Source organism: Drosophila montana, unplaced genomic scaffold (assembly GCF_035044405.1).
Source record: "Drosophila montana isolate Dmon_TW-CO22-7 unplaced genomic scaffold, ASM3504440v1 contig_3733_1, whole genome shotgun sequence".
Taxonomy (NCBI): Eukaryota; Metazoa; Arthropoda; class Insecta; order Diptera; family Drosophilidae; genus Drosophila; species Drosophila montana.
Window position 1 is genome coordinate 9262214 of NW_026998620.1, and position 276240 is coordinate 9538453.

The following is a 276240-nucleotide window of genomic DNA, read 5'->3' on the forward strand; positions in this document are numbered from 1 at the left end:
TACCCATTCATTTGGTTAAACTGACTTTCACAATATCTTCTCATGACTATTTGTTTGGTGTATACATAAATATATTCAAATAGACGAGAATGAATTTAACGAACAATAGTAGTCGATTTTGGAGTGTACTGAACCCAAGATAGTTAAGAAGCCCTTAACTAATGAGCATCTTTTATCTGGTCTATTCTATAATGGGTGGATTCTAATGACTCCCAACATTTTGCCTTTAACAATACATAAAAGAGAGATGGAAGGAAGAAAGGAATTGTCTGGTTCAATTTCAATGCTATACACATATTTCGGGTTTGACAAATTCATCATACCCTCTGCAAGGTTTTACAAAATATGATAATGTTGATAATAGAATTTACTGCATAACTGGGTTACTCACGTTGGTTCCTTGGATATATGTGATGTGTTTGCATCGATTTCATGTCTCCGTCGCTTGGCCGCCGATCTGGTGTGATGTGTCTTGGTTAGGCGCGGACTAATTATAAAGAACAAAATACCAAAGATATAATAATGCAAAAACTAATGACTAATTTTGTTGGCTAAGCATATGCATATATGCAAGAGCAATATTTGCCCCTGGTAACATATAAGCTATATGTTTATATAAATATATACATATATTTTTCGTAGTAGAAATGTGCAACTTACGGCGACGGTGCTTCAGCTAAGGGTGGCGATAGATCGCCAGTATCGAGTCGTCGACGTTTGTCTCGTGTGCCGGCTGAGGAGCGATCCCTCGAGTGATGTCGTCGCCTAGTTCTCGGCATCTGTAATGGGATGCAAAATACAAATATATATAAATAAAAGTTCCCATGTGCATATTGTACAAACACACACGCACATCGTGCCTACGTCACAGATTCAATTCAGTCGCAGTACAACAAATCAGTCTTTTACATTTGCTCAAACCGAAGGCAAAGGTGAGTATCAGTCTGCATGTGTGTGTGTTTTTCAATTGCAACGCTGATGCGCGTACGGCTGTGTGTATGTGTGTGTGTGTGAGGGGGCTTCATTTTTGTCTGTACTTTGGGCAACGAAGGCGGGGGGTAGGCGTAGCATACCTTTAACGCTTGATTTCCAGTTGCTTTTTGTTTATGGAGCACAATAAACTCGTTTTGCTGTTGCACTAAAACTTAGTCAGCACGAAAATTGATTTTTGTGTGTATTGTCTTGTTGTTGTTGGCCGCTTTACAAAGCGTCTGTCAAATTTACGCAGCTGCCTGTTTTGCTTGTTGGCCACTTTTGGCACGCATGTGTTAAATGCAGCGTGGCAGATAGGTCACTTCGATAGTTTTACACTCTATTTTAGGCATAAAAACTCGCTAATCACTGCAAAATTATTATTTTCTTTTTGTGAAAATCGTGTTTTTTCTACAGATATTTCACGTCACTTTCATTAAATTCACCACATTTACCGAGAGCTACCATGTTGTCGTAGTAAATGGCAGTGCTGCCAACTCGCCCTAAAAATTAAACCATCGGTGCATTATAAATATCTTGGTATTTCTCTTATCTGGCGGGAATTATTTAAATTTATTATTGTTTTCTGTTTGGATTTTGCATTCGTAATAGATTTAAAGAATTTTTAAATTTTAGTAATTCATTCAAAAGTGTGGCAGCACCACAGCAGCTGAATGCGCAGCGCGATTTGCAAAACAGCCGCTCGCTTGTTCGCATTGGTCGATTTTGTGTGCCTTGGATATCGTCTGACCTAGCAGGTAGCCGCAACGGCTCACAGACACATGCGTACGCCTGTGTGAAAGAAAATTGCCTTGTGTTTAACATGTTATCTTACCTCTTCTTCTTCTTGTGTTTGTGTTGTTGTTTCTGCTGGTGGCGGCGCTGGTAATGCTAGAAACGGTGATCGAGGTAAATATAAACGATTCCACAAGCCACCAATTACCCTATTTAGCAATTGCCAAGTTTGATATGCTTTTTGCGAGATGTTTGAGTTCATTAGTAGATAAATCCCCGAATAAATGAGACAAATCGAAAACTAAATTGCACTTGTTGCCTTTTTAGCATGCGTCGGCGTTTGTTTTATATTTTTTTGGCGCAATTCTGCGCTTCTCCGTTCTTTTTGGCTGCCCAGGTCGGACAGCTAGCTATCTTTTACAAATGTGCAAAGCATTTTACAATTTTAGATTCGAACTTTACACTTTTTAAAGACAGCTATGGCAATGGCTGCTGAAACCAATACGTTTAGAAATAAAATTGAATTGCAGCCAAGCCAAGCGCGGCAGCAGCTGACTAGATCTGCTTCTTCCTGCTCAGCGTTGCCACCCTAAAAACACCGTCAATGCCAATAAGTGATAGTGTTGATAAGTTGGCAAGTGAGCAGCGCTGCCACACTGTTGCCTTTTAAATTTATCAGCTGTCGTTCAATGCGCGCGCGCGTTTTTTTCTTGTTGGCGCCCAAGGAAAATACTGGCAATTCAATTGCATAACAATACACGGCATAACGGTATCGTTATCGCGCATATCCTCAGTCAGATATTGACGTGCTTACGCTAACGTGCGCTGCGACGCCTGCTCCCGCCTTGTAGTGTTTTCCGTGTCCGCAACGAAAAAAAAAATAGATAAAATTGGACTATTAAAAATTCACGAATAAATCAACATTACGGAGTGTCAATGCCTAAATAATTAATCGAGTGTCTACCAAACGGTATGCCGTGCCTACGTCAGAGCTGCAGTAGGCACAAATATAGTCGATGTTCATAGCAGCAGCTCTTCCAAAGTTACCCGAACGTGTTCACACAACCCACGCCCGCCCACTCGCTAGAACTGAACACAAGGAAGTTTCTGCAGCAGCTGCATTGCGAATGAATGCATGCAAATTTTTTGCTTATTGGCCATTTTGTTGCCTTTAAATTGCATTGAACAGAATTTACATTGCTAACGAGGCGCATGCCAAAAGTAAGTATGGCCTATCGATTTTTACTAAAGCGGCAGAAGTCTGTCCTGCTCTGCAAGTCGCGTGATTCACAATAAATATCCTATTTCGGCTACCTCCCAAGCTGGCCCGTGTCTGCAAAAAAAAAACAAAAGAAACACTCACCCACACATAGAAATACACATAAACGTTGCTATGTATGTATGTATGTATGGTCGCAAATCCTTTTATTGGGTCACGAGGCAGCTGCGGCTGTGTGTTGACATTGTCCTGGTCTCATTTTTCATACGTAAGCACGTGCTTTTTTGGCACAGGACAGCGGGGCGTATACGTAACACAAAAAAGGCTCGCATGTGTGTAGGTTTGGGGGAAGTTGTGTGCGAAGCATTTTTATAGCACTGCGCCCTGGTTTATAATTCATGACATGAACTTTTGATTTCAGTTGCTGTTGCCGCCAATTTAGAGACCCGGCCATTGAACGCGCTTATACGTAAGGCATGGACACTGCGGCCGCCGCTGCCGCTGCCGTTGTCGTTGACCTGAGCGGCGAGTCGGTCGGCAAGTCCACTGCTAGCAAGCTGATTAGCAAGCCCAACCTAAAGCCAAAGCCGACGTCAAGCTACGTAGCAGTAGCTGCAGCAACCACAACGCCAGCTCCATGCAGCGTTGGCAGTGAGCACGATATCACCAACAACTGCCTGGGCAGCACCGTGGAGTCAATGTCTGCTACGCCGCCACTAACGCCGCGGCGTACACGCGTCATCTGCCATGAGACTGGAGATAGCTCAGCCGGCGGCACGGGCAATGGCGAGTCCCATGCTCGTGCCATAGTTATGAACGGTCTCAAGGATTTGGCCGGGGAGTGTTGCCATGCGGAGAGCATAACGCCAGCACGCGCGCCTTTAATGCCCGCAACATTAACGTCTTCCACGAACGCTTCCACAACGCCAATGTCTGCCTTGCTTACAGCACCAGCAACAACAACAACAACAACAACAGCAGCAACAACAACAAGCACACACACGACAACAGCAGCTGCATCGACGACGACGACAACAACAACAGCGACGGGAAGCAGCGGCAGCAGCAGCACAACGAGCACATCGGCGAACATGGACCAGCTGCTACACTGGCAGGACATGCCCAAATATCTGCAGTTCAATCCGTATGTCCTCCACGGATACCGTCCGCTTCAGACCTTCAAGGGCTGCCTGCTCAGTCTCTTCTATTGGCACAACGAGACCATCAACATACTGACGCACGGTGAGTTTTAAGATTCGCCCTCGCAGCCATCCCCGCCCACCCGCCCACACACCCTCAGCAGAGCTGTTGCTCATTTATCGATCTATTTCAATGACATTAACAATCACGGTCAAAGCCAAGTGCAAGTGCATATGCACATAAATAGATTGAGTCAGCCTTTCTCACAAACGCACATGGCCGTGCGAAAGGGATTCCTAAATAATTGTTCTTTAATGTAGTTTGCGCATATCAGTGATTCTATAAAAATGTGGTCGCGTCTGTGCAGCTTCCATTACGATAATTATATAAGTGCACAGGTCTCAATTATCTTAACATATATACTGCTTTATATATTAACTATTGCACATATACAAATTTTATACTTCTCGGGTAAAGAAAAGAACGCGATAGAATGCAAGAAAGTAAATTAGAGTTAGCCAACCTAACATAAAAACATGAATGTGTTACATGAATTCATGAGAACCGTAGAGTAAGGCGATGTTTCAAAATACGTTCTTCAATACGTCAATAAAACATTGCCTGGGCTTGTATAGGAAAACATAAATCACATTTCTATAAAATATTTTTTATAGATGTTTGAGAATGAGATTTAAAACCAAAAATTGTACAACTTTCCGGATCGATTAAAAAACTCGACAGGTTAACTGTATTGATCGATTTTGGTTGAATGTTATCGAAAGAAATAAAGTAAATTTGATCCAAGTTCCGAATTTGCAGTCTGGGAAAGGTGCGCTTTCATATAGACAGACCAAGACATAGGCCTAAAGTATATACATATGTCCCTAATAAAATCGAAGATATTTTTTTGCCTTTTACAAACATTTGCATAAATGTATTTTTTATTCAACTTTAATGAATAGAGCGTGTAAATATTAAACATTTTCCGGAGAATGCAATTTAGAATGAACATTCGAAATGCTATCACAGGGATAATAAAAACTTATTGTTATATAGCATATGAATGGAAAAAAAAAATCTATGTATGCTTTTAAAGCTAGTATATTTTACATTTATTTTCTGGATTCATGCGGGTGCCCTGGCCACACTGAAACTCTTTGGCGAACTCGTCGAAATTGGAGAGCGGTCCGATCACCCGGAATTTTCCGGGCACATGTTGATCCGTGGATACCTGCAGATTGCGTATGCGTGTGTGCGCATCATTGCACCAGATCTGCGCATAGCTGATGAAGAACAGCTGCATGTTGGTATAGTTCAGCGTGGGCAACTTCTCCCTGAGCAGCTGCCTTCTGCCCTCGACAGTGGCCTCCAGTGTCTCCTGCAAGCGGCCGTAGGCGGCATACGCCAGACGCATGCCGCCATTATCCGCAATGTTCTCCGACTGCGCATTCGACTTGGGCAGCCGCATGCCATTGTAGGTGTACTGACTGTACTGTTTCGTAAAGCACTGCTGCCGTTGCAGGAAATTGGTCGTGGACTGTGCATCCCACCAGTCGTTGATGTTGCCACGTGCATCGAACTTGCGGCCGGCGTCATCGAAGCCGTGTATTAGCTCATGGCCGATCAGCGAGGCCAATGTGCCGAACTTGATGGCATTCGGATAGCTGGCAGCCCACAGATAGTAGGGCTGCAGCAGGGACACCGGCACCCTGATTGCATTCTCCACCAGAATGTTGGCTGGCGTGTAGCTGAACAGATCTCCCGCTTCCAGCGGCTTGACGGGTTTGTGCAGCTGCTCTCGCTGCTGCCTGGCGCCCAGCATGCGTGTCTGGCGCAGATTCTCGATGTAATCATCACGATGTAGTTGCAGACCCGCAAAATCCTCGGTCAGGTTTTCATTGGCATGCGAATTCACCTGCAGTGTCATGGCCGCCAACTTTTCGATGGCATATTCGCGTGTACGGCGGCTAATCCAGTTCAGCGACTGATCCGATTGCAGCGTCTGCTCGAAGGTGGTCTTCAGCTGGCGCCAGATAAGCTCAACGTCGGAGGCGGTGGCATTGTTATTGTAGCGCCGAAAGATCATGTTGTCCAGATTCTTGGCAAAGTACTGCTTGGTCAGCGATATGCACTTCTCCTGCCGCTTGGCCACCGTCTTGCCGGGCTCCATGGCGAATTCATCAATCAATCGAAAGAATATATAGTTGGCCACAGTGCGTTTGGGCGTGCGCCCCATCACCTTCATTAGATTCCGCTGATACTGCGAATTGAAGTCATAGACGGGGTCGTTGATTTTCTCGCCCAGCGATATGTTAACCAATCTCTCTATGTTCAGCACGGGCGCATAGGCCAGCTGCATTTCGGCGATGGTCGTGAGCTCGGATATATCTGTGAGGTCCAGTCCGTCGGTCTCATCGAGCAGGCCATTGGCCAGACGCACCTCAAAGTTCATTAGCTCCGTGGCCGTTAAATGTGCCTGTACACTTTTCATACCCAAAAAGTTGATCAGCTTATTTGCCATGCTGGCTTGATAGGTGTTCCTGTAGTCGGCGGTGTGGTCGTCCAGGTACATGCTGCGTGTTTCCAGCGGGAACTCCTGCTGGCCAATGTACGCCAGATTCACCTCGTTGTTGGCAAAGTCCTTGGTCACCTCAATGCCCAGGATAACTACCAGTCCATAGCGATAGGCTATACGCGCAACCGTTTCCAGCCAGTCAAAGTCTGCCTCCTGCCAGGCACCAGCAGGCACCAGCGCTGGCATCGTGCCGAACTCGGCTATCAAATCCTTTAGCTTCTGCCGATAGCTTCTGTCCACCTCGTGCACATAAATGCAGGAATGGTAAAAGTTCTTCACCTGCACATCCTCGGCCGTGTCCAGGGCATCGTTTTCACTGTTCAGAGTTTGCTTCACCTTGCGATTGAGTCCTTCGGTCAGACGCTCAAACAGGCCCGTGGTTATCTGACTCGTTGTGGCCGGATTAATCCTCGCCCAATTGCCGCAGGCAAATTCATAGAAATTCTCACACGGATCGACGCTCTCGTTCATAAAGTTTGCCATTTCCGCTGCCTTCGCCTGTCGCATCACTTCGTCTATGTAGCCCGTATCCATCTTGCTGTCGGATATGAATTCGGCATCGACAGGCGCCGCTCGGCCACATGACAGCCGGAGCAGCAACAGCGGCCCGTACAATAAAAGCCATTGAGCATGACTCATTGGGATCAGCATCTTTCGCGTCGCGTTGTTTCTTAGTGGATCTGTAGCTGATGACTGAGCGGCTGGCACTCATTTGTGTGAATATAGAGTCCAGCTCGTCTATATAAAGATGCACAGATACTTAGCCCACTTGCTGATAAATGAGAGCAAAACAGTCCGAGCTTTGGCGTGACCCGTTGGGTTATCTCTATCAATACGATGTCGCCACAATTGAGACCCACACTCACAAAGCTCGAGTTAAAACAATTGCAAGTCAACCAGCTTGAAGCAGATGTACATGTGCAGGTTTACACTTATTTACCCACGCCTATTTGTGTCCAAATGATTCTTAAAGCTCATTATTCAATTCATCGAAAGCTAATCCTATTGCCGACCTCACATTATTTATACAAGACCAACAAATGCGCGCGTTTTCCTGGATTTCTCAGCGTTCCCGAGAGATTACGACAACAATCATGTCTCTGAAATTTCTGAGCACGTTTAATAGAAGCATGAAACTTATCAATTTTGTTGAGGGTCCTCAATTAAATATGTAAACAAAAGTTGTTTTTAAATTTGTATAAGAAGCAAAGCTTTATGAATTTAAATTCGCCTTGGTTTTGCTTTTACTTTGATTTCTTGCCATATTTTGTTTTCTTATGTTTTTCAATTAGAATAACATTTGCGTATGTTTAATTATGTTTTTCAATTACATATTCTACAGAGATTAGTTAATCAGAGCGTAAATCAAATTAACTTTAAATTAAAATATCATTTTCATCAATCTATTTTTCAACTAATTTGTCAAGGCATTTCAATTTTAATTAAATACACGTTTTATTAATGCCATTTACAATTGAAATAAACATGTGCTTGTTCTTGTCAGCTTTGGTGCTGCTCAGGCAGTTGATGTGCCAATTAAGCATTACCCTATTTCTATTTTATTTAAAGGATAGATGATTTTCAATTTCAAAATGTATTCGCAGTAAACAACATTAACAAGACATTGACAAATTGAATGCAATTCAATTTCTTTAACTTCTAGTCAAAGTTTTTGTTAACTAAGCTGGTCATGGTTTACTTGAACTCAGACTTTTCAACATTTAGCACACAATGGAATACAACTTTAGCAAGGCATTGACAAATTTAGTACAATTTACTTTCTTTAACTTCTCAAGTCAAATCCAAGTTCTGGTTAACTAAGCTGGGCTGAGTCTTTGAAGTTTAGATAACCATAAATAAACCATTTTATTCAGAGATTCTGCCAATAACAGTCAACAAACCTTGACAAGACATTAACAAATTAAATACTATCAAATGTATTTAACTTCTAGTCAAATTCAAGTTCTTGTTAAATAAGATAAGCTGATACGCCATAATGTACTTGGAGTTAGACTTTTGATTATTTATTCCACAATTGAATACAACCTTAACAAGACATTGACAAGTTGAATACAATTAAATTTTTTTTAACTTCTAGTCAAATTCAAATTTTTGGTGATCAAAATTTTTAAATTTATTCAGAGATTCTGCCAATGACAGTCAACAAACTTTGACAAGACATAAACAAATTAAATGTATTTAACTGCTAGTCAAATTTAACTTCTTGTTAACTAAGATAGGCTGATACGAAAGAGTATACTAGGTTTTCGGTGCAAACATTTTCAGTTGTTACACACCCGATTATATAAATATTTAGGTAGAATTGCTGTATGTATTTATTTACATATAAGATATGAGCTTTCTTTTATTAAAATTCATTGGGCGTAAATGCAATGGGTGTAATATAGTATACAACTGTGTGTGGACAAAAACGACAACGACAACGTGAGCTGTGACCTCATCACGTTGCCTTCTCTATGGTGTTCTGTATACGGACTTGGCGTCGGACCAATGACCAGTCATAGCGATAAGGAAAAGCTCCCGACTCTCGGTGGCGGATTGAAAGTGCGTTGCGGAAGGCGATTTAGTCGCTCTTTAGCCATGAGACGCATGTGGTTCAGTGTGGTTAGTTGCGCTCTGCTGTGGCTGGGCTGTGTGCGCAGCCACTTGTTGTCGCAGCCGGAGGTGGATACACACATACAGCTGCAGGAGCAGCTCATATCGCAGCACAATGACAGCGCCTATGTGCAGCGCGTGATGCGACTGGCCAAGTCGGCCGAGATGCGCAGCTATATGCAGCCGGAGCTGGATGCGTGCGATGATTTCTTTGCCTACAGCTGCGGCAACTGGCCCAAAATCAATCCGGCCAATGCGGCACAACCACGTGAGACCAATTACCAACAGCTGCTCGCCCATGGCTATCAGCACAAGCAGCAGCGCCTACTCGAGCAGCCAGCTGATCCGGACAGCGATGATGCGGCCGTGCTGAAGCTTAAGCAATTCTATGCCAGCTGCCTGCGTTTCCGGCAGACGCCCGAAGCCCTCTACCTCCAACAACTGCTGGAGATTGCCGCTGAATTTGGACTGCCCGGTCAGCAGAGGCCCGACGAAGAGTTCGACTGGTTGGCCACCGTGGCGCAAATCAAGCGCAAGTACGGCCTGGACATTATATTGCTGCTGCAGCAGGCGCCCGATCCGCACAACAAAACCCAGAGTCGTCTATACGTTGGCCAGCCGCCTCGATTAGTTGTGGAGCCCAATCGCGGAGCTGTTGCCCAGCGCATAGCCGTGCAGCTGGAGCAGCACTTGGGCGTGGAGGCGGCACTGGCGCGCCGCACAGCACAGGAAATCGGTGATTTGGAAATGTTGCTGGCCAAAGGAATGTCGAGTCGTCCAATTGGTCCACTCGCCCTGCCGCGTTCCACTGTGGAGCTGACCAATGCCTATGCGCCCACATTAAATCTGACACGTTATGTGGAACTGGCTTTGCAGCGTCCATTGCAGTCGGAGGAGACGCTCTACGAGCATGTGGTCAGCTATCAGGTGCATCTGCTGGTCGTGCTGGCCCAGACGCCGCCTCATGTGCTGGCCAACTACATCTACCATAAGCTGCTGGAGCGTTTCTACTACGACCGCTCGGCGCCAGTTGTGGGCCAGTGCTTGGCCAACACACGTCAGCTGTTTCCCGAACTGCTCAACAACATGGCGTATAGGCAGTATGCCGCTCCGGCCACCCTGAGCGATATCGATGCCGTATGGCAGCAGATCAAGCTCAGTTTCCATAATGTGCTCGAGAGCTCCGGCACGGATTGGCTGTCCGTGGCGACGCGCAGCCATTTGCTGGACCAGCTGAATGCCACGCGCCTGCTGATCAATGGACATGCGGATGTGAACTTCACGGAGCGCTACAAGCAGCTGGAGCTCAAACCGCAGGATTATCTGTTCAATCAGCGCGCCGTGTTGGCTCACAGCACTCAGCTCGCCACGCCCCCTAGTTTGCCCACTGTGCCCACATACGATCCCGAGGAGAACCGAGTGCTGTTGCCAGTGGCACTGGTGCAGCCAAATTTTCTGTGGTCCCGCTTTTATCCACGTGCGCTGCGCTACGGCAGCTTGGGCACAATTCTTGCGGAGCAGCTGGCCCACAGCTTGGACAGGCGTGCTGGCTGGGATGCGGCAACGCTGGCTGAGTTTGGCAAGCGCAAGGCCTGCTTTAGGCATCAATACGAACGTCTGCGTTTCGCCGGAGAGTATCTGCCATCCACGGAGCTGCAGGATGACAATATTGCGGACAATACGGCCGTGCAGCTGGCATATCTGGGCTACAAAAACTACCTGACAAATCTGGCCTCGAGCGCATTGATTACGGAGCATCTGCCCCAGCTGAGCCACAGTCCCCAGCAGCTGTTCTTCATTAGCTATGCCCAGCTTTGGTGCAACGACGCCAACGAGCAGTTCCGGGATAAGCAATCGCTGCTGGCCGCCGGGACGCCGAATGCGCTGCGCGTTCAGGGAGCGTTGGCCAACTTGGACGCATTTGCCAGTGCCTTTGGCTGTGCCAGCGAGACGCCCATGAATCCCGCACAAAAGTGCCACATGTACGCCCCAAATTTGAATTAATAAAGCCAGCTGGTCAGAAGCGTTTTAATGAATCATTTGATTACAAAACTTAAAGCTAAAGGATTAACATTTCAGAGCTGCGGCTTAGTAAATGGCGCACTTGAACTCCGGATCCATTGGCGCCTGCTGCGAGCAGTTAAAGATCCACGAGAACTCCTGGAAGTTCGACAATGAGCCAATGACACGATACATGCCCGGCGCGTGATTGTCCGCCTTGGCCACAGATGTCTTGAACAAGGACTGGACATCGTCGCACCAGAGCTGGGCGTAGCTCACAAAGAACAGCTGCCGATTGTTCAGCTCGAAGCCGGCCAAAGTCTCCCGCTCCAGCACCTCAGGCGGCTGTTGCTCCAGCCAGCTCTGGTAGGCTTTGTAAGCCAACTTGATGCCCGCATTGTCCGCAATGTTCTCCGATTGTTCCACGCTCTCCGGCAGCTGGGTGCCGCCGTATTTGTAGGCATGGTACTGGGCCTGAAAGCACTTGCGCTTCTCCTCGAACTCATAGCGCGATTTGTCATCCCACCAGGGCGCCAGATTGCCATTGGCATCATACGTGCGCCCTTCATCGTCGAAGCCGTGAATCATCTCGTGCGCCAGCAGATAGCCCAGCGTGCCATATTTCAGGGCCTGCGGGTAGTTCGCGTCCCAGAAGTAGCGCGGCTGCATCAGCGCCACGGGAATGGTTATGTTATTGTCCAGTATGTTGTAGGCGGCCGTAAATCCCAGCACATCGGTTGCCTCCAGTGAGGCGGGCGCACTGTGCAGCCTGTTCAGATTCCATTTGGCCATCGCCTGGAGCACCTGCTGCACGTTGCGCACATAGTTCAGCTTGTCCAGCGCCACGTCGCCGTAGAGCGCCTCGAAATTTTCATGGTCATACGAGTTGATATGTAGCTGCATGCGATCCAGCTTCTCGATGGCCAGTTGGCGTGTCTTGTTCGATATCCAGTCGAGCTTGTCGCCCGCCAGCTGCTGCCGGAACGTCTCGCGTATCTGCTGCCAGACGCTGTGCACCTCAGCCTCGGCCTCGGGGCTGCGGTAGCGCTCATAGATCATGTGATCCGTCAGCTTGGCAAAGTACTTCTTCGTCTGTTCGGTGCACCAGTTGCGCATCTCGCTGGGCTTGCTGTTGATGCGATATGGCTCCAGCAGCTTCCACAGCACATAGTTGCCAATGGTCGGCATGGGTGTGGCCTGGAGCGTGCGCAATGTGTTATTCAAATAGTTTTCGCTGTAGACATATATGTGCTCCGGCACATTATTCTCGCCGAGGACCAGGCCCAGAAACTCCGTAATATTCAATTGCTCCGAATATTTCTCCTCCAGTTCGGATACCGTGTAAAGGGTCATATCATCCCCCAGGCTGGTACCGTGACTAACGCTACCTTTTATCAAATTGCGCTCCAGTTCGTTGATCTCCATTGCGGTTTGCTTGGCCAAGTGCTTGTCAACCGTAAAGTATTGCTGCAGCTCCTCCGCCAGTGATGCATCCTCGATGGAGCTCAGCATGGGTATGGGTTGTTTATGGTCCGGCGGGCCCAGGTAGACCCGATTCACCGTATGGTTCGCAATGTCGGACATAATATCCACCGCAAGAATGATCTGTCTGCCGTATTTGTGCTGTATATCCGCTACGGTGCGCCACCAGCTGAAGTTCGAGGCGTTCCATCGCGGACCCTCGAGCATAGGCAACTCTCCATATTCGCGATAGATGCTCTGTAACGCCAGCCTGTACTGCACATCCTCGCCTTGTACTAACAGGCAGGATTGATAGAAACTCTGCAATTTCTCCTCCAGATTGGTTTTCATCTGTCCGGACTGCAGCAGGCGCTGTAGGCGTCGATCAAAACCCTTCGACATCAGCTGGAATGTATCCGTTATTATGTTGTTCAACAGCTGGGCAGGATTGTGACGATGCCAGTTTCCGCACGCATAGCCATAGAAGTCGTCGCAGGGCGCGATGCGCGTATTCAGCATGCTCTTCATTTCGGCCACCTTGGATTGCCGCATAATCTGCTTCGCATAGTCCGTGGTTAGATCGTCGCGCTCGGGCGTGCCGGCATTCTCCGCCGGCAAGGCCCACGTACTGGCCACCACCAGCCAAAATACAGCCAGCCGCAGAGCGCCGTTCAAGCACCGTCCTGACATGATACTCGCCATCGATTCAACTGAGCTGCTGCTTCAGTCAGTCGCTTTGTCTGGCTGCAATGCCTCACTTATCAGTGGGCTTTGTGTTTTTTTCTGGCCCCGTGCCGCTGGGGTAGGTCAAACTGTTATCGCATGTCTCGAGAGCGAGCTCCAGGCCGAGCAGACTCTTATACGAGCAGGCTAGCCATAACTACACGGGATATATATAGCCGCTTGACAGATCGCGTGTACAACAATTATGCGGCTGGAAAGGCAAATAAATTGTTTGTGCTACAGATGCAAATCTCAAAAACATTTATTTCTTTTATTTATTATTTTAATTGAAAACTAAAAACTATCAACTTGAGTATTTACATAGCTCTGTCTACTGAGGCATTCGGCTCAGATATCATTCAATCAATACTCTAGCCTGGGACTCGCAGCAGATTCCTGTTGCTCAGTGACCTTAATGGCCTCCTACTATTATTAGTATTTATATGCATAGTATTATATTAACTAAAACCATTTAGATGTTTAGTTTGTCAGTCATTTATACATGCACGAACTATGCCCTTTGCCCAGGGCAGGGACTGCGACTCAGGCCCATTTTCCATATTAATTTGTCTTTAAAATTATACCTCAAGGCAATTTAGTTTTTCAGCGATTACTCTAAAGCTTACTTCGCATATATTCAAAACATAATTTCTATTATTTGTATTTACTTTTAGCAGAAATGTGTCCCTTTGTTTTAAAGACATCTTGATAAAAATTTGCGTATAATTTGGTACTCCATTGACTTGCATTGCATTACATTATAACTCTTCATATACCTAATATACTATAAGCAGTATCTGATCAACATTAGGTCACTTTATCCTACATATATCCCATAGAAATAAAGGGTATTTTATTAGCGGCAATCCGAATACAACTATTCTCTCATGTCTTTCGCAAAGGCACCATTTGAAATGACATTTTTGCCTGCCTCAAGGGAGCTCGTTTTCACTTTGACTATGCAATCGATGGCTCATGCTAATCTCTTCTATTTGCAGCAATACCAATATTTTACATACTGGCCATTGTACCGGGTCTGATGCCATGGGACCATGGCTACAAGTTCCTCTCGTTTTGTCACGTATTTGGCTCGGTGGCGCCTTGGTGCGGCAGCTTCGTCTATCATCTGTTCATGAACATTGAGAAGGGCGAGAATGTGTACTATACGCTGCTCAAGCTGGACATGGTCGGCATCTGGGTGAGCCAGAGTTTCGGTAAGTGAGCGTTATCTGAAAAACAAAATATATAAACAAATAAACACGACTCGGAAGCGGGAAGCATAGAAATATTAACATATATTTCAAGTACAGACAGCTTATAAGTAGAGCTTCTAATCAGTTGAAGGACAGCCTCAGTAGATAACGCACTTTTGCATGGGATTCATATGGGCGCCCTGGCGGCACTCGTAGGCCTTGGCGAATGCATCGAAGTTGGCCATAATCGCGTGGAGTCTCACCTCATCCGGCGCATGCTCATCACTAATGGCGATCGTGTGACGCAACTGGGGCAGCAAATCCGAGCACCAAATTTGGCCCAGGCCCAGAAAGAAGAGCTGCTGCGGCGTGTGCGACATGCGAGGCAATGTCTCCGACTCCAGCGATGATTGCCTTAGCCAGTTGAGGTAGGCGGCATGGGCAATACGCACGCCCACATTGTCCGCTATATTCTCGGCCTGCATTTGCATTTTGGTCAGCCTCTGGCCATTGTAGATAAACCGACTGAACTGTTGCACCAGGCACTGTTTCCTCTCCTCGAACTGTCTAGTCGCATTGCGCTCCCACCAGTCGCGCAGATTGCCCTGGCCGTCAAAAGTGCGGGACAGATCGTCGAAGCCGTGGGCCATCTCGTGGGCCAAGGAGAAGCCCACAGTGCCATACTTGAGCGCCATGGGATAGACCTCGTCAAAGAAGTATCGATGCTGCATATAGCTGGCCGGTATCACAACACGATTAAACTCTGGCACATAAAAGGGCGAGGTATTGATGCCATCATAATTATTAAGATTGGGTGCCCGTTGCAGCTGGTCGCGCAAATGCTGGGCGCGCAGCTCCAGCAGCCGTTGCACGTTGCCAAAGTAGTCGGCATTGCTAATCACCAGACCGCCATAGTATTCCTCAAAGTCGTGCGTCTCTGCGCCGAGTATGTGAAAACTCATGGCCTTCAGCTTGGCGAGGGCTTCATTGAGGGTCAGTTCGCTTAGCCAATTGGTGCTGGGCGCGCGCAGCATATCGCCAAAGGCAACTTTCAGCTCCTGCCACAGCTGTCGCAGATGGCCGGGTATATGCGGATTCTGTTTCTCGAGCGACCGATATACCATGTGATCCACAAAGTCGGTGAACAGCAGCGTCGTTTTCTCCGCGCACAGCTCGTGCTGCTTCTCTGCCGTTGCAGCCGGCTCCATGTCGTAGTCGCCAAGCAGCGTGGAGAGCATATAGTTGGCCAGCGCGCGCTTGGGCGTGCGGGCCAATACCTTTTTCACTTGCCACAGATAGCTCTCGACATACTCGTAGACGGGCAGCAGATAGTCGTGATTGAGCCAGATTTGCACAAAACGCGTGACATTCAGGTCGGGGCCATAGCTTTGGCTCATTTCGTCCAACATGCGCAAGCGATTCATCTGGCTCGGCGGCAGCTCCTCCTGTGGCTCAATGATGCCGCGTGCCAGCTCCATGTTGATACTGGCTATTTCGGCGGCCGTTTCACGGGCACGCACCTCGCCCAAGCCAAGCATCTGCTGCAGATTGTGCTTCAGTTTCAGCTGGCTGCTCAGGTGTAGCGCTATGGCCTTGTTGCTAACCAGGTCATCCCGTTGACCCAGATACAAACGATTTAGCTGACTGTTAGTCAGTCCCGGAGCGACACGCACGCTGAGCAGCGTTTCCTTGCCGAATCGGTTCATCAGGCGCGCCATCATTTCAATTGGCTCGAACTTGGACTCATCCCAGGCGCTGCCCTCGAGCGCGGGCAGACCCCCAAACTCTTTTAATATGCCGAGCAGGTGTGGACGCTGCTTCAGCTCCATTGTGGTGGTATTCAGGCAGGACTCGTAGAAATACTTAACACGCGTTTCAGTGGGACTGTCGGTGCTCAGCTTTGGCTGCCTGAACAGCTGACGTAGGCGACGCTGATAGCCAGCGTTGAGCTCCTCGAAGAAGTCCGTGCTGATTGTTTCCTGCGTGGCCGGATTGATCCTGGCAAAGTTGCCGCACGCATAGCCATAGAAATCATCGCACGGCCGCACGCTGCCATTTATGTAGGAGCGCATGCCGGCGGACTTGGCCTGCCGCATGATCTCATGCGTCAATGGTGTGTTGATATTCAGGCCCTCGAATACGCCAGCGTAAACAGCGTCTGGCACAGACAGCAGCCAGCAGCCGATAGCCCAAATGCTGACGGAAGCGGATACAGCTCTCATCTTGTGCGTTGTGTCACGCGCGATTGTCGTTCCCCAACTGAGCTCCAGCTGAGCTGGCGCTGCGCCTTATCACTGATTAGTTGCCCAAAACAGGTGTCATCGGCAGCAGCAACGATGTCGTCTTCGGCTTGGACATCTCATGTCTCTCAAGCAATTCTTGCTCTCTTTCTCTCTCTCTCTCCCATTCCCCCTCTCTTTCTCTCTCTCTATCACACTCTCTTGCAGGTGCGTTGCCGTTGGTTACGGCGACGACGCTGTGCTTTTCTCCAGTTCTTAAGTGGTTCATTATTACCTCTTACTGTCTGCTCTCGCTGTGGGGTCTGTACAAGGTAAGATATTACTTGGAAACTATTAGTATATGCAGTTTTTCTAAGCAGCTTTTATTATTATTTTATTTACGGACATAAATATGCATTATAATAAACGTATTAGTATAGCCTTACAGAACTGTGTCGCCTGACAGTTCCCACTATTGTATTATTCTCTGCATATCGTGCTCTACATATTTTGTAACCTCTAGTAATTTCCTATATAAGCCAGCTTTACAGATCCCATTTTTATTTGAATCGAAACTTACATTTGATACCAGGCTCTGAATAATAGTCTTTCTTTACAATTCCCACTTATATATATGTATACGTAAGATTTTGATTTCATGCTTTACATATATTGATACCTTTATTAAGCCGATTTATTTTTGTAGTCCCCTCGATTGGTTTTCTCTACTTATATTAAAACTTACACTTGATCCCTACATTAGGCAGCTTTACCTAATGGTAAAGCCTACCTAAGAGTTCCCACTATTTTATTATTCCCTATATACAGTATTCTACATATTTCGAAGCTTACGTTAGATTCTCATATGTGCCAGCTATTCAAACGCATTTTAACATTAAACACCATTATTTTAATCCATATATAACATACTCTTTATATTTTGAATCTCACATTTAATAAAGCTTTCGTAACAGTTCCCACTTTTATGGAAGTAGTATGTTTTGCTATTCAAATGTGATCCTTATATGTATTTAACAGGCGCTGACCGCCAGCTCACCGTGGCAGAGGCGTCTCTGCTTCGCGCTGCCCTTTGCCATGCGCTCCGTGCTGACCTTTCTGCGCATCCAAGGAATGGTGGGCGGCAGTCACATGGCCCTTTCCCATGTCTATCTGCAGGTGCGTATGATAAGGCATTCCAATTGACTAACTTGCTATTTTTTACCAATCATTTTCGGCTGGCTTGTGGGCATACTTAGGTTGAAGTTGTAAGTTGAATTTTCATATATTCTACACCTACATATGCATATGGACCAAGTGTAAGACTAGGCCGTATGCAACCGATATGATTGGTGTAAATTAAACACCAGCCAAAAAAAAAAAGAACTCCCCAAAAATATCATTAATTTTATCTTTGCTAATACAAGACTCGTACATTTACAGGATGGCGTTTCAATATTAGGCGGCGCTATTGGTGCCATGCGCATACCCGAAAAGTGGTTTCCGGGTCTGGTCGATTTCTATCTGAACTCGCACAACATTATGCATGTGCTGGTCGTGGTGGCTGTGTACTCCATGCACAAGGTGCTCTCAATCTGATGTAAATATATATGTTTTGACTACAGCCTCTTGAGTATTGCAGGCCACAATCAAGGACTTTGAGTGGATGTCTACTCAGACCTGCAATTCGCTGGCCAATGCTACCGAACCGTCGCTGGCCCATATGGAACTATGACCCGCTTACTGGCTGCTACTGATCCTGCTCCTCACACTGCTGCTCTTGATAAAGCCTCAACCACGACGCGCCCCAATCAACTGGATAATGGAAAAGGAGCATTCGCGGGCTGACTAGACAAAACCCAAAGAATTAAGGAGGGATACAAATAAAGCAAAGAAAATGCTTCTCGAATATACCGTGTATAAATGAGCGCGTGCTGTAACAGTAACAATATGAATAAGTTAATAGTTAATAGTGAATATATGTACATATGTATATGTATAATTAGTACATACTTCGACTGTGGTATTTAGCATTAAGGTGACTATGAAATATGAATGAAATGAATTACAAAGCGCTTTCAATTATAACTTCTATGCGCTGCTCTTATGCAAAGCCTCTGAGTACTATATGAACGATAATTTCAATGATGTTGATACATATGTACCTCAATATGCTTACAACCAAAAAAACAAAAACAAAAACATCTAATTTTCAAATACTTATATAACTTTGTACCTCGTCGACTATAAAAAAAAAACGAAAGTTAGACATTAAGAAACTTACCGTTAAACTTATAACAAAATTCTTCCTAGTTGAATTACTATGATATGAAATGTCTTTATTTGAGAAAAAAAAAAATACACTAATGCGTCTTTTGTGCAATTAGTTAGATGTAACAATTGGACAAGTGTGAACAAAATTTTCAAGCTAATCGCTGCTGAATCGAATTAGTAAAACTTCCTAATTTTCAGCACTCCTTACCTAGCAAATAATAAAACTCAAAAAATGATATTTGATTAACTTTCCCTAGGTTTTAAGAGGCAGATGTAGAATAATAAAATTATAATACGGCAAAGTATTTGAATCCAACAGATGGAACAATTATGAGTAATTAGCGTTTAGTAGTTTCAATAATTTACACCACACCCTTTAAAGAGAAAGCAAATATAATAAATGAAACAAAAGCTAACAATATTAGATGAACAAAAGCAATAAAACTTGAAAGTTAAATGCTTGTAACAAGTTGAAACTCTATTGTAAGACGCAATTATAGCATTAATATTATAGATACATATATATATGTATATATGATTTTCCGAGAACGTTAATAAACCGTAAACGCGTACAAAAAGGAGAATTGAATTGCAATATACAACTGCAGAATTTTTATTGAACACTTCCATTTCGAACGTCTGTTACGCTATAAGCATTGTTTAAAAAATATTTAAATGCCGCGCCTTTCAGCACTAAGGAGCTAACCACTTAAGTGTTGTTAAGCGCTGTTAGTATTTTGTTGGTTTACAGATATACTGAAGCTCAACTAAGACGTGATTAAACAAATAAACGTAGCTTCTATGCTTTATTGTGTCATAAATTATGACATATTTTTTCCCGCCAAAATTAATGGAGAAAAAATACTAAACGCAGTGCGACCGTATCATTTGCAGATTATTGAAAAACATCAAGTTGGCAGCACTATTTCGCTTCGAGTTACATTGTAATTGTTCTTTTGCGTTTTGCTCACAGTTGTTACTAATTATATTATATTAATAGCGAAAAGGAACGTGATTAAAGCATGAGCACGCAAGTAGCAGTGGCCGAGCCAACAGGCACAAAGTCGGCCAATTTCTTTGCGCTGCAGGCTGCCTTCGAGGTGAGAATCCAAAATTCTGGAACTGCTGCTGCCTTGAGGCGACACACCGGTAAATGTATTTCAAATGCTTACAGGCTGCCCTGGACCAGGCGATTGCCGAGCACAATGTGGAACTGTTGACTAAAGAGTACCACAGCTTTCGTGCCAATTCCGAGCACGACAAACGCTCACCCATGGACCAGGCGTTTCGGGAGGTTCTTATGAAGCGACTGAGCGACGATGTTGAACGCATTGGAGCGCTTGTGCGGCTATCTGTCGACGCAGCTCGTGCCGAGATCGTTTCGAATACAATACCAGTTGTGCTGCTAGGGGATACCTTTGATGTGGTTACGCTGAACAAGTGCGAGCTGATTTTCAATTTTGTGGAGGAGCTGGTGGAGGTTTGGAAGGAGGAGATATTCTTTGCCTCCTGCAAGAACAATTTGCTTCGCATGTGCAACGATCTTTTGAGGCGTTTGTCCCGCACACAGAACACCGTGTTCTGTGGACGCATTTTGCTCTTTCTCTCCAAGTTTTTTCCATTCTCGGAGCGCTCCGGCTTGAACATCGTATCCGAGTTTAATTTAGATAACTTTACTGAGTATGGGCTGGACAGCAAGGACCATGACGACATTGAAAACAAAGAGCTAGAAGATACGGCCGAGGATATACCGCTAAAGATTGACTACGATTTGTATTGCAAGTTCTGGTCGTTGCAGGATTTCTTTCGCAATCCCAATCAATGCTACAGTAAAGCGCAGTGGAAGATGTTTCAAATGGTAAATCATTGAATAGCTGCCTGCTTCAGTAGAATAATTTGTTTTCTGCTTTACCTACAGCACGCGGAGACCATACTACAGTCATTCTCGAGCTTCAAATTGGAAGATGTCCGTCCGAACAGTGACACAAATGGACACAGCGACTCGTGTCCACAATTGATGGATGTGGACATGGACGATGCTACGATTGATGCCGCTGTGTCGGTTGCCATGCACAAGGAAACCAACTTCTTTGCCAAGTTCTTGACCAATCCAAAGCTGCTCGCACTCCAACTATCCGACTCAAATTTCCGGCGCGCCGTGCTAGTGCAATTCCTCATACTCTTCCAATACTTACAGGTCAGCGTCAAGTTTAAGATGTAAGTTACCAATAGCTGCTTTAGAAATTAAACTTGCACTCATTAAGAGCTGTACTTTGTTCTCAGTGACTCCTACACCCTGACTAGTGCGCAGTCCGATTTCATCAAGGAAACAGAGCAGCGCGTTTACAAACTGCTGGAGGAGACGCCACCCAATGGCAGACGCTTCGCGCGCACTGTGCAGCATATGCTGCAACGCGAGGAGATGTGGAACAATTGGAAAAACGATGGCTGCAAAGAGTTTAAAAAACCCGAGGAGCCGGAGCCCAGCGAAGATGACGCCAAGCCCTCACCTCCAAAACGTTCCAGGCGGCCATTGGGCGATTGTCTTCGCGATGCTGCACGCAATGGCAAGTTCTTCCTCGGCAAGTGAGTAACACTATTTCGTGTTCTGCCCCTAACAAATATATAACCAGTCATAATTTCTTAGCGATAATCTGACGCGCCTGTGGAACTACTCGCCCGACAATCTGCAGGCCTGCAAGAGCGAGCAGCGTAACTTTCTGCCCCTGCTGGAAACATATTTGGAGACGCCGCATGACAAAACCGATCCTGCCTTCGAGTGGCGTGCTTTGCGCCTGTTAGCTCGCCAGACGCCGCACTTCTTTACGTTCGTGTCACAGCCATCGTGTAAGATATCCGACTATTTGGACGTGGTGCGCAAGCGCTTGACGCGCGAAAAGGAGCTGGTTAAGCAGACAAGCACAGCAACTGCGAATGCGTCGGAGCATAATAATGGATTGGCTATTAGCAGCGCACCCTCAGAGCAGGAGCATGAGGCATCAGTTGCCTTGCAGGAAACGGAGCCCGAGCAAGACTTGGAAGTCGAGGACTCTGAGCCTGTGGTGGAGGAAGTGGACGAGACGCCCGCGCATGAAAAACCGCTAATGGTTACTAGCGCCCACATCGAAGAGATAACACCATTAATAGGCGAGCCGTGGATGAAGGTGGGCAAAAAGATTGGCTTCAGCAATGACGAACTGCTCTTCTTTCAAATGGAGAATCCAACGCCTGGCGTGGCATGTATGAAAATGTTAACCAATTGGATCTCAGACGATGACGATGCCACGCTGGAGAACTGGGCCTACATGCTGGAAGGCTTGGAGATGCACAAGGCGGCCGATGCCGTCAAGGCGATCATTGAGCGCGAAAAGACAAGCAACACGCAGCCACAGACCCTATCCCAGCAGGATGCGAACAGCAACGATGTGGAAATACTGTCTGACTAGCACAGGGAAAGGCGTTCTTTACTTTAATGCTGTTATAATATATTCATCAAATCCTTTATCACATGTAATAAACGGGCATGTCCCAATTCCCAATTCAAGTTAGCGTTTCTTCGCTGCCTGCTGTGTGCTGTTCCGGCGTGGCTTGTTGTGTATCATTGTGGCACAGCGTGGAATGTGCCGCTCGGCGGCCTGCTGATTGAAGCGCCTGCCGCAATGCGGGCACTGTATATAATCCGGATTCTCTGATGGCGGCGGCGGTGGCAAATCACTCAGTTTGCCGCCGCGAGCCAAATGGGCCTGAACCTTCTTGGCAGCTCGTATGGCCTCAATGAATTCCTCGTGCTTCTTGCGCCAGTTACTCTTCTTGACACCTGTTTTCAGACCCTGCTGCTGTGCGGCACTGCTATATGCGGACTGTACGCGGCTCAAGCCGGGCTTCTGTGCCTGCTTGCTAAACTTCTCAGTGTCGGTGCCCTTGACACGCTGCTTCGAGGCATCGAATATCTTGCGCTTGGTGGTCATGGTGCGCTGGCACACTTCCTCGTGCTTAGCCAAACGGTCAGTGTTAAAGTGTCGGCCGCAAAAGCGACAACTTTTGGTGCCCTCCGGCGGTTGTGTGTCCTGGAATAGTACATGAGCGACATAAGTAAATCAAAGCTTGGATTCGGGCACTCACCATTTGAATTTTGGTAACTGGAGATTTTGGATTGACCTATTTCCGTTTATACATGATTTAAATGATTGTTAACTCTGAATATTTGAACTCAGCCAAGTTGATGCGACTTACCTGACGCGCCTTTGGCGGTGAAACGCGGCCTCTTTCTGACAATGGAGCTCGTACGATCGGCGAACGAGCAGCTGTCGTTGCCGGCGTGACGGCTGGTTTCATTGTCCTGGCTCTGGCGCTGCTTGGTGGCGAGGAAGTTGGGCGCACTGCAGTCTCTCTCTCCATTTTGGGTGGAGTCTTGCGTGTTATCACTGGCTTCAGGCGATTGGCATTTGTCGCCGTGCCCGCTGCATTGTATTTGCTGCCGCTGTTGTTGTTGCTATCACTGATCAGATGACGGCCAGAGACTGGCTTCTCCTTGAGGCTCATTGTGGAAATACCCTTGGTGAGCTGCTGCTGCTGTTGGGCGTGTGAACGTGTTTCGCTAATGGGCTTGAGCGGATTGCTGCGATCAATGCCGGCGCCACGACGACGCTCGTCAAACATCTGACGCACCTTGCCATTGCCTATGAGCCGGCTGGAGGCGGCTCTGGGCGAAGCAGCCGCAGCTTGGTTAAGCTCTAGACGTCGCTGCTCCTGTTCCACCTGTGTCTTCTGTTGGAAGCGCATCTGAAATAAATTAATTGGAATTTGAGAGTGGTAATCTTGACACAGCTAATCAGCCGCATAATCTGCACAATCGGCTCTTACGGGCGCCGAATTGTTGTTATCGCCGTGGCTGGGCGGCAGTTGGCTAAGCGCCTCCATCAGCCGCCTGGCCGCCCACGATTCGTTTAGCTTAAGCGGCATTATATGATCATGCGTCGAGTCCGGCTCCAAGTCGTAGTAGGCATCGTTTTCGTCCTCGTCCGTTAGCGACATGTTCATGTTCGTGCGAAGCGCGCGTGTCGACTAAAACGTACGTGGAACTGGACATTAGCATGTCCTTTTCCCCCGTGTGGTAATTAAGTGAATGTGTGCTTGTATTTGTAGGTGGTAGGTTTGTCTATTCTACGCCCCACTGACCGAACGATGAGCCATACCCACCCGTCTGCCGCCCCGTCTGCCCCGCTCTGTCAACACCAGCCACAAGCCAAATCTGTGCCCACTTACATGCCGCCAGTACATAAAACCGCGTGCCACCCGACCCGCTTGGACGAAGCTAACCCTGGCCGCCGTCTTAGCTGGCTTGGCGAAATAGTTGGCGGTCGCGGGCATGCTCCTCTCCAAAAACTCAATCACTGTATTTGCTGTGGCCAGCCATGGCCAGTGTGGACAAAGGCGCTCGACGTAGCACAAGTTGAAGAAATTGAATTTTATTTTTTTTTTGATCGAGCAGTTGACAAACCAACGTGACTGCCTCTTGCTGTGCCTTTATTGTTGTTGCAACAACAAGGTTGTTGTTGCTATTGCTGCTGCATGCCAATAACAAAAATCAATGGCTGCAACACGACCCAACGGGTTGCCATGGAGCGGGGCGGCACACAGACTAACAACAAAAACAGTCCACAATGGCAGAGAAAGAGAGAGAAAAGAGTACAGAGAAACCATGCAACATTTGTTGCATATCGACTAAGAGACGAGCAGCCCCTAAAGGTGACAAAACTCAGGGGTGTGTCCCGTCTCAAAGGATTGTGGCCCGACACCTGATGCCGCCCCAAATCAGCGATATAAATCTAGTGCAACAATTTCCGAGAATGTTTACTTCAGGTTTCGTTTAAGTGTGTGTGCGTGCTTATGGGTGGGGTTGTGTGTCTGAGGGGGTGTACAAGTGTGTGTGTGTGTGTGTGCGTGGGTGTTCTGTGTTAGTTCTGCGTGTGCTTGTGCTGATAATCAACTACCTATTTGACAGCGGCATATGATTATATAGGGTATTCGAATATTAAGTATACGTCAAGATATATGTATATATATGTATATATATATAAACTGGCCGACTTTATCGAGCAAATAGGCTTTTAATCAGAGGCCAAAAACATTAATTAAGTTAATTTCTCTACTAAGCGGCACACATTTATTCATACATCATTTTGTTTTTAAAATCAACATACGAATTTTTGAAAACATCAAGATTTTAGTTTGTTTAATTGGTCGTTAAATTACTAAAGTTAAAGTAGTTAAATGAGCGGTGTAAATAATATAATTAGCTTAGATAAGCGAAATGTCAAAGCTGTCAACTGGGCAAGGTTTCTGTCACACAATCATTAATAATAATCTATAGCTTAGCATAAATGTAATAAATATGTTTTGTTTAATAATTTAATTCGTATACTTTGCATGTCCTGTGCAGGAAATTATGTTTAAAAGCTCTATTAAGGCATTTTTTTGTTATTTTATACTTATTGGCCGGGCGTTTGCGCTCAAGAGTTCCCATTAGCCAACTATTAGCTAAGAGCTGAAATTAATTGGCTGACATGCTGCTGGGCTAATGATGAGCCAAGTCTAGACAAGAGCATCAAACATGAAGTCGTGCCCATATATGGAGCGCTACGGAAACTCGAGCTGTCTGTCAGCTGATTGCCAAAAATGGGCCAGACCATAATTAATGGCCAAGCGGACCATTGGCCAGAGCCAAGAGACGCCTTTCGTGCGCTCGGCACGCTTCCTGTCAGACGCAAAGCGAACTTACCCGCATTTGTGCCAGCCTTGAGGTTGGGCAATCAGCGGCATCTTGTGACGCCATTACCAAATAAAGTTCGCTCTCGCAAAATCGAGTCCCAGTCTCTGAGCTGTGTGGTGTGGGCAGCAGTCAGAAATGGCGATGACGATGACGCGGCACAGCTGCTTGGCAAGTGTAGACCCGGCTTAGATTCTCCGATGACTCATGCACACAGTCGGCTAAAAGTTTCGCTTTTCGATGTGCCTAAAAATAGCTGCAAAAAAACAAAACAAAAACAAAAACAAATCAAATCGTAGAGCGTTTTGAGTAACAAGCGGCTTTGAATGTCGCCAGGAGGCGTGAATGGAAACAGGGCGCAAATTGTTGCTCAACATGTCGTGTGGGCGCCATCTGGAAGTCGAAGATCAGGTCGAGATCGAAGTTGAAGCCGTACCCAGTTGCTAGCAGCACTGGGAGCCGTGGGCCGTGGGCCGTGGGCCGTGGACCGTCTGCAACATTCAGTTGCTCCAAAAATGGGCAGCTCAATGAGCAAACTAATTGAATTGGATTTTATTCGCTTACCGAATTGAGTGAACTGCGCTTAACACCAGCAGACCTAATACATATACCTATGTATGTATGTATATATATATATATATATATATATATGTATGAATAGTAGATATATATATATGTATATATATATGTAATGTAAGTGCGTATGTGAGTGCCTAGTGTGAGTGCATAAGTGATATTGGATACAATTTATATATACGTTTTGCCTAACGAATTACTAGTAAGATCGTGGATTAGCTCTCAAAATATAATCATATACTAAACTAAATACGTCTCTGTTTGTTTTCGAATTTAATTTTGTAACATTTTTGTGATGAAGCTGTCATCCATACGAATTCCGAATTTCAATTGGCAAGTCAGAGCCAACTAATTTGTTAAAACAATTGCGAAAATTATTTATTGGCACGTTTTCCATCATGAAATCGAAATTTGAAAGTACAAATATATGAAAAGCTGCAGAAGCTGAAAAGTTTTGATTTATTTCAAATATCTCGATGCCAATAGTCTCTAAAACCTAAACTTACAATGTACTATTATTATATTTTATTTAAGGCAAGAGTTTCTACGCAGTTCGTTTATATTCGGGCTTAGGGTATTGAGCAGTCGGTGTTGTCGTCGCACAGCAAGCACACAAAGCAATTAATTTATGTTTATTTTTTGGCACACGTTTGAATCTAACTGTTTGCGTGTGTGTGTGTGTGTGTGCGTACATATCTGCGTATGTGTGCGTGTGTGACTTGAGGTGTTTTGTGTGTTGCTTTTGGCTGCGCCAAGTGCTTTGATTTGCATAACTTGGAAGCTAAGCAACTTACCAGCTATGCGCCGACTGTGATTGAGAATTGTTTGCCAGAGGATGAAGAGGGAGGGGGCGAGCACATACACATACACACACACCAGCTGAAACAGGCAACGGGCTGAGCCTGCTGGTCGATCCACGGCAAATGGCAGCAGAGTTTATTGACACACTTGAACGTTTGTTGAATTTTAAAGCACACGGCTCAAAGTGGGGCACAGGACAGCGCCAGTTGGTCAAAACTGACAACGGGCCGCAATTACGCATACGTCGCGTGCGCCCGAGCCAAAGTAGAGGTAAAGGTGGCTAAACAAATGTCTGTGGCAGCCGTGACTCGGCTTGGACTGTTTACTTAGAAGTATGCCCGCTGACTGAGACAAGATTGCGGCCGCACACAAAGCCAGCTAAACGGCCAGCCGAACAAGTTGTGAGCAGCCGCAGCTGGCAGAGAAAGAGACAGCGACAGCGACAGAGACTAAGGTACTGGCAGCGGCAGCGACGGCGACTGGGGCAGAGGCAGAGGCAGAGGCAACGCAGTCGCTGACAGTGCACCGATCAGTCGATGACGATGTGAATGACGCGACAATATGAATGTATATGCCGTATCGAGGGGGCGTGGCACTCGATGAATTAGTTTAAAAAAGGAAGAGAGAAAGAAATAAAACGAAATGTGCGTGCTTTTGTTCCACAAATATATTTGTATATTTATCGCTCGCAATTGTAGTTGTTGTTGTTCTTCATTTGATTCTTTTTCGAACTTATCAACGTTTACACAAGTTTGCTTTCGGTTTCGGTTTCAGCTTCAACTCTTAATCAACTTTTCGCTCGGATCGCAAGACTCACGCAGTGTCAGAGTACATTTTAAGAAGTTTGTCTCAACCAACCAAAACCATCATTAATCATATTTGACTTGAGTTACCAATGTATGTATACCCTTACCCCTGCAGAGGGTCAGCTGATTTGTTCAGCGACCTGGCACAGTCAACAAAACAAAAGCAAATATTTTGTTAAATTTGTTGAATAATTTTAGAAAAAAAAAGAAACCTTTGAAAATTCATATTAATAGTCATATATATGTGCACTCTGCAAGAGTATTCAAAGTTGGTTAGTGAAAGTTTGGCTTTCATGCAATGTGTGTTGCTCACATTGCGTTTCTTTGCTCATCATTTGTTTATATAACAATTATTATTCATTACTTTTCATTTGCTTAGGTTTTACTGCGGTTTTGAAACCTAATAAGTGCGCGCCTTGCCTTGTGTTTCATCTTTCATGTTGTTTTCTATTTAATCAAAGTTTGAGCGAATTATTATCATGTTTTTCTCTTTCGACAATTTCGCATATATCGTGTACATTTACTTCATCGAATGCGTGTGCACTCTTCGTGATATTGAGTAATCGCTTGATAACCTTTCCAAAATATATATTTCACCCAAATTTGAGCTAGTGAATATTCGTTCGTTTGCCATAGCTTTAAAGTGCCTTTTGTTCTTTTCCGGTTTGTGGCTCATGAAATATTTTGTTGGAATCTTTTTTTTTGTTTTTTTCTGCGTACATCTAAATATATATTCATATACATATAAGTATATGATTAAAAATATATAGACACCGTGCATGTAAATACATACATATTTAGTAGATTATTGATTACCTTTGCCATAGTTAAATCAGATTTGCAATTATGCCAAACAACTCTCATGGAAAACAAGACAATTAACACACATATATACTATATCTGTGTACGTACATATTTCCATTTGTGTATAAGCATAAGGGGGATGTCTGGAGAGTTAGCAGTAAAGTCAATCGATTTGGTATGGATATATTTTCTGCATATTGTGTATATGTTGCTTACATTGACTGGTGCTGCATACAAATATATGTGTGTATATATTTATATTTGCATTTTGCCAAAAATCAAATACAAAGTTTACAGCGATTACAAATACGAATACAATTACAAATACACACATAGCATTCGAAGTCCCTACAATACACATACGAGTTCGGGTACATTTAACAATGACACGGCAACTTGAACATCAAAATCAACAGCAACAGCAACAGTAACGGCAACATTTACAGCAACGGCACTGGGAGCTGACAGCTGACAATAAACAACAATTACTTATTATTAATTCTATGTACTAGGCGAATGCGGCGCAGGCCTAGGCGTCGTATACGTAATGCATTCGCAAAAACTGCCCAAAATGTTGCCCAGCCAATTGACTTTGCAAATTTCATTGCCTTTCATTTGCCTTTTCTAAAATATATATTAAATATTTATAATCTTACACAGTTGAACTATGCGAAGTCGCACGGCTAAATACGCGGCAGAATTACAAATTATGATTTTGGCCTTTCAAAAAAATTTGAAAATGCATATTTAATGTGTACAAGTGATCTACAAAAACGTACATTTATCAAAGTATAAATGTTATTGGTTTATCTTTTACTTGTTGAATTCTTGCATATTAATAAAGATTATAAAATAAATGAATAGCGGAGGACTAAAGTACATTGTGTATGTACATATGTAGTACCGTGTGTGTACTATGATTAAAACCTGACTATTGAACTTTTCAATATTCGGCTGTTGTTCGCTTTAGTCATGGAGTTCTTGTGCGATGCTCGCGGCTACTTAACGATTCCTTAGTTCCTAGTACAGTTGCCACAAAAAACTCCAACGTCCCGATTTCAATTTCGATTTCATGAATCGATTTCGATTTCGATAACTATTACTATTCTAATACGATTTTACTAACCAAACGCAATTCGACGCAAAGCTTATTTAACTTTTCAATATGTTTAACTTCATTCTTAATATCCGTGATTGTCGAAGTTGTTTTTTGTTTGTGTTTACTTTTTTTTGTTTTTTTTTTGTTTATTATTATTATTCATTATGGTATTCATATTTATTTATAAATTGAACAACTCATTCAATTTGTTGTCGCTCTTTGTTCCTGCTACGCTTCATTCGACAATTACATTCAATAACATATCGTCTATTTGGGCTACACTTCAGACTACAAGATAATGCTGACGATAAACTCGTACGTTCGCCTGCCTATAAGCACATCGCTCAGCTGTCGCTGATTTTAACTACTTATTAAGATACTTTTCTAAACATTTTAAAGCCAACATTCAATGCGCTCTAATTTAACGTCTATACGACAATTGCTTAAGTCTTTTAGTCTACATTCTTTTATAGGGGTTGTTCCGTTTTTCGGTTTTTTTCTTACATCCATTTAACATTTATATATAATTCGGGGTATACATATATCGATCTGTGTGTGTGTGATAAGTGTGCAAGGGTGTTTAACAGTAGCTTCATTAACTAAGGCTGCAGGGGCTCAGGTTTTGGTTTCAGTTTTTGTGTATTTTTAGATATCGATATCGATGTCGATATTAATATCGCTTTCGATTTTCGGTTTTTATCGACTATTCAATTGTTAAACACATATACATATATATATATATATATATATAGTTAAGTATACATGCACATACTAGGCATTAGCTACCGCTAGTATACAAGTACACACACTTATTTTGGGCTATATTTAGGGGCATACGATGTTACGTACTGTCGTCATATGGTATGCGGAGAGGCAAGATATTTCTTGTTACCCGTTTTTTTTTCAAAGATTTTTTTGTTTTTGTTATTTTAGTGTTTTTGCAACATTTTGAAAACCTGCACGTTATTTTTGTCTAAGTTACTTTCTTTGGTTTTCAACAATTCTTTAAGATATTCTTTGTCTTTCAAGACATTTAAGACTTATTCTAACATTAGATTTCTAAACATTGTTGTTCAAGGTTTTAGTAGCGGCGTTTTTTGTGCATTTGTGCACAAAAATGTTCAAAATTTTCAAATTCAAATGCGAACTTTAATGTTGCTCTTGTTCAAATAAACAGATCGCAAATGTCTGATGAGCTTGATAAAATGGCCGTTTCAATAAGCATTAATATTTGGAATGCAGGCTCCTGATATCATTTATAATTAATAAATTTTAGTTTAGAAATTTAGAAATTTAAAATTTAGATGCCATAATGTTATTTGAATCATTGCATTCTCTAAAAGTCGGATAGTTTCCCAAAAGAGTTAAATAATTTTCAGGTGCATTCATTCTAAACATTAAAGCTTATTCAACGCTTCTTGCGTCCGATAAACGGTGGATAATTGATGCAGTTGCTGCATTAAGCCCTATGTATAAATACATACGATTTGTAACTGATTTGGTTTTCTTAGTATAATAAATATTTGCGGTTAATGTACGTTGTTTATTTCATAAACTTTACTTTATCAGTACGGGTGGGTTTTTGTGTATTTCAGTTTCTAGAAACTGACCTGTCTTGGTGTGCTTGGGGCTTACCGATGCGCATTATAAATAGGCTGAGCTATGTATATTCAAGTGTATTTGTTATTAACCTGGTTTTCCTCTTGCTTGGTTTGGGCCATTCTCTCTCTCCCTCTCGCACTCAATGGCAAAACACCTCGTCACCTCAACTACATACTAATCTATAAAAATGCCGTATGTGAACATAGCCAGCATGTTCTACACAATTACAAATGACAATTTATCAACTTCGATTAATTGGCTGCGCTATAAAATTGTTTAAAAATTGCACACGCTACAATTGCGATCGTCGGCATCGAAAATGTTCGGGGGGAATTTGTTATAAAATTCATAAAAAGATGCTTAATACCATAATAATTTGTTGTTGTCCCTTACTATGCTAAATATGTTGCCTGCTTTTAGGTGCACGTCAAGACATTTTTGTTTGTAGTACATTAAATTCTTGCTGTCGTTCTGTGGACGTTGCTGTGCATTTAAGTGTATAGGTGAGTGTGAGTGTGAGTGTGAGTGTGAGTGTGTGTGCGAAGGTGTGTGTAATGTGCAGTTTATTGGATATACATTATTTGCGATAAATTGTCATCTCTGGAATTAATTCAATGTGTTACACTCGCATGTTGCAGCTTAACTTCTTAATTGGATTCTATACGTAATTGGCACACTAACAACAAACACGTACACAGACAGAAACACCAAACACAATTAAAAATACAAAACACGCATGCATCAACACAAACATTCAGATTCTCGATACACAGCATGCATGCAGCTGCACCATGATGCGTATACTCAACGTGACTTTGCCTCCCTCCACGCATGAATACGTATAGAAATGTGTCTGCATGTGTGTGTGTGTGTGCGTGTGTGTATGTGTGTGCATGCATGAAGAGCTATGTGCTACTTGCAGAGCCTGACACAAAAGGACAACTACGACAGCGTTAATCACTAATTTCTTCGAACTGTTTTGTTTTTGCAACAATATGCAATACTTTTTGTTTTTGCTAGAATTTTGTGTTCATTCTTAATCCGCCGCGCGCGTTTTTGGGTGGGTTCGACTGCTGTACTGCGTGTGAGTATTTGAGTGAGGTGGGAGCTTATGGTTTCTGAATTTAAAATATGAAATCGCCACAGTCCATGGCATAGTCGAAGTCCTCGCCGCCGACATCATCGATGCCCGTGGAGTGAAAATCAAAGCCGCCAATGTCCGTGTGGTAGACGGCGCCACTGCACGAATTTTCGATTAGATTGGTGCAGTGAGTTGTTGGCAGTGCATGGAGGGTGAATGTGTCCTCGCACTGCGACCAGGTGAGACCGCCACTCCAGACGCCATTGGGCAGCGTGGCCCAGCCCCAGCCATGACCCCAGGGCAGAGCACAGGCGAGGGACGCCTTGGAGTCCGCCTTCTTGCTCAGTATGGCCACGGCGGCATCGCTCTTGATCAATGGATTCTGATTGTACAGCGTGCGCTGTGTGGTCAAAGCCGCCGAGGAGCTGCGATGATGTCTGCTGGTGCTATGAGCCGCCGACTTGCGCTTCTTTACCTCCGAGTTGGTGGCCGCTGTTGTGGTGGGCAACACATATGATAATATGAAAGGAGTCCCGCAAGGGTCTCATACTCACGTCTTATACGCACAAGCGGACGCCGCAATACATTCATTAGTTGCGGCTTATCCACGACCAATTCGATTTGCGGCGGCGGCGGCAAAGTTTTAGTTATGGCGTCTATCCAGTCGCTTACCTCGTTCTCAGACTTGGCCAGCATCCAGTAGACCTTGGAGCGCTTGCGACGTGACCCAAGCGCAATTAGCTGTGACACGCTGACGCCATCAGGCAATGGGGGACGGCGCGGTATCTGGCCGGTCCAGTGTGCAATGGCCAGCATCTCGGGCGCCTCCTTGACCAATATTTTGCCCGATGGCGATGAACGTCCCGGCTCCGTAAACCAGGCCATGGTGGAATCATCATACAGTATAACCCACTCCTCGGCCCAGCGGTTCCATAGCATTTGCTCTGAAAATAAATTTCATTTTTTGTTTTCTGTGTCTTCAAGCTCGGGACATGCATGCTGGGCACGGCTAATGCAGTCATAAATTTATCAAATTTCTTTTGCATTCATTGTAAAGATAACTTCAGTTAGTTAATAATTGTATGCATATGTCATATGGCAACTGTCATATTGAAGCTGTCGGTTGGCCCTTGCACTTGCAATTTGCCAAAAACGAGATTTTTTTATGGATAGTACTCACTTTTATAGCGTAGAAGGTAACCGCCTTTGATTTGCTTGCCGCCGGTGCCTGCAAAAAAACAAAATGAAAAGAAATAGAATTGAAAAATGAGAGCAAAATTGAGTTGGCGTAGAACTCATCTACGCGGCTTCCGCTGCAGCAATCGTTCGATGATTAATTGAAAACGCCGTTGCCAATGCCAATGCCACGCTCCACACTCCACTCACAGTTCTCCAGTGACCGCTTGCATTGACATCCCTCTCTAATCTGGCTGAAACCCAAGTTTCCCTGACAACCGGACCAGTATTCCAAATGTGCTATAGCTGTGCAGGAATGTAATAGTGTGTGTGTGCGAGTGTGGTCGTGGCTGTGAGTGGGTGTGGATGGGTTTTAAATTCTTTCCTGGCAAACAGCAGCGTACAAAACTGCGAAAAACATGAAGTTTTAGTTATCTTTCCCACTTTGGGGCAGAGTAATTTGATGCCCCCCCTTCGAACCCTATCCCATGAAGCGATGCATGATCTATCTGCATATGTATTATCATCCGTATTCCGATTCATTTGACTAATTAAATCGTATTCGAGGAATAATTGGCAACACGGAAATGTGAGCCTGTGGCAGAGCGAATTAATTATCTTAATAACGATGGATCGGATGTGGAGTGTCCGATTTGCCTGCACTGTAAAAGCCAGCATCCACCGTGCAAATTGTGAATTTATAGCTATTTTGGGCCAGTTGAACGAAATTTTGTATTGAATGCAGAAGAAACGTATGTATGCAAATACGGTGAGAGTAAATTATTCAGTGTCCGAATAGATTATAGCGAAAGTAAGGTTAATTGAATCAACCTTCGAATAAATGGGAAAATTGTGTTTTTGTCAAAAGAGTAAAACCGAATTAAATATGTATAATGTAATGCATAAAATGGCATACTATACATTCCCATTTATAAAATGAACTGATAAGCTGACGGAATGATATATATGTATATATATATACAGTCGTGCCACTTAGCATCCTTTAAGGACTGCAGTTGAGTAGCCAATCTATATATTGTACACTATATATAGATATATATATGTGTGTGTGTACATGAGTGAATATGAATATAATTAAGGCGGAATCGGGCGGATAGTGCCTGACAATAATTTTACTTGGCTGCTGATAGCTTGTCAATGCAATAAGCTGACACAGCAATTGAAAAACGCTCAAGGCTTGGCTGCCAATTTCTCGGCAAACGCTTTGCTCGAGTTAACCCCAAACGAAATGCAGACGTTGGAGGATATAACACAAAGATATCCATATACATACATATACATATCTAGTATGTACTTATATAGTATATACAGTGTATGCATACATATTATAGAAAGTGTCGACTGCGAGAGACAGTAGTGGTTGGGCACTGGCGTTGAGCTGAGGAACGAGGTCGCCGAAGGACACAGCGCCGCTTGTGCAAGCAGAGAAGCAGACAGTCAACTGACAAAGGACACACCGGACAACGGACATCATGTGTGCCACTTCAGTGCACGCATACAACCGCATCCATATTTTACATCCTACATTCACATCCATGTGACAAAGCAGCTGAAATTGCAAGTGGCTGCAACAGACGCCGACGACGACGACGACGACGACGACTGCGGCAACGAGCAGGCAACGGCTTAGACGACACACGGTTGCAAAATCAACTTGTACATAATTGTTGGAGCTACTGGGGCAAGTGTGCTGGGGAGGGGGCAGAGAGACGGGGCAAGGCGGCAGCTGCTGTACACTTGCATGATTTATACACGTGGATGCTTCCAACCTACTGACAGCGACGATGACAGCGCCAGGAGCGCCAGGATGCTTGGTGGATTCATTTAACTTGCACTAACACACAAATGCAGCTAGGTGGCAATGGGTAGTTGATGGTGCTGCAGTCAGATTGTTCTGTGTACGTGTGTGTGTGCGTGTGTGTGTGTGTTGGCCTTAATGATTTAATGCAGTTTACGTGCTTGGGCAAAGGGGCGTGGCCGCGCCACCGACGCGCTGATTGCAGCGTAATAACCGCCGCTGAATTCCACTTGATAAGTCGGAACACAAGTGGGCGTATGTACTTACATACGCCCATAATGAGCAGGTCAACAATGCGACCGCAGCGACATATAGAGAGCTAAGGACTGAGAGACAGCAAGTGCGAATTGAGAGGGAGAAAGTAAAAGAGAGAGAGAGAGAGAGAGAGGGAAAGAGAAACTGGGAGAGTGTACACACAGACACGCACACACTGGCACACACGCACAAGCAATCTGTGTGCGTCTGTGTTGGAATTCATTGAGGAAAATTGGCAGCCAGGCACGCGAGGCAACGAGCAAGATTCGCAAAAAACGAGTTCAAGGGTTTGCTCAAAAAACGGGGACAGCCCCGCGTTACACGCCCACACACACACACACACAGTAGCTCATGCATACAGATCTATCTACACACACACACACGCACGCACACATTGAGCTGGGGCTGTGGCTCAGCTTAAGCTAACCCTTCACTTACCCGCGGGCTGCTGCAGCTGCATTTGTAGCTGTGGCGAGAAAAACGACTCCTCACTTCTTGCCTTCACCTTTGAGCACATGGAGAACATAATTATTGGCTTTGGTTCCTTATCTTTGACTGTGTTTCGTATTGGCTGTGCTGGATTTGGCAGCTTCGTTAACGGTTAATTGATCAGTAACTGTTTAAGTGGTCGTAAGGATGCACGTTGTGCCGCAAACTTCACTTCATTAACGCTTCAATTGAGCTTCAGCTCAGTCTGCCATTAAAAACAAAGCAGTGATGTCAGCAGCCAACACACACACACACACACACACACACACAATCACACTTAATCACACACACTCAGACACACTTAGATACGAGGAGAGAGCTGTTTGAGCCGCATCCAGTTGCTGGGCAGGACAGAAAAACCCGCGTGTTCTGTTATCAAAGTTACAGCACACTTACACAAGGCACATCAATACACACACAAATTCACACACGCACACACAGACGCGCGCGGGAAAGTGTTTGCTGGCGTTGACGTCGCTTTCGCTTTCGTTTGCCTCTTCACTGTTCACTCCACCTCCTTCTTGTTATTGTTGTTGTTGGTGCGAGCAACGCCTTTTCTGGTCAAACTCCTCTGGTTGCCGTTGTTAATAGTATTGTTGTTGTTGTTGCTGTTGTTGTAGTTGTTGTTGTTGTGCTTCACATCGAGTTGCCGCTGCTGCCAATACTCTGATGATGATTGAAAGGGTCGGTCGCCTGGCGCTAATTAGATTTCCAATTGTGTGTGGCTATTTATTTTTTGAACTTATTCGCTGCCTACTTTCCTGGGCTCGGTCTCGGGCTCGGGCTCTGGCTCAGGTCAAGTCCGGCACAACGAGTACCCATCCACTGGAATGGTTATGGGTCAATCCTGTTTGCTGTCATTCAAATCGCCTGCGAGCGACACTTTCAGAATGGAACAGAGCGCGTAGTTGAAGCATTCACACACAGATTTATTTAGATTTGATTTGCTTTCTTTTTTCTTTTTTTTTTTGGGGGAACGGGGCGGTGTTTTTGTCTGTGATTTTGGATGGACTCTGCGGCTTGGTCACAAAATGCTGCTGCGGCTTCTGCTGCTGATGTGCTGCTGCTATTGTTCCCTGGTGCTGAATGCCTGTGTCCTCCTCGGCTGGGGCTTGTCCGCTGTCGCACCTCTGTTTGGTTGAACGGCCGAAACTCGACTGACGGACGCTGCTCGGCAAGAGTCGGTGGCTAGCATTGTCTGGCTGTGGCAGCAGCCGAGTCCATGCCGAACCACTGACGAAGCCGCATTAAAAGCTCTCGTTTAAGGACTAGGACAACACAGGCATACACAGACGTGTGTTGGGTGCTGGGCGGCTTCTGCTTCTGCTGCTGCGGCTGCTGCTGCGGCTGCTGCTGCTGCTGCTGCTGGTGGTGTCCTTCAACGTCCTACAGCAACAACACGATGAGATGCGTCGAAATGCCGATTCCACTGGCGGCAAACGGCCCGCCAAACAGATGACAGCAGACAACAGACAGCAGTTAGCATCTAGCATCCCAGCCGCCCAGCCGCCCAGCATCCGAGCATCCCAGCATCGCAGCAGCTGAGCAGAACGCAACCGCTGCGTCACTTTCACTCATCCTCATCCTCGTCCTCACTTTCGATAAAGCTGAAGCTTTATGTTTGCTTTTGCTCTCTCCCTCTCGTTCTCTCTGTCTCTTTCTCACCATTTCGCTCTCTCTTCTGTCTCTGTCTCCTTTTAACTGGGGCTCTCCCGTGTTAGTAGGTTACGTGCACACATACATCTGTACACATATACATGTGGGATATTCGTACTTGCAGTTGTCGTCGCCCTCATTCAGTCCCCCGCTTCATGTTGTCGTCGCCATCGTCTGTCACCGTTGTCTTTCACTTTTGGGTGTTCATGTTTTTGGGCAGAGTACAAGTGAGTGTAGGGGCCCGAGGCGTATCTGGAGTCGGAGCTGGTATCTGGCATCGGGTTGGGCCGCCATCGCATCTTTTGTTTGTGACACCCACTGGCAGCAGCTGCTCGGAGTCTGTTTTTCCCAGTGATAATCAGTAATAATGCGTTGTGTCACTATTCAAATGGAAGTCCAGTGAATAAACAGCGCTCGGTACTGCTTCAGCACTTTTCCCACTGTCCTAACCTTAAATACTTGTTTACCCACGTTAATACAGTACAACTACAAGTTATAAAATATAAGCATTAATTATCGACTACAAGCTTTAATTTTAACATTTTACTTCGACTTTATGTACATGACTTTTTAACAAAATCAGATTAAATATTTAAATTGCATTTTTAAATGATAATATTTAAATTTAATAAATATACATAGAATAAAAATGTTCGATATAAAAAAAAAAAACACAATCTTATTAACTTAATAATCGGAAGAAAAATAACAAAGGACGTTTTTCGAGATTTTTCCAGACATGCGGTGGAATTTCCCGAAACCCCGTCTTAACGTGCAACTTCATCATATAAGGTAACTAAATTTGACAATTTCAGATTAGCTCTTACGTCGGTCAGTCAGTCAGCCAGTCAGCCAGGACAAACAGTTTTCTATATAGAGATAATAGTTTATCGATTATTTATATCCATTTTTACTAAATGTTGACCATCAAATACGTTTTAAATCAGTATGTTAATCCATCATCTGCATATTTCATATTTTGAAATTAAAATGCACAACTCATTTGCTTTAAAAGTGAGCTCTACGACTCTATACAGTAAATATCTCCTGTCATTCTGTCAGTTTCTTTGCAAACAAGTTTCTCTCTCTCTTAAAGTAATCAATCGATACATAAATCGAAGTTGGCCTGATCGAACACTACAAATATCGTGCAACTGCCATATGAAAAAAGTTTTTGTATGAAAACTTTTTATATTTTTAAGATTCTTTTACAGGGCATACATGAAGTTTAATATGCTACATCAGACTTCTAGATTTGTTGTATTCCAAATTGGTTTTATAGTATAGAAAAATACAATATATTTGCAATGCTATTTAATCTTCGCTATCCCAAAGTTAACTCTTGTCTATTGTTTGTTTTGTCTATTCAACTATATGGGATAAGTTGAAGAAGGCACGGCGAATCAAAGTGGGAAACATTTTGTGGGGATAAAATCTACCTCCAATGGATTGCATATACTCGTCCTGCCATATACAAGCATGTATACATTTCCCAGCATTGCTTTCCTGGACTGGCGGTCAGTTTGTGAACTGATTTAAGTGCAGCGCAAATGCATTTTGAGTTTTGCGAACATTTTGCACGAGATGATTGCATTATGGCGAAGTAACAAAATTACAACGCAACTGGATACCATCCGCCTATGCATGCCGTGACCAAAGCGATGCGCAATAAAATAGCGTTGGTTGTTGACATGGCTACCTGGTTATTGAACATAAGCCTCTTAGTTGCCGGTGGTTCAGGTGGTGCATCTATTCAATTGGGTGCACATGTGGGTATTATCGAAAGCTGCACACAGCTAACTCAACTACGACTAGAATAGATAAAATACGCATTTTTGCATCAAGCAGATCTTTCAATAAACAAACGACAGGACATCTGCAACCACCTAACTCAGAGCTAGAGCGATTCCAGCGGCGATTCCTTTGTTCCTCGTTCGTGCTTCTACATGCAAAACGTTTCAAATCTCTTATCCAGTAGCACTTTACTATATAATATATATAGACCAGCGATTGTAACTCGGCTTTGCGCGGGCCAAGTTATTGTCCAATTTTTGCCAATTATCAGCAGTTACGTGGGGAATGGCCTAAAGCGTCGTTGATCAGAAATCAGTCGGTCAGGGCAAAAATATTTTTATATAAAGGCTAGCTGGCATTTCCTGGCATTTCCTGGCCTTGCGTTGCTACTTTTTTTTGCTGCAAATTATAATCATCAATTTACATCCATTTCCCACCCGTGGAAAAGAAGGTATTTCCTTGCCTTGAAATCTACCGATCTTGATCTCCACTTCTATTTTAATTAAATAAAATTAATTATGTTTTAAGTGCATTGAAAAAAGAACCAAGTGTTGGAATGAGCAGTTTTCGTCTATGTTAGTCTTGGGTGAGAATCTTGAAGGTGAAGAATAAACTTTTGGATATTAAACCTTTGAACTGAATTTGCCATCCAAGATCGTATCAAACAAATTCTCACAAACCTCTTTGAAAATGTTTTTGAACCCGAACCGATGGTAAGCAAAAAACTTTCCTACAACCGTTATTTGCTAATTAACCACTATTGTGGGCGGAATTTCCCAAATAGCTGAAACAACTTGTCATTAAGTTCTGTAGAGCTTTGAATATAACTTTGATCCAAAACGGACAAAATTTAAAACTTATCCCAAAAAATCTTTGAATTTAATTTTGCACCGAGGAAGCTTGGGTTCTGCGAAAAGTGTGAGACACGTATCAACTGATTTATCATATAGATCATTGGAAATAAATTTGAACACGAAACGTCACCCACCAAACCCTTGAACCCCATTTCCACCAACGAGTAATCCTAATCCTAGTCATGAATTTGAACAAAGGTCTTTGAAAATGAGTTTGAGGCATGGTAATCTATGGTAACCTATGCAAATTGTGGTAAATGAATTTTCGTAAAGATTCTTCTAAATGAATTTAAGCCCGAAACTTTACCCATCACATCTTTGACCATAATTTCTAACAAAGAGGGATGGATTTTGCAAAAATTGTAAAACGCCTTGAAAAAATATGAACTTAAATCTTCAAAAAAGAGTTTAAGGCCAATCGGATGGTAAACAAAAAAGTTTAATGCATCCGTTTTCCGCGATTAACCCAGCATTTTTGTTTTGGGAATCATTCAGTTAGTTGGGACTAAAAAAAGTTGTATACACAGAGATGACAGCTTTAAAACATTTTTGTAGCTTTCGTAAATGTACAGTTGTGCATTGCATTGACTGAAAGTTAATTAGCATTTAAGTGAACATTTTCCCAGAGATGATTGCATTATAGTTAAGTAATAAAATTACAGCTCAACTGAGGGTTCCGGGAACAAACATGACACCATCCCCTCATGTGTGCAGTTCCTAAAATGCTGCGCAGTAATATGACGCTGGCGTTTGCCATGGTTACCTATTTATTGACCGGAAGCCTCCTAATTGGAGGCGTGGCAGTGGTGCACGCTATTAATTATGTGCAGACGTGTGTTTTGGCAAGCGCTGCACACGGCCAGCGGGAAAGTGCATCAGTCGAGTAGGAGACCATTTTATAATTAATTAGCAGAGTCAAGTGCACTACGACCGCCTCTCGGTAAACTAAGTGAAAAGCTCTTTGTTCATTTTGCGAATTTTTGATCAACTTCCGACATTCGTCAGTTGGTTTCCAGCTATGGCCAGCTACGGGTATATCGCTCCGTTTTATGTCCTGGTTTGCTGTCCATAAGCAACAAAAGCAAGCCAGGAAGCTAATTGAGAACGTTTTGATTTCCATGCCTCTGTCCTAGTCAATCAACTGTTGCCGGTCTCCAGAAATGTGATATCCTACATTTTTGCTAAGTTGTCAGCCTTGTTTCTCGGAATTCCAGCAAAGCCCGAATCCAATCAGAAAGTTGCCCTATTGGTCTCGCCTGCTCTTCCAATACGCAGGGCCATTCCAGCTCAGACATGACCTTGTAGTCGGTCAACGCTTCGATCTCTACTTGGCTGTTTAAGACCAGTTTTTATGTCCTTATGAATACAGTCTCTTTCAAATTGAGAGATGCACAAATTCTATGGCGTGTATTTCCGCCTGCAAATTGAACATTTTTCCACTGACTCCGATTCGGCGGACCCGGTGACCCGTCATCCTCAGTAAGCGACATGTGCTTTCACATTTTAGGTGAGATAAGTAGATAGGCTGGTCTATTCACTATTACTAGTTGGTTCTGCCCAGCAGTGATGAATTTATCTCGTCAACATCCTCAGCCGCTTGCATTCGCCTGCGGCGACCTACTTCCTGTAATTCGAATTTTCCTTTTTTTTCGATGTGGATGTGAGCAGGCTTAGCTAAAGCAGAAGTCTAGAGCCACTGAAGGATAAGTACGCATTGCGCCCGAGGCACACGTGTCTGGCGCATTATGGTGCAGTTGACGCTTGCGATCATTTGCTGCTCGGCTCTCCACTCTGGAGGAGACACTGCCCTGTGCTCTTCGCTTCGCCACTTTCGGTCTTAAGCCCCTCTTCAGATGCCTAAGGGACCAGCTGCGGGCTTGGCCACTTAAGCCTACATAAGTGGTTGCACAGATTCGCAACGGCATCGTTACGGTGATGAGCGGGGCACCTACGCGGCGGATGAATTCTGTGTTAGAGACCCGCTGCCCCGCAACCAACGGGGAAATTTAATTTCTATGAAAGCTAGTACAATGATGGTTTAAGCCAAAAAATTTATAGCTAACTTAACTTTATCCTGCGTGCTTCTTGTTCATGCGATATATGTACATATATATTTGAAATATTCGTGTGAACACCCAAAGCCCCATATTTACCGTCAGTACACAGAAATGGCATATTTTAAAGCTCCTTTATTTACAGCTCTGCATCGCAGGAGTGACGGTCGGGCTGTGTCCTGATTTAAGTGCAGCGAAAGCGAAAGCGAATTGTGAGCTAGCGCACATTTTGCCAAATATGATTGCATTATGGCGAAGTAACAAAATTACAGCGCAACAGAATGTTCCGAGAACGAGCTATCTGCTTTTGAATGCAGTTCCGAAAATGCTGCGCAATAATGTGGCAGGGGTATTTGCCATGGTTACCTATTTGTGACCGGAGTTTACCGTAGTCTATTATTTATGGTGGCTGCACACGGCCGACAGCTTGGCTCAAATGCAATGCTTCAGCTTTTAAGAGGGAAAGCAGAACGAAAAGAACAAAGCATTTATGGAACCCATCAGGCAGATCTTTCAATAAACAATCGGCAGCACACCTGCAACCACTTAACTCGTGGCTGGAGCTCTTGTCCCAGAGCTGGAGCTTTACTTTACCGTCGTGGGCTTGCGGTTCTTTTGTTCCAGCCTGGACGGGGTTGATGCCGATGCCGATGCCGATGCCAGTTCGTGCCTATGCATGCCAGCCCAGTCTCAAATCAGTTAAGCAGTAAGCAAAGCAAATGCACTGCCTGAAGAGGAGGCACAACGTTGGGTTAATGGAAGGTCGTTGGGGGCAACCTAGCCTCCAAAGCTGTACATATTGGAATCTAATGCCTTTGTGAGTGGCATTAATTTGATGCTGCAGTGCTGGGCGGCAGCAGTTGCTGGCTGCTTGAGCTTGAGCTTCAGCTTGAGCTGCTCCCATGTCGCGCACCGCTGCAATAAATCAATTTTAAGTTCATTTCTTGGAGAAAATGTGTCGCTCGCTTCGTGGCCTGCAGCTTCTTTCAAGGCCTGGGCGTTTTCACTTTCGGTTTCCAATTACACACAGCTGCGCTCACAGACCCATCTTTCTCTCTCTCTCTCTCTCTCGTTCGCTATGCTTCTCCGCATGTTTGTGTCTAAAACACACCCAGAACACACACACACACACACATACACACGCACACACACAGCCGTTTAAAGTGTGTGGCACGGTTTTTGATTAGCGCCCGCTCATTCTCCTGACCGTGACACAATTTCCATTGTTGAGCACTGACTCAGCCACAGTACCAGCATCCTGATATCGAATCTCTGGTACAGTAATACAGGCCACACACACACACATACACACAAACGTCCATATGGGTCATATATAGATATACAGTGAAAGTTTTGGGCACTTGTTGTTGTTGGTGATTAAAATAAATTTTATTATCATTTGGTGATTTGATTTAAGGCTCTATCTTGTACAACATTCATTTACTTATTACACTGAACAACGAGTTTACAATATGTATGCATAGGATCATGTGCACAGACTTGCAAGTAGTTCCTCTTTTGTATACAATCAATCGCATGGCTGATATAACCGATTTAGCTAGGTGTACAGATGTCTTTCGTGACACGAACAAGCAGGATTATTACGCATTAAAAAAATACACCCATTTATTGAGTCGGTTTGATAACCAATAAAAGTGTAGTCGTGCGTGCTCGTGTCACGAAAGCACAGTAGCATATTTTGCTTTAAGCATGCCGCAATTTTATATAGCTTCGTATACATACTTGCACTATAAACTAGATACACAAATTTCACTAAAACATGTTTTAAAATGCCATTTTAACTTGAGTTAAAGCGTCTAATATTAGCTAGTTGCCAAAAATTATGCTACGGGTTTTCATATACATCTTTTTTCATTTTTCATTTGGTTATTGAAGCTGTGTAATACTCAAGTTTTCATCACGAACATAAAATGGATGTGGAAACGCACAGTTGCGAAAAAAACATGGGAGTATACAATAAGGACACCAGTTCAAAACATTACATGCTATATTAAACATTAAATGAGAGGTCAAGTTAACATTTAGCAAAAAACAGCTAATAACAAACTTTGACGCAGAATGTTCGACCGATCCGCTTAGTTCTGCAGTGCGGCACGCAGCAGGCTGTCCAATGTCAATTGGATCGTTCCGTTGGCAGATGCCTGCAGTACAGATTGTGGCTTTGGTAACGCTGGAAACTTTGAGGTCGTACTCGCTGCCATTGGAGGTTCCATGCTGCTGAGGCACTCCACAACGGTGGCTGGCAAGGGCGAGGCAGGCATGGCCACGTCTGAGTTAGCGGATGTATTCAAGGCATTGTTCGACCCGTTCCCTTTGCGCGGAGGTGATGGCGGCGTGAGCTGAAGTACCGTACTAAAGCTGTGCTTGCCGTTAGGCGTCTTGTGCAGCGCGTCTAACTCCACTTGGGGCTCAGGCACTGCTTCCGTTTCTGTTTCCTCTTCAGCGACAGCGAACGCATCCGGCACTTCCGGCTTCCGTTGTTGCGCAATGGCGTTGTTTACCTTCTGCCATAGATTGGTGATGGTCGCCTCCTTGCCGGCAGCTGCCGTGCGCTTGGCAATCCTCTCAATAAAGCTCTCGCTAACGGAGATGACTGGGGCGGTGTCCACCACATTCTGCTGGCTGCAATCGCTGCGCGTATAGGAAATGAGACGCGGGCGGATTTGCGGTCGCTCGGCAGGCAGCTCCGGAAGTGTTGCAGAGACTGCGCGTCCTTCGCTGACCAGTTTTAACATTATGCGACGGGTGATGCCCCGCACTAGGGATTTCTTTTCCTCGGTTATATAAGGCTCCCATTGCTTGAGTTTGGACTCCACACAGGCTACAGCCTGGCCAGGTTGGCGACGCAGTTTGGCTCGCATGGACTCAACAGCGTTCAGTGCACCAGATGGATCCGCCTTGAAGCTAACAAGATCATAGACAAAATCTTTGTTGACGGCCTTAACGCGTTTTCGTATGGGTCGTTTCTCGGCGCTGCGCTCGCCAGTGTCTGGTGAAATTTGCGTGCGCGACTTGCGACGCTTTTTGTTGGGCACGGGATGTTGCAATTGTTCATCCTCTGGTTCCTCCTTGATGACGAAGGCGGGGGCAGCGGCTGCGGCTATGGGCGAACTGGGAGCCATCTCTGGCGGTGGCTCAGTTATTGTTTTAACGCGCTTCATACGTTTCTCATAGGTTTTGGGCGCCGGCTTTGGCTCGGCAGGTAGATCCAGCTCCGCTGACTGCTCCTTATCTAACAGTATAATATCACCATCGACATCATCGCGTGAGTACTCGCACTCATGCGTAGACACATACTGCTCGGTCAGCCTGTCGCGATCGCCCTCAATTTTGTGTGTGAAACCCAGGTGATTGACTATGTCGTATCGGCGAAAGGCGCGATAGTCGCATATGGTGCAGCCGAAGCGGCGAGCACGATAATGGAACATGGAAATGTGGCGTCGCAGATTGCCGAGCGCATTGAACTGCTTATTGCATATCTTGCAACGGCAGCGTAGCTGTTTCTCAATGGGCACATTGCGCTTCTTTTTTGATTTCGTTTTTGTCTCATCAACGCTGGTCTGTTCGTCCAGCTCCCGCTCCTCCTGGTCCTCCTGTTCGTCTTCGCTGTTGGACGCCTCCTCGCTAGATAAATCGCTCTCCTGCTGCAGCTGCAGCTTGTCCAGCGATACGGTACGGAGCCCCGGTGCATAGTTTTCATTTTGCTCGGCCAGACCGGCAAACATTTCATTCAGCGCATTAGAGTCAATGCTCTGCATATCCACTGCAACTGAACTGGGGCTCTCGTCAAGCATATCCAGATTGGACACACTGGCACCATTTGCGATGGCTTTTAGCTTCTTAACGGCTGGTGCCGGCTTGGCCAACGCCTCTTGCTTGGCGCGACAGTTTAGCAGATGCGTGGATAACGCCGCACGACGCTCAAACGACTTCTCGCAGTAAATGCACAGCGACATGATCTTGCGCTGTTCGCCATTTGGATTAGTACGCTCGGGCACTTGTCCGACAACGTCGTCGGACAACTGCAAACGCTTTAGTTCACGACTTGGTCCCTTGGGCTGGACATCACCCTGCTGCATGCGGCGTTTCAGGATCGTGTTTCGCATCATGCGTATTCGTCGAGTTGGTTTTCTGGCAAAGCAAAATAAATGTAACCAGTGTCAGAGTGTGCATCTAGCATACCCACTTGTGATCCTTGGAGAGGTGACGAATGACAGCTGCTGCCTGCAGAAAAGTAAGCGAGCAGGCTGGGCACTGAAACACAAACGCTGACGATGAATGATGCTTCTGTATGTGCAGCTCCAGTGTCTTTTGCGTCTGAAAAGTCAAGTTGCCTGGAACATATAAAGAAAAAGGAATAAATTCAAAGCCTACTCATGTTATTCATGTGATTTAGGTATTTTACATATTTCGCAGAGAATGTTTGTTTCCGTTTCGTCGCTGACGGACTGCTCAGGTGTTTCAGCCGAATCGCTACCACTTGGTCGCTCGTAATGATGCGTGTTCATCGCCTTGCCGTCGGGTCCTACGATAGTTTGCTCTGGATTAAGCATGTGATGCACTTCGTTTAGCTCAGTTTTAATGCTATCATCGTGCTCGACCTTTATCGTCTGGTAGACCGCATGACTAGATGTCGGCACCGACTCCAGCTTGAGCACTGGCGGCAGCTGCTTAACTGCCGCAGTAGGCGCTTTCTCGCGACGTAAGCGTTCAATGACGCCACTTAAATCGCGCATGCTGCCACGCATGGGACGCGCCTCGCGAGGTACCGGCGAACAGCCTGTGCTTCGACTGCGCAGCATGTGTTCAATATCCTGTGAGGCATCTGCCTGAATTATCATCGTGGAGTTTTGATCCTGTAAGCAAAGTGACTAGTTGATTCATGAAACAAACCAATGGAAAAAGCTTAAATTGGACACTGGCTTTACGGCTAACTCACTGCGTATCTGGTATTATAGCTCGTTACACGGGCGCTTATGCAGCAGAAGACACGTTTGTGGCTAATGAAATTGGCCAAACTGCGAAACATATTGCGGCACACGTTGCACTCATAGATGAGGCTGCACTCCTCGCTGAGCAGACGACGCACCTGTATGGGACAATGGGACATGAATTAATGATTGTTCTAGGTACAGGGCACCCACACACGCGCACATATACAGTAAAAGCTCTTTTGAGCGGACTTCTAGGGTTGCGCACTTGACTCCTCCAGCTTAGGGGGTGGACGTTAAAAACATATGTGAAAGCAATAACATAAACAGGAAAACATACGCATTCATTTATACTTTTACATATTTCCGATAAATAGATATGGATGTTTGAAATTTACTAATTGGGTCAAAAGAAAATAGAAAATTGTTGATGGTCCAATTGTCGTATAATCTTTGGGCTAGAAGACCTATGTGTTCAACTTTTAAAAACTATCCCTGTTATTATTTATTTGTAAGTAGGCAAAACAAAATGATAGAGACTACAAAAGGAGTTATGAGCTATGAAAAGGGCTTGTACATTGGGTTTGTTTATATTACGCCATTCTGGGACCCAGTTGGGTCACGTACGCAGCTCAGCTACACGCCTACGATTCCGTTAACGCTTCCGCTTACCTCACTGGTTCCGTTTTCGTAGGCGCGTCGGGCCTCCTCGAAGCCTGTGTGGGCAGTTTGGAGGGGTCGCTGCAACAGGCTTAAGTCGTTGCCATCGCTCTCCATCTGTTGTGTATCCGAATTGCAGCGCGAGTTACGCTTCTTCATGGCTGCTGCCCGTAATTTGCTGCCGCTTGGAAAAACGCACGAGTTGTTTGTTTATTGAGAATTGCACTTGCACGCACTCATGTGCGTATTGCCCTTGTTAAAGTCTTATTTTAATTGATTAAAATCGGATTTTCAATTCGAATTTACGCATGCATATTGCACATTTTCTTATATTGCAGTTTTCGCTTATTCTTGTTCTCGCTGCTTACAGAGAGAATTAAACTCGCTTAATTGTGTTCTCGTCCAACATTGCTATTGCTATTAGCTAACACTGTTTGCTTAGGCACATGTACCCTCACGCTGAGAACCTTGGCAACATTTTCGCTCACGAAAGCATGCTTATCGATATTTCTATCAGAATGCAACTTTAGTTTGCGCGCGCTCCTATGTGCTGAAAAATGTTGCATTTGTACTTTTGAAAGTTTTCAATGAAATAACCCCATTTGCATTTAAGCTTTTATATTTATCTATATTGTAGAAGATTTATTCGCTCAAGCTTGTTGTTGTTTTTTTGACATTTAGTTATGTAATACATTTTATTTATTATTCTTAAACTAATGCTAGGCAAAATTAGTGTTTATTTTTGACGAATACACAATTATGAATTTTAGTTTATTGTAAAAAGCGTTTGTCATAAAATAATGTAGAGTAATATATGTTTGCACTGATGTTTACCGTAGTTTAAGCTTCATATGTATATGCATATAATTATTGTTATTTTTCGAAACTCAATTGCTAAATATACATATTGGGTGTGTTAATATATTTTTACCATTCTGGCTGCTCAGCAATAAACTTTTATAGTTTATAGTTCTGTGATATTTGATTGAATTTTTGGAAAAATATTCATTTATCGGTTCGTCTTATGTATGGTATTGGTATTTGGTGTAAATAGCATGTGGCTTAATAATTATATCATTTAATTGTGTACATTTATAAGCAGAAATGCTGCAATGCCTGCTACATATATATGGATTTAGGTATGTAAATATAATCTCTTACATTTTTGAATACATTTTTTTTTTAATTTAAATGTTATACGCTTGACTTGAATCGCTAGCATTAAACGTTTGCCATTTTCTTTTTTCCATGGGCTGCTATCTTTTTTATTCATTTAGTTTATGTTTATGATGAGTAAATTTGTATAAAGGTTAAGGTAATGCGTTTATCTTTAGTAAGGCACTAGTTACACATTGGGCCCCCTCTCCCATCAAAGTGAGGGGCGCTGCTAAACGTGTAACTACTGACTACGACATACAAATCCCTCTTCCATATCCGATCAAATTTTAAAGCTTTCGTGTACAATTTCATTTAGCGTATTCTTTTCATTTAGTTTTAGTTTTTCTTTATCGTTTTTTTCTTTTTAGCTAATACACTGCACTTATGGCAAATCTAAACTGATTACAAAACAAGCAACGATGCTGCAGCGACCACGCCGCCTACTAAAGATAACTTGGAGGAGGGTCTTGGATCGATGATCGATCGATCGGTCGGTCTGGATATGGAGTGATCGGCCACTACACAGTGCGACAATTTGACTGCATTTCGCTACAATTTTTATATAGTGGGTGGTTGGGGGTTGTCTGGTAGGTTGGTTGCGTGATTCTTGTCGATAGTGTGTACGTTTTGGGCTGATAGTTTACTGTATTTCTTTACTTGGATAACACAGGATATTAATATTATTATGTGGTACCCACATTTGTCGCGCAGTTATTGTAGTGAGCACACACACACAGGCTAGTTACAATATCTAACCTATAATTACATGTAGCATTATAGGGGAGAGAGAGATAGAAAAAATAGAAAGAGAGTTTGTATAGTTAGCGGTCGGGTATTTTCTAAGTTCTTAGTACAATTGTTTCACGATTTCTGCCCCATGACAGACTATAACTAGGTTTAATTTTAACATATTAGTTACATACAAAGTTGAAAATGCAACTGCAGAGTTGGGAATATTGCTTATCCAAACGTCTCTTGCATCTGATGCGCAAGCAACTATGTTAAAATTTGGTATCAAAATCCTTTAAAGTATGTCATGTACACATATTGTGTTATTTGCGTATGGTAGTGTATGTGTATCTGTATCTGTATTATGCGCAATGGGTTTGAGATTACACAGAGTTACATACGTACAGGTATGTATGTACGTGTGTTTATGTTTCGTAGTTGACAGGCAGTTATGTAAGTTAATTTTCAACTAACTAACTTTGATTAAAGTTGCCATTGTTGGTTAGCTGTGTGTGTGTGTGTGTGTGTGTGTGTCTAGTGGGTGTGTGCGCGTGTCTGGGGGCACATGCACAGCAGGGCTAACAACAACATACACAAGTGCAGGATGGCTTCTAATCTATGTATGATATCTCTCATTTCTAGTTTATATTTTAGGCATACAATTTAACCTAGATAGACATGGATGCTTGCTTAAAATTTAAAATATTGGTATTATATCATAAATTAAATTAAAAATGTTTATTTTTGGGTTTATTATAAAATTTCACACTGTTTAAAAGGTTGCCATGATTTTCGTTTTGTTACATGTTATGTATTTATGTATTTCTAAAGTGTATATTGGTAGTCTGTATGACAATGAGAATGTGTGATGCGCTTATTTCTTCTGCTTCTGCTTCGACATGTACAATGAGATTCGCATTCTACTTACATAAGTTAACTCATTTTACAAATCATAAATTAGACATAAACTTAAACAAATTGACAAAAAAAATGTACAATTAAAATCAAACAAATTAACATGATTATGTGAATACGAAATAAAACTTAAGACTTAGCGAGCAGAGATTTTAAAATGAACTTAAATCATACAACATATATATAAATGTATGTCGAACATAAGCATAAAAGTTAATTAAGAATAGTTATATATTTCATATAATACATAAGGCCTTGATAGGGGGGTATATCGAGTTCAATTCTTATAATGTACATAAGAGTTCATATAACGCTCTGCCAAAGGTTAAAGCCAATCCGGCGAGGAGTCTTTATGTCTGTGTGTGTTTTGTATGAAGATGTGGCAAGTGAGCGTGCCCTGGTTTTATAAGGCGTGTTCCTTGTGACACATATAATACAGCTCATCATATATGGATGCATGTTTGTATGTATGTATGCAAGTATAACAACATGTGCTATACATATGTGATATTCTTTTATATTAGTTGGGTATCGTTTGATATTCGAATTGTCTTGTTGTTGATTTTGTTGCTGTTTGTTTGTTATTGAATTGTTATGTTCACGATTGTTTTGTTATTGTTTCATATTTCGATTTTGTTTTTGCTTTGATTTTTACATTGTGAATAAATGCGTTTAGTTCAAGAACTTTGCTATTGTTATCATTATGAGGTTGGCCAACATGATGCAAATGCTTGATTCTGGCAAATAGCTACCTCCGCTCACAACAATGTCTTTCTCCTCCAGGAGCGGATAGTCGATGACATGTATAATGCCATTGGTGCACTCAACATCCGGCCGATATACATTGATCTTCTTATAATTCCACACGATCACATATCCTGAAATGAGATTGTAAAACGAGTTAAGAAATTTCGTTAAGTTTTCCCAGTAAAGGTCTAAGGTGATATGCTATGGAGCACACGGTGAGGTTTATGTTTTGCATGGAATGGGGCCAGTTTTGATGGCTGTAGTGGGTTGTTTGTGCAATGGGTTGACAAACGGCAGCACTCACCAGTCCATTCGTGACTAGCATACTCATCATGTAGATCTTTTACATATATTGATTTGTTTTTGTTAAATACAAAGCATGAGATTTTGGTAAAGTCGAAGAGAAACAGCAAAAGTTAGTACAGATAATGGTACCGATAGCATCGAATCGAAACAAAAAGCTTTTTGGGTGCCCTAAGTGGCTACAACTGAGTATAACTTACGTCCAGCCTCCTCCTCGACCTTTATTTTGAGTGAATCACGCAATGTGGGCAGCACCACGTTGTCTGTGGTAAGCGACATTTGCGCTAGATCTTTCATGGTAAACACATGATCCGCAAGGACCAGATGACGCTCCAAAATGTACTTGGACTGTTATGTGAGAAACATACAGAAAAAGAGAGAGAAACTTTACTGATAGAATGTTTTGGACGTAATGAGCATCTGCTTACATGATAGGCAAAGTCACGCATGAAGAGCTTCTTGTGCGCCGAGGGATAATCCAGTTCAGTCTTCTGCCAACCCTTGTCGCGGGGCACAAAGAACGTGTATCGGCGTTGGGTATTGTTTAGTTGATCGTTAAAATGCGAGAACTCGCCCATCTTGTAGGTATCGCTGTTAAAAGAAAAAGGCATTAGCAACAGAAGAAAACAGTTTATAAATAGGTGTTACCTCATCATGGGATCGGTTTCCAGCTTGCCCAGCACAGTGGTATGCGGCACGCCTAACACACGGTCAATGATATGCACATAGCCATTGGTTTGTGCCACATCGGCCTGCAGCACTGTGGCGTTAACGCCACCACCTTCAACAGTGATCACGGCATCAGAATCATCGCCGTTGATATTAAAGTAAAGGAACGTTCTATTATTCACAGTTGGCACCTGAGCGATCTAGAAGCGAATACAGTAACTTAAAATGTGATTTTAAATGTATTTCTGAATGAGAGCATACCATATTGGCATTTTTTTGTCTGATCTTCTCGACGTTCAAGCGATCCTTGATGATGTGCATGTTCAGAATATCGGTCATCTTCTTGCGATCCCTGTAAACAACAGTTTTAGTAGAGATTTCATCTTATCCGGGTAATCGCCAGTTTACCTAATAATATTGTCAATGGAAGATACGTTCCAAGCCTCATTGCTGGGCGCCAAAATGGTCACTTCAGACAGATTGTTTATGCCTTCCAACACTGCGCCACCGGCGTCCATGATCACCTCGTAGAATTTGCGCAGTGCTCCATTCTCGCCATTATCCTTTAAAATAGAAACGATTGTTTATTAAATAAGGATGTAAGTATATTTATGTATCGTATATAACTCAAAAATAAAAAGTTATTAAATTGGGAGTAGGGCGCTCAAGCGATATATGCTTCGATTATAGTGTTTATTTTTATGGAGGGCACAAACATCAAACAGTTATATATTTTAGATATATTCACAACATTTATAATGTTTATAAAATGTAAACAAAAGAATTGAGCCAATTGATTTGGAAATCATGTTTATAAATGAAAAGTAAATGCGGAAAGCGATTCGTCTAGTAGAACTTAAGTTCTGGGTAATCTCAGCGATTGTCGCTGATGCATTTCTGTATTATTAAATCAAGAGGTGATTTCTAATGGTCTCTGGGCATGAGAAACAAAGCATTAAGAATGGAATGTGGGCCCAGGTGGCGATTGTTGTATTTAGTGGGTGAGGTTCAGGGGCAAGCTGATGAATTTTGTGTTTTTGAAAATTGGTTGTGTTATACAATTACTTACGTTCAGAAACTAATTCGGTTAAATCGGTGTACAACGTTAAAAATGCGTATTCATTTTAAAATATTGAACATATATCATAGAAATTGTGTGTTTGTGTCGTATTCGTTTACGAGTATTATTTCAGGTTCCGCGCAGTGTGCAAGTTCCGCCACCGAGTTGGAAAAATGTTTGAAATAAAGTAGTAGGGAAATAGAGTTTATTTACTTTGGTTTCTTTTGCGGAGTTGAATAGTTGCTTAACGAGTATTTATATTGAAATTTGGATTTGGCAAGCACAGCTTTTGACTTAATAAGACTTTTTTAGTTATGCAAAACAATTTAACAAACTTTTAATTTCAGTAGCGTGCACACAATAATCAAGCTTATAGGAATAATTGAAAATTAAAGAACTAAAAGCATTTGACCAAAACCAAAATGAATGAAATATCAGAATATTTGGCAATTAATGTTCACATTTTGACATGCAGTCACAAAAAGAAGAAGTCCACAAATGAAAATAAGAGATATATTTTTAGACGAGACAGTCTGTTTTTATAAACAATTGTGTTCTAAACAGCTAATCAAATTGTTAAGCACTTGCAACATTTTAACTGTGTTGCACCTGCGGCTTTTAAGATCTAATAGAAAGCTGTCACTGATCGAGACAATTGAAGCTACATCAATAATAATAAATGAAGTCTGTTGTGCTCTTTATAATCAATATATCAACAAAGTAAAATTAACTGGTGTTTTGAAAAGTAATTTAAAGAAGTCTATAGAACATGCCTAGGAAACATGCAGGCATACAAATAAATGTAATAAATTCGGCAACAAATGAGAACCACAATACTAACTAAACTTTAGACTAAACATTTGTATATACAAAGGCACGTAATGTTTACTGTACAGATATAACTAACTTCAATAAGAATTGTTTACCTTGAACGACTGTATTTAACGTATTGTTTGTCAAGTGTGGGGATTTTCAGTTTGTATCGAATCAAGTTTCATTTTGTGAGCGATATTTGCATGTACGAGAAACAGAATATAGATCAAACGGTCAGTAAACCGATATGGGCAATGCGCGAATTACAACAAAACGCTAAACAAACAGTCAGAAATGTTGAAAATGTAAACAGTAAGATGAGCCGACTTTGAGCTGATTTTCAATGCACAACAACGTATATAATGTATTATGTAGGTCGGATGTATGTCTGCGATCAGCCATGGACGAGATGCGTCTACAGCTAGAGTAACACTTAAAATAACGTTCAAAGCATGCCGACTGAGCGAACGATCGGGCGAGCTGAGAGCTGAGTTGTGAAGCTATGAATGGAGGAAAGCATTAGTCAATTGCGACATTTTACATGGACTGGACGTGGTTCACCAATGCACTCGATCGATAAATATGCAGGAATGGTGAATGAAGTTTTTGAAATGCGCCAGTGCAAGCAATGCTTCAAGAATTTTCTTGGTTTTTCTTTCAGTAAGCCAATTATGTGTATCTAATTTAAGCGATTTGCTTGCGACTGCCACAGAGTCGGAGTTGGGAGCGCATTGAGCTGCAGTTTGAAAGTGAAGCATTTAAATGGAAAATCGTTTTGATAGTTGTGCCAATTAGAGCCTTGGAAATTGCAGCTCATGATTGTTTGTTGGTGTTGCAAGATAAAGAAAATTGAAATTTGGTTTTTTAAAGATAAATTTACACTAAATACATTGTTTTTTCGTTTTGGTTTTGATTGAATTTTGGCAATACTTACATTACACCCAAAATTTTTTTAAAATAAAATTTATATTTTAAAAATTATTTTAAAATAAAATTTTGCTTTTGATTTTACATGAAACCGAACTAGTTAACATTACGTGCAAAATCTGGGGTGCTTGATGGCGCCAACAAACCTTACACTAATCTCTAGATCTCACAGAAGATCTAAGCAAATTCAGTTCTATGTAGAATCAGACTTTGGGTTTTCGTTTTTGGCAAAGTGTAACTATTGAGTTTTTGAGATCAAGCGTCGCTTTATGATCTGCATACATACATAGATATATTTATGTATATATGTATGTGTGTGTCTACTGTCAATGTCAAGATTATGGTGCTATTTGATACTTTTGTTTTGACTTTGCATATAGAAGAACGGTGGAAATCGGGGACCCTCAAGCAGACGCGCGCCACTTGTTCCTGTCGAGAGAAGCTCAGCTAAATGCAAAGCTTTGTGGTGTGTGTGTTTTCTTTGTATGTTTGCATGTGTATGTGTGTGTGGGTGTAAGCATTTGCTGAGGCAGCTGGCAAGCCCAGCGACCCGACCCGGTGCTGCGTGCCGAGCCAATCAAAATGCCAAGCCTTATCACCAGTCAAGGACACTTTCTATTTATTACTATGTGTGTGGGTGTACGTATCTCGGTTTTGTATTTAAGACTGGGTGCTACGCCCACCTACCTGTAGGAATTGGGTGACAGTCGTATCGATGATCATGAGCGGACGATGGATCAAATGGATCACACCGTTTTTCACAGGTATATTGGCCTTGACAATCTCGGCCAGGACCACACCCTGAGGATGCTTGGCATCGCCAATGATTGTATTGGACTTGACATACACTGCAAGAGGAGGGTGAACGGAGTTTAAGTAATTGTATGTTAAAGACCGTTGAAGGCAATTAATGATCTTACTTTTGCCGTCCTTTTGCTTGAAGAAGCTCACTGTGACCTTGAGCTGATCCTCAAAGGCAGCGGAAGTCTTGGGTTCGTCATGTTGCGAGGCGGCAGTGAAAATGACAGTGTTTGGTATAACATGACCATCGATGACCTTGCCATCCACCAAACTGCTGCGGGTCGAGAGCTGCGTGAAATTTAAACAAATATAGAAATCAACATTTGATCATAGGATGAAAAATATTTTAGCTAAACGCACCTTGAAGCCCTCATCGACGGGCAACAGGAAGGTATGCGCCCCAGGCGCCTGATAGAGAGATTCCTTCTTCATGAGCGTAACCTGGGAGCGATAGGTGCGCAGCTTGTTATCGCCCACGTTCAGCTGATCAGCCTTTTGTATAAATTGTAGTGCATCCAGATTGTTTATTTCTGTCTTGGCAGTTGGCAGCGCAGTGAGTGGATCCAGCACCTCGTCGATAATGTGCATGACCTACACAACAAATTAAAGATAATGGCACAGTTACTAATATCCATTGTATAAATATTCAATTGAAAGATTCGTCACTGACCTGTCGCTTGCCCTCGCGGTCGGTCAGCTCGACGCTGAGTGAGGGTATGATGCGCGCATTGTTCACATAGATGTCACCATTGCGGCTCTTTGTGATGTACAGCGGAGGATTGCCGTTCATGTCCGATGACACGGTCTTTTCCAGTTGATCTTTGCTGAACGCCGCGGTGGCTAAGCGTGGGAGAGAATGGATTTTAATTAAATAATTCGCATGAATCAGAGTATGCAAATACTTACTTATGTGATAGAGGACATGTGTGGGTCCCTTGTGGCGCTGGAAGGCTTCATTGGTGGGCACAAAGATCGTGCAGGAGCGCAGCGAGAGCGTCGAATTGGCAACAGGATTCTGCTCCAACAGACTATAGAACTGTAAGCACAAACGATTGGACATGTTTTAGAATACTTGTATAACTTTGTTGGACAGTGTATTGCATGCACGAAAATATCGAACCAAACAAAACCATGCGTTGGGCTAAACGAGGGGGAGCGCTTGCCTTTTGGCAAACTAACGACCTGTGGGCCAATTCTACTTGCAAATCCATGGCAACGTCAAACAACTGGTAAAACAGAACAGAGCCTGCTCGGAGAGAAAGGTTTATTGAACCAATTACGTAAGCAGCGTCAGGAGCAGTCCATAGGGCGGGTTTGTTGCCTTGTGCCCATTTCAATAACCGAATACATGTACTTAAATTGTGTGTGTCATTACTGAGAGCGTGATGCCTATCAGGACACTGGCAATGGCACATGGAATTGCATTTTCCAAGCGCAGCTACCCTACATAACAGACGCTGACCCTTTGGGCTAGCTACCACCTGCCTGGCGGCACATGCGACCGCACACTTTGCGGCTTCCCAATGTGGCACCACCACCACCAGCACCACCAGCACCATCACCACCATCGCCGTCGACACGCCCCGCTGCACATTCTCAGCCAGCTTTATGAGTGGTGCCACATACGTAGCTCACTTTTTTTCAAATTGACCGTCTCTCTTTAGGTGCTTGTGCATGAATGTGTGTGTGCGTGTGTGTGTTTGTGTTTGTGCAATCTCCCGCACCTTTTTTCGTTTCTCACGTTGTACCTATTTTGGTTGTTTCTCGTCCTGGCGTAGCTAGTGAGTCACGTCAATTTTATTTTAAGGGCTGCCTGGCCACCTTCCCACTGCATGTCTCTTAGTTTGGGCAGGACCATCAAAGGACTTTTTAGTAATTGGAGACGCCAGTTGTCGCTGTCGTTATCGTCGTGCAATGTTATCGTCGCTATTTTGTTGGTTGGTTTCCATTTCACTTTCTAAATGCTTTCGTTTATCTTACTGCTTGCCGGTGGACTGGTGCCAGAGAGTGTGCTTATTGGTTAAGTGAACTGCGGCCAGTTGCGACTGGGTACCAAAGGACAAGGTCTCATTCCTTTGCACTTTGAATTTACGGTTTGAGCTTAAGGCTAATCGCGAGGAACATTTCTGCTATTCAACAACGGGAAAGTTTGCTTCAAACTTGTCATTAAATGAACTTAAGTCGTTTAATATATTTAAAATATATATTCTATTTTCAGAAAGCTAACGTTTTCGACGGACTATCGCGAATACAAACTAATCGAGAGGATTCGAATCGAAAATTGTCTGAGGCGAAAAATACAGTTGCCAGTGCTATATAAGAAGAAGAGTTGTTTATCATGATATCCTTTAATTATAGTAACAATAAACAATATATTTAAAAAAACAACTGTTAATAACATCAAAACATTGCATACTTATGTTAACATAACTTACTAAACCTACTAAAAGAGCGCCATGACTGTTAACAAAAATTCTGATAATGTCTCTGATTACAGATTCTGCTGTGAGCAATGAGGCAATTCAGTTGCAATTATATATTTACATAAATTTGAATTACCAAATAGTAGGCAGATCAATCTTAATGGGTTTCATAGATATAATCTTGCCAGATGAGCTGTCATCGCATAGTCATTGCTCCCCTGGGAGTGTGTGGTGCTTGCTTTGCATAAGTGCAAACTGTCAACTGTAATTCATTACCAACTCCTATTGACAAACAGTGCGAAGAGCGTGGCACACACAATGCAAACTTTTCTTAAATGAAGCGAGGGCGTACATTTATGTTATGTACATGAAAGGGAACATCCCTCGGCCAGCACTTTGCTGTTTCAAAATGCATTTGATTTTCATGCGCAGCGCGCAGTGCCATTGAACCCTGTCCGGGACAGAGGCAGAGTCTGATATTGGGGTGCACCCTGTGCCTGTCCCGGCTAGAGTCAAGGGCATCATGACTCAGAGACTCAGAGAGCCAGACGGCGGTGCAAACAAATTCGGCTAATGCAGCCACAGCGTTGGTCATTTCCAACCCTAACGGGGGGGTGGGATGACGCCCACTCAGAACACAACCCTTGTTTGAAATTTATTAACGAAATTAAGCCAAAAAACATGTAACGGTTTTTCATTAACAATTTTTAAGATAACATTTCTTGTTGTTGTTGTTGTTACAGCTTACCCTAACTGGCAAAAGGCGCCTGAAGGATTTGGCAGTGTTCTGAAAGAGAGAGAGAGAGAGAGAGAGACAGAGAACCGCTGACAGTTCAAATTTTGTTTGCAACTCACATATTTTGTGTTTTTTAGCCAAATTTATTTAATTTGTACTAGACAGGGAACAAAACAAGCTACGAGTACGAGGGCTGTATGCATATGTTTGGGTGTGTGTATCTGTGAGTACGTTATCATTCAATGGGTCGTGTCACATGAGGGAGTATATTTCGGCAGCTAATGGCGTAATTGCTACACTTGGACGGGGATCAGAAACGCAGAAAAGAGCAGCCGGCTAGCCTGGCCAGCTTCCTGCGCAGCACTTGATCATCATTGATTAGCTGCAGCATTGCGGGTGTGAGAGTTCTCCAATGTAATTGGTACAAATTATGCACACATATATGGTACATTGTATGCGCATGGCAAAGTTTTTGGTATAATTGCAGCAACCCCCTCGAGTTGTGTTTTAATTGGTGTTGAAACATCGGGCAGAGTGGCAAAGACTGACGAGGGGAGCGCAGCTACGATCGGAGGCCGCATCGCATGCCAGTTTAACGTTTAACGTTCTCAATGGATCTCTAATGCATCTTGCCAGATCTTTAAGTAATTGTACAAATATATGCGCGTTTCCATAGGCGTCCATTAAGGTCAGCCGCTCATTCGCGTTTTACGTATTTTTATTCGTAGAGTACGAGGCTCACATAACGCTGCCAGCCGCTACATATCACGCGTCGCGGCATGGATTGTATAAGTATTGTAATCTTAAATTAAATTTAATTGAATGCGATGCTCGCGTTGATGGTCCAGTTGATGTATGTAGTTGATGTGTGTGTATGTGCCTAGGTCGTTCCGAGCTGTTGAGTGTATGCCGCCCCCACACACGCCGCAAGCGTGCCCCATCCCAGCCAAGCCTCAGCCGATGGCTCTGTCCTCAGTCAAAGGTTAAAAATTAAAATGATAAATATAAATGCAATGCACAGCGAAGATGACGTCGCAACGTCACAAGCTGCACTGCCGACAGGAAGTTTAGGGTCAGCGGAGGAGGTCAGCCGTACAACGACCGCACATTGCTGAGTGTGTGGATGGGGATTCGATCTACAGATGCCCTCTTCCACACACACCAGCGACTGCTCATCCTTAGGTTAATGAGTTTCGCTGGAAAATTCACTCGAGGAATATAACATAATTTGTAATTATTACAATAGGTCTATGTGGATTCAAAAGAGTGCTTCAACATTGTTTGACAAGAAATTCGAACTATCTGAGTGTTTACATTTGGGAATATTATTGAAAGAGACTGTCAAAGGAAATATTACATTCAAGATTTACGATTGCACAATTATTTGAAATGTGTGCGTACAATTTAGCGCAGCCAAGTTTTGCCAAATAAACTTAAATAAAAGAAAGGAAAGCCACGGCTCAGATAGAATATTGTAAATTATGATCCACAAAATTTTAATTGTATTATATAATTATTCCATCGAATGAATTATTAATTCCGAGTAAAATAAATAGTCCAAAGAAGCTCTAGAGCTTTTACAGATGCAGATATTGCCTATGATTCAAAGTGCTTTTTTTAATGCCATTTGAAATTTTGATATTTAAAAGTTATATACAAAATATGCCCGACACTACATACCCTATACATGTGGTATGCCTATTCATCTATCTAAACCATCAGACTGTAATGAGTTTTGCACATAATGAACATATTCCGAACTTGTTATGAATAGCGCATGCAAGTTTTTTTTTGGTTTTTTAAATACAGTGCGCATACGGTATAGTGAACCGTTTACTTGAAAGCAAAAGTCTTGAGAGCGGATAAGCAGCAAAGACATTTCTTAGATTGTAGAAAAGACTTTGGCAAATGTATACACAAATGCTTAGTCTATTGTGGATACGGATGCACAGAATCCTACTCGCAACACGTTGATGCACCTCATGAGCACGCTCTGTTTGGCTGTAGCTGTAGCTTTGCTGTTGCCACAATCTGCACTAGTTTAGGCCGCATACGTACGTATAGTATGTACAGTATGCAGTATATACAGAAAGTATCTCTACAGGTAACGGCAAAGGTACTGCATATATCTTTTCATTGTGGCGACAATTACAGGTGAGGTAGTTCGCAGTTAGCAGCTCGCACGCTTTCTTTTCAATTGTGAAATTTCTTCTGGGTTTTTAAAATGCTCGCTGGCTAACAACTATTTTTGGGCATTAAATGCTTAACAGAGTAGAACGGCAGACAGACGGACAGTTGTTGTTATTATTGTTGTTGTTTTAGGCTGGCAACCTTTAATGGCTTCTGACTTTTTACACTTTTATGTGTTGCCCATATGTCTGCGTGTTTGTGTGTCTGTCGGTGTTTGAAGGTGCAAAAAGGCAAACATAAACATGTAGGTAGAAAACTGTTATGCTCGGTCGACGGCAACGGCCGGCTTTGTAATGCTCCCGCTTGGGTGTGTTGCTGCTTTTGCATAATTTATTTTTCTTTTTTTTTCTATATCTTAGTTTATTTTATATAATGGGCTCAGCATGCATACCGAATGAGGCCGCATTTGGACTTTGGACCGTGCTGCGGCTAAAAAGGGTTTTGCCATCATCGATTTTTCAACAGCAACAACAAGTGCAAATGTTAAAGGTCAAGGACATAAAGAAGCAGGCAGCTGCTGAAACAGACGAATACCTGTGCGGGTGTATCTCTGCCTCTCCCTCTCTCTCGCTTTGTCAACTTTCTGCACAAGGATTTTCGTTTCAAGGACATTTGCAGACTGGCTTGACCAAAATATGTAAGCATGTGTGTTGGCTAACAGCTATGTATGAGTAAGTGTACAAGTGTGTGTGGATAAACAACTTTAATTACTGCTAAGAAACAGCTGGCTAAGCACCTAAATACATGTGTTTTCTATTTTGGGCAGAATATTTACTTTGTTTGTTGTGTGTTGTAAGACTCACCTGCGAAAGTTCGGAATCGTCACGCAATTTGTCCACCAAATCAGCGGCAGCTGCATGCGCTGTGCAGCAGCAGAGCAGCAGCAGCGCCGCTAATGCGCCCGTTCCACAGCTAACAAACATTTTACAATACTCGCGCACTTGTTTTTGCTGTAACGACGCAACAGCGACGACGACGACGGCAGCGGCTTCGATAGCGACTTTTGAGGGTTGGCAGTATTTGTTACTGTATTTGCAAACGCGCCTTTATGCGATAACTACCTGCAATTTAAGGGCAAGGAACACATATAAATTCATATATAATCAATGGCAACTAAGCCATCCCCCCTGACACACACACACACGAACTTAAGAGCACACGAACTGAGCTACTCAAAAACAAGCGCTAGCTTGGCTTTAAATATTGTTCACATATACACGTACACACACACAAATACCGTTATGTCACATGAAAAGCATAACAGCCGCCCAAGAAGGAGACCAAAAAAACAAGAGACAAGCTAAGCTGCGCTTATTATATATTGTTTTTGGTTATTTCTTATCTTATTTTTGCTTGTTTAATTGTTAGGCACATTGCGTTTGTATATGGCCAATGCTTGCTACTGTGAACGTTGCTACCGCCAATTTTCCCATTCTGCTGCCATTCGTGGCTCTCGCTAACAGCTCAAGGAGAAGTTCTTAGAAAGAACCAAACCAAGCCAAGCCACGCCTCTGCAGTGGGCACTAACTAAATTATGCAACGCGCCTCTGGGCAATTGTTGTCTGCCGCGTAACACTTTTGGTATTTGTAAATGACCCGACTTTACTCTCTCGTATTACAGAGTATTGGCAATTAATAGCGAACGAGCTAGTTCTTTAATATGTCCGCTTACTCCACTTATTTTGTACTTCTTTCGTACATATGTACATATGTATATTTGGAGCAGTAGCAAAAAATCTATACTAAGCGCAGCAGCAATGCACGATTTTTAGCAGTACCAGAGTCCCACTGAAGCCACCACAGCAGTCAATACATCCAAACTATACCGAGACACTGACGTACACCACGCTTCAACGTTTTATTGCAACTAAGCCGAGAACAGGTTTTCAAGAGAGCGCACCCATAACAGATACAAAACATGTCTGCAACGAATGCTGTTATTTTACTGTTGTGCTCATTGTGAGCTGTTAACAAGAGCAATATCGATAAGTTAATACCAAGACGATAGTTGCCTGATTTAAATGTACATAATAGAGCGACAAATGGTAATATAAAAAAAAAAACCAAAATATAGCAATATGCAAACTGATCCAACTAGCGACTGAAAAAATGTTAATAGCAATATCTGCAGTCAATGAAATATGTAATTTTATTCTTTTATTTTTCTTTTTTAAGTAAAACAGTTCACAATTATTGTAGCACTTGGAATTAATTGCTCGCCTCGTACTTTGGAATATCAAATCAATTCCCAATAGAATTTGATTAAAATATATTTCCCTTGCAAAACCATGAAATTATTTAATACAAAAAAAATCATATGCAACAATTTAGCTTCTAAGGGAAATTAATTAACTATAAGTACGTTAGGCTTATAACCCACCATATAATGGCAGCAGGAATGCAAAAGGCAATAAGATGCGCAAGTACATTATATATAGAGAGCCTGCAAAAGATAACGATGGTTAAATAAGTATTAGCTAATTGCTGGGGGATAATAAGTAAAAATTGTTTCTCAACCTACCGTTTACATAGCTTCCTTGCGGCTTGTAAGGATTCCTCAGTTAAGTTTTCCTTTAGCAGGAACACACGGATTCCAGCGGCGGCTGAGGTCAAATAATCTATCCAATCAATACTATTCATGTCAAATTCATAGATTTTTCGATCCTGTGGCGACATGCATTCCAATAGCCGATCAGAATTAGTCATCTCAAAGCTCCAGCTAGATATACCGAATGGGACTAATCTGTTAATGCCCTCGTGTACTTTCCTGTAGATTGATTTCATTCGTGGTTTCTGACCCTTGACGCGTAATCCAATATCGATGAAGAATGCAGGCAGATGGTGATAAAATGCTGACAAGATCTTGAAGACCCAAAGGCTAGGGGTACAAATGATGAACGGAAACCACATCATTTGATTTAATGGAAAAACATATCTTTGCTCTTCTATTGTGTCTGTGAATGTTCCCCATAATATTGGATTTTTAGCTGTTGGAACAAAATTGTAAATAGGTGGATCTGGTGCAGGTAACTGGCGCTGGGCAGTTTCCACAGCTGTTTGCCAGGCGGAAGCCAGAATTAAATTTGCACAAAAGTCAACCGGCACAATATTGCTGCGGGCTTTCTTGTTTAATATCATGACGCGTACAACGCCAAGTGCACAGCCATATACTATTGAAATGGGTCCATAGAGGTTATCAATCCATCCTTTGGAAGGCTCCCTAATGCTGGGAAGAACTTAAGCCGAAGATACAAACATTTTATTAAAAAGAAACTTTAATCTCCACCATCACGTACTCATGCCTGGTCGAAATACGCATATCGGTAGACCGCGTCCCTCCCTTTGCACCACCTGCTCCGCCAGCGCCTTTGTAAAGGTGTACGTATTGGGATAGTTGCCAAGCAACGCAGGTGTCATTTTGTCTATCAGCTTGTTGCTTAGCCGATCCTTCAGCGCCAAAACCTCGTCAGCTGTGCAGGCCAATAGCTCAGGATAGAAGGACTCCTTGATGTGCTCAGCCAAGCAATTTGAAAACGCCGTGGACACATGGACAACTGCCTCCAATCGACCCATCTCCTTGGCTAGCTGCACAATTAGGCGAGTGGCCCGCGTGTTGATGCTTAATGCGATGCTAAGTAGCTCCACAAAGTTAACTGTGGCTGCGCCATGGATAACCACTTGCACCTCCTCAACGAGCAGTTTCCTGTCTGCCTCGCTCAATCCCAAATCCGGTAGTTCACAGTCACCGGCTATGGGTGATACCCTCTCCAAGTAATTGGCATTTGATTTAAGCACTTCCCTAAACAGCTTTTGAAGGAGTATTGATTTATGCTAAAAAAATACCCCTCCGATTGCAGTCCACTTACATAATTGCTGCTAAAGTCGGACATGCGGCTCTTGATTTCCTGTCCACGTTTGGACCTTATTAGAATATATATACGTTTCACTTCTGTTGCTCGCAACAGTTTTTCAATGATCACTGAAATACAAGGCAATATCATACACGTCGAATTATAAATCACATGTTAAATATCGTTTTATCTTTGACGGGGTCAGGAAAATTCCTTTTAGTATATACGTTCACCTACTTCTTCCCAGAAATCCACTCCCACCGGTTAGGAAAACTGTCTTATTTTTATAGAACTTAGAAATTTTGGAATCCATTTTATTATAAAGAAAGTTTTCTAATCAAGGCAATTGCTTGACAACTAAAATAAATTTTTCGTGGTCATGCCTTTTATATAAAAAGGTATATAGTACCTTCGACTAAGACTGTATAAACTTAAAATAACGTAACCCATTGAATTTTAATGTGTATATGCGAATGAGGGCATGTCCAGTGCACACAATCGGTACTCACAAATCTACATATAGACATTACGTACTTATTTTCTTGTTATTCATATATACTAATACATGTATATAGGAAGTCGTGTCGTATCGGGGCACCTGCCTAACGTAGCCATATATTATTCCACTTACAAATAGGAAAAAAATAATCAAGAATTCCGTTGGGGGGTCATTGTTGTTGTCATGCTTTGATTCAATTTGCTGTTAACGGTATGCGATATCAAACGTTACTTTTCTGAACGGCTTATAATAAAAGGTTTGATGACAAAGGTGACCAAACCATGGAATAGTTACTATACAGAAAAAATACCGAGAGCGCCCATTCCTAAATAGCAAAAATAAAAAACAGCTAAAAATAAACGCATACCGTAGGAGTATCTAACAATTGCAATTGAACTAGGCAGCTAGCTGGCTTTTTAAGTAATTAAGGCTTAAAAAATTACCGATGTTTCGAAAGCAGCAACAGAGTTTTGTGTGTTGCAAAGCACGCTGTTGACAACTGCAAGATACTTCTCAACACTGAATGAAAACTCAGCTGTTTGACAGCTGTGAGTTGTGTAACTTTTCTGGATTCGATTAATTTCGGGATGGAATGCGCTCGTAAAGTTTTACGCATTTTGCCAAGAAATCCTCAAACATTTAGGCGCAGCATAGCCATGACGTCGTCAAGCCGTGCTAAAGAGGTAATTGAACAGCTGAAGGAAACCAATCCCTACTATTTCAAGTATGCTGACAAGATAGCCAAAATGCAACAAACTTCGGCCGAGGAGTTCTTGGATCGTATTGAGCGCGTAATGAAGCCCATCGTTGACGGAAAAAGTCAGGCTAGGTGAGCCAAAGTAGCATATTATTATGATTCTGATTGTGTAAAATGCCCATCCATTTAGATCCTACTCAGAGCTATTGAATCCCAAAGAAAAGCTGGCCACGGATCAGGCTGAACTGCCCCACAAGAAGCTAACAGACATCATGAAGATGGAGCTAATTGCTGATAAGAACGCCGAGGAGATATCGCAAATCTGGATCGAATACCACAAAACCAAGGATGTGCTAGCTGCCACACTGACAACGGCCCAATACGAGACACTAACTGGACGAGCCAAGGAGCATCCAATCTTTCTGTTGCCACTGCCACGCAGTGAGGGTTTTGAGTTCATCCTGTTGCAGTTTGCCGCAAACACGGTTCATTTTACTCCGCTGCTGGCCTACCAGGTGCATCATGAGAATGCACCCGAATGCCTTACACTGGTGCATTACACCGAGATGCAGGACAAGGGAATCATACTAATGCGTGGCGAGTACGACACAAAGGTTCTAACTGCACAGGAGGCCCAGTGTCTGGCGAATGAGCTGCAAATGTTTTACTATATGACAGACGAGAATAAGTTAAAACTGCTGGAGACATTCACCAAACGTCCAGATGACTTCAAGCACATGGATCTCATAAAGGAAGTTGAAAACATACAATTGGTTTAAGCTTAAATCAAGTTCTATCTTAAAATTGATTAAAGTAAAACTAAATCGAAACGAAGAAAGAGCAGAACATTTTAAATCGTATTGGTTCGACATAATAAATTTAATTCCCAGCTGTCTGCCACCTTCTAAGGTCGTTCATGATTAAGCAAAGAAACAAGTAATTTACCATATAATCATGGATATTTTGCAATGAACATTTAACTTTATTTAACATTCATATTTTAAGTATTCTTTGGTATTTTTGCTACCAGAAATTGTTGTATACATTTAAACTATTGCTCCAAAATGATGCAACAAGATCTTAAACTTTATTCTCTCTCTTCGCCCCATCATTAAAACATTTCATCTTCGCCAGCGACGTGTATCTACAATGGAGATATGCATACTTAATTTGTTGCCCGGTTTTTACTAATCTATTGGATATTCACATACCAATTCACCGCCGTTGTCATTGATAATTTCATTATTGTTGCTGTTAATGCCATTTTCAAGTATTCGATTGCGAATTGCCTGCATTACAGAGCCGCGCTTTCCAAATCTCACGCGTGCTCTGTCGCCATAGTAGACGTCGAGGTCCTGCAGATACTTTAATGCGTCCGCCATGGTGCTGATTTCGTTGTTGCGCGGCGGGCGCGCCTTGGATGCCTCCACGTTGCAGCCAGCGGCAAACAGAGCGAGTGCCACGCAGACAACCAAAGTGCAGCGCATTGTTTGGGACATGATGCGATTACCTGCGTACATGAGCAAGACGGATTGAAGAGTAGGTGGATGGAAAAAAATTGATTGATGTTTGAGTGCTAAGCCTAATTGAAATTTTATTCAATATTCGCTATATTTGGTTAATAGCAAAAGTGCTCTTGCATATATTACTTTATGGCTATATAATCGCATTTATTTGCTTCAAACAAAGATTAAATCTTGGGAATAAAAGCCAATTGCTAATTGTTATATTGTGATTTGCATAACTAACTACTAGTTACTGGGTATCTAGTTATAAGCTCATATTATCTGGACTTGATAGACGTATACTGGCTCATTAGTAACCCATTTACGGGTCTGACTAGGGCCATGGATATTTGTATCCAGTGGCTATCTTACAAACGTACATGATAATTTGCATTGGCCATACAATTATCGCTTCGTTTATGTACTAGTTCCTCCGTATTGCAATCAAAGGCATCTGACGTAAATCTAATCTAATTGCCCGAAGAAAGCTATAGTTTAATTGAACAAATTAGGTATTATAAGTAGTTAGGGAAACTCCGTCATGATAATCTCAATTTTCTGGCACACTAAGCAGATATGTAACACGAATATATCTTTTTTTAACACACGAGCAAAACGCGAACTCATTGTTCGTTTTTTTTTTTTTTTGATTTATATCTATGCAAATTTTTATAAGCCAATTAACAACTTTATGTGGGCACAATACGATTTTGCGAACTCTTCCCAGCTAATATATATAATGCACTGCAAATTTCGTAATTAGCACAAAATATAACGCAGCATTGAAGTAAATTAATATACCCTAAAAAATTACTGTCTCATTCTCATTATTAATTATTATTAATATTTAAAAGTCTAAAAAATTAAGAAAAAAATTTATTTATATTTTCGGTGCTTACCTTTAACTGGTGAGTATTGACAAGTAGCTAATTAAATTTGCACACGTATGTTGCATGCAACGTTGTCCAATGGCGCAACAAGTAACTGACGTCTCGAATGCAGAATTATGAATGATGACCGGAAACTGCCGAACAAACGGGCAATAGGTCAACGGGGTGTTGTACGGGAGCAATTGGTGAGCCAGGAGCAAGTCAACAGGCAGCGGATGGAACCAACGACCGAAGGTAAATGGTAAACGAATCAGCGCAGCAACAGGCATTTATAGTCGAACACGTCGTACGCACCATGACCTAGATACAGCTGCAGGATGATTCGCCCCGGGCACCCGCTCAGCGTTGCTTGGCAGCGGCGAAGCCTCAAAAATAAATTCATATGCAAGCTAATTATGTAGGTAAAGTTTTTGGACCAGCTGGAACGGAAACAGTCCCGACAATAACGCCAACGCTAACGAATACTGACAGTTGGCTAACGAGATATCGCGAAATGCTGCTAGATATTAATGACAAAATGCGATGCGAAGGATTAGCGCCTGCTGTCCCCACCTGAGCGCAGAGTCGATATGCAAATGCCAGCCTACTGGACACTATCATTAATTAGAATTATTTGATTATTTTTTAATTGGCGCCCGGCTTTGGCGGCTGTGATTTGAGGCACGGTTTGACGCCGTTACGGCCACAAGTAAATTATATGTATACATAACATACATATATAAATATATTATTTATCGGCATGCCAAAGTATTCGCACTGAATTGCTCTGTAATTTGGGGTCATTCGTGCTGTTGCCTCGACAACGAATGCAGTTCTATAATCTTTAACTTCTGGTTAAGTGCGTATACGTAACATGCATTACGAATACGCCGCGTTATCCGCATCTAAATACAACAGTCTGTCGTCATAGCCACGATGACTTTTCTAAATGCTTATTATTATATTCGTATTAACTTTAAATGACCTGGCTAATTGTCAAGTAGCAAACACAGTACGGCTATTAATTTAGTTGGTTTTTTTATGCTCTTGTTGGTGTTGCTATTCAATATAATATAGTATGAATAAAGATATACTGTTTTCAAAGTGCACCAAATGCAATTAAGCTCGTTAAATATTCATTAGAGCTGACCGACAGCGTATCATATTTAAATTTAATTGGTTCACCGCTTTGCTTGTTCCTTATTGTTAGTTTTAGATTAGAGCACAGATCAACAAGCTACATTTAAAGAGAACATTTTTTCCTGTATTATTAAGTTGGAAAAAGGCTCCTGCCTGACCTTAACCTATATAATAATCTATCACATGCCTTCAAGCTGTGTCGTAAGTAATTGCTAGCTTTGGGGGATTAACATCATAGTTAAAGTTTCCATCAATTTACATATGATCGCCGTTCTATGCTCTCACTTCTTGTTTGTTGGCTTTCACAGCAAGTGACGCTGTTGCAACGGGGGGAATCCCTAGCTTTAAGTGCTTCACACACTCATTGCCCAACTCGTGCCTTGTGCTAGTTCAGTTCAAGGATGTTCATAGGTACACTCATTGACGCTGTATATGCAGCTTATTGTGCTGTGCTCTTTTCTCGTCTTTCTCACCTTCCAAGTGTTAAAATGTCAGCGCGACTTTTTATGGCATCACAGTAAGGGCAACTTGAGTAGCCGATCTAACAATCCGTAGTTTGGATACAAAATAATTATACCTACCATATAGTACAGTTATAATTTGTAGCAGCATGCAAATGGGGTTTCCCTTGTTAAGAAGAAAACACACGCATCGCGTGTTGTTTCCATCCGATGAATTGGTAAAAGGTTTCCTGTTTTATTTGAAACGTTATATGGGCCTAGCACTTAAGCAAATTATACTAGGCAATTTGATAAATATAATTTCGTTGTTTTAGTCGTTTAGTCGTTTTCTTCTAGAAAATGTTCACATAACATATTTATCTGATAGCTTACGTGATTCACTTGTTCCAATAGCCAAGCTTCGAAGAGGATGTTAATTTAAATTTTACAACGAACTATTGTTTTAATATTCTTAGCGACAATTTTCTTACCCTGTAGTGCATCGGCTAATATATACAAAAATAATAAATAATCGCTTCATAATAGGTGTTGAAGTCGTACAGTTTTCAAATATTTAATTGGAATGTACATTTGTAAACAATTCTAATTGCGACTAGGGGAAAACTAGAGAAAGTCAATAAATAAAAAGGAACTGTGATAAAAATTATTATTTTTAAATTCTTTTTTGGAAAAATTCTAATAAACTTAAATTTGGCTGCAAAATGGGGCATTGTTGATGCAGCATTCCAGTTCCAAAAGGAATAATATAACTTACCCTTTGTCTCAGCAATTTGAATACGAATACTATATGAGCAATATTAAAGTCCATATATAATTAAAAATATATACAATATTATATTAAATTGAATATACTTTATGTCGTCTTTTTTAATGTTAGGTTCTACTTTAGATGCTATAATTGTAATGCAATGATTCCTTCCAATACCCCAATTCCTGCAATGCCTTTCATTTTAACATAGTTTAAAATGTATTTCTGTCTAGTCGCCATATGCGATGTATAAATATTGAAGATCTAGAGGTTTCGCTTAATGCTCTTAAGTGTATTAAAAGATTTAACATTGTTGTGCTTTCTAATTATTTGCCTTTTACCAAGTACAAACATTGGGTGATAATATTTTTCCGCTTACGTATTGCTTGTTTTGTGAGTCAGAGTACGTGCAAAATATTTCCACCATAAGGGTACAAAGCACATCCTTGGCTAAAGCTCAAAGCGTCATGGAAAGCTTTCTGTGTTGGAGGGCTTTCTAAAGCATTCAAAAGCACTTCAGCCGTTTTGGGCGTTGTTAATATGCCATAATTATGGTGTGACTTGCTATAAACAACAATTAACAGTTTACAACATGACAACTGCTAGTTAGTGGGACCCAATGACTGGACATTTAAGCTTGAGTTAAATTTCGCGTGCGCTCAAGCTACACTTAAACGCTAGAGTCCAGACGAAATTTAACGCCAGAACATAAGACAATGGCTATAAAAATATAAAATAATAAAAAAAATAATAAAAAAAAAAAAAAACAGCAAACGCGCTGTCAAAATGTACGCAATAACAATTAAGTACACAAATGAGAACATTAGAAACACGCGATCTTTACGTGGAATTAGAGTTTAGTTTGGTTTAAGGTTCGGCTAACGCTCGGGTCACTTTGTGCCTAATGGACCGCCCTGCCAGAAGCCGTTGCCAACTAGTTTTGCGTTGCTCACAATATCCACCTAATGGCCAGACGCTTTTAGCGCAGCGTTCCGTCCGACGGCCGCATCGAACACGTGACCTGGCTATTGGCCACGATCTAAATCGATCAGATTGATAATTATCCGCATTGCTACTTAATAGTTATTTTCTGCTAAGTACCAGCCCCGGGCGCCCTGCGCTCCCAGAAATTGGTTTTAAATGCGAATGTTTTATGAATATATGTACATGTTCTAAAGCGGCGGGGCACGTGTGCGTGCTTATTAGGGATTAAATAGAGTCATTTGTGCTATTAAATGTAAAACAACGTTAAGGCGGCTAAGTGATCTTTAAAATGGCGCACCACAACCACATTCACAACCACAGGCACAGCCGCCGACACAGCTAGAAAAAACAACAACAAAATAACACACATCGGCGAACTTTAGTAACCCCCGACAGCCACAAATCCAGATACAGTGCCGATTAACTCATCGTTCTGAGGGGTTTGGAGCAAATAGCACTCTGGTAATATTTGAGACTTAGACTACTTAGTTGCAAGTACTTGGTGATTATTAAAACGCTGCCAGTTATGTTTGAGCTGTTGTTGTTGTTGTAGTTGTATTTGTTGCTGTTGTCGTTGTCGTTGTTTTAGCTATTGACACCCAGGGACCGGCGCTGACGTCGCGCCGCCAACGTCAGCGTCAGCGTCGGCAGAGGCTTGAAAGTGGACCGGTTCATGAAAAGATTTTCGCGCTTTAACGCTAGATGCTTGATCGCAGCCCGGTCTACGTCTGAGCTTGGTCGCAGTTAACGTCTCAGTCGGAGCTCAGCTGCCCGGCCCAAGAGTCCATATAAAGGTACTCACTGCCGTTCAGCTCAGCGCATTAAGTTGTCAAATATCGTGAGAATAGGAAGTGCGTGTCAGTCAATTCGCAAATAGTTACAACAATAGCAAAAAAATATAAATACAAAAAAAAAAAACAACAACCAACAAGTGCAACTAAACAAGTACATCCAATTTAATTACATTTAGTTAGGCAAATAGTCGGGAAATTCTGTGCAAAGTGCATTTCGGATCTATCAAAACGTAGTCAAATGGATTATTGATACTAATTAATAAACGAAGGTCCTTGATGTCTTATTTAAAGATATTTACGGTATATTTATTCAAATTAACCGTAAAACAACCCATGCAAATTAATCAGAAGTTATAATCTTTGGACTTGTTATTGTTAATCGTTTTGTTTGCCTGCAATAAAGTTTTATATACATATGTACAAATTGCTCAAGTAACTGATTTTCGTCAGCAAAACAGGCCACTATAAATATCTGTTAATTGATTGCCACACAGTTTTAAATAGTTGAAATAGTTGCGAAAATCGCGATAAATCAAAAACATTTGCAGCTCTCAAAATGAAACTGTTCACAAACAAAACCCAGCGCAATGCAAGTGAGTAAATTAAAGTGCAGCCCGCTCTTAATTAAGCCATACCGTTTATTGTCCAATTTAACCAAATTCAAAGCCCCATTAAAGATAATTCGGAACGCCTTTAAAGTAAAGGGTACCTCCCGATGTGATCGTTAAAAATATTTAGCACTTGCAAAACTGGTTGTTAAATACATTTTGCAACTAGTGTCTCTGAATGCTATTAAGCAGGATTTGGGGGAATGTCGAAAACTTGACGAGTACTTGCATGCAAATCACGTCAAAAGTATGCAGCAATATCCAAGCGCTTGAGATTTACAGCTTAAAACCTATTTCAAGTTGGACAGAAGAAGTTAAGAAGTTTAGAAAGAAACTCGTTTCTCAAACAAACATGATTAAAAAATTAAAAAACAATCTATTCAGATATTTTTCTGTTAATATTCTTGACCCAACCATTAAAGAAACATTTTAAGAGTGACACAAACGTAATAGAAACATTTTTATGTTTTTAAATAAATTTTTGTTTTTTTTTTTGCCAGTAACCAGAAAATATTGCAAAAAGAACTTTAGTCAGAAGCTGTCTTTAAAGTCATTAAAGCAAAAATTACAAGGAGCTTAAAGCATAGTTTATGAGAGTAACATAATATAAATTACGTACAAAATATTTTATAATCTTATATTATAACTCTAGTTGAAGACAAAAAAAAATGTATCTACTCCAAAGGACTTTGACGTGCTGCCAAAAATAAATGTAAAGCAAAATAAATATTTCATTAAATTTCTATAACACTGAAGTGTCGTTTAGGTAATTTTGAATCCCGCATTTAAATTCATGTTTACATTTATACATAAATTGATATTGATTTGCCACTGTAAAAAACTGGCCGGTGCCCAGACCTGGTTGATCTGTTTTCAAGCAAATCGGTGAACTTGCCTTAATCTGGCTGTAATTGCTGTCATACTTATCATTAGATCGTTTTGACAAAGTCATTGAATATAAACTAATTCCAAAGTTTAGTCTCACTCACAGACACACACTCACACACACACACACACACACACGCATATAGAGATGTACGTGTATTAACGGAACTTAATTGTAATTAAGCTTGCATAAATTAAGATTTGAAGTTAAGAGCGTTTGTGACTGTAACGTCACGTACTACCTTACCATGAAGTCCGATTTGATGACGATTTGAATCAACAAAACGCTTTGAAATTGAAGGCGAACTTTGAGCAATGTGCAGCATTGGCCTTGAAGATGAATTGGGTGTGATTAGTAGGTATCATATACTATATTTTAAAAAGAAGATGTCAACCGTTTCCAAATTGACCCACATCTGTGTATGTGTGTGAGAGTGTTACAATTGGCCAAGCGTGTGAAAGTATTCCCCAACTGACAAACTTTTCCTTTCCTCAGAAGTGTCAACAGATGTAAACACAAATGCTCGACAACCATATTAACGTTTCCAGAAAGAATATTTGGCAAAGTATAATATTTGCGAAATTCTTTAGCGCTTTTCGAAATCGTCACTCATTGAAAATAGATATAATGCACAACTTAACGTGTGCTAAACAATGTAAATAACAATAAATTGTAAAGGCAATAGCGACAATAGACAAAAAAAAAACAAAAACAAAAAGCACCTATCCATTTCAAAGCCAACTGCCGAACGGAACTGAGCTCAGATCTGAGAAGCGGTCTGGTCTGGTCTGGTTCTGATGAGCCTGCACCTGGCGTTGTTTGCATTTCCTTATTGGCAGCCTGTCTAATTGCTGGCGAGACTATTTAAGGGTTTTGGGGTTTTTTTTCTATATATATAACTTTTTTTTTTGAGAGAAGATGATTAACTGCAACCAACCATGTAAGATTAATCATTAGCTAAACACAAGCAAACAATCGACTGGCAAACAAACGAGATGACAACAACTTCAAATGCTATGCGACCGTATCTTGTGGTTACATACGTTAGCACAAGCACACATCTTATATCTGGCCGCCTGGCTGACTAGCTGGCTGGTTAACTTGGCTAATACATATACTTAATTTATTGCCATTTGACGGAAGTCAAACACACTCACACACACACACACACATACACACACACACACAGCCACATTTGAAGGCGTCTGAAGTATAGATTGTTGCTGGCCAGATACAAAAACAATTCATTCTTGAATTTTAGTGGGTCAGCAGCGACGTGTTGCCATTCGCTGCCGTGTGAGTTCAACAATTTCGTACCGTGTGCATTTTGAGCACCTTTTTTTTTATTTATTTATTTAATTTTTTTATCTCAGCTTTTAATGCTATGCCAAATTGCAGCGAACTTGAACTTCAAACTGCCGTAGAGTGCCGTCAGCCGACAACCTCATAACTGTGAGATACAAATGTATCTGTAGGTTGCATATAGTAGCTGAACCACTGTGATGCTGTGCCTCAGCGCGGCCAGAGAAACGGGTTCAGAGCTCAACCGAATCAGCTGTCGGACAAAACAAGCGCCGCTCATTCATGCTCATTTCTACGGCATTTGGCTTTTGGAACGTCGTCTCAGTCGCGTTCGAAACTTTGGCAATGCAGTTGCATAATTTACCCCAGAGTCCGCTGTTTCGATCGTTGTCGAGCGCCGATCTACGTCTTTTTTTTTTGTCTTTCCTATCAGAGATTCGTTGCAGCAGAATAATTTGAGCGCTTTGTTTGGTACCTAATTTATGGTATGTCTTGTCTGGTGACTGGAAGCAATCGATGTCTATGACTGGCTAACTGGCCACCACTTATGGCCATGTACGTACGTGAGTGTGTGTTAGCGCAGCAATGCGATTCAAGGCAAGGATACACACACTCATACACACGCATTTGGTTAGCTATACCTGTAAACATACAGTGGTATTTGTTATCATAGATGGTCTCTTGCGTTTTGTTTTGATTTTGAAATCTTGAACTTATTTGCGCTGGTGGCGTGACAAAGCTGACATCAAAACAAAAACAAAAGATCGACGAAACTATTAATGAGTTAATGCTGTTTTGTAGCTGTGCGGGTGATTCAAAGATATGGCTTATAGCTTAGGGGCTTGGTTAGCTTGGTTCATTGATCTGACCATGTGCTTAGTGCGGATTCTTAGTGTGATATATTATTGTTTTATATCTTATTGTCAGGTACTTGCGGTTTTGTCAATTGCTGTCTTTTTATTTCGGGGGGATTTTGTTAAATGATTTCTCTGAAAGATGAAAAAAAATGGGTTAAAACTCGACTCTTGATTTATGAATTGTGTGTTGAGGTGGAGCATGCACGGCCATGATCCCCAAAATCGGCCAGACATGCGAACGAATTCTTTCACAAATAAGTTACGCATAGTTTGTAATCAGTTTATGATCACATCCGCAACGAAACTGCTTCAATGATAACAGTCTTGCTGGAAGGTGAGCATCTTGTATGTGTATTTCCAAAGTGAGACAAAACGAGTTTTCACACGCCGCTATAAATAAAACAAAGCTCAAAGAATGTTGGCTACATTGGCATATTGAAAGTATTTAATATTTTATGATATCTTTACTTTAAACTTATTTAAGAGTGTTATTTAAATAAATATAGTTCTTATCAAGTCCGTTGCAACTGCCATGCGAGGTCAGCTCCAGATACCTTCAACCCGCTCGCAATTCCCACAAATCAATCAGATACAGATACAGACACAGCATAAGAACATAAACTGGGTTTTGCAATGAGACGGGGTTCGGGTAAGACGTGTGACGCAACATGTTTATGATTATTTCGCTGGCATCATAAAATGTTGCCCCAGTGCCTGTCTCACCTTCTCGTTTCGCGTTTATTGAACTCCATTGGTAGCACATGTGCCGTGTCATCAACAACATTTTGTTTTCCTTTTGTTTGGGCGCTTTTTTGTTTTTTTTTTTTTTTTGTGTATTTTTGGCCAAGTGGCGGTTCCTGGTCCTGTCATTGAGGTAGGTCGCAGATCTTTGCAATAAAATGCCGTTGACAACAACAGAGAATCGCGAAGGTCAATAACATGGCAGGCAGCCGCACGCGATCCACAAGCTGTCAGCGATTTTGCAAACTTGTTGAACTTCGACTGCTTGCAACAATCGCAATGCGACACAAACTGAGCTGAGATCGAGCTAATTGCATAACTCACCTCGTACTCCAATTTATTTCGCAGAGCTATTGCGATGTGCTGCACTTGGCATGACGCTCGTTTTCTTTGGAGCAGCCATCTTTATGACAGATCCCGTCAAGCTAATTGTCGATTGGGTAAGACGTGCATTTAGATGATTAGATGACCATTGATCCCAACTGATTCCCTTTGGTTTAGCAAATCAGTCTGAGTCCTCATGCGCTGCTACGCAAGCTGTGGCTCGTTCCACCGCTTGATGTCTACATCATGGTCTACATGTTCAACTACACAAATGTGGATGCCTTTATAGCGGGCACGGATGCCAAGATGAAGGTCGAGGAGGTTGGCCCCTATGTCTATCAGGAGGTGCTCTCCAATCATAACATAACCTTGAACGAGGCCAATAACACCATCACCTACACGCCGCGTCGAGAGTACATCTTCGTGCCGGAGCGTTCAGTGGGTGACCCGAAAATCGATCGCATTCGGGCGCCTAATATACCCTACATGGGCGTCAGCACACAGGCAGCCAGCCTCTCCATGTTCGCCGCACTCGGCCTGAGCGCTCTGGCCAAACGCCTCAATGCACAGCCCATGCTGGAGGTCAGCGTGCACGACTACATGTGGGGCTATGAGGATCACCTGGTGCATTTGGCCTCCAAGTTTGTGCCCAGTCTGATCGATTTCTCCAGCTTTGGCATCATGGAGAAGGTTAGTATTCGCCGCGCATGCGTCATGCTGTTGCCTGTTGCATGCCTAAAAATTTTCTTCAATTATCGTTCAGCTATTTCGCGAGGGCAACGAGAGCAACGTGGTCAATATGCATCTGCCAGAGCTCAAGGATGCGCATGGTGTTAACCTGCCTGGCTCGCCACGCGGCTATTCCATCAATAGCATTAACTACGAACGCGGCTTCAAGCGCTGGGAGTACGATGAGGCCACCAAGTGAGCAATTAGCAATTGGCCATTGCCCAATTTCCGGGTTATAACCACATCTCTCTCCTCTTGCAGCGGCACTCAGTGTAATCGCATTTGGGGCAGTCATGATGCCACCCTCTTCCCACGAGACATGAACGAGCACGACACCTTCCAAATCTATCGACGAACTTTCTGTCGGCTGTTGCCCATGAAATTCAATCGCACCCTGAACTTTAAGGGCCTGGATGCCTATGAGTACGTTATGGAGCCCCATATCTTTGACAGCGAGCTGCACAGCGCCAATTCCTCATGCTTTTGCAAGAACAATCACTGCCTGAAGCGAGGAGTAGGCAATGTCTCTCCCTGCTATTACAGTAAGTGCTCCGGAAGCACTGATGTTTATCAATCTAATTCTTTTTTTTTTTTGCCATCTCTTTCTATATATTTTCCAGATATGCCTCTGGCTATTACTTATCCACACTTTATGCATGCTGATCCCAGCTTACTGAAACCTTTTGAAGGACTTAATCCAAATGAGTCCCGCTTTACATCCACTTTCATGATGCAGCCGGTAAGTGGACAGGAGGTAATTTTTACTCCATTCTTCAAAACTAACCGCCCAATCCCTACAGCAACTGGGCGTACCCTTGCATGTTCATATGCGCCTACAGGCCAACCAAGTGGTGGGCAACATCAAGTTCAATCGCCTCATGGAACCCTTTGAGAATCTAGTGCTGCCGCTGCTCTGGGTCGATCTCACCATTGAAAATCTGCCCCTGAGCCTGCAGGTGCTGGTGCATGCACTCAAAACTGGCTTCCCACTGCTGCAGCTTGTGGTGTCGCTGGTTTTGATCCTATGCGGCTTTTACCAGCTAAGTGCGGCGTTTCTTCTATGCTTTTGGTCGCCACCAGCTGGCATGCACAAGTCCGAGCACGGGGAGAAGGCCGCGAGCGTATTGGGCGCGCTAGCCATAACCGCATCCCTGCACAAATCCTTGCCGGCGGAGTGTGTGCAACCGGAGGTACAGCAGCCGCTGTTAGACGAGAATGCAGATAAGCTTGAGGTTTAGGAAGTGCGAACAATTCAATTGGAACATTACCTCAACCTACAATGGGCAGCCGTTAGGAGCTGTCCACACTCTGTGATATTAGGAGCTAAGCAAATAAGGAGATTTGGTGTAGATTATATTCTGCTCAACGGAAACAACTTAGGGAACATTCTATGCTTATATAAAAATTAAGGTTAATGGTAATTCTGATTCGTGGTCGTAAGCTAAGTTTGCACTCGATAAATATACATATGCAGCATGATAACTGTACAAGATTATCGATAAACGATTAACGACTATCGATTAACATTTTTGGACTGGAACTGGCCTTAATGTGAGGCAATTGTGTCCTCAATCCAATTTAAGTAGTACGAGATGCGTAGGTAAACATCTGGGAAATTCTCAAGCGCACAGCCCGAACCAAAGGAGGTGACTCCGGCCAATATCCAGGGCCCATCCCGCGAGAGGCGACACTGCAGCGGCCCGCCGGAGTCGCCCACACAGGTGCCGCCCTCTCCGTTGAGCTGGCCAGCGCACAAATGGCCGCTGTGAATTTTCACAAAGCTGCCGTAGGCATCCCTGCATCTGGAATGGATACTGTACATTTAGCTTATCTGATTGCAAAGCACTAGCTGGCCGACTCACCTGCCATTCTGGTGCAGCGGCACATGCGTCTTGAGCAGCTGATTGGACAAATCGCCGCTGATGTTGGCCTTGCCCCAGCCCGTGGCCACACAGTCAATGAAGGGCATCTCGTGCGAGTCCCCGCCCCTGGCGAACTGTGTGTCCTGCTCCGAGTCGAGCTGCAGCTTCATGAGCTTGTCGTTGCGCCGCCGCGTGCGTTTCTGGCTGCGGGGGGAGCGCTGGGACTGCCTCAGCGCCTGGCGCAAACGACTGAGGATCTTCATGTTCATTAGCTCCCGCATGGACACGTCTGTAGAACTGGGAGCAGTCACATTGCGGTAGCGTCTGCGACTCTGTGCGCTGCGCAGAAAATTGTCAATCTTCTCAGGCACATCGTCCAGCTCCAGTTGTTGGCTGAGAACATCCTCCGTCGTTGGCGCTGGTGCCTCCGGTGATTCGCGCAGCATAAAAGGCAAACAAATGCGCCGAATGTGGGAGGAGCGTGAGAGATCCGCGGGCTTGGACAGCTTCATAAGCACCACATCGTGTCGGAAGTTGTGATACTGATGGTGCAGCACAATTTTCTCAACGGGAATACGCTGCTCATTGCCCGTCTCCACATTGCGGTCATGCTCGCCCAGCACCACCGTCCACAGCGGTGGAATGGGCAGATTAAAGAGATCGCTGCGAGAGAATAATCGTTAAGCGGCAACTACAACTGGGCTTGGGAGTGGCTGGCACTTACTTGTGCACGCAGTGGGCGGCGGAGAGTATCCAGTACTGATGAATGAGCACAGCACCACACCAGTGGCCCAGGAAGCCCAGCGAGGGATGCAGCAGCTCCAGCGAGGCCTGCCACGGAAATTGGCCCTCGTGCGTGGAAGCGCCGGCAATAATCCGTGCCTCGCGACGTCCGGGTCGACAGCCGCAGTCTGTATTGTAATGGTTCACTCAAGACTGCCCGATTCTCGGCGAGATCGATTGCACTCACCTGTCTCAAACTGCGCGGCGCTGTGCACCAGCAGCAGCAGGCAGAGCCAGCGCAAGGTCAGCGCCAGTGCGTGTGTTGTTGCCTGCTGTTGTTGTTGCCGTTGCCGTTGTGGATGTTGTTGTTGTTGTGACGATAGCTTCATCATGTTGTCGCTGCTCGCCAAGCCACCGCACGGCCTCAGCGGCTGATCGCGCGCATGACTGACCCAGACCCAGACCCAAACCCAGACTCCGACAGCTGCGGCTGTGGCTGTGGCAGATGCCAGTTGCCAGTTGCCAGTAGCGGTATCCTGCTGATGCTGATGCTGTTGCGACTATTGTTACTGTTACGGCTGCTTTTCACTTTCACGCTCGCAGTCAAATGAGCTGCCGCCGCGTTAAACTCTGGTGACTCTGGCCCCGGCTGACTTCTTTAATAACACGCATTCGCGTCTCAAGACCTTTTTATGCCATAAATATTATAATTTACGTGATTTTCCCAGCTACACTTTGGTTTTCTTTTCTCGCGCTGCGCATTAATTAGCCAAATGTGGGCGTTACCGGCGGTGTCCGAGCCGCAAAATATGGCAGAATAACTCAAAATTAACTCGAACTGAAACTGAAAACTGGGGGCCCGTGCCCACGGTTATATAATGTCGTTGTGCCCGCTGATGCTGGGTGGCCCCGGGGCGGGCTATATTAACGGTTTCGGTTTCGTTTTCGACAACAGCGCAGGCGCCGCGTTTGGCTGAGTTTCGGGCTGTTTTTTTGGTTTACAGCTTGGAAGTTGGGCTCGTGGTTGGTTAATGCGGCTCATGCGAATCGTTAGCGACGAGCGCCAAAATGCAACTGTGCGCTGCCCAGGTTTGCCAACAAACATTTACCGTTTCGGTTACAGCGATGCTGCGCAGTCGGCGTCGACATTTGACTGAGGATAGTGTTGCATGCCCCGCCGCGTCCGCGGCCAGTTCCAACAGCAACAGCAGCAGCAGCAGCAGCAATAATAATAATAACAAAGCGTCGTCAACGAAAGTGAAAAGACAGCGCTAGGCGGGCAAAAGAGCAGCTAAAAGCCAACAACAACATCAAACAACAAACACAACAAAAACAACAACATCCACATTGATGACGCTGACACTCGCTTGCTTGGGATTGAAGAGGTAGTAAAAAGGGTAAGTTAGGCTTGCCTCAACATTGGCTTATCATTCACCTGCGAATCATGCTCAATAAATACAGAAAATATAGCGCTGCAATAACAATCCATTGATTAATATATATTCCAAATCTAATCAGCATTAAAATTATGGTAAACGTGCAGCTGACAACAGCAATTATATTGTTTGATCTATTGCTTCATAATTTATACGTGATCTATTGCTATAATTATACGACTACTGTGCAAATCGCTTAATGTCAAGTTTATGAACGTAACCCAGCTTGATAAGTATTAGTATGTAAATTTTATTTATAAATGAGTTTAACTATACGGTAGAATAATATATATAAATATATATATATATATAGAGCCTTAGGTATTCTTGAAAGATGTCAAAATATACACAAATAGCTATAGACAGCGTTAACATGTCTTATAATGTGGATCGTGTTCGAAATGTCATTGAATCATTGTTAAACTGTAAACAAATCTGAGCTTATGCAAAATCTCAAGAATTTCTCGTTTAAACACAATTTAATCACAATTTTAATAAGACTTTTTTTCTACCGATTAACTAATTTACAATTATAATACATTGTAAATCACAATAAGTACACAGTACCAGCACGTGTATCTACGCCATCTAAGTGCTCTATTAATTACAGATAAATATGAACTTGATTCAGACTCCTATATTAAAGTTAATTGGCTTGTTGGGTCAATGCGCCTAGTCGAGCGTTTGCATGCGGAAAACGCCAACGTTACGTATACGTCCAGTATTTCTCGGGTATTCCTGGCGCGGCAGTTAACAAGTACCCATTAATTGGCCAAACTGAAACATGTTAATTACGGTATTTAAGTGAAACATTTACTCGGTACAGAAATTATTTATAAGGCTGGCAATGCTATGATATTTATGACAATTACCTTTAGAACAAACAACTTTATAAATAAAGCAGCTAGCTGCTCGGTACAACGCGGTGGATCAGTGTGAATGATGTTGGCCCAACAGGCCAAGCGACTGAATGCGCCCGAGCGAGTGAGTGAGTGAGTGAGTGAGTGTATGCGAGTGCAGCTGAGTGTTGCTGCGAGTTACTTTCGTTTTCATTACATCCAGCAGCAGCAACAGCAGCAGCAGCAGCAGCAGCAGCAGCTGACTCTACGGGCAGTACGTCCGCCCGGGCTAGCATCCGGACCCGCGCCCGTTTTGAATTCCGCGTTGATGCACAAACTCATAAGTCATGTTGCTGCTGCAACAGCAGCGACAACACACACACACACACATAGCCATGGGGCACTCTGCAATGGGGAAGTTGTTAATGCAACAGCAGCAGCAACAGCAGCATCAGCGGCCGCATCGGCAACAGCAATAACAAAAACTTTGGTCTGTTTACGCAGCCAATTGATCATTTAAGCCCAGTTAAGACGCTGTTGAGCAGCCAGCCTGTCAATTTGTTGTTGTGGGCGTTGTCATTGCCGCTGCCTGTGGCATGTTGCCATTGTGCTGCTGTCGCTGCTGCTGTTGTACAATTAACCGCCGCCTTGGGAGCCAGCAATTTGTTGATGTTTGCTTGTTTGTTTGTCGATGATGAACGTTAATCAAAATCAGAAAATAGCTTGCACAATCGGCGCAGATTTATGTAGCCTACTGTTCACGTGCCTAGTTAAGGCTAATGCCGGGGCTAAATCGAGTGATTTGAACTTTCACGGCGTTGCAAAAACCGAAATTAATTTTGTATAAATTTAATGGAAATAATACCAAGAAAAAATCAAATGAAATTTTACGCAAACACCGTGCGGCGACAATCAACGGAAGCGTTGCGGGTCACTTGGACTCAGCAGCAGCAGCAGCAGCAGCCAAATTAGTCAAGCTAAACCAAATGAGCACGTAAATCTTTGCGTTGGCGTTGGGAGAAATCGTGGATCGAGACCTTGAATGCAGCACAGGCAACGGCAAGAGTGGCGCATTGGGCTGCAATTTCACTGCACTGTGGTTGCTGTTATTCAATTGCAATTGCATCATAGCAACATGTGGCCAGCTGATCGGCAGCGGATGCAGCGAGAGAGTTTCTTAAACCCGACAAAATCGGACAAATAGCGAAGCGGGCGTCGACAGCAGCCCCACAGCTGATCGACATTAGGCAGAGCCACTCTCGCATTTGCATGCCACGCAGCAGCAGCAGCAGCAGCAACAACAGCAACAACAGTTAATATCGAAGCGTATCTTTAAGATGCGCGCATTACATTACCAAATGGCAGCGGGCGCTTTCCATGCGGCTGACGCGCAGACTTTGCCGTTGCCTCACATGAAAACGAAAGTGCTTCAAGTGGTTAGCCAGATGCTGCTGCTGCTGCTGCTGCTGTTGCTGTTGCTGCTGTTGTTATTGTTGTTGTTTAGGTTATACTATTTGCTGGCGCTCACGATTAAAAGTTGCTATCTCTGTCTTTTTACTGCTGCTGCTGCTGTTTCCTGTATCTCCAAGTTGCTGCAGTGTGTTTGTTGTCGCCGCTGCTGCGAGGTTGCGGCTGCTGGCGCTGACAGTGGCAGTGGCAATGGCAATGGGGGGAATGCCAGCGCCAACGTTGCATGCCACATGCGCCGCGTGCAGACCGGCGCGAAATATTTTGTTTAGCTTACAAAAATGTTTGTACACAATTTGCACAAGTCCGTAAAAAACATAAAAAAAAAGAAAACATTTAAAGTTTGTTGCAGCTGCTTCCAAAAAACAATTCGAAAAAAATTGCATTTGACTGCAAGCTAAACGGCAAAATTGATAAAAATGAATGTATAATTCGAATTATTAGCGTAAGCCCGAATATATAATATTTTACATGGAAATGTATGCAGGCTAAGTTCTGTTTAGAGTATTTGCATAGATCTATAAACTCCCTTCCAATATTTTCTTTCAACAAGCTCATTAAGTTCTGAATAATTAATAAAAAATACTATAAGAAATTTGAATAATATGACAAGAGCATTTAAGCTTCGATGAATTGAACAAAGGCACTTAGGATTTCTTTTATTATTGTTTTTGTTTGAATCATTTATTTACCATTTACTTCACACTCGTATTTGTTTAAGCCAGGCGCGTGTTTCGTTACAACCAACCGCAAAAATTATTTACATGAAATGCGATAAATTTGACTTTAACATTGGGTATTTCAAGGCTATCTTTTGCATTTTTAGCTAATTTTTGTTATTTTCTTCGCATTTGTTGGGGCTTGGTGAAAATTTGAGTTGGTTAAGCTGAAAGCGGGACTTGAAATGTCAGGATTTGATTGGCCATTCGCACGTTCTGCTAAGTATCGCGTGTCCACAACTGGGCACAGGTATTACAGGTAGTGCCCACCCAGGGGACTTTACATTGCAGCAACACCAGCAACTCAGCCACTCAGCCGCTCAGCAGCAGTAGTTCCGATATTGCCGTCGAGAGCTGTAAAGTGTTTTTTATTAATAAGTAGCAATTAGCGTTTACCAAATTGCTTAGAAATTGTGGTGCATGTTTATTTTTATATGTTACTTCATTTTTTTGTAGTTGTTTGTTATTTATATGCCGAACTAATACAAAATGGGAAACAATGGGTATATTGGCTTTTCATTATCTCTCAAACGCAGCTCAACGCTCGCCTCGTATTTATTATGATTAAAGAAAATGTGACCTTTTTAAGGTTTTGTCTTTCGCTTTGGTAAATAAATGCATTTGGATGTCATGATTTACAACAATTGATCATTATTTAAAGAATGCCTAGACCATGATGGGAATCCCAGGAAAAAAGAAGGACATCCACATCGACAAGAGAGAACAAATGTGTGTCACAGCAGCTCACTGCGGGTTACAGGGTATCTGATAGTCAAGCAATCTCGATAAGTGCACTCTTACTTGTTTTTTGTTGTTGTTGTTTCTGCTTGTTTTATGTGGCGCAAAACTTGCGGTTTCCACATGGCGGCATGGGAAATTACTCGGCAATGCAACTGCATTTATGCATTTATGTACCCACAAATACCCTAGACTGGTTTCTTAGTGTGCGTGTGTGTGTGTGTGTGTGTAAGTGGTGTGCTTTTGCTTTTGCTTCCTTTCAATAGTTTTAAATGTTTCGAACTCGATTGAACCCGCTTGCAGCAGTAAAGTCGCTGACAAATCGCGCCAGTTTGCCAGAGAGCCACAGCCGCAGGTGATGGTTCAGCCCCTTGCGGTGATTGTCTAATCAAAGTCAAGTAAAAATTAAGTGGCTAAATTATGTCATGAAGCACGTTCAGCACCATTGTTGCTGCTGCTGCTGCTGTTGTTTGTGCTGCGCTGTCTTTTGTTTGCCGCAGTGCAGGCAAAAATTAAACATAAAAAGAAAACAACAAAAATTCTCACGCCACGCGCCTTACAAACGTTATTACCCCACTCGAGCTTAAATAAATAAAGAGCAGAGCAAAGCAGCCACTAAGATGCTGCCAAAATACCAGATACCATATCTATTTATACTAAGTACATACATATATCTTAGCATGGCCATTTTCGGGCAACTGAATTTGAAGAAAGTTTTATTAAGAAATATGGTAGATGAGATGGCTTAGTGAAGTCCGGGCTCTAAATCCAGGTTAGAGAGATAGTCTATTGTATAGCCGAAATCTATACACCTGGTAACATTTAGCTGGAAGCTAGCTGATTTATAACGAGTACCTTTACCAAAGTGATCCCTTGTACATATATTTGAAATAAATAATATATATTTAATCATTTCATGTCTTAACATAAAATTAAAAGTTTCAATTTATGAAGCTTTTTTCATCCCTACTTAGTTTTTCTCTGAGTGTAGTTTTTCTGTGAGCTAGATAGCCGCCCAGATGTCAAGACGCAGATGCATAATTACAATTACACATGAATTGCATTTGATTTGACTTACGAAAGTGCTTACAATTCGACTGGAGGCCAGTCGAATGTCAGCTCTAAATTAAATACAATTTGCCATATAAATATATATTTGTGAAATGACAAATCGCCTGGGCCTTACTTCTGCACCCAATGCGAATTTGATGACGACAGTCGTCGACGACTGACGCGTTTGCTGACGTCTTTGTTTGATAAGCGTGTGGGCTATCATGTCATAGCTTTGCATATCTCTTTCTTTTAAGGTTTTTGGCAAACATTTTGTCTTGGCGTTGCTTATCGGCAAAGCATTTGCAAAAAGTGCCGCAGTTGCCGTGCTACGTATCTGTATCTGTAAGATACAAATGCGGCAATTGCAAAACACCAACTGCGAGCTTTGTTGAATGCTGTTGTATGGGTGTTTTTCTATCAAGCGAATTTGTGCACATGGCTTTTTACATGTCATAACCTTAGCCTAGACCCCGCACACACACACGAATGCTTGCCACTTGGCTGAAGTACCCACAGACCCCATGTCTGTGTGCTGGCCCAACGGGGTCGGCCAAGAGATAAATTAGCCTGCCAAGTCGGCTGGCAAGCTGTCTGGACTGACCCAGGCACAACCATTTGGGCCATTGCCGCCTGCCAACAGCCCTCAGCAGGCTGCTGATGTTGCCTTTTTCATGGCTTCCGTTGTCGTAGCGGTTGCCAAAATCAATGGAAATTTTTGGGTTTCCGCCGCTGCCATTTCAGCCACCCGCTCGGGGCTTGAGCCTGCATTGGCTTGTGGCTAAATAGGGCCGGCGGCGCAATAATTGTTATGATGCCGTCCGTTAGTCTAATATTTATTTTGCATATGTGTTGCATGTTTGGCCTCCATCTAACAAATACCCTAAGCTTGTTAATACTCTATCCTCTATCCTGTTGGCAGTGGACATTGGCTTTCATTTCAATTTGGCTGCAACTTTATACTTAATATATATTCTTTTAATTTTGTACATATCCCTGAGCCTTTTTTCTGGTAACTGCTATATCGGATATAATCTCAGGTCTGACTTATCTTTAAATATATTCTTACCAATTACAATTTGAAAACGCACGTTCGATTGTCTTATAATCATCTATTAGAAGGGGGTGGGAGACATACCTTATATGTACACTTCTTTGCGGGAATAAGCGAAAGAGAAAAAGGTGCATACAATATGAAATACATTGAGTGGAGGGTGTAAATAAAGCTTTTTAGATTGTCAAATACAGTTTGTTAATATGACACTTAATCAATAAAAACTGTGTCATACTCGAATTCATGGGAAGCGCATAGTAGGGCGATATTGAAAATTACGCAATTTGCAGCGTAGCGGGGGAATAGCTCCACCTCATATCGTGAAATAAGGTAAGAGAACAAACAACAAGAAAGAAAAATAATTTTTATACAAACGTTTTTAAATTATTTTTAGCACAATTTTCAGGCAGCTCGTCAGTTACATATATATGAATATATAAACGCATGTATACTAACCTAGGCCTATTATTACTGAGTGCGCCTCGTTAAACATACAATTTTGGAATATTCCTATGCTTTTGCCAAATTAACGGACAGTCATTAAGTGCAGCGAGATTGCATTCTGAGTTTAGCGAACATTTTGTCAGAGCCGATTAAATTATAGCGTAGTAATACAATTACCTGGCAACAGGACACTACTTGCTTTGTATGCAGTAACTAAATTGCTGCGAAATAAAATAGCATTCGTGTTTGCCACGGCTGCCTAGATATTGAACACAATCCTCTTAGCTGTCGGTGTTCCAGTGGTGCATTTATTCAGTTATGAGCAGCTAACGTTGTTAGCTGGCGTATCCTTTATTACTGGTTTGTGTTTTTCATGCTAAACCAGCCTTCAATCACCTGGGCAAAGCACACGAATTTGATAGCGTCGCAGTAAATTGTTTTCCAAACAAACTTTGTCCTAAGTTACATCCAACTTTTGGTCGAGCTTTCCAAGAGCTCGTCTTAGTGCTCATTTTTGAAAAGGAAAGGATGCATCAGCTTCCTAGCCTTTGCTAGGTCAGTCGGTCAATCAGTCAAGAAAAATTGTTTCCTGTATAAATTGACTTGTGTTTAGTTTTGGTGCTCCAAGTAATTTAGAGTATTACCAGCTTCGATCTTGAATGGATTTGTTTAGATGGGATTAGCGTTTCGCTTGCATTTTTAGATGCCAACGTTATGTTTTCCCAATGAAGGTCAGCTCCGCAATTTGGGTGAGAGGGTGGAGCTGTGGGTGGTTGGGCGATGCGGCTGCAATGGCTGCAAATTAAAATTCGTTTATTGTGCCAAAAGTTATGCAAGATATGTATGTACACATCCGATCTATTTGTGTGGGCTGGAATTTTATAATACCGAGTGGCCCTCGTAAACACGTGAAAATAATTACACAAGCGCATGGGGCAAATGAAAAAATTAATTTAAGTGCAATGCCGGCGACTAGCACAAATCCCGGCTCATCAATTTGGCCTGCTAAAACGACACAAGCCAAATTTATTTTGGCCAAACATAAATCTGCCAGCGCACAACTTGGTTAAACAAAGCCAAAAGTCACAGTTACACAGACACACACACACATATACACAGACACACACACACAGTGGCAGTGACAAGCTTACATTGCAGGACATGTGTAATTTCTCACGTGATTCAACGATGAAATCGATGTTGTTTCTAGGCTGACTACGAGATGCCCTATAGCAGAAAGTGTAGAAAGTGTAGAGAGATATTTACCTAAGCTACTAGTTCCTCCTTAAAGCCAATTATGCTCTTTTACAGAGGTGTAATAAAAAGAATATGAAACTTAATTGTAGAGAAAGTCTAAATAAACTCTTTGTAGAACATGGCTTCTCATGAACTTAGCTAATCTTACGGCTGGAATAGAATCCAAATACTAATCACAGCTTTAGTGTGAGTAGTGTGAGTATGAAAACGGTACGACTTTTTCTCGGATAGATATTTCTACGCACTAGTTCCTGTTTAAAGACTAATATATTATTTAAAGAGGTGTAAAATATGCCTCTTTGTAGAAAATATCTTCTCATGGGCTATTGAATAACTTTAGCAATAACTTTAGATCTTAAGTAAACACCTTAAATTTATAATTTAAGGATATAACAATCTTTCACTTTCTCTTTTGCCTTTACACTTGCAGTGCAAACAAATAAAATACCTCTGGATGGGTATGTTTCCAAAAAAACAAAACCAAACGAACAAACAAAAAATTTCCAAATGAAACAAACAATACAATTGTTTGCTCTGCTATCTGGATGCTCCCATTGTGCTTTTGCTGTTGCTGGCGTGAGCGCATAAAGGAAAAGTGCTTAAAAAATAACAGTAAATTACACAAGCACAAGGCGCCACGCCAAGCGGCACGCCACGCCCCCATTTCACCGCCTCAGCGATGCATGACGAGCTTGCATACTTTTAGGGACAGCTGATTTAATTCCGCGCCAGAGGATGCCATGCGGGCATTCCACAGCCACACAGCACTAGCGGTTGCTCCTGCCAATCGGTGGAAGCCCTGCGCCGGGGGTGGTCGGCTGCGCAGCGCAATTTGCAATGTTCCAACCGCCGTTGCACCTGACGCTGTGACTCAAGCTTAACACGCATACCCCCGCGTGGCACATATATTGCGGGGGGAGGAGGAGGAGGAGGAGCCGAGGGCGCAGGCTCTTTCGTGTAGCGCACATCATGCATTTATATGAGCGGAATTTGTAATACAAGTGTGTGTTTAAATGGTTTTCGGGCAGAGAGTGTTGCCTAATCTGATTTGTGCCAAATTGCAGACAAATGCATTTGGATACTTCCGTAATGAATTTTTGCGAAAATTGTTTTTGTTTTTTCCAACTACATTGTTAAAGCTAAGTGTATGTAAAACCGTAATGAAATGCACATGAAATTTGCCACTGTTGGACATTTAGTTTTCGCATTTAATAATAATAATTAAATTTATTAATACTACTTTTTATTTTATATTATTTTGTTATTACTTTGCTTTACTATAACCATGAAGTAGAATCGGATTTGAGCCCTGATCCTCGCGGATCAGCTGCTTTACGCTATATTGTCAGCTTGGATTTAATTCAGGATGTACTCTGCTTAAAAAGCTTTCAAGGATATTAAGAGTTTTTATTTTCTGCCAATATCATATCAGTATGTCGCTGATCTCTTTTGCAGCCTTATAACAATGTCAGTTCCTGCCTGGTTTCTCACCCCTCACTACTCGAGACTTTCATTATATTCGTTCTTTTCTTGGTCTATTCTTTTGTGCAGCTCTTTTGGCCAGCGCTTGTTATTGTTTTGTTTCCTCGGCCATTGTTGTTGCCGCTGAAGCAACACTAAACAATACGGCGAAATTACTTAATTTCATGTTGGTCTAATCAAGTTGCCATTGCCGAGCGCCAAGAGCGAGTGTGCGGCTGGCACGGAAGGCCGCACAAAAGCGTGCAACGCGAAGAGCATGAGAAAAGTGTGTGCAGGTGCGGATAGCCAGCAAATAACGTGCCGTTGCCGTGCCAAGCACACATGTGTGCTGCCAGTGAGCATACATGTGTATGCTATGGAGACCCCGAAGCTAACTGACTGCTGCCATCTTGTTTTCTTGTTTCCTTTTTTCTTACTATTTTTTTTTTCGGGCCACCGTTTAGTGGCCGCTCATTTATGCCCCAAGCAACAGCGAGAGGCAACAACAACACGAAATAGGTGGACAGCTAAACGCTGACAACAACAACCAGAACGAAAAAGCAAAAACTGTGCAAGGCTTGCTGCCATTTAACATCTGGCCTGGGACTGGGCCTGGGCCTGGGCCATGTTAATCTGAAAGTGTGTCAATGTCGACATCCGTTTCCTTTTGCCAAGGTAGCAGGCGCCTGCAGAAGAGGGAGAAGCTGTTATAGCTGCACTCATATGGCCACTTGAGATGCAAACAGGTAAAAGGACCACAAATTTAAACATTTGTCTACTCTAACACGCACCGTCGCGCACCCACACACACACATACACAAACACACACACACTAGAGTTTGGGATGGGAACGAAATGAAACTAGGCGAAACATTGGTAAAACGGTCATCCGCAATAGGCAGCAACAGCCGCAGTCGCAGCCGCAGCGAACGTTTTGGCAATGGAACATGAAAATGGCGCAGCCTGTGCAATCTTCTTGTCATCTTTTTTTTTTTGTTTGGCCACTGCGCAGCGGGCGCTTTATTCTGTTGGCCACTTTTTCATGCTGATAAATTGGCAGCGACATTTTAGCAAGAGTTGACAATTACCAGCGCATACATGAGCTCATCTACTGTGTGTTTGTGTGGGTGTGTGTGTGTGTATGTGTGTATGCCTTGTATAATTAAAAGCAAGAATACCAGGCATGAAATTGTTTTGCTTAAATGTCTTTGACTGCCACTGCAGCCGGTTGGTGGTCTACATTTGGATATGATCGAATGCGAATGCGCCGCAACTTTAATTATGCTGCCAAGTGGCACGACTGTATGTATGTGTGTGTGTGTGTGTGTGTCAAGGCCATGCTTAAATTTGTCCAAAACATTTGTACATTTTGATTTGTTGTATTTCTGGCCATGCACTGTGCCAAATGCAGCCATAAAATATGCTATGAAAAACGATTGACTTGCATTCAAAACTGACCGCTTCTGGAAAATATCATAATTTAAAAATTAAAAATGTTACTATAATAAAATCAGGCAGGGTATAATCACGTTGCAATTTAACGAATTGTTCAAACATAATTTCTGACTCTACCTAAATATTACTATTTATTCTTTTCAGAAAATTTCCATTTCCTTGAAAATCGTTTCACTGTAATTATATTATACAGCCGTAAATATAAATTAATTCCAAAAGCTTCATCGTTTCGGACACTTCTTCTCAAACATGTCAGTCAATCAAACCGAGTATCTTATCTAATTGGCCACCTGTGCGATAAGATTAATCTGTCTGTTAAGAAGCACACACAAAAGAATACATACATGATGTATGAATAGCAACTACAAATTAGACAATTTGAACGCAATTTAGAATTATTTAATAAACGCCCAAGGCTAAGTCTGCATAGTTCATCACATCGATTGCTTTGAAATAAATGAAAAAGAATTTAATTAAATTACCATTTTCTGCAAGTGTTTAATCTCCAAATATCTAGCAGACCCCAAAAATGCCGCATGCTGTCCTGTACGACTGCACGTGGTAGCCGAAAAATAGACTGCACACACATACAAAAGCACACACACACACACGCATACACCGCTGCAGTCAGGAGCGACAAGTGCAGCGCAGCGTCGACGCAGACGCAAACGCAGCGATAAGATAAAACGTGCGATGACAAAAAGCACCCAAAGCGACCCACGACGACGACGACGACGAGGGAAGCCGAAGTTCTGCAACGAGGCGACTGCGACTGCGACGCCGACGCTGACGCCGATGCCGATGCCATGGAATGGCTGGCTGTTGGCTACTGTTGCTGGCGCTGGTCGCTTATAAAAGCCGCTGGCTCGACACGAGCGAGCATCACAAAACATTGAAGCGCGTTGCCGAGTGGACAAGCACAGAGTGGAGGCCACATAGACATCTACATTAGCAGCCGCAGCCACAGTCAGAGTCAGAATCAGAGTAAACCAACGGTAAAGTGAAACAATAACACTAGCTGTCGCCGCAGCTTGTGTGTGTGTGTGTGTGTGTCTGTATGTGCGAGTGCGAGTGCATTTGTATTTGTGTTAAGAGTTTCCGTTACAAAAATAATGCCACAATTTCGAAAATACATTTGAAAAACCGACAAAAGAACAAGAACAAACCCCAAGTAACGAGCACAAGTTCTTCAAAGAAGAAGCATAACAAGGATGCCTTACATGGCCATCCCAGCAGGAAACCAACAGCATAGTCAAGTAGCCTGGCTGTCAGTTTTGTAAGGGGCTTGCGGCCCACCTGGCGGCCCTTGTGCAGACCGCCCCATCATTGTGAAGAGCGAAAACTTAACAAGTGCAAGAAACGATGCTTTTGTAATGAATTCATTCAAAGTGTTGACGGCCAAAGTTTTCTCAAAAAGTTTTCAAAACAAAAAAAAAAAAAGAGAAAGAACACAGAACTATATGCAAGCAGTTCTACTCAAGGATCCTCGTCCTGTCCCGGTTTGCTTGGCCAACCACTGTCGCCAGCGCCGTGTGCGCCGCAGGCCTAAACCAGCGCCACGGGCTCCCATTTTCGTTCCCTTTCTCGGTCCCGCTCTCTCTCTCTCTCTCTCTCTCTCTCTTGCACTCCCTGGTGTCTGCTGTTGCCCACTAAATTAAATGTAAATTAATGCAAATTACACAAAATTACTGCGGGCCGCACAATGCAACAACTGCAGCAGTTGCTGAATGCACTTGCTGCCTGCCCCCAACCTATGGGCTGCATCAAAAGATAAAATACAGTCGCTTTGTCTATTATTTTAAATTGGCTGCGCAAATTTGCGGCATCGCAAAAGTAATTAGCGACCATTGTAACTGTGCCACAGATAAGTAGGTGGAATCAGAATCTGAAAAAGCAAAAATAAAGAGCAACTCGTACAGCAAAAGAGACCGTAAAGCGTGTCACTCAAACTTAAGTAGAACGAAATTATAGGATATGTTCTCAAAGGTTGATACTACAAAATTACGAATAGACCACGCGACAGCTATCTGCTCTGCATTTCTAATATAGTTGTATATCCTCGACAGACAATTTGTAAATATTCCTAATTTCTTAAAAATAGATATTCAGTTTTTTATATAGTTTTATTGTTAAATATAAATTTATATTTTTGGAAAGATCAATTATATTTATCGTGTCAATCGACGATTGAGTTCTTCTAAAGGAAGAGAGCTTACAATTGATCAATAATACTAATTTTAATAATAATAATAATAATAATAAGATAATCAGTTTCAGTTCAAAAACGTTAAATTAGTATTCAAGATTTGGTTCAACAAATTTAGGTCTGGCAATTTAATACTTTTCTCAATACATATAGACTAAAGACAAAACATTTCTCAGATAATTCTCAGACCCATTTTAGGATAATAAAAAAATTGTAATTACGGGGAATCGTAGGCATTCTGAATGAGCAAATACGCTGTGTGTATTGATTGATCAGTAGATTGTCAATTAAAATGAATCAAAAGCAAATTAAAATAGTTGAAACTCGATAGCTGTTATTATGCCTGGAAATACTGTACAATATTCCAATCTCAAGTTGTTTTCCATCAAATGCGACGTATTTTCGAGTTGCTTTGAAGCCATAAGAATCTGTGATAAACGACCTATACGATTTTCAATAGTCAACGAAACTCCTGAAAAACTTTGTTTTCTTGACTTAAAGCAAAAGTTACGAAAGTTCAATTCATACAAACTTAAAATAAGTGCAATTGTGCAACTCCTACCAAGGCATACACAGCTCAGCGCAAACACTTAAATTGATGCTCAATCTCATTTTTTAATGGTCTTGACAAATACGTCGTTTATTTACTTGAGGCTCTACCAAAATGTCAATTAAAAGTTTTATGGCCTTATATTGGCCAAATAATTATAGCGTCGATAATAAATGTTAATGGGCAGCGCGCCATAAAAATGACAACAAAAATTGGCACCAGTATTTCCGCTATTAGGATCTGAATCTGGCTCTAATTAATGAGCCAGAGCCGGGCTGCCATCGACTGGGCCAAAGCCACAACCGCAGGCAATGACATTTTGTGGCTTGGTGCGCCTGGTTTTTATGCACTGGCGCATGAGTATTGATATTGTCATTTAATGCGCCTTGACACAAACCTCCAAACATAATAAGCGAATAATGAATGGGGCTGCAGTTAAGGGCTGGGGCAGGGGCAAAGGCAAGGGCAAGGGCAAGGGGAAGTGGAAGTGAGCACCGGAAATGCGTTAATATTAATGAAAACATTTTGAATTGGCAGCAGGCGAAACAAAACAAATTAGAGCGCAACGTTGAATTTCGTTCAGATGTCGTATTGTCGACCGCACCACGTGGCGTATGCGTAATGTGCAAATGTTTCGCGGAAAAACGCGAATTCAATTTGCGTGCATATTTAATAATTAATTGCAGTTGAACATAAAATACGCAACGGTCTATTAAAAGGCTTAAAATTTCATTTTCAATTTCCAACTCGAATAACGCACTCGAATGCAAATGAAAGCCAATTCCATTGGTGACACATTTGCCTTAATTCCATCTGTTCGGGCGGCTTACAGGATGCACACGACGTGGCAAATGAATGCGCAAAAAAAAAAGGGAGAAAAATGAAAAAAGTGAAAACCTATTCGATGCATGCTGCAAATTAAAATAAAAAGCGCGTTAAACTCAATTTCATTTATTTATTTTGTCCAATGCTTTGAGTTAACTGAATCCAATTTTCTTTTTTGTACTCTCAATTTACTCAACCCATCTGATAATTGACACATGCGTTGGCAATTAATAAGCTCCGACTGGCAGGTGTTCCATGTGTGTATGTGTGTGTGCATGTGTGTATGGTAAATATACTTATTTAACCACATTCTAAATGACAGTGCGACCATAATTTATTTAAATGTTCGTAAAATAAAATGCCATTAAAAATTATTTAATACCAGGAAAAAAACCTAAAATTACAATTATTTACACAATTTTATAATTACCATCTATTGGTAGTAGAGAGACAGATTTATATATTTACACATCATTAAAGCTCAAAAGAAGGAGAAAGTGGCTTAGAGTGAGAGTAGGAGAGCGAAAGAGGAATAAAAAAGGAGCGCGTTAAATTGTAGAGATAACACTTATAATCAAAGCATGAAAACATAAAGGTCTTACTTGAATTCATGAGAATCACATAGAAGGGTCATGCTCAAAAACATGTTATTCTTTAATTCACAGCGGAGCAGGTTGAGATATCAAAAAAGTATAGTTAGCTCATCTTTCCATCGAATAGTATTTGCAAAGGATATGTAAACTAAAATGTGTCTACGTAAAAACTTTCCATAACTTTATAAATTTCACAAGTTATTTAACATTTTGTTTGTTATTTTAAAATATAACCACAATATAGGTTTAAACATTTTATATATTCCCTCAATATCTCCTCACATTTCTTTAGTTTATATGGTCGAGGTAATGAGCTCTTTAGCCAAGTTTCATAAATATTTATGGAACAATAAAAATACGAGAACTTCAGCGAGTTTTATGCTTTTCATTCCAATTGAAATAATAATATTAGCTTAGCACTAAACAAACCGTCTTGACAGCTCGGCAATTGCAAATGGTTCTAAAAGCATAGCAAAACTGTTTCTTGTTCTTCGTCAAGCATCTGGCGCAGAGATATAAGCCATTTAATTTAATTCCAAGGTGCATTATTATAAAGGAAAATAGTTTTGCGCAGTCTTTCTATTTTACGGTCATTCTAGTTTGGCTGGCAGCCCATCAGCCAGAAGCTCGAAGCCATCGGCTTCGGCCTCACCGACTCAATCCGCATTCGCATCCGCATCCGCATCTGCGGCGCTGTCGTTGTCGTTGTCATCATGTTCATTGCATTGCGCGCCTTCCACTTGACATGCTGGCTGCAATTTCCTTGTTGTGAAATTATGCTTTTGCTTTGACTTGCGCCGCCGTGCGATGGGATGATAAATAAAACAGCAGACGGCTGCAAGGTGATTCGGTAGCTTGGCCAACGTAAACTAAAGTAAACAGTTGATGAATGCAGTCCATGGCCACGCCCAGCTGCCGCCCACCCACAGCCACAGCGATTAACGGCGTGGGAACAAAAGCGAAATGAGCTGTTGCAGGCTGCCAATGACCATGCCCATGTGCGATAAAGCTGTTGAGCCGTGGTTTTCATGCCACATGCCGCATGCCGAATGCCAACCTGCTGACATGCATTGCACTGATTCAGCCTCTGGCCTCGTTGGCTGTTTGCTTTTGATTGAAGGTTAAATGAGCCATGAGCCACGCAAGGCTGACATATTTACTGCACACCGACCCAGATCCCCTAAAAGCAGCATTTGCATTGCATTGCGCGCATCCTTTGTGCATCCTTAGACAGTCTTATTTTATTTCCTTTAGCTGAATTAGCTGGCATCAACCAAACCAAAGGGGTGGCTCAAAAGGCGGGCAGCCTGTCAGCGAGGCAGCCCGCTGTGTGCTCTGGCGTATTCCTTTTTTTTTTTACGAGTCACCAGTGGGCCAAGATTTAGCTGTCTGACACGCCCGTTTAAATGACGCCGCCCCTAATTGAGTGCACTTTAAATTTGAAGACATTTTCCACTTGCACTGCGTTTTATTTGGCAATTTTTTTTTTATTGCTCTTCTCTTTAACTATTTCGTTATCCAATTTTCCATTTACGTTTGCTTGCAGCTGTCGCCGGGCGAAGACATCACAACAGAGCCCCAAACTCAAACTCAAATTCAAACTCTCAACTAAAGACAACAGAAAAAAAGAAAATACAAGCATGTCTATCTCCGATTTTCGCAAGAAGAAGCTGCTTTTCCTGTTCAACGTGTTCTTTGGTGAGTTAAAGACTTCTAGCTGAAGGTGAACGTAAAATAGATTTATGTGAAATTGATGTTTTTATCTGCTAGCTAAACAATTTTTAATTGATGTTCCACTTGTCATTCATATAATATATATATATATATATATAGCTGCATACTAGCAATTCCGTTGAGAGCTTATTTTGAGTTGAGCTTCAAAATGTTCAATTCAATTTATGCAATTTAATTTGCCAAAATGTTTGCTGCACGCTGCGTATACTTAATGCTTGCTGAAATATACATGTATTTGCATAAGCTCACGTGCATTGCCTTCTCTGCGCCAATTGTTAACCCCCTTAAAACAATTGCGTAAACTTTCGCCTGTAAGCTGGAAATTCTTTGGCTGGCGCTGGAAAGTAGGCAACACATTTTGTTGTATGCAAAGCGAGTGTGCAACAAAGTCTGAGTGCTTTTCGATTATGACTAATTGTCAGGTAGTAAACAGTAGACTGTCGCTTTAGCGGCTTTTTGGCTTTTTGCCATGTCTGGCAGCAGCTGCTGCTGTTGGCGCCATAAAACGCAAGCGCCAAATACTTGACACTGCAACTTAAAGTGGCCATTTGCACACCGTTGCAACTGCAACTGCTGTCCAATGCAAATGACACGCCCTGGCCTGAAATGGCCAGCAGCCAAAGAATGGGCGTGCACAAATAGGCATGGAGATCTGTCAGGATGGAAGGCAGGAAGTGCAGCTAGGTGCCAGCTGCGCGACCATGAAAACCGTTTAACTAGCATTAATGTTTATTTCCGTCCTCCGCTCTCCGTTTTTTTCATGCTGGCAAATAACCAACTGACCAACAACCGGACAAAACATGCAAACAATGCAATTCATGCGGAATGAATGCGCAACTTTGAATTCGCCAAAATAACGCGGCACCAACAGATGTGAACCAAAGCGGCGAAATCGACGTTAAGGATTTCGAGCTGGCCATCGAGGTAAGTGGAGAGCGTTAAAATATGCCAAAACAAATGTCGAATAACTGCAATTGCCACTGTCGATAAATATGCAAACCTAAGAATGTTTATAGACCAACAGCTGAATCAATACATGCAATAGAACCTGCAATAGAACGGCACGCCGAAGATTAAATACCCTTGCAAGCATATAGCAGATGATGCGGCTTACTTCTATCAAAATTTGCCTCTATAGGAGATAAATGATATAAAAGTTTGTCCATTTGTCAAGGCCAAATTTGTTAAAGTATTTTTAAGATAGAAAGTGTATTTGCCTGGAAACAGTCAGACAGGGTCAAAGCTAATGATAATTAATCTATGGCATCATAGATGTCTGTTTCTGTGCGTTACATATTTCATGGCAATGTTAGAATACCCTATGTCAGCGTAGAAAAACAATAGAAACCAATGTGCATGCTGAAAAGTTGGTTTGGCACATTTTGGAGCTCTGTTGATTTTGCATGGTATTTTTACGGGTTGTGTGTTTTTTTTTGTTTTTGGTTTTGGCAATTCACATTATTTTTGGTGCTTTTTGTTTAGTCAACTCGTAACTGATAACTCAATTTATGCTGACATTTTTGTTGCTGCTGTTGTTTTTTTTTCTATTGCAGCGTGTGTGCAAGCTGCGCGGCTGGGCAAAGGACACGCCAAAGAACAAGGAGACATACGATGTCATGATGGAAATTTGGACTGGTCTGCGATCGAAGGCTGACAAGGATAACGATGGCCAGGTGAGCTGACAGTCAGATTGAGTGCCGCTGTGGGTGTGCATACCTTTGTGTGTGTGTGTGTGTGTGCGTGTGTGGAGACTATAAAAAGGGCAACTGCATGTCAAGTGCTTCGTTTTGGGATTCGAGCTCGCCATTTGAATGGCTTTATTGTCAGTGGCAAAAGTGTTGAAATCCATGGACTGCACTCGATGCCATTGTGACAGCAGCTGACAAGTGGGCCCAGCCACACACACACACACACACACACATAGTCGCACAGATTATATATGTATTTATGTATGTAGCAGCAAACATTACAAAGTCGTTCGCATGCTGCACAAAAAAATGTTCATAAATTTTCTTTTTATTGGTGTGGAGTGTGCAGCTGTGTGGTGCCCAGGGGACCCAGAGGGTGGCTGGGGGAGTCGGCTGGGTGTGCCAGTAAGCAAATTCCACGTCTACAACAATGGGCGGAAATTGAATTGTGAATTATTTGAGCAATGCAGTCGCAGTTCCGGGCCACGACTTCAGTTAGTTTTCTAGGCCGCTGCTCATTACAATGACAAACTTTATAACCGCTTTATGCAGCCACAGGAATGTATCCATGCCCATGGCATAATCAGACTGAGTCTGCACAAATTAAATCATGGGTATAAGCCAGTCGAGTTTGTAATAAAAATATTATCCCAGCACAAGCAGCAACTTACAGTACAAGCGTGGTGTGGCAAGCACAGGTGCTTGAGGCCCACACCGTGCTTACACCATGCCCACATCGTGGCTCTGGCTCTGCCGCACTTTGATTGTGACACAGATAGCCGCAAAGTTTTGGCCTTTAGCCAGGAACTTGACGAAGTTCGCTGCAAATAAGCTGAAGTCAACTGTTTGCGGCCTTTGTGCAGTTTTGGCTTTGTGCTGGCTAGACTTGGATTTATTGTTGTTGCCCTAACTCATTTTACAGCTACACACACAGGCACGCACACTCAAGCCAACAACATGTGCGAGCCAACAATACAAAACAACTACAACAACAAGAACTGCGACAACTTAAGCTGGCCAGAGACACGGTCAAGGATGTGCGGCCTTTTTGGCATTTCAATTTGGCAACGCGCACCACTTAGATGCAATAAACATAAAAAATATGCAGCTAGTTCGACTAGAGGGTGGTTGCGCTCTAGTCAAGGGTCAAGGGATTGCGACTGGAGGAAGAGGAAGCGGGGACTTGGGCCTGTCAATTGACAGTGCAATTGATGGCGCTGACCGCACATTGTCTAGTGTTTTGCTTATTTATGGCCACATTAAAACATGGCCTGTTGTGGTCGGAGTCTCTTTGACCAAAATTAACGGTTGCTCCACTCCAACCAGCCGTAGTCAAAGTTCGTGCGTCGGGCGGGTCAAGGAGCCTCAGATTGTTCAATTTGGTCAAGGCGTCGATTGCTGATGTTGCGGTAATTGCCGTTGTTTGGTTTGGCAAGCCAAAAAACGCTCATAAACGGTAGGGCATAATGTGCAGGTCGCATAAATTACCGCCCGCATAAGCACCCCCCCACCCCAGCTTGTCCAGCACCCCCCAGCCGGCCATTATGATGTTTTATGAGCATCTGCCCCACTCACCTGCGAGTAGACTCCCAACTTGCTCTTCAACGCGTTTGGGGGCGTTACGCATAAATCTGAAGCTTTTAACCCACTTTAACCCACTCTCCTGGCCATTCCCATTCCTCGATTCGCAGGTCAGCGTGGAAGAGTGGTGCAACATGTGGGACGCATACGCCAAGGATCCCAGCAGCGTAATGGACTGGCAGAATACGTATATGAACTTTATGTTCGATTTGGAGGATGCTTCGCACGATGGCGGCATCGATGTGACGGAGTTCACTCTGGTCTGCTCCAGCTATGGCCTGGATAAGAAGGAGTGCGAGGAGGCGTTCGGCAAGATGGCCCAGGGTCAAAGCGATGTGACTCGCGAGCAGTTCGCCGCCTTGTGGAAGGAGTATTTTGCTGCCGAGGATGCGAACGCGCCCGGCAACTTTATTTTTGGCAAGACCTCATTCTAACTACTGTTCGGAAATTCCTGATCGATTTTGTCTTTGCCATTGATATATTCAACAAGAAAATATTGAAATTAAATTCTAAATTAAAGCTAAATCAACAGAAGGCTTCAAATTCCATTTCAATATTGACAATTTGTAGCCCAGTTAACAGTTGGCAGTCCTTAAAGCTCAGACGTTGTTAATTAAATGTTGTTGTCAACTGTAACTCAACTTTTGCTCAATTCAATGTTCTAATTTACTAGCCTAATTAGTTAAATGGAAAACATCTAGCTATTATTTATATTTTGTATTCAACTTATATAGTATACGAGTATATAACTAATTGTTGTGTGTGCAAGCTCAATATGAAAATGATATCTCAAAGCTCAATTAGAACAGGATTCGTGTAATCTGCTGAATACTATTGATGCGTAAATTAAACCAATTAAACTGTCAAATTGTTTTTGTGTGTGTAGTCGTAGTTTATCGTCCCAATCTCTGGCGTTTAAATATAAATGTAAATGTAAATGTAAAGTGTTTCAACCAATACAAACAATAAATGCTAAACATCTACAGCAGTTGCACGTTTAATTTATGGGCCAAAAAACCATTACTTGTTGCTGTTCCAGTGGGCGACGCCTTCCTTTTAAGTCCTTACGGCTACCGCAGGTTATGCACCCCGATAAGATCAGCAATTGGCTGGCAATTTATGAAAATTATAATTTTGTTCGCTGCCACAAATAACCTTCGGTTGTGCTGCATTGCCGAGCTTGGGTGCACTTCGCAGCGATTTACTGTTCCAATGGGGCGGCTACGCAATTAATGCAATTGCGTGTGTATAGAACTTGCTGTGGTTTTCTGCTTGGAGGGCAGCGCACTCAAGTGCCGAAGCTTTCTGGTTGGACGCTTGCAGCTTCAAGCTTAACTTGCTGGCTTTTTAAAAATGGCGCCAAAAGCTCGCAAGGCAAAAGCTCAGCCAACAGAGTTTTATAGCATTGAGCTTTCAGCTCTGCTTTTCCCCAGACTTGCCACATGGCAAGAATAAGCTTTTGCCCCAGGTGACAGCACTGTGGATGTCAGTGAAGGTTACGCTACAAATTGCCTATCTCTCTCTGCGCATCAGCATATCCTCGCGCGCTTCGCCTTTGATTCAAAATAATTAAATCTCTTGAACAAACTTTTCCTTATCAGCCAAATTAAGAAAGTTTCATTTAGCCTTCGGCAGACCTTGCATTTCATTTGTGTTCATTTCTGTTATATTCGGTTATATTTAAGTAAATTAGAATAAATATAAATAAATAGCTACTCCCCGGACGAAATTAGCCATGGGTCCGAAGTGGCTACTGTATTCTTGGTAATCGTACCAAAGTTCTGGTAAAGCAAAGAATCAAATCTGTACAAAATGCACAAGGATATAGTCCCCAACTGCATTAGCTGCAGCTGATGCTCCATCGAGTATTGCATTCGGTTGTGTCTCCATGTGCATGTGCTTTTGGGGGATTAGCTTGGAATACCCTACGGGAAAATCGATTCGTTTGTATTTGGGATTAAAAAACTGCTTGGCTTGAAACAGTTCTGCGGAAGCATATACTTTTTCAACTCGCAGCCAGCTGCCATTCTATTATACTGTGATGTTCCTGTTTATCCTCATGATTCCGAAAATTGTATAATAAGAACCTTTAAGCATCTCTTGTAAAATCCTTTGTATACACAAAACTGGTTAAAACTTGCTGAAACCTTGCGGATCCTGGCAAGTCCTGTGTAAAACAGTTCATAAGGATGAGGGTTGTCTTCTGAACAAAAAAACAAACGAATCGTTCTTGAGGCTTCCGTGACATAAACTATATTGTGATTTTGTCCTGTTTCTGATCCTCAGTCGAGCCCACAGTTAGTGGGGCTTGATGAAGTAAGTCCTTGTAGTCCCAAGAAAATCGGTTCTTTGGAAATTTGAACTAACTGCTTACTTAAAAAAGGGTATTTACTTGTTGCTCCTCAACAGAAACGCGCAAGAGTATGCAACAGTTTTGTTGAATACAATTTAATTTAGCTTTTTATTTTCATGCCAGAAAGTATGCAGTGAAATTTGATATTCGGGGATATTTGACTTTAGCCTGTATGTATAAAAACGTATTTAATTTAAATTATTTTACAACATCTATAGCTTCAAGTTTGTTCAACTAACTATGCCTTGTATAAACCGTTAAGGGTCCCCTGTTATGATTTTAACAAACATAATTGATTATTCTGCAGGAGTCTTCTATTCTCATACAAAGTTATCTATTCTAAACAATTTAGCAATTAGATAGTTTTAGCATATAGTCTCGTTTCGTACGTTACACGACTGCGCCCCTCGGTAGGTTGGGCGGATGCAGCAAATTGCATCGGGACTCGCGCGAAAAATAGCCCAATATTAATAAAATGCTTTAATTTTCATTTGAGATGCATTTTAATGCAGTAAAGTATACTGAGTATATAAAAGAGTAAATGCGGTTGATGAAGTTAACCTTAAAAAGGTATGCCTTTTTCAACCGGAAAGCTCCATGTAACCAATTGGAATTTAAATTTGATTTGAGGACAGACCAAATTTTTTTTGAACAAAATTTTGATGTCCCTTACTAGTCTTAACAACTTTTTTTCAAAATTCTGAATATAGTCGAATCTTCGATTTAAATGCGCATTTTTGTTATGTTTTCTCCTCTAGCCGAACTGTGCATAAGTTATGTATAGAAATAAATCTCGATTGGGTGGTATTAATATTTTTTTCAACTTTATTTCCTTATGACAGCCGTATCTGATTGATTAAGAAGTAAGAAAACTTTTCTATTTTTTATTAACTTTGTATGTATATTTAAATATATTAATTTTGTTTTCCATTACTATTTATTTTATGTTTCGCTGCTTAGAGTAATAGAAAAAGTAGTAGAAATAGCAGTAATATAGTGTAGTAGTAGTAGTAGTAGTAGTAGATACAACGTTACAATTTAAATATTTATATGTATTTATGTTTATACGTATGCATGTAGGTATGCAGGTAAGTTAAGACTATAAATAAATGTAATATTTGTGAAATGCGTTCAGCTGGAGTAGCTAGACTCAGTGCATGAGCAACTGTTGCTGTTCACAAGGATTTTGGCACATATGTGTGTACGTTTGTATCTATGTGTGTGTGTGTGTGTGTAGAGTGATAGTATGTGTGTTCTATGGTAGGTATTGCATAGATTTGTTCGATTTCTACATTAACAATAACAAATTACTAAAATTAAAACCAAAGCGCTAAGATTCGTCTGGATATTGCAGAGCCAACACATCCACGAGCGTTGCTGCTGGAGCTGGAGCTGGGGCTGCGGGTGGGCGAACGCGTTCGCAGCTGAGGATATTAGTTTTTTGTTTTCGTATGCTGCAGCGCGTTCAGCTCGTCCTTGAGCCACGTCTGCCAGTTCTCCTGCGAGGGGCGAAACAGAGTTTGTATACCAAAAAAATGGCCAATGTTGTTACCAAAAACAAAGCGATTTGTATTTTCAGCTCTAAATTCCAACACCAAGCGAAGCCAAGCCAGTGCGTGTAATACGTACGATATCTAGCTACGAGTGTACAAATGTAGGTGCGCTAGTGGGGTGGGGGATGTGAGCTGGGGTTTTGTGTACGTATGCTAACAGTATCTACTATAGTTAGCCGTTGGGTGTGGCAGCCACTTTGCATCGGTTAGCGCTAATTGCATGTGTCAACAGAGAGCGAAACGGAGCCAAGTTTGCTACGGAAATCGGAAATGCTTAACTAGTAGCTTGTGCGTGTCTTTGTGTGTGTGTGTGTGTGTGCCGGTGCTTACGGGTGTATTTATGCACGCGCGCGCGTTTGTGTAAGTGTGTCTATGTGAGTGTGTGTGTTGGGAACCTATTTGCTTTGGTTGCGCTTCAGTGTCTGAGCTTCTGTTTGCCCTTTGACGTTTTGGGCTTGGCTGTATCCGGTTTAGTCATTGTTATGCAAATGTTCCTGATATTCATCATATTCGTTTTCATTATCCTCCTGCTGCTCCTCCTCCTCGTCATCCTCCTGCTCATAATCGCTGGCATTGCTCTCCGGCTGTGTTACATCCGGCAAATAATCCTTGTGCATGGGCGTTGATATGATGGGCTCCTGTGTAGTTGTGTGTGCATATGTTTGTGCGTCGGTGTGGGCGCGTGTGTGAGTGGTTGTGTGGGTGTGTGTTTGGATATTAGTGTGCAAAAGCAAAAGTTAGTTAACCAAGTTAGTCAACAGCAACAACAACAACAACAGCAAGAAGAGGAAATACATAGTAGGAGTTGGTAGTGGCGCATGCAAAGTTCCACGTTTTAGTTTAGCCAATTAGAAAGTGAAATATATTTTAGCTTGTTGAAACGCATGCTAACCTTTGGAGGCCGCCAGCCGCAGCCCGGCAGCGGCAGCCCGTCAACGCCCAGCGGACAGGGCGCGTCCAGTCCGGGCACGCCCTGTTCGCCCTTGTCGCCGCGATCTCCTTTGCGTCCCCGTTTACCTGGCGGACCAGCATCGCCGCGTGAGCCCTGCTCGCCGCGCGGACCCTCCTGGCCGGGAATGCCGTCGGTGCCCTTAAGAGGCGCACGGCGTCGTGTGTGTCATTGTACGTGTGTGCGTGTCAGTGTGAGTGTGTGGGTCAAAAAGGTTGATACGTGTGTAGGAGGTTTTGCATAGATAGCAACAGTGTACGACGCCAACAAAGAAAGAGAATTGCATGCAGACAAGAAAAAAAACAATAAAAAAGAAGAAACACATATTATTCAAATTAGCAACCAGATAAGGTAGATAAACACTTATGTGTGTGTGTCGGTGTGTGTGTGTGAGAGAGTGATTGTGAGTGTGTGCGTGTATAATTACATATATACTACATACAATCAGATAGATCTGTGTGTGAGTGTGTATCTGTGCTTACCGGCAGACCCGGATCGCCGCGCTCGCCCTTGTGTCCCGTTTCGCCCTGTGCACCCTGTGTGGAAACAAAGATTTCAGTTAGACAAAGGCGAAAAATCGAAGGTGACATTTTTGTGAAGCTGGTTAATGTACCTTCATGCCATCCAAACCAGGCGGACCCTGTAGCGATTGAGAATGAGAGAGGAAAAGCGTCAGCGAATGCTTGAGGAAAAAGGAAAACTGTCGCCCGAGCGGCTCAACCAATTTAATTGGGCTAAGCTTTTGTTTTCTTTTTTGTGGTTAATTAAAGTTGAATATACAAATTAGTAAGCTCTGCTTCGTTTTGTGTTTTTTTTTTGTTTTAGTAAAAAACCATCACTTTATTGAAAATGCATAATTAATATTTAAATGATATATTGTTTCATTAGCCGCTTTACAATTTGTTGCTGCCTGTCAAGGAATGCCTTTCGGATTAGCGTAATTTTCATAATTTTTATATTGTGGCAATTGGCAGAATTCATACGCACATTTGGCATGCATGCATACATACATACATACATACCTACATACATGCATGTATGGATGTATAGACATAGATACACTCAAATACATATAGATACATATTTGTTATTTAATTGGAAACACTTGGTTTAGTACGCAATTAACAAATGTACACTTACAATTACCATTAGCAGCTTTTGAAGTTAATGACCAAATTGAATTGAAATTTATATATAAATTTATAATTTAAATGTAATGCTAATATTTAGTTAAATGTAATGCACATTGCCGATAGAACATATCTCCAGCGACCGCACAATTCATTATTCTAACCTATGGATCTCGGTTACAGCGTGATTTAGTTAGTTAGACAAAAGTTCAAGGATTTAAGTTAAGTAGAGTAAAATGTGGAAATTGAAGACAGGCGCAGTTAGCACTGTGGATAAGTTAGCTGTTCAATAAATATAAAATATCGTATCTTATTGTTAGTTGACATTTTATGTACACCATGAGGTTGGCTAATCTAGTGGTTAAAATGAAAATTGACATGCGAAATTGTTTGGTTTTTGTTTTTGTTTTTGTTTTTGTTTTTTGGGAAACTTTTTCAGCTTTGGGAGCGACACATTTAATTGAAAACAAATTGACATACATATGCATTGTAATTTGCCAACACGTATTTGCATTAAGTCCTTTGAGGCTTTAGTTTTATTTGAAATTTTATGCAAATGCAGAGCAAGTGTTATCGTAGTTGAACATATAATAGATTTCGTTTGCATTTAGCATTTGTTATTTATATATTTTTTTTCCACTTGACTGTGTTTTTCTTTTTTCATTTCATTTCGGTTTAATTCGATATAGCATGCTCGTGTTAGTAGTCATAAATTGTAAATTGATTTTTTTAGGTGCATTCTGTGCACTCGCTCAGATCGAAAGGTAGACTTGCATATATTTATTTGAGATGTTCTATGAAACCAATAGGATACATGATAGAATTATGTATTTATTGTTAATAATATCCTCATTTGAAGAGAGCTTATTTGAATGCATTGTGCTAAAACTTGCTTAATTGGGCTGTACTTGTTTGTGGGCTAATTATGGGAGATTGGGGGTCATTCTGAGGGCGCTTTGTTGTTCACCGGCCAGCCGATGCTATTGCAAACGTTTTGTTGTGTTCTCATATTCTCATATTTAATGGCTTCCCACACTGCAAATATGTTGTGTATACTAGTAGGTATATTTAAACTTTAGCCTAACTAATTTATGTTTTCAACGCGTTTCGTATTGAAGTTACATATAACACTGAAAAATATGCACAATTGGAAGATAGCTCTTTGTTGTTATCGCATGATATTACAATTACAATTTACGATTATTTTGAAAATTGTTATCATTGTGTATTTCTATGTATTTAATATGTATATTAAACAGTTTCTTTGTTGTAGACATATAACACATTCAAACACGATAATATATACGCAAACATTGAGACAAATTTCAAAGATATATATATATATATTTTGTTTAGTTCTTTACAGTTTTCACTTAGGTTATTTAAAATTGAGAATGTTTAGATACTATGTATTTGCTGTTTACCATTTGTCAAGCACTGAAGCTTTGGCATTCCTCTATAAATTGAATATACGACAAAGCCTCTGGACGGCACCTAAGATAATGCAACAATGCGGCAACAGCAGCAGCCGTGGCAGCAGCAGTGGCAGCAGCAGTGGCAGCAACAGCACAGCACTGAAAAGATATTGACTTTGCGGCTGGCAATGAAATTTATGGGTCAATCAAGAAAGTAACTAGCAAATTGAGTTACGCTGTTGCATCTGCAAGAAGGCCTTAGCCAAAATGCAGGCACAATATTATTTTCCTGCAACTTTCAAGTGCCACGGTGCGTATGATTTATGCAACAGCTGCTGCTGCTGCTGCTGCTGCTGCTGCATTGGCTTTTGCTTGAATGTACTTTCGGATAGGTGTACAGCGCAGTTTCAAATGAAATGCAATTACACTATTTGCATTGCATGTTCGTTGGCATGTTTGAGAACTTGTTTGTTTGCTTATTTGTATATTTGCCCCCTTCTCATGTATATATATCTATATATATATACATATTCTTATATACTCAATTTATTAGGTTGATTTAATTGATAGTTGTAAATATGTTCGATCGCGTGTTTCTATAGAAATAATTATGTTTGTTTTTTTGTTTGCATTTGTTTGCTTGTATACATAAATACTCATTTGGCTCTGCTAAACACATTATGCTCGCAGCTCTGTTATGTTTCATTTGATATGAATGCATTTTCATACACATATTTTTATTATTTTGTATATTGTTTTTCGTATTTTGTATTCTGTGCCTTGCGTCCTGCAACTTGCATGCAATTGGGTATATTCTCAATTATATGTAGATATAGGGTATTTTTAAGTGGCATGCGGCTGATATTTCGTATTGGGGTACGCATGTATTTATGTACATGGGTGCTTGTATGTACAATTTGATATACATACATTTACACAGATATGACTATATAGATAGACAATAAAACTGAGCGAGAGCCAGCGTGGTAACATTTCCTATGCTTATTTAGTTTGCTTAAATCTTTTTTCCACAAAGCTCAGCGTATGCTTTTTGTTTTTTTTTGCCTCCTGTGCGTACGTGTGTGTGTGTGTTTGTATGTGTGGGTGAGTATGTGTGTGTGTGTGTATTTGATAAGTTTGTGTCGCATTTCATTCGCTTTTCGGCGCAATGTGTTTGTTATTTATAATTAAACTGCACTTTTGAGTAAGTTGTATTAGTAGTCGCCCCACACCTGTTCCAGGTAAAAGAGAGAGAAGGAGAGAGAGACACGAGAACATATAAGAGGTTAGAATTTGTTTAGTCACATCGACGTATATAACGATTTACCAAAGCAAGATGATCGACAACAATTTTGTAGCAACATAAAAGCCAAACATTTAAATTTTAGTAAGCCAATAAAAAGAATAATAAAAGTAAAAGGTTTGTTCAACTGTGACTTACCGGAATGCCAGCTTTGCCAGCCGGACCAGAGGGACCCGACTCGCCACGCATGCCCATTGGACCCTAAAATGATATCATGAGACCTTGAAGCTCTTGCGCACTGTGATATAGAATCTGAATTACTTACCGGCAAGCCCATGGGTCCCTGATCGCCCTTGTGTCCCTTTTCGCCCTACGGAGAAGATGACATTATATAACAGACCACACCCCCCACTAACCATTTTATTGACTTACAGGATCACCCTTACGTCCATCCAAGCCGCGATCGCCTTGTGCACCAGTGTGTCCAGGTGGACCCATTGGACCAGGTGGTCCGGGTGGTCCGTAAAGCTATTGTAAACGGAAACAGCATTTTAGTTACGGGCCTTGGCAACGGAAGAGGCAGCTACTCACATATTCAATGGCGGGCATGTGCGGTGCATCAGCCATGCCGTCATCCTGCCGGCGTCGCATCTTACGGTACTGTAATTAGATCGATTAATATATATCGATTAGAGTTATTTGTAAGCTTTAACTCACCGAATCGCCGCGGTCGCCCTTGTCGCCCTTGACTCCGGGATAGCCCGGTGGTCCTGGCAGGCCCGGAGGTCCCATTAGACCAGGTGGGCCAATATCGCCGCGATCGCCCTTTTCACCGGGCGGCCCTTGATAGCCCGGCAGACCAGGTGGCCCTTCAATGCCCGGCTCGCCAGGCAGGCCATCCAGGCCACGCGGACCCAATGAGCCCGGTTCTCCGGGTTCGCCTGGCTCACCCTTGCTGCCATCGCGTCCGTCTCGCCCGTCCTTGCCAGAGAGGCCTGGTGGTCCGGGCGGGCCACGCAACAGTGTGACGGGCGGGTCGTCATAATCCTCCTCCAGCTTGGTGCCGCCAGGGCCAAATAGCTGCTCAAAGCAAAGGCGAATGCGTTTTGTAAATGGGGGGTGGAAGAGAGATATGTTGGCAAATTTAGTGGGAAGATTAATTTATGCCACGTGGCGCCGCCTGAGGCGTTGCACGCGCGCGTTCCACACACACGTACACACGCTTTGATGGCGCAACAAATGCGGTGCGTTATTCGCTGCCATGAAGAAAAAACTTGGACTCCCCACACCCCTCGCTCTCTCTGGATGGATGGAGTGGGAGTGGGGATGGGGGTGGTGCTGGTTTTGGGGGCGAGCTTTTGGTGGCTGCTGCGCCACAGTGAAAGTCTTTTGTGTGCGCGTCGAAATTGTGTTAAGTGCAAGTCGGAGCCGAGCCGAAACTCGCTCCGCAGCCACAAACTTAGACAATGCTGGCATAGAAAAACCTTTAAAATCTGCTGGGCTGCGCATGGATCGGAGGTGTGGGAGTGCGAGTCGAAAATAAAGTCAAGCAGCGACGTGCCTCAAGTGCGGTGCGCGAGTGTGTGCCTTGTGTGTCTTGTGCATTGCTCTTTGGCTTTTGCTTGCTCGAGAGCTAGAGTGTATGTGTGTGTGTCTGTGCTCGTGGGTGTATGTGTGCGTGTGTGTGCATGGTGAGTTCCAAAGTGAAAGATAATGAATTGGTTTTGTGCGCTTCTCAAGCATTTCGAGGCATATTTTCAGGGAGCCAACGGCATAACCAACAAAAACCGCGTGCGCATCGATATAGCCACAACACACACACAATCACACCCACTTACTAACACACACACACATATACAGGCCGTTGCATTTAGGTCGCATTCGGTATCGTGAATTTACCAAAAGTACTAGGGCGTTAAGGTTGCCGCTGGCATATTCAGGCTGCAAGACGCCCAATGGCAGCAACAAAGTCTATTACGAAAATGTTAAAGCCCATAAAAGCAACAATACAAACAGCTAAAGAAAATAGAAAACGTTTACACACGTGGCTCAAACGTAAGGGGAGACGCTTAGAAAAAGTATGCAATGCCATTTGAGAGCCGCAAGGAAAAGTGGCGTAGGAAGGCAGAAATCGAGCAACAATGGAGCTTAAAGTAAAGTTTTCAATATGTATCCAATTTTGTGTACATACATATACGTATATACTGTGCAACAAAGAGCTTTAGTATCGTATTTGAGATAACCTTTTCGTTTTCTATTTATTTTTTGCTGGCGCATGTAAAACAATTAAGTTTTATTGTATTTCTTGTTGCACATGCTTGACGCTTTGTTGTCTAAGGAAGTGGCGTACTTACAGATATTAAAGTACAACAAAAACAATAATAACAGTCAGATAGCATAACAATGCGATACGCTTAACACACACACACACACACACACACACATGCACACATATGGCTGTGCCTGGGCATATGCTTAAGTGCTGCTACGAAATGGCGGCCTTTTGCTCGCTTAAATGCACAAAAACAAAAGATGTGCCAGAGACAAAACACAGAGAAAAAAAACAATAACAACAACAGCATTGAGAACTGAAACGCAAGTTGTAACCATGCTGGGCGTAAGGAGGAGTGACAGGAGCAACGACCATGACGCCGTCGTGGCTTACCGCAAATGCAGTTGCCAGCGCACGAGTAACTTTTGCCCCTTTATGCATACTCATATTATGCGCAGCTCATCTGCATCCAATGTGTGTGTGTGTACGTGTACGTGTGTGTGTGTGTGTCTCGTGCTCAGCTGGCACTTTGTTGCAAGTTTTACAGTTTTACACAATGTTGCCAAGACCCATGGGCTCGGGCGTGGGTCGGTTTTCTGCCTTGGGCTCTACTGAATTTCCGCTTCCGCTTTCCGTGCGCGCCATTGTTGGGCTTTGGTGATTAGTCGTCCATTTGTTGAGCAATTAAAGCGCTTGAAATTAAAGCGCACGCTTAACATTTGCTCTGCGTGCGGCATTGGCGATAATTAAGGCACATTCAGCGGGATTAAAGGCCCGCCATCTCCATCAGTTAGTCAGTCAGTCAGTCAGTCAGTCAGTCGGTAAGTCCGTTCGTCAGTCCGCCGAAAAACAAATGCCAGCGACAAATCAACGACTTTTTGTTGCAGCAACAACAAGCAACGACAAACAAAAGGTACGGGCCAAGGGTTTAAAGGCTTTAAGGATCCGCCGCCGACGGCAGTTGCGATAAATAACATAAATAAAAGATACGGAGCCAAGTGAATTTGGGCAAATGTTTGTTAGCCATTCGCAAGGACGATTCTGTTGGCGCAGCTGCCTAACTACGATAAAAACTTCTTGTCTGCCTTTTCGGCAGCCTTTTTAGCTCTGTGTGGGCGTGAATCGATCTCTGTGTGTATGTGTGCGTGTGTGTGTGTGAAATCCATTAGAATGTATCAATATTTGTGCGAGCGCCTCGAGTTGATTTTAATTTCCAACGTATTCAAGCAAACACACTCGCATACACGAATACACGCACTCACACACACATACACACACACCCACACATGTGAGCTGCTTGTATGCTGCAAGGCATTTCCTTAAATTATGCGCAAATTTGTTTTTATTTGCACAAACGCTTTTCAATTTAAACTTTGACTCGCTGGCAACTTGCAGCATACTTTCAGGCGCCCTCGATAAGGAAAACACGAAAATGCTTGTAATTGCAAAGTAATTGCCCAGCTATCAAGGGGCGTGCCCAACGCCGTTCGCTCGGACTTCGGTCAAGTGGCGCGCACGGATTTTGGAGTATTTTCAACGTGCGCTTAAATTCCATTGAAATTGCGTAGTCCAAAGCAGACAAATGGCCGCACGTAAATGCGTTAAATTGAAAATCATTTTGATCTCGGCGCGACCTTTTCTCCTGCGACACTGCTTGCCGCAGCGAGGCGTGGCCAACGCCCACGTTCGTGCTTAAGTGCAGCCATATGCCGCAATTCCGCGTTGTCCATGCCATTTGTCTGTTTGTGTGCGTGTGCGCATATTTTTTCCATATTTTTTTTTGGTTTTTATAGCAGTTTCCTTTTGAAATTTCATATTTTTCATAGCCACAGCAACCGCAGCTGAAGCAACAACAGCAACAAGCACAGCGAGCAGCTGAACACGGCCCGAGGTGAAAGTTTTGTAGCTCGTTTCCGGCTCACACTCACTCACACACACACACACACACACAGTTCCTGCTTCGCCCCTCGTCCGAAGTTGGCGCAGCCATGTAATACGTTCCCCAGTTTTCGCTTGCCACAAAAGTTTACAAGAATCACACAATGCCAGGGAAGTTCTTGGCAAGTACGCGGCCACATTAAATGCGTAATATGTTTTGCTACGTATCGACATCGTTGACAATGGAGGAAAAAGAAAATATGAACCTCAAACATTTTAGTGAAATAATCAATTCAGCTGAAAGCACCTTTATAATTCATTTCCTAAGAAGGATTACAAATCAACTATTTAATTCCAGCAATTTGATTTGTTTTTAAAAATTATGAAATAAAATAAACAAGACCAAAAATATCTGATAAAATCTATATATGCGCATATTTTAAAAGATGTTTTTACCAAAAGTGTAAGTCCATTTGAACAAACGTAACTTATATAAAAACTCTTCTAATATTGTCAAAATTGTTGTTGGATCCCGTTGTCTTAAAAATTTTTTTGTCAGAATAAGCTACACAACAATCAATTTGACTTTTCGATATCAACACTTTTTGTTTATATTATGATGAATTTTGCCCATGGTGATATGTATGCAGCCGCAAGGAAAAAGTCAAGACGCGTTGTAAAAATTTCGCGTGATTTCATTTTGCCGCTAACATTGTTGCTGATGTTGTTGCTGTCCTGATATTGTAATATGCCGGAAATTTGGCAGTATTTAGGGAAATCGTTGCTAAAGATTTCGCCAGTTACAGCCACAACAATGCCAGCTGCGGTAGTGGGTGGGGTGGGGTGGACTGGCAGCTGCGTAACCCGACTTGCAAACGTACCATTACGTCTGTTTGGGAGCTGCAGCCCCAATGGAAACCAATGGAACCCAATGGTACCCAGCCCCACATCAATGGCAAACGCGTGCCTATAAATTTCCAGGGGTTTGTGTGTGTGTGTGTGTGTGTGTGTGTGGGGGGCACACCCATGTGGGCGGGGCCATTCATTTGGTGTCGCTAACTTGAGATTTTTATTTGCCAGCATACGCAAACGTTGCGTGCGCTGGTGGCACCGCCTGGATTTCTTTATTCAATCGTTTTTGTTGCTCCCACAGCGCCCTCATCATCAGTTGCCATAAAATAAAAGTTACGCACACCCCAGGGACAACATTACAGGCCACACACACGCACACACACACACATGCATATCCTGCGGCATGGTGGCAACCATGGCATGCTTGACCGATTTTGTTAGGTTTCATTTTCAATACGGGGAGACATATGAGCACTGACCACAAATAATTTCCACAGCGGCAAAATGGAAAATTGCGAACAAAAAATAGAAGAGTAGCGAAATTTGCATGCTGCGCATTTTTCAATGAACAATGACGTCACACACACGCAAACACACGCAGACGCTCGATAAGCAACACAGCAGTTGACACAGCATTGCAGAGGCTTATCAAATCGAGCTATAAACCGAACCCAGCCCAACCCAACCCATCTCAAGCCAACTCAACTCAAGTCAAGTCGAGCAGAAGCAATGAAAATTCAGCCTGAGATTTTCCTGGGCTGGTGGAAAGTGCTAAGCTTATTGCGTCGTTTAGGCAACACCCGAAACGAATTGCCGGCGAAAAGACGCCAACGAATGTGAACCCTTTGAGTGACAGACATGAAGATATAAGCACATATCCAAACAAAGGCGCACACACACACGCACACACACACACACACACTAAACGGAGCAGTCGTTTAGACTTTTCACGTAAGCAACTTTAAGGCTTTCATTTGCAAGGAAAACTGTGGCTGGCTTCAAAGTGGCGCAAAGTGTCGCCTTCGCGTCGTCAGTGGTGCGCCACTTGCGATGACTTTCTGGCCAGCAGCTTTCCGGTCGGGACATGGCTCATGTTACCAGGCAACTGGGCGGGCTTTGGGCGGTGTTGTATAACGTGTAACGAATCTGCAAGTTGTTTTTTTTTCACTGTTTGTTTTTGTTTTTGCGGCAACGGCAACGGCAATTTTTATGACTCTATTTACCCAAGGCACACACGAGGCACACAAGAAACTTGCCCATTGCTGCTGATAAGAAATGTGAGCTGGAAGCTTGAAGCTGGAAACTGGGAGCGCAGCCTGGGAAATTTATGCAGATTTTGAGGCCCAAAAGACAACACACACGCTGATGTGACATGGGCATGGGGTGAGCAAAGTGACTATTGTAAAATATATTAACATAAATTTGACATAAATGCTTCAAGAACAGTTTTTACCGCAACGCTTCAGGCGGCGCTTGTCTAGGAAATAAGTGTGTGTGTGTGTATGTGTGTGTGAAATATTGTTTCAACTTTATTAAAATAAAAAAAAAAGGAATGGCAAAGCAAATCTAAAACAGCTAAAGCCAACGCGACATCAGCGCGCATAATAAATGGCAAATATCTCTGCAAATGCCGCCCGTTGCTCCGGTTGGACAGTCATTGGATATTCATCATACGCCCCGTTGCCCCGCTCTCCCATTGCTCGCAGCAGCGAAACTCGTCAAAAAGTTTGAAATTAATTTAAATTTTTAATATGTTGCCTGATCGTAAATTGTATATTAGATGCGGCAACGCTCGCAAAATGCGTCAGCGCTAAAATATGCAAACGAAATATTGCGTGCCACAAATGAAAGGACAATTTATTTTGAAGTGTCTCTCTTCAATTCCCGTCGCATACATATTATATATATATATATATTTATAAAGGACATTTATTAGTGAAATTTGAGTGCAAAGGAGAATTGGCGTCGAAATGAATCAATTAACCTTTAACAATGCTATACATTGAATTGAAAACAATTTGTGTATACCAATTAAATTACTTTAAAACAAAGAAAATATATACGAAAACATTTCTCATTTACTTTAAATAAAGCTTGCCTAAATATATCTGTACGATTGCGAAATGTTCTGGAATTTTAGTCAAGTGACATTATTGCCGCATTTGATTTAAATTTACACATACATAATTCATATACAGATCTTAACTTAATATTAATATACATACATATGTATCGCCTGACACATGTGCCACACAGCTCAGTTTTGCGTAGAGCATTATTCCATCACATCGCGACTCATTTAGGTCCACGACGCCCCTCCACTACACCCCTGCTAAATTCGCCCCCTTTAAATGACGCAATATTCTCATGTGAACATTTTATTCTGACGAGGCGACGAGAATAACATGTCAAATTTATAATGCCTACAATTGCGTTTTTTATGGCCGTAGCCGACGCGACGACAGCGGCAAGGAAAACAAAAACAGTGAGCCGAATATTTAATACCCTTTTTGATATATTAAAATATTTGTTTTTTTTGCAGTGTTCGTAAACTTAATCTTACTCATTTTAAGAAGTCGAAAAGTATTTCCTGTACTTAATTGTCAACCAATTATTTAAATTCGGGCATTTTTATATATCACGGCGATATTTATATATAATCTGCAAGAGCATCGACGCGAGCGTGGCAAAATTATTGCTGCTTCGGCTATAATCATATTGCCAGATGCAAAACCAACGCCTTAGGCGTCTTAGCAGGGGGGCGTGGCCTTATGGCGCTAGACGGATAAATGTTTTCCAAAACGGAACACGAGCAATTTGAAATTTTTTACGACTTGCTGAACTAATTACACGAATATTTCATCTAAGCAACACGCTAAATTTTGAACAACTTTTATAGAATTTTCTTATTTGCTGCTAAGCGAATGTGTTGCAAGTTTGAATGTGCCGCACGAGGCACAAGAAGCATAATTTTTCATCATTTCGCATTATCATCAGATACATTCACATTTTCATTCATCCGAATGCCTTGGTTATGGCTTGAAGGCTTTCCTCGAAAAACCAAATCCGCTGATAGTCGAATTGAAAAATCGACGCCCCGCTGCCGTAGTTGCCAGGAGCCGTCACGTTTCGGCAGCTTCGGGAGCAGCCCGGCCTTCATCGAAGATGATGGCAATTGTTGCAAATAATTTTTTATGCTTAACATTGCCTGGGTGCGCCATGGCCTGGGCCTAAATCTGTGCGGGCAGAGAAAGGCAGCGTTGGGGCGCGCGCGAACTTTTGTTTGTTGCCAAAAGTTTTGTTTGTTTGCCAAAGGCAGCCAGGGAGCTGCGACTGCCTGCCGTTTCTTATGACTTTCATTTGTTTTGACATCACGTCGCTGCAGCGCCTCAGCAATACAGAGCAAGAGGTTGATCAAGAGAGAGAGGGGCAGGAGCAGAACGATGTAATCGGCACATTCGAGCACCATGGCACGAGTGCGCATAGCATTGAAAATATTGTGGCAGGAGGCGCGGCATGCATTACCCGCAGCTGAAGCAAGCCAAGAGGTTAGCCAGTAAAGTTTGGTATGTCTATGGATATATTTCAGAGTGTGTATATTAAGAATCTGAGTGCTTAGTAATATACAGAGAATTCTTTTATACTCTTTAATAAGTCTGAGTATCTGAGCTAAATGTACTAAATAAGTATCTACTAGGAAGTTACATTAACAACATTTATATATATTCTACATAGTTGAATTGTCAGCTCTAGCTTAGCTTTGCAAAGCATTGAGACAACTCTCGGCTAACTCGAAGAAAATCGACGCAGAAGTCATAAAAGCGAAGCTGCACGTTGCCAGTTGCCAGTTGCCAGTTGCCACTGCCGCTTGATGTTGTTCTTGGTGTTTGCTTCTGGCCGTATTGGAACTCGGTTTGAGTTTGAGCTTGCCGCTGTTTTGTTATTACGCGTTATTACAACAACAACAATATCAGCAAGAGTATCAAAAATAACAGTAAACGCCAATGACGGGGCCAACAGCAGTTGGCCAAAGGCGTGTTATATGAATTTGCCACTCTTTGGCTTACTCTCTATGCGTGTGCGTGTGTGTGTGTGTGTGTGCGAGTGCTGGACAATAATCAGACTATTTTTACGAAAATTGGCAAAACGCGCAAATATTTGTGGAGTGGCCAAAGTAGAAGAAACAACTCCTATCGAAGCCCCAGCACATCTCCGTTTGCCACCGGCGCTTATGCATTTTTCATAACGTACACAAACACGTTCTAGATACATATTCATACGGCCCCCTTCACGGTGCCCCACCTTCAATCCGCCATGCGCGCGTTTATATACACAGGAATGCTTTGCAAAATATGAGAATCCGTAGCTGCTTTCATCGTGGTGTGCATCCATCAGCACGTCACGGGGCGGCAACAGCTGCCGACTGACTCACCAAGTGCCAATAAAAATGTTAAGTATCTTTGCACTGTTGACATTCAGGAGGAGACGCACATAACGTACGGCACAAATGCCTAGATAAATGCTGCTGATACTCCCTCTAAGCCAGAGGCATGCGGCACATAAATTAAGCAGCAGATTTAAGCGCCAAAACATTTTTGACAATTTCGATGAGGCGCCAACGTGTGTCGACATAGTTTTGCGCCGCGAGGCAACCCTCACGCATATGCCAGCAGTTTAAAGGGAATATCTATTACGCGCGAGCTCCAATTTAGTGTGCGTATCTGGCAGATACTTTAAGACTTAATCAAAGGCATTACATCAAGGTCTTTCCACCGCTCTGGATGTGCCTCAGGTCTGTAGCTGTAATGAGTTTAGTTGAGAGTTGAGCACATCTCCTTGGGGTCTACATGCTCATTACACAGTCAAAGACACATACACATATTGCTCATAACTAGATTTATGTATAAACATACATATGTACATAGTAAGCATGCAAGGTGGCGGACGCCAGGTGGCACTGCGTGCGTGCCTGGCCATGCGAAAGGATGCGGATGCGCCCTAAATATATACAGGTTACGTAGCTCTTCGTTTGCACAAATATTTACAGATTAATTTAACGAGTATGTAAATTATTGTGTTACGCCTTTACGCATTTTTACAAAGATTTACACTTCAATTTACATATTAATAAATTTTCTTCATTATTATTGTGCTGTTTTTTCATCATCTTTTAATTTTTCGAGCTCGCACTTAATTTGCAGCCGTCGCTGTTTTCTAATTAAAATTGACTGCAAAGCGAGTTTTCGCATTGGTTATTCGGTTTGCCGTCACACTCACCCGCTTGCCCCGCTTGCCGCGTGGTCCTTTCTCGCCAGGCGGTCCGGCCGGTCCAATGGGTCCCACCTCGCCGCGCTCACCGCGGTCTCCGGGCGGTCCTGTAAATGTAAATGTTTGGCATTTAAAGTGAATGATTTCAATAGCACAAAGTGTACAAATATATGCAAAAGCGATCTACACAAATATACAGCTACAGTTGGAGAAAAAGTCAAGTAAATTCTGTAAAATATGAATTTCAGAATTTAAATTTCTAGAATATTTTATAGTTCAATGCAGTAATATTTGATGATGTTTTTGGATAATTTTCTTAGTTTCTCTATTCTGATTAACCATAATTAATAGAATTATAAGAAAGCTAACTGATTCTAATTATTTGCTTAATAATTCTTATACGTATTTCATTCAGCAACTCGTGTTATTTTTTTTGATTATGTATGTAATATTTTTTGATATATTCAATTTTTACTTGATGTGGTTTGTGAGAGGTTGTTTGTTTAAATATGTATGTCTCTTTTTACAAGACTTACTTATTCTTAACACTAATGCTTAACATAACCTTTAACAGACTGACTTGCTGTTAACACTAGTGCTTAACATAATATTTAACCGACTGAGATTCTGTTAAGGCTAATGCTTAACATAATCGTTAACTTTCTGTTAACAGTAATGCTTAACATAATCTTAACAGACTGACCTTCTGTTAACCTACTATAGATTTGAATTTATGTCTCTTAAAATTCATCCGGCCTAAATGTTTTTATTGCACACTTATTTTTTTGAGTGCACCGCTTATGTTGACGCTGACACGCGATGCGTCAAGTGTGGTGCAAACAAGAGGCGGGGCTCAGTCGTAGCTTTGTAATTACACCCGTTATTATCGCCGCTCGATGGACTGTCACCGTTCATCTGTCAGTCAACAAGCGTTTGTCGGGTTTTCGGTCAGCAATTTGTTCAACTGGCGATGATGCTGGCAACGATAAGCGGCAGTTGCTGCTTTTGATGGCTTGTGGGTTTAGTTTGAAATGCAAATTGTTTATTTGCCAAAATGAAATGCCTTATTGCCAACCGTGACCGACAACCGCTCGTTGTATGCTAATGAAGCGTGTGGCTTTCAAGTAACTTGTCCTATTTACCTCAGCTGCAGAAATAGCTCTTATTTCTGCTGCAGTTGTATTTTCTTGCTGCATTAATTAATCAATCAACAATTTATCAATTGAAATTCCAGACTTATTTGCAGAGTTATTCGATTTGTAGTTAGTATTGTCTTGAATTCAAAAATTGTTTACGCCATCAATTAAATTTGGGCTGCTTCGAAATCCGACAACATAAAACTAGCTTTGCTCCACTGTGGCACTGAAAAACGTCGACAACGAGAGAAAAAACAACAACAGAAACAACAACAACAACGATGTGACGACCTGTTTAGTTAATATAATGAGAAATTGTTTTTCTGGCTGAGGCCATTAAATGCGACCATTTATACAACGCACACAGACACACACACACACACACACACACACACACACAGCCCAGACTAGGGGGATAAATAAACGTAACACACACATTCGCATACAGAATTCATATCATAGATAAATCCAATTGTGCGGCTTGTCAAAATATGCCTGTGTACGTGTATGTGCATTGTCCTAGTGTGTGTGTGTGTGTGTGTGTGTGTGAAAAGATATAGAAAATTTATTAAGTTCGTAAATTTGCGTTTGGGGCGGACCCGGCTCGTTGAGTTGCCAGGACACTCGCTCTCGTCTCTTGGCCAGGGCGAATAAATTTGCCTGCCTACAGTCTGGCTGGCATTTGGTTTATGGGTCCTATGCCTCGGCCGTCCGTTGTTTATTTATAAAGTATTTTGCTGTTCCGCTTTGTTTTGGATTGCGACTCAGACTAAGACTCGGACTCGGGCTCGGTAAGTATTTATGGCGGCATAATTTAACGTTAAGCATTTTAGGCGACAATTTCAGCCACAATCAAAACTATTGCTAGGAGCCGACAACAAGTTGACCAGCGCCGCGGGGCCTGAAGTGGATTTATAGAGTAAGGATATTGGATTGTTGGTCCGTTTGCGTTTCCCTTGGCATCTATCATTTCTCTCTGTGCTTTGTTTGCTGTTTTTCTGTTTGTGGCTTTTCCAAAAAGGCAATGCAGATGAAGTGCAAATGATAAGTTTTAATTTCGTACACAAAGCAAGGGACAAATGCAAAGCAGATCCAAGCAGAGCCGAGCAGAGCGTAGCTACCCGGATGAAATGCAATCAAAATATATACTCAAATGAAATTCAAATAAATCAGCAAATAAATTGAAATTTTCGGTATTACAGTTGGGATTGGACCAGCTGCTGTCGCTGCCATTGCGCCAGCATTTCCTGCTCTCTCTCCTGGAGACGCAAAATACAAATGACACATTAAATTGCCGAAACATCTCCCAGGTCCAGCTCTGGGCCTGCCCACACATAAAGCACAAGTCAGCTTAACTAATTACGACAACGATAAGATAAGCAGTTGACAGAGCGAGAGAATGAGCCACAGACGTGGCGACCAGACGAAAGAATTCCAAATACAAATGACATTCAATTTATTCAAATCAAGCCCAAATGACTGAAGAACCAGAGCCAGAAACAGACCCTGAAGCAGACGCATGTCCCATGAGCTGGCGACTCGATTCTGGCGCTGATTTCAGAAAATAAATTGCAATTTCATGTCCATCAACGCACAGCCCAGCACAGTCATAGAACTGTCCCAGGCCTGGGAGTAGGGGCCATGGACAAGGGTCGGGCTTTGCATTGGGCGCTTGGTAACTGTCGACAACTGTGGCTATCGCAGCAGCAGATCTTGTTTTAAACTAGCAAGAAATCTAAAAACAATGCTCACAACATCAACGCAACTGCAACTTACAACTGCGACAACATCAACAACAACAACAACTACAAATATAGCGCCTTGATGCTCTGATAAGGTAAGTGGGAGGCTGCTCGATGCGGGTCGTGTAGAGCGCTTAATTGATAGCGATTCTTGTTGGTCACATGCATTAGGGGTATTCTAAAGATAGGAAATTTAGCCTATAATATTTATAATGTATTCCGGCTGTGTGTAGTGCTTTCAATCCAAGTCTAGCATTAATATCTAAAGGCAATAGAAATCAGGGCTGTTCTTTTGTGACTGTAACCAATATGCGAAGCAATGAATCGAAAGGAGTTTGAATAATAATTACCTATATTAAATCTACTTTTATCTTATATATAACAAACTCCCTCTCTCATGTAATGCATTAACATGCAAGGGTAAGTTTAAGAATCATTCAGAATCGTTTTAGGAAATATTTACAAAGAAACAATGGATTTGTTTTTATTATGCTCCAGCATTATTGGGCTTTCAAAAGGATAACATAGGCGATAGTTTTTATTTGCTTGAATAAAAAAGAATATATATTCTTTATAGCTTCTTACTATGCTGACATTTACGACTCATCTCTTTGCTTCTTAAGAATGTTTAGGCCGTACACCCTAAGGCTTGACTATTGTTTATTTATTGCGCACACTGAAGACCCCTAATAAAACAATTGGTCAGAGAGCGTCCGACTCGGGGCAAAGGTAATTACATACTCTTATATATTGTTTTACCACATGCTGCATGCTGCATGTTGCATGCTTCATTCTAGACAGGCGCTGCGTCTGGAACGTGGAACGTGGAACGAGTAGCTATACTAATGAGCCGCTAAAAGCAACATAAATGACATAAAGTTGCGTTTTTATGGCTGCGGTAAGTGTTTCAAGCTGTCCGGGTATACAAATTTTTATGACAAACCGCCGGATTCGAATTCGGATTTGGATTCCAGAGCGTTTCAACTATTTGACCGGCGCGCTTGGGTTATTTTCGTTTATTAAAATCGCATAAAGTGCAGAAATATGTTAGGCCAGATCGTAAAAGCAGCCAGCAAATGGAAATTGTACGAGCTGTGGTGGGCGTATGGGCGTGTGCGCCTGTAGGGGCCGGACATCGGGGCGGAACGAGTGGGCGGCTGCTGCCAACAAATTGTGGGGCATTTAATTGACGTCGACGTCAAACTTTGCGGCATGCGGCAGCACACAAAACACAAAGGTCGTAAATGTTATCGCAAAATGCGGCAGGCAAACCAATTTCCAAATGTGGAAAAAAAACCAAAACAAAACTAAAACTAAAAAAGAAAACTATATTTAAACGAGAATATTTCAAAAATTTGTGCGGCCATAAAAACAGCTACGGAAATGCACGGAACGCATTTGAAGCTATGCATTTGGTATTTGATTTACATTTTAACGAGCTGATTTTCACACCAAAGGCCCAAATCAAAATCCAAAATGCGCTCTAATGGGACAGCGCTAGTCAATGACTCAATTAGGTTGGGGCCAGGGGCGAACACAATTCCCAGAGTCATCTGGCAATAAATTAAACAACCCGCAGTTGAGCAGCCAAACAGCCGCGTGGCAACACTTGAAAAACCCATCGAACCGATCGATTCTCAAACATCAATAAGCTGTGGTTAACGTAGTTTACGACTAGTCCGGGTGTATCTGTATCTTTGGCTGTGAGTTAAGTGGCCCTCAAACAAAAACAAACTGAGAGGCAGCTGGCTCTACAGATTTTTGGCTCTATGACACTTACCAGGTGGTCCAGGCGGTCCCGGCGGACCCTCGATGATGCCCGTTGGGAACTCGTCACCCTTGATGGTTGTGGTGAGTCCGCGATCACCGCGATCGCCCTTGTCACCCTGTGAACGAAAAGCAAACGGTTCAATGAGTCACAGGGCTGCATCTGTATTGATATCTGACTGTTGGAAAATTAAGTGGAAATGCCATGGCAAAAAGGTGACACACAGACATGAGAGACATGCGAGGGGAAAGAGAGGGACGCTTAATACATAAATAAGCGATAAATAATGTGGAAAACCGAGAAAAAGACAATGGGAAAATCGGAAAAACAAAAGCAGACAGCACACGGACAATGCATATACCCAATCACACAAACACACAAACACACACACACACACACTAACACACTCACTCACACGCGTACAGGCGGACGACGACTCATTCGTAGTCACTTAAAACGTCACAATGTTTATCCAACAGATACAAATAGTGCATTAATCCTTGAGACATCTTTGTTTTACTTATGAATCGCTTTCAAGCCCTCTCTGTCTGTGTGTCCCTTTTCGGTAATTCGGTTTTTGTTGTCTGTGAATCACTCACCTTTGTGCCAGGTGCGCCCGGCACGCCGGGCGGTCCAATCGGTCCTGCCTGACCGGTCTCGCCCTGAACTCCCTGCGGTCCAGTTTCGCCAGGTGGTCCACGCTCGCCTGGTACGCCTGGATTGCCAGGTTCGCCTGGGGGTCCAGGCGGGCCGGGCTCGCCAGGTTCACCCTAGATTATTGAAAAACATGTTTATTAGCATCAAGATCCCACACATATTCCGCTTAAATGGAGAGGCACGTGCAGCAGACAAAGATGAAACCACATAGTAGGAGGCATGCAATACATAGAAAGGAAAATACCAGGACCCGAAAACTTACCTTTAGCTGTATGACCGTTGAAGCGGATACGTTAACGCCCGCTTCTTGCAAGTCCTTACAAAACACACATAACGGATTAAACGAAAAATGTTCAAAAGTAAAACAAAATTTAAATTGGTTAATGAAAAAAAAAATAAAAATATATATATTAAAAATATAAACATGAGCTGCTGCAAAGCAAATTTAGTTTCAAAAAGCTAATGGAAAAAGTATTAATTTTTTTTAAAGGAAAGAAAGTTTCAAAATTACTGAAAAATATAAAAGTTTCTATCTACCAAATTAAATTCCATCAAAATAAACAAGGAATATTTAATGAAAAAAATTAAATCGTAAAGCCAAACCAATTGAGCAAAACCCGTGTTAAAAAGGACTAAAGCAAATAATTTTTATAAAGAATTAACGCCCTGTTTGTGTTTTTATTTGACTCAACTCAACAAAAACAAGTAAATATTTAAAATACATTTGCAAATATGCAAACATTTTTTTTAATATAATTCAATGTATTTGTACAATGTTTCCATATTTATACTACGTTATGGAATACTGTCAAAAGAAGACCATAAATATTTGCGGCCTTTATGATAAATTGATTTTGTTTAAGCAACCAAATGAAGGAAAAAAGATTTTTACGAAACGGAATATTTTCGAATGAGCACGCAAATCACAAGCCGAACGAGTAGCTGAACGTGTCCAAGATAAATGTCTGTAAATTATTCAGGCTTATATAAAATAAACAAGAAACTATATCAACTAACATGAAAGCAATGATAAAAATTCCATGTGAAGTATTTGAAAGACATTTAAAATTGCACAACTACACGCATTACTGGGAATGGGCGTCTGGTATGCTACCCAAAGCAACAAAATGACTAAACAGAACAGAATAGCAACAAATTTATGGTGCTGTTTAAACCAAAGAGCTGAGCCAAGTTAAAAGCATTACGAACAACAATGAGCAGGATAGTAAACAAGTACAAATATAAAATACAACAACAACGACAACTACTATAAATACAACTACAAGTGCGTCTAGAACGAAGGACAGGACAAGTCCAGAGGACAACAAGTTGCAAATATTTGCAGCTCTCTGTCCAACTGCATTTTGCCTTGAGATATGGCCATGGTCATGTGCCACAGTAGCTACTGTGCGGGGCGGGGCTGGGAATTTGGTTTGGGGTTGGACTTAGGGTTTTGGGGAGGGGGGCCGTCAAGTCTTGAGTACGGCAGTTGAAACGTATTTATGGCTGAGAAATACCTTAACAGCTACAATTTCCGCATAGCCCAGTGTGCCGCCATGCAGCGTTGTCACCGATCTCTTGAGGCCCTGGGAGAATGCAGATAAAGCAGAGCAGAGCGTTTGGTTAGAGATTTGCACAAATTTTAGAATAACATTTTTGGATTTCGATTTTCCGATTTCGTATGCAGATTTGCAGCAGCCGATTTGAGCAGAACCGCGATTTACACTCACCTTGACGGTCTGGAAGACATCCACGCCCGGATGGCCGTTATCGCCCTTTTGGCCCTTGTCGCCGGGGTTACCAGCAGCACCCTTCTCGCCGCTGATGCCATTGAGGCCCTGAAAAATAAAAAAAGTTGAGCACTTTCGCATAAAAGAACTTCTTCATGTTCTCCCCTGAATACTTACCGGGTCGCCCTTGTCGCCGGGGTCGCCCTTCTTGCCGCGCTTCCCTCGCTTGCCGGGCGGACCGGGCGGACCTGGTGGACCTGCAATTGAAATGCAATCTCGTTGTCAGTGGAGAACTGGTAAAGTTTATTTTTTATTATTTTATTTTAAAGTTAACTGCAAAGGGCAAAGTCTGACTTGTGTCTTAAGGTCAACCGATTCCGCCTCATTAGATGCGCTCTGAACTTTGCAGCTGACCGCAGCCTGCGTCCAGTGACTCAGCGAATTCTGAGGCAGGCGCTACTTTTTCCAAGTTTGCTTCGTTTTTTTTTTAACCGTTTTTTGCGCATTTTGCCCGCAAGTTGTGCAAATTCATTTAGCTGAAAAATGACTTTCGCTGCAGCAGGAAGGAAACAAAAGGGGCCAGAGAGCCAGGGGGGGCAGAACAGAAACTGTGCACAAAATATTTATAACCACTTTGGCTGCTATTATTTCAGCGCTGTGGAAAACTTTATCTGCTGGCGCTGCCGCTGGTGCTGTTGCACCAAGGAGCAGCAAGAGCGCTGCGTCACAAACAGGACAAAAACTCGACTCGATGCTTTTCAATTATTTCGCATGCAATTTTACGGCGCATAAAATTTCAGGCATCGTGCCTCGTAGCTAGTCCTGGCAATTATTCTTATTAGAACCGACCTTTAAAACACTAGCTATTGCTGTTGTTTTAGCTGAGTGTCCTTTGTTGTTGCCTGGAGACAGGAAATTAACACCTACATAAAGGCCAAGACAAGATGCTGGCAGCGAAATGAATGTCTGGTCGCGTCCCTGGGTTGCTCGAATGAAGTAGGTGTGAAAATATTTAATTAAAATAACAGCCAGCTACAAACATGATAACAAAGGCAAAAAAAAAAAAATGAGAAAAACAAAAGCAACAGGAAACACGCGCCGTTTTTACTTTATACTTTTCTTTTATTGTTGTTTTTTGAAGCTGCCGGAGAAAAAGCAGACCTTTCGGCTGCTATTTAATAATTGTTGTAATTAAGTAATTCCGTTTCTAGCTGTTCTCGAAAAAAAAGGTGCAAGTGAATCTAAAGAAAAGTCCAGAGTCGAAGCTGCCGAGGAAGCTGCCTTTAATGCAGGAAACGCCAGCAAACAATTTAAATTCATTTCGCGCCAAAATGATGCCACAAACTACCAAAGTGAAAAAGACCCGAACCGAACCGACCCGACACAGCCCGGCCCGGCCCGGCCCAGCACGGCACGCGTCGCTGTGTGAATGTGGGCGTCTGTAAGTACGGGTGTGGGTGTGGCCGATTGTGTAGGTGCGATGTGAGCAGCCACAGGCAGACGTAGCCCAGCCAGCATGACTCCACCGGAGCAACGCCCCTCAAAGGCAGGCAGCTCATTTAATTAAAAAAAGATTTCATTTGCCTCGTCACATTGGGCTACGAACCGCGCAAACATAATAAAGACCGGGCTTTAAATTACATACAAAGATCGGATACGCAAGAAAAAAGAAGGTGTCATTATAAGAAATTACCAAAAGGTGAGGAATGATGTTAGCATTGCACTTGGTTTCCTCTAGTATATGCCAGAGAAATTTCAAAGTGATCCACTTGTGAACCAGACAAAATGATTTCCTGAATTAGTTTTCCCTCAAGCTCGCTTATTACGAATTACGCAATCTTATTATTATGAAGAACTCTTTTAAATCTTTCGTATTAGTTAAGACAACTATGCACAAAGATTAGTTCTCGGTCATATTCGCCGTTGATATTTATGGGCTTGGTAAATAGTTTTCGAGTATAAGCCATATGTAATGTTAAAAGTTTTGTTCTATAGACCAAGTAGATTACGAGTATCTACTCGCGGCCCACTGTGCAGTGCGGTGGCAAAGTAAAAATTATGCGCTTACTGTGCAGCACTTGCCAAGTAATAAAAGCTAACCAATTAAGCGTGGATAAGACGCAGGCACAGCTTGAAACAATGGACGTCCATTGCCTGGTTGCTTAGCCAGCGCTCTGAGGTACTTGAGGCAACTTTCGTAACTTGGCCAACTGGGGCATCAAGTGTCGTAAGCCAAAGCCAAACGGAAGTGCCGCAGTGCCAAAAGAGTCGACTTAACAATGCCATCGGAAGTGAGCGAAACAAAAGCAAATGGGACAGCAGTAGAAAAATAAGAAGAAGAACAAAAAAACAAGAAACAAAAACAAAAATAAAAGTTAAAATAGCGCTTAATCTAATAACAACATAATAATCATAATCATAATATCATTTGCCCTCACATGCGTTGCCATCTTTCCCAGTTGGGCTGCCATTAACGCCGCATTTTTCGTATTTTCGTATTATTTTCCCGTTGATGGCGGCGACGGTTGCCGCCATTTTGGCTAACAGTTTGTTGCCTGTTAATGGCGTTTGTTGTTGTTCTGGTTGTTGTTGCTGTTGTTGCCTAATGCGCTAAGAAATCCCATTGACATGGCCAGAGACTGGGTGGAGATAGATGGTTTTCATGCCGGGCAAAATAAGTGCAGATAAAGTTGTTAAGTCAAAACTTTTCTTGTTGTTGTTTTTTTCCACTCGCTGACAGAAGCGTCGCACTCGATTATGATCTTGATAATGATGATAATATATGAATGTAACACTCTTGCTGTTGCTGATAATGATGATGGCAATTGAACGCTCTCAATGAGCGCATGATGCAAGTCGCACACGCTCACAACGCCCATAAATCCATATCGAGATGCTGTCCTCGCTCTTAAGCCCCACCCCCAACCCAGTCGAGTAAACTAAATTGGCATTTACTCCAAAGCCGTTGCTACTGCGACAGCGACAACCGTCCGTTCAACTGCTGCAGTAGCAGTAGCAGCAGCAGTAGCTCATCCCCTCGTTTAGCTGTAGGATGAGTGGTGTCTCCGGTTGGGGCTGCTTCTGGCAGAGCGGAAAAAAGGAATTATGTCAAGTTGTGCGCGTAATAAATACTCGGAATCGTTTACGTGCGTACAACACCACAATGACACGTACAACAAATAAGAGCTAAACAAGCCGGCAAACATTCAGACAGCCGGATAGACAGACAGCCAGACACTCAGACAGTTGGACAGAGACAGTGAGACAGTTGAATGGAGGCAATTGACTCGCAACACGGCAGCTGAGGTAGCTGCACAGCAAATGCTCCACAGGAAACAGCAGAAATGGCTACTTTACAGCCAGATATGATATTAACTAACTTTGCCGCCACACTTGGGATCCAGCGGATCTCCAAGGAGACTGATGTAATTTAAAAACTTGCTTAAAATTGTTCCACGAGCTCATTAAGTACATTCCAAAATATGCATCCCCCGAGATGCAAAGTACATTTACTCTACTCAGAAAGTGCGATATGTGTATATTTTCTAGCAAAAAATGCTATGCATATATGTAGCTATGCGTGTATGTGTGTGTGTGTGTGTGTCAACAATTGAGTTTCATTCGTGCAATGCAGTCAAGCGTTAAATCAGAGGCAGCGTCTAGAGTTGATGATTGGTTTTTGGCTGGGTATCGGTTGCCTTTGCGGATTGGCAGTCATGTTGTTTGTACTTTGCCAGCTTGATTGCTGTAGTTCAATAAGTGTGTGTGCATGTGCGTAAATAACGCTGATCTTTGACTTGTGCGCCAAAAGTTTTCAGTCAGTGAAGCAAAAGTTTGTTTTAGCGGGCGTCTGTCTAATGAGCTTAGACCCTTGGCTGTTCAGAATTTTCATTAGCCGCGCCCAGAAGTGGATTCTGTGTACACACATATTTATGTGTATGGGTGTGCTTGTGTGTGTGTGTGTGAGTGCATCTATTTACTTAAGTTACTGCGGCAGCTGGCTGTGCATTTGCCTGCCATACGACATCCTGTCAAGGACGTCTGCGAGCAAAATGAACTCGCATAGCAAACACTGCTGGCAAACTTTTAACTTGTGCCGTGTCGTGCACGACATTTGCTGCCAGCGCATCCGTTTGAATCCTACAACGTTCAAATTGCAGCAGAAATGAGAAAAAACAACAAAACGACAAGCATATTCATATGCGCTGTTGAATTGTTCTACGCGCTGTCGATACAACTGAGAAAACTTTCTCGTTATGGCATGCCTGGAGTTTGCATTCCCTACCATTTGCTCCTGTGCTGGCAGCAAGGACACTTGATTTAATCTGGTAGTTGTAAGCTGTTGCTATTTTGTCTGCAAGTTGCCGCTGTACGTCTTCAATAAATGCATTTGCGTATGTCAAAGATATGCGAGACGCAACGACGACAACAACAATGTGTATAATAAAGCATAGCAGCTGCTGCAGCGCTGAGTTACTGTGTGTGTGTCTGTGTGTGTGTTTCTCCTGGAACAGCAAAACTCCTTCAGTTCGCATTCATGTCCTTGTCCTTGTACTTTGCCCTTGTCGCAAGCATCTCCCGCGTAGTCCCTGCATCTCCTACTCCCTTGATATACGATACTTTTGGTACAAGAAATAATTCTTCTCGTTTACTTGACTAAAGTCTGTCTCCTTTTTCGCTAACGGTATTTTGTTTCGTCCTGCGTCTCAAGTTGTTGCCGCGTTTCCTACAGTTTTACTGCCCGAACGATACCCACGCACACGCACACACGCACACGCACACGAACACACAGATCTGCTACATATACGTATACGTAATGTAAATGTGGAGCCAGCTCTGTTGCTACCAGAATATCTATGTTTATGCACATGTTAGCTGCAACAGCTGGCCGAACAGGTTAAGGTTCGCTCCACGCAGATTTATGAGAGCTCATTAAAAAAACCCGTTTTCGGCTTCAGTTAATACACAAGCGGAGCGACGATAATACATTGGCCATAAATCAGCTGGCTGGTATATGTGTTATGTCTATTGGATAATTAAAAGGACATCTCAACAGCTTTCAATTAATTTAATAGCCAAATTTTAGCTTACGATTGTTAAGTCTGCTGGGCAATAATAAATCTTACATCATACATTTGTATGCATCCTTGTGGCAAGTAGTTGTTCATTATAATATCCTGTATCCTTTGCCAAGGATACAGCTGCACGCTTGTCTTATGTGATCGCGTTATTCCACATGAATGGAGACAATGCTGACTTAATTGAGTTACGGTCACCAAGGCGACCCTTCAAGTTCCAAGTAATTACGAACTGCTCAATCTGTCCTTGCATCAATATCAGCCACCTTTGGGCCGAGTCGGATGGCTTTAGGCCCCATTGTGTTTAGCCTCTTGACTGCTTGAGATGTGCGTAAACAGAATTTTGGTATCAATTTAATAAGTTTGCATTGTCAATGAAATAACACACAGAATCACGCACACGCACACGCATACGCACACGCTCTGCTTGCAGCATCTATTTAGCTAAGCTGTGCATGTGTGTGTGTGTGTGAGTGGGTGGATGCGTGTGTGTCTGCCGCCCATGCAGTGTGGCATTGCTTGGCAACAAATAACTGACAAATCTGTTGCATTAGTGAATCCGTTTGTTGCATGCAGCACATCCACATCGATTAAACGGCTCGCGAGCGTTGTTGCCACCAGCTTTAGCTGCTGCCCAATTAAATGATGGCCATAAATTCAGTAAGCTAATCAGCTGCCGCAGATCGTTGCTTCTGCTGCCTGCCGTGTTGTCGCCTTTGTGCCATTTATTTGCATTGCGTGTGTGTGCGTGGCTTTATTGCCGTCTAATTTGTTTCGACCATACGCGGTGTGTGTGTGTGTTTGTGTGTGCGAATGTTGACAGCCTGAGCACATGGATTATCAAATGTTGGTACATTGATGCATTGAACAAGTTCATATGCGCATTTGTTGGGGGCTTTCAGCATCAACAGGTTGTCCCGCGAGGGAATTGTTGCAGTTGCGGCTTGTTGCAACATTCCAATTAATTAAAGCCACGCCTCCACGTTTATGCCACCCTGCCATGTTTGATAAATGTTTGCGGTTCGCCCATATATATTAAAGGTAATTGCCCAGTATTTAAAGAATACAACGGCTAATTGCAAATTGCGCTGCATTCACTGAACTCGATTCATTTCAAGTTGATTGACGGCGCTTGCTCTTCCGACCGCCTGTTAGCTGTGGTAAGAATATCAGACCAACTGCCCCGCCCCTCAATGGGCTGCGCCCCTGATGTCGGTCGAGTGCTGACCGCTGTCAGTCGGTTTGACAAACGGCAAACTGACAAATTAGCTTCTCATTTATTTGACATTTAATTCCAAATTTTTTGTTTGTTTCGTTCTGCATTTGTTATTTGTTTCTGTTATGTGGAAAATATTTTCATGTGTTGGGAAATTTGCATTTCATTTGTTATTTAATTTATGATTTTAAATGCAAATTACACACATTATTGCCGTTTACTATTTGATTTATGCAATTTCCAACAGCTTGCATAATTATTGTTTATATTTAATTTGTATTATTTAAACAGTATTTTATGGCGCGTAATGTAATTTTAATAGGTCATCCCAGGGGAGTTCTGGCTGCTTAAGCTAATAATAAAATTGACAGATATTTTTAGTTCGATTTGTGATAGCCTCAAATGTCGTATTATATTCCCAGTCTACGGCTGTCATTCATTCTGGCCACAGACAACTAAATTATACTTAGCCAATTTGTTTTAATTCCCTTGACTGACAGCTGGCCAAAGATAAATGCTGAAAGATTGGAATTGGGGAAAACAAAGCTTATTTGCTAGAGCTGCATCCTATTTCCATAAAGAACAAAAAATCGATTTCCTTTCGATAAGTTTTAAGGGGACACAACGCGGAAAAAAAACAGCTATAGGGTATCAGTCAGAGCTTAGTAGCTGACAACCTGTAAAGCTGCTTACACTTTTTACTGCCAACTTAAATAGCTTCCCTGGGCGGGTTTCCAAGTGAATTGCCAGCTCCACAGTTTGTTTGCTTAAAGTACTTCAAGCCACTTTTTAAATGTACACAATTTTGCTAACTCGAGCATTGGGAAACTTAAGTTAATGTTTATGTCAACACCAAATGAAAAAATAAAAATAAAAATCCCAAACGATCAACTTAAGAACACATCCCTTAGCTGGGACTGTGAGGAAAAGGGAAACTTGCAGCCGGAAAAACACTTGTAAATCCCTCAGCGTTGCTTATGTTTAAGTAATTGGCAAAAGGCTTAAGCTGCTGCTTACTCCGACACCCGGACACTCCGAAACCCCGGCACCACAAAATGTGCAAGGCTTTTCGACAGTCAGCCCAAGGTTGTTGAAAAGTTTCCGTTTTCATTTTAGCGTCTCTATAATACCATGGCTTACGTTAGTCCAAAAAATATGAGTGCAAAACTGAGATACACAGTAAGTGCTATTGTCTTAATTGTGCCCTTTTAGTTTTGCCTTTAAAGAGTGGCAATGGCCATAAATTGTTTAAGGACTTTAACATTCAATATACTGTATGAAATAAAATTCGTTCGGGTATTTATTTAGCGACTTTGTGTACCTATACGAATAGATTGCAAATCCGCGAAGAATAAAAATGAAATCCAAGTGATAATCCTATGGAAATTAAAGAAAAACAAAATGAGCAAATGCTGAAGTAAAATAAAAGCGTGGAATTGACAAGCTGCGGAAAAAATAAAAAGAAAAAACGGTCCAGCATAGGAATAATCCCAAGAAATTTCATCAACAATCTATAATAGTGAGTAGAAAATAATATTCCCATGAAAACAAACAGAAATAAAGTAGAAATAAATACGCAGCTAGGTAGACGAGGAGCGGGTCGAAGGCTCTCAACAATGGAAAGTATTTGACGCTTGAAAATGAACAAGATTTTAATACGCTCTTCTTTTTCTGACGTGTCGTTGATGGATGGCTCCTGCTCCCCAACCGCCAGACATTAGCATATTTTCCACTAGATCCAAGTGCGGGCAGCAAGCGGTAGGCGACTCACTTACTTTCAATACGTTTCCACGCAATTGCACCGCAGCTGGGGGAAAAAAAATAAAGCTAAAAAACGCAGTTAAGTCGAACCGTAACAGTGCCCGAGGCGGCGTAGAAGAGGAGCCGCCGTTGTCACTGACAACGTCAACGGCAACGGCAACGGCAAAGAACAAAGCATCCTCGGCACCTACTGTATCAGCTTATGCGAGTATTTGTATATTGCCTATAGAGTTATAGCAGGGGTAAATCAAGAAATTAATCCGTTCAACAGCTGGGACGGCAGCAAACAAATAATGAAAAATATTTGTGCGCCTTATGAACACAACAATGAATGAAAATCGAGCTGATGAAGAATGATATAATAATAATAATAGCAACAGCAGCAGCCAGTTGCGAGGGAATCTGCTTGCGGATGAGCCATAAAAAATCACAGCAACAGCAGCAGCAACAACAACAACAAAGGCAGCAGCAAAGGGCAATGATAATAAAAAAGTGACAAGTGATACAAAGTAAATTCATGCGAATATGAAACAAGATGAGGGTGAGCAGTGCAGCAATAAATGGAAATATGTATCTGTAGATGTAGCTGTAAATGTATCTGCATCTGTATATTGGGCTCGTTGCCTGGGCACTGACTGAGTGACGTAGCTGTGGCTATGGCAATGCAGTATAACCACCCGCATTCTCCCCTCGCACATGCTGTCTTTTTCTGCTGACAAGCCGCCGCCTGTTAACTCTCGTGTGTGGCATTTTTGCGTGTGCTCCATAAGCCTCCTTTATATTTTTTTTTTTTGTATACATATATCCGGATGAGTGGGTAGCGTAATGGTTTGTAACCGAGCAGAAATTGCACAATATACAGTATATACTGTATAAGCGACGATTTATGGCTTAATTGTGGCGTTAGTAAAGTTATGCGACTTCACATGAAGAACTGGTATGGTATATGCCCATAAGCCCATATGGTTAAACCAAAAGCTAACACCTTTTGACATTCGTCTGGCAGGAGAGCTCTCAAACAATTGTGAAAGACTTTAAATAAATATAACTCAATCTCAAGTTGCACACAAACTATATTTGCTGCCGGCTAGCAGACGCATGCCTTTTTTCATTTCCAGCTCAGAACTCAGAACTTGCTCACATTGCTGTTCGTTCTAATGCACTCATAGTATTCATTGTATTCAGATGCTCATGCATTCCATAGCACAGCCAATATATACGATAACCGAGCACTCGTGCGCTTGTCAACCACCAGAGATCACACACATTGGCACCACATCGCACTTTACGGGCCTTGGACTGGCAATAACTCGTACGACAGCGTGTTATACGCGGCGTATGTGCAATATTTCTGAGTTAAGAGTGTCGGGGAAGCCAGTTGGGCAACGCTCGCTAACGTGACGTGGATGAGATGAAGTGACACTTACACAATGACAATGATGTCGATATGCGCGATATTCTGTGCCATCATTCATCTCCCCAATGCCTGTCCGGACGCCTGGCATTCCCGCTGGCTTCGCTGATGATATGAATGAATTATGTGGGTAGCTGGGCAGCTGGATAAGTGAGAGGAGGTGCTGTGATGGAAGGCGCTGGGATTGGGCTGGCAGTCTGTGTCGACATGCGTTAAACTTGCGGCAATTTTGTAACATGGCAGATGGCAACAAATACAACCAAAATGAGCGACAACGTTGCGAACAAGCAGCCAGACAGCAACCTGCAGCTGTTGCTGTTGCCACTGATGTTGCTGCCGTTGGTGTCGTTGCTGCTGCGTGTTGCTTGTGGCATATGTGCGGCCAGCGCTTTTGTGGCATTGTTCATGTGGTATAATTTAAATAATTGAAAGTTTTACGCTTGCGCGCTTAATGCGATGGCAGCAACAATAGCAACAGCTGATGGCCGGATGCGTAGAGTCTGTGCCCAGTGGCATGCAGCTTGAAGCCTAGTGTCCTGCCACATCCGCCGCCAGCTGTCGCTGCAATATAATGAGCATATTTCAGGTGGCCCTAGCATGGCCCAACACCGTCTGCCTGTTACGCAAACAACATGGCAATTAAATTAACCAATTTTTTTTTGTGCCAGACAGCCTTTGCTTCTCCTCTTGGGCGACCCAGCGGAAATTCAAATGAGCAGCAACTAAAACATAAAAGGGGTTTTGTTCTTCTGTCTATTGTTGATGTTGATGTTACCTCAGGCAAATGCAGAGGCAAATTACAATTAAATGATCAGAGATAGCTTTGAGTAGACAAATTCGCTGTTGCCTCTACTTTTGCCAAAGGGCAGACGACGAGCATCTCCTTTCCCCGGCTCCAGTTGCAGCTCTGGGTCTGCTGCGCCAACTCTTTGTCTGGCCCGACTACGTGAGTGCAAACTGCTTACGTTCATATCACACAAATCATGTAGCAGCCATAAATTTCGAATAGCCAGCCATTTTATACACACACTGGAGAAGACAGTAAGAGAAATGGGTCGAAGGGAGGGGCGTGGCGAGGGGTGATTGGAACAGGACTGAGACAGATATAGATGTAGACAGCGGGACAGTTGCTGATGCTGCTGCAAGTGTCGGAGATGGCGTCGGCGATGGCGACGGCGATGGCGATTGGCCAGCGGGCGCTGGTTGACTGATAAAAACGATGATGCTGCTGCTTGGTGTTGCTCGAGCTGCAACTAGAGTTTGTTTAATCGGACGGCCACAACAGCAACATCTACAGCAACATCTACAACAACAGTAACAGCGACAGCATCAACGGATGACGCCTGAGGGCGAGGGTTCTCTAAATTGTGGGCGAGCTGTAATGAAACTTGACATGTTATTTGTTCATTGAGCGTCAGATTTAGTGTGTGTGTGTGCGCGCTTGAGCGTGTGTATATTAAAGTTTGTGTCCAGTTGCAGTTGCTGTCTGCCAGTCTGTAAGCATAAATATTGCAGCTGCCTGCAGCAAGTGCAGCCAACGTCGACATCGCTGCTGACATGGCTGGAAAAACTTTGGCGTAAAATAAGCAAAACTCAGCGAAGCCCAAGTGCAAATGAGAACATATCATACTGCGTAGAAAAAAGGACATTAATAGCTACCCTATAAATCAAATATACGAAAAATTATAAACAAAATCAGCTCTTGTTAACTAACAATATATCAATAGAAATCTAAAGGAAATGGAATTATTAAACATTTAAATTGATTGACAGCGCCAGGGTATCTACAATTCGTATATTAGATAGTTGAATTATTTAACTCGGTTTTGTTGCACTGCTTCGTTGGGATGTTGGGGCAACTGTGGAGCAGTGACTGAAAGTTTCGCTTTGTAAATAAATTGAGCGCCAGTACCATGATAAATACATAAAAACACATGCACACACACACGCTCACTCACACACTCTCTATGCAAAGTCTATTTATTTAAGGGCCAAAATATGCAGCAGCTTTCTATTATTTTAGCAGCATTTTTTTTTCGTTTTTTGTCGCGTCGCGTTGCTCTTTTTTATGGCACACTCATCTTGGCCATTGTTATTGTTGCTCTGCATCTTCATTATTTTTATTGGATTCTTGCGAAACAGACAGTGAGTGTAACAGCTGAGGTTCCGCTGGTTGCCATGTCTGCGCTTTCTAAGATATGATTATGCGTTTGCTGTGGGTTCAATAGAACCGTTTGCATCCAAGGGTTTTCAGTCGCCAAGTCAGTTGCGTCGTTCGTTCCCCTAGAATATTATGTTCATTGCTGCGCCCACACTCGAGCTGCAGTTGATCCGAAGTGCCCCTTCGTGTTCGGTGCTTAGATGCAGTCCCAGACAAGCCGCAGTCAGTCATGTTGAGCGCCCTCTTGACGGGAATGCTTATAATGGCATATTACACATACGCCCCGTAGCGCTCTGTCTAATAAATACAAATTTGGACAGCAGGAATTGCCAGTTTGCCGGTTGAACATAGCCCGGGGCCGTTGAAAAGGTTTAACCCTGCCTGCCGCACACTGCCAACTGATTCGTATGCATTGGAACACGACGAACATGATATCTAATATTTATTGGCACCCACGGCGTGGGCCCGGGACACGGAATCGCTGACCGCATGACGTGTCTAACAGGCTCATTAAGCACAAGTGGCAATGCGCTAATTATAAGCAGATACCGCAGAAGGGTCAACCGGGCGGCAGCTGCATAAATCTGCCGTCGCATTTCCAATTATGCACTCTGTGCCAGGAAAAGCCACGAACAGCTCACATAAATCTAAGCTCCAACCCCTTGCGGCCGCGCTCGTATTATGGCCCCAAGTGCAAGTCGCATTATGACAATGCTTGCAGAGCTGCATAGATGTTATAAAAAAGACAAAGAACGAGTATGAATAGTCGCAAATGATACCCTGAGATACCCCGTAATCCAGACTTCATCGATAAGGTAGATAATTTACAAGTGAATAATGTAAGCTAAGTTCTGGAAAGAAAGTAAAGTCAATTTAAATTTGAAGGAAATCCAGCTAATATCGATTCAAATAAGGTTTTAATTAATTTGTTATTGATTTACAAATTTCTACCTAAAGTCAACATAGCGTGTTAAGCCATACTGCCTGCTACAAATAATAGTATGCCCTTGGTTACCCAATTTATGGTTACAGGGTATAAGTATTTTATGAAAAAAAAAACTGCAAAGTTTTAGCCGCTGGTCACAGCTGTGACCTGCTTGTGCACTTTGAAAACAGATTTAGTTGGTAGAATATATCACAGATTAAATCGTTGGGACTGCTAAATGAGCGCGCCTCACAGATGAGCATATGGAAAAAGTATTAAATGGGCCAACTTTGTAAGCTAATATTTATTTCATATACTTGTTAAAGCTAGCATTACTAATTTATAATATTCGGTAGCGTTTTTTAAAGCATGGCCGAAAGTTATTTCGTTAGCGTAATTATTTTTTGGCCTAATGGGAAATTTAAAATTCGTTGAGAATTCAATGTGCCGCATCAACACGTTGTAAAAATGTTCTGGCCAACGGTGAGTGGCCAAATTTCAAATTAAAATTAACATTATGCTAATTTTGTCTATTGCCAGCGCTGCCACCGAGGCTGCTGCTGCTGCTGCTGTTGCTGCCGCTTCTGTTTCGGCATCGTTGCGGGTCGCTGGCTTCCAAACAATCAGCCCACCCACGAACCTGGCCTTAACTTTTGCGCCAGCGCTGCCTCTGTTGGCCCCGGGGCGCCGCCAACTTGGGGCTGTCACCTACTTACCCCGATTGCCGTAGCTAGGGGTAGTCGTGAGATGGCAAACTTTTTATGCAAATTAAATGTCTGCGCTTGACGCGCGTGCGTTTTGTTTGCTTTAAGGCAGTCAGTCATTGCCATTCTCTGCAGTTGGCTTCTGCCACATGCTGCCTGCTGCCTATCTGCCTGCCGCCTGCTGCCTGCTGCCTGCCACAATGCAGCAACAAAGACACGTCGAAGTCGTAGGCGACGCGTTTTGTGCGCTGTATTAGCCGTTAGGTTTACGTGAAGTATGAAAATGCTTAAGTCGTGTGCCCCGACTGCAAGATACCCGCACCTAGTCTTAAAGAAATTCTTTCCAGAGACTTAAATATGTTTGATTTAATTGATTGCAGTGCTGGAAAACGCAATGTTCAAACTATCGTAGACAGAGAGAGAGAGACTCGGATACATTTCATAACAGAATTTATAAAAGAAAGACAAAATGAGATCCATTAATTTACTTAATCGAAGCTAAGCAATATTTTAATAAATACAATTACTTATACTATAAGCACGTATTTATAACTAACCATTAACAAACTGTGATTACGTTTTGCATACCACACGTGAAGAATGTTATTAAGCTACTTGAAAAACTTTGTTTTAACTAATTTTTTAGCCACAATGCTGAGCGCTTTGTGTGTTTGATTAATTAAAGCGTGCTAGTGTGTGCGTGTGTACTGCTACTGCTGCTGTTTATTTACCTTTCAGCGCGCTGCGCTTCATCATCATTAAAAAATAGCAGCAGGCAGACAGCCAAAAAAACAACAACAGCAACAAATTGTACAAAAAATAGTAAGAAATCAAAACAAATACGCAAAGTAACAACGAAATGCATGGCAACATAGCGCCACGGCGGGAGCAGCAGGGTGGGGGCAGGCCTGCTGACGACTTTGCGCTTTGCTACATGTGGCAGCCAGCTCTTTGAGTTTGCCAGGAGTAGAACTAGCAGCCACTTTTGGCGTTGCAGCCGCATCAGCTTCAGCAGCAGCGGCAGCAGCGGCAGCAGCGGCAGCAACAGCAGCAAATTATAATTTTCAACCCACTTTTTGCTCTATTATAAGTTATTCCACTTTGTTTGTTGTTGCTGTTGTTGTTGTTGTTGGTGTTGCCTGATAAATTTATGCGCCCTGCTTTCGAGTCTTTTTGTTATTATATTCCTGCTTCCGCCGTGCCTACAGCCACAACTACAACAACAATAGCAAAAGCAACAGAGTTGCGCCACGCTGTGGCAAAGACAAGCAACAGGCTGTGCCACAGGCAAGTTCAATGTGGGCGTGTTGTTGTTGTTGCTGTTGTTGCTGTTGTTGTTGTGAGTTACTCGGCCCGGCTAGCGTCAGTTATGCTGAACAGTATAGTCCGCCAATTTTCAAAGTTCTGTAATTGTTGTTGCTGTTGTTGTTGATGTTGCTGCACTCAAGTGCACTAGCAGTTGTTGCCACTCTCTTTGCCGCTGCCGCTGCCGCTGCTGCTGCTGCTGCTGCTGGTAGAAGTTGAAGCGGCTGCCACTTCAGCAGTTTCCTCGTCGCTGCCTTCACTTTTGTTTGTGCTGCATTTAATTTGATTGCTTTTGATTTATTTTTCATATATACTATAGGCCTTATGTGTATGTATATAGCTAGCTGAAGAGTGGCGCCTCTTGCCTTGAATTAATTCCACTTGATACACAATTTTTATCTGGCTGCAAGATTTGGTTGCAATTGCAACAGTTGCTGCTGCCGCTGCATGTGGTTTGTGTTTTGAGTTTGGCCCCCAACTTGATTAAGCGCCAATTTATTAGTCATTCATAAACTGGCCGCTGCTTTCAACGCTCCCCAGAAATATTTTTCATTTCTTCTTCTGCTGCTGCTGCAGTTGCATTTGTAGTTTTGTTTCTGTTTTTGTTTCTGTGTGCCTTGCCACAAACAACAAAATAGCCAAACTTAACAGTGGCACTCGTGAATCGCTTCGTGAGTTGTGAGCAAATTTACGAGCCATATTTTTCGGGCTTCTGAAAGCCATTTGCAATGGCTCGCAAAGTTATTAGCCAGTTTGCAATGGCTCATAGAAATTCTAGTTGTGTTTCAATTGATTTACAACATGGCTAAATGGGCGCCTGCACACTTATTATTTTGTTTATACAAATGCCAGAAACTATTTTATGAGCTCTCTGAATTATTGACCCAACCAGGCAAAGCTATGGTAAAATAAATTAGAAATTTTCTACCAGCAAAGACTTAGTTCCCCAACAACTTTAATTAAACGATGCCGTATTAAATCATCATGGATATAAAACAAAAAGTTTTCCGAAATGTTTAAAAAACAAATAAAGTAAAAGCAAGCTAAGGTATTTAATTTAGTTTTCTTTTTACTTATTTATACACAGATCTGCTGGAATAGAGTACATATTAGAAATTCATTTAGGTTGCCTTGCCTAAGCTAAAATATGTATTAGGCTGGATAATCGCACTTTTAAGTTTGGGTTTGTCTTTTCATGAATAACTAACTCAACTTTTCCAGGACTTATTTCCGCTTTACTTTATATGATTTGAATAAATTTAACAAATGTTGAAATATTTTAGACATTTTATTTGTGTATAGCAAATATTGCATAAAAAAGTAAAGGCTTTATATGGAAAACGTTTCTATTGAGAACTTACTTTCGAATTTGTACTTATAATGTAGAATGCATTAATTATTGCATGTTCAAATTTGTAGCACATTAACTAATAGGTCTTCGAGATACTTAATACCTTTGAATTTAATATCAAAACCGAAGTTATATTTATTTATTAGAATTTCCATCTGCCGTTGTGAATTACAAGAAAATCCAGTAGAAACCGGAAAATGATGAAAATTTAATTCACATTTTCATTTGGGAAAAGCTGCTGCTGCTTCTTAGTTAGCCTTTTGCCCACTGCAGCAAATCAGAGCAGAGAAGTTAAATGGTGGCCAAGGGCAGAACCAAAGCTGTGCATAATACAGTTGGCAGCAGTTAATCACACGACAAACACAGCAACAGAAATAAACAAAAGATGCTTCAAGGAAAATGGCCTGGGAATAAATGGAGCTGGTCAGTGGCAAGCCCTGAGAGGCTGCAGGACTTATTTCCGTCCGACCAGGCTTGATGCTTTGCACACTTTGAAAATGCAGCAGCGTCACGCACATCGGACAGCAGACTAATTGCAGCTGTCGCGGCAAGAGTCGATCGGGTGGGTATGGGCATGGTCATGGTGATTGTGGAGGGGGATTGGGGAGGGGTTTGGGCCGGCAGCGACCGGCGTCAAAATCAATTAAACGGGCAACAGGCGAACGGTAATTGCAGCTAAAAATCGACGCAGACCCCGCACTCATAAAGAGTGCCACGAAACACTTTGCGCTAATTGCACGCAGTTTCAATGGGGAACGAGGCAGACGGCTGATGGGAGACGGGGGGAGGCGGGAGGCGGGCATGTTGGGGCACGTTGAGTGGCAAGCCAAGGCGAATGGCAAATAAAAACAGAAATTAAACAAAGTAAATAGAAATTCATCAACGTCATTGGCGGCAGCCACAGCCTCAATAAAATCCACAAACAATCGTCGTAGTCGCTGGGTTTGTTGTTCTTGTGCCGAGGAGTACCGCTTGCATCTCCGCCCATCTTAGCCGGGGCTTTGCCTTAGCCGCTGCCCCGTAGCCACTGCTGTTGTGGTTTTTGCGGTGCAGACATTAAAGCAAACAAAACAATTGCAACCACGGGCGCGCGGGCTGGCAGGTCAGCCGTATAGCTGGACACACGGACCGAGCGCTCACAGGCAACCGCCGCCGTCGACGACGCCGCCGCCGCCGTTGTGGCTCATTTTTAGTGAGCAATAAAAAGCGATCGACCGACCATCTGTGTGCGGCTTATTCAATTGATTGGAAATTATACTGGCAATCTCTTTTGGGGTCAGCACCTACTCCGTGCACGCAGCGCATTCGGTCCGGCATTTTCCGCCACATGGCGCACACCAGGCTGCACCTCGAGACCCCAAAAATGCCAACCGGCTTTGATGTGCACTTTGACAGACTACCCCAGCTCCCTTTACCGCCCACAATGCGCCGTTTGGCTCTTTTGATTTCGTTCTGGTTTGCTATTTCCCCCAATCATTTGCATCCATTAATAAATTTATAGTTGCGTCTGCATTGTTTCGTGTCGCTCTCTTTCTCTCTCTCTCTCTCTCTCTTTCTTTCTCCCCATGCTCCTCTCCCACCTTTCACTGCTGAAGGCTTTGTGTATCTTAAGTGCGCACCAAGTAGGTTTGGTTATAATCCATCGCCATTGGCCAAATACTCAATGCAGCACGCTTATCTCGTGCCACTCAGCCGCCACTATGCCACACGGCTTCCCCCACCTGTGGTCGGTCGGTCGGTCGGTTGGTGGGTCGCCCTCTTGACCATTAGCTGCTCAGTAACGTCATTTCCCATATTTTTTGCTCCCCTGAGGGCCCAACGGACCCTTTTGTCTCGCACCCCTTGTGTATACAGCACAAAAATTTGTCGGTAGGTCGCCACTCGTTTAGTCAGTTTACTGCGGCTACAAGTTTAACATAGTTCATTGTCTTGTTGTTCATCAACTTTTTCTATAGCAGCCGCTGGGGACGCAGCCAGCCCGTTTCCCTCTCCTCAAACTGGCCCTCGCTGCAACAATGGTAGCTGTCCAAGCGAGGGCATTCAGTATTTGTTGTTTCCTTTTTGGGATGTTGCAAAATAATTTGAACGTGTTTTCTGTTGTGTTGTGGTTGCCCTACAAAAAAATAGTTGTATAAGCGCGGGCATTTCGGAATTCAAATCTTGTCTTGTCTTGCAAATATAAAATCAGATATCTTATACTTTTCATGTGTAAATAACCTATTTCGAAAGCTAATTTCTGGGAAAGGACTCTTAAGTTAAAGTTATTACAAATAACCAGAGTCTGTATTCATGCAGGGAATTAATTTCAATTCGTGCCCTGTAGCGCATTCAAAACTCGCATAGATCGAGGACACACAAAACTTTTGCTTATTTTCTTTTGTGAATTCCACGGCCGTAATTTGCTGCGCAGTAGCTATTTTTATGTACACAAACCGACACACAAACACACACTGATTACAGTGAGTGGTAATTAAACTTTCGAACTCTCCACGGAGCTGGCATTGACGTGTCATCCGCGACAGGCTGAGGATCAGGCTCCGGTCCAGGCTGAGCAGGGCCGCCCTGGGGTGCCAGCCGCATAATCAGATAAGCAGCAAGGAGCGCACAATAAATGGAAACGCCCACAAACGCCTCGCAATGAGATTCATGACAGGCATAGACAAAGTTGAGCAACATTTCGACAGTGGCCAAAGGGCAGCAACTTGGCCGGGGCCACTTAATTGTATAAGAAATGAGCCAGAACAACACAAAAAAAGAGGTGGGAGGCGGGAACCACGACCATGGCCCACAAACGCTGCGTCTATGACTTGGGCGTTAATTACATTTTTATTATTTTCATTTGGTTGGCCCAAATGAAACGCCCAGCGCTGAGCGACAGGCAAACCACAAAAGCAAAGCCAAAGTCGCTTTCAATTCGAATTCCGGATTTTGGGTTGGGATAAATTAATGATGCCATTGACGGCAGCCCAAAAGTCAATTGGGTGAGTCCGTGATTGGGCCAAGAGGGCGGAACCGGCGCTCCGGTCGCAGTCGCCGCATTTGACTAGGCGCGTCGCCTGCTGCATTTTTCATGCCACTTGATGTTGTGGCTTGGGCTGCAGGTCACGTGATGATGCTGCTAATTGCATGTCCATGGCCGCAACTTGGCGCTGTCTTTGCATTCGCAGTCCAGCCAGCTCTCGGCCAAGTTGTCTAAGGCCAAGTCACTTGACTACCTTCGCTAATTGAAAAATGTTTGTTGTCAGTCTGTCTTGTTGCCTGGCCCAAGTGGCGGCGCATTTGCAACTAATTGAGTTTCTTTAGCCGGCCAGGTAGATCGCAGCCACGAATCGGTCCCGCAGTTTGAAACTGAATACACAATTGAAATTGAAAACTTTCACACGATGGCGCCGCTTATATTCATCTTCAACTTTATCTTCATCTGCATTTCCAGCTTCAACTGGCATGGGCATGAGCAACGGGCAACGAGCATCGGTGCGCTCCATCTTCATCAGCATTCATTGGACGCCCATCAGTCAGAGTAGGCTATCATGCATCTTGGCGGCCTTTGTTAGCTGCTTGCCTGACACTTGAAACTCTGCACTGGCCCAATGTAAACTGGCCCGCCTCATGATTATTATTATTATTATTATTTATATTGTTGCTGTTGTTGTTGCTGCTCAAACCCTCGAAAAAATAGAGGGAAAAAAACCATTAGCAATTCATCTTCGAGACAGTTCTTGTTGCCTGTGCCTGCAATTAGAGACACACACAAGCACACACTCGCATAGCCAACGACACACACAGTCGACCTGAGCGTATTTCATTGCTGCGAGCATATTGGACGGCTGCTGTAAAGGAGCCCGTTGAGGGCAAGCCAAGTCAACTTCCTTAACACTTTGACAGCAATTTGCGAAATATGTTGCCGGCAATCAGCAAGGAAGTGAGAAAACAACAACAACTGCGACTACAACAACAAGGCCCAAGGACCAACTTACAAATCGCATAAACAGCAGCGCGCACAAAAGTATGCTGCAAACTGCCAGCCCAAACACACACACACACATACAGATAGTCGCTTTCTCCCTGTGTGTGTATGTGTGCGTTTGTTCTCAGGCTTTTGTGCACAATCTTACTGACTTCCTTCCGGTCTGCCGGCGTGGCTACCCTGCCGTAGGCCGGCCACAAGTGTTTGGTCTGGGCCGCTTTTTTGCCAGCCTCGCTTTTTGGCAATTAATTAAAAAAAGACGTACAGCTGCCCCGACCCCGCCCGGCACCACAAGCTGCAGCCACCCGTAGAGTTGGCCTGATGTGTTTTCAACAATTTGTGTTACATTGTTGTTGCTGTTGCTACTGCCTTGTTGCTGTTGTTGTCGTTTACTTAATGTTTGTCTAGCTGCGATAGCTGTCCAATTTCTCTGTCTGCTGCCGGGCTGCAAAAAGTTTTTGGTTAGAGCCCAAATAAAACCTGCAGGCACAGCGTTTCGCTGTCGCCCCGTCCAACAACGTCGACAAGTAGCCCCAATAAAAAGGCGGCCCAGTTGCCATTTTTGTTGCTTCCGGACTTTGGTTTTGACTGCCTCGCATACAAAAAGGTTGAAAGGGTAAGTATGTGAAAATTTGGATCATGGAAAGTATCAGTATTTGCTACCAAACATAAAAAACTCATTTTATAATTGCAAACCATTTCAACAGAGGTCCAATGAATGCTGATGTGTTATGGAATAATGGTGTGTTTTTGATTAACTTTAACAGAAGAGTAGAAATATATATAGTCAGATGTATTTGTTTATTCTTTAGACTTACTAGATAATTACAGCACCGATTTTCATTTGGAAATAAAGGGTAACTCAAAGTCGACTAAAGCATTTGTAATTTCTCTTTCCAAAAATTTATTTTGTTGTTGCGAGCAACATTTCGTGTTATTTATGGTTAGGTTGTGTTTCTTTTGTTGTTGCTGCGCCATTGCTGGGCTACATTTGTGCGACAACAACAATGGGAACAACAACAACAACAACCACAATAACCCCTGACAACCAACTGCAAGCAAATTGAACAGCAAATCAATAAAAAAGAAAGAAAAGTTGTTTTTCCTTTTTTCTATTATTTTTTTTTTCAAGAGCTGGAGTTCTACTTTCTACGTTGACTCCTTGACAGTTACCGTGAATATTTAACTAGTTTTCAATTTTTAGCAGCCACGTGGTCGCTGTTCTTCTTGTTGTTCTTCTTGTTATCGTTTTTATTGCTGTTGTTGGGCTGTTCAGCAAATATTTTTGTTAGTTGCACTTTTTTTTTGCCCCCAAAAGTTGAAGCCTCGCGCTATTTTTCGGAAGCATTCAGCAAAAATTGTTGTTTGCCTTTATTTTTGGTTTAAAAACTTTTTTTTGTGTATTTGTTGGCTTTTAGCTTTTGGCTTTTACGGTTTTAACGGCAATGCAATTACGACCCCGCTGTGTAAAAGATTATATTTAAATTTTGCTGAGCGGGGATCAATTCCTAGATAAGAATATAAATATTCAAATCGACAGCGCAGAGATCGTAACTGAATGCATATTAGCTTAATAAATTATTGTTTTTGTATTTTTTTTAAACAATTTCTGATTTTGTTTGTCCCATCAATCAAATATTAAACACATGGAAGAATAAATCCAAAAAACATGCCCTAATCTATCATGTGAGCGTCAACCTGGGGATTTACTCGTTAGGCTTAACACATTTTGCAGATTGAATATTAATTGAACTCAAATCGATATCTCCGCTGAATAGCTAAGCTCTCGTCCCTAGATATAACAATGGATTTCTCGCAGTGCACGAAAAATGTGCCAAAAATACTGTTCATTGCACAGTTTTTAATTGGTGGCAAAATAAAGTTTTTATTTTTTTTTTTTGCTGTGGCAAAAGTAGCAAAAGCAACGCAGAAACAAACAACACACATGTTGCCTGCTCGGGGGCGTATCCCAGGTGGGCGGCAAAAATTTGTTTGTTTGCAGCGTGTTACCTTTAATTAGAGAGTTGGTCATTGTTGCCCGCAGCAGTCGCTAATCAACAAACAATGTTCAACTTTTAGCAGTAAGAAAAACTTGCTAATTAACCAGACTAAACAAGTCGACGAGCGGCCAACTCCAGCCAATTTGAGCAGATGCAATAGAAAGCTGCTGCTGCTGCTACTGGTACTGCTGCTGCTGCTGTTGCATCAATGATGGACGTGTGTGCTGATTGATATACATAGTATATACATCAATATGTATGTACATCTGTGTGGTTCAGTTGAGCGAATGACTCATCTAAGGAGTGCCCGAAGGGCTACACGCCTAATTACACCCAATGAGTTTTTATGTGATATGAGCGCAATTGAGCCGAGTGCTGACTGAATAGAAATGCACAAGTGCCTGCCTCTTGTCTGGCAGACAGGAAAGGGGCGTTGAAAAACTGACACCTCTGCTTCCAACACACAAATGCACACACACACACATATATACAGACACACATTGTGACGGAAACGCAGCGTCCCAAAACCCTTGAGCGGCACTCGATGTTCGACTGAACGCGCTAATGGACAATCAACAACGGGCAAATGCAAATGGCAAATTACCAGCTAAATGCAACAGCCGTTGCATGCAACCCGTTAGCCAAATGGACAGACCGATGCTGAGGCAAATGCTAATGCTGTATGTGACTGCATGGCCACATTTTAGGAGCTGACATGGTCAAATGTGAGCAAAACCATATATAAAAAAAATGTTTTTGTTTCGTAAATTTTTACACTTAAAAAAGTAAAACAAGTTGAACCAAAAACCTTTGAGCATTTTTAACCAAGGCAGTAAATTAAAATAAATTTAAAGTTTTCTAAAGAATTAGATCAAATGTGTCGATAAATGGTTTATTATATCTCATGGCTGCAAAAACGTTTTCGGTGGTTCAGTTCACCGTTCAAACCAATGCCTCACCTTTTGGTTCGGTACGCGAACCTGGTTTTACACATCTGTGCACTTAATAATGGTACGGTTCAGGCAAGGTCTGACTGTCATATGTTGACTCGGTTCACGGCTCAAACCATTATCTCATCTTAAGGTTCGGTTCGTGAACCTGTTCTGCGCACTCAAGTAAATTTGTTTTAGGCTTAGGTCCGGCTGTCATCTGTTCGGTTAACGGTTCAAACCAATAGCTCATCTAAGGTTCAGTTCGTAAACCTGGTTTTACACATATGTGCACTCAATTGAAGTTCGGTTCAGGTTTAGGTCCGCCTTATTAGTTTGGTTCACGGTTCAAACCAACACCTCGTCATATGGTTCGGTTGCGTCCTATATTTATTCAGTTCACGGTTCAAACCAATACCCTAAGGTTCCGTTCGTGAACCTGCGTCAACACATCTATTCACGGTTCAGGCTTAGTCCCGATTGTTTTCAACTAAATCTACTTAATGGTAAATAAAAAATCTGACTGCAAGGCTCAAACCGTAGACTTGATATTTAATGTATGTGTATTTGGCACATAATTTATGGTATATTTTAAAAATATATGATCTACGATATAATAATTTCATGCATATATGCACAATAAAGAATAATATGCATATTTAATTGAAACTATATGAGGCGTAAGGCATTGTAGTATATTTTCAACAGAAAAGGCCTGTCAAGCTGCACAGCAAAGCCGCTATGCCCGATTGCTGGTGGTGAAAGAAAGTGGTGCATGTGGCAAACGCTTGTAAATGCGAGACGGTCGGCTTAAGGCGCACAACAATGCAGCTTAAAAATACAATAAATGCAATCAAAATAACAATAAAACATGCTACATTTGCCATAAATGGCAGCCAGCGATGCCGTGGCAATAACAACTAGGCGACGCCGAAGCCGAAGCCGACATCGCTGTCGACGTCGGCTGAGCTGAACTGAGCTGAACTGAACTGAACTGAGCAGTTTAAACAAAACCGGCAAAGAGGCAGCGCAGTGTTTGTGTGTGTGCGTGTGAATGCGTGTGTGCCAGTGTGTGCAAGTGCAGAAATTATGACAATATGCAAACGAGTTTTGCAAGCAGCAGAACAAGCAAAAAGCGATGAAGATACTGAAATCGCACACAAAGGCGAACAACGAGGCGGTAGACAGGCAGACAGGCAGGCAGGCAGGCAGGCAGGGAGGCAGGGAGGCAGGGTAAAGACACTCGTGGTAGGCGGGGCGGGACGGTACTGCACAGGAAGTCATGGTCTAGGCAGATGCGGAGGTTGCCGCTGCGGCTGCAGAGGCGTCTCCCAGCTTAGGCCCGCTGACATGCAAAGAGCATCAACAAAGGCCTAAAAGGAAACGAGAAAAATGGCAAAGGTAAGCCCAAAACCCAAACCCGATGAGGCTGATGCTGAGACTGAGGCTGTTGCTGGTGCTGATGTCTCGATGCTGATGCTGATGCTGAGGTCGATGTTGATGATGAAGCGTGTGTGGCGGGTTAACAGGAATGTAAACAAAGTTATTGCCGCACATAACCCACTGAGATCGAACGAGTCGGTAATAACTGCCAGAGAGGGGCGGGCACGACCGGCTAAAGACCAAGCTGTGTGCATGCAACAAACGACAATTAACAGAGCTCGATGCAATGCCAAAACGCACGAAACAGGATTATTGATGAGCATTTGATGCAAGGGTTGAGCGTTCAGGGTTGAAGGGCTTACCATATTTGACAATTGCAGGGCTGTCAACTGGTTCATTAACTCTTTTTCAATCGAATACGAATGGCTTGGTGTAGAAGTGTTCGAAATTGAGGTGCATTATAAATCTGTTCAATAGCTTTTATTATAATTAACAATTTATTCAGTCTCAAGGTGATTTTCGAGTTCTTTCTACAACGCGTAGAAGCACAAGTCTGAGACATTTTTATATAGAATGTATTCTAAAATGTTTTTAAGATATGTGTAAAAACATAACATATGTTATTTATGTAGAAGAGTGCTTGAAAAATGGAGTTAAGTCCTGATAAAAAGGGATGTTAATTATTCACATCATTTTTGTGATTTCTAGCAGATTTGCTTTGTTAATGTAGATAGACTGAATTCAGTTTCTCTCAGTTAAGAACCATACAGCCAGAAATTTCGTAATGTCTAAGCACTTTTTCTGTAGCTACTAATCACAATCAACCCACGCGTGAAGAGACTCTAAATCAAAGCTTGGCTGCATTAACTCTGTTTGTGCAACTTGTTGCTGCTGGCTACACTGGACACACAAATTATCTGAATTTTGAGTGGGTTTGACGACTGCAAGCCGGCTTGCGAGCAGATGCAGCTGCATCAATAGCAATGCTGCAGCAGCCAAATGCTATGCGGCTCATCCAAAAAAGGTGTGAGTTTTATGTGGAAACCGTTTTGTTAACAGCTGCCTGCCACAAAATAAAAAGAAACACAACGCTTGAATAGCAACAACAAAATTACAATAAATTATATAAAGTGTTAAATGTGCTCGAAAGGCAGTGCTCGCTGTCTCTCAGATACAATAGCGCAGATACAGATACAAAAGCGCTGCCGTTGAACTCGCCGAAGACGCTTCATTTAAGAACATGAACACAAATATCTCGCACGCATTTTGTTTAACAAAATGTTGAAGAAAAAAAAGAGAAGAGATTTCGTTTGTTCTGGGCAGCTGGTGCGACCCTTTTCTAGTCTAGTTACAAATGTATCTCAAGCTTTGGCTGCGACCCTGAAGATTTATGGCGCTTAATCAAGCAGCGGACCCAAAACCTATTCCTAGCATAACCAATTTGTAGTGACAACTATAAGCTGCATCCCAAGCGCCATAAAAACAACAAAACACTTTACATACCTACATAAGATATACATATGTGTATATGTATATAGATATACACATGTATATTTATGCCTCTCTATAGCTATATCTGTGTCTGTGTCTGCATCTGTATCTTGAAGTCGGCATATTTGCTGCGAGTTGAAGGTGTCAGAACGTTGACGCCATTTGGGTTTGTTAAACATAATAAATGTGGATTCTCAGCAGTTTGTTTTCAGGCTCTTGCGATCCGATGCGATGCGATGCGGGCTGTTCTTGTTGTTAAATAAGGCGTCGACCCTTATTGTTATTGTTAGTATTGTTGTTGCTGTTGTTGTTGCTGTTGATGTTGTTGCAGTGTTGACTTTAATTGACAACTATTTGGCGATGGTCCAAGCATAACCTCTCGAGCTTATACACGCGGCTGCTACCCAACGTCGAGAGGCAGGCCCGCACAGTGGGCCGCAGTCGTCGCTGTAGAATTGGATGGTGCTTGTTGTTCATCTTTGTAGCTGGCTGTTTACTTTCCTGCTGTTTGTTGTTGTTTTTGGTGTTGTTTATTTAAGCATTTCACTTGCGTTAAAGTGCACACACACAAAATGCATTTGTGATGCTTAATATGTTTAACTATGTAAATGTTGCCCTGTTTATGCGATGCGTTCAGATACGGCGTGTACGTGTGTGTGTGTGTGTGTAAGACACTTGAGAGATGCTAAAACGTTTTAAACCAAAAGGGCCAAAAATAAATAAATATGAACAGCAACAAAAGCAGCGCATAAGCGCCACACATGAGCAGTTCCAAGAGGTGTTAAGTGAGAGAACAGCGCGGGCAGCAAATGCAAATGTTTAATTTCCAGCACGCAGCACTTTGCATAATATAATTTTCAACGACCCCGGCATCACTGTGCAGCTGCTCCAGAATGCAGCGATGCCTTGCATACGAAATGTAAACTAACTGGAATCAAAAGCGCTGCATAGTTATGAATGGAACGTTGGGGCGGGGCAACATACTACAAAGTATTCAGCAAGTGGAGCATAGAAAAGCCAAAAGACGAGCGGCGGGGAGCTGACAGCGGACCCAAAGATGTCGCTTTAAGCTGATTAAATTTGTAAGCTACGCTTGCGACAACTTGACAAACTGGTCAGACTCCGTCGACTGGCTGGCATAGGGTTGTCGACAGAGGGGCATGGGTGCAACAGGAGCGACAGGGGCTGACGCAGAACGCTGACAATGCTGCACTGCGCATGCGTTCCGTCTGCTGCTGCCAGCCAAAATGCAATTCCAAGGAAACTGACGTGACAACCACGACGAAGATGAGTGTGACAAAAGCCACAGACCAGGGCCAGTCTGGCGCGAACAAGCCGCAAAACCCCAACACTAGCCAAATCGAGTCCAGAGACAGAGACTAGAGCCAGACGGAAACGTAGACACAGCTATGAGCGATGGCTCTGAAAATGAGAAAGCAACAACAATGCGTGTCATGCCAACAATTTTATGCACTAATATTTGCATACACTTTGTAAATGTCACATATTAGCTTTAGTTTAGACTTATTTTAAACCGAGTTAAGGCACTTTGAAATGTTTTTAATAAAATGTCGACAAATTGAAATTTTAATTTAAATAATATATGTCAAAGCTCATTCGAAAAGTTAAAAAAAATTTTATTAAATTGTAGATTTTTTGGTTTTATTCTCTTTTCATGCTGTGTTGAATATAATTGAAGCCCCAACTACGTATAGTTCTGGCCTATAGACGATAGAATTTATGACTGTAAAACATAAGCAATACTATAAATCAAACTGAAATAAATATAACAAATGAATGAAATAAATTGTCGTATACGTACGTATTAACAATGTATGCAATACGTGTTACAAATAGTCTAAAGAATCAATGATACCCTAGATTGCTAGAGCATAATGAACGACAATCCAAGCCGGCAACAGGGGCAACGAACATGTCAAAAGGTGTTGCATGCCATGCACTTGAAAAACTTGTCGCTTGTTGTTGCTGTTGCTGTTGCAGCAGTTGTTGTTGTTGGTAATTTGAATGGCGAAATGGCGGCCGATCGGCCTACAGTGTGTGAACGCAGCGACTAGAGCTGCTCCACACGCTTCGTTGAGCGGCGGCCGAGTGCGAAAGAAAGGCGGCAGCAACAGCAACGACAACAACAACAACAACAACGACAACATCAGCAGCAGTTGCTGTTGAAGAGGCGACAACTACAACGACTACTACAACAAGTTGAACAGCAAAGGCGACATCAACGGCGACACATTCGCATTTTGATTAGATTTAACCAACGCTTTGGCGCTCCAATTGTGTGCAGAGGCCGCAGCAGACAAAGACGCAAGAAGGGACACGGACGCGGACGCGGTGGCCGCCACATCGTCAAGTCGCGGTCGCCGCCGTCATCGATGTTGTCTAACGACGTCGCATGTCTGACAATGCGTTTCGGCAAATGCAAATGCAAATGAAATGGCTGCCAGAGCGGGCCGTCGGGCGGGCGCAGACAGAGGCGACAAGGCGCGCCCACAGAAAGGAAAAACCCACAAAGCAAAGCCCAACTTAATTGCACAGTGTGTGCCATAGGCAGGGTATAGTACGTGTAAGAGGATGGGCAAGGAGCGGAGTCGAACACATTGACAGCCAACTGATAGTCGTGGCGGCCATTGACAAACGGGCGACAATTTTGATTGAGTTTTTGCACGCAGCGACGTTAGACAGAGGATGGCCAGGAATAGGTACTCAAACTGATGAATCAGACAGCCACAACAAAGGAAGGTAATTTCAGGCACCACTATACCGAGGTTTTTTTTTATTTTCCTGTGGCTAACAAGCTATAAAAGGGTGTCATATGAGCCGCCAGAAGTGGAAGTGGATGGGAAAAGTCTATTTAATGTCGCCAGCACACGCATGAGATTGGGTGTGACTAAATGTTCACAGGTTTTGAGCAATTTATAGAAGCACATAGAACACATCCGAATGAAAAGGCGTTTATTGCCTCGAACCCTCGATCTGATAAGCAATCATAACTAGTTCATCTTGGCTCACATTTCGGTAGTTTGTTTTACATTTTGTTAATTCATAAAGACAGCCAACCGTAAAATTCCCAATCAGCTGATTGTAATCCTATAGCTTGTACAAATTGTTGGCAGTCAGAAACTCGAAAAGACAATGAAAATCATATATATGAACATACAAATATACATACATATACATGTATATCTTACCATAATTGTAAATTCTCCGACGTACGACTCTCATATTACACATCAGGCATAATTTATCAGCATTAAGGCTAAAAACCAGTTCGACTCAACTGTCACCCTGCCTCCGCTGCTTCCTCTTCTACCATCTTCAATCCGAAACTCGTTAACAGCCTCAATTATTGGTGCATTGCACCACGGAACACGCACAACGCACCACGCACAGTGGCAACTGAAATGGGAAACGCGCGCTAACTGCCCCGTTTTGAGGGTCGCTACGCTGCTCAACTTTATGATTGAATTTTCTGGGAAAAAGATGTATAGGCCAAATTTAATTGATACCAAGCGTTAACATATTTCTCAAAACGATTTTCTTTTTTCTTTGTTAACGCATATTATGTATTTTTTGTTTGACAATGATCGATTGTGATTTGTAGGAATGCCTTTCCAACAATGTCTTGACCGGGGAACGAGTTTAAGAATGAAATGCACGAAACACATGAAACTGATACGGAGCTAAAGATTGATTTTAATGTTAATGTTAACTTTTGCTGTGTGCAAAAGAGCGGAGAGGGGCCGCTCATTACATACAGGCGGATTATGTTACAGACTTAAGAAAAATGCTTGGAAGTGGCCAGGAGAAGGCCAATGTGCAGACAACTTGACCCCGTGACATTGATGGAGGTTTTGATTTTGATTTTCATTTTTCATTGATTGAAACATAAAAAACCAAGCACGCACAGACACGGCAGACAGCCAGCCAGCCAGACAATGAGATAGACAGTGTTATATGTCTGGCTGTGACGCAGTAGAAATCTTTGATTTTTTCTGCGGTCTAATGAGCCGTGCTGGGGCGCTCGCAGCGGGGCGTATGAGTGATATTTTTGCGCTTTTATGGATTGCGTATATAAAATTGATGACATTTTCAACTTTTATGCATATTTACAGTTAATTTGCATAAATAGTCGAAAATTGAAAATGAATCTCTGAGGCCCGAGCTGTCGCTGTCGCTGTGTGACCGTGTCTGGAAAAATTATGCAGCATAAAAGGCTAAAAACATTATTCGACAATAAAAGCGACAGCCTCAAGCGGGGAGTGGCCACAAAAGCTGTGTCTATTATTTTTTGGGTGGCATATTCAAATTTCAAATGATGCAATAAAATTCACGTTAGCCAGTAAAAACAGACTCCGATTCGCCCTAGTACACCGCCGCGCACCCTCGCACCAGCAATTGAAAGGCCGCTTAACGTTTTTGCAGCGGATTTTCTGGCGATTTAATGCACAGATTGGCGAAACCAAAGCCAAACGGATGATAAATTGCAAGAATTTCTATTTAAAACGTAATTGCTAATCCTACCTGAAAGCATAATCCACCCACTTGGCAACGCGCGAACTGACGCGCCAGCAATACATCATCTTTATCTTTCGACCAGAGAGCCACCCGAGAGACAATGCCAGTGACAGAGCGCCGCTAGGCGGAAGCGAACTCCTCCCAGCACTGGAGCAGAGGCATAAGCAAAGGCGGGGGGATATGGACACGGGAAGGCGCTGTGGACTGTGGGCAAAGCAAATGAAAACAAAACCAGACTATTTGTCAACGCGAATGAAGCCATTTATTATCCATCATAAAACTTGTATTTATCGCTAAATGTGTGCAAGGCCGAGAGGGATGGGTCGGTGTCTGCCACGCGTTGCACTAACGCTAGTAAATCCCATGAGTAGCATCAGCAGCAGCAGCAACAGCAACAGCAGCTGAATGACGACAAATCCTGGCAGACGACGAGTAGTTTTGTGTGTGTCAGTCAAACAAACAATGCGATGGCAAAAATAAACGTCGGACAGCCGAGTGCAATAGGGATGGGGCCGAAGGGGAGTTAGCTGTGGCTGTAGCCCTGGCTGTGGCTGTGTCTCTGCCAGCGGGGCTGGGGCCGGCTGCTGCAGGGGTTGTGCACAGAGCACGCAGTGTCAAGGCAATAAATCATAAAGCAGCCGCTGCCGCTGCCGCCGAACCTAGAGTTGCCATTGGACGCTGTGTACGTGAGCATGGCATGAAATTGGAGCATGTGCGTCGTTTGAACGGCAATGTCGCTGTACTCGCTGAATTGTCGCTGAAAATCACGTAAATGTATAAAAATGAAATCTGTTTACAGGCAATGCACGCCCAGTGCTCACAGTCATACCACCACCCCGCACCCCTCCCCTCACGTCGTTCCCTGTTCCTGTTTCTGGCTGAGGCAATTGGAACTGTATCGCTGGCTGACGCTTGTCAAATGTCGCAGTGGCGGCCCAAAACGAGCCGCCGAGTCGAATAAATTTCAGTTTGGCGCTGAAATATTTACGCAGCAGCAGCCAACGCGCTCAATTTCCAGGAACAGGCAATGAGACGAAACCACACCAAAAGCCAAAGCCCAAGCAAAAGCCAGAGCCAAACCCAGGCCAGAGCAAACCAAGCCAAACCTCATGTGCGGACTGGAAACCAAAAACCGAAAAAGAAATCCGCGCATATGTGGCTAATAAACTAACCAAACATCCCAGACAGTTGCAGATCCGGTCACAGCTGCACACACACACATTTATATCTATACCGCAGCTACAAGATACAAGATACAAATTCTATATCTAAACATTCAACGCTTAGCTCAGCCGATGAACTGTCTGCTGGTGGTGCGCTTCGACTTGACTGATGGACAGCACGCGCAGCCGGAGAATCGTGCTAATTACCAAGTTCTTGTGATAAACTTCAAATTGCTTCAGACATACAAGCATAGCAATTATAACAGCTCAATAGCCCAATTTGCATGCCCCGTGCACACAAAATGCTTAAGAAGGTGTATAATCAACTTGGAAATGTGTAGGTAACAGGCAGACCCTACAGATATATGCCTAATCAATATGAAACCAAATTAATCAAGCTATGCTAATCGATTGGCTTTTATGAACATGTTTGTGTAGGAGTAAATGAGAGCTATCCAAATTTTAAACTCATATACATTTTGTTATAGGTTCTTTAATCAATTATATCATATCTCATATCAATTATATCATGTGACAAATTTAAGGCCCCTTTTTGATAGCGCTCCTCATTTCGTGCTTAAGAAAATTGTAATATTTTACAGACATCATTTGTCATATAACAAAACAAAGAAATTATTCTCAGAGCAGAATTCATAATTGTTGTTATTTAAATCTTGAAGTCTATATACACTTCATAACGATCGAAAAAAGTTTTTTAGGATCCCGAAATGGCTTACATATATGTATATACTTTGTACTCGTGTGTATGTTATTGTGATTGTGTTTTAGGACGCTGCAAATCTAATTACAGAATATATTCGGGTGAAGCGCTCTTAACTAGAACCTATTCTTGTATATTTTTCATTAAATTGCCGCCCTTTGGTAGAACTTGTTATTGAAATTTTAATTGACTTCTCACCTGACTGACGCTGATACTCATCAAAAACTGGCCCTTGTGGAAAAATGTGCCAGAAATAAATTGAGAAATGGACAGAAACACGCAACGAAATTCGGTAACGGCAGCGGAATCAGAATTAAATAAAATTTATGCAATTTTTTTGTGGTAATTCATTTATTTTATTGCTGCCAATAAATTAATTTTATTTTCTCTTATAGTTTTCCGCTGCCTTTGCTGACTTTTTTCCCATTTCCATTTTCCAGGCGGCCTGTTTGTCTATCTGACTGACTCGTGGATTGTGTTATTTTTAATAGTTTTTTTTCCAGCGAGGAATTCCGGTGCACAGCAGCGGCCACAAGCGTTGAGAAGTTGAGACCGCAAAAATAAAACAAAAAACTTTGGACCAGCATATAGGCAAGGGCAAAGGATAGACAGCGGCGGTGGGCGGGGGTGGACTGCCAAGCGAGGGGAGCAAGGCGAATAAATAAATTGATCAACAAATGTGGCATTCGATGTCGCGTCGTGTGTGGGTGAGCGGATGGGACGACACAAATAATGGTGACAGTTGCGCATTAATTTTGTTTCACTAATTAATAATTCGTTGCTGCTATAATTGTTGCTGTTGTTGTTGTTGCTGCTGCCGTCTGTTGTCTGCTGTGAATCGAAATGGTTTATTGGCCTATTAGCGCAGCATTTAAATGGTAATCAAGGCGTGTTCAGTTGTCCAGGTAAGCCCCAAGTCACGCAAAGTCACAAATGAAAGCCCATACAACGAAAGGCACAAGACCAATACAAAAACCAACCGAGCACAGCAAACAACTCTCCCAAGTCACATAAACAAAATGCTCAGCATGAAGCAGAAAACAGGCAACAGCAGAGGAAGGAGCATCAGCAGGAGCAGGAGCGGGAGCGGGAGCGGGCGGGTTCAGACCAAATTGAAAACGAAGAGGAAATCAATTGATATGTAGCGACAATCGATATGCCGAGGTGTGGTCTGCTCTGCACCGGTATGGCATTGTCTGTTATCATTCGAATTGATATTGGTATTGCCTGTACAGTCTGTGCCGCTGCCAATGGCCGAAATATACTGGCATCTGTGACCGCAAACGGGGCAGGGGGAGGTGGCAGCGACCACCGTGGTAGGTGAGAGTTTGTCCTTCTGCTTTGGCACGCCCTTAAACCACACAGCAGAAGCAACAAGGACCATGACGTGGCGGGGTGGCGGGTACGTTTGCCCCTGGCCCAGCCTGGCTGGTACCTGATGGCAGCAGCAGCAGCAGCAGCAGCAGCAGTGGTAACATATGCAGAGAGACGCACTGTAGCAGCCGGGAGACATATGAGTATATCCACTTGGTGTTATCCTGACAACGTGATTGAAATTTATGACTGGCAAAAATATACGCAGCCAAAGCAACAGCAGCAGCAGCAGCAGCAGCAGCAGCTGTGAAATATAAAAAACACTGTGGCGCTGGGGGTGTGCGGGGAGTTGGGGGAGCTACTTTGCTCAGCACGTGAGCGGAATTTGGCCGATGGCGGGGGCGAAGTAAGTAAAGGCGGGCATCTCTGACTGCTTTGGGCTATGCTCTGTGAGAAATTGCACTGAATAAAAAGCACTTGTACGCATTAAAACCTAATTGGGAATTTCCATAGTTCATATGCCATTTTCTCTAACAGTCTCTCTGTGACTGACTCTGACTGGCCGTGTGTGTGTGTGTGTCTGATGCTCTCTGTGGCATGTTCTACATATTTTGGCTTGCAAAATGTCACACGCAGCCAACGATGTCCGTTGGGCGTCGAGCGCTGCTGTTGTTGTTGCTAAAGTGGATTTTGCGCTTGGCTATGATAAAGTGTGCGACTGGCAGGGGGCAACAGCAGCAGCAGCAGCAGCAGCAGCAGCTTATGGTCAGAATTAGTGGGGTAGGGAGAGGAACAGGCATATATAGCACTCGGTTCAGGTTCAGGTTTAGAGCTGCAGCAGATGGCAGATGAGTGTCCTACAGGCCACGAGGGGATGAGAGAAGCTTAGGACTGAATGAGAAGTGGCCAAATGTCATTTGCAGTTTGACAGGAACGAACACAGGGTGCAACTGTGGGAACGAGTTTTAATTTTCACAAATATTGATATCCATGAATGACATAAATATCTGTAATTCGGTTGTGCATCGAAACAGATTGAACCCGAAATTCCAATTTTTAATTGACCCTGCTCCGAACCTTAAAGCCAGGCGGAAACCAAAGGGAAACAATATTATTCATATGAATATGGAGTATGAATTTAATTCGGTAAATACAAATATTTAGCTAGCAAATTTAATGTTTAATAAAGTGATTTAATTTTATGAAACCTATTATTGTTACGCTTGTAGCCTGGATTTATATAAAATACCTTTTTAATAAAAGACAATTTTTGTATTTATTGCTTGTAGCCAGAGCACACTGTACTGTCTTTTTGCCATACCATTGCCGTTCGACTAATTTTTTAACCGAAGCGTCTTCGAAGTTAGGCATCCCTCTGCTTTTCTGCAATATCCTTGGCACGAACTTCAGGACAATTGGACTGCATATGCAGACAAGTCAAGTGTTGGCTATGAAGACTTTTGCCGCAGTCTCTCGCTGAGATAAGCACAACGTCCCTGCTCTCCCTAACCACCCCGTGTGGCTTTGATTTATTGTGTGCGGCTCAGAGTTGTGAAAAGGCTGTCCTGCCAGCAGCCGGAGGCGGCACCGTTCGCCTGGCACACGCTTATCAAAGCCGTCGGGAATGCCGGGAGTCCAAAATATATTTATTTGCAGTGACTTTGAAAAGAAACTTCGACCGTTGCGCTGGTGAGCTGAAACTTTCGACCTGCGTGCGCATCGATTAGAAAACTTTTTGTCGTATCTTGTCTCCAAGAGCAAAGCGGGGGCGGGCCCAATTGGCCAAGTTGTTAAATAATTGCGCTGAGCATTTAGTTGCCGGCGAACTGTTTGTCCTGCTGGCCCTGCTGGCACACGCTGCGTATGCGTCATATGCTGGGCAACATCTGCAGCTTGAGTGGGCGTGGGTATGGGTGTGGGTGTGGGTGTGGCTGGAGTGGTCCATACGTGGCTCGGATTAGCTGGAAAGTTTACCAGCAGCTTAGCGGCACTCGAGTGGATGAGTTAATTGTGCGAATGTCAAGACAAATTGCGTTAATGCGACAAGCGCACAAAGGACACCAGCGACTATGACAGGGACATGGACACGGACGTGGACGCGGACGATGACGAGGACGAGGAAGAAGATCAGAACGAGCACAAGGACGCGGAAAGCACAAAGTTGTTCATTTCCCGGCTAAATCCCATAAGCAAAGGTCAGGGGTGGGACTGATTGTGCTGGCGATAGCGATGTGTGTGAGTGTCGCAAAAGTTTTTAAAAAGTATTTTAAGCAAAATTTATGCAAACCACAAGGCAAGCTGGCAGCCAGGCAGTCAGCCAGCAGCCTGCGTGGAGGCACTCAAAGGACATGGCTAATCCCCGAGTAATCAAAGTTTGGCAATGCCAAACGGAACGAGCAGCGAAAGAAGCTGCAAGCCGAAAGCCAAACACAGCACAAAAGGCGGCAGCCAACAGCTCAGACAAATTACACACACACACACACACAGGAATTTCCCCAACATGTGTGGGTAGACATGGATGGGAGGGTGCGCAGTTTATGCCCTCTGATGGAAGCGAGCGAAAAAAGAAACACTTTTCCAATTAATGAAATCTCTAAACTGCCATAAATTTGCCCAGACGCAAATAATTAAATTGCGTTGGCTTCACGCCTGCCGCACACACACTCACACACACATCCATGACTTGTTGACTTATGTGCGTGTGTATTTTAGTCGGTGTGTATGTGTGTGTGTGTGTGTATGACTGACATGTCTGACCAATTGTGCATTAACCAGCCCAAAGCCACAGACCACAAATAAAGGCATTTACTGGTCAACGCGTGAGCCATCAAATCGATAAGTGTCGCCCATAAAGTCCACATGGGGCAGACTGTCCGACAAATTCAGGAATGTGCGAATATCAAAATGGTTTGAAATGGAGCTCAAATTGGTTAAAAGAAAAGGTTGAATATATTCGCTAAGATATGAAATAAATACATTCATAAAAATGACAACCCTCTTGTCTCAAAAGATACCATATCGAGACCTTATACCTTATACATAATAGTTTTGCGATATTCGTCAAACTTAATCGGACTTACGACTTTATTGCCGAGTCCAAATTGAATTATAGAACATTACTCTCAAAAATATATAGATATTATTTGTCACAAAAATCAAAGAGAACAAGGACTGCAAACTAAAGAAATACAGAACACGGCGCAGAAGATCTCGTACTGCTTAAATATAAATAAAAACGAGAAAGTCAGAATACCTTCGGCACGCTGAAGATTTAATACCCTTTTAGACATTTGCCTTACGATCTTGCAGATTTGTGAGCATAGTGAAGCTCGTAAATGCTGAGTTATTAGAAAACAGAATACTCTGCCATCAAGAATCTATTTTTCGCAATGATAAAGTGGTCTGATCTGGTCGGTTCCCACATATGTCTGCAACAGATAGAGGGGCCTATACAAGTTTCAAGACGATATCTTTACACTGAGAATCTAGTTCGCGTAGAAACAGACAGACAGACATGGTTATATCAACTCGGCTGTTGATGCTGATCTAGAATATATATACTTTATCGGGTCGAGGCTGTCTTATTTTATGCGTTTCACATTCCATGACAAAATCATAATACACTCTTCACGGGCATAATCAGCATAAATTAATATCAATATTGTATAAAATTTGTTGCAATAATGTAAGATAATGTTCAAATAAATAAATAATAATTTGTTTTAAATTCTATTCGTAGCTAAAATTCCACACATGTCGTCATAAATTTGCCCACATTGTTTTCACTTCAATAAACTGCCCCCGCATTCAAATAGAGTTTTTTATGAGCAATTGAATATGCGTTGAAAACGCTTCAACTCACCTGGTTGGCACTGGCACTCGCCATTGGCTGCTGGGCTGCCTCCAAATCCAGCTGCTGCTGCAGCGGCAGCCGCTTCGGCCGCTTGCCGGCGCTGCTGACGTCGCGTCAGTTGCAGGTGGGAAACATCGCGACGCAGGCGATGTAACTCGCGACGCACATGTAGCGCCAGGTGTGAGGATGTGCCGTTTTCGCTGCTGCTGTTGCTGCTGCTGCTGATGATGGGGCTGGCCAGGATCTTGGCCTGCTCGTCGGGCCAGTGCAGCAGCTGCTGCTGCTCCAGACGCAGCTCCAGCTCGACGATGCGCGCGTCCAGCTGCTGCAGGCGCTGCAGTCGCTGCTCGAGTCGGGTCTGTCGCACATTCGCGTAGAGTGCGAAACTGAAGGCGCACAGGCACAGCACATAGCAGGCGATGTGCAGCAAGGACATGAGCTTAACTGTATATCGCGGCCGTTCCTTGCTGCTCGCTGCTTTGGCTGTTGCTGTTGCTGCTGCTGCAGATCGTTGCTGGCAGGTGGCCGATGGCGCTGCAAGGCGACTAGTTGGGCTTGTTGCAGCAGCTGTTGTTGCCGCTCCTGCTGCTGGCGTGGCGCTGTCAACTGCCGCATGGCCGAGCAACATGCGCTGCTGCTCCATTTCGACTGCTGTTGCTGTTGTTGTTGTTGTTGCTGGTGTCGTGCCCGCTGCGTTTGTCTCGTTGTGCACTGTTGGCATTGTCCTTGCCACGAAACTGGAACTGATTGGGTGGCCGCCGGGCGGCGCTTTGTGTTTGCGCATGCTGCGCTTGAAGACTGTTGACTGTTTTAAACTAATGCCAGAGATGCTGTTGATGTGGATGCTGCTGCTCGGGCTGCGTTTAAGTGTGTTGGCGGCACTTGAAGTGTCCTTGTCGCATCACAAAAACACATGTGCTGCACAGCCAGCTGCTCCTTTTTGGCCAATGTTCGAGTGTTTGGCTATGTCCTTGCCGATGCTCTATTTCGTTTGCTGCCGACGTTCCGTTGCGGTATTTGGCCAGCACATAGCGCCTGTAATGCTGCTATTGTTGTTGCACTTGCGATTCACGCTGTTGCTGCCACGGCATGCGAGCCGCATACAAAAGCTACGCGGCCATGGACTGCGGTGACTGCTCCGTGGCTGGGTGTGGCTGGGTGTGGGCGGACGTTTTCGGCTTGGGGCAGCAAGCATACACAAAAAGTCTTAGTTGAGTTGAAAAACTAGCTGCGTGCTTTCGGGCGCTGCTGCCACTTGTGCCACTTGTCAAACTCTTGCCGTCGTGGCTTTTGTTTTTGTCTTGTCAATCGTCACAGCAGCTGCTTCTGGTCTCTGGGTTCGGTGCTTCCTGGGCTCCTCGACAAGTTTTCTGACAGCGCTGAGCGAGTTTTCCTCTTCACGTTCTTACTTTACTTGGGCTGCCGCGCAGTTTTCAGTTTTCACTTGTCCCACAAGCGCTCTTCACATTGCAACTTATTTAGTTCTTCAGATTTTTTCACTGCAACAAAGTGGAGAGAAAAGTGAAAAAGTCACAAAAAATTGTTGGAAAAAATATGGGGAAAAGTGCTGGGAAGTAAGTTTACAAAAGTTGCTAGCAAATCGGCGCAGGCGTTTGCCGCATTGGCCATGCTTGAATTATGGCAACTGGACCCAGTCGACACATTTTCAATAATCAACCAGGCAACGTTGCCAGAAGGACATCCTTGCAATGGCGTGTCCTGGCGTTAACTTCGTTTTAAGTTCAACCAGCCGTGTGTAACGGCTCCCAGCGATGACTTGGGCCGGCTCAAGTTGTTCACTAACTTTTTCGCAGCTCAACAACTGAAAAAACAACAAAATAAAAACAAAAAAAAAAAACAAAACAAAAATAACCACATCACAAAAAACAACAACAATAACCTCGCCATTGAGGGGCATTATAAGTATTTGACCCACAGACTTGGCGTGTCAAAAACATTTGTAGCCTACTGTTGACTTGGGGTAGAAATGGGTGAGGCTTTTAAGCGGGGCGCCACTTGAGTTCTAACAACACAGCACACAATATAAAAACCATAAAACAGAATTATTGTCATGTTCGGAAATTTAAGAGCAGCAAAACTTGAATATGCCTTATAAAAACTTTTTAAGAATGAATCATGTCTTCAAGTACATGTGTAAAAGAGATCTTGTGTGCCATATTTTGGGTGTGGACAAAAAAAAAACCGAAGTAGGCAAAAAGTCTTAAAGCTTTCCATATTAAAAAAACAACCAAAATGATAGGATACGATTTCTACGAATAGCATCCTTTTTACTTAACCTTTTCCAAATTAATTTTAATTGTAATTTATTAAATTTAAGTGTAAATTCGTTTAATTAATTCCATAAATTCGTTACCCTTCAAATAAATGTACTGCCGCAGACAGAATATTCGATTAATGAATTCAGAAAAAAATCAAATAAGATATATTAATTTACGGATCATTGAATTTGATAGTTCTCTTGTTTCTCAAGTACAGCAAAAATGATACAAGAAAATGTTATTCAAGTATTATGTGCGCATCATAACGGATTATACAATACGTGGGGAAGTGTGTGTGTGTGTGTGTGTGTTGTGTGCGTGTATATTGCGCAATCATGCGGCAACCACAACACACAGCAGTAAGACAGAGGCTGAATCGCTCATAAAACTCAAAAACAATCCTATGAAATGCGCACCACAGACCGTGCCGCAGCAGCCACAATACAAAAATTGAGCATAAAAGTCAAAAGGCCAATTTCGATGAGCAGGCAACAACATCAACAGCAAGAACAACAATGAGCAGCTTATGAAGCAAGCAGCGGGTGCAAGTCAATGGAATGTTTGGTACACCCTAATAAAACTAATTGAAAGTCTTGTGCGCTGTGGGGCCAATAATAATGCCAATAACAACGGACAGCAACAACAACTGCAATGCAATGAAGCTTTTAATTTAACAAATAAGAGCGAGCGAAGCCAACAGACAGACAGACAATCAGACAGAAGGACAGATGGACAGCCAGTCAGTTGGCCAGTGAAAAGTCAGAGAGTTGACCTGAATGAGCATTGCTTTTGCTTTTGCGCTGACTCTGCAGTCGGACATAAGTACATATATATCAGTATGTATGACTGTAGTCAGCTAAAGGTTAATGCTTTCTGATGCTAACTCAATATAAATAAATTGATTTCAAATTTTAACAGCTTGGCGCGCAGCTTTTGTCAATTACATGGATCTGGAACATCCCAGCGGAGGGCGGCCCCAAAAAGCATGCTATGAATTTTTGTGCGCACAAATTCAATTATGTGTGTCGGTCATGAGTGAACGACTCTGTGTGTGTGTGGGTGTTAGCAGACGCTACTTAGTCGAGACACACATATTATATATATATATATATATATATATATATGTATATCCAAGGGTACGCAATGTGTGTCCAGCTGGCAATTGAAAAATTTGATTTCGAATTGAAATGCAAATCAAGCAAAATAGAAAGGCATTAGATGGACGAGGGCGACTGGACAAACCAATTCTGGCCAAGAGCCAGGCTCAGCTAACTGGGCACACAATGTTGGGGTAAGTATGGCACGTGTGTGCTTGTGTGCGTGTGCGCGTGTGTGTGTGTGTGCGTGTGTGTGTTGCTGCAAGCAGAAACCAAAGCGGAGCAAAGGGAAGCCAATGGCTGTAAAAAGCTCAATTGCAATGCATTCAAAAGGATTATTGTCCTTATTTATTTTGCTAAATTTATTCGTTACGCACAAATGCGCAAACCAATACACACACAACATTCACACACCCACACACACACAGACACACACATTGGCTAGGCAGTTGGTAGAGGGAAAATGAAAACATGAAAGAGAACAGCACACATAACAGGAGGGAAAAATCAAAGCAAATAAACAATAAAAATAATCGGGCCGTTAGTAACACATGCGCATTCTTCATCATCATCAACAACTGGAGGCTAAAGGAACAGCAGCAGCAGCAGCAGCAGTTGACGCCTCAACAACCACCGGTCACATCACATCTATAGCCAGCTTTATTGTTGCCACTACACACGTCCAACAACAACAACAAGAACAACATCTTCGGGCTACGAAGTCGTCTCAGGCTTGGGGCCTTAGGTGCTGGTTGGGGTAATAAATAGTTGCCGTGTCATATGAAAAATGCAAGCAGTGTTTAAGTTTCTCTTGGCAGCTAGTTCCGGAAGCATCACGCCCCTCCCTACCCCCCTCGATGCTGCCCATAAGCACACAGCTCCAGGGAGGTGCTGCCAGGGCCAGGGCGTGGATGTGCCATTTCCCAGCACGAGCTACCATTTTTTTGCTGCTTCATCGCCGAAATTGAAAAAGCGTTGGGCAAAGTCAAAGAAGAGGAATGTTAATGTTTGGCAGGCCAAGCGAACCAAAACTAAAACTCTTACACAACATCATTCACAGTTGGTAAGGTTGGAAAGGAGTTAAAAGATAACTTTTAAGGTGTAAATTATAAGTATGAATATGTAAAGTGTCTTTGGGCTTTGATTACCTGCCTAAATATTCAAATTGATTGTAGAACAACAACAACGCGAAACAACGAAGAACAAATAAAAAATCATACAATCATACATTCTAGAAACAACAATAATTTCTGCTGAACCTGTCTTACATATAAAGATTAGTATATTCAAGCTACATGATATTTTGTAACATTAAACGGGTTCACTATCAAAAAGAAAGTATGTATTTATACAAACATTTTAACTATCAGAAATCGTACCCTGAATCTTATATGCTAAGAACGCTTTACATGGAAAACAAGAAAGTTGAGGTATCCTACGTATTTGGAGTATAAATGGAATAATTCAATTTTAAATATATTATTTTTTTATATTGGTATTTTATTTATATGTTTTTAGAATATAGACAATGTTAAAGAACTTTACACTACGAAACCTGTAGGTAGCGCAGTTTGGGTTCGTAGATAAAGTTTCAGCAACCTTCTCCATGCGCAATCATTTAAAGCAAACCCAAAACAATCCGAAAAAAAAATCTTTCCGATTTCCTTGGCCAAGAAGCAGTAAAACAAATTTTGCGACCCATCGGTTTATGGGTAAATGACGTGCTTCAGTTGAGCCCGCCGAAAGTCGGCTTTCGTTCCGCATGTCTAGCACACAGCGTGGCTGTTGTTGTTTATGTTCTTGCCATTTCCTTATAATTTTTACAGCTTGTTTTGCTGCGGCTGCCGAAGATGCTGTGGATGCTGTGGATACTGTGGATGTGTGGATGCGGCCGCCTTCCAGCGGGGCTTTGCATTTTTATGTGTCGGCCACATATAGCACAAACTATTAGTGCTATTCATTGTTGTAGTTGTCTTTTGGGTCTCTGCGGTTTTATGTCCGTTGTTTTACAACACTGTCATACGCCCAGTTTTAGAACGGCAGCCTGCACAACTTGCCCCTGGGAGAAATTACTTAATTTTGGAATTTCAATTTAGCACTTAAGACTCGAAGCATGGCAGCGCCGTCCGGGTTTACGAGACGGGGGGCGGGGCGTCCAGTCACTAGCGCACCTACACGCAGCAACAATGGAGTGTGCGTGTGTGTGCGTGCGTTTGTGTGTGTGTAAAAATCCAGCTTACACATGTTCTGACTTTTACAAATTTCCGGAATTTTTGGCACGCAATGTTCGCTTTTGTTTACTGGCTACCAACTCGATGCTTGTCGTGCATCCAGCCGCCAACTCAGATGCCGCCTGTCCCATCCGCTCTCCATTGCATAGTTTGTTCATTTCACAGCCAACTGAACGGGAAGCAGGAGCTTAGGGGCAGAAACAACATAGTGTGCAATGTGTGCACATGTGTGTTTGTGTGTGTGTTTTCTTTTTGTTGCTGCTGCAAAGAATTGTAACTGCAGCCACAACAACTCCTTAAAAGTTTTAGTACCAGTTTTTGATACTCTGTTGCCTGGGGGGTAAGAAAGTATATTGGCTTTACGCAATTACCAATTTGCATGCAAGCTGTATGCTAGTATGTATACTTGTTTTAGATAATACACGCGCAGCACCAAAGTCGTAAGATGAGACTTTCCTTTAAGTCATATTTTTCCGGCCACGCCCACTCTAAGTCGGCAAAGATTTATAGCTCCTACAGCTTTTTACATATTGAATAGATTATTGCGTAGTCGGTTGCAACATTCTTTGTCGTTTCTGATGATATCGATTCTAGACACTCCAAGAAGCTGTATGGAGTACACAAGGATCTAGAGTAAAACTCACACACACAATTTAAGAGCCAACAAACCAACTGTGAAAAGAGTATTTCGCAGTCCGACTAGTTTTCTTCCTTTTGAAAAGTACCACATGCAATTATGTAGCTACAATATGCACCATATACAACTAAAGACAGTTTGAAGTGTCGCTAAGCAGCTTAGACCCAAAAGAATTTTCCATTGAGTATGATAAAACTCCTACATTATAAATCTTAGTTTATATTTCACAAGAAACAAGCCTAGATAATTTCTTTATCTGCAATAAATATCCAAAAGACAGTTAATTTACAAAAACAGGATATTTAAAAAGTTTTTAAATTATTGGAGACATTTTTGGATTTTGTTGTATCAACGAGATGTTACGAAAAGGCGAGACAATTAACTGCACATGAAACAGCAGCTATGTGCGGCACACAGACACACACAGACACGCTTACACCCACACATGTGTAGCTTCTCAAAGTTTACGGAAGGCAGTTAAACTGTAATAAAAGCAGACAAGAGCCTGAGTGTGAGAGCGAGACAGAGTGAGAGTTGTGTGTGCGAGTATATATTTTCACGATTATCCTTACTGTTTGCTTGGCTGCTCTATTTGCACCTGGCACACACGACACACGACACACGCCGTGCAGCCTGCAACACTTAGTCAAAGGTGGCCACACCCACCCGCCATGCGCCATGCGGTAAGCGAGTTTGTTAAACAGTGTAAAGTTACACGCAACTAAGCACTTAACAGCACAAAAGCTCTACCAATAGCGCGGGCGGCAGGGGCAGTTGCAGAGGGCAAGACGTGGCACAAACTGCACACAACTTGCAACCGCAAGCGTAGCCGCCAGCGTCGACGTCGACGGCGAGACATGCAACCTTGCACTTGGAGTGGGCGCCCTGCTCAGGCAAACGGACAACCGGGCAACGGCTAAACTCTAGTTGCGTGTCCTTTTATGAATGAGTCCGGCAGGCGCAACAAATGTTAATCCGCGACCCCGCTGAAAGGTCGTCCACTGGCTGGCTGGCTGCCTAACCGAAGCCGCACGGCCAACCACCACCGAGTGAGCAGCAATTCCCAGCACTGGGTGGCCTGGGCAGTAACTCGGTCTGTGATTAGGCGTAAATTGAAGCGCAGGCACAGGGCTCACAGTGTCCAATCCTCTGTCCACTGTAGCTTGAAGTCTGCTTTGTGTGTGCGTGTGTGTGTGTGTGCGCGCTGCAAAAGGGCAAGCACTGTAAACAGACACAGCTGGACATTGACAAGAGGGCAGGGCCTGGACTGTGCTCACACTGGACTGGCCTGGCCTGGCCTGGACAGGACAGGACTGTGTGCGGTTCTGTCGTGTGGCTTGTTTTGGTTATGGCCAGAAAGAACTGGCCCATCAATTTTTGCCGGCTCTGAAAGCACGGAAAGCGTTTAAGCTGAACCTTGAAAGCGACGTGGCTGCTAGTTGAGTTAAAGCGAAGATAAAAGAACCCAGAAAAATGATAAATAAGTCTATTCATTAATATAACACACAGAGCGGACAAGTAAGACATTAATCTTTGGAGCAGAGAAAGTATTTTGCACTAAACTAAATACAGTACGCCCTCGCTCAATGCAACCCATTAAAATCAGGCCAATTGTGAAAATAGTAATAATCTTATTTTATTCGATTTACTTTCGAAATATGGAATAATATATGAATTATATAAATTCCATGAAGCTAAAAGCGCCCCGAAAACAAACACAGACGCATGCATCATGCGTGGGAATCCCAAATCTATATTTTTCGATAGAGATGAACGAACCATATGAAAAAAAAAGTGATTGAAAAAGACTACAACAAAAGATTTCCTGTTGCGTTAACTGAGTTGATTTTTTAGTATAATGTTGGGTGTGGTATCGAGGTTTACGTTGAGCGAGGGCGTACTGTACAGCATCAAACCCTTACGGAAAAGTAAACATAAATAATCTGGGATTTGTTTAATATATCGTACTATATACACCAGTATCTTTCGCTTAATAATTGTTAATTTGATTAAAATAAATCTTAATTTGTTTACTTAATGTTCACTTAAGAATTATCTGAGTAGAAAATAAACATAGGGCATTAACTTTGTCGAAAATAAACCGATGTTAAAGACGAATACCATATTATTCTTTTAAAATATTTAAAATATTTATTTAGATTAATAAATAAATGAAATCGATTTGCGGTTCTTAATGGACATTCTGGGCTTTTAACTCTGATAAGTTCATCTTAAAATTTTTATTTTAATTAGATTCCTGATATCAGAATCATACTTACTTGTGAGCAAAATCACAAAAGTTTTGACTGCTAACCTCCCTTTCTTGAGCTTCAGTCTGATGCATTAACTTTACGCTTATTCGTTGAGTAACAAACAAAATTCAAGTAAATTTTTAAAGCCAGTATTAATAAACTGAAAATCGCAGTTCCAATAGCCAAGTGATGTATTTTAAAGAGCCTTTCGAATATTCCTGGTATATCGGGCATTGTGTGCAGGCCAGTTAATCTGACTACAAAAGCCATGCAGTTAATCGGAATCGGGTTTGCCACAGGGCACACTAATCAAGGACACGCATCAATGCACCCCACCACGAGCAGTGCAGAGCCCCCAAGAGAGAGAGCCGCAATGCGTGTTGCATGACCAGCGAATGCGGCAAGAGCAACAATCAGCTGGCCAGGTGAACGGGCACACGGAGGGGGTGGTGGGTTAAGCTAGAGCCGTCTGGCATTAAATGGCAAAATTTAAATTCGTTTTAAAAGGATTTCGGTTTGGCCTCTGGGAAATTTGCTGCCTGCAACCTGTCGCTACTGCGAGCTACGCCTTGCAACAACTTACGGCATGCAATTTATCAACGGCTGACAAGATGTCGCCTCTGCCTGTGCTGCCTGCTCGTCTGTGGTGCTGCATAATTGCTTTGTGGCTTGAGGATTACACATACTCTCCCTTTTTTTTCGCTGCTGCCCAGACTCTACGAGCTGTACGGACTACCTGCCTGCTGACTCACTTAAGACAGCGTCGCTCACTAAGCCGTCGGCTTGGGCTGATTTGCGGCAACCGCCAGTGGCGGCTTTTAAGCCTTAAATGCATTCAGCTCATTTAATTTGCAATGCGCGGCAAAAAACCGACCAAACCACCAGCAGCTTTTATCTCTCTCTCTCTCTCTCTCTCTCCCGGGGTCTCTCCCGCTCTCACTCTGTCTCGTTTATTATATAATTAAGTTAAAGTGAGCGGCGGCTGGCAATTTGCGTGAAGCTGCCAGCTCCCAGCTCTACCCCCATTTGGATTTGACAGCTCTGCACGCTAATTTCTTAATTTTCACCTTCCGCTTTTGCGGTGGCAAGTAGCTAGCAGCAGACTCTGCAGAACCAGAACCAGAACCAGAACCCATAGCCGTAGCCACAGTCAGACCCGTAGCCGTGTGAAGCACAACCCCTTTTTGTTGGCTACCCAAAAATCATTTCCGTATTTCTATGTCTATTATTATTATTATGACTTTTATTGTTATGCTCAACCGCCGGCTGCCGCCGGAGCTGTTATCAACACCCGCAACAATGGCGCGACGACCCCAGCGCAGCTTCAGGCTTAGGAACCAACTGCCCAGCGCCAACCCCCTTTGGCTGATTGCTGTTGCCGTTGCCGTTGCTGTCGCTGGTTCATTCGCGCGTTAAATGTGCTTGGCGGGGTGGTGGGGGATAGGGGGAGGGTAGTAAATGAAACCCCCTCGATTCGATTGAAACTAGGAATGGTTGATGCTTTCGCCCTGCTCTTTGGCTCGATGGCCGTTTCGTGTTCAATTTAGCGTCATAATTTCGTTTATGGCATGGACTGTGCTCACTTTTTACCCACACCCGAACAGCCCCTAGCCCCCTGCTCCCTGCTGCACCGCCTACTTGCCACTTCGCCCTGTCACAGTTGCTGTCAAGTGTTTTGTTAAGTTCATCAAAATTGTCGCCGGCTGCTTCTGCTGCTGCTCCCGCTGCTGCAGCCTCCACTTAACGCAATTTTCAGTTGCGGCAGTCGCGTCTACTTGACTGTCATTCATGCACTCATTTCATTCATTCATTCATTCATTCACTTAGCCATTCAAGCAGTTCACGCCATTTACAGTTACAATTAATGTTTGTTTGCCTGTCGCCCGCATCGCCCCACACACACACACGCACACACACACACACACACACACACACAACATCAAAGCAGTCCCAAGGCATCCTGGCAGCCTCGCCCCCCCCCCCCCTTCTCACCACCCCTGACCCCTCACAGTCTTATCAAAGCAGCTAAAAGCTTGCATATTTCATAAGAGCCAAGTTCATAAAAAAAGTATAAAAAAAATACGTCGAAAATGCGAATCCGACAAGCCCGGCCAATTGCCCCCAGGGAGCATGAAAGGGTCGTCGTGTGGCAAAAAGCGCAACCTTTGTACCAAGCAACAAGCAACGTTCAACATAAATAAATATTTTTGCTACACTTTACACCTAACCTGTTCCGCCTTTGGGACAACGCTCTGCCCCTTCCCTAGCCCATCTGGCTGCTTGGGATGCTTTTGGTCAGCTGGGGCTTGTCATAAAGTATGTTAAATATTTGCTGAACAAGGTGTGTTCACTAATTCGAGAGTCCTGTACCGGAGTTCATTAGATTTGTGCCTCGCAACTCAATTTTCCAGCAGACGAGAAGAAGAGAATAGATGGTAAGTGGAAAAAAATGCTGCAGCGACTGCAAGTGGCAGCTGGTCACACTGACAAAACAGCAACTGGTTCTTGTTGTGTGCTCATATAATAGAATTATTTTTACCCTATTATAATTATAACATATAGCCTTCCAAAGAATCTATCTGTTGTAAGTAGAGTTTTTTAATGAAAAATCTAATAAATTACATTCAAAATCGTGTACTATATCATAAAGTAAGCTTAAAAACAATCGATCCAAATATTAATTCTTGTATAAAATATCTAAACCATACTCAGAGTTAATGAGAAAATGAAGGTAAATCCTAACTTAACGAAATTTACCAAACACGGTTATATACACTTGTCAGCAACAGAATTGTACAAAAATAAAATGATCTGCCCAAATAAATAAATATATAAATATCCCACATTTACCAAATGTCTGCAAGGGTATTTACTACGAAGCTAACTGTTCCTACTCTTATTTATTTGTTTTCTTTTCTTTTTACAGCAATTTTTTTGCACTTTGGCGGGCATTCGCCTAAAAGCGTGCAGGCATTTTTTTGTTGTTTTTTTCTTTTATTTTTTTCCTTTAGAGCTGCTTTTGATTTGATTTCGTTTATGTTTTGAGTTTGTGCCTTTTGTCATTTACTCAACTACCACCCTAATTTGTTGTTGTCGTACACGTTTTGCATACAAAGCAAAAATACAGAACACACACACATGTATTTAACATGTATACAGGGGTAAACCAGCTCATTATGTACAAACATGCAAACACACACATACACAAACATCATGCAAGAATGTTTGTGTGTGTGTGTGTGTGTGTTGGCTGCAACTCTTTTACATACTTTGTGATTGCACCTTAGCGTTTCACTTCTGCTGCTGCTCCTGTTGTTGTGACTGCTGATGCTTCTGCTGCGTCGAACGATTTATGCACTTAACATAATTTAATTTCCCAAAAAGTGCCGCAACCAACAACAATTCAAAGCTAGCACTTGGCACACAGACACTTCTTGGTTGTTGTTGTTTTTGTTGTGGTTGTTGTTACGGCTTTGTTTTGTTTGGTTTTGCTTTCCTTTTTCTTTTCTTTTTTTTCTGTTGTTGTTGTTGGGAGGCCTTTAATCAAAAAGCAACAACATCACTAAAATGAAAACAAGCACCGCGCGCGGAGTAAAAGGCAGGCACCAGCTTCCAAAGACTTGGACGAAACGGGTGCTGCAGGCGAATTATTCGCGAAACACTCACAGTTGCACTCACACAAACACACACTCAAATAACTCGACGTTTGCTATGTTTTCTGTTTTATTTGACAATCGTTTTGCTTCCGCACCGTTTTAACACGTCCACTCGCAATGCAAGTCGTCGCGCAACTGAAAACTGGAAATGAAACCAAGTGTGTTTCTGTTGCTGTTGCTCTTGCTGCTACGGCCGCTGCTAGCGCCGCACAGTGGCTCTCTGAGCATGTAACGGGTGTGAAAACGAACTAGCCAATAGGAATGTGAAACTGTGCGAGAGAATTGTTGCAATTGCAATTTTTGGACTTCGATCAGTATTCCTGAAGGCCAGATGAAAAACTTTTGGGATATAATGTTACAATTTTAAATAGGAGCTTAACCTGGCTTCGGCTCAGGCAATAATATATCTTTGTGTTAGCAAAGTATTCTTCATGTCCAGTTGCTTGAGTGAGTCCGGATGTTCAGCCGAACAAAAGCAATGTCTTACAAAAACTGATTTATATATATACAACTTTTGCAAAACTCTTCCATTTTGTAAGATATGTATACTCTCTTTATGGCTTAAACATTTTAAATATATTCGTAAGTTTTTCTCTCCTAGCACAAAATATTGTTTCACTGTGCGACGCTCGATGATGTTGCTGTTGCTATCGTGTTTATGTTCTCTTCAAGCCATTGCTGATGCTGCTGATTTGGACTGTTCTCTGCAATGCAATCGCATCACCAATCGCCATCGACGGTCGGTTTGATTTTTGTCTGCGGTCGCATTAAAGTAAAGCGCAGTGAAATGAAGCGCATAATGTAAAAGCGATAATTAAATTCAATTGAACATAGAATTAATGCAGATGTGCGCCGACAATTGAAAGATAATTGTATATTCGAACTGATGGAATTTAACATGGGGAATAGCTTTATCAGCTAGAATCTAACTTAATAAATGCTCACGATTAAACTAATTTAGCATATTTTTGTTAAACTCTATTAAATAACGTATAAATGTAATTCATTTGAGAGCATCCTACCAGAACTCAAGTAAGGCGCTTGAGGCATTTCGTAAAACATCCAGCCTAATTAATTAGCCGGATAGTTTTTATTTCGGCCAGGTCTGCAACAATGTTTCGTCTGCCACGCGTTCCGCACTGCGCACTCTCTTAACCGGCGACGGCTCTCTTAGGCGCCCACGCAGCGCGCTCTCTTTCCACGTAGCGCTCTAACGGTAAACTTGGGTGCCGGCACACTGACAATTGGGCACTGCGTCCGGGCACACTGGCACGAGCGTACTGATAGAAGAACCCTGTGTGAGGCGAAACACTTTGGTGCTCTTTGGGTGCCATACTCATTTCCGGTTTCCGTTGCTTTGTGTGCGTGTTAAATTTGAATTGCGTAGCGAAGTTTGGCGCGCTGCGACTCGGTTTTATACGGTTTTATTTTTGCGTATTGCAAATTATGGAAAACACATTAATAGTCAAGGAGAAGGCCGCCAGAGCTGGCGGATGTTTGTAATTTCCATGAGCGATGACGACAGCACCCATTGAGGAGGACAACAGCCCTTACTTGCTGGTGTACCTTTATTGTGGGCGTGTCTCGTTGGCCAAATCGAATTGTCTGTGTGCAACTGAAAACTCATTTTATTAGCTGCCAATTGCCGGCAATGAAGAGAACTTCCCTTGAAGCAGGCTAATCAACGTCTAGGCAGCATAGCCCACAAAGAGTTGGGGAGCTTTGAAGGTTCAGCGTATGCTGATAACGCGCTGCATTGATAAGATAAGACCAGCTGGTAGCGCTAGTATTGGGGCGAAAGCTTCTGTCTTTTGAAATAAACCCAATTAGTCACTAGTTGGGTTGAACGAAAGACGGACATGGACGATACGGACTTCTCGCTCAAGTTTGGCAACAAAAATAAGCACAAGAAAGACAAAGCGGATGCCACGCAAATCGCCAAGACGCCCACATCGGAGGCGGATCTCAAGCGGATTATTATTTCCAGACCAACCACCGATGATACCTACGAGAGTTGTACACGCGCCGGCGTAGCCCTGGTCCTTAATCACAAGGATGTCAAGGGTCAGAAACAGCGCGTGGGCACCGAACGGGATCGCGATGATATAGAACGGTCCCTGCTTGGATTTGGGTTTGATGTTCGGCCCTACAACGATCTGACCTTTGCTGAAATCAACGACATGCTTAAAGAGGGTGAGTAATGCCTGTTTATGTGGAATATATGCTGCTCTTTCGGATGCATGTGTTCCGAGTCTTAATGGGAAATTCTTTTTGGTTGCAGTGGCTCGTGAGGATCACAGCGAAAACGATTGCTTTGTGCTGGTTGTCATGTCGCATGGCTCAGAGGGCAAGGTCTATGCCAAAGTAAGCATGAATTAAATAGATTTATACAAGCATTAAATAACTTTAAAGATTTTCTTCAGGACATGTCCTATCCCGTTGAGCGCCTGTGGAATCCCTTCCTGGGCGACAGCTGCAAGACGCTCGTGAACAAACCGAAGCTCTTCTTTATACAAGCCTGTCGTGGCGAGAACTTGGAAAAGGCTGTGGAGTTCACAGCTTTCTCGGTCATGACAAGGGAGCTTGCCCCAGCAGCGCCTCCAGCAGTACAGCCGGTGACCTATGCCATACCCAGCACAGCTGATATGCTCGTCTTCTACTCAACTTTCGAGAGTAAGTGAGAGCTGGTGCTCAGTTTGGTTAGTTAGTTCTAATACCATTGGCATTCCTATTCACATTTCCAGAGTACTTCTCGTTCCGCAATGTGGACGACGGCTCCTGGTTCATACAGAGCCTCTGTCGAGTGCTCGACAGCGCGGCTGCCAACGAGGCCAGTCAGCCGGAGGGCATTGATTTGTTGCGTCTGCTGACCGCTGTCAATCGCAAGGTGGCCTACGAGTATCAGTCGAATACGAAGAACGAAGCGCTCAACCAGATGAAGGAAATGCCAAACTTTATGTCCACATTGACCAAAACCTTTCAGTTGCGCGTTAGGCCAAGGTTCTAGGGGCAAACAGCTGAGTCAGCCGAGCAGACAATACATAAGCAAGTTGTGTGTTAATGTATCAAATATTTTGTATCTGTATCTGTATCTGTAAATGTATCCGTATCTGTGTATCTATCGATCGTGTTTCTTGTCGCACTTATCTGGAATTGCGCTAATGCCGCTGGGGCGCGATAACGAGCTGTGCCAATCGCACTCAAACCTAAATTTATAGCTGTAGTTAGATTGTTAACAGCGCGCCAGACCCTAAGAAGGTTGTGTGTGTGTGTGTGTGCGTTTGGGGAGTTAGCAAGCTCTGTTGCAGTTGGCCCGAGCTTTAGTCGCATTGGACATGCCAAGCTTGCCACACTTTGGTGCACTGTGCCTGCTGCTGCTGCTGCGTCTGTGGCAAACGCTGGGCCTGGCTCCGCTCAGCTTTAGCTGTGGGCGTGGCGCACGCTGCCGCCGCGCGATAACGGCCAGCGCCGCGCTGCAGTGGCTCGGCCTATTGGCGCTATCACCGCTGCTGCTGCGCGAGAGCGTGGCCCTGTACGCGACGACCAACGTGAAGCACTCAAAGCTCTTCGGGCGCATTGCACTGGCCACCATGGCCGGCGATGTGGGCATATCGCTGGCGCTGCTGGGCGCGCACATCTGGCAGCGCCAGCGCCTGGCCCAGCTGCTGAATGGTCTGGCGCGTCTGCAACGCAGAACCAGGCTGAGCTGGCCCGCAACGCTTCTGCTGTGGTGCAAGCTGTTGCTCTCGCTCTACGAGCTGCTCTGCAATGTGCCCTTTCTGCAACAGAACGCGGCTCGTCTGCCCTGGCTGCAGCTGCTGGCCTATGGCGTGCAGCTCTATGTGCAGCACATGAGCAGCGTTTTTGGCAACGGCGTATTTGGTGCACTGCTGCTGTTGCTGGCCGGCATACAGCAGCTGGAGCTGCAGTGGCAGCAACTGACCCAGGAGCCAGGCCAGCAAGAGCGTCTATTGCGGCGGGAGCGACGTTTGCTGGTGGTGTGCGAGAACTTTATCCGGGTCTTTCAGCTGGGCATCTTTCTGCTGGTCATTGGCAACTTTATCAACATTCTGGCCAATATGTATGCCTACATGTCCTACTTTGTGGAGCAGCACGGCGTACCGCTGACCATTTCCAACTATTGCCTGATAGTCGCCGTTCAGCTCTATGCGATGATACTGGCCACGCATCTCTGCCAGCTGCGGCACACACGACTGCGTAGACGCTGCCTGGAGCTGTGCTATGTGCCGCAGGAGCTGACCAAAGAGCAGGTGGGTGAAACTTCAGCATTTGAGCACTTGAGCACTAGCTTTTAGCTCACTCTGCTTGCAGGCCATGCGCCCCACGCCGTTGCTGATGTGGCCCGCGGATTGCCTGAAGTTCTCCATTTTGGGCCTCTTCAACTTGGACAACGCCTTTTGGCTATTTCTCGTCTCGTATGCCGTCAATTTCATTGTCATCATTTTGCAGTTCACTGTGGAGCATTCGAAGCGCTGAAAGCTTTTTGTTCCGGATTGTGCATTTGCTGCTGCATTTGCTTAGCAGAGACAGCCACCATGCCGTGCTAGCGCCATCTATCTGTCAGAGTCGGGTATTACCGACTACCTTTGCATTGGAACTTGTCTTTAATCTTATGTTTTTGTTTGTTTCTTTTTATGGTGTTTAAGTAAACGCATAAACTGGATAAGAAAGTAGCCAAAAAATCGAGAGCCGCCAACATAAGCAAAACAAGTTGCAACAAAGACGACACCTGCTTTTTTTTTGGCTACTTGTTTGTAATACTCCCAAGTTGTATACTATTTACTAAGTGAGTGAGTAGTAAGAAAATAATTGTTTTTTTAATAATTGGAATAAGGCATTGAACTACATTTTGATATTTGCTTAATTATATAATAGCCATATATGTTAATAGAAAAAATAAAGCATCCTGAGCTGTGAGGAGCCGAGTAGACCCTTAGGTAACCGTATTACGACAATCCGGGTTTGAACACCTAGACTATTGGGTAGATGTTGTTTTATCTTAGCCTATGGTCGTCATAGTTAGATCTATTCAGAAAATTGGATTGGCAATATAATAACTATAACCATGACCCATACTTATAAGATTTATAGAGGAGAGAGTATCCTAAGAAGTAATAAGTAAAGTAAAAGAAAGAGTAAAGGTTGACTAACAGAAAACGAAATTATTTATAATTCATTTACTATTATTATAGGGAAACATCATTATCATATGTAGCCTAAAAAGTACCATAAATCCCATCACATATATATGTTTTAATGTTTAAACGATCTTTTCATATATGGTATGTACAACTCAACCTCCAGCCGATCATTCCTATAAAATATGATCAATTAATGAGGATAAGATTTTGCTCAGATATTAAAAGCATATTCAAATAATGATTATCAAGTTCGCTTAAGATATTTATAATATTATATGAGAAAATTTTAGCCGAATTCGGTAGACTCCAACCACCAAAAATATATAAAAAGAAGACGAATCTATCTTAAGTTTTAAATAGAGAGAAGAAAACTAAGTGTGCATGGAAAAAGACTAATGGTTGATAGACAAATAGACTAACATAGCTAAATCAACTTAGATTTGATGCCAGATTCAGATATACAGCGAAAACTCAACTAGCAGATTTTCCTCCCCTTTGGCGGACATTGTCTCTCGTTGTCTCTTGGGCGGAAAAAAAAGCCCGTCTGTCGCTGTTCGCCCAAAAGAGTTTTCACTGTATTTACTTTATGAAATCGGAAGAGTCTTCAACTTGTTCCTTTAACTACAAACAAATACCTATAAAATATGCCCAAGAGAGTTTTCAATGTATAAAGTTTTTGAAATCGGAGATGTTACATTCTATTTTGATACAAATCCTTTCCAACTGGTTTCTTTAGTTTTTATTGCTTATCTGCCCTCGGGAACCGTTCCATCAAAGGTCTCCAAACATATGAGTTCTATCAAGCTCACGCACGATCCACTTTGATCAGTTCATATGTGTAAATGCCATGCCTACACAACATTCGATAGTGTTTTTTAGGCAACAAAGCATATCAAATCGAATCGGGTTGCATCATTTTCGAATAATACAAAGCCGAATTGATTGTTGTAACCCGTAACTTAATAGGGCAAACTCGTAATCCGATTTTATGATGCGCATAGTCAAATTAGCTTTTGTCTGATGTTGCTTGGACTGGCGCTGCTTCCTCCTTTCACTGCTGCGCTTGATTTCAACTGCTGCCAACTCCTGGAACTGCCCTCGCACATTAGCATACAGACGTATATTGAGTATTTGCTGCTAACCGCAATTGCAGGAGCCCTCGCACGCGCCAATTTTCCAAGCCGCTGGGCGGACGACTATTGCCCCCCGGCAACTGCGCCCGCTGCCCATCAACTGGCTGCAGCTGCAACATCGGCTCCACTCAGGTGTTATGTAAAGGCTATTAGCCACAATTGCAGTTGTTGTTGTTGGCTGTTGTTGTTAAGTCTGCTCTTGAGATCATTTTGTTGTTGCCGTTCGCTGCTGCATTCTTTGAGCCCATCTCCAGCTATGACCAGCACCGTTAAGACGCCTCTGCACTGGCTCTGGCTCTGGCTCCGGCTATAACTCCGGCTCTGGGCCTGGCTTTGACTCTATGCTAAGCAAGTGCATTCATCTGGCCCCTGCTCGATGCCAGCTTATTGCATTGTTGCTCGCCACTGTCTCAGATTGTTTTATTTTGATTTTTGAGCTGCAGCTGCGCTTGGTTGGATCTTGTTGGGATCTGCCCTCTCAGCTACTGAGAATGGGGCGTGTTAATGGCCGAGCTGGCTAACGTGAACGTTGGGCGCTAAAGCTCAGCAAGCGCACCTTGCGCTCTATATGCCCCATACCCATTGAAAATGTGCAGTCGAGCGGGTATACAGGACCTCTGCAGATATATGTAACTGGGCAGCAGGAGAGATTCTTCTTGGTCAGTTGAGCTGAACTAGCCATATCTTTTTTTCTGTGCTACTTTCTTTATATTTTTTTTTTCCCACGGCAGTTTCATACAGATTCACAGGGTATCTCCTAGTTGAACACGCACGCCTACAACAGTTGGCTATAAATAAATATATATATATATATATTTAAGAGCACATTTCACAGGGTATCTCCTAGCCGGACACATATGCGTATAGCACCTGTGCTTCTTCCTCGTCTTCTGCTTCTTCTACTGCTTCTGCTTCTGCTGCGTGTTTATGTTAATAAGTTTGGCTGTTTATTGTTTTTATTATTACAAAGTCTATTGCCATTTGCTGTTGTTGTTGCCTCTGGGCTGGTCTTCCTTCTTTCTTTTTTTATACTTTTCCATTTCATTTTGCTTCTTTTGTTTTCTTTTGAAGTCAAAACCCATTTTGGCTGTTGTTTTCGGAACAAAGCTGCAACGGTGCTTGGAAGACCTATCCACATGTCAGCTGCTCTTGGCCAGCAGGCAAGTCCAGGATAAGCCCAGCAGCTGCTGCTTATTCTTTTGACCCAGACTGTGTGGATGCGCCCACTGCAAGATTTTCATTTTCCTGCCACTTGTTGCACTTGTTATCGCTGTTGTTGTTGTCGCTGTTGTTGTTGTTGTTGTTGCAGCAAAACTAGTCGCTTCACATGTTGTTCACATAGAGACCCAGCTTGGCTTGGCTGGGCTCAGCTCGGCCGAGCTTGCGGCCCGGGCACATCATTCAGTTGGTCGTGAGGTGTTTGCGTTGTCGGTTGTTTGCGCTGGTTGTTCGCGATGTGAGTGTGTGTGCGCGTGTGTGCAGGGTGTGTGGGAAATTGTATTCAAACGCTTTGCAAAAACGCATTCGAAAACGAGCGCCAAACTTAAATTTCCGAATATATCCGTGCGATTTGAAAAATGTGTCAGAAAATGGCCGCGGGCCTTGTTTATGCCGCCTGCTTCAGCGCTTTGATGTTCCTGTGGGTAGCTGCGGCTCAAACGGGACCAGTGCAAGGCAAGTTGCGGGCCAAAAAGTCGTTTAAGCCTTGTTAGTGAGTGTGTCTGTGTGTGTGTGTGTTAGAGAGTTGTGCGTGCTGTCCACTGAGCGGATTTGTCAATGCAGCTTGACAACATCCAAAGTCTTGATGTCTTTCATCTCACGCTTTTTGTTGCATTGGCCAACTTGTTTGTCCCGTTAAATAACCCAAATTTCAATTTGAACGTCGTAAATTTACATTTGTCTGCGGCGATAAGCGACTAGGAAGTGGAAGCCCCAGCGTTGCAGTGTGTGCCAATTGGTCAGTTTGTTGTCTGTTGATGCAATATGTGGCACATATGTATATAATATATTCCACTGAATTGATCGCTTACCAACGCCTACTGCGACAGTGCCAAAACTTGTTGGCCCATTTCCTAACCAGCTCCTGCGGCACCTCACTGTGGCAACACCTTATGACACCTTTAGCGAACGCCCCAAAACGTTGGGAAAACACGTCGCGCGGCACAAAGTTGAAATGTTTAACTGGAACCACTTAAAGAATGCCGCAATGTTCTAATTAAATCTTAATTCATGTGTGTGTGTGTTTATGTGTAATTGTCTTGGTCTAGCTTGGCATTAAATAAAACACTGGCCGCTTGAACTTAATGCTTAAGTGTACCAACTACTCCCCAACGACTGCCCAACTTCCCCCTCTTAACTCATTTGATTGTGGACTGTGCTTAGCATAAATGTGAAATGCACTCAAGTTATATACCATTAAGATGATATGAGAGCATTGACAGTGAATGTGCCACAAATTGTGGATAGTTAAAAGATGCAAAGCGAACTAGATCGATCTGAGAATTATGACACATGGACTAAAAGTGTTACAATACGATTTAGATGCTGGACTGATTGTTATTATTAAATGCGCCAGATATAAATCAATTAAGTGATTGTGAGAGTTATGTGAAAAAAAAGTTGGACGTTAACTAGGCAAAGGATAAGCCACAGATACATAAATAGCTTGCTCTTCTGCTTACTTTTTTTTGGTATAACATTTAAAAATGATGTGCCATAAATTGGATATCTTATATGATACTAGCGGGTATTACCTTTTGGATATTACTTTTCCATCCAGTTCCCGCCCGTACAACATTTAATTCTGGCTGTACTATCTTGATCTCCACTTCTATTTCCCATCGAATTAAGAACCAAAAGTTGAAATCAACGGCTCCCGTCCATGTTAGCCTTGTGCTGAGAATTGTGGAAGCCGAAAATAAACGTTTGACCCGCGCTTTTATCCAAGAGCGATGGATTTCACGAAAATCGAAATACATTTATCACAAAAATTGGTGAAAATGAATTGAAAGCCGATCTGATGGTAAACAAAAAACTTTCATGCAACAGTTTTTCGCTAAATTTCCAAAGTTGCGTATTCATTAATTTCTTAAAATATCAAAAATAGTTTTGAGGCTGATCTCCTTAAAAACAAGTTTTAAGCAAATCGGGCATAACTTAAAACTTCGCCAAAAACTCTTTGAATCTATATTTTCCCCAGAGGATGTTTGGATTCTGCAAAAAGTGTGAAACACATCTCAAATGACTTTTCATCTTTGGAAATGAATTTGATCGTGAAACTTCACCCATCAAATCTTCGAATGAGGAATGGATTTTCCGAAAAGTGTGAAATACGCCTCAAATTAATTTGAGCAAAGAAATTTGCAATTCGTTTTTCGCCATTTTTCCAAACTTGTGGGAGGAATTTCCCAATACCCTGTCTTGACGTGCACCTCCATCACATAAGATGAAAACTTCTGCTTCTAGCAGTCAGTCAAGATAAACATTTTTATATAATATATAAAGAGATAGTTCTTAAAAGATATGTGTGAAACATCATTCGAGCAATTTAAAAGTAAAACCCAAATTGCATTGCTTAAGCTTGGGACATAAGAGACATCGCCCAATTCTCATTCCTAATTCAATTAACTTTTGGTTGAGAATTCCTTAGGATAAATTTAATGCATTGGATAAAATCATGAATGTAAGATAAATTGGTGGTTCACTGAAAATTTGTTTTAAATAAAAAGCTTAAGCCCGGAAATCATATGTTCAAATATTTGTCAATTAGTTCCACTTTAGATGTCATTTAATTTGAATGTATAGTGCATTAGATAATTTAAGACTCGCAGAAATTAAGTTTTTTTTAGATGCATGCCATTATATTTATAGTACTTATCTGCATTAATCGCTGGCTTTTTCTCAGTCTCAGCTGTGTTCAGATGAAACTGTAGCAACTTCACCTGGCTTGTTCCACCTGCATTTCCGGCCCAATCAAGTTTTGTGGCACAATTGCAATGCTACATTTTCATATTATATGCATTTTAAGTATACTATATATATGTGTGCTTGGCAATAATCCGAGTTCACACCAAAACGAGCCAGAAACTGCAAGTAAATAGAAACTGCAGCTCAAATTGCAATAGCTGGCAGCAGCTACAACAACAACAACAATAAAACTTAAAAAAAAAAATGAAATAAGACTAACAATAAACAAGTAAAGCCTACGAAAGACTGCGAAGATTTCACTCCAGCAATAATAAGGCAACAACAACAACAACTGAAACAACAATAAACAGCAAAGACAAAAAGACAAAAAGACATCTGAAATGATAGTTTCTCGCCGCCGTGTACTAGATGTTCCGAAAAAATGTCAGAAAGTCAGCCACTGAGGCAGTACGTCAGCCAAGAGACAAGAGGCCCAAGCCCAGACTGGAATCCAACCGGGCGCCGCATCTTTTGTGCGGTTGCCTGTCACTTGGGGCACATTTGACTTGGCCCCGGCTGCAGTGCAGCAGTCGTTGGGGCTAGCAAAAATAAAAAACAAAACATTGTCTAATTATGTCATGAGGGTGGGAACCGACCCGCAAGCCTTAACGCTAAAATAATTCGTTGATTGCAGTGCAGCTGCAAGATGAGAGATGGCAACAGCAACAGCAACTGCAGCAGCAACTGCAACTGCGACTGCGACTGCGACAGCGACAGCTGAATGCATGTGGAAAAGTGTTGCAATTGCTCATGAAAAATCACAGTTGGCTTGTGGGCGTGGCAGCGCCCAGCCACGCGACAAACGTAGAAAGTTTCGGCTAGTTGTTTGCCAGTTCCTCAAACAATTGGCCCAACGATTCGCTTCGCACGTTGCCTTATGGAGATTTTCAATTGTTGTTATATTATTATTTTTTTTCCGTTTTCGGTTCTCAGCTCGCAATTAGCATGCCAAATAAAAGAGAAACAACAAATTTGTGTAGATAATTTGTCAACGTTGATTTTTTGTTTTGCGCGTATCTTAATCACAGCTCATGTCTATATAGTATTTAATCTGTAACTGTTCCACTTTAGTGGGCTCCGGCAGCTGCGTCTTCCACTCGCTAGATGGCGCTGCAACGGAAAGCGAAGGTGTGCGCTTCATACGGCTACGCGAAGACGCCCAGGTAGGCAAGGAAATCTTACGCGTGCAGGCCTATCCACGCTCCAGTGTGGCCCTCAAGGGCTCCGATGCCAGCGCCGATCACAAGTATTTTAATCTAACGGAATACAATGCCACGACTCTGGTGGTTAGCCTGGCGCGTTCCCTGGAGCGTCTCGTGGATCGCGATGTGCCCCGAAATTTGCTCAAGTTTCGCATACTCTGCGCAGGCAGGAACGAAAAGCTTGAGGAGGTTCGTTAACTGAAGATTTCCTTTCAAGTTGAACTACACATAAATTCGCATCAATTAATTTCAACCACAGGGTAGCTACCTCTCCATTACGGTCTACATTGAGGATGTCAACGACAATGCGCCAGAGTTTCTCAATGTTCCTTATGTGGTTGATGTGGATGAAAATACATCCGTTGAGAGCATCATCTTTCAGGGCGTGCAGGCCTTCGATCGGGATAAGCCCAATACACCCAACTCGGAGGTGCACTTCAGCATGTCAACGGTTCCAGAGCAGCTCTCCGCCGATGGCAGACCGTATTTTGCCCTGAAGAGTCCCCACCGACCGCTGTTAATACTCAAGCGTGAGCTGGACTTTGATAACGGTATACGGCAGTTTAAGCTGCCAATCTTTGTCTGGGATCGTGGCACGCCCGCCAATCAGGCCAACACCACGATCACAATCAATGTGCGCGACGTGGATGATCTGCCGCCCAAGTTCACCGAGGGCGTCTATCGCACCAAGATCAATGAGTTCTATCCAATGACCGGCATGCCCGTACGCATTCCGCTGTACTTTGCTCCGCCGATCATGGCCTATGATCAGGACTCACTGAATGCCACACTTGTCTATGATATCATCTCTGGCAATGAGCGTCAGCTGTTCCGTGTGAATCCCCACAACGGAGTTATGTATCTGCAGAAGGAGATTGATCTCGAGGAGGAGAGTTTGCCGGGCAATACCTTTGTGGTGCAACTGGAGGCAAGACAGAAGGATAATCCACTAAAGAAAGCTCTAGCACGGTGAGTATCCAACATCTCAAATAAATATCTGTTTGTCGTTCCTTATCAAAAATCCTTTCTCAGCATCGAGGTGGAGGTGCTTGATCTGAACGACAATGTGCCAGAGTTTGAGGCCGATTTCTACAATATATCTATTGTGGAGAATCTGCCCACGGGCTTCAGCGTCTTGCAGGTGAATGCCATTGATCGGGACCAAGGCGAGAACTCCGAGTTCCTCTACAATCTTGTCGAGAATAAAACAGCTGCTGGCGCCTTTCGTATCGACTCTCGCACCGGTTGGATCACTGTGCGCGATGATCGCCTGCTCGATCGCGAGCAACGGCGATCCATACAGCTGAGGGTGGAGGCGCTGGAACGCAATCCCTCCTATTTGGATGATAAGCATCTGAAGAAACCGGGTCCCAGCATGGTGCGAGTGGATATCACGTTGCTGGACAGCAACGACAACAATCCAAAGTTCGATCATGGTAATCTGTACGAGTTTAAGGTGCCCATAACGGCAGCTGTGGGCTCTAAGATCGGTCGGGTGGCCGCCCATGATCCCGACGACGGCCCCAATGGTCAGTTACTCTACGAGCTACAGCGGCCCAAGGGCAGCGGCTATATACCCTTTCGGCTGGACAGCAAGAACGGCACCATCTATGTGGCTGGTCCGCTGCGACGTGGTCGCATTGCGGTCTTCGTGGAGGCCAGCGATCAGCCCACCAATCCCTCAGAGCGTCGCTTCTCCTTGGCCGTCATCACCATCGAAGTCTATGCAACGATCGATGATCAGGCGATCGATTTCGTGGGCGCGCCCTATGAATTTTGGGTGGGCGCAAGTACGCCGCTCGGCACGTCGGTGGGTCAGGTGCGCACCACATTGATATACGATGGCGAGGACGAGATAATGTACGATCTGTTGCACACATATTCCGAGGGCGTGCCGTTTGCCATCGAGGAGCGATCGGGCATTATCACAGTCATACGTGAGCTATCGGAGTTCAAGAGGCGCATCTATAACTTTGAAGCGGTGGCCAATTATGTGAGTGGCTGGAGGAATACCGGGTGATGCACATATGTATTGAACGGATTTTAAATTCCTTTCAGCTCTTTGCCAATTCATCGCAGCCGCTGATCACTTCGCGCAGCTCCCTGCCGCTGACCACAGCAGCCTCACCCGAGCTCAGCGACGAGGGTGTGCTCATAACGAATCTAACGATCCACATTGTAAGCAAACCCGAGCCGGAGAAGGTGCCACTGCGACCTGTCATAGAGTGAGTACAGAAATCAGGACTCTCAGTTGCATAGCGTAATGTCTACTCCTTTTGCTTATGTAGGGAAATCAATATGAATATAATCAACTTCCATGTGGAGGAGAATCTGGTGGGCGGCATTATTGGCCAGCTGCTCTACAAGAATGCGCTGAATGTGGCCAACAACGAACTGGGCAGTTTTCGTGAGCTGAGCACAGCTGCGGGCAGCGGCAACCTCACCATGGGCAGCCGTTTCCGCAGTCGCAATCGCAGTCGCAACTCCAAGTCGAAGCGACGGCTGCCGCGACGTCTGGCGGGGGACACAAATCTGAAGCTGCGCTATATTATAGCCAATCAGCAGGAGGTGATCAACAAGATAACCATTACGGAAGACGGCACCCTGCTGACGCTGATCGGACTGGATCGGGAGCAGCAGGCCAGCTATGAGCTCACAGTCATAGTGGAGTACAGCACGGGGCTGGTGAGCGGAGCGGGCATCTATCAGGTGAACATCAAGGTGGACGATGTCAACGACAATGCGCCCAAGTTCAATGCGCTCACCTACGTTGGCCTGATCAATGAGAACTGCGCCGTGGGCACAGAGCTGTCCATGAACCAGGCCATACAAATCACCGATGCCGATGAGGGCATGAATGCCGAATTCCGCGTGCAACTCCAGGGTGACTCCAGTGATCAGTTCACCGTTGAGTATGTCAATGCCAGCACTGGCGAGAATGCCAGCCAGCATAAGCTGCCCCAGAGCACAGGTGCTTTCAATATATTCAATCTGACCGATCAGTGGAACGAGGAGTTCAAGTACCAGGAGCTGCACAACTCTTTCATGCAGTCAAACTTCAAGCTCAGCACCGGTCCCTACTTCCGGATTAGCTATACCGGCAAGCGCGGCCTGGACAGGGAGAAACAACAGCTCTACAATCTGAAGATCGTGGCCGCGGACACTGGCGGCCTTTCGGGCTATGCGCATCTCACGATTCTCGTGGCGGATGTCAATGATAATGGACCGATGTTTGAGCGCATTTCCGTGTTCAAGGATTCGCGTCTGGAAATTCGCGAATACAATACGGATATGGAGATCTATTTTGTGGAGAGCTCGCATGGCATGGTCCTGCCGCCTGCTGGCGCCAATGGCATGATGATGGCGCCACCCGCCTATCACATACCCGGCTCCCCTAGACTGCATATGGAGAGGGAGAAGGGCAGCGCGGTTGGATCCGTCGCTGGCGCTGGCGTTGTGGGTCGCGCCAAATCTCGACGCCGTGTGGCACGCGCGATTCCAGTTAAATGCCCCTTGTTTGCCATTTATGAGGACACGCCGGTGGGCGCCAAGCTCCTGCAGCTGAGCGCCAGCGATGAAGACTTCGGCAGGAATGCCCAGCTGCACTATGAGCTATACGGCGAGCAGGTGGAACGCTCACCGGGCATGCCCATGATCAAGCTGCACACCGTACGCCACTTTGCCATAGACAAGCTGAGCGGCGAGCTGACCGTCAACTATCCGCTGGCGGCCAACATTGAGATCTGGCTGAATCTCAGCGTAACCGATATCGACGGCCTCAAGGATACCACCTGCATGCGCTTCACGGTCATCGATGTGAACAACCATGTGCCGGCCTTCAAAAAGTCCTGGTACAGTTTTGACACACCCGAGGGCGACTACAAGGACAGTGTGCTGGGCCAGGTGCTGGCCATTGACATGGACTACGGCGAGAATGCGAACATAACGTATTCCCTAAGTGACCTGCAGCTGCCGTTCACAGTGAAGCCCGCCTCGGGCGTGCTGAAGATCAACGGCCAGCTGGATCGGGAACTGCGCGCCAAGTACAATTTCCAGGTGATAGCCAGCGACAATGCGGAGCCAATGCAGCGTCTGTCGAGTAGCGTCGATGTCGAGGTGAATGTGATGGATATCAATGACAACCGGCCCGAGTTCATTGGCTACGACGATCAGACCAAGGCGATCAAGTATATAGCTGATCTGGCAGATCGCACTATGATGGTGCCTGTCTATAAGGCGTATCTGGACCGGAGCACGCTGCCGGGCATGTTTGTGAAGCAGGTGAATGCCATCGACAAGGATTATGTGGGCAATGGCAATGGACTGGTGCTCTACTCCATATTGCATCAGGAGCTGCATGCGCCCGTCTTTCAGATAGATTCCCGCGACGGCACCATTACCACGGTGTCCAATATACGGGGCTACAACGATTATGAGCACCTCAATGTATCTGTTATTGCCTCCGATCTGGGCAGTCCAGCGCTCTCGGCCACCGCCGTGGTGCTCATCAATTTGCAGGGCCAGGCGGTTACTGAGCCAACGCCGCCACCTAAGCCGGAGATTCCGATCAATGTGACCATATTCCAGCATCCGTACTACGATGTGCAGCTGACGGAGAACAATGAGGCGCCCATTGAGGTAATGCGTCTGAACCTGACGGCCGGCTTGAATGCCGAAAACTATCGCTGGTCCCTGTGGCTGGAGGAGGGCCTGGACGAGTCCGATGCGCATCCACCGTTCGAATACGATGCCAAGAATATGCTGCTTTACGCCCTCAAGCCCTTTGATCGGGAGCACATCGCACGCTATCAGCTCCGGGTACGCGCCGATCGACTGAGTCGAGGAGCACGCAACTACGCCAAGGTATCCTATCCGGTGGTCGATGAGCGCGTCGAGGGCCTCTCGCCCAGTGAGTGCCGCATTGTGGTGCGCATCGCAGACGAAAACGATAATTCACCCAAGTTCCGTGGCAACGGGCAGCCAATTGTCGCCGTGCTGCCCCGCAGCGCCAGTTTCGGCTACCACGTGACCCGCGTCACAGCCACGGACGCCGACGAGGGCCTCAATGCGGAGATTCGCTATCGTCTGCTGAACGAGCCCACCCGACTCTTCGGCATCGATGACCTAACGGGCAACATACGCTTGCTGGGCGACCTGCCCCTGGACGAGCGCATCTACGGCTTCGATGTGAAGGCCACCGATCGCATCGGTGCCGATGACGGTCGCAGCGGCATTGTCAATGTCTTCGTGTACATCATAGACGAGGCCAAGCAGGTGCGTCTCGTGGTCGCCGGCATGCCCGTGGATGTCGAGCGTCGCATAGACAGCCTTATGGATGCGCTCAGCTCTGCCATTGGCAAGGATGTGCGCGTCCGGCTGCTGGAACCCAATTCTGGAGGAACCGAAGTGGCGTAAGTTGAATTAACAAGCAATTTTATATTCTTCCACTTATGGTGAAATCCTTGAATTCCATAAATCCATAAATTCTTGTTCAGCTATTGTAAATGACGGGGTCTTACAGTATATCTTATAAGAAGCTGTCATAGGAACTCATAGGAACTGCTCAATCAAACTTTTTGCGGGTTTCAAGATGTCTGCACAACATAAGAAAACTTTATTTTATAGCTCCCGTTGGATTGATCATAAATACAGCTCTTCTATGAAACATTTTTTAGTTTTGTTTTGCAATGTTTCTTAACCAAACAATTATATCACACACATAGCTCTGATCGGTTAAGAATTGATGTCAATGTCTTCTCCGCTTTTCTCAGATAGATATGACTTCTTAATGTTTTTCTTAGATGATATCTAGTCTTCTTTATACCATAACATCGGCTTGGAAATATATTATTAAACTGAGAAAATCCTCAGGATCTAAGGAAATATTAAAAAGAAAATCAAACTCTTTTTTATAAGGTTAACATTAATCTATATCTCTATATATCCCTATGCACAGCACCAATGCCTACATCTACGCCGTCGATCCACATACCAATTCCATTGTGGAAATGGAGCAGCTGCAAGAGTAAGCATTAACGCCCACTCAACCGGCTGGAATCCGAAGATGATTAATTTCCCCGATTTTACAGGTCTCTGGCCGGACTGCAACTGGATGCGCTGCAGCTGCAGCAGCTTCAGCATCAGCAAGTGGACAGCAGCAAGACAATGCCGCGCATCATCGAATTGGCCGAGTTTGGGCAGGCGCCGCGTTCCACTCACGCCTCCGCCTCGAGCTTTATGGGCGGCCTGGAGTTGGTGACTTTGGTGCTGCTGGCGCTGGTTAGCCTGGGCGCACTTATAGCTGCCTGTTGTTACCTGTGCATGCGCCAGAAACGGTAAAAAACAAAAAAAATACATAAAAAACTGCAACAGAAAGACTGCCAAACGGGCGCTTTAATGTAGCTCATAGATGCATTTGTGCTATCCATAGATATAAACATACAAACACATACATATACATATACATATATACATGCTTAGTCTAAGGCCGTCTAATAAATCTCTTTAAGTGCTGATCAAATGACTTAGTTGTTGTTGTTGGTTGTTGGTTGTTGGTTGTGCTCTGGAAAACCGGCTGTAGCTGCCGATCACCTGACCGTTGGAATTCTAACTGTAAAAAAAAATCTCAACGCACAACAAAAACACAAACAACACCAACAACTGCAACTGCAGCCCAAACAGCTGGCAATTAAGCTAAGCTTCTCCAGAACTGTTGACAACTGACACTCAAATGTGAATGTGAATGTGAATGTCAAAGCCACTCGGTAAATCTGATCATATACTCTTCCATCTGCTTGCAGTCAGCTCTGGTCACAGCGCGACTTTGCCGCCTCGGAAGCCGGTCTGGCCTATACCATAGCCGGCGTCAACCAGTCCCGGTCGCAGCAGAGACGCCAGCGTCAGCGCCAGCAGCGGCACACGCAGCGCTGCAGCAAGGGCAGCGGCAGCAACATAATCGGACAGCAGCGTCCGACGAGCGGCTTCTTGAACGAGTCGGTGTGCTCCTCGGCGCAAACGCAGTCGACGGCAGCGGCCACAGAGAAACTGGAACAGCAGTTGCATCACCATCACCAGCAGCAGGCGCTGGTCACACAGCAGCAGCATCATCAGTACCTGAACGAGTGAGTAGCAGGCACCAAAAACTGGTTCCAAATTAAGCCAAATGCCTCCGATTCCAGACAGCAGCAGCAGCAGCAGTGCCAGCGAGAATATATTGACGTGCCGCTGCCCAAGTCCATTGCGGCCAAGGCGGCGGCCGCAGCGGCAGCTACTGCAGCCGCCGATGGCAATGCCCCATTTGTGCTTAAATACAACTCCTGTCAGCCAGTCAACAATCTGTAAGTCCTACTTGGGTTAAAGCCAACCGTGGTTAAAACGACTTCTTTTAGCAATAACTATGAAACGTCGCTGTTCTCGCTGCACTCCACTGGCCAGGACTCGGGCGTGGAGTTTCTCAGCAGCCGCGAGCTGTACGAAACCTCGCCCGACTCCTTTCAGCACAGCGGCTCCAAGCGGGTCAGCAATGCGGAGCTGCTTTGTCCCAGGCACGCCAAGGCTCACTTGGAGCTCCGCCAGCAGCCCCACACGGACAGCAGGTAGGTGGCATTCAGCCAGACCAACAGCTCAACTCAATTAGCTACACTTGCTTCCATTCCAGTGATACCTACGAGGATTCACTGAAAACGGATGAGCCGCTGGTGGCGCACAATTGCCGCAACGGCAGCTGCGAGCATCGTGCGCATCAGCATCTGCATCAGCACCAGCATCCACATTATCAGAACACCAAGTTCGAGAAGCGCTCCTCCTGCGTGCGGCACTCGTTCTCGGGCGTCAAGGACGACCTCATGCAGCACTCGCCGCAAATCTCGCTACGTCCACGTGGACACGCGCTGCGCAACTCGATGAACGATCTGGAGCAGCGGCTGCACAATTTGGAGCAGTCCTTTCGACGTCCCCTCGAGTTCAGCAAGTCGAACTCCCTGTTTTAGCTGTTAAGTGAACCAAGTGCAATGTTTAGTGTTTAGTAGCTCCTCCTCACTGATAAGAACCAAGTGCAATAAATGAAGCTTTCTTTATTTGAAACATTAGGCACAGCATGGATCCGAGGATCTAGCTATCAAAGTATTTGCGAAATTCCAGGCAACCCGCCCAGTTGACATCCCAGCCGGGTGTAACCAGCTTGGCCTGTTCGTACCACTTGGCCACATTGCCGTAACGCTTAAAGTCGTAGCCAGCCACATCGAAGGAGGAGACGCTGGCCAAGATTGATATATCCGCCAGAGTTAGATTATCGCCAGCCGCATAGCTTTGGCCCTCCAGAAAGGTATTGAACAGCTCAAAAGCAGGCTCAATCTTCTTGTAGCATTCCTCATTGGGCGCTCGCTTCTGGAAGATCTGCGGATAGTAGTAATCCGCAAAGCTCTTGTACAGTGTGCCCATATCGAAGTACAAGAGCTGATTGATAAGCGCCCGCTTTTGTATGTCCTTGGGATACAGGGTGTCATCCTTGCCATACTGCTCTACCAAGTACACCATTATGGCACGCGATTCCCACAGCGAGAGGCCATTGTCCACCAGGGTGGGTATCGAGTGCTGTGGATTAATTTTCAGGTACTCCGGCTTGAATTGGTCACCGGCGCGTGTGTTGATAAGAATCAAATTATTAAACTCAATGCCAATTGCCTTGGCCGTCATAATGACCGCACGGCAGGGCGCAGATCCGGGTCGATAGTAGAAGTCCATAATGCTATTGGGGCCTAATCAAAAAACCAACATTCAAATTCATCAAAAGCTGTCACAGAGCGACTAAATATAATCTAACAAACGGACAAAGAAAACCAGCCAAGCGTCGCAAGCATTTCGAGAGCTTCACTTTCTTCGGATGACAACACAAATATCTAAATATAAAATACAACTTTTATGGAGTATTCACCTGTTTTCGGGGCTTCTCGCTGGGCTGTTTTTCTAACAAAGCGCTTTTGGGCAACTGAGCTAAGATCTGCGCTTAAAGTCAATTTTATATAGAGCCAGCATACAAATGCCACAGGCCAGGTGTTAATTAACAAAATTATTGTTTTTTGATCCGCCAAAGAGAGCTGTATTAAAGCAACCATTCGCTTCTCTTTGAGCTAAGCTCAATGCTCACAAAAGAAACCCCCATCCCCCCCTTTCCAACAAACCCTGCAATTAGCGTCAATTATTTCCAAAGATTTCAACTAAAATTATTTTGTTATAAAATAAATGTTGCCGTTTTACCCCATATTATACACATTCACGCAATCTCAGCTGTTGGTTGCGAGCTGTACATAAGTATTTGGTATCTTATCGCAAGTGTATTCTTAGATACTCAGCGTTATCAGTACCCCCAACTGACTACTCGTAAACACAGTTAAAAAGTGACAAAATGACTTTTACCTCACTGATAAGATGAGGTGTACATATTTAGAGTCGTTGACTCTTTTCGATTTTAGATAAAGCGTACATGGCAACAATAGTTTTAATAATATGCCTTGAATATCATATATAATATCAATGATTAATCCCTATAGCTGCGATAAATACAATTTCTTGTAGTACAAGCAGCCCTCCCAGTTTTCCTCCCAGCCGGGCACCTCTTTCTTGGCGTTCTCATACCAATTGGTCACATTGGTGTACATGCCAAAGTCGTATCCGGTCACATCGAAAGTGGAAACGGTGGCCAAGAGCGCAAAATCAGCCACAGTAAGCCTATCAGCAGCCGCATACTTCTGGCCCTCGAGCAGAGTGTTGAAGGCAGCGAACGCAGCATCGATCCTCTTGAGGTTCTCGGGATCAGCCGGCTTCTTAACATCCTCAAACAGTTGCGGATAGTAATAATAGACATAGCTCTGATACAATGTGCCCAAATCGAAGAACAAGCGATGATTGATCAAGGCTCTCTGCTTAGGATCCTTTGGATACAGTGCATCATCCTTGCCGTACTTTTCCACCAGATACAGCAAGATGGCACGTGATTCCCACAAGGCAAAGTCGCCATCAACCAGCGTGGGAATCGTGTGTTGAGGATTAATCTTAACAAACTCTGGCTTCAAATGATCACCCGCATCCAGGTCCACCTGCCTCCTGTTCAGCTCCACACCCAAAGCCTGCGCCAACATCAGAATCGAGCGGCAGGGCGCCGAGTAGAGCATATAGTAAAAGTCCAGCATATTAACTAAAATTAAGAAGTATCCGATTTTTATATATTAAGTTACATTTGATAAATTACGAACGATATGATTCGAATTTCTGATTTGAATCTTAAGTTTGATAAACTTGGCAATGCCGGTTTGACGTGCTGTTGTCCTTATATAGTCGGCTATAACGAATTGAATAACTGAAATTCGTTTTGTAATTCGCAATTTATATTTTATAAGAATCTTTTCAATATTTGTAATGTAATGTAAAACAAAATGTGATTTAAGAATATTAAATGTGCGGCACACATCAAAAAACTGTTCTCTATTACTCTCTGGCCCACATTAAAACGCAAATTTATTTTTTTACCTACTCTTTGATTGCAATTGCGAGCTTCCTGTTTAGTGCATGCACTTTTTGAAACTGATGTGAGATATTGTGATAGGGCCCGGCATGCATAGAGAGAGTAACAGAAAGAGAGCAACCGTTATAGTACACTTTGCTAAAACAAATGCGGACTCAAAGAGAGAGCGAGAACTTACATACACATATTTATTACCCACACACACATACACACTCTCTATGTAAGAGCTCGTTATACAATTGCCAGCTCTCTGGGCAATTTATTCATCCAACCATGTACTATTATAAATTATGGGTACACCATATCGACTAAGCTCACCATGCATACATGTATGTACAGTGAAACCGCTCGTGGGCGGACAGGTACTGTCGGACAATTTTTGTCCGCCCAAGAGTGTCCGCCTAATGGGAGTGCCCTAACTCATAAATTGTACATATGTATGTATTACGAAAATATGGTTTGAGATAAGAGCCAATAAGAATGTCCGTTAAAAAAGTTTTCCCAGTATATATACAAAAAGTTGTTTGTCTCTTAAATTGTACTCAGTAAAAATGAATACTCTTTTATTATAAGCAAAAAATGCATTCGCATCAAACTCGCGCTTGATACAAATTTGCACACAACATTAGACGATTTCAAATCGTTTTGTGAATAAGTATGAATAAATTATTACATAAAATATAATACTCGCATATGTATTAAGCTTATTCGAAGTATTTCTTGAATTCCTGGCAGCCGGCCCAGTTCTCATCCCAGCCGGGAGTCACCTTCTTTAGGTTCTCGTACCACTTGTTCACGTTGGCGTACTTGCTGATGTCAAAGCCAGCCACCTCGAAGGTGGACACGCTGGCCACCAGGGCAATGTCGGCCACGGTGAGTGAGTCACCAGCGGCATAGGTCTGACCCTCCAGGAAAGTGTTTAGGAATTCGAAGGCGGCCTCGATCTTCTTGAAGGCCTCAGGATCGGCAGGCGCCTTGGCGAACACCTGGGGATAGTAGTAGTTGGCAAAGCTCTGGTACAGGGTGCCCATGTCGAAGTACAGCCTCTGATTGATGACGGCGCGCTTCTTGGGGCACTTGGGGTACAGGGAGTCGGTCTTGCCGTACTTCTCCACCAGGTAGACCAGAATGGCACGCGACTCCCACAGTGCAAAGCCATTGTCCACCAGAGTGGGAATAGTGTGCTGGGGATTGATCTTCAAAAACTCGGGCTTCAGATGCTCGCCGGCCTGCAGGTTCAGCAGCTTCTTGTTCAACTCAACACCAACAGCCTTGGCCAACATGATGACGGAGCGGCAGGGCGAGGAGCCGGGCAAATAGTAGAAGTCAACCATTTTTTACTATAATTAGAAGGGCACACAAGACAAACGACCATTAGTTGCGATCCATAATTGAGCGAAAACACAAAAAAAGAATTTAGGTCCATAATTATATTTAATATCGCGAGATTCGTAGTCCTATAGACATAACTTGTGGCTTTTGCCTTAACAATTGAGTTTTGGTAATTCTTTTTTTTGTTTTTTTTCCACATTCTTGGACGACACACAGACACAAATACACAGATTAATACATATTTAACACGTAGACACTTACTTTTGGGATTGTAGAAAACACGCGGCGCACACTGTACCAAGTATCAAGCAACACTGTTGGGACTCTGAAGAGACGTTCCGCTTTTATAGACCCCCGCTGTAACACAAAATGCGAGCGAGCAGCAGGCGACCGGCCGCTATAAAACCGGCAAACAAATATGAACATAGGTATCTGCTGTTCGCGGGGAGCACAGTACATAAATACACACACGCTTATGTATATAGTAGAGGGTATATACAAAGTAAGCTGCCATAAAGAGCGTGAGTTGTTTTCGCGTGTTTGCCGTTGCTTTCGCGTATTTGTTGTATTTGTATTTATGTGTGTGTGTGTCTCTGCTTGTATGTATGTACGTATCAAAGCTATAAAACAAATTTATAAAGAGTTGAATATGTAGCAGATATCCAAACATGCATACATATGTATGTGTGTATGTACTTGCATATGAAAATAGTCAAAATTGTAACTTCATAACCAAATAGTGAATATACATATGTACATATATGCAGCACATACCCTTCACTTGTATGTGGAGCCACAGAAAGCGGCAACTTTCTAATGAACTTGTTGCACCACATTGCGGATCGCCTCAATTTTTAGAGGAATCATTTGGCTGCTCTCTTTGGTGCTCTCAGCAAAAGCATTCTTTTTGCCGCCTTTTTGTTTGCAAATTTATTCGCATATTTGTTTGTCTCTCTTGCTAAAATTCCCTACTATCCAATTATACATATGTACATCCATATGTATATGTTTCTGTGCCTGTGTATGTGCTATACATATGGGTGTGCATATAATATAATCAATATTATATTCAATTACGTACACTATAAACCTTTTTTGTTTATGGCATTTGTGTGAATTCTTTGCGACTTGTGCCAGCTGTCGAATCGAACTTAATGCACTTGAGATTATATTTGAAAATAATCACAGCAGCTTGTTTGTCGAAACCAGCACAAATATTTACAAGTACATCGATACAAATGTGTATATCCAGCATAAATGTATATACATATGTATGTACATACACACATAAGCGTGTTGTGCATACCAACATATTTTGGTAGCAATGCATTTATCGATAAGAATTGTGGGCATACAATTATTGTGAACTATAATAATAGTACATTTACCATTAGCCTTGAACGTATCAAATTGTACATGGACTGACATATATACATATATGTATGCATATGTATGTATATACATACATATGTATATGTATGCATAAATAGTATAACACCCTGTGACGGTCAGTTGCCCACGCCTTTAACATGAAAACGATTAGGAATAAAAGCTTTTCCAAAAAAGGCAACTAAAATATATAGGTACACCAATATCTGCATCGCTTGTATGTATGTATGTTTACCTAAAATTTATTGACTTTCCATTAATGGTGACCAAAGCTAACTTTGCTAATGGTGATTACTGGGGCTAATTGCAATACTACCTATGTAAATGTGCATTAACTAGGGAATACAAAAGATACTCTCACACAGTAAACATTGTAAGTAAAGTCACGCAAAGTTGTTATAAAGCATACATACATACATAATTATAGATTCGCATGTATAAACTCTATTTAATTATCTTATCATTATCTTAATGACCTTTGAGGTCACTTTAGAAGTCAGTCTTGTGGTCAAATATGTCATATCAAAAGGTACAAACAATATCAATGGATGAGTACATATTTCTTTATGCTATAACACATTGCTTGCACTAAATATAAAAACTAACTAGGTACATATATTATTATAAATAAAACATCAGACGGTGGCTAGCTTTATACTTACTTATACTTTATACTTAGGCTAGTTATTCAGTAATTAAATAAACATTGAACTACAATAGCGTGGAATGTTCTATTAAAAGTAAATATGTATGTAAATGATGAAATTCGGAAGTTCATTTGTGACTTGTCATATCATTTGCACATACGACTCGAATATTCCATGAGCATCACGGACTGTTCCAAACATTTTGTAGTTTTTATCAGTTTCACAATTTGTAAAGTTTATTATAAGCATGACATTGCAAAAAATTTATTATAAACAACGCGAGCATTTGCCGGCTCTGTGGAGTACACGTCAGGAATACCTCAAGCGAAAAACAACAACAAGTAAAAGTACACTATTTGGGACTGCCCGACCTCGGAGATACCCTGTGCTTAGCGAATAACATTGGTATGTATAGTCCGACCCTATGAAATATTTAGGATTTAAAAATGACAGCCAAATGTGTGCATAAGCCAAAGCGCAAGATTCTAATTGAGAATATATGTATATAGTAAATAAAGTACGAAAAGCTTCCTTCTGTCATGAACATAAAACCATCATACTCTTTTTTATCCATTTTGAATAAGCAAAGGGTATACAAGTTGGCGATGCGTCAGCATAAAAGAGCGAACGACTGAGTATTAGCAGTTGAGAGCGTTAGTTTAGTCACTTCTCCACCAGAATATTCGAAGCATTCAGAAAACCCCACAGGCTCCAAATGTAGAAGAAGAAGACACCGGCAGCTTACTCATTTGCACATAATTTAAAGATTCAATGAAAAACCTAAACAAAAGAAGCCACCAAACAAGTGGTTTGGGTTTTACGGGCGCTCGGAGATGACGAGGAGTCGAAAATATAGAGAAAGGTCGCGGCGTCTATGCTATGAACACAATTCAGCTGCCCAGAGAACCAGTTTGCCTACATTGACGACGTGTGCGTCATACGCCCCACCAGCAAACAGATCCCTATGTGAACAAAGAGCATTGACAACCGAAGAGAAGCTAGAAATAAAGAGATTTTTCAAAAGAGTCAGCGTAAAACAGTTTGAATTGGTATTCACACCCTGTAGATATGAAATTGGCAGAGGAGGCAAACATACTCATGGTGATAGAAATTTAAGCACTGACAATTTCTTAACAATTTCACAATAAAAGAAAAGTTCGAGAAATACATGTATACTCCGCTCACACGTTAAAAAAGTTTATAAAACGAATAGGGTATATTCAATTAAGCTCTATTCTGACAATTTCAATGTATATAAGTGTATATAAGGAGAATGTATATAAAGAGAAAAGCAGAAACCTTGAGATTAACTTACAGGGTGTGTTTTAGTTGAGCAAGCTACTCTAGAGCATTCTTACTTGCCTCATTTGAATACTTAGATAAATTTATATATGTATGCATATAGTTTGATATGTATATATATATTATGTACTTAAATTGTTGTAGATGTACAGTTGGGTAGCTGGGACGTGAGAAAGGTTATTTTGTAAAGTCTTTAGAATTTGGATATCTACAGGTAGTTTGTAACTTGTATTCTCATGATGTATATATATGCAGATACATATATATAAATATATACTGCTGTGTTAGTTACACCTATATTTGTATAATGATAAGTGGCGATAACTAAGGAATCATATTATCAAATACATATACATACAAGTACACATACACATACATGTGTGTGTAACACACCTGTTCGTTGATCTATGTACAAGCAGAAATAATTCAGTGCCGGTTCGTTTCACCTACCCAGCAAACAGACGACCGAATACCCACCGGCAAGATGGACTTTTATTATTTGCCAGCCTCAGCGCCATGTCGTGCCGTTCTTATGGTGGCAAAGGCGCTGGAAGTTGAACTTAATAAGAAGCTTTTAAACACCTTGGCAGGTGAGCAACTATCACCGGAGTTTGTGAAGATCAACCCGCAGCACACGATCCCGACGCTCGTGGACAATGGCTTCTCGGTGTGGGAGTCGCGCGCCATTCTTGTTTACCTCGTGGAGCAGTACGGTAAGGATGACTCGCTGTACCCCAAGGATCCGCAGGAACAGGCGCTGGTTAATCAGCGCTTATATTTCGACATGGGCAGCCTGAGCCAAAGTTTCGCCGACTATTATTACGCACAGTTTCTGCAGCACAAGCCAGCAGACCCTGCACAGTTTGAGAAGGTGAAAACATCATTTAACTATCTCAACTGCTTTCTAGAAGGTCATCAATTTGTTGCCGGCCATAAATTAACTGTCGCGGATTTTTCCATTCTGGCCACCGTGTCCACGTTTGTTGTGGCAGACTTTGATATCAGCAAATATGCCAATGTGGCCAGATGGTACGAGGCAGTTAAGAAGGTAACACCCGGCTGGGACGAAGGCTTAAACGTAATGAAAGAGTGGCTTGACGACAAGCGAAAGGAAAATGCAACCAATTGAAACACATATTAAGTATTTGTATAAATATTATATAGTCATGAACTAAATAAAGTAAGGAGTCAATACGAAAAGTTTCTAACAATTTTCAAACTTGATTTTAGCTATGAAAATTAGAAATAATTTGAAATTTGAGTGTCCACGATCGATAAAATCGCTCGAATTGCCTTTTAATACCCAACGAATGTTTACATAGTATAAACCCAATGACAAGCAATTTTCAAAAGCCCAAAGATAATGACCACATGGAGCGCGATAATGAGACACTCACGTCATGCTTTATCTCTAAAAAAGCTTTTACTATATTATACCTAGCCCCGTCCAACAGAATTCAGTAGTCGCTCACACTCTGACAGCGCTAGACACGACCCACCAAATTGTGAAAATGGACTTTTATTACTCACCTGGCTCGGCGCCCTGCCGTTCCGTTCTAATGACTGCTGCCGCAGTGGGCGTCAAACTTAACAAGAAGTTGCTGAACACCGGCGAGCAGGAGCAACTGAAGCCGGAGTTCTTAAAGCTTAATCCGCAACATACGATTCCAACGCTGGTGGACAATGGCTTCTCCATCTGGGAGTCGCGTGCCATTCTCGCGTATCTGGTTGAGAAATATGGCAAGGACGACTCGCTCTATCCCAAGGATCCCCAGCAGCGAGCTTTAGTCAATCAGCGGCTATACTTTGACATGGGCGTTCTGTACCAGGCCTTCGCCGATTATTACTATCCCCAATTTCGCTTTAACAAGCCAGCTGACCCTGAGAATTTCAAAAAGGTGGAGTCTGCCTTTGCTCTCCTGAACACCTTCCTCGAAGGTCAGCAATATGTAGCCGGAAAAAGGCTGACAATTGCCGACATTTCCATTTTGGCCTCAGTTTCGACTGTTGTTACGGTTGGCTTCTCGCTGAGCAGCTATCCAAATGTGGCCAAGTGGTACGAGCATGTACAGAAAGTGACTCCTGGCTGGGATGAGAATCTAATCGGCTTGGAGATACTGAAAGAGCGCATGGCATCAAAGGGCATGAAATAAATTGTGACCATCTTTAATTTACAAATATTTATGTCTACTATAATATACGTACATTTACTTTAGTTTAATCCATGACACATCACAATATAATTAAAAACGTGTTCTTAAATAAAAAATAACACAACTAGTTGAACTAAATATGTACATTTTTATTTATATGATTGCCAAACAGCTATTAAAATGTACATATACGGTCGAGCGATTTTAAAGGGGGTCTGAAAGAGCGATAAGCTCTGAAGTGCAATATCGGCTTTTTATGCGGTGCTTATTTATTTCCTCCAGAGAGAAAAATTACCCATTAACTTCTCTTCATTCGTGTATTTTATTTTAGTTAAGGTGTATATGGGGCGGTACTTCCAGAATTTCCTATAATAAAAGAATATTGAAATCTGTTATTTCATATTTGGTTACAGCATGTGCCGGTATATTTGCAATATCCTCTATAACTTCTAAACTTCTATTCAAGTCCAAACTTGAGAATGTGAGTTAGCGGGTAAATTAATTATCTTACAATTTTCAAACCTGATTCGTATAATTCTTGGTACCCCCCTTTGTATTTCTATATATAAAACTGCTTGTGCTGACTGACTGACTGATTGGTCATCAACGCACAGACCATACCGTAAGAGCTAGGAAGCTGCAATTTTCATTGTAGTTACCTTATGTGATGAAGGTTCACGTTAAGACGGAGTTTCGGGAAATTTCACCCGCATGTGTGGAAAATACGCGAATAGCTTTTGTATGCAACTTTTTGCCTACCATCCGATCGACTCACTTTCAAAAATCTCTGTTCAAATTTACTTGGGGGGTGTTTCACACTTGTTGGAAAATTTATCTCTCCTTGGTGGAAATACGATTCAAAGATTTTTTGGCCGAAGTTTAAAGTTTGTATCTATATGTATGCCTGTTTGTACATGCGTACATGTATGAATACATGTCCGGATACCTACATGCATGCACACATACGTACATATATATGTACATACTTTCATATGTACATATGCACATTCAAATACACATATACAAGCATGTATGTATACACTTTTGCATATATGTATATGCATGCATACAAAGAAGTTTGTGTGCATGTCTGCATATATATGTATGCATGCTTGTATGCATGCTTGTATGCATGTTTGTATGCAAATTTTAATGCAGTATGCCTTACTATGTGATTCTCATCAATTCAAGTGAGATTTTGACTGTTTCTCTTTTTCTCTCTCTATTTTGAGCTCCCTCTCACTATCTCTACATCTAACTCTATCTCTAAGTCTCTTGATGACAAATGTACGATTATAAAATTTAAAAGTGGTACTTTCCGAGCGACATTTTTAATCAAATTCGCTGATGCATATCAAGTATATGCTAAAGCTAAGAGCTGGCCAATATAATCGTATTATCAATTCTAAGTACACAGATAGCACCGATGACTCCCACTTGATTTTATGCATAAACATATAGAACTGAAAGTAACAGTGACAAACATTATTTGATAAAAATCATGAAATGATAGATAATAGTTTGTGGCTTTTGCTATAAAAAGAGTTGCGACCACACATTCAAAGTCAGTCAGCACTTATTATTCAAGAGCAGAGCAAGCAATTTCAACATGGATTTTTACTATATGCCCGGTTCAGCCCCCTGCCGTTCAGTTATAATGACGGCAAAGGCTTTGGGAGTGGAGCTCAACAAGAAATTACTTAATGTCATGGCGGGTGAGCAGCTGAAACCGGAGTTTTTGAAGATCAACCCACAGCACACGATTCCAACGCTCGTGGATAACGGCTTCGCGTTGTGGGAGTCACGCGCCATACTTGTCTACCTGGTTGAGAAGTACGGCAAGGACGACTCGCTCTATCCCAAGAATCCAAAGCAGCAGGCTATAGTAAATCAACGGCTATACTTTGATATTGGAGTGCTGTTCAAGGCATTCTCTGATTATTACTCGCCACTCTTTCGGCTAAACAAGCCCGGATCTCCAGAAGACTACAAAAAGGTTGAGGCTGCCTTCAGTTTGCTTGACACCTTCCTGGAAGGCCAGCAATATGTGGCTGGCAGCAACCTGACAATCGCTGACATCGCTATCCTAGCATCCGTTTCGACATTTGTAGCAATGAACTTTGAACTTAAGAACTATCCCAATGTTGCCAAGTGGTACGAAAATGCCCAGAAGGTAACGCCCGGATGGAACGAAAACTGGGAGGGCTTGATGCAGATGAAGGAATGGTTCGAGGCTAAAATGAAGCAACAAAAAGCTTAATTTATTTTCTCTTAAATCTTCAAAAATGTATATTATTTACATTTATCATTATATTTATATTTATTTAAATAAAACTTGTGTATATATAAGTTAAAGAAAGTGAAACACATACATTTTTATGACTACATATCAAGAAGGGTATCTACCCTATTTTCTCTCTCTCTCTCTCTCTTTCTCTCTCTCTCTCTTTATCTCTCTCTCTCTATCTTGCTCTTCCTCTCTCTCTTTCTCAGTCTCGCTCTCTCCTACTTATAGATTGCAATAAAATAATGCTACGTGTGTTACTCCTACTTGATTTGATATACACACATATATAAGACTGAAAGTAACAGTGACTATCTCTATTTGATAACAAGTAAGTGTGCTCTAGTCGGGAATTCCCTGAGCGCCGAGCAGCCATCACAAACATTCTAGCTTCCTTTTACACATCCGTACAAAGAATCAATAGCCCCACAACATGGGAAATGCTTTCGTGATTTGCCTCGGTGTTTATGGTCCGATCTTTATGGTATTTAAGGGCATAAGTACGACATCTAAATCTGTGTAAATGTCTAAGCCCAAGCCTAAACCTCTATGAATGGGAAACATTTAATTATGTGGGAAACGTGGGTTTCTAAAAGAGAAATATTCCCTTTCTGTGTATACTATACGAGCATCTACCTACCAAATTTAGTGCCCCTAGCGGTCAGAAGCTCCGAGATATGCTCCAAAAACAGGATTTGGATATGGATCCTTATCGATTTTATGGAAATGGGGATAGTTATCGATGATTTGAAAGAAACTCGTTCGTAGTCCTAATAAATGCTGAGATTGACATATTCGTACATACGGACGGAAATGGTTATATCGATTCGATTTCTGCCTGTTGCACACATATGCATGAAACTTATATTCCCGCACGAAATATTAGATAATTAATTGTGTGCTTTTGCTATAAAGAGAGTAGCAGCCACACACTCAAATTCAGTTAGCGCTCATTATTCAAGAGCAGAACACGCAATTTCGACATGGACTTCTACTATATGCCCGGTTCAGCCCCCTGCCGTTCAGTTATAATGACGGCAAAGGCTTTGGGAGTGGAGCTCAACAAGAAATTACTTAATGTCATGGAGGGTGAGCAAATGAAACCAGAGTTTGCTAAACTTAATCCACAGCGCACGATTCCAACGATCGTGGACAATGGCTTCGCGTTGTGGGAGTCACGCGCCATTCTTGTTTACCTGGCTGAGAAGTACGGCAAGGACGATTCGCTCTATCCCAAGGATCCAAAGCAACAGGCTCTAGTTAATCAGCGACTTTACTTTGATATGGGTGTTCTGTTCAAGTCATTCTACGATTATTACTCGCCAATATTTCGACTAAAGAAGCTAGGAGATCCAGAAGACTTTAAAAAGATTGAGACTGCCTTTGGTTTCCTAAACACCTTCCTGGAAGGTCAGCTGTATGTAGCTGGGAACAATTTGTCAATCGCGGATATTGCCATCCTGGCCAACGTTTCGTCATTTGTAACAATGATCTTTGACCTTAAGAACTATCCCAATGTTGCCAAGTGGTACGAAAATGCCCAAAACGTAACACCCGGATGGAACGAAAACTGGGAGGGCTTGCTGCAGATGAGGGACTTTTTTGATGCTAAGATGAAGGAAATAAAGGCATAAGAACTTGATGCTATTTGTTGGACATCATTTGTTGTATGTATATATATTAAGAAAAATGAAATAAAATATTGTTAATTTTATTTAATGATGTATATAAATGATGAAGCTTACACTAAGGCTGTGCTGCGCTCCCCTTAGCCCCATAATATTGGAAAAGCGTTTGCTTCGGTGCTTATTGTAAGATCTCTACATGTTTTTGGGAACGAATGCGTTTTTTGTTTTCAATTTCGGGGGAACGGAGGAGTTTGCCAAATAGAAAAATATTTTAGATCTGTGTGTACTATACGAGAAGTCTACATGCCAAATTTGGCGTCTCTAGCTCTTATAAGCTCCGAGATATGCTCAAGATGCAGGACTTCGATATCGATTTTTATCGATCTCTTTGCAACTCGTACTTCAACAGTTTATACGTACGGACAAACGCTTCGGCTATTGATGCTGAGTTAAAATATATATATTTTTATGGGGTTGGAAATGCTTCCTTCTGCTTGTTTCAATAATTCGGGCAAAAGCATTATAAACTTTATACCACCATTTTTAATAAATCTAGGGTATATAAAAGTTGAATGCAGCTAGATATAATTTATCAAGAAATAAATAAATTTGTAGCGACGATTGAGTCGTAATTGACGCAATTATTTCCGGGTGAGTTTTTGTTAGGGCGTTAAAATTTGTACCACGCATTTCTGCATTCGCGTGTTCCCCTTGCAGACCAATCAATATTTTTTATTTTGACATTGAAATAATTAAACAATGGCAATTTTATATATTACATATAGAGAATAGATTACCAGACGTCGCGAAATTATTTGTGTGATTTGCGCCAACTACAGACATTGCAGATCAACTTTTATGGCAAAACATTAGACTAGACTTCCTTTCTATATGCAATCTATTAATTACCAACCCTTTATAATTGGAATTAATTGCCAACATTAGTCTTGTTTCTCTCTTTCTTTCTATATTCTTTCGTCTTCTCGGGACCTCGAATCTTAAACTTTGTTCCCATTTTGCCAATGTTTATCCAACTAAACTACTCGAACGACTGACTGTGAGCAAAAAACATGACATCAATGTAGTTGACAAATCAATTAAAACAAAAGAATCTTAATTATTATTGCTAGCTCCCAACAATGTTCCATATTGTTATTGTTTCTAAATAACCCGCTTTGCTTTTTTCTCTATGAAGGATAAACACACATATAAAAGTTAAAAATTTCTGGTGAAGTTGAACACGACTTTTCGCTTGTCAGACACCTACATATTTGGCTCAGTTGTTTTTGACGTTTTTCGTACAAGCTTTAAGTGTTTTTTTTTAAGTCTTAGTGCTTATTTTCCACCCAAATGGAAGCGTTAGGTCAAATTTGATCTTCGTAGTTGTCGTTTATGTGACCCAGTGAGGACCAATAATATAAATATAAATATAAAATATTGAAACAATTTCGACTAAAATTAAAAATATATATGTATTTCAATTCTCCTTGGTATGCAAGCAATTACTACAATTTACATCAAATTTCATCACGTTCTCCAGTTAACGACAATAAAGCTTCCACTTCTACTGCGTGTACGGCTCCGGTTCGATTAGCTTCTGCAGCTGGCGATACTTGTGAATGGCATTGCGCACAAATTCCGTGGTTCGTCGCACGCGTTCGGGCGTCATTTCCTCGACCAGCATGCGACCCACATCCTGTGCTCCACCAGAGCGTAGATAGTTCACAGCCTTGTTGGGAATCTCACAGATGGGCGTTAGCCGGCAGAGGGCGTTGGTAATGGCGCCTCCAAAGAGAATCACACCCACGGCGGAGATCACCACGGCCGCAATGCGAAACAGCGTAGACATCAGTATGGTGGGCAATAATCGGGACGCAAAGGCCATCAACGGGTTCAAGGCGGGGGACGAAGGCCCAGCTGCAACCGTTGTGGTCACATCTGAAACACTATCGGAGCCAACTTGATTTGTGGGCACCAAGAAGCCCTCGTAGCCGGTCTGCACCATAATGGGTCCCGGATAGGGATAGATACCTGGAGCGCCTGTCATCGGCGCTGGGTAGGCCGCGAGCGGTGCCAAGCCCGCTGCACCACCATACTGGTTCAGATACTGCTGAAAGGCCTCGGGCGTGATGAGTCCGCTGGCATAGATGGACACCGGCTCATTGCTGCTGGCGCTGGCCACATTGTCACCCGACTGTAATAGTATTGTGTGAGCTCTTTGTCTATTCGGGCTGCTTACTTTTACTCACCACTGTTGGATCCTGTGCTTCAGTGGCGCTCGTAGCCGCTAAGCTCGTGCCATTGGCATTGACCAAACCGGCATCACTTAATGCATTCGTTTCTATGTTCGCATCTGGCTGCTTATCAGACTCCTCTATGGTATTGGCGGCTGTTGCAATGGGCGCAGTGTCCAGCGCCGGCAACGTGCGCACCTCAAACAACATCACGAGGAGCAGCATCAGGCGCAGCGACATGTTGAATTGATTTCTATAGCTCATCTTGAGGCACTTGTTTCACTTCGCTTGCACGGACAACTGTTCAAGGTACTTGCGCGGCAATGCTCTTTATAGGCATGATCTGGCAAGGAATACCTTGACTATTTTAATGGCCTGTGTTATCCTTGTCCAAGGCGTTGTCCCTTTTGCAATTATTGTAGAAATTTCCAAGAATTTTACGGCTAATGTATTTGGATTTTTCGATAGTTTTCCAAAACAGGGATTGTCAGTGGCTTACCTGCATCAAAAACTGCACAGGTAGCTAAGCAAGAGTCCTGGGTAATTTTTGCTTTACAGTCGCAGTCGAAATAGAGTGCCTAGTGCCTGTTTGGCTGCTTGTCTTCAGTTGGTTCTTCATTTCGCCTTGCCTAATAAAAGGCGACAGCTCGAGTTAGTTTCTAAGTGGCCACGAAAGCGCTAAAACTTACGCTACTGCATACCCACTTTCAGTTTCGGGCCTGGGTTTCGCCTGCCCACCCCGACCAAGTTTTGAGCGGCACTCAGTTGGAAAGACTTACAGCAATCAATACCAGATAAAACACGTAGCTACAACAAATTATGTAGTGGCTTAATTTAGAACGCAAAAATAAAAAAACACGAGCACGACATCCTGACCGAGTTTCGGCGGACGCCCCCAATCAAGCTACTATCCTAGAGCTCGGCGCCCGCTCAACCGCCCCACTCCCCAAACACCCACTCAGGTGAGCACACATTAGCCGAGGCGACGCTGTTGTCGTCCAGGTAACGCTCGCTATGAAAACTAAACGAAAATAGCAAAACAAAACAAGCATGAAACAAAGCAGCAAGCAGCCACCGATGACATGAAAATTCTGAAAATTCAAACAGGCAGGCGGCGACAGGGAGTCACGTCGACAAGTTAACACACAGCGAGATTATATCACCATCATCATCACAGCCGAGATTGTGGACCAGGACCGGAGCAGCTCCGTCGAGGCGACAGTAGAGCTCGACACTCGTAAGCACACTGGGGAACTGCATAGACATCGACTCCGTGGCCGTAGTGCACCACAAGCTGGTGCACAAGATTGTGTGAGTATGCAGCAGGTGGGTCATCAGCTTTCCCATATCAATAATGGATAATTAATTGAGGCGAAAAGGCTGCAATTAATATGTCCGTGATAATCATTCATTGGCCAACTGCCAATGGCCAGACGGTCACATACCTAGTATTTATGTTTGAAGGCCTCTCTTAATCGTCTTTTCCTTCCTTATGGATCAAGTGTCAAAAATAAAACCAAACATTTCTTAAAATAAATGAGAAAGGGAGCTAAATTAAAGACTGGCAGATTACAGCTGGTTGAATATTGTTAAAAAGTTTATTAATTATATGATTAGGTTAACTTTAGCATTTTTTATCACTATATTAAAACAAAGACAGCTAGAACCAGATGTAAAGCATTACGCCTGGCTTGGGCTTGGGAAACTTTTGTAAATGATTAATTAATAAATTCTAGGCGATTGTTTTCATATTCTTTCAACTAGTTATACAAAAAACTTAGTATCCCATAACTTAAACAATCGCCTTTAACTGTTTTTGCATAAATTAACATCGAATTCGAGATTGACCTTCAGAAGTAACCTTGTCGTAGGCTAGTATAAAATTCGAAGCAATTTACATTCATAAAACATTTGAAATCGATGCATTGATTTTCTGCTGTATGCACGGTTTGTGGCCAACGTGTTGCTGGCCAATTTTCGAATAGCTTTTTAGTTGTAACTGATGAACCGAACCGAACAAATTGTAACAGAATTTGTCTACTGCTTACTTATCAGAGGTGGCAAAATGTCCACGCCAGTGTTGTACTATCTGCCTCCGAGTCCGCCATGTCGCAGTATTCTGCTGTTGGCCAAAATGCTCGGTCTGGACTTTGAGCTGAAGATCGTCAACATAATGGAGGGGGAGCAGCTGAAGCCCGACTTTGTGGCCATGAATCCACAGCACTGCGTGCCCACAATGAACGATCAGGGCCTGGTGCTGTGGGAAAGGTGAGCGCTGCTTTTGCACAATTGATGCAATCCAATCCATCCTTACATGTATCCTTGCAGTCGCGCCATACTCTCATATTTGGTGGCCGCCTATGCCAAATCAGACGAGCTCTATCCCACGGATATACGCGTGCGAGCGCTGGTGGATCAGCGTCTACACTTTGATCTGGGCACGCTCTATCAACGTCTCACCGACTTCTATGTGAGTAACTAACGGTGGACCTAGTAATTTTCTCATATCTGCCTGCTCCTGCAGTTTCCCACAATGTTCATTGGCGCCCCACTGGACGAGGTCAAACGCGCCAGACTAACCGAAGCCGTCGGCTGGCTAAATGCAATACTGGAGGGCCGGGAATATGCAGCCGCAGAACATTTTACAATTGCAGACCTAACACTGCTCGTTACTGTCTCCCAGCTGGAGGCCTTTGAATTTGAGCTAAGACCCTACAAATATGTCAAGCAATGGCTAGATCGCTGCAAGGAGCATATGGCGCCCTATGATTACGAAGAACTCAATGCCAGCAAGGCGGTCATGTTGGCCGACATGTTCAGGGCGAAGATGACCCAAACAGGTGGATCCTAATTAGCTACAAATATACATAATCTATCAAATACCATCATATACTCATGTTGTACTAAATAAATATTTAGCGTTTTGCTTAAAATGTTAATTCAAACTTGTGTGTCCTAGATATAAATACATAGATGATACATATACTGTAGATGCAGGCATATATCTGGTCAGTCAGTCAGGACAAACTCTTTTAGATATATATAGATACATGATAAATAATAATTGTACAGAAAAATACAGATACAGAGTATAAGTAGATAGGGATATATATACATATAAATATATCTACAGCAATAGATACAAATACAGATACCGATTCAATTATAGATATAGATAGATTTAAGTCAGAAGTAGAATTAGAAGTAGGACTAATATTTTCAATTTATTTTCTTATATTTTCGCTTTAATTTCATCCTAAATTAAACTAAGCAAAATTGGGTTAGACTTGACCAATTTCTGAGCGTTTTTAGATAAAGTAATTGCCTCAAGGGTTAATAAAATGCCTTAGAGTTTCTTTGGGAACAGATCGAGAAAAAAAAGCGAATCGTTACCAATTTGCTGCCTCCTTCCAGCGCACTGATAACTGCCAATCATAAAAATATGAAATCCACTTATAAATAGCTTACCAAAGACACAGTTGCTGCTGCTGCTGCTGCTGCCACAGGCATGGACGGTGGCAGAAACTAACGCCTGGGCGTTGGCGCCACCTGCAGCATGGGAGCAGGGGAGCAGGGGAGGCAGCCTCATGAAAACCTCAACTTAAATTTCACGATTCGAGGGAAAAAGGTGAGGGGGCACCGGACTGTGCCGGACTCTGTTAGGGTGGCGCCCGGTTATTTTTAAAGCACACAAGCAGCCGCAGGACTGTGGCCATCTGGCAGGATAACATCGCGACGCTTAGCACCTCGCTTCGCAGTTTCACTTTGGCCGCTGGAGATGGCGGCCGTTTGTTTAACTTTGGTGCTCGCTCTGATTTTGGCCAGTGGTCAACGCGTGGCTGGCAACAAACAGTCGCAGCTATGGCTAGGTAAGATGCTGGCGGCTGGAAGATGGTCGATTCGAATGCATAATTAATGGTTGGCCACTCACAGACTGCTCCTGTCTGCACGCCAACGAGCGCAATGCCACACAATGGGGCAGCCTTAGCATAAATGCTAGCCAAGCGCTGGGCGCCAAAAACAACTGTCTGATGATCTTCATTGGCGGCATGGCCGACGAGCTGGTGGCCTTTCAGCTACAGCAGCTGCAGCTGCGCCCCGGGTGAGTAGCAATGCTTCCGGTCATAGTAAGCCAGCCGTACAGCCGTACTGCCGTACAGTCGCAGGCGGCTGCCACCCGCTGCCAGGCGTGCCGCATACCGAATCCAAATCGATCGGAGATCTGGATATGTCGGCCACTGGCAGCTGCGCGACAGCCATCAAAACGCAGTGGCCATCGAGGAAATTGCGAATGCAATGTAATTAAAATACCTTGTGAAGGCCACCCTGGCCCGCTCATATGGGGGGTCCGTGGAGCCGTGCCCGTGCCCGGCACGCCTGGTTATTTATATAAATGGTATACGCGCCCGCAAATTTGTGTCAATTTATTTGAAATTTGCAGCATTTTAGCTGCATTAAAATACGCAAAAAGAAAAAATATAAAAAAAAAATTTCAAAATCGATTTGTCAATAAAATTGCTGAGCACCGGCGCCACAAATTTCAGTGGAGCTTGGGCAGAGCGTTGAGCACAACGTTGGCCGCTGTCGTCGCGACAAGTTTATTGGTGGAAAAGTGAAATATCGCTAGTAAATCGCGTGTGAGTCGCGCGTGAAACGCTTGTGAATTGCTTGTAAAACGCTTGTGAATCCGAATCCCTGGTGAATCGCGCTGTTCAAAATGTCGATGGATCCTTCGGTTTCACTGGAAGATCTGGAACGTGTGAGTGAACGTAACATAGCCGTAAAAGGCCAGGCCGTGATTAATGGTAACATCATCCATGTCTGTTCAGCGGCGTCGTCGAGCCAGCTCAGTGCGGAAAGCTTCGCAGACGCCGCAGCCACCGCCGCAACTAGGAACGGACTCAGAGGCGATGGCCGTAATCAACGAGATATTCAATCCCAGGCTTAAGCTGCCGGAGAGCACAGGCCATTACCGACTGCCCGAGAAGCTAAGCGCCGATGATCACGTATCGTCGAAGGACCTGGATATTGCCAAGCTGGCGGAGTTGAAGGAAGTAAGTGTTGGTTAGAAGACTAGCCTAAATGCTGTTGATTGCGCGGATTTTCAAAAGGTATTCACGCTCTTCGACACGGACTGCGACGGGCTGATATCCAAAGAGGACCTGCGGTTCACCTACACGGCGCTCGGCAATGAACCCAACGAGCAGCTGCTGGAGCAAATGATGCAGGAAGCGCACGAGCCTCTGGACTATGAGGCCTTTGTGCAGCTTATGTGTCGTCGCACCATAGAGCTGGATCCGGAGGAAGTGCTGCTCGAGGCCTGGAGCAAGTGGGATGATTACGGCACGGGCAAGATCGATGAAAGAAAGTGGGTGCACTGCGTCAAATACCATATTAAATGGCTCTAATAGCAAACACTTTCCCACACAATAGAATCTATGAGGAGTTGACCAACTATGGCGACAAAATGACCATCAGTGAGGCAAAGGAGGCGCTCAGCCATGCGCCCATGGCCAAGCCCAAGACACTGGAAGAGCCGCCCATGATTGATTATCCTGCATTCTGTCGCATGCTCGGTGGGATGCGCAAACGCAAGAACTAGCAGCTGAAGGCGATGTGAAGCAAGAAAAAACCAACTATAAAAGCAAAGTTACAAACTGAAATGTTGCAAGAATTTAACTCAATTTCATCAAGTTTCTATAGTATAGCTTTTAGAATATACCATTATTTTATTGTATTTCGAAATAACTTTATATATCCTCTAGAAAATGTTTGCTCCAATTTTAATAGTTGCAAATTTTTTGTTTGTTTTTTCCTATCATAAATATTTCTTTGTTAAAATGAGGAGAATTAATAAATTTAAAAATTACGTTTTTAATTGCCTTGAATTTATCCAATCCTAGTTGCATTAGCTCACATTTCTAGCCTCTCAGAACAACTACCGCACATTTGTTTTTGCACCAATTTGTGGCCATTTTGTGAGCATCGGTTGTGTTAACCTTAACGCCAACTTTTGTTAGACTTTTTATCAAAATAAATGGCGCGTAACCAAAAAGAGAAATGCAACATTTTATTTAATGGCAGCTCGCTGGCCGCTTGCCTATTTTTAGGCTGACCAACGAGCCGGCCAAGCGGCCAGCCCCACGGGTATCGGCCAATAAATTTTCAACATCATTAGATTCCGGCCATTTCGGCCATTTTGCAATATGATTAGCAATGCGCTGCAAATTTTTTTTAAAAAAAATGCAATTTTGTGACAGCTGCTTGGACACCGTGGAGGTCTTTCCGTATCTGCGCGAGCCCGTCATCGAGAACTCGACGCTGTCGGCGTTTACCTGGTGCCAGCACAGCACGATGTCACGCAATGCCACGCCTATTTATAGCGCCGGCAAGCTGCTTGGACTGCGACTAAGCTTTCGGCAGCCGCCCACAAAGTTGGCCGACTGGCCGTTGAATCTGACGGCGACATATCGATTCCTAAAGCAAGGTGAGCAAACGTGGACCCAATTAACAAATTAGTACACATTGTGTTCATGGCCCGTTTTATTCATGCAGAGCTCTTCAAGACGAACGGACGCCTGGTGCCGCACAGCTTCTGTGATTTTTATTTCTTTGCCAGCACCGGAACTGAAGGCAATCTGGGCCAGGGCTACTTTCACTCACCGCGCTTCCCGGCCCATTATCCGGCGCACATCAAATGCGCCTACAAGTTCATCGGGCGTCCCGACAGCCGCGTGGAGCTGCTCTTCGAGGAGCTGCAGCTGCCGCCGGTGGTCAGTGGCGGCTGCCAACTGGACGCACTCACCATTTTTGATGCAGAATCGGCGCATATGAACGCCGTTATTGATGTGCTATGCACTCCATGTCCCACGCGCCGCATACTAAGCAGCGGCCCAGATCTGCTGCTCGAGTTTAATGCCAGCTCAAATCGCACCGCCAAAGGATTCCGGGGCAAATACAAGTTTGTGCCCAATGAGCAGCAGGCGATGCCTATGGCGCCCATACTCGAGGCAGCTAGCATAGCATTGAAGCAGCCGCCCGCCAAGGCAAACAGTGTGCAGGAGGAGGAGGCGAAGAAGAAGGATGCTGGCCCCGGACGCCCAAATCGTAAGTTGGCGCCCCATAAATTAGCTATAGATTCTGACTCGAACCTAAGGACTCAATCGAATTATGCTAATCGCCACCAAATGGCGGCAAACTTCTTCGCTGGCGTCGCAATTGCCGCAAATGCTGCCAGCTTCCGCCTGTCAATCTGTGTGCCGGGCGGATGGCAGCGCCCCCGGCAGCGGATGTGGCCAATTGACTGGGGAGCCAGGGGGTGGGGCAACTGGCGGGACAACTGCCAGATGCCTCGATGTCTTTGACTGTCAATGCTTAGTCTGTTTGAAGCTGTCGACTAGTCCAAATGTTGTGCTCAGCGCTCTGTTTAATAGCCGCCATTTGGCTGGCGTGTCCAACGTTATCCTGTGCAGGACTTGCCACTGGCAGTGAGTGTGTCTTTCTATATTTAGCCAACTATTTATTTAACTAGTTTTATAAAACATTACTAGAGCCTAGAACCTAACTAAGAGTTTAAGCAGCGACCACAAAATGGCAGCCGCTCCACTGCAAAGCACGAACTGCAGGAGCCGGTGGAGTATGTAAAAGCTGTGAAAAAGAAAAGTAAATTAATTTCAATTGAGACAAGGTTTAGAAAACTCCAGGACATACCGTATCAGTTTCCTTTTGCCCCGCTTCAGCGACTCAATGCCGGGCTCCTCCTTGGCCAGATAGATGCGCATGCCGCCTAAGGCGCAATAGAAGTAATCATCCCAATCCAGACTGCTCATATCGAACTCAAACAGCTGTTGATCCTGTGGCGACAAGCGCTGCCACAACTGTTGCGTATTGCGCGTCTCGAAATACCAGTTGGAGTCCACAAACGGCGACAGGACATCAACATTCTTGTGTATTTTCTCGTACAGCTTAAGCATGCGTGGTCTTCGGCCTCTCAGGCGCAATACCACATCGATGAAGTAGCCGGGCAGAATGTGATAGAAGAAAGCAACCAGCTTAAAGAGCCAGGGTGTGGTTGTGGTATGCAGGAACGGCAGCCATATCATTTTGGTCAACGGGTACAGATGGCCCAGGCTTTCCGCTTTTCGCTTAAAATCTCCCCAGGTTAACAAGTTGAGATCGCTGGGCACAAAATTGTAGATGGGCGGAGCCGGCGCAGCTGCTGCAATAGATTTCCCTTTACGTGTGGCCTCTTCCTTAGCCGTTTGCACAGCGCTAGCCAGGGTCAGGTTGGCGCAGTAGTCAACGGGCACCATGTTGGCCTGCGACTGAACGTTAACGCGAACAATCCTTAGAATTCCGCATGCAGTGCCAAGTAGTATCGCGATGGGACCGTAGATATTGTCGATCCAACCTGAGACGGGCTCCTTGTAGCTGCCAATAACTGAAAATATGATGAGGCCATGGTCATATACCCACAGAATCGTTTACTTACTAATGCCGGGCCGAAAGATGCAAAGGGGCAAATCTCCCGCTTCAGTCAGGACCAGCTGCTCCGCCAGCGCCTTTGTGTAGGTGTACGTATTGGGAAACCTGCCAAGCAGGGCTGGCGTCATGTTGTCTATCAGCTCATCGCTCAGCTGCTCTCTCAGAGCCAAGGCGGTGTCAGCGCTGCAGGTCAAGTGTTCCGGATAGAAGCACTCGTTAATGCGCTGAATGACGCAGTTCGAGAAAGCCGTAGACACATGCACATAGGCTTCCAGGTGACGCATCTGCTTGGCCAGCTGCAGCATGAGGCGAGTGGCACGCGTGTTGATATCCAGTGCCAAGTGCAGTGGCTCCACGAAGCGCACAGTTGCCGCGCTGTGCACCACCAACTGCACCCGCTCCACCAATAGCTGACGGTCTGCTTGGCTAATGCCCAAATCCGGCTCCTGGCAGTCTCCGGCAATGGGCGTTATGCGTTCCCAGCAATTGGGTTTTGATTTGAGCAGCAACTCAAATACCTTATGGGGAATATATCTACATTACCCCAAAAGCTCTAGTTTGGTATTGTGGGTTACTTACGCCATCCTGCTTCCAACTAGCTAGCCGCTCCAGCATATCCTGACCACGCTTGGCTCTGATCAGAGCATAGATCCGTTTCACATCTGTTGTACGCAGCAGCTTCTCAATGATCACTAAAAGGCGCACCAGGAAATTCAATATCACATAATAATAAAAGTTGGCTAGGAAATGTTTATGATTCAATCATTTGTTGAACTTTACTACTCTATTTTCCATTCATTTATGAGCAATTTAACATTTAATTAAGATACAATCGGATTGAATTTAAGAACGAGAGGCATTTATGAATCAATAAAATAATGATTCGTCAAACAACTTGAGACGATCTAAAAGTTCACAACTATGCGAGGGCCGCTCAATAGATGAGTGAAATAACAGCATATAAAATTCATTTATATAATTTAATAGCACACTTGCTTATCATAACCATAAATTATTGTCCCATTAGTCTTTCAATATATTACTCTTTAGAAACAAGTTTTAACAAGAGCTTTTGCTATTGACATATTATCTTAAGAAATATTAATATATATATATATATAGACATATGTATATATCATTTTAATAAGTTCCTCAACTATAGTTACCACCCAGAATGCACAAGTTACGTTGAATATTCATGGATTTTTTACCGTCGAATCGTTTAGCACAGAGTTCAAAGCTTAAATGCCTTTAACGTAAAAGCAAACATTAAACCGTTTTACAGTCTATTAATAATTATTGCTGTTAGCCAACTTTTTTATTGTCGTAATGAGACAAATTACGAACTAATTGTCAATATCCAATGTGGAACTGAACATACTCTCGATAAATGCATAATCCATGTGAACATCATTGCTTTTAAATATATACTTATTAAATCGAAGATCACTTTTCGAATTTGAATTAAAAACTGCTTGGTATTGTTTCACTGCACTTCACAAACATATTGGATTCACTTTAATATGTGTATACCTTTTCCCAAAAAGCCACTGCCACCAGTTATAAAAATTGTCTTGTCTTTATAGAAATGTTGCATTTCGGATGTTTCTTCGCTGTCAACATCCATTTCTAACTGCCCACAACAAGTACCGACAGCAAATAGTTAGTGTATATTTAATTATAGTACGGCTAGCATTAAACGCAGTCGCAGCTTCCGTTCGAATGAGAAGCGTTGAGAACTTGTTGACGGTATTTATACCCACCTTAGCCAGGTGCAATTGCACAGTGGCTAGCAGATAGCTAAGCACTCGATTTGAAAATATGTGATATAACAGAAAGAACCGCAAATTATGTATAATAAGCTTCGCACAACGATCGTAAATAGCGTCATTTACACTTACTTACTCGTTTCCTAGCAGAAGACTTCGCACTTTCAAGTAAAAAGAAAACAAAAAACAAGAAGATTGAATACACTTGTGAGAATTGTGGAGCTCGTAATTGCTGAATGTGTCTAAAACAGAAACCTTTGCTATACAAAAATGAGCATTTCTATAGACATATATGATACTATACTTGATCCGTTGTTGTTGACACGTCTTTTCTCATATACATATAAAGAGCACGGTACAACTTGGAAATCAATAATCAAATATAGTTTTCAAATATTAATGATCTCTGCTCTTATGATAGGAGTATAGCTTAACAACAAATATTATACAAGAACTTTATTTCTGATTGATAATTCCAGGGGCAGCTATATTCATATATATGACAAAGTGTTCCAATCCGGCAGGTTCCGTCATACTATTTATTGCCTGCAATAAACTTAAAGACCTTTAATGACGAAAGCTTTAAAACTGATCCTGAAGTTAGGATAGAAGTAAATAGATGAATACGCCTTCATCGACCCGATTGATTTTTTTTAAATAATTTTTTGATCAGTGTATTTAGATCTTATATACTATTTTATACTAATGTTCGCCGGGTCTTAGGTGCTATTGTTTAAGATGGTATAAGAGCTTAATTAATTAATTGTTGTTAGTGAATTTTCCTACTTGGTAGGTCAGCAGTTCTGATTCTTTTTTAGTTTTCTGGTGGATGGCGTTTGTAGCAGTTGTCTTGCAGCTGCGTTGGGGTGATGGGCACCCGATACTGATACTGATCAGGAATATATATACATCATCATGCTGGAGACGTCTACTTGTGAGTTTAATTTTTCATACCCTCAACAAGGGTATTAGAATCGCATTAGATGCATATTGTGACTATGTATCTTAAAATCGAACCCCCAACAAAATTTGCGAATATTTTCGGTTCTCAATCTGACGTTCGCCTCCAGACAGCGCGTCGAGGTACACAATGCCCTGAAGCTTTAGCGCAGTCCTCGTTAAAGTGGCTGTTTGGCTAATTGAAAAACGTTGTAGCTTTGGGTCATTGAGCAGCTCAAAGTGGGTTCGATGAGAGAAAATTAATATTACAGCCAGACAATTCTACTATTAACTTCCTTAATATACTGTACAAATACCTTAGAGTAAACAGTTAAATGGCATCGCAGTTACGCCCTTAAGCAAAACAATTCTTGACGTATTATGAATTCCTAGTTAAATCAATAGCTATGTGATAATTAATAGCACACTCTAAATATAAAGTTCGCGTCTTAGATAATATTAAGTACTTGATTCAAAAAGGGTTTACACAAAATAGTTTTCATCCAAGTTTCTCCCTTTAAAGAGCAAACATTGTATTAGCGGCGGATGCGGATGGAATATTTAAAAGCGATTGTTGTTTTTTCCGTATTTGCTCAAAAATACGCAGAAGCACCCAAGATGGCTAAATTTTAAATTAAAATTTCAGACACGAGCTTGCGCAGGTCTAGAACAAGTAAATAGCCACGTGTTTAGAATCGGTTTCATAGGATTTCATATACTTATTAGAACGTAGAAACGCATGCTAACCTTCGACGAAAACGGGTCGGAAAAGCTACAAGTCCGCAATGAACTATCTCTTTGAATAATTCAACAGAGTTAAGAACTTAATAGATTGGTAATTTAACAATTCATTGAAATAACATTTATAGAGTAGGCATAGAAACGTTTGCTTAATGTGACATGATAGCATTTAGCTAAGTTATATGGTAACTGGTTAGTCTACAGCATTCGGACATGGTATATGTCAATCTGGAAAACCAGTACATCAAGCTGAGACGAAATACATTTAAATATTTTAAGGTTATCGGCATATAAGGGACTAGCGGGTATAGCTAGGCCTTGGCACGTGGCAATTAAATAAATTAAATAAATTCTCTCAAAGATCTTTGAAAATGATTTGAACCCGATCGGACGGTAAACAAAAAACTTTCATGTAAACGTTTTCCCCCCATTTTCCACTGTTGCGGGTGAATTTTCCCAAATCGCTGAAGCACGTAATTATTAAGTTCTTATGAAAATTTTTGATTTTTGAAAATAAGTTTGATGCAGATCGGATGCAACTTAAAACTAAGCCCAACAAATCTTTGAATTGCATTTTCCACCGAGGAAGCTTGGATTCTGCGAAATGTGTGAATCACGTCTCAAATTATTTTTCATATAGATCTTTGAAAATGAATTTGAGCGCGAAACGTCACCCACCAAATTTTTTACCCCTATTTCCACCAAGGAGGGATGGATTTTCCAAAAAGTGCGGAACTTCCCTCAAAAGATCTTGAAAAATGAGTTTGAGGCCGATCGGGTGGTAAACAAAAAAAGTTCATACAAACGCTTTTCGCGATTATTCCACACATGCGGGTGGAATTCTCCGAAACCCCGTCAGTAATTCAGTCAGTCAGCCAGGACAAACAGTTTTATATATAGAGATAATCTGACGAACGGCAGTAACTCCATATATCAATAAAAAAAAACACAATAAATCGAAGTAGACCAAGACAGCTTCCCTGAGGTACCCCAGAAGATACGACATAAGGTGCGGACAAAGTACGCGATAGTAACGATCCGACAGATAAGAACTTATAATATGGTAAATATTGCGGAATACTTTAATTACCCGAATTAAATTTAAATATAACAAGATGTACAAATTTAAAAATTTAATTACGGTGCTTAATGAACAGTAAACTATGTTAATTGAGCCATAAAGCTTGACTAAGGCTTCAAAAGCAAGGCATATAGTGGATAAGGCTGTAATGTCTTCATCTTCAGCGATTCCTCTAGCCATTTTATGTTGAGATGACGACAGCTGCGACGGTAGAGAGGTCTGCAAAATAAAGCTAAAATTCATTGCAAGAACTGCTTGCGTATCTATCTAATAGTATTATAAGCACCTGAGCTGTGTCAAATCCTTGGTTTTATTACTGTCATGGAATACCAGGCTAGCCTTTTGCGTACATTTGGCTAAGATGCCACCATGACGCACAAATTCATCCATGAGCTTAGGCTGGGCTGCATAAGCTACAAAGTGCGCCTCCCTCCCTCTAAATAAATTGCTATCCTCGCCTTTGCTGTAATCGGGCGATGTGCTGGCCTGTCGCGGGTTTTCAATCTTCACAGTCGCTTTTGGTATTTTGGGCTTAAAAAAATCTTTAAGATTACCTTGAGACGTTACCGTGGGTGCCTCTAGCTTATGCATTTTTCGTGAGCTGCGGCCCTTTGACGGCGTTGCCTCCTCATCGTCAGAGGCGCTCTTGGATCTCTTTGGCTTTTTGCTGCTGCTCCCTGTAACCTCTTTGGGTGCTTTGCCTTTTTGGGGCGTCTTCTCCAGTTTTAGCGCGTTTTTAAGGGTATCATCCCTGTCTGCCTCACAGTTGGCCAGCAGCAGATCTACATTGACATTTTGTTTGGAGGCTGCATAGAGCTGCTCCAAATGTTCGAGATCATTTGCCTGCATTGCAGATTTGTCGCTGCGTAAGCGCGTGATGCGCGGAAAGCGTATGGAGATGCCCGCTGCAGTGTGCGCCTCCGATTGTGTAAACTCTGCGCCCGTGATTTCCCACACTGGCATTTCCTCTGGAGCCTTGGCAAGCACATCAGGTATCAGCGCTTTTTTACAGAGTAACCAGTTAGGAATTTTGTTGGCATCGGCGCGTTCTGTTAGTTTCATCAGTGATTCGTGTACCTCATCGTTCGAGGCATCATCCAGGCCAGAGTGCACTTTAGTGACCGTCTTCCAGAGACGATCGCGTGCATCATAACAACCCATGAGAAAGATGCTGAGAACGCCGCCTTTCTTGCCAGAGCCATACCAGGCTCCCAACACGACCAGATCTGCCGTGTCAGCCATTTTGCCACCAAAGAGATAGTCCTTTTTTACTTTGAGCCAGTTACGTTTACCCGGCTGATACGTTCCTTCGGGGCTTTTTAGCACAACACCCTCCAAATTAGCCTGAAGCACCTTGGCAGTCATCATTGCCAACTCATTCTTGGTTTTCAAAAACTGCGACTCGGACAACTGTACGTGATGTTTGATGGGCTTAATGTTTTGCTCCAGAATCTCTCGGCGTTTGCAAAATGAGCTAAGATAAATATCAGCATTAGGTCGGTAGTGTAAACAGAGCTCCATACTCACAGCTGTGTTAGATCATCGCCATCATAGAGCAAGCAATCAAAGACAAAAAGGCAAACTGACGCATTGGCATAGGTATGTTTCTTGTGGGCGCCCAGTGTGCCGAAGGGAAGCAGCACACCGGTTTTAGTGTTCACCAGTATGATTTCCGAATCAAGTATCATGTCGTTGGCGCCGGGAAAGGCGCGCGGTATATAATCTTTTAGCTCCTTGATTTTGTGGTCTACTACCGGCTTTAGATTCCTGCTGAAAAATTTAAACTCTGAGCCGTGTTTGTGTATTTGCACTCTTTCCCCATCATATTTTATTTCACTGTAAAGGCCGCCAGGATTCTTTTTAAATGCTTCATCCACAGACTTGCAGGCATTGGCCAGCATGGGCGAAATAGGCGTCATTACTTGAATGGCGCCGATTGCCTTCTTCGAGCTTTTGGTGGCCGTCTTTGTGAGACCTTTGAGTGATGTTGGCTTGTCCTGGGTGCCAGCGAAATTTTCTACAATCAATTTAAGATCGCGAGAACTCTGATACGCTGGATAGGCCTGTGGTCCAAAGGCATCCAGTATATGCCTAGCACGTGCATTAATGCGCAGATCCTGTTTAATTAGTCTAATAAACGTACGCAAATCCAAGTCCGTGGCCTGTTTGCACACCACTTGCAGCACCTCCGTTTGCTCATCTTCCTTTGTGCGCTGTTCCAGCTGACAAAGCATATTTTCTACATCATGCAAGTAAAGTTTGCTCTGTGCCTGCGGCTTAAGTTTACTGGAGCTGGCAAAGTGCTTGCGCAGGGTTTCCGAAATGTCACCATCTTCAAAAGAAAAGTTATTTTAGAGAGGCCTTAACACTTGTACCTATTGCTGCTCACCCTGCTCCAAGTCCAGATGCATTTGCTGCTGGTCGACATGAAAGATGCGTGCAAACAACTTGAGCAATGCCTTGTTCTGCAAATTGTATACACGTTGCGTGGCGCCAGGTATGAGGAACTGCACCCACTGCAACAGGTCACCCTGGAAACCTGAGCCGCTGCTGCCCTTCTTAAAGAAATGTTCCAGTTTCTCAACCTTTCGCAGGTAGCTCGCCTCGGCGGCTATTTCATCACAAATGCGTCGAAATGTGTCCAGCTTGTTGTCCTCATTCTGCGCCTGCTTGCTACTCATACCTCTGCTCCTAATTCGAGTAATGTGCGACACACGACAATTCCTTAGCAATTTAAGCATTAGTTTTTAAAACATTTATTATTAACTCTCTTTCAGAGCATTGCAGGCAGATCTACGATTCGCGCGTCAACAAGTCTGGCATCTTCGAATCGAATCAGCTGTTGGGCTTGTTTATCGGTACATCGATAAGTAAAAATATCGATGCTGCTAAGGTCGTGCAATGCCGTTACGAATTTGAAGGGCAAAAACCAGAACAGATACAAATTAAGTTTCATGACTTCAACATACCAACTGAACATGAGAATTCCAGCCACTGTCGGGATGAGGATGCATTGCATGTGCTGGCAGAGGCGCGGGGCAAATACGAGACGCAAGAATTACTATGCGGAGCATTTTTGCCCAAGCCTCTGATGTCTAGCGGCCAGAAACTTCAGCTGCAATTTGTTGGTAAATATCCGCCTAAAATGACCAACAAAGTGCAGTACTATGGATTTCGCGCAGAGTATCGGTTTCTCACAAGTACGTTATAAAAAAATAATACAACTAAAGAAAATTTTAATTTAAAAATATTATATTTTAGACTTTGGTATTATGTCTGGGGTGCAGCAGGGAAATGAGTGCACATTTGTTTACAACAGTAGCGAGCGGATAAGTGGCCTATTTCACTCCCCGAACTTTCCAGGATACTATATGGAGAATGTTGTATGCAATTACTACTTTTATGGAGCTGATGAACGCATTGTTCTGCGGTTTACGTACTTTGATGTCGAAGGCATTAGCACGTAGGTGCACATATATAGTTACTGTAACAAATTAGTTCATATTTTTATGTTTTTAAGATGTGACCATCAATCGGCCAGTGATTATGTGGAATTTTCGAATTTCATGAGCACAGATCGCAAGTACAGCAAATATTGCGGAAAATTACCAGACTTCGAAGTGCATTCGGATGGCCGCTTCTTTCGAGTTACCTTTTACTCCAACGACCGTTTTGTGGCCAATGGTTTTCGCGCTCTTTACACATTTGAGTCTTTGGGGACCAAAAGTTCTCTAGCTCATTCGGATATGGGAGACAGCACTGGGTCCATGCAAAGCTATGTTTCTAGTGGATGGCAGAATTTACCTAAATTTATAATCATAACTATAACTGCTTTAATATTGCTTATACTAAAGAGCTAAAGAAAGATTGCTTAAGAGTGAAAATAAAGTAACCTAAACCTTTAGCATACGTTTAAAGATTGAGGTAGTTCAAAATGTTTCAACTTGCATTATAATTATCGATATACATCGATAAGGAATAATTCTAGTGTGGCAGTATTTTCATCCACACGCCTTAAACAACACTCATTTCAATCAGTGCCGCGCAAGTTTCTTCCATACGTTTGTTCGTTTTCTCGAATTCGGCATTCGTTCATCATTCGCCGACAGCTTCGCGAGGTAGTTTTTGCCCGCGCCGCGTTGAATACTCAGTTTTGTTTGTTGGGCCTAATAAGGGTGGCTGGCTGGTTACTGTCGTGTGTTTCATATGTAAAAAAAAAGCTAAGCGTAACAAAAAGTATTATTACCTAGTGATAAGTGTCAAAACAAAAGCAAGCTACAAGCAAAACACCAAAAGTTAACACATCATAAGCAATTCTAGAAACACAGGCGCAAAATGTTCTCACGACCCAGGTAAGCTACCAAACCGAAACCAACTCAAGTCGAACCCTGGCATCAAGTTGCCAAAGGAATTCGCAATGCTTGCAACTATTTTTGGTACATATGCGAATTGACGAACTGTTACGCAATTTCAATTGTCAGGCGACGGTTCCGCGTCCCAGCTGTTTTGTCAGTGACCTAGTCTTTTTTCGTGGCAGACGAGTGTGCGCCAAGGCAGGCGGTTCCCTGCACCCTCCATCCTCCATCATCATCAAACACAGTGCCTGCAGTGCGCAGCTTTCGTTTTCATTGGCGCTAACAATACACACACATACACACACCAACGCACACAGTCACAGGCATTGGCCTGTTGGTGTTGGCTAGTGCAGGCAGAGATTCGCACATGTTTTTGGCATTGACCTAACTTTTTCTGGTTTTCGCTGGCTCCCAGTGGTTCCTGCAACAGCTGCTTGTTGGCTGCGACCTTTTAATTTTATTTTCCTCATTGCGTAAGAGTTGATAGCTCAGGTGCGCTTTTCTTGGCTATGTGCAAAAAAGAAAAGCCAAAACAAAAAAATAAAATTAAAACGAAAAATAAGAGCGGCAATTACACACACATGTGTATATAACAAAACAGCTGAAAAATCAATACACAAACAATTTCTATGAGCATGTGTGTGTGTATATTAATTGTGTCTGTTTGTTCCAACGCCAACGTATTTGCTCTTACGTCTGTATAGGCCACCTTCACGTTCATGGACATGGACACATTTTATATTATTTGCAGATACACACATGTAGATACAACTGAACGTTTCTGCTGCCAAATTCTAAAATTATATATGTGTGTACATACATTTTGGCAATTACATACATATTAACGATTAGTATACACAAAAAGTGGTGATATTATTTTGTTTGTTGCTTGTGCTTTGTCTTTCTACTTTTTCTTTCGCTGCCAAGTTTAAAAGTTTATTCTTTTGCTGCGCAGCCTCATCTTCCATCTCTGCCTTTGCTGGTTTCGCTTCTCTGTTCTTTTTTTTCGCTAGTTGCCCCATTTCGTATTCCAAGTTTCTGGGCAAAACACATTCGAGTACATTGACTTCTCTTTGGCTTTTACCATCACGCATAAGTTTATGGCTTTCAGGTGATATGCTGATATGAATTGAGGTACATATTGATATCCAAATGTATACATACATTTATTTGGCCTGGTCAGCTATTAACGTCTGCAGTTAATTGGACATTTCATGCATACTCACACACCTACACATGTACATGCACACACTTAGCAAGTGTGCACACATCATATTTTGTGATATCATATTGGATTATGCCATCGTTGCGCGTAAATATATTCTACGTTTATACGGAAGTCTGGCAATATAATTAATGGGGAAAATGGGAAACAACCATTTAAAGGTTACAAACCCAATAAGCGGCGGTTCTTTTAAGTTCAGTTCGTAAAGCTGCTTTTGTTTCTATAAAAACTAGTCATTTTGTTATAATTAGAAATTTTATTTTATTTTTAATTTTAGATAAACATTATCATAATTAAACGTACTGATAATATCTTAAGCATACTTTAATTTTAATTTAATTTCCTTAAAAAAGTTTTTGGTTATTATTTGGGTTTAGTTGGTCTGCATTAATTCAAATGTTGTAATTAATACTGAAGTAATTATATACAAGACATTCCGTATGTTTTGCTCTACGAGAACAATATGACAGCTGTAATAATATGTAATCAGATCAATAAAAAACACAGTTGTAAAACAAATATTAATAGAGAACAGATTGATTGCATTAACAAAATGTTTAATGATAACATTTTGTATATGATAACAAAACAGAACTCAGGATGGAGCAGCTCATTCTATTTATATGGCAATATCGTGATATCAAAACGTTTTTACGTAATTTGCGTGTCGTGTAAACATATCAGCGCTTGCGGAAATGTTTACGGCACTTACATTTGTATGAGTGATTAGATATAAAATATGTTATATGTATATATATAATAATATATATATAGTATGCGTATAAGAATGTATATAAATGTTTGTATGTATGTATTTGGGGCATATGCGAATTTATTAAGCACTTGGCGCTCATGTGAGCGCTTCTGGGCGTTAGGCTGCGCAAATAGTAACAAAATGACGAATGATGATAATGATAGCCCATGCCCATTCCCATGCCCGAGCCCGAGCCCGAGCCCATGCCGGCCTGCCCCTTACACTCTGCCGTTAATTAGCAACCAAAAGTGTTTGCGCACATCGGGCCGGGCCAAGCAGGGCAGTCAACACGTCACGAGCGCGCGGAACCGTAGGCGCGTCATTAACGGGTTTACTAGCTGTGGCAGCCGTAATCCCATAGAGATGGACACGGTCATGGCATAGCCGTCAATGAACCATATTCAATTAGTCACAAGGCGACCCGTAATTAGCAGCAATTATGCAAAATCGCGCAGAAAGCATTTGCAATTCATTTGTCGTCATGTTGTTATCGTAGCACTTGAAATCTTATCGCGCCCCCATCGTAAACAATGCGACTGCGGCTTAGTTTAGTGGCATTCTGGCAAACAGTTCACTTGATAGCGGCAATTCAAGAGTGCTTAACTTGAGCATACCCTGTACACAGGCACACAAACAAAAAATAGCCACAGTTTTTACTGCACTTACTATCGGATTGTTATGAAATTATTAAATTAGTGAAAGTACTTATCAGCATTGACGCATGCAGATAATTTAAGTAAGAAACGGTAAAAACGAGAAAAAATTTCTTATATTTTAAAAAATTATCCGAAAATATATCTATCAAGGCAGCTGTCTCTCGCTTTGCTTATTGATCAAGCGGAAATCCCCAACTAGAATTTTTGACCATCTGTTCAAGTTCTTATTCGACATATCTTTATGAGTACGAAAAGCCTTAGCAGAAGAAAAAGACTGTCACACCGTATCAGATGTACCCCAATTTTCAATCTTTTATATACCATTCCTCAAGTTTATTTTGAAGAGTATTCCAAACAGCTGACGCTGGCCTTGGACTTGACTTTTCAATGGCACTGAATCAATTGCGACAATAATAAACATTTGCTCCACTGTTTTTGTTTGCTTGCAGCTTGTGCGGAAATCTCGGTAAACTGTGTCGCAGCGGCACTGCAGCAGTAACGAGTAGCCCAACAACAACGCTGCCGGCATTATCGGCGCTGGCGCTGTGCGATGCCCGTGGCTATCATGAGGTTGTCGGCGACATTATCTGCCCCTCACAGGTGCGCGGCATCGATCATATACGCGATCCTCGCTTGAATAAGGTAAGTGCCTGGAATTACCTCCAGCTGTGAGTCGTAACTATATATTTATATGCTTGGTTTTCCTCATCAACAGGGCTTGGCCTTTACTCTGGAGGAGCGTCAGGTGCTGGGTATTCATGGCCTGCAGCCAGCACGTTTTAAGACTCAGGAGGAGCAGCTACAGCTGTGTAAGATTGCCGTTAACCGCTACACAGAACCACTGAATAAGTATCTGTATTTGAGCGATCTACACGATCGCAACGAGCGCCTGTTCTTCCGCTTTTTATCGGAGAACATTGAGGATCTAATGCCCATTGTATACACACCTACGGTGGGCCTGGCATGCCAGCGTTTTGGCCTGATCTACAGACGTCCGCATGGCCTCTTTGTAACATTCAATGATCGCGGTCACATCTTTGATGTGATGAAAAACTGGCCAGAGCCGAATGTGCGTGCCATTTGCGTAACTGACGGCGAGCGCATCCTGGGCCTGGGTGATCTGGGTGCTTGCGGCATGGGCATACCGGTTGGAAAACTGGCGCTGTACACCGCATTGGCGGGCATTAAGCCGCATCAATGCCTCCCCATTGTGGTGGATGTGGGTACCAATAATATCGATCTGCTGGAGGATCCACTGTACGTGGGTCTGCGTCAAAAACGCGTCGTGGGACGCGAATACGATGATTTCATCGACGAGTTCATGGAGGCAGTTGTCAAGCGCTATGGCCAGAATACACTTATCCAGTTTGAGGACTTTGGCAATCACAATGCATTTAGATTCTTAGACAAGTATCGCAATACTTACTGCACCTTTAACGATGATATTCAGGGAACAGCCGCTGTGGCTGTGGCCGGCTTGTACGCCTCAAAGCGTATCACGGGCAAGTCCTTCAAGGAATATACTTTCCTGTTCGCGGGCGCCGGCGAGGCAGCTATAGGTATTGCCGATCTCGTGGTTAAGGGCATGGTTGCCGAAGGCGTACCCATCGAGGAGGCATATAGTAGGATATATATGGTCGATATTGACGGGTTGCTGACCAAATCGCGCAATGTGGGCTCCCTGGATGGCCACAAGGTCAATTATGCCAAGGACATCGAACCAATGCAGGATCTCGAGCAAATTGTGACGGCTGTTAAGCCAAGTGTATGTCTTATATTTGCACTATATATAAAACTCAATCTTCCATTTAATCCCATTTTATCACACAGGTGCTAATTGGCGCTTCAGCTTGCGCCGGCCTCTTCACGCCCAAGATTCTGCGCACCATGGCGGACAATAACGAAAGGCCCATCATATTTGCTCTCTCAAATCCAACCAGCAAGGCGGAATGCACAGCTGAGGAGGCTTATCACAATACGGATGTGAGTTGCTTAAGTCTTATGTCTCTTGGTGGATATAAAGGTCCCTCTGATTTATTTTTAGGCTCGCGTAATCTTTTCATCTGGCTCGCCCTTCCCACCGGTTGTTGTGGGCAACAAAACCTACTACCCCGGTCAGGGTAACAATGCATACATTTTCCCTGGCGTTGGGCTGGGCGTCATATGCACGGGTACACATCACATACCTGATGATATGTTCCTGATTGCTGCCCAGGAGCTGGCAAACTTTGTGGAGCCCGCTGATATTGAGCGCGGCTCATTGTACCCGCCGCTATCGAGCATTCGTGATGTCTCCATGAATATTGCCATAGGCGTAACTAAATGTGCATATGCTAAGGGTATGTTTGCTGTCGGATATGTGAATTTCTTTGCTTAATACGCTCACCATTTGGCTAGGCTTGGCATCCACATACCCAGAGCCGCAGGACCCGCGCAAGTGGCTGGAGGATCAACTGTACAACTTTAACTATGAGTGCTCGATGCCAGTCACCTGGACCTGGCCACGCATGCCATACATCAAGACCCGTGAATTAGTGCCCACGAAACTCTACGGGAAAAAAAGTGATTAACTTTTCTTTTTCTTTCTATTTCTCTTTTAGGCGAAGAGAGTCCGCTAATTGCCGCTATTAAATAAGAAAATCGTTCAGTTCTCTTGGTTGATCGTTTGATGGCACTTCTGTATTGCATTCTAACCCACTCTTCGTATTACTACTACTACTACTACTACCACTATCACCACTTACAAGCGACCACCAACAGCACCAAACACTAACCAAGCGTAGGCCTAGATAATTTCTGCAACGGCTCACACTATCTACATGTTATATGATCGATTCACTTGCCACTTCAGTTGCCAAGTTCAAGATCAGCCGGCGTACGGTTATGGGGCTCCCCAGCTCTCCATTGGTGACTAAACAAACAAGCAAACTTCCACATTGTTATTAAACTTACCCATACAAATTGTTAGTCATAGATACGAGCTGTAGTAGTTAGCCAGCGACAAGCGCGACAGAGACTTCTATGTATTTTCGATATGTTCATATAGTATTATATATGTCAGTACAGAATGTTTTTATTTGTATAAATTATCATGTTAATTTGTATGTAATCGAAATTGATAATGTTACGATGAATGCGAACCTAATTATCTCACAATTGTTTACTTACTAACTGCTTTGTTTTTGACTTGCCTATCTTTCACCTGAAATTAAGATTAATTGACTTGCTGGTTTTAATTTCCTTCTGGCTCTCTCTCTCTCTCTCTTACTTTAACTCTCGCTTTTCCCATTGATTGCTTACTAATTCCAAAAGCGGAATGAAAACCTATGCTTCATTTCTCAACTTTAAAGCAAATGAAAAATTGATGAATTGATTGATATTGATCTATTGCTATTTCCCTTTCGTTGACATATAGAAAGCGAAGATATCTTATAAATTATCCAACCCCACAGCGACCGCATAGAACCATTGGCATATATAGACAGCAGAACGGTGAGATTCTGCCCAACCTTAATTGAAAAAAGAGCAGCCGTTGACCTTAATCATTAACTCTTAAACTAAAAGTTAACAAACTAAGTTAAAAGTTTTAATTTAATACAAATAGCGTATATATAAATATATATGTATATGTATATATATATATATGACTATAGAAATAATTATTTTTGTCGTTGATCCATGTCTGATATTTATTAAATAGCCTTGTTATAATTTATTGTTACACACACAGTCAATTTTAGTTTATCATATTACTTAAACCTAAGAAAATGAGAAGAAAATGGAGTGATCCTCAAGCAATTGTACTATTGACCAGCTGATGTGCGATAAACAATAAAATATACAGAAAATGGTTATTTCAAACGTTTCTATGCGTGCGTTTCACATTTAAGGTGGGTTCTATTAATTGCATTCTGATAAGAAATTGCTTAACTGGCGTTTGTACTCAACTTTATAAAATAAACATGTGTCGATCACTTTCGTACTTCCCTTGAAACAATTGATTGACCGTTTAAATATCGGCGATAAGTTAAAAGTTTTAGTTGCTTTCTTGTTAGTAGAATTTCCCGTATCTCTGGCATAGATAAGTCTGATATAATTCTTGGGAAATGCCGAGGCTATCGCAGTTGATGCGAATTGGAAATGCCAATTCAGGTTGCTCTACTGATATATTTATCATGCAATTTTGGGGTATAAAAAGATTTTATATGAAACAAGTAGGGACGGATATCATCGACTCGCCGAAGATCGAATACCCTGATGTATGACTTGACTCCTTTAGAAACCGCAATCTATATTAAGTTTTTCAAAAATTGGGCATCATGAAACTAATATAGTTAGTCATATCCGGTATTTGATATGGCTTTGCAAATATGTTTAGAAAGAGTGGACCTGGTACTTGCTGGGTTTTGGTCAACACATCTGAAAAAGCAATAATTTTCCATAAAAAGTAATTTTTCGACTGATAGAGCTATGAATCAGGCGATGTCAGTATGGCATTGTAGATGTTGATATCTTGAAAGGAGAAAACAAGTTTCGTATTATTAAATGATTTTCGACCGATCGCTTGCATGTCAGGTATATGATAAAGCTTCGTCAAGATAGCCTTAAGCCTAAAAGAAAAGTTTGCATAGGAATAAACATACGAGCTGACGAACGTGGTTGTTGATACTGATAAAGAATATATATACAGTGTCTTGATATGGGAATGAATTTTGTATAGCAAAAATGATGAAAAGATTACTAAATTTGACTTTTATGGCCGCTTTCCCTGCACTTTTTGGCGTTGGACTCGTCTCCTTCCATGCGTGACAAAATTAAAAGGACTTAGAAAACTCTTTCATGCATTTAGTACAAACTCAACATGTCGTATGAGTAACAACTTTTAGAGTTTACCAAATTTATTTTTAATTTAGGCATTTCCTCTTTTAAGTAAATTCCTTATTCATGTATCTAATACTCACTCAACATAAAGTATGAGTAATACCTTATGGAGATTAAAAAATGGTGTTATAAATTATTTATAATTCACTTATTTCGTATATAAAGTAAATCTCTTCCACTTAAAATTTACGAAAAATATTCAAATTCTTATCTAGAGTGTTTAGACTTCGGCGTGAACGTCTTATGTAAGCCGCAGCAAAACATGCTCGGCTCAACCTTCTAGCTGTTGGTTCTCTCGAGATCGCTGAGCTCAGTTGAGCGACAGCCATGCGAGATCTCGAGAGAGTTTGCTCAGAAAATGCCAAGCAACGAATCGAGATATTTTTTATATTTTTATAGCCGACTGCGGGCATGTAAACAAACCCGGACGAGCTTGATTAATCAGCAAATGATTTTTTATAAATACAATCTTCAATTAATATTTATATGTTTTTATTATAATTTGTACACTTGAGGCTTGGCAAAGAAAGCCAAACACTTGTGGGCGGGCTACCAAAAGGGGGAAAACCAATCAGACGGGCGAGTGCTCAATTCTCGACTCAGAGAGATGAGCTGAGACTTCAGTCTGGGCCGAGTTCATCTCGTATAAAGTGCGCGCTTGGAGCGCGCTGCGCACAGTAGCACTTGGAGCACACGTTCGGCCAGTTACCAGGCCAGGCATCGACTATCGTCTATCGACTCGCAGTTTTATATGATGTTGCGCTGCAGCTTCCTCGTCGCCGCCGTCTGCCTGATTGGCGCTCGATCCGCATGGGCAGGTGAGCTAGAAAACTTCTCATGACCCGTTTTTACTGTTTAGCATATTAATTGCTTGTGCACACTGACATTCGTTTAGCCTATGCGGACGACTGTGAGACCCCGAACGGCGTGCGGGGCCAGTGCATGCCATATTCCTCCTGCGCGGACATCGAGCAGCGTCTCCTGGCCGCCCAACAAAGCGGCGAGCGCGTCGCGCCCGAGTACGCCAGCTATTTGCAGCGGGCAGCCTGCGGCGAATTCGACGGAGTGGTAAATAGTGACAATATATTCCGTTAATTGGCGAACTCAACTCAATCTTTTGTTCCATGTGAAGCGTCACTTTTGCTGCCCCGCGCCACAGATACAGCACAACTCAAAGGTCATGGAGCTTTTCAAGAGCTCCAACTTCAGCTGCGGATCCATTCTCAATCAGCGCGTAGCCAATGGCTACGAGGTGCAGTTGTCCTCCAGGCCCTGGATGGCCTTGCTCCGATATCAAAGCCTGGGCCAATCTCGTTTCCTGTGCAGCGGCACACTTATATCGAACCGTAAGGCAACTATATAGCATATTTATGACTCATATTGAGCTGATTCTTATTCGTAGGCTATATTTTGACAGCCGCCCATTGCGTCTATGGACTCGAGGAGCAGCTGTGAGTATTGGAGCTCTCGCTTACCAGGCTCAAAACAAATCCCTAAATGCTTAACCCACTTCCAGCTATGAGATTCGTTTAGGCGAGCATCGCATCTCCACGGAGCGGGACTGCCGCCGGCAGGGACGCAAGGAGAAGTGCGCGCCCCCCGTCAAGGATCTGGGCATCGAGAAGTTCATCCTGCACGAGAAATACGATGCCAAGCAGGTTACCAACGACATTGCCTTGCTGCGCCTGAATGAGACCGTGACCTTTGAGAGTAAGTGACGGGCACAGCCTTATCCATTGCCACAGGCTAAGCCACCACTTCATCATTTCTTGCAGAGCACATCAAGCCCATCTGCCTGCCCATAAGCGATGAGCTGAAGCAGCAGGCTGAGTCGCTGCCCAACTACTTTGTCACCGGCTGGGGCACCACCGAGAACGGTTCAGCTTCGGATGTATTGCTGCAGGCCAATGTGCCTATTCAGAGCCGCTCGGCTTGCTCCCAGACCTATCGCCGTGAGGTGCCCTCCAGTCAGCTCTGTGTGGGCGGCGGCGATTTGCAGGACTCCTGCAAGGGCGACTCGGGTGGCCCGCTGCAGGCGCCCGCCCTCTACCTGGACGAGTACAAGCTGCGCATGGTGGAGTTCGGCATTGTTAGCCTGGGCGTGACATCCTGCGGCCAGATCAGCCTGCCGGGTCTCTACACTAATGTGGCACACTATGTGCAGTGGATAACAGACACCATGGCCAGGCATGGATTATAAATCTGGTTTTATAAATAAAATGTAGATTTCTTAGCATTGCTTTATACAGTCAGATGGGCATATGTTGAGAATATATTAAAAATATATTTATATTTAAATATACGTTTTTTTGTGAGTCGTGAAATTTCCAAAATTGCGCAGCAATTGCATATAGCGACCTCTATTGATGTTTGTCCAGCCATTAGCACCATCTGTTGGACAAGCAAGCGCTGCTGCGAGCGTTCAGGCGTCAACTGTTGAGTTTGTCGCAAAATAACGAAATGAACCAATCCGGGTTTTCCAATACTTGAACCCTTTTCGTGGGGAATGTTTAGAAAAAAGTATTTTTGGAAATTAGGTACCCGTTGAAATAATTTCCTTTTTAGGTACACACTCTGGTTTCCTCGCAAGCCTATAAAGTAATTTGTAACATATAAATAAAAGACACCCTTGCTTACCGAGTAAATTATTCGCTCAACATATTTAAATGCACAGTCTGTGTATCAGGGGAAGTACAAATACAACTGTACAAGTACAACAGCTAACACTTTCATATAAAAATAAAAGAAATAAGCAACGCGAGAGTGCCTGACTATGAAATACCCTCTGTTCAGATTTGTCACCACATCAACTAATAAATATCGTTTTCAGGGTACAAATAGTATATGAAAGTAAATAAAGTAGGTATATAAATAATAATTTGTTTTCATACTAGAGCCTATAATTTTCTCAATTTTGATTAGAAATAGAGGCATATTTTGTTTGCAGGGCGCTTAACGAATATCCTTATTAATCATTTAATGGCTACAGGGTATAATAAGTGGTTTTTTTAAAACAAACATTTCGTGCATTTAAACGAATTAAATGTAAACACTTGGCGTGGCATCTTCACATTCCCAGGACATTAGTGGCCACTTACACACACACACACACACACACATATGTATGTATGCGTGAGTGTGTCTGCTGGCAATTTGAGTTAGGCACAAATATGCCCGACTAATCGCAACAAAATCCATCTTCTCTGTGGCCTTGTCATAACTAACATGAGGATAACAGAGAGGCGTGTCTTTTAACCTTAAGTTGTACTTTGGAAATTGTGTGGGTGTTTTTTTTTAAACTGAAACAAAGTTTTCTATGTGCAAAACATTTTCCATTTAAATGCAAAGGCAAACCGACTTTTAATATTTCTTCAAACTTTTTTACATTTTAGTAAGTTTTCTTGTTTTGTAGCAGGAGATGTGTAAGTACATAAATTTACATGCGAAATATATGGCAAACATTTAAAGCTGTCTTTTCGGATTTAGCTGTAGCTGATCTAAGAAGTTAAGCTTGAAAATCATTTACAAATCATGTGCTTTTACGCTTGTACCCATTGATATTGGCTAAAAAGGGGTATACTGGTTTCGTGCAAGTGTGTGTAACAGGTCAATGGGCCGAACGTTAGCTTCTGTAATGATGGCTCAATAGCACGGCTCCTATTATAGGATACCACTTAAGAAACACGACTGTTAAGGTTGCGTCTTCCATCTTGGTATGGCGGGAGTCCTATCTGAGACCTCTTCTGATCTATGGATCACGGCACACCGATTGTATAACGCAGCTCCACGTCGAGCATTTGCTCTACCCGTATTCCGGTTTAAACCACAATCACCACGAAACTCCTCCAAGGGCCACAACCAAAAGTCGGGATGAAACAAGTTCCGTGCGTTCCTGATGTGTGTAACAGGCAGAAGGAGGGTAAATATATTCTTGATTTTGACATCTCGATCCATCTCCGTGTGCCCGCCTTTATGAACCCGTCGATCACAGAATCTAAAAGACCTGGAGTCTTGAAGCTTAAAACATATATTCTCCTATACGCAAAACTAGTTTTTCATTTTTAGATGATAACTTGTCCCATTTTCCAATCTTGATTTTTTAAGCATAAATTGAATAAAACTTATTTTTAAAGCAAGAGCCTTGTGATTTGGTATAAACACAACTTAAATGCCGCACTTATTCGCTTAAAATTTCAAGAAAATCAGAGAGCAGATATAGTACTTCTAATAGTGCGGCGCACGCGGAAGAATCAGGCTATAAGTACCTGGCCAGGCATTCTGGAGTTCATATTGAGCTATATGTAATGACTTGAAGAATCAAAAACAAAATAATATATGGACTGAGGAGTACAGGGCATTTTGTAGTCGAGCACACTCTACTACAGCGCTCTTGCTTAGCTATTATTTTGAATATTTTGAATAATTGGTGCATAGCTACATTCTTCGAGTCTATGTTCAACTATTATTGCAATAGATAGATAGTTGCCAGTCTAATACAATTAATTCGGAATTAATGTGCTGCATTCCTTAAGACAAACGAACCTGATTGTATTGTCAGGCATTCAGCTACAGCTGGGTATCTCAGACTGCACAAAGTCCTCGAAGAAAGTCCTGTATTGTTGCTGCTTTGTGAGATGCAACTTTTCGGGAGTTATCTGCTAATTGCACAAGGATGCGAGGAGGCGTAAAGGATTGGGTAAAGGACGTGCCAGCAACTGGATGGCTGTCTGTCTGTCTGTCTGTCTGTCTGGCTGACTGCGCTGCACTCATTGGCGGCGTTAATTAAAATCGTCTCAAGCAAGTCCGAGAAACTAATAACAGCCAAACAATTTTTGAATCAAGCCTTTCAGCTATGTTCCGGCGTTTTCCTTTTGCCATTCCATATGGCGCAGCCACTGTCAATTTTTCCGCTCAAAGCATAAAAAAAAAAACACAAAATTGAGGACTGCGGTCGCGGTTTCGGGCCAGAGGCGACTTTGTTTTAGTTGGCTGTTGTTCTTCCGCCAGCCTGAAGTGGTTGCGAACTAGTGAGAAGTGGCCGTCGCGTCGTCTATGTTTGCCTGTTAGTAGAGCTTTTGTTTTAGTTTTACAGCTGAACTGTTAAGGCTGCAAGCGCAGCTGCAAGCGGATCCATTGTTTTTGCCTTCACTGTTGCTGTTGTTGCTGCTGCTGCTGCTATCCCTCCCTTGCCATTCGCTCCATCGTGTTTGTTTTCCATTACAACATGTTGTTGCTGGCGTGCACTTACATTGGCCCGCTGTGGTGCAACAGCCGGCGCCAAAATATTGACACTGCCGAATTGTTTTTGGTTTCTCGCGCGTAAAACCAAATTAATGAAACTTAAAATTGACAACAAGCACAGCAAGTGGCCAACACAAACAACAAACAACAAACAACAAACGACATGCAACAACTGACAACTGGCAAATGGCATCTGTGTAATTGTTGTTGTTGTTGTCAGTCACTAAATAAATTCCATGGTTCATCTTCTGTAACACTCTTAAGCGGCTTATGACCAGGCCAATCGGCGTATCAGCCCGGCAATAACTCATTTGCGGCAGCAAATGAAAAGCGATTAATACTGGACATCAAATACAACATTCACTTTGTGACCAACTCGCATATATTTTATTGCATAGGTTTTCATTTTTTGCCATAAATATGAAATATATTGTACAAATATTGATTTCAGACTTTTGGATATTGATGTGCATGTATTTTTTAGTGTCCCTTGGGTATTCAAATTATGTCACGAATGGGTCTTATCATTTATCATAATGCCACCCAAAAAAGGATAGGTTGAATATGTCATTGCTAAATAAACACTTGTTTTGCTTTAAATTATATCTATAAGAGAATAAAATAGAACGCACGAAATATTGTCGAAGATTTGCTGAAAAATATTGAAAGAAGTGCTGAGCCGCAAAGTGTTATCCAGCGTTTTGCTCAGATGTTTCGGAATCTTGCCACTAGGAATTAATTAATGATTTAAGCCGGGGTTGTAGAGCTCAGTTTACCCTGCTATACTTACAAGAAATTTGTAAAATGGTAAGACGCGGTGCTAGAAGAGGGGTCAGTGTTAAGGAAGGTGGGCACCGCAGGGATTGCTTCGCCGCAGTACAAGTTAAGCTTAGTAGAGGATGGATGTAGGTGGGATTGCTCCGCCGCTACCTGAGTTAAGATTAGTTGGGGAGCGTGTCACTGGGATTGCTCCGCCGCTATTAGAACTAGGATAAGTGGAGGAGAGTGTCAGGGTTAATAGAGAAAGGTGTCGGTGGGACTAGCTCCGCCTGTGACTAGATACTAAGAAGGGTAAGTCCTACCAGGTCTCGCTTGCTGAACTATAAAAAAAGGGAGCCCCAAATTGTTTAATTATGTTCAATTTACGTTTTCTTTATTGCTCTTAAGTTTCTGATAACGCTGCTGCATCGTTGTTCTTCAATAGATCTACCTAATCTGAATCACGACCACGCCTCTGTGCTCCTTATTCCTATTATGCCTCTGACATGTCCTCTACTTGCGCTTGTCGGATCCAGGATGATGACTTTTTCTATGCGAATACCTTTTATATTCCCTTATACATCTGAGATACTTCACAATAGATTTCTCAATAAAATGCCAAATACATTAAATTAATTTCCGGTGAGGCATTAGCTGTCAGCCTGCGGTTTTCCATTTAAGAAATTCCCATTTTCAAAAAGTGTCTCCAACTGTAACAGCAATGCAATAAAGTAACCACTGCATGTACTCAATGAAAAATTACAATAAATAATGTTTTAAATGAATTATTCACAGACTTCAGCTCTTCCGGTCGAAAGTGCCACATGCCGTGGCATTCATGGGCTCCTCCTCAGGCTGGGTCGCAGCCCGAGCGGCTCCTTGGTGAAATAAGTTATTCAAATTTTTTGGTTATATTGTAAATTTGGCATTTCCGAATGCAATGGCGGCGCAGGATAACACATTTGCCATCAGTTCGTTTGGGTAAGTGTGCGTGTGTGCGTGTGTATTTGTGTGTGGCCTCGCACATTTGCATGCAGAATTTAAATTATATTGTCCGTTTCATGCTCTGACACTTATGAGACAAAATGAAATAAAAGATGACTCCAGCGACAACAAAAGGACTGAAATAACAGAAAGGTAGCAAGGCAAGGATGTGCCACACGCGCCCACAAGTGCGCAGCCAGGACGACAAACAAACAAATAAACATCGCCTCGCCTCCAACTTACGTGCGCCCCAACATGCTGAGGTTGGGTAAGCGACAGTAGTGCTTCGAGCTACAACATATGCCCATATTCCGCCCACTCAGGCACACACACACAAACACACACACACACACACAGGCACGCACACTCATTGAATGTGCTTTAATATTTCAAAAGCTTTAATGAAATCGCTTTGCTTTGCTCAACTGTCGTTTGCCTTTTCAAATTGCTGCTCGAGATGCGGCGGCTTTTGAGGGCTTGTGTCTTTATGTACATATAGTACATGCATATATCCAATATGTATACCTAAGGGGACTTACCTGTGTGCACATATACATGTGCCTCGCTGCTGGCGTTTCGGGTAAACTTTATGAAATGAATAAAAATTCGTCGCATTCTGTAAACTGTCAAATTGAGTGCATTTTGTGTGCCACGCCCAACTAAAAATTAGTTTCAAGGGGCCAATGGAACGTTTGGCATTGCCCCAGCATAAAAATGTAAAACTTAAGCACACTCACCCGCCGCGGAGCTCTTTCAATAGCATCTGGGGAAATTTCCGAAAATATTATACAAATCTGTAATTGCAAAAAAAAAGCGAAGTAAAAATAAAATGTCTGCATAAGTGTTGCCACCTGAAATTACACCTGATACAAGTTCAAAGTTAAGTTCATGTTTGTTCGGCAGCCAAGCGACCGAAACAAGTTTAAAGCATTTTTTTTACGCTCGAATGCATTTGAAACCCCAAAGACCAAAAATAAATATGATTACCGCAACGGAACCACCGCAACCACCAGCATCAGCAAACACACACAATACACACACACACAACACACACACACAAAACACACACATCAAGCTTCTTTTAGAGCCTGTTTGTCAATCTATTTGGGCCATTGTTGCGTTGACATGCCGTAGGCTTTTGGTCATTTTGTCCTCGATTTACGTTTTCAAAAACAATTTTCTGTTATAATGTTAAGACGGTCGCTTCCGATTCGCTTACCCGCTCGTTTTTGCCGGATTTTCGCATTTCTTATGCCACTTTAATACTAGTGATAGTACCAAAGGCAATTCCATCCTTAGCCGAGCTTGTTCTTAGTTTTTGTATGCCCTTTAAAGGACAGAAAAGAGTATGATAAAAGTGGATACCAGCTTGTAATAGATAAAAGATGGCAACTCAAAGCCCATCACATATTCTTTATCAGAATTTTGATTAACAATGTTTCTTTGGCTTATTTATGATCTACAGGGTATCCTCTAGTCTTGCCTAGTTTGGTCTTCTAGTTTGTTTCCCATAATTTCGCATTTTCTTTTAGTTGTCTGGGCATTTTGTTGTCTTACGAATTACTATATTGTCTAAGGCCATGTGTGGCCCGGCCCCATTCCCTTCCAAAAAAAAACAGGCCATTATTGTTCAGCCAAACATAACTGATTTAATATTGGATATGACAGCGGAATGGCCCAGGCAAATGGCAACTTGATTTCTATAACAAATTAGTTCATTTCGTTACTGCGCCAAGACGCAACATTATTTCGGTGCTCAATCTGCCAAATTTATGCGGCATGCGTCCCATTTGCCCGGCTCCACTTGGGGGTGCAGCTCTCAAAATGAGCTCGCCGGGCATCGACATCAAAGTCTATTAATTTTGTGGTGGCGCCAGACAATCTCACTCTGCCTGGCAACAAAGCGGTTGCCAGGCACAGTCCGAGTTCTAGTCCCTGCCTTGTCCCCATTGACGCATGAAACTATTCATTCTAGTCGAAGTGTGAATATATTGTGTATCCATATTGTCTACTATGAATATGTTTGCATACGCACACTGAGAAAAAAGTCTCGGGACTAATAATTTGAAAGCAAATAAATAAATTCCTTAACCAAATACTATTTCGCTTTAACTAACTAACTTTTCTTTAAATAATGTTCGTTTAGGCTAAGAAGGAAAAAAATGCATAATAAAGGTACATGAATATATTTGAGTGCAGTTAAAAGTTGATGAATGTTTAGTTAAACATAATAAAATATAAATATATTTTAAAGAAATACTTGTTTGGATTCCTAACACAATTTTACTTGCAATTTAAATAAGCTCGTGGTGTCTTAAAGTTTTTAAATTCAGGTTTAGAGACTGTCGATCCGCATATTCTTCTAATTACATGACATCCTAGTTTCTAAATATGCTAAGATTTATTGCGCATGATCTTAGACTTTTCGTATTTAAGCAAGTTTTTCTGATGTAAAGATCCAATTACTTTCGCTCAGTGTATGTGCATGCAGTTCAAACTAAGTATTATAAGCTGAAGAGCAGCTGTAAGCATGAAGCTCATTATGCGTAATATGCAAATGAATATGTTGTGACTGATTAATTAGAGCACGTGAAAACATATTGCCAATTGGTAATTGGGGATGGCCCAATACTAATTCCAATCATTTCAAAGCAATGCTTTAAAGGTATTCATTGGCTCAATGTTGATTTGATTAGTTGAAGGACCAAATGCCTGCAGTTGTTTCTCCAACTGACGGTGACGTTCAATTTGCGTTTGAAAAAATCTGATATCTTCAAATATTTGCTAAATCAACGAGCAATTGTATGGGAAATTACAAACCGTCAATTAGCATGTCTACCGGTGGGCATTGGAGCTTGGTGCATCAACTTTGCATTCCATGTTTTCAGGGTTTCATCTGCAGCTCGGGTCGATTGGGCTGTCATTGTGGCTGTGGCACGCACAAAATCCGTAGGTCCTGCTCATCATTGGCTGCCGTTGCAGCTTCTGCATACCAAAGGCAGAAGGGAAACCAAGACCGATGTCTATTTGCATATGACACAAACAGGTTGCAAAGCGCAACCGACTTCAATTGCATTTACTCGGGTGCATTCTAGTGCCGTAGCCGTAGCCGTTGCCGTGGCCTTAGACGGAGGCAGACGGAGTGTGTATCCTAAGCGACTTTGTGTCATTAAAATGATGCGAGCGTCCTTGCTACTCAAAGAACTGTAATTAAAATTCAGACCGCAACGACAATGGCAGCGGTTGTGGTTATCAAACAGCGCTAAATAAAGATGCACCCTGGGCAGACGCACCTAGTCAAAGCGCTCAAAAGGACCCAGCCAGCCCTGCCTCGAGACCCTAATGGCATACTGAAAGTACTGTAAACAATAATTTATTCAATATATGCATATAGTACCTCCAGTACACTATAAGCATGAATAAAGCTTTATGGAAATATAGGCGACATATTTTTAAATTCCCTCCACAATGGAGATTCTGTAGAAAAATAAATATTATGTCAGCCTAGGCAAAGGACATGCTGGTTGCATTGAAGGTTGCAAATACGAGGTTGCATGCAACTGCTATGCATTTTCAATCGTGTTATATACCTAGTAACTGTTAACGAGAATGCGAAGAATGAACAATTGTACTCAAATATATATATATTCGATTCCAATTAGTTGACCCAGGGTGTCCTCTTTATTGATCCCCATTATCTAGAAGGGTTGGAGACTAGTTAATTCATGTGCATCTTGAGTTTTTCAATCTTTTGCAAAACATTAAATGGTAAATACTTAAGCGTTATAAAGAACACCGTTCGTTTATCTGGGCTTACCTTTGCATTATCTTAACTGTGATTTTACATTCGAATTCCATTAAATAGTCGCACATTCGCACATTTTCCAGCACTATCGCCCATATGCTGTCACGCTTTAAAGACATTTTCGCACATTTTCACGTGACTCTGAAAACCGAAAATCTACTATTACCTGAATACCAGTAAAAAGTCTACACGCACACACGCACACACGCAATATTTTTGTTTTGTATTCCAGTCACGTACGATGACAGCTAAAATTTAATTTTCTGTTTATATGTATTTTTCAATATACCCCAATGAAATGCAAAACTCTCTGATCTCCTAGCCAATTGTCGACCCTTACGGCAGAGCAGCAAACACACACTACACCTCCGCCCTCTGCACTCTGTACATCCTGCACACCCCGCATGCTGGGGTGTGCCAGCCTCTACACGCATCGAAAATGCATTTGGAATTTATAACAATTACTATTTCCATACTCAGGTAAAGGCATAAATAAATGCATTGAATGCATTCATTTGTTTTTGTTCTTTGCTTTTTGCCAGCGTTGTGATGGCAGGCTCCGATTTACGTTTATCTCGAAACAACACGCAAAGAATCGTTGCCTGCACACCCTTGCCCCCACTTCCTAGAATACCCCGCCTGCAATTTCTGTGTCATTTTGTTGTGTTTGCGTTTGCTGAAGCGTTTGGGCTGGTTCCGTGTCCACAATCAGGTTTCAATTGCAGCCTCAAGCTAGGTAGCTGGAACGCCCTAAACGATAATCGAAAATCGATTGTCCTTATATGTTAAAATGCCGGAGCTTTTTGCCACCTGTGCCGTTGTCTGTACGCTCAATTTAGATGCAAACATACTTTGCATACATGTCCGGTACACCCGGTGCAAGTTTCCGCACTTTGGGGCCGCAAAGTTCTGAACTTTGATTTGCATTCATGCAATGCCTTGGCCGAAGAGAGTTGAGTTTTTTCCGGCGAGGTCCAGCGAGGGACAGCGTTTATTCTCTATTTGTAAATTTGTAATAGAATTTTTTTGGTCTACCAAATGTGCATATTTTGCCGAGCATTTGCAACAGTTTCCAACAAAAGTTATTGATTAATCTGTCAGATTCGGATCCAGAACAAGTTTAACAAATTGAAATGTAATTTTCCAGAGCTCTGTTGCAATTACGAATCTGTGTAATTCGCGCAGTCAGTTTCAACTCTTAATTATCCGAGTCCAATTACGCAATAAACAATAATATTATGCGAATTGTTTTATTTTCATAATGATGCAATGAGCTATGCCACTTCGGAACTGAACGAGAATGTGTAATTATAAAAGAGAGAAGCGCAGAGAGAGGGAGAGATAGAGGGGAATTAATTTGACAAGGAGATTCATTTGCATTTAATAATTTACTTATTTTCAGTTTTTGTGGAATAGGCAAGGGCCGTCGCCACAGTAATTGCCACGGCCTGGCACGCAGACGGGAGCTGGGGGCTGGGAGCAGGATACGGAAAATGCAAGACTTTGCTAACTCTTAGACCCAGCGTCACGCAGACAATTAAGTTCTCGCAAATATGTAAATGTGCATTTAAATGTGGGTACGAGTGTGTGCAGATCCTTAAATGTATGCTCGGTTTTACCTTTTATGTGAAAAGTTTGTCATTTTATGAAAACTTCACTTAAAAAGTTCAACCGGATAAGGGGGAAAATTAACATTGAGATTTTTATACAGTAAAGATTCCCGAATACACTCAGAGATATGTATTCCTGCAATTTGATTATATTGTGACTATTTCGTAAAATTTCTTATTCAATTTACCTTTATAGGCATTGTAGAATTGCTTAACAATTCTATAGCTAATATATCTTCTTGCAGTCACAATCCCAAATTGATCTAATGCGTCGATTTGGTACCCATTATAGAATGTCTTCGAGGTCTAGAGTGTACAGTCCATAGACGAGAAAACGTGCGTAGATTTTTCATCCCAAATCCAATAAATGTATAATTCTTTAAATTCTTTTGTATTCTCAGTGGGGTTAATTGGCAGGTTGGCTTTCGGGGCATTGGAATTCCAAGGCCCAATTGGAGCAATGGAATTTGGAGCACCTCACCAATTTACCATATACCGCCAGATCCTTAATCGCCTCACTCAACCATAAACACTTTAACCCACTTTGAATGCCTGTGTGTGGTTTTATAATGTCTCTGTGTATGTGTGCGTATGTGCAAATTCATATGCTCGTGCGTGTGTGTATGTGTGTGTGTGCGTTTGTATGTGTTTTGGTTAATTAAAAATGTGCTGCGCATTAACATAATTGCCTTGGGAATACAATTGAATGATTAATAATAGCGCAGTGATTAAACGAAAAGGCTCGGGTATATAAAGGACCTTCGTCATTGTGTTTGTCGTAGGCCAAAGCGGGGGCGGATCCCGCTCTCTGTGGGCATACTTTAGAGGGGTGCTCATAAAAGGTGGCAAAATTCCCACAAAAACATATCTTTAAATTATGCTGCCCATCTAAGCTATAAAAGAATAAAGATAAGCCCTGAATTGTGGTGTTGATACGTGCAAAGGGAAGTCTTAGCTGAAGTCCAGATTAGCCTGGGCTAAAAAGAAGTCAATTAGTCGAGGTATGCACAGAAGAATCCTTAAATATACTAAACGGACAACAAGATATTCAGACTCGAACTTCTTTAAAATAACTTCTGTATATGCAACAAAAACAATTTAAAGCCCCATTAAGCCCTGCTTATGGCTACTTGATGTAAATATAATAATTATCATTAAGTTGGCTCATATATGCAATTACATTCGAGTATATTAACTATCCGTAATTTGATCCGAAACCTTGCCACTTTGTTAAATAGAGAAATTGGTCTGATATCGGGAATTAATGTGTGTGTATATGAAAAGCCTCTGGCATATGACCGCTCAGTGGTTTCTGACATCGATTTTCGGCTACGTAGTAGCAAAGGATTAAATTGTCACGTATCAAAAGTAATTAAGTGTTGCTGGAACTGTGGCCGAAAATCCCAATGCCTGGCGGATGGTGTTAAGTGGGCGGCGTGTAACCCAATTCGGTTGGGTTGGCAACTCGCTGCGGTGTGGCTTTGGCTTAATTTAATTACGCCGCACTCTACCGCAACGTGAAATGTATATGAGCATGGCGAGAACTTTGATTGCAGCAGCTTCCGAGCATCATCCTTCAGCCCGGAAGTCATAATGGCCGCGTGCATTTTTTTTCTTTAGTGCTGTAATTGTGCGCTTTGAGCCTGAAATCCCGACACTCGCATTTCAGCTCTTAGATCTGCGTTAGATTGAGATTGGCTTAAATTTTGGGCTTCACACAGGGTCAGCTGGGTCTGCCACTCGAGTTTTTTTTTTACTTTCTGGCTTTCGCTTTCAATTGCTAAACGACACTTTTGTTTCGATTTATGGTGCCGTAAAAGCCAAAAGTGGCGCAGTTGTAATTTTACGGCCTTGCGCAATACTGTGCTGGCATTGGGCCTAGGGATAGAGATGGGGATGGGGATGGGGCATAGGCATACGCAGGCAAAGTGAGCACCAGTTGAAAACGAATGCGCAAGTGAGCAGCCCATTTCGATTTTATTTTAACCTCTTCAAGCCGCTTAAGCTTTTTATCCCTGTGCCATTATAACAGATTTATATGCGACTAGTTAATGCACATGCAATATTGTCGGTTTAATTTGTTCGTTTTCAAAAAAACACACGACCACGCCCACCCAATTGTCATGTCTTTGCCGCGGCGACTGCGATAAAGTTGTTTAAACCATTTTTACAGCGTTTTAGCTCAATGATTTTCCACATGACTGAGCAGCCCGTTCGCAAAAGTTATTGGATCGTTTTGATTTATTGTGCATGCAAATGTTTGCTGTCTGCTCCAACCAGCATCCTTAATCCTGTTGCGCTCCCACCGAATTTCAATGAGGCCATCATTACCGAATTGCCAATCACTTCTGTATTGTCTGTCGGGACACACGGCCAACAGTAAGCAAACATACATTGTATATTGTGTCTGCCCGGGGTTATGCGCATATATGTTTTATGGCTATATTGTATAAGCGAAAGTGAAATCAAAATTTAACTCGATTTTAAAATGGGTCCTGTGGGCATAAATGTGCTCAGTACTTCTGGCCTTAAATATATTTAATTGGTGCATGTTTAAGTTTTACAGCGTTCAAATATCTTAACTCGCAAAAAATAGGTCACAAAAATGCAGCTGAGTAGGTCTCGTTGTAAATTTATTTTATTTGTTTAAAAATAAACAAATGGGATTAACAGGAGATTATTTAAGGCTCAAGTTTTAATCTTGTGTACTTCAAGCTGACGTAAATCGTTTTTAATATGTTTTCAATTTAAATATTTTGATTTTTAAACAAATGTGTGTTTTAATTGCTATAAATGCTCTTAATTTGAGATTAATATGTAATCCATTTGCAGTTAATCAATTGTCAAGTGCAAAGCGTGTTTAAATCAATTAGCTCTACAAAGACCTTGTATCAACATGATTAGAAATAATGTCAGAGCCTGAGTGACAGTCGAATTAGCCAGAAATGAATTCCACGAAATGTGCACATCAGCTGCGAGTAAATTGATTTGCCAATTGTTTTCTCGTATTTCGTGAGAGAACACAAAAACCCACTCGGTTGAGAAAATAAGCCCTAACGAATAGCCCCAGCTACATGCCCAATATGGATTTATTGTGTTGTGAACTGCTGAGTTTTAAAAGAAATTTCCTTTTATATAATATTGTTGGGGGGGTAGCAAACACACATTTCCGGCGGATGTCTGTTAAAAATATGCGAGCTTTAAACCCTTTTGCAATGCGCCCTTAGCCAGTTACAGGCAGTTACAGCCAGCTGAACAGCAACAACAACACGGCGGACGAGTCGAAGTTAATCGGATTCGGGACATTGTGAATGCTGTGAACAATGCCAAGTAAGAAGCAGCGAGCCAGCAACCAATTCAATTGTGAATATTGAATTTCGTTCAATTAATCATCCATACGAAAAATGATGATGACGTTGATCAAAAAACCACAAACGAATCGAAACGCGGCCCACACGACAAGTCAAATGGAAAGCGGTCGCTGGGATACGATGTTGGACCAGAACCTGGGTCTAGGCACTGTGCTGGAATGCCTTCCTGGTTGTCTGTTTCGCATGTTTTTTTTTTGCTTTTATTTAGCTTTTGGCTGAAAACTCATGGGTGCATTTACGTTATTAATGAATAAGGAATTTATGCCAGTGCCTTTTCTTTGATTTACGAAATTACGTCAAAACCGCCTTTGGTACCAACGACCGGAACACTTGTTCCGAATATGTGAAAGACATCATGAAATATGAGCAGCCATTGGAGCCCAGTTGGAGCAACATTATGCAGGATCAAATGCAAAGTCAAATAATAAAGTAGAACTCCAGCTCTGTTGCACAATTGTAAATCATTCATGACCAAATAGAAACTCTTAAGATATGTCGGAAGCCAAACAAATCACAGGAAAGATTAAAGTGAATCCGAATTCAACGTCAATTATGTATGCGCACATGGTCTTGATGTCCCCGGGTGTTTGATTTCACATAAGGGGTTCTTTCCAATCATTATTCGCTGTCTCCACCTCACCTTACCGCACCGCACCACACTTGAGCTCAGCTCAGCTCAGCCCAGCTCTCCGTCTATTATTGACATCATCATGCTGTCTTGTATCCTTAGTAATCTCTGCTGTTTGCTTTTACACAAATTAATAGCGAAAATTGTGCCGTCGCGCTGTCTCACAAAGCTGCCAAAGGCCCTTTTGAACTGCGTAAGTCTCAAAGAACATATGGGGTCGGTCCATCATCAGGTTCTTAAGAAAACGCCTGCAAGCAATCGGGCCACGTGAGCTCATTCATCGTTAATTTCTTACATTGGCCGCTGGCAAAGCGCAAGGATGTTTGTCTAGGCTCAGAAGGATTGCAGTCATTAAATACGCGTGTGTGAATACATATTTGCAGCTGTTTTAAGTCCGCTTGAGACATACATATTTGCAGTCTGTGTGCATAAATGTATGTTTTATTCATTACATTTTTAATACCTATTTCAACAGTTTGTGTTTTTAGTTGGTAAATATTTAGATTTAGATATTCATGAAAGTTTTAGTTTAGTAGAAACTGTGGAGAAAGTTAGCTGTGCCCTTTTATCTATTGAGTAATTTAGTCACTTGTACTACATATTGAAAGCTCTCTTACTTAATTAAGCGATAATAGAATCAAATAGAATTATACTTTTTGAGAGCAGGAGTTTAGATTTCCGATACCAGGCGACAGCACGCTTCGGCTGCCTGAGGGAGGTTGATTGCCATTCGAAATTGAATGAACTTGGTGTGGAATCGCATTGCGCAGCGAGTTCGCGTGAAAGTGTCAAATGAGCTTACAGACGGATTATTTTCGCCACGTAAAAATAATCGCATTAATTTGTCGGACAAGCAATTACAACGATTGGTTGAACTGCAAAGTCAGCGCTGCTGATGAGGGGAGACACTTAAAGGACTTAAAGGAAGGCAAAACATACCTTAAAAGGTACTGTATACAAATAATTACGTACTTATATATATGTATACGTGTGTATAAATGTTTGTAAGTATTTTATTATGCCTTGTAGCCTCCTCGCTGCCGACTACCCTCTCGTTTTACGGTGCTGCACAGCAATTACCCGCGAAAAAACTTCGAAATTGAAGCTGAATAATAGAAATGGCGCAAGGGAGATGGCAACCTTGCAATAGACAAAAATACAATGCACACAATTACAATGGAGTCGGACTGTGAATGAACGAACAGTGAATAAGCAATGAGTGCCCGCCTCGTAGTACTCAAGACGGTGTGGTTAACGGAGCTTGCAAGGCGGAAATCAAAAGCCACTTTCCTGTAATTGCGCCTGCAATAGTAGGCCACTGGGGAGCAGCTGGGCGACTCTTCTGCTGCGAGGCGTTAATTAAATGCAAACCGAAATCAGCTCAAGCACACACCCACACTCACGCACACACACACACACACACACACGCATCAGCAATATGTAGGCTGTCAGACTAGAGATATGGGGAAATTGAAAATGAGCATTGCTTTGTGTCTGGCAGTGGTTTGTGGTCCAGCAGAGGTAATCACAAAAATTATTTAGATAATCATCATTGGGGACTGCGGTTTTTACCACTCAACGTCTGCCTTGGGCATTCGATAAGCCTTTAATTCCACTTATGGCTTAATTCCTCACACCTCGCAGCACAGCACACAACTGGGTACCACGCGGCGTATGTGTATTTATTGTCATCGTCCTGCCGCACTTTTACGATTTGTAGCTGATTAAGACAAAGCCTGCCCACTTAAACGAAACCGCACAGCAGAGAGTCTCACAAAGTCAAGTGAACGTGACGAGGAAGCCTCCTGCGGTGCTGAGGGGAGAAGGATGCGCAAGGGCAAACGATGCGCTCGGACGGGATAAACATTTGCACAAATTTACAGGAAAGGCTGATTTAACTTGTGCTTTGCTTAATTTACTACAAAATTAAATTGTACAAAATGCGGAATGCCTTCCGCTTTGGACATTTAAGTGCGAATTGCTTGTTGTTGCTGCCATCTGGGTGGTCAGTGAGCATCGTCCTCGCATTTCACGTCCATTTCTGGTCCCCTCCTCCGATGCCCTTTGGCCCTGGCACCCGGCGCCCGGCGCCGAGTCAGCTGCTTCGACGTCCTGAATTGAATTGCTAGCTCTTGTTCATTTTCCGCCTCGTAAGTCTCACTGAACTCAAACACTTGCGGCATCTAAATGAGAACTATTGTTAACAGCCTCGGGGCCAACAAGCACTTTTATTCAACAGTCTAATTTTTAATTCCCTGAGACTGCAGCGCACTGAGCGTTGCTTTCGAACATGATCTCAATTTTATTTTTGCTTTAAGGCAACTTATCACATATTCAAACAAAGATATATACTCCCAAAGACATTCTGATGCATGAAAAGGAGTTAAGCTCCTTTGAGCTCTGACATAGTCAGGCTCGAGCTTCCTGTTCTTACTGCGTTTTTGTTTCTTGTACTTATATTTTGGTCAGACGAGTTGACGGCAATTGCTGTTGATTGGATGCAGCACCCATAACTCGGAGCCTAAAAAAGTTTCTCTTTATGCCCATGCCTTCGGTGCTGTGCAAGTCATTCAGCTTATCTGCAGCAGATGAAGCACTGCGTATCTGCCTTTTAGCACAGACTGTTGTTTGAGTCCTGCTTGTGCAGGATTGAAAAATGTCTTTTTCCCGCTTGACTGCTGTGACCCAGACTGCCAACTACGTGTATCTGACAAAACGGTTCAGGCCAACGATGATTGCCTGTGGTCACAGTGAGTGGCTAATAACATTTCAGTCCACTTACCAATTGGCCGACTTTCAAATGCGTAAACTTTTCCTTCGAGGTGCTTACACACTTTGCCTTTTGCGTACCGTTTGTTTATTTTAGAATAAATCAGTTAATGTATTTGACAAAACGTTAAACTTTGTGCACTATTATCGGCTTTTATATTTTTGGGAACTATTTAATGGTATCTCTAGCTAGACAAACTTTTGCAGAGCTTGTCGCTTTCGGCAACGTGGGAGCTACCTTGGTTAGCAAAATATTTTTAGCAATTATCATATTGAAAGTTTTTGCCCAGCAAAACACATTACGAATTTCTAATCGTTTTTGTCTGCTGATAGACTTCTGAATGGACTCATAATAAACCCCCTACCGTACTATCTGTCTATCGGCATTAGCTAAAAGGATCAATACATCTATTTACCCATTTATTATTCACTTTTGCGCATTTAGACACCATACTTGCCCATATGGCAGGACCAAATTAGCTTTGAAATGGGCATTTGAGAATTTATAGAATGCTCAAGTCCAAACAGAATGAAAACCTTTTTGGCGAGCAACGGCAATGGCAAAGGCAAAGGCAAACGAAGCGTTAACAGCTGCCAGGGCTTTAAGCCTAATTTGGCCGTGGAAATACAGTGCTGCGCATAAATAAATCACCCACAAGTTGACCCTTTGATCTAAAAGCAGATGTCTGCCTACAAAACGGTTGAAAAATTCCACAGACAGCGGCTGTTGCCTGATGAGCCGCACCACATTGGGAGCGAACACTTTGGCCGCCCGCTAACCCCGCATGTCCGCATGTCTGCATGTCCCGTAGGGCAAGCACCAAATGTTTACGGATTTAAGCTTTAAACACTCATGCGAAATAAATGTTGCCATGACCCTCAGTCTAGACTCGCACGGCGAGAGCAATTGCTGCATCACAGCATATTGCCTTTGCTTGGCCAAATAACCGAATTTCACAGGTATTTCTTTAGTATATACCCAAATAGTATATGGCGCAAAAGTAACGTAAATGTGATGTAGCCTTAAACTCTGCATTTTGGCTGTCGTCTTTGTTATGGCCCCGAACACGTTCTTTGGACGCTGTTACCTACTTATATCATCCATGGGATTGTTTTAAGTCTAAGTAGCCTTGCAGTCCAATTCAGAGAATAATACAATGCACTAGAACACAGTGTTTTGCCTGAAATCCATTTAGTTTTAGCATTCAAAGCGCCAAAGAATAGCTTACCCACACACAAAAGATTGTATGTTGGCTTAGCTGAGTCGTGTGCCAATTAGTCAAAAACTGCGAGTTCCTTTCGTTCAAAGGATTTTATAATTGCACTACTTCAATTAATTGTCTAGCACAACGTCAATTGGACTTACTCTGGTCCTGACTGTTTATCGAAATAGGGCACATACTAAGAATTCACATTCAAAATGCCAAGCTATACCTACAAAACATTGAACAACAAACCAACATTTTCGGTTAGCAAAGTTTCCGCACACGCAATGAGCTCTCGGGCAGCATCTGTTGACGTTCCCAACAATTTTCCCCGCAGTATATGCCCGCACTGCCTCACAGCATAGAAACAGTCAAAAAGCCAAAAACAGAACGTCTGCTCGATTGACTTTTGCAAAAGATGACTTAAGGACTTTTAAGGGGCGATTCTCATTCGACATGTTTCGGGTATGGAGTCCGTTCATTGTCCTCAAGGTACTGAGGACTTATTCCTCAATTGTATTTCATTAAAGCACATTGTTGCCAAGCCACAGACAATGAAAAAATGGCAATTGAAATGAAAGAATAGCACACTCTCATTAGCAAAATATGAATTGAAGTAAGAATACTCTAGTCCAGTCACCTTTCGAGTACATTAGCATGATGGATGCACAGAAATCAAAATGGAAACATAACATGCTTAGAAACGTGCATGCAGCTAATCAAAGACACATTCTATACCCCAAACCCATTGTAAATAGGCGCATATGATGATTTTTTGTATGCATCTCCGACTCCATAATTAATATATATTCTTAATCAGGACGACGAGCTGATTCAATACAGCCACGTCCCTCTCTCTTTTTGTGCGTCTGGTAATCACGTCTATCTCGATAACTACAGAATCTCGAGAGTTGAAGATTTTCTAAATAAATTCTGTTCTTTGCCATCTTTGCCCATTTTCATGAAATTGATAAAAACCGATTTTGAGAATTTTTTAAATATTAACTTAGATACCATATATTATATATTATATAATAGAGACTTGCGCCCGTGCATAAAGCGGGGGGTAAAGAAAAAAGTAAATATTTGAGAAGTTAAGGTTACACGAAGATGGATTCGACTGTACAATTTATCATAATCGTAAATCTCTGTCATTACCACACGGTAAATTTAATTTTCGGAAAAATCAGTTATGCGATTTCTAAAATAAACGCATTACCAAATCTGAAAACATAAATATTCATTTTGCATATTAATAATTATGGATGTATAATATAAACGAAAAGGGAATCTGAATCAACGTACTTATAGTTTGCAATCATGTAATGCTAATTATAAAATGTTAATTAAAATAGTTTAGGTTACACTTTGGCACATTTATCCGAAAGTATTATTCACACCCGTTGACGCTTAAATAAGTATGGTAATTATTATTTAATATTTGTAGAAAATATAGACAATCGTTGCGTTTTATTATCAATCCTATAAATGCGTATTTGTTTGGTAAGTGAAATTATTCAATTTAATTTACATTTGTTTCACTTTCAGTGTATTACAAACATTTAATATTAATGTGCATCTATATTGACATGGCTTGGCAATAAGAGCAGATAATAAATACTTTCAACTTTTGCAATGATGACAATGGAGCCTATATGTACACACGCACACAAACACACTCACACACATACTTTGTGTATTTAGTAGGAAATCAATGTGAATAAAACCGTGCCTGTTGTCGTGTGGTGTTCTCTGTGTGTTAACGTAAGTCACAAAGGCATTCGAGCAAATTTTCGACACAATTCCCAATGTTGATGGTTTACGTCTGCTTTTTTTTGCTTTCCTTTTCTGGATGTCATCTGCCTCGCTTTATTATATTTAATTGCTCATACGCACTGTCGTGCGTTTTGCTTTTCCTTTTGCTGTGCTGGCGCTCTGCAGCCCTATGGTATATGGCCAAAACTGCTGACAATAGAGCCGTACCTCGTTTCAGTTGGCTTCGTTGTTAAGTTTAGCTACCGAGCCAGAGACAGATGCGATGTACGCTCTCTCATGCATTGCTCTATGTTATTTTTTGCTCTCTACCATCTGGCAACTAGCCAATGAACATGAGTGCGTAATATGTGTGTGTGTGTGTGTGCGTGTGTGTATGTGTGTGTGTTGTTTGCGTGTGTGCACGTATGAGTTTAAGTATTTCCCCCAGTTGTTTGCTTTAATTACGACTGCTTCTTCACTCGGCTACGGTTCATGGTCTGAATTATATGTTTGATAAATTGCTGCTGCCGCAAATCATCGTCAACGCTACGGCATGGATATCGTTATATCCTTATCAATGCTCCATATTTATATTTTCCAGTTCCTTTGTGTTTTTGGTTTTTGTTGCTTTTTTCTGTAGCCCATTTTATGGAATAACTAGTTTGAGCTTGGAGGCTGTAATTCTTTTAAAGCTGATTAGAAAGTAAGAATAATTAAGTTCAGAGTGATTGATTAGATAATACCCTGTAAGCAGAATATACTTTCTGAATTCTCACAAGCACAAAGAGAGTGATATATGTGTGCCAGACAACAATGGGATTCTCTGCAATCATCAATATCATACTATTAATAATTGAACAATTAAAATTAATAATCATATTGCATTAGAAGTGTTCCTTATAATAAAGGTATTTGCCTTCATATGTTAAGGTATATGAACCGTACCAAGCTGGCTTCCAGAAGAGCTTTAAATATTGTTAAATTAATAATCAAGCGTAAGTGCCGAATTTATTAAATATTCCCATTGTTTCAACGGTTGCTTGGTAAGTTCGCTTCAAGTAAATTAATATTGCTTTAATGGAGAACACGCGTAAATATCTAAACGTTGCTAGCCAGACATCGTCCTGAGAATGGCGCGTTCAGCGAAGGTCCTTTAATTGCCACAGCGCATAGTCATTTTCATCCACTTCCCCACAAAACTGGCTCAGCAATAAAGAAAATTCTCTTCCTACAAATTATGTAAGGTGTGGAAAGCAGCGCAACTGGCGACCAGAAACACGCGTTCATGGAATAGTTACTTCTATTGGCATGTCAGCAGCTCAGCACCAGTGGCTATATGTACTCCTAAGGTGTGTGTGTGTGTGTGTGTGTGTGTGTGTGTGTGTGTGGGAGTGAGTGTAGTTGGCTACAAACTGGCCACGAATAGAGCGCCACTTCTGGGTGCTTGGCAATGAATTAATTATGTTGAGCTTGGCCACGCTTGTTTAAAGTTAATTGCTGTTTCAAAATGGATGGAACACTTTTCCAGTTCGTAATGGAGTGAAAAAATTATTTTGGGTGAGTGGATATATTTTGTGTAGTTGTTGGCAGTTCTAACCACGTTGCAACACCGGCGGTATGCAGAAGATAATTTAAAAAAATCTTAAAGAAATATTTCATGTGATGTATTAATTAGGGTAAATTGAAAAAGTATAAGACACTTGTTATAGTATATCAATTTCTGCTTGGAAATATATAAAGCTGATGCGACTTTAAATGCTGCTGCCAATATAACAATATAAGATCCCGACTTAACAAATAGCTTGACTTTTTGACAATATGCCATCATTTTGATACTTCTTACAACTAAGTATCTATGTGCTGGCAATTTATTAGCCTTCTGTCAAGCTCAACATTTCTAAAAATGTATTGACCAAATTTGATCAAGGGCTGAACCTTACAGTTAAAGTGAAGATAATCAATTTGGGCATCCCACCAAATTCGTTCCCTTGTCGCCAGGCAAACGTCAAAAAGGAGGCGGCCAGGGTGTGTAGCCCACCTGCGCCCTTCTAAGGCTGCTGTGAGCTCAGCCATTATCCTCTAATAAATATTGATTTCGAGGTAATAAAAGAACATGACAGAAGCTAACAGTATCCTCGATGGCATTAACGGCCCTGTCGTTCATCGGTCACAGCAAGCTCCCAGGCGCTGCTCCACGCTCCTGAGGTGCAAATACAATATCTACTGAAATTTATGGATTAAACAGACGCTCGCTTGTACACTCAATACACACGTAAGAGAATGAATATATATTTATATATATATATATATATATGTATATATAGATTTATAAAATAAATCGATGTAAATTATTTGCAACAAAGCTTGAAATTATTCAAAATTAAATAAAACTCCCATGTTCACATTATGTAAATTTTTTGTCATTTTCAGCTCACAGTTCACCTTTTAGCTGTTGTCCTTCGTGCTGCTACTCATTTTCGTTAACAAGAAGGATACAGGAGTGAAACCGGTGAGGATTTCGTGCAGATGTGTTAGAATGTTGCGACGGTGAGTAACGCCGTCGCATGGAGATAAATATGGAAATGTCATGTTTACAAGTTCTGGCAGTAAAAGCCACCCATGAAGCTTATAAAATGCAAATGATTCCCTCTAAATTTCCTTCATTCGTAATGCCACTCACAGATTCTAGCTAAGAGCACAAATTTACCAAAAGAGAAAATTTCCTTGCCGGAACTTTAGCCGGCAATTTTTCGTCTACCATCAGCTAGTTATACTCACGCACATGACAAACTTAAATCAGCCGAATAGTTAGCCCGAATATGTGAGTTTACAGAAAAAATCAAATAAATAAAATTGTTTAAACTGAAGTAAGGTCGTTTTTAAGTAAGTCATATGAATATATATGTATATATATATAATAATATAATATTGAAAACATATGTATATTAAAATTTATTATGTGGAGTCTATGGCTAGGAGTTAAAAGAATAGCATCATAAAAATATTCAAAATTTAGTAAATATCTACAGGCGTAAACTTGAAGAACGTGACTCCTGATGGATTGATTCGGGTTATGAATTTATCTTTCGGCTTGAACAATCCAAGATCTTGAATTGGAACAAACAAATCCTGAAATATTTGCGTTAACAATATTTATATGTATAATATAAATTTAATATATATTTCATAATAGGTAATGATATACTTACAATGACCCTATAACCCATATTATTTTGAAGTCCCAAGCGTTCCAAAACAATTTCATATGTTAGGGGACACAGTGGGCAGGGCTCGTAATTTCCAATGTTAACGAATGCCACAGCATATGAGTGGACGCCCATGTTATTAAACGGCATAACAGGTCGCACCCAAATCTAATTCGCCGACATAATTATAGTTAGGAACTTAAATGGAAATCTCTGTACACTAACCTGAATACTTCCTGCTATATAAACGCAACGACCAGGTATGCCGAGTGGATCCTGATCGACCCCAATAATAGCCCTGCAAAATATGTATCAACCTCTCGTCAAAACGATTGCGAAGATTATCATAAAAAATACGTACCGATTTTGTAATAATTTTTTGATTTCAGGTCGAACTGTCTGTAGGTCATTCGTCATAATAAGCGGAGCCGCGAGTATAGCCCATATGGCCAATTGCAAACGACTTGCTTCATAGCCAAGTCGATAGTTTCCGAGCACTAGCTGATTTATCCTCCAATAGTTTATTATACTGTACTAGCTCAATGAAATATTGTAATACGTACCATGTCTGGGTCATTCCAATTTCCAGGACCAGCATGTTTTGTCAGATTATGCTGCTCCTTGTAGTATTTGAACATGGTCTTGCTTACAGAATCGAATGAGTCTCTAATATCATCAGCGAACCGCCACAGATTACAGTGTTTTTTGATCAATTTGTAGTTAGGCTAAAATCATAGGGTTTTGCATAACGACATTTTATAAAGAAAGACAACTAACGTGTTTTTGGTAGTATGGCCAGCTACAAGAGTAGACCATTGGCCGGCCCGTCTTATTCAATTCCCGGCCAAAGGCTGGATAGGCAATGTCCAGGTTAATGTTCTTTATAAAGCAGCCATCCAACTTTACATAGTCCACGTTCCAGTTCGCGAAGGTTTCAGCATCTTTTGCGTAGTATCCATTCGCACCGGGCCCTAAATGCATGCAAGTTTTCTCACCGATATCGTGATATAGGCCAAACTTTAGACCTTTATTATGTATCTGACAAGTAGATAATAGTATTATATAATATATATGTCTATAATTTTTAACTTACGTAATCTGACAGAAAGTTAAGGCCCCTGGGAAAACGTTCTCGATCGGGCATCAATTCCTTTGTGATCTCGTTGCGACGTCTTTCCATCCAGCAATCGTCGATTATTACATATTCATAGCCAACCGCCGAGTATCCTTCCGACACCAAGAGGTCAGCAGTACGCATAAAGAGCGACTCACTGTACACGGAGAATATGACCAAAAAATTGACAGCCTTATCCGTAAGCTTTGCAATTTCACCTGATGCAATCCCTCGGAAACTTTACGCAATCAGTCACACAGCGGAACCGCTCGAACGCCATCCAGCCCAATGGTGGCGTTCTGGCCAAGCCATTCTCAAGCCCAGCAACGCTGCACAACCAAATACAAAGCACAAACAGCGCCAGCAGCACCGAGTAGCAATCTTCTCTTGGCATTCTAAGTAGGTTTGCAATATGGCTTGACTGTGAGCGATTGCAGAACTTCAGTTACGCCCCCACAACTAATTTGAATTTCCTGCATGTATTCATTAAATATTCCGTAACAAATTTTATGCACTGAATGTTTTTTATAGGTTTTTTTTTTTATTTTATTGTGATTTTTCTGTCTAATAGCTTGCTTTGGTTTATTTAACACATGCTGGGTATATTCAAAACGAACAAGAGTTAACGCACACCTAATTTTTATACCCAGAACCCATTAAAAATGGGTAAACAGGGTATATTGTATTTGTGCAAATGTATGTAACAGGCAGAGGGAAGCATCTCCGACCCCATAAAGTATATATATTCTTGATCAGCATCAATAGCCGAGTCGATCTAGCCATGTCCGTCTGTCTGTCTGTCCGTCTGCCCGTCTGTCCGTATGTATGATCGCAAGGATATCAGAACCTATAAGAGCTAGACTCTTGAAATTTTAGCTGTAGGTCCTCCAAATGCCCGCGAAGATCGAGTTTGTTTCCGATATTCGACAGCTTGCCCCGTTTCCAAGTAATCGATAAAAATCGATATCGAAGTCCTGTTTTTTGAGCAATTTCTGCAAATAATATGAGCTAGAGTCACCAAACTTGACATGTAGCTTCTAGATTAGTATATATATATCAAGTATCTTTCATTTTATACCTATCGCCATCTCCCCGCTACCACCGCAAAGCTATAAATCAAGTTAATTATCCAACTTGTATTGCCCATCAATTTAAGCCACAATTTATATGCAATTGAATTTTTGAGAATATACAAATATTCTTTATTCTATTCTACAATAAGATGTACTGTCGAAAATACCAATAAGATCGGTGAAGAAACACAAAAGTTATGTGCGCACGAGTTAGCATCATAGCTGCTGCGCAAATTCCAAGAATTTCTGTATACATGTACACACACACACATTCATGCGCGTCTGCTTTGAATTCTATCAACAGCATTGCAATTGCGATTGCATTGTTTTCTGCGCTGCTATTTTAATTGGTTTTTTTCTCGTTAAAGCTCAATTATTGGTGTGGTCCTTGAGTAGAGGCAGCGGCAAGTGGTGCGGTTAGTTGCGAGTTCGAACACTGCCAAGGGAAAATTTTTTTTTTATTTCATTTTTCTTTATTTATATTAAATCAAACGAGCGCGAGCTGCATTTGGTGTTGACAAAAGAGGGTTCAGGGTATCCCCTAGACGGGAGCTCCCGACTAGAACCTCTTGCTACTTTTCGCACCAGTAATTTATTTTTAAGGCCCTGTCACAGAAATTTTCCTGCAGACTTTCATGATTGTGAATAAAAAATTGTAATTGCTTAAGTTAATAACTCGTAGGACACCGAACCCCTCTTAAGAATGCGAGAAGACACTAGGCTCGAGCTCCGGCCAGGGTAAGTCACTCTATAGTTTACTTTGGAGCGCGTCCGTGGGCTTCAAAGTTTTGAGTGCAGCGCTTGGAATAATTTAACAGTCAGGCGCCATTTTAAGGTGCTACGCGCTACGTGTCCCCTTAAGATCTCCTCGCTCTTTAGCGACGTTTTAGTGTATGCTCATAATTTAGAAGTGTTGAAAACAGTTTTGCATAAAACTCAAAGAGCACTTGACTGATGAGTTTTATAAATTAGGAACTTTAAACGAAGCAGGAAAAGAGTCTGAGCCAGCAGAAGTGAGTTTAAAGGCTTAAAGGTAATATAAATGAAAACAAGTAAGAGGCTCTAGTAGGGACTTCCCGACTAGGGGATTCCCTGAACCCTCTTCTACCAACGCCAAATGCGGCTCCCGCTAAGAGCGCGTTTGCCTGGCAGTAATAAACAATTTGCGATAGCTTTAAATGATCTGCATATACTATTCAAGAAGCTAAAACTTAAGAGATTTGCTCTTAAAACAGGTTGTCGATATTGAGTTGTATCGTTTGCTTGGAAACGGGGTAAGTTATCGAGTATCTCGTACTGCCTACGCTGCCTACGTCCCAGGCGGACTTACGTTCAAAATTTTAAGCCTCTAGCTCTTACAGGTTATAAATTTCTTGCGTTCATACATACGCACGGACGGACGGATGGACAGTCAGACGGACATGGTTGATCAATAATATATATACTTTATGGGGTCGGAGATGCTTCCTTCTATCTGTTACACACATTTGCACAAATACATTATACGCCCTTTACCCATTTTCAATGGGTTCAGGGTATACATAATGCAATGCGATTTTGGCAATGAATTTTTGTATAATATATTCTGAATAAAATAGAACCGTTAATAAAATACTGCCAACATGAAAAGTTTTTGGGCATGGAACTTGCGAGTTATTTGCACTTGAAGTTCTGCGGCCATTATGAGGAGTGCAATAACTGCATGCTATAGATACATGTGTATCTTATACGTATTCACTATCTACTGCGTGGCTGGCGGGTGAAGGGTCGGTAGCGGGTAGATACATGCTGTGCTCAGGAGAAGTAAATAAACAAACAGCCAGCACGTTATACCAATTAAGGGGATCCCCTAGCGGACTTGAATGTTAATGCAAAATTTATGCAAATTAAATGATTTGTAATATGCTGCGACTGCTCCTCGGAAATGCAGATGTTGCCTGCCTGATGTTGACATCCTATCCCTCTGCCAGCCACACCCCTTGCCGCAAAGTTGCTCTGCCGGCTAATTAGTTAGAAGGAAGTTCGCTTGTTGGTTTAACTTTACTTCATTCGACTAGGCGCTTTTGTTACCCCATTTCAGCAATTTCAAATTGGCCGAGTGCGCAAACTGAGCGCGGAGAGTGGAATATCCATCTATATGTGTAGCATTTGCCATGGCAGCCGTCTCATTTCATGTTGTGTTGTTGCCCTTTGAATCTTGGCCAACTAATTAATTTGTACTTTTGCTTTTTACCTCAACTCTGCACCGGTAAAAGCTGCACAGAGCAGCCCCGCGCTCCCACCACGTGTGCACGTATGCGGTGTACGCTGGCTGTGTAGTTTTCTCAGTTAATGCCTCGAATATGTTAACAAGATACTTTACAATATGCCATAAAAAAGGCGAACCGACATGCCCTGGCAAGAAGGGCCCCGAATACAAACTCGGAACAGTCAGCGGATTTCTGAGTTCTGTTTACATAGGTTTCCTCAGCATTGGGCTAACCTACCTACGCCCTTGTCTCTTTTCGGCACCGAAATGGCTGACAATACATATGTTGCACCCACACACTCACACTCACACACACATGGAGGAATCCTGATGAGTGAGTGCGTGCCTACTCAGATGTGTTGTAAAATTATGCATTAGTTTTATGCCGTTTTGTGGCATATTAAAATCTCCTTAATTACGAAATGTAATCAACAAAGGTTCGTTGCACACTTTTCCTTCTTGGCTTTTGGCTCAAAGCGCTTTTCGTGATCCGCAATTATGTGTGTTGTTTACATTTTTTGTTGGCCATGTTGTTGTTTTTGGTTCGAGCCATGTACGTGACAACCAGCAGAGGCAAGAAAAGTCTTAGTAAACGAAATCCTAGTCCGACATTTTTACTTTGCGCAATGTTTGCCTTTGGCCCAAATATGTGCCATGTACCTATGAGTATCAAAAATACTCATCCATTAAATGAATGTGCACACGAGCCTTGTGTACGTATGTACCTGTATATGTAGGTCCTTAAATTATTTTAAACGTACAATTTTGCTTACTTTTTCTATTTTATTTTATAATTATTGAAAATCACGACCTGCTATATTCCAAACTGAGTGAAAAAATGATTATATGCAGATAATATAGCGCATATTTCAATTAAAACGCAGTTTTTTAATGAAAAATTTGTTTGTACCATTTTGATGGGATGTTTCATTGCTTGTACTGCAGCAGACTCATGCTGTATTTCATATCGTGTTATACATGCACTATACGCAATATTTTGCTGCACAAATCAACAAATAAAACACATTTCTAAAAATTGGAAGCACACACGGCAGTCGGTGTTTTATTGACTGTGCCCCCCACAACCATCAAATATAAGAATCAAACATTTTAGATTCTAAAAAAAATATAATTAATGCTTTCAACAGCCAAGCGAAAACAGGATTTATTTTTTTTATTCGATTTCTGGGTCAAATTTTTGGTGGTGTCGATATGATATTTTTGCTTTATATCAGATTGAAATTAAATCAAATCTATTTTTTGTAACATAGGACTGACTACAGGGCATCCTTTAGTTAAGCACTCTCAATTTTCTCATTTTTTATTTCTATTTTTTTTGGCGGCATGCGTAGCGTATACTTTTTTAAATAAACGTTCATCACATTTCGAGTATCATTTAACAAGTTGAATATTTGTAAATTTGAAAAGTGTGTGCTTTAAAGTTTCACAAAAATATTATTTCAATTTATATATAACTGACAAGATGAACGAATGAGCTTTTAATTGAGTACTTAGTTGAATGACAATATTCAGTACTAGTTACAGTAGCATTCGCAATTCGATTTGCCTGATATTTAAATTGCCATAAAGTAAAAAGAAAAGCAAGCGTTCAATAATTGATTGGTAATTACTTGTTATTGACCAGGTCTACACTCTCTCACTCACTCTCTCTCTCTCTTTCACACTCTCTCTCTCTCTCTCTCTCTCTCTCTTTCTTTCTTTTGTCGTGCGCATAGTTTAAATACGAGTTGAGTTTCATATGCAATCAGCCAGCCCGAAAGATTCTGTCTTTACCGCAGGAGAATACATACATAAATTAGCCCATTCATTGCCCAACGGCAATGTCGTGTAATCGGCCTCGTTTATGGAGCTTTAATTGCGTCGAATTGTCTGGGCTAAGTACGTTTTGGTGTTATCAGCGCCATTAATAATGAACACAATATGGCGGCTTTGACTCGCCGTGCATTCATAAAAAATATAAGAATATGTATATGTATAAATTGAGCTGAATGAAGTTAACGCTAAAAAGTGCATTATTTATACAATTATGTGTGAAGATAATACCTCTTTTATGATGCCAAGTTCTCGTGGGCCGAGCACGAGCAGGGTCGCTGTCACGTGAATGGATTCGACCCGGTTGGGGAAGGTGCCCAGGTAGAGGGGGTGGCATTGAGGCATTACGCTTGCCTGTTGGCTGTTGGCAGTTGGTAGTTGGCTGCAACAAAAGCCTATTATTCTGCACGTAATAAACATAAAGTTGGCGCAATTTGTAACATAAATTTAAAGGGCTAACGTAAATCTTAGCGGCAATTATGTGTTTGGCGAACGCGGCGTATACGCAACGCAACGCAGCGCTGCCCGGGTTCATAACTCATGCGCTTCATTTCCAGGCTGGCAGGCCAGGCCCTACTTTCACAAACACAAATGCCAACAGCAACACCAGCAATAATATAGAAGGCGAAGCCTGCGAAAGGAATTCAAATAGCCATAATTTATCACGTTGAGATTGCAGCTTCGCTACGCACGCAGACGAGCAGCAGATGACTCGTCGCGTTTGTATTATGTCTGTAGGTCGCCCCTGGGTTCAGGTTCGGGTTCGTGTTCGGATTCAGATGTGGGTGGGCATTCAACCCAACCCCATTACAAAGCGAAAGGATTAGACCGTCCCCTAAACTATAGGGCATAAGGAGCCAGTGTAAAGGGAGGGACGCAAAACGCAATTAGGCATGCGACAAGACCGCGGCCGTGGGCGTGGGCCTGGGTCTGGGCTTGGGCCTCAGTTTTATTGGGATTTATGATTTTCTTTTTAATCAGATTTATCTTAATGTCTGCGATAAAGGTTAAATAAATCGCAAAGATTTATTAGCGCTAATTTCGCTTAATGCGCAGGTGAATATGAATGGCAATCGAAGAAGGGGACATTTAAGAATGACACAAACAAAATTATCTATTTCGCTGCTCAAAGAGTTGACCTAAAACGGTTAAAACCAAGAAAAATGCACAGGTTCATATAAATTTATCATTAAGCTCGCAAAAGAGAGGAGGAAAAACGGTGTAATACAACCTTTGTATGCATTTAAAAGTAACGAAGTGGCTCTTATTACGCGTTGGCATGTATAGCACCTGCTCTTTAAAAAAGTGTTCTAGCCGGGAGCATCAAGGTAAAAATTGTAAATAAAATATAACATAAATAGTGCAACAAGAATAACATCAAATGTATTGGAACTATTCGCATATGTAAATTATATATTCGTATTTATATAAATAAATATGTATTTGTATTTACGTATACATCTGTAAGACCATACGCACGATTATTTTATCGTCATCTATCAATAGGCGGGAGACGAACTTTCATATTACCCCATCGCTAAAAAAAGGGAAAAGCACAGACAATGTTGAATAATCGAGATTTGCGTAGTCGAGCAATATTTACAAATACGATTTTTGTGCATTTTCAGATCAGCTCAACAAATGAAGCAGAGCAAGATGAGAAGATATTGATTAGACGAACAGAGCTCACCGTAACGAACTAGAGAACAAAATTACGAATAAGGGAATTAGTCAAACAGTGTCAGGTTTGTAAGGAAAAAAATACGATGGGCATTCGACTAACCCAAATCTCAATGAAACAATAATTTCAGAATAATCAGGACACACAATCCGTATCGACATATACCCAAAGGAAAAGAACGTAGTAATAACAGCAGCAGATACATTTTTGAAATTAGCTCAGGGACGAGTATTCAAATTTAGGACAATAGAAAATATTAAAATCCACTTAATGAAATCCTATTTTATCTCTCTATATATAAAACTCTATATATGTCCTGACTGCGTTGATAATCTTGAAGCTGTAGAATAAACGTTCGTTAACCTTTGACCCGCATTTGTCACCCAAGAACGTATCAACAATTCTCACAAAGATCTTTGAAAATGAGCGAATCTCATGTCGATTTTTCATATAGATCCTTGGAAATTAATTTGAGCTCGAAAAGTCACACACCAAATGTTTGACCCCCATTTCCACCTAGGAGGAATGCAAACAAAATAGTTTCATACTTACTTTTTTCGCGATTTGTCCACACTTATGGGTGGAAGTTCCCATAAGCCCGTCTTAACGTGCACCCGCGGTACATAAGGTAACTAAAGTGAAAATTTCAGATTCCTATTTCTTACGATTTGGACTGTGCATTGCGGTTCTTATAAAATCCAGGTGGATGCAAATATGCCATCGAAGAGAAAAACTTGTCCTCAAGAAACTTAAATGCCCATCCGTTAAAGAAATCCGGCCACGGCAGGAAGAGTTCCCGTTGCTCGACATAAAGCGTTGACAGCAGCAGCGACACACAAAGCGCTCGCAGCATCAGCATCAACATCAGCGTCGGCATCAGAGTCGGCATCAGCATCAGCATCAGGAGAAACAACAGCAACAGGACAGCAAACTTAAGAACTTGAGAGCAATTTCGAACAAATAACATTCGCAAAAATATGAAGCGACCACGCAGCAGGGGCCAAGCGAGCAGTCCGTGCCACTGCCGCACTCTAATCTCCGAGCGGGGCAATAAAAGGCATCTCGAAAACTTTGGCTTTGGCCTTAGTTCATATTTTATTTAGCCGCTGTATCCGGCCAAAAGTTTGCTTGTGCCCTTGCCTGGACTCCAGCTGGAAATTCTTGGAATTTGTCTTGGCGTGCTTATTTTAATTTTTTTCTGCGGCAGGCGGCAACTTTGCATAGCTCTTGTGTTCTGCCAGCAACTCCTCTCATTTAAGTGTAGCGGGCGAAGCGCGTGTTTTCCCTTTGCTGCGTTTCTAGTGTCATAAAAACGAATAAACCGAGGCAGAAACTGAAATAGCAGAAAATGCAAATCATTGTCCTGCGAATCTTTTCGCCTGCCCAGTCCCAGGACTACGCGCAAAAACCACCAAAGCCGCAAGACGAAGTAGCTCCTGCGCTGCCTTTACTGTTACCATCCTTAAGAACAATTGTGTTGCGGGTTCAGCGCTGTCCAAATCCCTTGTCCCGTGTCCTTGTCTGTGTCCATGTCCACGGCAACCTGTGATAATCGTCTTGCGGCCAGTTGCGCTTGTTTTTCCTTCTTCTTGGCTTTTTTTCTTGCGTTTTTATTGCGATTTTCCCAACAACTCTAGTGCTCAAGTGTCTGGGCTTGTACAGGACTTGGACCGGGACGATGCTGGTCGCCTTTTTGCTAAACATTTATCATTTGATTACAATTTGACGGTCAATGTGACTTGCCATCGAGGCGGCACCAGCGGCAGCCAGGTCTCTGGATGTGACTGTGTCGGTGGGGCAAGGTTGGAAAATTAAATGTGTTATTTTGCTCTTGATTGTAAAAATCATTTTGTTGTTTCAGCTGGTTTGTTTGCTTACAGAACACGCTGTTCATCTTGTACAGCCGTACCGAGTAAAATTTACTTTTAAAACAATTGTTTACACTTTACTTGGCGGCATCTAAATATTAAATGTTATTATGAGAGAGTTGTCGCTCGGCCTTCATATTTCATAAGCTGGAAAATTAAATTACGACCACTTGTTTACAGACCACAGAACATTACTGAGGTTCAGCATAAATAAATTCTGCCTGAAATGTTGACAGTTGTTTATTGCTTGCCAAGTACCAGATTCTCTAAGATTGCAGTGTGCTTCTGAAATCTATTTTGTAATTAAGTTTTGAACAAGTATTTCTTTTTTAAAAGGGATATATCTATTTTGAGATAATTCCTAAAATTGTGTAATTTTTGTTGTTTCAGTTTTTAATCATTTTTGCTGCTGGCAAACAAATTTGAGCACTTGTGCGAGCCGTTTATTGCCACCGTAAACTCAAAGTAGATGTTAGCCCTATTTTACGAGAGCCGCTTACTTCTATTCGCTCAAACGGCTATAATTTTACTTGCGGGAGGAACTAGTGCCTACATTTAAGTATTTTTGGCAGGCAAAGTCAGATATTTGTGCCTAAAGTACAGTAGTTAATGTGTAGAAAATGTTTGCCCAAAGGTGCTTTTATAGTATTTTTGTTACCGTCTCGTCTGTGTAACCAAATCGTTAAATTTTGTACTTTCTGCCAAAGCGCGAAAGTGCATAATAAGCCTGCAGAGCTGCCCACTACTTAGTCGGCTCTAATAAGAGCCATAAAACACTTTATCCTCAAGACTGAGCTGCAATTTGTGCCGAAGCAAAGCCAAATTTTGAACAAAATTTATATACACTCGTAAGAGAGTACTGTTTGCCTTAATTTTCAGCACATTCCGGAACTGACAAAAACTGTAGCCAACAATAAGGACAACAACAGTAACAAATAAATCAGAATAATTTAACCCATATGGTACATAATCATATTTCATCATATCTGTGTATATAGCATAAACATATTTGGTCAACTAGAAGTTGGTAGAGCTTGTGGGCAGTGCATGCCAAAATTATACAGTTTGAGAGCCGAAGCTCATTTCGGAGAAGATGCGCATAGACAGGCCCGCAATTCATGCACGAATAAAATTGATGAAGGTCAAACTCTGGTTGACTTTGCGGTGATAAATGAGCGGTCAACCTTAAGGAAAACACCAACACATTCGGCCAAAAACCACACAAACACACATACACACACACTCACACACTCACATCGCTCCAAGCGGCCAAGTGGAAAGTTAGCCTTCGAGCAATCCGTATGTCCGCATATCTGGTGCACAGGGTGTGCGGTAGGCGCGCATTGCCGAACAGGCAAACTTATGCACTTGTTTTTGTTGTCGGTGTGTCTGCTATAAGCACGCATACTTGAGGATATAAGCGTGTACGGAATACGTAAAGCATTTACGGGATACGGTCGAGTGGCTCGTCGGTTCAATATTAGGCTCGGCCAGTTTGCCATAAATAGTCCTACTCTGTGTACTTGATATGGTCGGCATGGAAACAAAATATTAGCAAATCTTGTTTAGAGTGTTTGGCAAATTTATTGCTTTCGTGTCTGTGTTAATACGCGCGAACATATTGCCGACCAGCTGAATTTGAGTTATTCACGTGTGAGTGTGTGAGTGTGTGTGCGTGTGTGTGTGTGTGCATGTGTGTGAGCTATATGAATAAAAATACAGACACACAATAAACGTGATCATGTCCGATTCGTTGGCACCAAATAATTTGGGAAGTTATGCAACTCTTTAATTTATGGACTTAATGCCTAATTATGGGTCCGCAGAACTAAGGCTTTAGTGGACATGAATCATGCTGAGATGCCCATTGATATAAATCATTCTTTTTAGTTTTTCTTGTTTCTTTCATGTTTGGAAAAGTATTATCAAATTTGATTGTTTTGTTCCACAAAAGAGAAACAAATATTTTTTAAATTAGAAATGGTAATGGGGATAAATTGGCTGGTTTAAGGCCATTATTTAGCGCTGGCACGCAAATTGCGTGCTGCCTGTTTGTGACTTAATTCAGACTCGTTGATTTATGAAAATTCGATTTGGAAAATCTCCCACAATGGGACAGCGTTCAGCTGTGGCACAGCAATATATTTAGTATAAAATGTGTGAGAGTGTGTGTATAAATTATTCCGTTGCACTCCAGCGCCAACCCAGCAAATGTTTGTGTACATGATTGAGTTTTTCTCTTGATATCATAGTTTTTAAAGCATTACACAAAGTTTGTGGAAACAAGTTGGGCGAGGGGCAGCGGCAGCGGCAGCTAGGAGTGAGCGCAGTTCAGCTGTGCCACAAGCGTCAGTCCTTGCCACTGACGTACCATCACGTGCTGCAGATGAACTTAACTTATCCAATGAGCCGACGCGTCGTGTTAAGTTGATGTGAATTGATGCGTCGGACCGGCGACTCGTCCAATCTCAACTACAGACTCACGTATTTCACTGTGGCATCAAAGGGACGTGTTCGCGCTGTCAGCTACCAAGTTTTGTTCCGTGCTCTGCATTGCCGCGCCCACGCGCCGCTGCGGACCCCACTTCGTTCACATCCTGCTCAATGTTCATTCTAACGTTATCGACTTATTTTGTGTTTAAGTTTGCTTAAGTTTATATTTTTCATTATGTTTATGTTTTCGCATCGTTTACACGTCGGCCTTAGTGGCTGCTTATACCCTCTCCCTTTTCTGTGCCCATTTTGTTTGCTTTAATGTATTTTATACTTTTTGTTCTTACTAAGAGTTTTAATTTAAAATTGAAAGCAACAAACCCAAAAGTAAAAGAGATGAAAAAAACCATATTCTCATCGCTGGAGGGAGGATCCCTTTAAACTTTTCGTGTTTCATTTTTGTTTTCGTTTACTTTCGTGCGGTGGGTGATTCCGTGTTTCGAGTGCTGCAAGCAGATTTGTGGGGGCTTCGCCAAAATTCAATAAAAGTCAATCCAAAGTTTAGCTTGTCGGTTTTTGTTTCACATGAAAACCTATGAACAGTATCCATAAAATTAGCATTTCGCTGAAAACAGTTTATTCAACATTTGAGATTAGATAAAAATGAGGCTTTGCAGACATTCTGTCTCTCCCAATGGTATGAGTGTATTTTCTGTTTTGTAACCCAAAAATATATGTTCTTAACGTAAATATGTAAACAAGTAAGTTTAATTTATGTATCCATTTGCACACTATTAGATTTGAGCACGTTCTTTAGGATTATTTGCATTGTTAGGCATAAGAAATTTGAATAAAAAACCAAACTTTTGAAGTTTTATTATGAGTTTCTGGGGACAACAGCAAAGTGAATAGCCAATAGCAAATACAAAAA

The 276240-nt window shown here is 42.6% G+C and overlaps 36 protein-coding genes and 2 long non-coding RNA genes across 80 annotated transcripts; 19 read left to right on the forward strand and 19 right to left on the reverse strand.

The window, feature by feature from the left end:
* Positions 1-2355: 2355 nt before the first annotated feature.
* Positions 2356-18863, forward strand: LOC135436815 (progestin and adipoQ receptor family member 4). Of its 2 annotated transcripts, XM_064694537.1 has the most exons (7): positions 2400-2928; positions 3348-4168; positions 14441-14656; positions 17083-17186; positions 17893-18030; positions 18295-18435; positions 18494-18863. In XM_064694537.1, the coding sequence occupies exons 2-7, from the start codon at positions 3403-3405 to the stop codon at positions 18584-18586; spliced, it is 1458 nt and encodes a 485-aa protein (XP_064550607.1). In that variant the 5' UTR covers positions 2400-2928; positions 3348-3402; the 3' UTR covers positions 18587-18863. The 2 variants fall into 2 exon arrangements, 1 of the variants encoding a protein (XP_064550607.1); XR_010437602.1 differs by lacking the exon at positions 18494-18863 and having other exon boundaries at positions 2356-2928; positions 17893-18119.
* On the reverse strand, positions 5036-7357 carry LOC135436480 (neprilysin-4-like). The gene has a single exon (XM_064694086.1). The coding sequence runs from the start codon at positions 7290-7292 to the stop codon at positions 5163-5165; it is 2130 nt and encodes a 709-aa protein (XP_064550156.1). The 5' UTR covers positions 7293-7357; the 3' UTR covers positions 5036-5162.
* Positions 9127-11293, forward strand: Nepl19 (Neprilysin-like 19). Its single transcript, XM_064693903.1, has one exon. The coding sequence runs from the start codon at positions 9153-9155 to the stop codon at positions 11259-11261; it is 2109 nt and encodes a 702-aa protein (XP_064549973.1). The 5' UTR covers positions 9127-9152; the 3' UTR covers positions 11262-11293.
* On the reverse strand, positions 11252-13437 carry Nepl18 (Neprilysin-like 18). Its single transcript, XM_064693904.1, has one exon. It carries the CDS (start codon positions 13419-13421, stop codon positions 11346-11348), a length of 2076 nt encoding a protein of 691 aa, XP_064549974.1. The 5' UTR covers positions 13422-13437; the 3' UTR covers positions 11252-11345.
* Nepl17 (Neprilysin-like 17) lies at positions 14725-16992 on the reverse strand. Its single transcript, XM_064694536.1, has one exon. The coding sequence runs from the start codon at positions 16855-16857 to the stop codon at positions 14794-14796; it is 2064 nt and encodes a 687-aa protein (XP_064550606.1). The 5' UTR covers positions 16858-16992; the 3' UTR covers positions 14725-14793.
* Positions 18864-20082: 1219 nt separating the features above from the next.
* On the forward strand, positions 20083-22669 carry Hpr1 (THO complex 1-like protein Hpr1). The gene is made up of 5 exons (XM_064693661.1): positions 20083-20225; positions 20300-20983; positions 21044-21342; positions 21409-21711; positions 21773-22669. The coding sequence occupies exons 1-5, from the start codon at positions 20148-20150 to the stop codon at positions 22569-22571; spliced, it is 2163 nt and encodes a 720-aa protein (XP_064549731.1). The 5' UTR covers positions 20083-20147; the 3' UTR covers positions 22572-22669.
* LOC135436167 (uncharacterized) lies at positions 22558-26556 on the reverse strand. The gene is made up of 5 exons (XM_064693662.1): positions 26459-26556; positions 25907-26150; positions 23359-23907; positions 23248-23283; positions 22558-23192 (listed from the first exon to the last, which is right to left on the reverse strand). Exons 2-5 carry the CDS (start codon positions 25958-25960, stop codon positions 22671-22673), a joined length of 1161 nt encoding a protein of 386 aa, XP_064549732.1. The 5' UTR covers positions 25961-26150; positions 26459-26556; the 3' UTR covers positions 22558-22670.
* Positions 26557-31502: 4946 nt separating this feature from the next.
* LOC135436550 (uncharacterized) lies at positions 31503-36598 on the reverse strand. The gene is made up of 4 exons (XM_064694180.1): positions 36352-36598; positions 33844-33891; positions 33218-33607; positions 31503-33155 (listed from the first exon to the last, which is right to left on the reverse strand). Exons 1-4 carry the CDS (start codon positions 36437-36439, stop codon positions 32707-32709), a joined length of 975 nt encoding a protein of 324 aa, XP_064550250.1. The 5' UTR covers positions 36440-36598; the 3' UTR covers positions 31503-32706.
* Positions 36599-44166: 7568 nt separating this feature from the next.
* On the reverse strand, positions 44167-48753 carry LOC135436170 (uncharacterized). Of its 2 annotated transcripts, none has more exons than XM_064693666.1 (5): positions 48385-48753; positions 47721-47870; positions 47187-47652; positions 46968-47115; positions 44167-46912 (listed from the first exon to the last, which is right to left on the reverse strand). In XM_064693666.1, exons 1-5 carry the CDS (start codon positions 48529-48531, stop codon positions 44857-44859), a joined length of 2967 nt encoding a protein of 988 aa, XP_064549736.1. In that variant the 5' UTR covers positions 48532-48753; the 3' UTR covers positions 44167-44856. The 2 variants fall into 2 exon arrangements, with proteins under 2 accessions (XP_064549736.1, XP_064549737.1); XM_064693667.1 differs by having other exon boundaries at positions 47187-47637; positions 48385-48752.
* A 226-nt stretch (positions 48754-48979) lies between these two features.
* Fas1 (fasciclin 1) lies at positions 48980-63764 on the reverse strand. 9 transcript variants are annotated; one of them, XM_064693277.1, is made up of 15 exons: positions 63622-63761; positions 62647-62904; positions 59666-59704; positions 57401-57530; positions 57165-57334; positions 56855-57085; positions 56614-56782; positions 56381-56541; positions 53302-53456; positions 53155-53245; positions 52873-53093; positions 52653-52815; positions 52425-52572; positions 52226-52261; positions 50983-52052 (listed from the first exon to the last, which is right to left on the reverse strand). In XM_064693277.1, exons 2-15 carry the CDS (start codon positions 62764-62766, stop codon positions 51847-51849), a joined length of 2040 nt encoding a protein of 679 aa, XP_064549347.1. In that variant the 5' UTR covers positions 62767-62904; positions 63622-63761; the 3' UTR covers positions 50983-51846. The 9 variants fall into 9 exon arrangements, with proteins under 9 accessions (XP_064549351.1, XP_064549353.1, XP_064549347.1 ...); XM_064693281.1 differs by lacking the exon at positions 59666-59704 and adding an exon at positions 48980-50286 and having other exon boundaries at positions 51927-52052; positions 56381-56782; positions 63622-63762; XM_064693279.1 differs by lacking the exon at positions 52226-52261.
* Positions 63765-63969: 205 nt separating this feature from the next.
* LOC135436277 (fatty acyl-CoA reductase wat-like) lies at positions 63970-66074 on the reverse strand. Its single transcript, XM_064693836.1, has 5 exons — positions 65932-66074; positions 65710-65822; positions 65140-65650; positions 64365-65079; positions 63970-64286 (listed from the first exon to the last, which is right to left on the reverse strand). Exons 1-5 carry the CDS (start codon positions 66005-66007, stop codon positions 64196-64198), a joined length of 1506 nt encoding a protein of 501 aa, XP_064549906.1. The 5' UTR covers positions 66008-66074; the 3' UTR covers positions 63970-64195.
* A 665-nt stretch (positions 66075-66739) lies between these two features.
* LOC135436278 (ATP synthase mitochondrial F1 complex assembly factor 1) lies at positions 66740-67728 on the forward strand. Its single transcript, XM_064693837.1, has 2 exons — positions 66740-67022; positions 67081-67728. The coding sequence occupies exons 1-2, from the start codon at positions 66781-66783 to the stop codon at positions 67667-67669; spliced, it is 831 nt and encodes a 276-aa protein (XP_064549907.1). The 5' UTR covers positions 66740-66780; the 3' UTR covers positions 67670-67728.
* Positions 67729-67851: 123 nt separating this feature from the next.
* On the reverse strand, positions 67852-71463 carry NPF (neuropeptide F). Of its 2 annotated transcripts, XM_064693840.1 has the most exons (5): positions 71336-71463; positions 70878-71263; positions 69295-69419; positions 68102-68400; positions 67852-68034 (listed from the first exon to the last, which is right to left on the reverse strand). In XM_064693840.1, the coding sequence occupies exons 4-5, from the start codon at positions 68387-68389 to the stop codon at positions 68002-68004; spliced, it is 321 nt and encodes a 106-aa protein (XP_064549910.1). In that variant the 5' UTR covers positions 68390-68400; positions 69295-69419; positions 70878-71263; positions 71336-71463; the 3' UTR covers positions 67852-68001. The 2 variants fall into 2 exon arrangements, with proteins under 2 accessions (XP_064549910.1, XP_064549908.1); XM_064693838.1 differs by having other exon boundaries at positions 69295-71263.
* Positions 71464-73372: 1909 nt separating this feature from the next.
* Positions 73373-80341, forward strand: LOC135436482 (scavenger receptor class B member 1). 2 transcript variants are annotated; one of them, XR_010437536.1, is made up of 7 exons: positions 73373-73984; positions 78134-78225; positions 78287-78799; positions 78873-79033; positions 79100-79261; positions 79459-79577; positions 79639-79780. XR_010437536.1 is itself a non-coding variant. In XM_064694091.1 (7 exons), exons 1-7 carry the CDS (start codon positions 73948-73950, stop codon positions 80074-80076), a joined length of 1641 nt encoding a protein of 546 aa, XP_064550161.1. In that variant the 5' UTR covers positions 73379-73947; the 3' UTR covers positions 80077-80341. The 2 variants fall into 2 exon arrangements, 1 of the variants encoding a protein (XP_064550161.1); XM_064694091.1 differs by having other exon boundaries at positions 73379-73984; positions 79100-79380; positions 79639-80341.
* LOC135436483 (chymotrypsinogen B) lies at positions 80215-81940 on the reverse strand. The gene is made up of 4 exons (XM_064694092.1): positions 81671-81940; positions 81425-81611; positions 80701-81363; positions 80215-80640 (listed from the first exon to the last, which is right to left on the reverse strand). Exons 1-4 carry the CDS (start codon positions 81813-81815, stop codon positions 80385-80387), a joined length of 1251 nt encoding a protein of 416 aa, XP_064550162.1. The 5' UTR covers positions 81816-81940; the 3' UTR covers positions 80215-80384.
* A 12254-nt stretch (positions 81941-94194) lies between these two features.
* On the forward strand, positions 94195-103508 carry Scp2 (Sarcoplasmic calcium-binding protein 2). The gene is made up of 5 exons (XM_064694177.1): positions 94195-94338; positions 99064-99215; positions 100123-100175; positions 100805-100924; positions 102631-103508. Exons 2-5 carry the CDS (start codon positions 99158-99160, stop codon positions 102952-102954), a joined length of 555 nt encoding a protein of 184 aa, XP_064550247.1. The 5' UTR covers positions 94195-94338; positions 99064-99157; the 3' UTR covers positions 102955-103508.
* A 2287-nt stretch (positions 103509-105795) lies between these two features.
* LOC135436075 (collagen alpha chain CG42342) lies at positions 105796-178010 on the reverse strand. Of its 22 annotated transcripts, none has more exons than XM_064693487.1 (18): positions 177504-178010; positions 165748-167237; positions 128644-128723; positions 128467-128574; positions 128254-128322; positions 126999-127052; positions 126679-126849; positions 126092-126197; positions 121443-121540; positions 111881-112243; positions 111755-111823; positions 111596-111691; positions 111489-111533; positions 111362-111424; positions 107989-108015; positions 107858-107911; positions 107319-107516; positions 105801-106372 (listed from the first exon to the last, which is right to left on the reverse strand). In XM_064693487.1, exons 2-18 carry the CDS (start codon positions 166520-166522, stop codon positions 106307-106309), a joined length of 2442 nt encoding a protein of 813 aa, XP_064549557.1. In that variant the 5' UTR covers positions 166523-167237; positions 177504-178010; the 3' UTR covers positions 105801-106306. The 22 variants fall into 22 exon arrangements, with proteins under 22 accessions (XP_064549571.1, XP_064549557.1, XP_064549559.1 ...); XM_064693480.1 differs by lacking the exon at positions 105801-106372 and adding an exon at positions 106493-107064; XM_064693489.1 differs by lacking the exon at positions 107989-108015.
* LOC135436077 (uncharacterized) lies at positions 118328-119032 on the forward strand. The gene is made up of 2 exons (XR_010437472.1): positions 118328-118650; positions 118708-119032. It is a non-coding gene; the product is annotated as an uncharacterized LOC135436077 (long non-coding RNA).
* Positions 178011-179711: 1701 nt separating the features above from the next.
* Decay (Death executioner caspase related to Apopain/Yama) lies at positions 179712-181011 on the forward strand. The gene is made up of 4 exons (XM_064694455.1): positions 179712-180083; positions 180172-180254; positions 180314-180563; positions 180635-181011. Exons 1-4 carry the CDS (start codon positions 179750-179752, stop codon positions 180895-180897), a joined length of 930 nt encoding a protein of 309 aa, XP_064550525.1. The 5' UTR covers positions 179712-179749; the 3' UTR covers positions 180898-181011.
* Positions 181012-181142: 131 nt separating this feature from the next.
* Gr89a (Gustatory receptor 89a) lies at positions 181143-182693 on the forward strand. Its single transcript, XM_064694454.1, has 2 exons — positions 181143-182161; positions 182223-182693. The coding sequence occupies exons 1-2, from the start codon at positions 181226-181228 to the stop codon at positions 182385-182387; spliced, it is 1101 nt and encodes a 366-aa protein (XP_064550524.1). The 5' UTR covers positions 181143-181225; the 3' UTR covers positions 182388-182693.
* A 3081-nt stretch (positions 182694-185774) lies between these two features.
* Cad89D (cadherin-89D) lies at positions 185775-197428 on the forward strand. The gene is made up of 13 exons (XM_064694973.1): positions 185775-185892; positions 188786-188878; positions 189223-189542; positions 189613-190322; positions 190386-191346; positions 191412-191578; positions 191642-194764; positions 195310-195378; positions 195443-195688; positions 196154-196474; positions 196532-196690; positions 196742-196948; positions 197011-197428. The coding sequence occupies exons 1-13, from the start codon at positions 185775-185777 to the stop codon at positions 197339-197341; spliced, it is 6825 nt and encodes a 2274-aa protein (XP_064551043.1). The 3' UTR covers positions 197342-197428.
* On the reverse strand, positions 197411-198684 carry LOC135435863 (glutathione S-transferase 1-1-like). Its single transcript, XM_064693096.1, has 2 exons — positions 198286-198684; positions 197411-198109 (listed from the first exon to the last, which is right to left on the reverse strand). The coding sequence occupies exons 1-2, from the start codon at positions 198464-198466 to the stop codon at positions 197463-197465; spliced, it is 828 nt and encodes a 275-aa protein (XP_064549166.1). The 5' UTR covers positions 198467-198684; the 3' UTR covers positions 197411-197462.
* A 147-nt stretch (positions 198685-198831) lies between these two features.
* LOC135435864 (glutathione S-transferase 1-1-like) lies at positions 198832-200037 on the reverse strand. 3 transcript variants are annotated; one of them, XM_064693097.1, is made up of 2 exons: positions 199882-200037; positions 198832-199545 (listed from the first exon to the last, which is right to left on the reverse strand). In XM_064693097.1, exon 2 carries the CDS (start codon positions 199538-199540, stop codon positions 198896-198898), a length of 645 nt encoding a protein of 214 aa, XP_064549167.1. In that variant the 5' UTR covers positions 199541-199545; positions 199882-200037; the 3' UTR covers positions 198832-198895. The 3 variants fall into 3 exon arrangements, with proteins under 3 accessions (XP_064549167.1, XP_064549168.1, XP_064549169.1); XM_064693098.1 differs by having other exon boundaries at positions 199878-200012; XM_064693099.1 differs by lacking the exon at positions 199882-200037 and adding an exon at positions 199604-199763.
* Positions 200038-200392: 355 nt separating this feature from the next.
* Positions 200393-201616, reverse strand: LOC135435866 (glutathione S-transferase 1-1). Its single transcript, XM_064693100.1, has 2 exons — positions 201466-201616; positions 200393-201212 (listed from the first exon to the last, which is right to left on the reverse strand). The coding sequence occupies exon 2, from the start codon at positions 201204-201206 to the stop codon at positions 200577-200579; it is 630 nt and encodes a 209-aa protein (XP_064549170.1). The 5' UTR covers positions 201207-201212; positions 201466-201616; the 3' UTR covers positions 200393-200576.
* A 3123-nt stretch (positions 201617-204739) lies between these two features.
* Positions 204740-205742, forward strand: LOC135436248 (glutathione S-transferase 1-1-like). The gene is made up of 2 exons (XM_064693799.1): positions 204740-204756; positions 204997-205742. The coding sequence occupies exon 2, from the start codon at positions 205027-205029 to the stop codon at positions 205669-205671; it is 645 nt and encodes a 214-aa protein (XP_064549869.1). The 5' UTR covers positions 204740-204756; positions 204997-205026; the 3' UTR covers positions 205672-205742.
* Positions 205743-205973: 231 nt separating this feature from the next.
* On the forward strand, positions 205974-206833 carry LOC135436249 (glutathione S-transferase 1-1-like). The gene has a single exon (XM_064693800.1). The coding sequence runs from the start codon at positions 206054-206056 to the stop codon at positions 206693-206695; it is 642 nt and encodes a 213-aa protein (XP_064549870.1). The 5' UTR covers positions 205974-206053; the 3' UTR covers positions 206696-206833.
* Positions 206834-208272: 1439 nt separating this feature from the next.
* On the forward strand, positions 208273-208997 carry LOC135436472 (glutathione S-transferase 1-1-like). Its single transcript, XM_064694075.1, has one exon. The coding sequence runs from the start codon at positions 208305-208307 to the stop codon at positions 208953-208955; it is 651 nt and encodes a 216-aa protein (XP_064550145.1). The 5' UTR covers positions 208273-208304; the 3' UTR covers positions 208956-208997.
* Positions 208998-209934: 937 nt separating this feature from the next.
* On the forward strand, positions 209935-210629 carry LOC135436473 (glutathione S-transferase D2-like). Its single transcript, XM_064694076.1, has one exon. The coding sequence runs from the start codon at positions 209963-209965 to the stop codon at positions 210611-210613; it is 651 nt and encodes a 216-aa protein (XP_064550146.1). The 5' UTR covers positions 209935-209962; the 3' UTR covers positions 210614-210629.
* A 1469-nt stretch (positions 210630-212098) lies between these two features.
* Positions 212099-214074, reverse strand: LOC135436887 (uncharacterized). 4 transcript variants are annotated; one of them, XM_064694655.1, is made up of 5 exons: positions 213989-214074; positions 213531-213862; positions 213341-213470; positions 212857-213284; positions 212099-212801 (listed from the first exon to the last, which is right to left on the reverse strand). In XM_064694655.1, exons 4-5 carry the CDS (start codon positions 213103-213105, stop codon positions 212172-212174), a joined length of 879 nt encoding a protein of 292 aa, XP_064550725.1. In that variant the 5' UTR covers positions 213106-213284; positions 213341-213470; positions 213531-213862; positions 213989-214074; the 3' UTR covers positions 212099-212171. The 4 variants fall into 4 exon arrangements, with proteins under 4 accessions (XP_064550725.1, XP_064550727.1, XP_064550724.1 ...); XM_064694657.1 differs by having other exon boundaries at positions 212857-213245; positions 213341-213862; XM_064694654.1 differs by having other exon boundaries at positions 213341-213862.
* On the forward strand, positions 213968-215724 carry GstD11 (Glutathione S transferase D11). Of its 2 annotated transcripts, XM_064694659.1 has the most exons (4): positions 213968-214152; positions 214897-215109; positions 215170-215311; positions 215366-215724. In XM_064694659.1, exons 2-4 carry the CDS (start codon positions 214907-214909, stop codon positions 215690-215692), a joined length of 672 nt encoding a protein of 223 aa, XP_064550729.1. In that variant the 5' UTR covers positions 213968-214152; positions 214897-214906; the 3' UTR covers positions 215693-215724. The 2 variants fall into 2 exon arrangements, with proteins under 2 accessions (XP_064550729.1, XP_064550728.1); XM_064694658.1 differs by lacking the exon at positions 213968-214152 and having other exon boundaries at positions 214820-215109.
* An 886-nt stretch (positions 215725-216610) lies between these two features.
* Sol1 lies at positions 216611-229744 on the forward strand. Its single transcript, XM_064693606.1, has 7 exons — positions 216611-216710; positions 216775-216943; positions 219102-219328; positions 219397-219948; positions 228633-229055; positions 229117-229318; positions 229376-229744. Exons 1-7 carry the CDS (start codon positions 216620-216622, stop codon positions 229713-229715), a joined length of 2004 nt encoding a protein of 667 aa, XP_064549676.1. The 5' UTR covers positions 216611-216619; the 3' UTR covers positions 229716-229744.
* LOC135436125 (calmodulin) lies at positions 217391-218618 on the forward strand. The gene is made up of 4 exons (XM_064693608.1): positions 217391-217600; positions 217671-217895; positions 217953-218209; positions 218275-218618. The coding sequence occupies exons 1-4, from the start codon at positions 217559-217561 to the stop codon at positions 218441-218443; spliced, it is 693 nt and encodes a 230-aa protein (XP_064549678.1). The 5' UTR covers positions 217391-217558; the 3' UTR covers positions 218444-218618.
* On the reverse strand, positions 220340-223062 carry LOC135436124 (fatty acyl-CoA reductase wat-like). Its single transcript, XM_064693607.1, has 5 exons — positions 222859-223062; positions 221905-222017; positions 221333-221843; positions 220552-221281; positions 220340-220488 (listed from the first exon to the last, which is right to left on the reverse strand). The coding sequence occupies exons 1-5, from the start codon at positions 222950-222952 to the stop codon at positions 220395-220397; spliced, it is 1542 nt and encodes a 513-aa protein (XP_064549677.1). The 5' UTR covers positions 222953-223062; the 3' UTR covers positions 220340-220394.
* On the reverse strand, positions 225834-228670 carry DNAlig3 (DNA ligase 3). The gene is made up of 4 exons (XM_064693604.1): positions 228245-228670; positions 227383-228187; positions 226142-227329; positions 225834-226074 (listed from the first exon to the last, which is right to left on the reverse strand). Exons 1-4 carry the CDS (start codon positions 228594-228596, stop codon positions 225963-225965), a joined length of 2457 nt encoding a protein of 818 aa, XP_064549674.1. The 5' UTR covers positions 228597-228670; the 3' UTR covers positions 225834-225962.
* Positions 229745-229937: 193 nt separating the features above from the next.
* Men-b (Malic enzyme b) lies at positions 229938-236710 on the forward strand. 3 transcript variants are annotated; one of them, XR_010437487.1, is made up of 8 exons: positions 229938-230207; positions 233295-233487; positions 233561-234610; positions 234676-234828; positions 234890-235184; positions 235243-235371; positions 235446-235752; positions 236261-236710. XR_010437487.1 is itself a non-coding variant. In XM_064693615.1 (7 exons), the coding sequence occupies exons 1-7, from the start codon at positions 230191-230193 to the stop codon at positions 236278-236280; spliced, it is 1893 nt and encodes a 630-aa protein (XP_064549685.1). In that variant the 5' UTR covers positions 229938-230190; the 3' UTR covers positions 236281-236710. The 3 variants fall into 3 exon arrangements, 2 of the variants coding, with proteins under 2 accessions (XP_064549685.1, XP_064549687.1); XM_064693615.1 differs by lacking the exon at positions 235446-235752 and having other exon boundaries at positions 235243-235407; XM_064693617.1 differs by having other exon boundaries at positions 235446-236710.
* Positions 236711-238386: 1676 nt separating this feature from the next.
* Positions 238387-240024, forward strand: grass (Gram-positive Specific Serine protease). Its single transcript, XM_064694544.1, has 6 exons — positions 238387-238544; positions 238622-238794; positions 238859-239072; positions 239129-239177; positions 239243-239436; positions 239502-240024. Exons 1-6 carry the CDS (start codon positions 238478-238480, stop codon positions 239924-239926), a joined length of 1122 nt encoding a protein of 373 aa, XP_064550614.1. The 5' UTR covers positions 238387-238477; the 3' UTR covers positions 239927-240024.
* A 5029-nt stretch (positions 240025-245053) lies between these two features.
* On the reverse strand, positions 245054-248876 carry LOC135436797 (uncharacterized). The gene is made up of 3 exons (XR_010437593.1): positions 248682-248876; positions 248528-248622; positions 245054-245504 (listed from the first exon to the last, which is right to left on the reverse strand). It is a non-coding gene; the product is annotated as an uncharacterized LOC135436797 (long non-coding RNA).
* A 13914-nt stretch (positions 248877-262790) lies between these two features.
* On the reverse strand, positions 262791-264728 carry LOC135436226 (alpha-N-acetylgalactosaminidase-like). 2 transcript variants are annotated; one of them, XM_064693765.1, is made up of 8 exons: positions 264392-264726; positions 264153-264330; positions 263837-264097; positions 263623-263784; positions 263421-263560; positions 263285-263357; positions 263063-263227; positions 262791-262982 (listed from the first exon to the last, which is right to left on the reverse strand). In XM_064693765.1, exons 1-8 carry the CDS (start codon positions 264565-264567, stop codon positions 262866-262868), a joined length of 1272 nt encoding a protein of 423 aa, XP_064549835.1. In that variant the 5' UTR covers positions 264568-264726; the 3' UTR covers positions 262791-262865. The 2 variants fall into 2 exon arrangements, 1 of the variants encoding a protein (XP_064549835.1); XR_010437497.1 differs by lacking the exon at positions 262791-262982 and having other exon boundaries at positions 263160-263227; positions 263421-263556; positions 264392-264728.
* Positions 264729-276240: the final 11512 nt, after the last annotated feature.

Excerpts from the sequence above, each read along its gene's own strand:
- LOC135436815 (XM_064694537.1), top strand. The coding sequence starts at position 3,403 with ATGGACACTGCGGCCGCCGCTGCCGCTGCCGTTGTCGTTGACCTGAGC. Across the intron at positions 14,657-17,082 it reads CTGGGTGAGCCAGAGTTTCG|GTGCGTTGCCGTTGGTTACG; the intron begins GTAAGTGAGCGT and ends ACTCTCTTGCAG. Across the intron at positions 18,031-18,294 it reads TTTCCCATGTCTATCTGCAG|GATGGCGTTTCAATATTAGG; the intron begins GTGCGTATGATA and ends GTACATTTACAG.
- LOC135436480 (XM_064694086.1), bottom strand. The coding sequence starts at position 7,292 with ATGCTGATCCCAATGAGTCATGCTCAATGGCTTTTATTGTACGGGCCG.
- Nepl19 (XM_064693903.1), top strand. The coding sequence starts at position 9,153 with ATGACCAGTCATAGCGATAAGGAAAAGCTCCCGACTCTCGGTGGCGGA.
- Nepl18 (XM_064693904.1), bottom strand. The coding sequence starts at position 13,421 with ATGGCGAGTATCATGTCAGGACGGTGCTTGAACGGCGCTCTGCGGCTG.
- Nepl17 (XM_064694536.1), bottom strand. The coding sequence starts at position 16,857 with ATGAGAGCTGTATCCGCTTCCGTCAGCATTTGGGCTATCGGCTGCTGG.
- Hpr1 (XM_064693661.1), top strand. The coding sequence starts at position 20,148 with ATGAGCACGCAAGTAGCAGTGGCCGAGCCAACAGGCACAAAGTCGGCC. Across the intron at positions 20,226-20,299 it reads CGCTGCAGGCTGCCTTCGAG|GCTGCCCTGGACCAGGCGAT; the intron begins GTGAGAATCCAA and ends AAATGCTTACAG. Across the intron at positions 21,343-21,408 it reads GTCAGCGTCAAGTTTAAGAT|TGACTCCTACACCCTGACTA; the intron begins GTAAGTTACCAA and ends CTTTGTTCTCAG.
- LOC135436167 (XM_064693662.1), bottom strand. The coding sequence starts at position 25,960 with ATGGCGTCACAAGATGCCGCTGATTGCCCAACCTCAAGGCTGGCACAA. Across the intron at positions 23,908-25,906 it reads CAAGGCTGGCACAAATGCGG|ATGCGCTTCCAACAGAAGAC; the intron begins GTAAGTTCGCTT and ends AATTTATTTCAG. Across the intron at positions 23,284-23,358 it reads CACCGCCAAAGGCGCGTCAG|GTCAATCCAAAATCTCCAGT; the intron begins GTAAGTCGCATC and ends AAACGGAAATAG.
- LOC135436550 (XM_064694180.1), bottom strand. The coding sequence starts at position 36,439 with ATGTTCTCCATGTGCTCAAAGGTGAAGGCAAGAAGTGAGGAGTCGTTT. Across the intron at positions 33,892-36,351 it reads GCAGCTGCAGCAGCCCGCGG|GCACCGGCGGCAAGCAAATC; the intron begins GTAAGTGAAGGG and ends GTTTTTTTGCAG. Across the intron at positions 33,608-33,843 it reads TTACCTTCTACGCTATAAAA|AGCAAATGCTATGGAACCGC; the intron begins GTGAGTACTATC and ends ATTTATTTTCAG.
- LOC135436170 (XM_064693666.1), bottom strand. The coding sequence starts at position 48,531 with ATGAAGAAGCGTAACTCGCGCTGCAATTCGGATACACAACAGATGGAG. Across the intron at positions 47,871-48,384 it reads ACGAAAACGGAACCAGTGAG|GTGCGTCGTCTGCTCAGCGA; the intron begins GTAAGCGGAAGC and ends TGTCCCATACAG. Across the intron at positions 47,653-47,720 it reads GCTATAATACCAGATACGCA|TCACTTTGCTTACAGGATCA; the intron begins GTGAGTTAGCCG and ends TGAATCAACTAG.
- Fas1 (XM_064693276.1), bottom strand. The coding sequence starts at position 62,766 with ATGTTTGTTAGCTGTGGAACGGGCGCATTAGCGGCGCTGCTGCTGCTC. Across the intron at positions 53,246-53,301 it reads TCCATTGACAATATTATTAG|GGATCGCAAGAAGATGACCG; the intron begins GTAAACTGGCGA and ends TGTTGTTTACAG. Across the intron at positions 52,573-52,652 it reads TGCGTGACTTTGCCTATCAT|TCCAAGTACATTTTGGAGCG; the intron begins GTAAGCAGATGC and ends CTCACATAACAG.
- LOC135436277 (XM_064693836.1), bottom strand. The coding sequence starts at position 66,007 with ATGGATTCCAAAATTTCTAAGTTCTATAAAAATAAGACAGTTTTCCTA. Across the intron at positions 65,651-65,709 it reads CCGACTTTAGCAGCAATTAT|CTGTTTAGGGAAGTGCTTAA; the intron begins GTAAGTGGACTG and ends CTCCTTCAAAAG. Across the intron at positions 65,080-65,139 it reads CGTATTTCGACCAGGCATGA|TTCTTCCCAGCATTAGGGAG; the intron begins GTACGTGATGGT and ends CTTCGGCTTAAG.
- LOC135436278 (XM_064693837.1), top strand. The coding sequence starts at position 66,781 with ATGGAATGCGCTCGTAAAGTTTTACGCATTTTGCCAAGAAATCCTCAA. Across the intron at positions 67,023-67,080 it reads GACGGAAAAAGTCAGGCTAG|ATCCTACTCAGAGCTATTGA; the intron begins GTGAGCCAAAGT and ends CCATCCATTTAG.
- NPF (XM_064693840.1), bottom strand. The coding sequence starts at position 68,389 with ATGTCCCAAACAATGCGCTGCACTTTGGTTGTCTGCGTGGCACTCGCT. Across the intron at positions 68,035-68,101 it reads ATGACAACGGCGGTGAATTG|ATACACGTCGCTGGCGAAGA; the intron begins GTATGTGAATAT and ends TCTCCATTGTAG.
- LOC135436482 (XM_064694091.1), top strand. The coding sequence starts at position 73,948 with ATGAAACTGTTCACAAACAAAACCCAGCGCAATGCAA. Across the intron at positions 78,226-78,286 it reads TCAAGCTAATTGTCGATTGG|CAAATCAGTCTGAGTCCTCA; the intron begins GTAAGACGTGCA and ends CCTTTGGTTTAG. Across the intron at positions 79,381-79,458 it reads TGTCTCTCCCTGCTATTACA|ATATGCCTCTGGCTATTACT; the intron begins GTAAGTGCTCCG and ends TATATTTTCCAG.
- LOC135436483 (XM_064694092.1), bottom strand. The coding sequence starts at position 81,815 with ATGATGAAGCTATCGTCACAACAACAACAACATCCACAACGGCAACGG. Across the intron at positions 81,612-81,670 it reads CGCCGCGCAGTTTGAGACAG|ACTGCGGCTGTCGACCCGGA; the intron begins GTGAGTGCAATC and ends ATTACAATACAG. Across the intron at positions 81,364-81,424 it reads GCCGCCCACTGCGTGCACAA|CGATCTCTTTAATCTGCCCA; the intron begins GTAAGTGCCAGC and ends ATTCTCTCGCAG.
- Scp2 (XM_064694177.1), top strand. The coding sequence starts at position 99,158 with ATGTCTATCTCCGATTTTCGCAAGAAGAAGCTGCTTTTCCTGTTCAAC. Across the intron at positions 99,216-100,122 it reads CCTGTTCAACGTGTTCTTTG|ATGTGAACCAAAGCGGCGAA; the intron begins GTGAGTTAAAGA and ends CGGCACCAACAG. Across the intron at positions 100,176-100,804 it reads ATTTCGAGCTGGCCATCGAG|CGTGTGTGCAAGCTGCGCGG; the intron begins GTAAGTGGAGAG and ends TTTCTATTGCAG.
- LOC135436075 (XM_064693480.1), bottom strand. The coding sequence starts at position 166,522 with ATGCGCAAACACAAAGCGCCGCCCGGCGGCCACCCAATCAGTTCCAGT. Across the intron at positions 121,541-126,091 it reads GGGACCGCCTGGACCACCTG|GACCGCCCGGAGACCGCGGT; the intron begins GTAAGTGTCATA and ends TTACATTTACAG. Across the intron at positions 112,244-121,442 it reads GCGGCAAGCGGGGCAAGCGG|CTATTTGGCCCTGGCGGCAC; the intron begins GTGAGTGTGACG and ends TGCTTTGAGCAG.
- Decay (XM_064694455.1), top strand. The coding sequence starts at position 179,750 with ATGGACGATACGGACTTCTCGCTCAAGTTTGGCAACAAAAATAAGCAC. Across the intron at positions 180,084-180,171 it reads CAACGACATGCTTAAAGAGG|TGGCTCGTGAGGATCACAGC; the intron begins GTGAGTAATGCC and ends TTTTGGTTGCAG. Across the intron at positions 180,564-180,634 it reads CTTCTACTCAACTTTCGAGA|AGTACTTCTCGTTCCGCAAT; the intron begins GTAAGTGAGAGC and ends TCACATTTCCAG.
- Gr89a (XM_064694454.1), top strand. The coding sequence starts at position 181,226 with ATGCCAAGCTTGCCACACTTTGGTGCACTGTGCCTGCTGCTGCTGCTG. Across the intron at positions 182,162-182,222 it reads AGGAGCTGACCAAAGAGCAG|GCCATGCGCCCCACGCCGTT; the intron begins GTGGGTGAAACT and ends CTCTGCTTGCAG.
- Cad89D (XM_064694973.1), top strand. The coding sequence starts at position 185,775 with ATGGCCGCGGGCCTTGTTTATGCCGCCTGCTTCAGCGCTTTGATGTTC. Across the intron at positions 194,765-195,309 it reads TCTGGAGGAACCGAAGTGGC|CACCAATGCCTACATCTACG; the intron begins GTAAGTTGAATT and ends CCCTATGCACAG. Across the intron at positions 195,379-195,442 it reads GAAATGGAGCAGCTGCAAGA|GTCTCTGGCCGGACTGCAAC; the intron begins GTAAGCATTAAC and ends CCGATTTTACAG.
- LOC135435863 (XM_064693096.1), bottom strand. The coding sequence starts at position 198,466 with ATGGTTGCTTTAATACAGCTCTCTTTGGCGGATCAAAAAACAATAATT. Across the intron at positions 198,110-198,285 it reads GCGAGAAGCCCCGAAAACAG|GCCCCAATAGCATTATGGAC; the intron begins GTGAATACTCCA and ends TTTTTTGATTAG.
- LOC135435864 (XM_064693097.1), bottom strand. The coding sequence starts at position 199,540 with ATGCTGGACTTTTACTATATGCTCTACTCGGCGCCCTGCCGCTCGATT.
- LOC135435866 (XM_064693100.1), bottom strand. The coding sequence starts at position 201,206 with ATGGTTGACTTCTACTATTTGCCCGGCTCCTCGCCCTGCCGCTCCGTC.
- LOC135436248 (XM_064693799.1), top strand. The coding sequence starts at position 205,027 with ATGGACTTTTATTATTTGCCAGCCTCAGCGCCATGTCGTGCCGTTCTT.
- LOC135436249 (XM_064693800.1), top strand. The coding sequence starts at position 206,054 with ATGGACTTTTATTACTCACCTGGCTCGGCGCCCTGCCGTTCCGTTCTA.
- LOC135436472 (XM_064694075.1), top strand. The coding sequence starts at position 208,305 with ATGGATTTTTACTATATGCCCGGTTCAGCCCCCTGCCGTTCAGTTATA.
- LOC135436473 (XM_064694076.1), top strand. The coding sequence starts at position 209,963 with ATGGACTTCTACTATATGCCCGGTTCAGCCCCCTGCCGTTCAGTTATA.
- LOC135436887 (XM_064694655.1), bottom strand. The coding sequence starts at position 213,105 with ATGAGCTATAGAAATCAATTCAACATGTCGCTGCGCCTGATGCTGCTC. Across the intron at positions 212,802-212,856 it reads AAGCACAGGATCCAACAGTG|TCGGGTGACAATGTGGCCAG; the intron begins GTGAGTAAAAGT and ends ATACTATTACAG.
- GstD11 (XM_064694658.1), top strand. The coding sequence starts at position 214,844 with ATGAACCGAACCGAACAAATTGTAACAGAATTTGTCTACTGCTTACTT. Across the intron at positions 215,110-215,169 it reads GGCCTGGTGCTGTGGGAAAG|TCGCGCCATACTCTCATATT; the intron begins GTGAGCGCTGCT and ends GTATCCTTGCAG. Across the intron at positions 215,312-215,365 it reads AACGTCTCACCGACTTCTAT|TTTCCCACAATGTTCATTGG; the intron begins GTGAGTAACTAA and ends CTGCTCCTGCAG.
- Sol1 (XM_064693606.1), top strand. The coding sequence starts at position 216,620 with ATGGCGGCCGTTTGTTTAACTTTGGTGCTCGCTCTGATTTTGGCCAGT. Across the intron at positions 219,949-228,632 it reads TGGCCCCGGACGCCCAAATC|AGCATTGCAGGCAGATCTAC; the intron begins GTAAGTTGGCGC and ends ACTCTCTTTCAG. Across the intron at positions 229,056-229,116 it reads AGAGTATCGGTTTCTCACAA|ACTTTGGTATTATGTCTGGG; the intron begins GTACGTTATAAA and ends ATTATATTTTAG.
- LOC135436125 (XM_064693608.1), top strand. The coding sequence starts at position 217,559 with ATGTCGATGGATCCTTCGGTTTCACTGGAAGATCTGGAACGT. Across the intron at positions 217,896-217,952 it reads AGCTGGCGGAGTTGAAGGAA|GTATTCACGCTCTTCGACAC; the intron begins GTAAGTGTTGGT and ends GATTTTCAAAAG. Across the intron at positions 218,210-218,274 it reads GGCAAGATCGATGAAAGAAA|AATCTATGAGGAGTTGACCA; the intron begins GTGGGTGCACTG and ends CCCACACAATAG.
- LOC135436124 (XM_064693607.1), bottom strand. The coding sequence starts at position 222,952 with ATGGATGTTGACAGCGAAGAAACATCCGAAATGCAACATTTCTATAAA. Across the intron at positions 222,018-222,858 it reads CAGTGGCTTTTTGGGAAAAG|TGATCATTGAGAAGCTGCTG; the intron begins GTATACACATAT and ends TGCGCCTTTTAG. Across the intron at positions 221,844-221,904 it reads CTAGTTGGAAGCAGGATGGC|GTATTTGAGTTGCTGCTCAA; the intron begins GTAAGTAACCCA and ends ATTCCCCATAAG.
- DNAlig3 (XM_064693604.1), bottom strand. The coding sequence starts at position 228,596 with ATGCTTAAATTGCTAAGGAATTGTCGTGTGTCGCACATTACTCGAATT. Across the intron at positions 228,188-228,244 it reads GCATCTGGACTTGGAGCAGG|ATGGTGACATTTCGGAAACC; the intron begins GTGAGCAGCAAT and ends TTTCTTTTGAAG. Across the intron at positions 227,330-227,382 it reads GGCGATGATCTAACACAGCT|CTCATTTTGCAAACGCCGAG; the intron begins GTGAGTATGGAG and ends TATTTATCTTAG.
- Men-b (XM_064693615.1), top strand. Across the intron at positions 233,488-233,560 it reads GCGATCCTCGCTTGAATAAG|GGCTTGGCCTTTACTCTGGA; the intron begins GTAAGTGCCTGG and ends CCTCATCAACAG. Across the intron at positions 234,829-234,889 it reads AGGCTTATCACAATACGGAT|GCTCGCGTAATCTTTTCATC; the intron begins GTGAGTTGCTTA and ends ATTTATTTTTAG.
- grass (XM_064694544.1), top strand. The coding sequence starts at position 238,478 with ATGATGTTGCGCTGCAGCTTCCTCGTCGCCGCCGTCTGCCTGATTGGC. Across the intron at positions 239,073-239,128 it reads CGGCACACTTATATCGAACC|GCTATATTTTGACAGCCGCC; the intron begins GTAAGGCAACTA and ends TCTTATTCGTAG. Across the intron at positions 239,178-239,242 it reads TATGGACTCGAGGAGCAGCT|CTATGAGATTCGTTTAGGCG; the intron begins GTGAGTATTGGA and ends ACCCACTTCCAG.
- LOC135436226 (XM_064693765.1), bottom strand. The coding sequence starts at position 264,567 with ATGCCAAGAGAAGATTGCTACTCGGTGCTGCTGGCGCTGTTTGTGCTT. Across the intron at positions 264,098-264,152 it reads TTAACTTTCTGTCAGATTAC|ATACATAATAAAGGTCTAAA; the intron begins GTAAGTTAAAAA and ends TCTACTTGTCAG. Across the intron at positions 262,983-263,062 it reads ATATGGGTTATAGGGTCATT|GATTTGTTTGTTCCAATTCA; the intron begins GTAAGTATATCA and ends CAAATATTTCAG.